We start from the raw sequence: 288,358 nt of genomic DNA, 5'->3' as shown, positions 1-288,358 counted from the left end.
AACATGGGTAGTCTTATACAGCTCATCCCTTCCTCTGTCTCTTGCATGCCCTTCTCCTTATTCAGCACTAATGTCACCCCCAAATGGCACATTCATCATCCCAAATTAGCCATTATTAAAGCCATCCATTTGCAGGGCTGCAGCTAAAATGAATTGTGTTATTATTCCAGTTACGGCAATGAATGGCTGAACATCAAAAGCCATTTTGAGGGGCGCCTGGGTGGCTCAGTCGGTTAAGCGTCCGACTTCAGCTCAGGTCACGATCTCGCCATCCGCGAGTTCGAGCCCCGCGTCGGGCTCTGGGCTGATGGCTCAGAGCCTGGAGCCTGCTTCCGATTCTGTGTCTCCCTCTCTCTCTGCCCCTCCCCCGTTCATGCTCTGTCTCTCTCTGTCTCAAAAATAAATAAACGTTAAAAAAAAAAAAAAAAAAAGCCATTTTGATTTTGCAGCAAGAAGGCAATCAATTATTGTATCCTGCTGGCTGGTCCAAAGCAGCACCCAGCTTGCTGTTGGTGAGCAAAAGCCTCCCTCCCCGTCTAGTCATCCACACACTTCATGGCACTCACAAACCCAGGAAAGGGAAGGCCATACTCCCTCTACCAGTCTGGATCAACTCTCCCTCTCAATACCTGGGGTCATCTGGGCTTTGAAGCTGAGATCTGAGGTTCCTCCTGGCTTATACTGCTTCCCTCTCTCCCTTGCTCCTGATCCCTCCAGACCTGCACAGGGAGCCAGCCTGGGGTGAGGTTTTGGGTCTTGGTTTAGTTCCCTCCTGCGCCCTGCTTACCTACATTACAAGCTGGCCTTGTCAGAGTCCCAGCAACCTCATTTCTGAACCCCTCCTTCTTGAGTCACACAGTTCTCTGGATTCCCAGCCCAGCTGCCGGGTGCCCTCGCAGTGCCAAGTTATTGACGGATGAGAAAGGTTTGAGGCGGATCATCTCCCAGACAGTACCTGCATCTTAAGAGGGTCTTCACTGCTTCGCCTCAAAGGAGTGGCTTAAGGTTCCAAGGTAGGACAGTGAGGATTGGGGGTGGGGCGACGGTGGAATCCCTGCCTGGATAGGGGATTGATTGGCAGGCCCTTTCTGTGGTGGGGATAATGGTGATGGTGTTTAGAATAATAGCAGTTACTGGTTTTTGACTGTTTATACTGTGCTAGACATAAACCAAGCAGTCCAGACTCCTCCAAATCAGGCTGTGTCAATCTTGGGCTGTTCAGAAGATCAACTGAACTGAGGTATTGCTTCCTGTCAGCGAGTATTTTATGAGGGCTGTACTGGGTGAGGTGCTGTAAGGTCTGCTTCCTCTCCTCACATCACACCCCACCTCTGCTGACTGGAGTCAGAGCTCCACATTGAGAGCCCTGTTCCCCTCCCACTGTCACCCCACTTTGCTTTAGGAGTTAGGCCTAGGAGTAAGATTTAGCAGGATTATGCAAGGTGGAGCAAATTGCCCAGGCCCTCTCCCCATCAGCAGGTAGTGGGGGACTGGGGCCACGTTAATTAGCTGAAATTAAATTCTCTAAGTTGGGTAGTGCCCCTCAAGTGCTCCCAGTATAGAATTCATTTGCCTGGGCCCAATGGCAGAAATTACACCAGTCCTGGCATTTTCCTCAAGCCCCAGAAACAGACCTGTGTTCAGACTGTCCACCTGTGGCTCTCTGCTCACCACCACCCCTCCCCCACTCCTGTTTCTCATAATATATGTGTGTACACACTCACACACACACAGTCACAACCCACACACACCTCCCCTCCCACCCACCCACCCATACTCCCCACGTCACACCCCCCAGACATATCCACACCTCCACCCTCCCCAATTCCCACCCCTTCCTGCACCCCCCCCTCGACACCCTAGAGAAATTTTCTGGTGAGATCCTCCTAATAACTGGGCTGTAAGGACAAAAACGGTCCTCAAGCATCAACCCTCAAATAGTCACTGGCTCATAAATGGATTATTGACCAATATTTGTATTGCTTATGGGAACACAAACAAGACTGTACAGTATTTGATCAATATTTTTTAAAATATTTTAAAATATTTATTTATTTTTGAGAGAGAGAGACGAAGTGCCAGTGGGGGAGGGGCAGAGAGAGAGGGACACACAGAATCCAAAGCAGGCTCCAGGCTCTGAGCTGTCAGGACAGAGCCTAACACAGGGCTCAAACTCACAAACCATGAGATCATGACCTGAGCCCAAGTAAGACGCTCAAGTAAGACCAACTGAGCCACCCAGGCCACCCCTATTTGATCAATGTTTTAAACTGCATTTCTGCCATTGCCAGGAAGAAGAAGGGTAGAAGTTATTCTCCTCATGTATAGGTTAGAAAACAAGTATGAGAGCTAAGTGACTTGTCAAAATTCTGTCACAAATTAGAAATTGGACTGGAATGACAAATGTAACCTCAGAGTTTCTGATTTGTTTCTTCACTTTTAAGTCCTCCTTGAGTTGAGAGTATTTGTTTATTTGTTCTCTTGGGCCAGGAAGATCCAAAGATGACTGTGGTCCTCCAAGTATCTGTCCAACTCTGATTCAAACTTGTCCAGCTCTATTCCAACTTGTTATCTCTCAATAGGGGAGCAGCCGCCTTCAAAATACAAGAATCAGTCTACAGGGTGCCTGTGTGGCTCAGTTGGTTAAGTGCCTGACTTTGGCTCAGGTCATGATCTCACAGTTTGTAAGTTCCAGCCCCATGTCAGGCTCTGTGCTGACAGTTCAGAACCAGGAGCCTGCTTCGGATTCTGTGTGTGTGTGTCTCTCTCTATCTGCCCCTCCCTTGCTCACACTCTGTCTCTCCCCAAAATAAAACAAAAATGAAGATAAGCAAACACACAACCCACGGTTCTACCACCCAGAGACAGCTTCTGTTAGCATTTTCATGCCTTTCCTTTTTGTCTTTTTTCTGTGTGCATATGTGTGCTTGTATATAGAATGTGTACATATTTCATGCCCTATTTCCTGCATTCTAAAATACATATTCTTCATTTATGAAATCAGGATGCATCTCATAATGGATGTCAAAAGTCACTTGCAAATGGCCACGCAGAGGAATTCACTGTGATATTGTTGTCATTGCTTATGTGTGTGCAGACTTAGCTGGGCATACAAGGTATCTGTTCATCTGATTGTCACTTCGGTTGAAGTATTTGTATTGGTAGTACGGCTCATGGTTAAATTTTTAATTTAAATTTGGCTTTCTCCCTAATTGTCACTTAAAATGCCTCCTCAAAATTACACTATGATGCATCATAGAAATGAAAAATTATTGTGCCTGCAGAAGATTGCCTGTCATATGCCAGACAATGCAATTAAAGGCAGTAGAAATTGCCAAATCTCTTGGAATAGATCATAAAATTTTCAAAGCTAGGAAAGGTTGGTGTGACCGTTGCATGAATTGTGAGGGACTATTATTCAGGCACTGAACGTCTATCTGTCAAGAGCTTCTGAGTGACTTTCAAGAAAAGCTGATTGATTTCTAGCTAATGTAATTGAATTGGGAAAAAAATCTAAAGAAAAGGAAAAAAAGCAACTATGAGTTTAACCAAACAGGAAATGCAGATGAACTCCCAGGATTCTTCTACATGCTTCAATATGATTTTGTCATATCATTACAAGCCAGGGTTATGAAAAACAGCCACATGTCACCACAATATACTGCTTCACTGCCAATGGCCCAAAGTAACTCAGAAGAATCTTTAAACTCTGGAATGTGAAGAAAGCTTAGACGCTCCTTTTGGCGGTGTTCTTGAAAAAGAAAGTGGTATACAATCGTATGGATATACATACATTACTCAGCAGATTAAAATGTAGGTATATTAAAGGTCATGTTTAGGGGCATCTGGGTGGCTCAGCTGGTTAAGCATCTGACTTCGGCTCAGGTGATGATCTTGCAGTTCGTGAGTTCAAGTCCCATCTTAGGCTCTATGCTGACAACTCTGAGCCTGGAGCTTGTTTTGGATTCTGTGTCTCCCTCTCTCAATCTCTCTGCCCTTCTGACACTCACACTCTGTCTCTCTCTCAAAAATAAATAAATGTTAAAAAAATTTTAAATAAAATATAGTGTTTATTTTCCCCAAAGTTATTAATGAACCAGTGTCTTATAATCTATATCATCACCGAATCGAAAAATAATAGTTGGGCTCTCACTGTATGGTTTGGGATTATACTTTTTAATTTAGTATATCACAAGCATTTTCAATGTCACTAAATGTTTAAAAACATGATTTTGTGGCTTGCTATTTTTTTATCATAGGACTATAACATAATGATTTCAACCATTCCCCTATTATTAGACATTTAGTGTGATAGATAACACAGAGGTCAACGTCCTTATCTTTTATCAGGAATTACTCAGCTGAAAGACAAAAATTGTGAAGCCTCTTTTTTAAAATTTTTTTAATGTTTATTTATTTTTATTTTTATTTTTATTTATTTTTTTTTTAATTTTTTTTCAACGTTTATTTATTTTTTTGGGGACAGAGAGAGACAGAGCATGAACGGGGGAGGGGCAGAGAGAGAGGGAGACACAGAATCGGAAACAGGCTCCAGGCTCCGAGCCGTCAGCCCAGAGCCTGATGCGGGGCTCGAACTCACGGACCGCGAGATCGTGACCTGGCTGAAGTCGGACGCTTAACCGACTGCGCCACCCAGGCGCCCCAATGTTTATTTATTTTTAAAACAGAGTGAGAGAGACAGAGACAGTGCGAGCAGGGGAGGGGTAGAGAGAGCAGGAGACACAGAATCTGAAGTAGGCTCCAAACTTTGAGGTGTCAGCACAGAACTAGATGTGGGGCTTGAACTCACAAACCACGAGATCATGACCTGAGCCAAAGTCAGACACTTAACTGACTGAGCCACCCAGGTGCCCCAGGCCCTTAATACATATTGAAAAACTGCTTCTCAGAAAAGTGTTGGTTAATTTACAATCCCACCTACCGTGTATCCCCATTAATACATGTTTTTCTTTTTTATTAAAAAAAAAAGGCCTTGCTAATCTGACAAGCAAAAAAGATAGCATCTCATTTTTGTTTACCATTCAGTGATTACTACCAAGGTCAAATGCTTAAAAATATAATTGTTATCCATTGACTTTTTTGTGTGTACAACTTGCCAGTTCATATCCTTTGCTCCTGTGCCCACTGGGGTCTCCAGATCTGTTGTATTTGTCCCTAATGATGCATCAGATGCTGTTGCTGCCATCCCATAGTCCCTTGGCCCACCTGATTTCACCCGCAGCTACAGTTTCCAGCATCCTGACAGTCTTCCACCTCAAGTGGATTGTCTCTCTTCTCTGCCTGAGGCTTTCTCTGGTAAGATGGAAGCTTACTCTAACTCAGGTGCCACCTGTTTGTACAGGACAGTTTACACCACTGGGGCTAACCTTCAACCAGTGGGGATAGAAGTCCATGCATAAATATCACAGACTCCCTGTCCTCCAGTGGGGAGATTCTGAGACATGTTCTATATGGTTTCTCAGAGAGTCCCCCAGCAGAATTGAGTCCCAACTGCCCAAGGGGTAACTTGCTCATTAACATACTCATTCCTAGCTTTTCTCCCTTCTTTCTCTCACCTTCCCCATTCCCTTTTTGTGCTTCCTGAAACTACCTACCTCCCAAATCAACCACCGGTACCAGGATCCTTTTCTCAAAGTCTGATTTTGAGAACTGAAAGAAAGAAAAAAACAACACAAGAATAGTTTCTGTTCTCACACCTTTGTACAGCAATGTTCATTCCCTCACATTGAACTCCTCAATACAGATGGCATATTTGAGAACAAACACAGAAAAATGAACACTATTCTCTTAGTAAACTTTGGAGTGCAGGACACAGCAATGCAGTGGGCCTGTTACCCAGGGAACGCCAGTGGCTCCCTTCAAAAACCTTGCAGGAGGTGGCTGGATTCTCAGTGTAGAGGCAAAAGTAACTTTCTGAGTTACAAGGCTAAAGACCAGAGTCTGGATTGAGTGAATCCCAGAAGGTAAAGTCAACTGAATCAAGCTCACTTGCCTTTTTTATATAGAGAGACTTTTAAAAATCATTTGTATTTATATCCATATCTGTCTGTCCTCCATATATATATTGGCACATATATATGTATATATACTTATATATTTATATATATAATTTGTATATATATTTACATATATATTTATATATAATATATGTATATATTTACATATATACTATATATATAATTTATATATAATATATGTGTATATATACTTATATATTATATATATGTTATGTATATATACTTATATATACTTATATATACTATATATAATACTTATATATATTATATATTATATATGGATATTATATATAATATTATATAATATCCATATAATTTATATAATATATAATACTTATATATATTATATATGTTATATATATTATATAATATGTATAATATATAATTAGGATGCCAATTTATTAATTTACAATGAGAAATACAATTGTTAACAGGCCAAAATGCTTGAGTAGGCAGATCAGTGTATTCTTTCCCTGTGTTCAAGTTGTGTGGCAAGCCAAATAAATTATCAAAAGATTGCTTGGTGAGCATAAAATCACAAGAAGGGGAGTTAGCTGATCAAAAGAATGGGACTCTCATATTAGGCAACTGGAAGCACTTTCATCAACTATAGGGCCAGCCTTGCCAATGAACCCATAATGCTGGGTTCACTTGGCCAAGAGCATTCTTTTGGATGGAACTGGCTTGTTACGGTCATTTCTTTGCTTCTAGCTGGCCAACCACTTTCTATTCACTCCAAGCAGTGTATAATACAATTAATTTGGTTTCTACTTACAAAATTACAATTGCATTCCAGTTCTGCTTCCTTAAGATTTGTCTCAGATCACTTTGAGCAGAGTTTTGAGAGTTTCCAACATTTCCAGTCACACATTTACAGATAATTTCCTGATTGATTTCCAGATGTCTAATTATACCCCTTTGCATGTGAATTTTACTAGTTTAACTCTCAGGTGTCATCATTATTTACTTTTTGTGGGAAGGAGTAGAGTGTATATGGGCAGCATCCTATAGCTGCTCCCCACTCCTGTTGAGATGATTACTAATTTCAGCTCAACAGATTTCTCACTTCTTTTCCAGCCTCATCTTATACAATCACCCTGTGTTCCAGTAACAGTCTTCAACTTGCCATCTCCAGAATTGTCAACGCACATTCTCTTTCCCATATTAAACACATGCTAGAATGTACTTCTTGTCCTCATTTCCCAATGAACGCCTTCATTCTCCAAGATCCAGCTCATATATCACATCCTCTAAGGCTACTTTCTTGAACCACCTCCATTCCTACTCCAGCAGCAAAGATATGAACTCTTTCTTAGTGTTGACACAACACCTAATTCAAACTTCTATTGTAGCATATACCCCCTGTCCTGCAATTATTTATGTGTCCATTCCCTTCACTAGATTACAAGATCCCTGAGGGCAGAGGCTATAGTCTTATTTATTTTTATATTCCCAGAGCTTAGCATAATGTCCCACCATCAGTAATACTGGAATAAATGAATTACCCAGAGTCTAATAGCCAAGCATCCAGGAACTATTACATTTTGAAAACTTTAGTCTTGAAAGACGTATGACAGAAAATCATCATGGGTCATTTAGCAAAAGTGACAGAGAGCTATGAACTTATATGCCATGTATTCATTCATTAACAAATATTTTGTACCCAGCACTGGAGATACAGCAATGAGCAAAACACACAAGGCCTCTATTTTGTGGAACTTGCATTCTACTGTGGGAGACAGATGATAAGCACATAGATAACTAAAATAATTTCCAGATTGCAGCAACTGTTGTGAAGAAAATACAACAGGGTGACATGGAAGTAAATGATCTAGAGAAAACGTTTGTTTGTTTGTTTGTTTGTTGGACTGGCTGGGCAGGGAAAGCCTTTTTGAGAGAGTGATATTTCATGTGATATCTGAATAATGAGAAGGAACCAGCTATTGGAGGATCTGGGTAAGTGTGTATCAGGCAGAAGAAATGGCAAGTGTAAAGTCCCTGAGATAGAAATGGCTTTGTGGTTATAAAAGCAGAAAGAAGTTCTGTGGGGCTGAAGGATTTGTGAGTGCTGGGGGCATAGTACAAGATGAGGTCAGAAAGGTGGGCAAAGCCCAGGTCATGTAGAATTCTGTAAGCCAGAAAGATGTAAGGATTTTATTTAAAGTACAAGGGAGGGGTGCCTGGGTGGCTCAGTGGGTTAAGAGTCCAACTTTGGCTTAGGTCATGATTTCACGGTTAGTGAGTTTGAGCCCTGCAGCACAGAGCCCCAGAGCCTGCTTCCGATTCTGTGCCTCCCTCTCTCTCACTGCCCCTCTCCCACTCGTTCTCTCTCTCTCTCTCTCAAAAATAAAGAAACATTAAAAAAATAACAATAATAAAGTACAATGGAAAGCCACTGGAGGGTTTTCAGTAAGAGAGTGGTTTGTTTCGATTTACATTTTTAAAAGATCACTAGCCTGCTGCAAGATAATTATACATAGAAACCATGAATCCCATCAGCAATGCAAAACTGAAAGCTATCACTGAATTCTGCCATTTAGGCAGCACTCAATCTAATGATACACTGTATGATACATGAGGGACTTGGAAACCAACTTAAGGCTCCAGTATATCCTCCAGAAATTTTACAGATAGTTGGGCAGGTCATGGAAACCTTTAAAGAAAGAACTTAAAACAAAAGAATTCAGAATCCACTCCAGCTGGATACTTAAAAGATGATGAGGGAAGAAGAGTAGTCTGCAGAATGGCCTAGAATAGGCTGGGGAGAAGATTCTTTGGTCCACTGGCCTATTTCAACATTAAGGCATTAAGTAGCTTTCAGCTCACTTCTAGTGGTCAATAATCTGTACTGAAAACCCCACCAAAATCCCTAACTAAGGGTTAGGGGTCGGAAGAGAAAAGAGCTAAGCAAGAAGGTATCTCCAAAACATCTACTTTACCCTTCTGATAAATTACTGCAGAGAAACCACACAGCAGCTTGACCTCCTCCTCAGCTCCTCTCTGCCAGCTATAGGGTTTGGAGGTATAATTACGATTCCACCATAACATAACCTGTGTGTCCTGTGTTCTGTATGTGCAATTTCCCTTAAATAAATCTTAGGGGAGATAAAGAAGTGGAGGCCTACGGAAGGACTCTCTTAGAAGTTACGGTTTTTGCTTAGAGTGAATCAAGAAGACTGTTTTCTGCTGAAGCTTGAGCAGGACAGAAAAACATCACCAACTAGGGAAGAGTTTTGAGAGGGTGGAGCTGTGGAGCTATGTTAATCCCCACTCCTTACCCATGAAGAGGCAGGAGCATTGGAAAAGAAAGGCAGAACCAGGACTCATATCTTAGAAAGTGTACATATGGACAGTTGAGCCCAGAGAGAGAAGGGAGATTTAGAAGACAATGAGCAGGAGGTCCAGATGGATGTTGTAAACTCCCGGGAATCTAAGGTAATAGACTGCCAGATGTCCTAGTGATGCTGATAGACAAAGATTTTGCATGAGAAAGAAAACAAAAAATAGGAGGCATTGGGACTGCCTCGAGAGAAGAAGGGGACTATTAATATTATTTGTTCCCCAAAGGATGTTTAGAATCCAGCTGTTACAAGCAAGAAGATCAGAGGCCAGCAGGGGAAGTGAGGACAGGGTTCAAAAATCTCTCCTCTAGGTGCACCTGGGTGGCTCAGTCCGTTAAGCATGGGACTCTTGGTTTTGGCTCAGGTCATGATCTAGAAGTTTCGTGGAATCGAGCACTGCACTGAGCTCTGTGCTGGCAGCGTGGAGCCTGCTTGGGATTCTCTGTCTCTCCCTGTCTTTCTTCCCCTCCCCAACTCACACTATCCCCGTCTCTCTAAAAATAAATAAATACACTTAAGAAAAAAGTCTTTAAAAATCTTTCCTCTAATGGGTACGCAAAAATTTAGGTAGCGTCTAGGCCACAGATGCAATCAAAATGTCAGGTAGGAGAATTGAAGTTGTTTCTAAAAAATCAAGGGAGTATGGTCATGTAGGTGAAATTCAAAAGACAAGGATACTAACCAGTATTCTGGCGTCTAGATGGGAGCTCCAAAGAAGGAAAGGGCCTGAAATTAAAAAAACAAAAACAAAAACAACAAAAAAAACCCTCTTCCTGGGGAGAGGTTATACTGGCCCCTTAGTGAAAAGGAGCCCCAAGAAGAAGGCAGAAAGAGAATTGAATGAAGGAGCTACATGCTGTGAGTAAAATGGCCTACCCAGTGAGAGGAATGTAATGGAAGTGTGTGGGAAGGGCTGATTAATTAACTGACTTTCATGGAGGGATATAATTATAAATCCCCCACAATTCTATTACAGTGACTCCAGTAAGGGCAGCGATTTACTTCATAGCCCTTGAGCACCTGAATCAACAGTGTGTGCCCTGCTCGTTCCCCCTCCATGTGAGATCATCCAAAATTGGAGATTACAGATCCTAAATGAGCAGTGTGCAGAATTGCACTAAGCCAGGCACATGTGGGATGGAGGGTACAGGGAGGAAACAGTGACCTAGAAGTGAGGAGGCCCATCTTTGAAGCTGCTGGTTGGCCACTTGGGGGCCAAGGATATACTGAGAAATATCCCTATCAGTTGCAACCCGCCCTTTCTTGTCCACATATTGCAGTGCTCCTTCAGGCTCAGGAAATCTGATACCTGGTAAATTGGTGGCAAGACTGGATGGCAACTGCATGATATGCTGTCTAGAATAGAGCTGAAGCTGCAGGTTAGATGCAGGACATCAGGGGAAGGAGTGAATGTCATGGCTCCCATAAAGGGACATATCACACAGGAGTCAATTTTTATCATATTGTTTGACCTGATGTGTTTGAAATATAGCAAACTGTCCAACTCTATGACACTTGAAGGATTTTGGCTTGACAGTTCCTGATCCATTCAATATGGGTGGCATTTCATTTAGAAGAATATATGACCATTGCCAGAGGAGATATAAAGCTGAGAGAGATCCCAGAAATAGTTACCCAAAGCTCTCTTGGCCTTTTTCTCAACCTTGGGATGATCCGTCAAGTCTAAATTGTATTGTATTTTCACAGAGCCTTTAGTTGTTTTTCCAAAGTGTTCAGGGGAGGGGCACTGGGTTGGTTGAGCGTCCGACTTTGGCTCAGGTCATGATCTCATGGTTGGTTAGTGGGTTCGAGCCCCGTGTGGGGCTCTATGCTGACAGCTTGGAGCCTGGAGCCTGCTTCGGAGGCTGTGTCTTCCTCTCTCTCTCTCTCTCTGCCCCTCCTCCTTCCCCATTTGCACTCTGATTCTCTCTCTCTCTCAAAATAAACACTTAAAAAATTAAACAAACGAATAAATAAACAAGCATGTAACAGACCCCCCCCCAAAAAAACCCCAAGAAACAAAATACCAAAGTGTGTTCAGGGAGGCAGTGGGCTGTAGGGATAGAACACGAAATTACATTCAGACCATCTGAGTTCTATCAAGTGACATAGCCGGGATATGAGTAGCTTAACCTCTCCAAGCCTCAGTATGCCCCTCTAAAAAGAAAAGGAACAGTTCATCTACCTCACAAAGTTGTTTTGAAAGTCATCAGAGAGAAAATTCATATGCCTTATAAACTTGAAAGGCACTTTATGAATGTGAGGCATTGTTTATTATCACCATAGATCAGGGTCAATAATCTTTTTCTGGTAAAGAGCTGTATAGTAACTATTTTAAATTTTATGGCCCACAAAAGTTTCTGTCACGTATTCTTCTTTGTTATTCTTGCTTTTAAATGGGCCTTTAGAATTTAAAAACCATTCTTAGCTCATGGTTATGAAACAGGCCACTGGCCAGCTTTGGCCTGTGTACTGTAGAATGCCAGCATCTGTTCCAGATTATCTACATACCTTGGGACTGATGATCCATCCTCTCTGTATTTTGTAAGATCCTCCAGAAAGTCCACTACTTGACTGTAAGACTGTAAGGATTATCTGAATCTTTCCATTTTTTTATTGAGGTAAAATTCACACAACATAAAATTCTCCATTTTAACCTTATTAAAGTGTGCAATTCAGTGGCCTTGAATACACCAAAAATGATGCACAACCTTTGCCACTATCTAATTCCAGAACATTCTGATCACTCCCAAAAAGAAACCCATAGCATTAAGCTTCCCTTTTCTCCCTTCCCCCAAACCCTGGCAACCACCAACATGCTTTCAGTCTCTGTGGATTTGCTTATTCTGGACATTTCATATAAGTGAAATCATACAATATGTGACCTTTTATGTTTGGCTTCTTTCATTTAGCATAATAGTTTCAAGTTCATCGATGTAGCATATGTCACTACTTCATTTCTTTTTGTGCCTACATAATATTCCATTGTATGGACATTTTGTCTATCCCCTCATCAGTTAATGGAAATTTCATTTTGGCTGATAAAATAATACTTCTATGAGCCTTCATGGACAAGTTTTTGCGTGGACGTATGTTTTCATTTCCCTTGGGTATGGCAATGGGATTTCTGGGTCATATAAATTCTATGTTTAACTTTTTGAGGAGCTCCAGCTGTTTTCTACAGTGGCTGCCCCATTTTACATTCCCACCAGCAATGTATGAGGGTTCCAATCTCTCCACTTCTTCACCAGCACTTGTTATTTCCTGTTGTTGTTGTTTTTTTTAACTTATAGCCATACTAATGGGTATAAAATGGTCTCTCATTATGGTTTTAATTTGCATTTCCCTGATGACTAATGATGTCATGTACTTACTGGCCATTAATATATCTTCTTTGGAGAAATGTCTACTCAAATCCTTTGCCCACTTTTTTTTCAATATATGAACTTTATTGTCAAATTGGTTTCCATACAACACCCAGTGCTCATCCCAAAAGGTGCCCTCCTCAATACCCATCACCCACCCTCCCCTCCCTCCCACCCCCATCAACCCTCAGTTTGTTCTCAGTTTTTAAGAGTCTCTTATGCTTTGGCTCTCTTCCACTCTAACCTCTTTTTTTTTTTCCTTCCCCTCCCCCATGGGTTTCTGTTAAGTTTCTCAGGATCCACATAAGAGTGAAACCATATGGTATCTGTCTTTCTCTGTATGGCTTATTTCACTTAGCATCACACTCTCCAGTTCCATCCATGTTGCTACAAAGGGCCATATTTCATTCTTTCTCATTGCCACGTAGTACTCCATTGTGTATATAAACCACAATTTTTTTATCCATTCATCAGTTGATGGACATTTAGGCTCTTTCCATAATTTGGCTATTGTTGAGAGTGCTGCTATAAACATTGGGGTACAAGTGCCCCTGTGCATCAGTACTCCTGTATCCCTTGGGTAAATTCCTAGCAGTGCTATTGCTGGGTCATAGGGTAGGTCTATTTTTAATTTTTTGAGGAACCTCCACACTGTTTTCCAGAGTGGCTGCACCAATTTGTATTCCCACCAACAGTGCAAGAGGGTTCCCATTTCTCCACATCGTCTCCAGCATCTATAGTCTCCTGATTTGTTCATTTTGGCTACTCTGACTGGTTTGCCCACTTTTTAATTGGATTGTTTGTCTTTTTGGAGTTGGGTTATAAGTGTTCTTTTATATATTCTGGACGCTAGACCCTTTTCAGATATATAATTTGCGAATATTTTTTTTTGCATCCTCTGCTTTGTTTTTTAACTTTCTTGATAATGTCTTTTTTAAAAGAAATAAATGTTTATTTGGTTTTGAGAGAGAGAGAGAGCATGAGCAGGGAAGGGGGCAGAGAGAGAAAGAGGGGTTCAGAGGAGCTGAAGCGGGCTCTACACAGCAAACCTGATATGGGGCTCAAACTCATGAACCACGAGATCATGCCCTGAGCGGGAGTTGGGCACTCAACTGACTGATCCACCCAGGCGCCCCTCTTGATAATGTCTTTTAATGCTCAAAGTTTTTACTTTTGATGAAGTCCCATTTACTGTTTTTTTCTTTTATTGCTTTTGGTGTCATATTGCCATTGCCAAATCCAAGATCACAAAGATTTACATCTACTTTTTTTTCCTAATAATTCTATAGTTTTGGCTCTTACATTTAGGTCTTTTATCCATTTTGAGGTCTTTTTTTTATGTGGTGTGACAGCTAGTTTTATGTGTCAGCTTGACTGGGCCACAGGGAGCCTGGATATTTGGTCAAACATTATTCTGGGTGTTTCTGTGAGGGTGTTTTTATATGAGTTTAATATTTAAATTGATAAGCTGAGTAGAGCAGATTGCCTTCCCTCATGTGGATGGATCTGAATAGAACAAAAAAGCTAACTCTTCCCTGAGTAAGCAAGAATTCTTCCTGCCTTCAAACTGTGACATTGGCTTTTTCCTACTTTTGGAGACAAACGGAAACATTAACTCTTCCTGGGTCTCAAGCCTGCTGGCCTTTGGACTAGAACAATACCATTGGTTCTCCTGGTTTTCAGGCCTTCAGATTTGTAATGGAACTACATTCTCCTGAGTTCCCAGCATACCTGTCTTCTCACCTCTCTCCTTTGATAGATAGATAGATAGATAGATAGATATGGATCTGTATCTGTATTTCTCCAGAGAAACAGAACAAATAGGTAGATAGATAGATAGATAGATAGATAGATGATAGATAGATACATATCTACCTATTCTGTTTCTCTGGAGAACCCTAATACATATGGTATGAATTAAGGGTCCAACTTCATTCTTTTTCATATAGATACCCAATTGTCCCAATGACATTTGTTGAAAGGATTCTTTCACCATTTTATGATCTTGCTACCCTTGTAGTGTCAAAAATCAATTGACCATAGATGTATGGGTTTATTTCTGAACTCTCAGTTAAAGTCCATTCATTGTATGCCCATCCTTTTATGCCAGTACTACACTGTTTTGATTACTGTAGCTTTGTAGTAAGTTTTGAAATCAGTAAAAGTCTGCCAACTTTGGACTTCTTTTTTGAGATTGTTTTGGCTATTCAGAGTCCCTTGCAATTCAACATGAACTTTAGGATCAGTACATCCCTTTCTGCAAAAAGGAAGTTGGAATTTTTATAAGGATTGCATTGACTCTGTAGATCAGTTTGGGTGGTATTGCCATCTTACTATTAAATCTTCCAATCCATGACCATGATATGTCTTTCCATTTATCTAAATCTTCAAATGTTTTTCAACAATATTTTATTAGTTTTAAGTTTACAAATCATGCACCTCTTTGGTGAGATTTATTCCTAAGTATCTTATTCTTTTAAATGGTTTTATAAGTGAAATTGTTTTCTTAATTTGCTTTTCAGATTGTTTATTTCTAGTGCATAGACATACAACTGATTTTGTATGCTGTTCTTGTATTCTGCAACTTTGTTGAATCAATTTACTAGCTCTAATAGTTTCTTTGTATATGGAGTCTTTAGGGGTTTCTATATGTAAGATCATGTCATCTTCAAATAGAGATAGTTTTATCTATGCTTTCTAATTTTATTTCTTCTTCTTGCCTAATTGCCCTGGTTGTAACCTTCAGTATAATGTTGAATAGCAGTGGTGAGAGAACACATTTTTGTGTTGTTCTCGATCTTAGGGTGAAAGCTTTCATTCTTTCACAATTATAATGTTACCTTTGGGTTTTTAATAGATGCTCTTTATCAGGCTGAAGATGTTTCCTCTTATATATTTGTTGGATTTTTTAAATCATTTTATGATACTGGATTTTATCAAATACTTGTTCCATATTAACTGAGATGATAATGTGCTTTTCCACCTTATTATCTTATTTTTATTTTTATTTCTTTTTCAAAGTAGGCTAGTAACCCCTCTTTTGTTCCTATAAAATTTAAAAGACAGCTATATAAAGCAATAATTACAAATCTATGTTAATGAGCATAAAATGTATAAAGATGTAATGTGATCAAAACAGCATAAACACTTTTTGAAATATCTGTAGTGTGACCACAATCTCTATCTTAAAAACTAGATGGAATTCTTCCAGGATCTCTATGTCAGGGCAAATAATTTGAGTGATAATTAATTTTCTGAGTTCAGCTACAAGCTCTGACATGGTTCAAAGAAGGCAAGGGTCTTATACAAAGCTCCAAATGAAGCAAATTTCTTGACCCAAATCAAAGAGACTCTCTTTCAAGGGGAACCCTTCTATCTCCAAGTCCTACTACTCTCTATTAATCCAGAGTTACCTCCTGCTGTATCAAAGGCCCTAGAAACTCTTTGATCCCAAACAACCCAAGGTTCAAAGCAAATTTCCCAGCACATTGTGTTGATTTTCCATCTCAGACCTTTCCAGAAGTAACAGATATTTTGCACTTGCCCATTCTCCCCAGCCTATCAACTGTTGGAATGCATCAGGCCATCCTTCTAGTATCCAGGCTGTCAGAAAGGGATCATAAATGATAGGGGCTCCTCCCCAGGCTGTTGGTTTCCTTACCCCTTTTGATTATATAGGGCAACCTGGCTCATTCTCCAGAGCTTCTTCCTGCCATCATATTATTGGCCTTTAGTTATGAAAGCTTTTGCCTGGAAAACTGAGTCAGAGGTTAATGTGACTACTTTTTTTCTCCTCAGATTCACTTTACTGGAAACAAACTCCCCAGAATGCTGCTTAGATACTTATTTATCTTTATAACTTGAAAAGGCCATGTTCATGCTAGGGGCTCTGGGTGGATCTTACCATTGTTGTTTTGCCTACGTCACCTCCCACCAGTCTCATCAGCTAAAAAGATCCAAAACAGACCGTGAAAGAGAGTAGGTCAATAGGATGCAAAACTTGGCCTTCTAAAGGGCATGGCTTTTTACCCAAAATGGTTTGTCACTGGACACTGGAAGACAAGGACATGGATGGCTCTCTAGGGCTTTTCCATTTTGAATTTGAATGAGCCTGGCCCAGGGTAAATCAATAATGATCTTTGCTTTATGCTTTTCATCCACCCTAATATGCTGCTTAGAGCAACATCACTGTTAAAACACAGGGTGGAGGGCAGTTTCTTTGTATTGGAATGACAGCTACATTTTCTTTCCAGTTCAATCTTCAACTCAGGATTTTAGCTTAGTACTTTTTCTAAGACTTGAAGTTTAGGGGGAGTGTGGGTGGTCCACTCTACTATTTCAGAACTCAAGATTGTAGCTTCTCTGGAGATACCTCTTCATCTGGAAGGACAAGAATACAAAAATCTGAGCTAGGTCCTGGACATGGGAGAGCCACAAGGTTAAATGGGGAGCAAGGACTGGGCCAGCTCCAAAGCACGATTCAAAGGCTACCTCCTCTGGGAAGATTTAACAGTTCTCTCTTTTTTTAATGTTTATTTATTTTTGAGAGAAAGAGAGACAGAGTGTGAGCGGGGGGAGGGGCAAAGAGCAAGGGAGACACAGAATCCCAAACAGGCTCAAGACTTTGAGCTGTCAGCACTGAGCCCGATGAGAGGCTCAAACTCAGGAACCATGAGATCATGACCTGAGATAAAGTGAGATGCTCAACCAACTGAGCCACCCAGGCACCCCTGGTTCTCTCTTTTGTATTTCCAGAGTGCCTGAAAAAACTCAAAATATTATTTATTTATTTTTAATTACTCAGTTAATATATGAATACATTCTTATTTTAAAGGATTCAAATGATGGAAAAAAGATAAAGACCCACTTACCAACTCCTTGCCCTGCAATCCTAATCCCCTCTTTAGATGTAAACCCTATTATTACAGTTTGGTATGTCTCCTTCCAGACTTCTATGCACATATATATGTTTGTGTGTGTGCATGTGTGTATGCATACGTACACATACGTATGTATATGGACATATATATGTATATGTGTGTATACATATATATGTATGTATACATATGTATACACACACATTAAGAAGTGTAGTGTTTTTAAAAATATAAATAGTATCACACTGTATATTTCATTTTGCAATTTTTTTCCTTCTAAACCAGTGATTCTCAAATGTTAGCATGCATCAGAAATACCTGGAGGGCTTGTTAAAACACAGATTTCTGGTTCCCACCTCCAGTGTTTCTGATTCAGTTGGTCTGAATCAGAGGCCCAAGAATTTGCATTTCTAAGAAGTTCTCAGGTGAGCTGAAACTGTGGGTCCAGGGACCACACTTTGAGAACCACTGCCTGAAACACTATGCCTGGATATCTTTTCATGAATATGCTTCATTCTTACAACTGCTGCATAGCATTCCACAATACCATGTTGTATATACCATTTCTGTAGTGTTTCTCATGTGGCATTATAGTTAACAGTCTTTTTTTTCCTTTTGTTTTAATGAAGGTATTTCGTTTTTTTTAATGTTTATTTTTGAGAGAGAAAGAGAAACAACATGAGTGAGAGAGGGAGACACAGAATCCAAAGCAGGCTCCAGGCTCTGAGCCATCAGCACAGAGCTTGATGCAGGGCTCGAAATCACAAGCTGTGAGATCATGACCTGAGCCGAAGTCGGATGATTAACCCACTGAACCACCCAGTCTCCCCAACAATCTTTCCTGTGATCGTTGCCACCCCCACTGCCCACCATACTCACAGTAGATTGAACTCTATGAGAGAAGAGATTGTGTATTTGGTCTTTACAACTCCCACAGTGCCTGGCATATAATATATAACAAATAAGTTAGTGAAAAAAAATGTACGACTAAGTGATCTGAGGGGCTATGTGAAGCTGAGCATTTATGTTTTGGGGGAGGTCCAGTAGGATTTAGGAGACCTAGACATCTTGGACTCCTTTTGGACTCTGATAAGACACTGATATATCAGTGTAAAGGATGTGTGTGTGTGTGTGTGTGTGTGTGTGTGTTAGAGGATATGGACTGTGTACTTGGAGAAAAAGCTTGTAAGCTGATTTCTATATCTCTCCCACCTCCTTTTCACCCTTTCACCACCCCCCTGCCCCCCACTTTCCACTGACTTTTTGAAAAAGTAATGGTTATACAAGGGCAAAAGAAATGGCCTCTGTCTGTGCTCAGATGCTAATAATTTGCTAGTTATATGTTACCAGAGGTAGAAATCACTCATCTTGCACTTTAATACTCTCATCTATAAGATGAAATGGCACTGGGAAAGGATACTCAGTTTACACTTTGAATTTAGCACTTTTCATTTGAGAATCATAAGCATTCTTATCGCTTTGGTCCTTATCATCTCTGCCTAGGGCCTGATTGCTATCAGAGAAACATTACTACATCGTATGCAGATACCTGACAGATCTCCAGCAGGCTTGCGGGATGTTTCTCATTCGCATTTCTTTACTAAGGTGTGAATTACAACCCTCTGCTCATTGAATGATGTAAATGAAATCACTTGTTTATACTATTACCTACTTACTACTAATGTAACACTGTGCTAAAACTTGAGGGCCATAGAAGAGTTTTAAGGTGAGGTTTCTGTTCTCAAGGAGCTTATATGTCAGGTGGAAAGAATAGACATTTACACATGAAACATTCAAGTAGCGATACACGATGATGTATGATTTGGTGCCAATATGTATAATATAAATCCGTGTTGTCCAATATCATAGTCACTAGCCATATGTGGTTACTGAGGAACTGAAATGTCAGTAGTCAGAATTGAGATGTGCTATAAATGTGAAAATACACATCAGATTTCAACGACTTAAAAAAAAGAAAAGAATGTAAACTACCTCATGAAGCATGTTTATATTGATTATATGTTAAAATGATAATATTTTTCATATATTGGGTTAAATAAAAAATGTTATTAAATTTATTTCTCCCGCTTCTCTTCACCTTTAAGATGTAGCTAACTAGAAAAATTAAAATTATATCTATGTTGCTCCCATTATCTTTCTATTGAACATGGCACTGGTATAGTTTGTTAAATATCATAAAAATTGGGGGCGCCTGGGTAGCTCAGTCCGTCAAGCATCCGACTTCAGCTCAGGTCATGATCTCACTATTCATGGGTTCAAGCCCCACTTGGGGCTCTGTGCTGACAGCTCAGAGCCTGGGGCCTGCTTCAGATTCTGTGTCTTCCTCTCTCTCTGCCCCTCCCCTACTTGTTCTCTGTCCCTCTCGCTGTCAAAAATAAACATAGAATGAAAAGACTAATTATCTGGAGCAGTCACAGAGGAGATGGGACCCTTGGTTAGAAATAATGAAAACTCAACTTAATTCCACACACAAGCACTCACACACGAAAGATAGGGGTTATTTTACTGGCTCACTTAACTGGGAAATCTACAGGTTATGTTCAGGCCTGTAGGAGGCCATCTCACTTACCATGTGGAAAGAACATTCAAGTCTCAGACTCATAATGTCCTAGGTAAGCAACCCCAAGCAGGAAAAAGAGTCTCTTTTATTTTGGTTTCAATAGACAAGTCCTGAGGAGGACCTTAAATGGCCCAGTCACACCTGTGGTTGGGGGAGGCCAGAGCTCTGTGATGGCCAGCTTTACTAGTGCCACATGGGAAGAGGGAAAGGTTCTCCAGGGGGAACTGGAGGGGAAGTAGAAAGAATACTCAGAAGACAAAAGCCATAGTTACTGTGTCCACTACAGCTGGACTCTACATATGTAAATACAATTTAGAGAAGGATATAAATACACCTTATGTATAATTATTTTAATGTTTATTTTTGAGAGAGAGACAGAGTGAGAATAGGGGAGGGGCAGAGACAGAGGGAGACACAGAATCAAAAGCAGGCTCCAGGCTCTGAGCTGTCAGCACAGAGCCCAAGGTGGGGCTTGAACTCAGGAACCACAAGATCATGACCTGAGCCAAAGTGGATGCTTAACTGAGTGAGCCATCCAGGTACCCCAATATACCTCATGTGTAAATGTCTATTCTTTCCACCTGACATATAAGCTCCTTGAGAACAGAAACCTCACCTTAAAACTCTTCTATGGCCCTCAAGTTTTAGCACAGTGTTACATTAGTAGTAAGTAGGTAATAGTATAAACAAGTGATTTCATTTACATCATTCAATGAGCAGAGGGTTGTAATTCACACCTTAGTAAAGAAATGCGAATGAGAAACATCCCGCAAGCCTGCTGGAGATCTGTCAGGTATCTGCATACGATGTAGTAATGTTTCTCTGATAGCAAACTATCAGGCCCTAGGCAGAGATGATAAGGACCAAAGCGATAAGAATGCCTTTAGATGAGCCAAAGTGCTACACAATGCCAAAAACAGGCTTGTTTTTTCATTTAATTAACTTTCTTTCCTTTTCATTAAAGTCAAGGAAATTATTTATTTATTTATTTTTATTTAATTAAAAAAATGTTTAATGTTTATTCATGTTTTAGAGAGAGACAGAGACAGAGCATGAGTGGGGGAGGGGCAGAGAGAGAGGGAGACACAGAATCAGAAGCAGGTTCCAGGCTGTCAGCCCAGAGCCCGATGCGGGGCTCAACCCCACGGACCACGAGGTCATGACCTGAGCTGAAGTTGTACACTTCACCAACTGAGGCACTCAAGAGCCCCGAGGAAATCATTTTCTTAAAGTTTTGCCTCATCACTTATCTCTGGCATGTAGTATCTCTTCACCTCTAATGAGCCAGGGTGGTATAGTGGAAAGACCTTGTTTTCATTGAGCTTAGACCCCAAACCGAATTAGGGCTCTGCCAGTTACCTGACATGCAACATCGATAAAATACTTCATGTCTTGAATCTCAGTTTCCTCATCTCCAACATGAACAAAATAATAGCTACCTCATAAAGTCATGAGAATTATATGAGCTAACAGACATAGCAGATGTAGGGGGTCCATTGATATTTCCTCATTTACTGCCTCTTAATGGTAGAGAAAATGTTTTGGAAAGAAATGTACAGCATTGTGCTAACAAATGGTTATCAACCAATCCCTGAATAAAAAGTGCTCTGATTTATAGTGTTGGCCATTTTCTGTGGTATAAGTACTCCAACCATGGCATATTTCAAGCCATCAAGCTGCTAAGCCACCAACCAAGCTAAGGTCACTGAACACAGAGTTGGGAATAGATATGCAGAATCAGCTCTCCTCATACCACCTTTACAACTCAGTTCTCTTCTCAGACACTTAAACCAGACTACTGCTTCTGTCAAAGGGGAATATACAACAAAATGGAGAAATTATTATTTGCAAATACTGTCCAGGAAATTCTCTCCCTATATCCCTTCTTTGCTCAACTCTTCTGATTACTTCAGACAAATCTCCTATAGCTCTCTCAGCTTTTACTTGGGCCTAGGAGAAGATAAGCAATTAGTTTGTGATTTAGGGCAACCGGCTCCCAGATAAATGGAGATCTTTTATTGCAAAAGTTCAAAATGTCTTTCCAGGCAAAACCAGTCAGGATGGTTAAACTGAAACAATAAGAGATCTTATCTCAAAGGAATTTTGAGTTTCTCCTCTCTAGTTTGCCTCTTTTAAAAATAAAAGAGTGATATTCCTACCTACCCATCAAAATGACTAACATGAAAAACAGTGACATCACCAAATGCTGGTGAGGTCGCAAAGAAACTCGATCATTCATATATTGCTGGTGGGCATATAACATGGTACAGCCAGTTTGGAAAACATTTTGGCAGTTTCTTAAAAAAACTAAACACGCGGGGCGCCTGGGTGGCTCAGTCGGTTGAGCGTCCGACTTCGGCTCAGGTCACGATCTCGCCGTCCGTGAGTTCGAGCCCCGCGTGGGGCTCTGGGCTGATGGCTCAGAGCCTGGAGCCTGCTTCTGATTCTGTGTCTTCCTCTCTCTCTGCCCCTCCCCCGTTCATGCTCTGTCTCTCTCTGTCCCAAAAATAAATAAACGTTAAAAAAAAAAAAACTAAACAAGCCACTAACAAACTGCCCGGCAATTGCACTTCTAGGCATTTATCCCAGAGAAATGACAATTTATATTGACACACAAACCTGTGCACAAATGTTCATAGCAGCTTTTTTTCATACTAGCCAAAAATTGGAAACTCAGAGGTCCTTCAACAGATGAACAGTTAAACCATGGCACATTCATACCATAGAATACTACCAGTCAATAAAAAGGAACAAGCTATTGATACACAGAGTGACTTGAATAAATCTCTGGGGAAAAAAGCCAATCACAAAAAGTTGTACATTGTATGATTTCACTTATATGACACTCTTGACAATTTACAGAGATAGCAGGCTAGTGGTTGCAGGGCTCAGGGATGGGGGATATGGCGGAAGGCGGAAGTAAACTTGGGCAGAAACAGCCACATGAGGGGTCTTTGTGGTGTTGGAGCTGTTCAGTGTCTTGATCGTGTTGGTAGATACATGAACCTACAGGTAATAAAATTGCATAGAACTTCACACACACACACACACACACACACACACACTCAGACACAATGATTACGAGCAATATTGGGGAGATCTGAATAAGATTGGTGTATTATATCAATGTCCTCATTCTGGTTGTGATATTATACCACAGTTTTGCAATACGTTGCCATTTGGAGAAACTGGGCAAAGTATACAAGGACTCCGCCTGTATTATTCCTTACAACTGCATATGAATATACAATTATGAATAAATATTCCAATTAAAAAGAAACCAGAAAAAAAGCTAAAAAAAAAAAGGAAAGAATAAAAGAAGATCCTTGGCCCTAGAGTCCCTGAGTGTGATAAATGCCTTTAATCTATTTGCTTCTGCCAGATGTCTCATCCTTTTTCTCCATGCGTGTCTTCACTTAAATGCCTTTCCTTTTGTAAATTTTTTAAAGTTTATTTGTTTTTTTAAAAAAAAGTTTATTTGTTTTTGAGAGAGAGAGAATCCCAAGCAAGCTCTGTGGTGCCAGCACAGAACCCAACACCAGACTTGAACCCATGAACCGTGAGATCATGACCTGAGCTGAAACCAAGAGCAGGACGTTTAACTCACTGAGCCACCCAGGCACCCCTAAATGCCTATACTTTTTGAATTGGCCCCAATTTGCTACTGTGTGTTGTGTGCCTCATGCACAGCATTTCTTTTATTTTTATTTTTATTTATTTATTTTTTTTAGAGAGAGAGAGTGTGTGTGTGCACATGTGCACAAAGTGGGGAAGGGACACATGGAGAAGGAAAGAGAGAATCTCAAGCAGGTTCCACACCCAGTGTGGAACTGACTCGGGCCTCTATCTCACAACCATGAGATCATGACCTGAGCCACAATCAAGAGTCAGATGCTCAACTGACTGAGCCACCGAGGTGCCCCAAGTACATTTCTTGGTCATCCTCTCCTGTGTCATCTCACACACTTCTTCTCAAATATAGTATTCTCATTGGTGAACTATTTGTCCTTTTGTAAATCTGGTGACTTAAAAACAACAACAGTATAGAAGACACTGGCCCTCGGGGCGCCTGGGTGGCGCAGTCGGTTAAGCGTCCGACTTCAGCCAGGTCACGATCTCGCGGTCCGTGAGTTCGAGCCCCGCGTCGGGCTCTGGGCTGATGGCTCAGAGCCTGGAGCCTGTTTCCGATTCTGTGTCTCCCTCTCTCTCTGCCCCTCCCCCGTTCATGCTCTGTCTCTCTCTGTCCCAAAAATAAATGTTGAAAAAAAAAAAAAAAAAGAAGAAGACACTGGCCCAGAGCATTTGCACTGTCAGTGTATCTCAGTCTGATCTGGCAGCCTCACTTGGTCCTCCAGGCCAGGACTTCCTTAAGCCATGCCACTCTCCTGCATCTTATTTATAGTCATGCAGTCTAGAAAACTCTTACATTTTAGTCATTTTAGAGTGTAGTGGTTAAGAACAAAGTCTTTGGAATTAGACAGGCTTAGATTTGAATCAAGGGCTTACCACTTACTAGCTGTGACCTTAGTCTACTGAGTCTATTTCCTCATTTGTAAAATGAGGATAATAATAATAATCTCTACCTCATGTTGTGAGGATGCAATAAGATAATGTAATGTCAAATGCCTGGCATACAGTAAATGCTTGCTCTTTCTGCCCTTCTACCTCACAGCATGCCAACTTTGCATCCACGGGCTTTTTCATGTATCCAAGGCCAGCATCCATTTTTCCAGTCTTTTGCTTCCCAGTGTCTTGTATGCCTTTGCTACCTAGCACCTTTATAAAGCTAAAACAGATGCCTGTGGGCCGCATAGTGGAAAAATGTGGCTACTGACCAGGGATATAAGAAGGCTCAGTCCCACCCTTGTTAAAACCCTAACCCTAGACTGTCCTACAGTCTCTCCTTGCCTTCTCAGCCCTTAGCTGGGTTTAGCAATGTCCCATCTAGGCCATCATAGCTGTGGGGTAAACATCAAGTAGCTGGTAGCCTTATCCTTTTTTCTGGTCCCACCGCATTCCTCAAACCCTGGAGCTCAACTGGTCTCCTTTGCATTAGTCAGAAACATGGTTGTTTAACTCAGATAATTCTAGAAAGGGTGGTGGGATAATTCTTCCCCTACAACCTAAGCAATTGGAGGGAAAAAAACAATACCAACATTATCACAAGCCTTTCTCTCCACACGAAAGGTAATATACAGTAAGGCAGTGGTTCTCAAAGGTGGTCTTGGGACTGGCAGTATCAGCATCACCTGGGAGTTTGTTAGAGATGCCCATGCTTGGGTCCCATTCCACAACTTCTGAATCAGAAACTCTGGAGGTGGGACCCACCCAACAATCTGTGGTATTAACAAGGCCTCCACAAGATTCTGATAAGCACTACAGTTTGAGAGCCACTGGTGTAGTGGTTAGGAGCACAGACTCTGAAGTCAGATTGCTTGGGTTTGACTCTCTGCGGTTCCATTATTAACTGTGCAACCTTGGACAAGCTACTTATAATCCCTTGACTCAGTTTCCTTATCTGTAAAATGGAAATAATAGTATTCTCTCTCCCCTTGAAATTCCTACTCTTTTTTCCTCTCAGCTTCCTCAACACTATAGTTTCCTGGTTTATCTTATACCTGACCAGCCCCTCAGCCTCTTTTGCTGGTTCCTTGTCCTCTGCTTGCCCTGTAAATGTTGGAGGTTCCAGGGCTAAGTCCAGGAACCTCTTCTTCTTTTTGATTCCGTAGATAATGTTATCCAGTCCCAGGGCTTTAAATGTTATCTATGTGCTCTTAACTCCAAAATTAACTTATATCCCTGACTCTGACAGGGCCCATGTATATCTATTTGGCACTTCAGTTTGGAATTTTATTAGACATCTCAACCTTTATGTGTATAAAACCGAACTCTTGATACATGACCAGCCTTTTCTTGAGTCTTCCCCATTTTAGTAAATGATCCCACCATTCACCCAAATCAAGAAACCCGGAATTCCCCTGAGTTTTCTCTTTCCTTTTATACCCTACATTCAGACCATCACTGAAACCTGTTGGCCCTAACTCCAAAATACATACAAAATTGTCCTTGTTTCTGCTTTCCATCATCTTACTCCAAGCCACCACCATCTCTCATGTTGTCTACTAGCCATAGTCTCCTAACTGGTTTCTCTGCTTCTGCTTTCACTCTATTATGGTCTATTCTCCAAAAGTATCAGAAAGATCTTTAAAAGTGTAAATCTGATTGCCTCCCTCCTCTGCTTAAGACCTTCCAATAAGATAAAAACAGGGAGCAAAATCATAAGAGACTCTTAAAGAGAACAACTGAGGGTTGCTGAAGGGAAAATGGTGGGGATGGGCTAAATGGGTGACAGGCATTAAGGAGGGCACTCGTTGGGATGAGCACAGGGTATTATATGTCAGTGATGAATCACTGGATTCTACTCCTGAGGCCAATACTGCAATGTATGTTAACTAACTTGAATTTAAAGAAATAAATTTTGGGGGCACCTGGATGGCTCAGTCAGTTAAGCATCCAACTTCAGCTCAGGTCATGATCTCACTGGTCCGGGGTCTGAGCCCTATGTTGGGCTCTGTGCTGACAGCTCAGAGCCTGGAGCCTGCTTCAGATTCTGTCTCCCTCTCTCTCTCTCTCTCTCTCTCTGCCCCTCCCCAACTCATGCTCTTTCTCTTTCTCTCAAAAATAAATACACATTTAAAAAAAGAAATATTTTTTTTAAAAGACCTTCCAATATCTTCTCTGAACAAGTACTCAGAACAAGAATGAAATCCAGGTCCCTGACCCAGGCCCACAAGGTGGCAGGACTCTATCTAAACCTTGCCTGCCTCTCCAACTTTCTCTCACATGACTCTCCGTGTTATTCATGATACTCCTGTCACACCAGCAGCTTTCTCTGTATTTCTCTAACAGGTCAAGCTCCTTCCTGCCTCCAGGCTCCTACAGTAGCTATTTCCTCTGCGTAGAACATTTCTCCTCCAGGTCTGCAAATGACTGGCTTTTTATCATTTAGGTCTTGGCTCCAACATCACCTGCTCAGGGAGTCATTACCTTGCCAACCAATCAAAAGTAGACATTCCATCTCAATCACATCATATAGCACTTATCAAAACACCTGTCATTATATATTTGTGTGTTTATCTGTCTCTTTGCCCTAGAATGTAAGCTCCATGAGAACAGGGACCTATAGATCTTGCTCACTGTTGTATCCCAGTGTCTAGCACTGTGCTGACATAAAAGGCCATCAATAAATATTTGCTGAATTAATGAATATTCCCAAATAGTTACAGCTCTTGGAAAATAGGTATTTCTTCATCTACGTGCTGATGCATGCCAGACATATATTCCTACATGCATGCTTATATTCACACCTTAGTTTCTTTTTTTCTCTAAGCAACTTAGAGCTCAATATATATATTAAAAATGTGCTCAGTAAATGTTCATGGAATGAATAAGTGAAGAAATGAACTTCTACAACCTCCTCCCTATTTCACCTAGCACACAGATACAAACAACAGTGATGATCGTGATACTTGCTTAGCCATTACATTGCCCTAAAAGCACTGCCCTCCAACTGCAGTAATGGGGCTACCTACATGAAATTAATGGAGGTAGGTAACAGTTAAAGTGGTTAGCAAAGGCAGTTACAGAGTGAAGCAGCTGCAGCCTGGAGGTGGTCCTCAGGGGGAAGTGAAGAGGTGACTTTGGCTACTTCAGTGGATCTCAAACTTCAGTAGTTCTAAGAAAGCAATGATTCTGATTCAGTAGGTCTGGGATGAGGGCAACCACCCATCCTAGTTTGTTGGAGACTTTCCAGTTTTTTACAGTTGTTTAATGTTTATTTGAGAAAGAGAGAGAGAGATAGAATGGGGTCAGGGAAGAGAGAAAGGGCGAGACAAAGAATCTGAAGCAGGCTCCAGGCTCTGAGCTGTCAGCACAGAGCCCGATGCGGGGCTCGAATTCATGGACCACGAAATCATGACCTGAGCCAAAGTCAGATGCTTAACTGACTGAGCCACCCAGGCACCCCAAGACTTTCCCAGTTTTAGTACTGAAAATCCTGTGTCTGAGGAAACCCCTCAGTCTGGGGAAAACCTAGATGATTTGTCACCCTAGTTCTGAGTAAGTTATTTTAAAAAACCCCCAGGTGTTTCTAAGGCCAGCGGTCCCCAGGCTACACTTTAAGACATTGCAACATAGGTAAAAGTCTTGGTGGCAGCCCAAGTTACCTTGCTGACTCTGATCTTCACCTGATACCAAAAAATAAGGTTGGCTCAGCTCTGCTGTTCTCTTTCCAACCTTAGCTAAAAGGAACACTTTGTGAGGCTTCAATTGATCCAAGAAGATTGAAAATGCAGGGCTAAGTGATTAAAACTTTTACAGATGGAAGAACATTTAAATCCTGAAATTGCTTGAGTACTTCCAAAATAGGGGCAAATGGCCAAACTGTATAACCTGAAAAGTTCTAAAATAATCAACTAAAAGGAACCACTCAGAATGTGAGTGGCATTGTGTCATTTCTTCCCAGTCTGCTGACCTCTTCACTTCAATGGCTATGGGCAGAGTTGTTAAGTGATCTACGAAATGTTAACCTTTCATGGCTACAGATGCTGTCACCGGAATAAATTTGAATTCAGTCGATGAAAAGGTGTCAAAGAACACCAATCTCTCTTTACTCAATCATCTCCAATTCTTTCAAAGATTTTCTGCTCAGTTGTCACTGTGACTTGAAATCTATTTCAGTTTCTTCTCCTTAGATTTCATAGTTAAAGTGTATACAATTAAGGATACAACCTTTAGTTTCAAATATGCCAGGGTGAAGAAAGCCAACTAACTATGTAAAAGCATATTTTCAATATAGATGCTATTTATGGTTTGTGGTATGCGTTGGCAGGGATGTGGAGAAATTGGAACCCTCACGTCATTAGTGAGAATGTAAAATGGTGCAGCTGTTGTAGAAAACAGTCTGGCAGTTCCTCCAACAGTTCAACGTAGAATTACCATATGACCCAGCAATCTTACTCATAGTTATATGCCCCAAAGGATTGAAAGCAGAGACTCAAATACTTGTATGCAAAAATCTGGAAACAATCCAAATGTTCATCAATGGATAGATAAACAAACTGTGGTATATACATGCAATGGAATATTACTCAGCCAATAAAAGGAATGAAATCCTTTCATGTAGAGTGGAGATCAGATGCATCCTATAACATGGATGAAACTTGAAGACATCGTGCTGAGTGAAAGAAGCCAGACTCAGAAGGACAAGTATGGTTTAATTCCATCTGGATATATGAAATATCTAGAATAGGCAAAGTCCCAGAGACAGAAAGTAGATTATAGTTTACCAGGGACTAAGGAGGAGGGAGAGAAGAGGGGTTATTGTTTAATGGGTACAGAGTTTCTGTTTGGAGTGATGAAAATATTTTCAAAGTAGATTGTAGTGGGGTACCTAGCTGCTCAGTCAGTAGAGCATGAAACTCTTGATCTTGGGATCAAGTCCCATATTGGGTTATTGGGTATAGGGATTAATTAAAAATAAAATCTTTAAAAAAAAGATTTTTAAAAAGTAGATTGTAGTAATCATTGTACAAAAATGTGAATATAATTGATGTCACTGGGTTGTACACTTAAAAAGATTATATAAATAATTATATATGTGTATATATATATACACATATATTTCATATATATATACATAAATGCATATATACACATGAATGTATATATATAATATATATACAGAAATGTATATAATATATGTGTGTGTGTGTGTGTGTGTGTGTATTTGACCACAATAAAAAATAGACCTGATGGTGAGTAGGAACTAGGAAGTTCAGGATGGCAGTAGGTTGCAGAAGAGAATGAGGAGAGAGATTCTCTGAACATAGTTGCTTACTAAGCATGCAGCTTTGAAGATAAGAATTATGGAGGATTTGGAACAAAGATACAGAAGGTGGTATATAAGATATCACTCAGGTGAGTCATGCAGGTAGTCCTTGGAGCACACTTCCATACACTAGCTACATGGAGAGGTAGCACAAGTCTTGTCAAGTGGAAATTTGAGTGAGTGAACAAGTGTCTAGGAGCCCAGAACATAGTAGGTGCTCTAAAAATTGTATTGCCATTATTGGTTGGTGGGAAAAGATGAAGGGCTCGATAAATATATTTTTTAAAAAGATTTGGCTTTTTTTTTTTAAGTTTATTCATTTTGAAAGAGAGAGGAAGGGGCACCTGGGTGGCGCAGTCGGTTAAGCGTCCGACTTCAGCCAGGTCACGATCTCGCGGTCCGTGAGTTCGAGCCCCGCGTCGGGCTCTGGGCTGATGGCTCAGAGCCTGGAGCCTGTTTCCGATTCTGTGTCTCCTTCTCTCTCTGCCCCTCCCACATTCATGCTCTGTCTCTCTCTGTCCCAAAAATAAATAAACGTTGAAAAAAAAATTTTTTTTAATAAAAAAAAAAAAAGAAAGAAAGAGAGAGGAAGAGTGAGGTAGGGGCAGAGAGAGAAGGAGAGAGAGAATCCCCAGCAGGCTCCGCACTGTCAGTGCCCAATGTGGGTGGGGCTTGAAGTCATGAACTGCGAGATCTTGACCTGAACTGAAATCACAAGTTGGATGCTTAACTGACTGAGCCACCCAGGTGCCCCTCAATAAATATTTTTGAATAAATAAATTCATATTTTAGCCTCTTTTTGAGATGGCTTTGCCTTCCATTCTTGGGGAAATTCTGCCCCCATCCCTCAACACTTTACATAAACACAACCTCCTCTGTAAAACTTACCTTATTTCACGTCCTTTACCCTAATAGAATTGTCCTGTCCTGTGACTATGAGGATTTATGGAGAGGCATTGGCACTAGTGTTCAAGGAAATATTGGCACTAGAAAGGGACAGCTAGGCTGGAAATGTCAGGAAGGATCACAGGCTTGCATTTGGTGTTTGTACACAGGAGTTGAGGTTGCTACAAGGGCAGAAAGCTGAGGGTCAATCAATGACAAAGTAAGCGAAGGCAAGCCCCTTGACAGGTCAGAAGAATGAATACAAACTATAAATTGGAGAGAAACCCGTAAACCAATGACAAAGTAACCCAATCCTAATCCCTTGGTTGGTCCCAGTGACAAACCACATAGCAACCTCCCTCTTTACATTTACATTAATAGCCTTGCTTCCTTCTGGAACATTCTTTCTTTTCCCATTTCTGCATATGGAAATTCTGTCCTGTTCTTCAAGGTCCAGTTCAGACTAAAACCCCTTTTGTGAAACTTTCTCTGTTTTCATGTCTCCCATCTCCAACAGTAAGATGAGACCACTCGTATTGCAGTGAAAAGGAGATATGGGGGCACCAGACCTGGGGTGCAGGGCATTGTTGGAGATGCTAGGAAAAGAGAGATGGGACAGGGCTGGAAGGAAGGGCTTAGGTTTTATATTAATATTTTGCATCTGGGTTTGTTCACTTACATTGCTGTTACTATAAAACACAAAGTAACCAACTCAGGTTTCTCATGGTAAGAGCTAAGCCAGTGAGACAGAAACACATGGGTGGGGGCGCCTGGGTGGTTCAGTCGGTTAAGCATCCAGCTTCAGCTCAGGTCATGATCTCAGGGTTCGTGAGTTTGAGCCCTGTGTCAGGTTCTGTGCTGACAGCTTAGAGCCTGGAGCCTGCTTCAGATTCTGTGTCTCCCTCTCTCTCTGCCCCTTCCCAGCTTGCACTCTCTCTCTCTGTCTCTCTCTTTCTCAAAAATAAATAAATGTTAAAAAAAAACACATGGGTGAAGAGAGGAAGCTGGCAGTGACACCTAAGAACAGAGGTAAAACTAATTGGCAGAACCAGGATTTGAACCCAGTTCTTCTGACTCCAAAACTATGATGCCATCCTCTATATCAGTTGCTCTTAGACTTCAGTATACATTCAAATTAACTAGAGAGCCAGTTAAAGTGCAGATTCCTGGGTCTAACACCTGAAAACTTGATTCACTAAATGGAGCCCAGAAATTGTCATTTTAGTAAACTCCTCAACTGATTCTACACTCTGTTGTCCAAAGACCACATTCTGAGCAACTTTTTTCTATTTCTTGGTGCAAGTTACCTCAATCCTTAATCCACCTTAGCCATCTAATTTTAGGTAAGACTATTTCACCCCCATTTATTGAGCTTGTCACCTTTGTAGAGAATCAATTGACCATGGATGTATTGCTGGATTTGCAATTCTATCTCAATTTATAATGCGTCTCAATTATCTATATACCTAGCTTTATGCCAATACCACATATCCTTGTCACACTGAGGTAAAGTGCACATCACATATCATACACCATTGTAACCATTTCAAGTGTACAATTCAATGGCTTCTTAGTACATTCATAGTATTATGCAACCGTCCTCAATATCTAATCCCAGACTATTTTTATCTCACCAAAGTGAAGCCCTGCACTCATTAAGCAATTTCGGTTCATCTAGTTCCTGGTAACTATGATCTGCTTTCTGTGTCTGTGGATTTGCCTGTTCTGAACATTGCATATAAATGGAATCATACAGTATGCAGCCTTTTGTGTTTTCAAGATTTATCCGTGTTCTAGCATATGTCAATATTTCATTTTTCTATTCCTTCTTACAACTGAATAATATTCCATTGAACAGATATATCCCATTTTGTCTATCCATTCATCGGTTGATGGGAAATTAGATTATTTACTTGGGGTTTTTTTGCTATTTTGAATAATGCTGCTATGAACATTCATGTACAAGTTTTTGTGTGGACATATGTTTTTATTTCTCTAGGAGTGGAATTGCTGGGTCATATGGTAATTCTATGTTTGACTTTTTGAGGAACTGCCAAGACGTTTCCACAATGGCTGTTTCATTTCACATTCTCATCTGCAGTGTATGAGGGTTCCAGTTTCTCCACATCCTTGCTAACACCTGTTATTTTCCATTGTTGTTGTTGTTTTAAATTATAGTCATCCTAACGGGTGTGAGGTTGTATTTTGTTATGGTTTTGATTAGCATTTCCCTAGTGACTAATGAGGTTAAGCATCTTTTCATGCACTTGTAGGCCATTTGTATATTTTGTTTGGATAAATGTCTATTCAGTTCCTTTGCCCATTCTAAAATTGAGTTGTTTGTCTTGTTTGTTAAGTTGCATGGGTTCTTTTTTTTTAACATTTTTAAAGAATTTTTAATTAGAAGGATTTTCTCATTAACTGTTAGCATTCAAATATGGCCCATTGAAATCTAAGGTTCGGTTGGGGACACTGCAGGATTGAGGGGCAAGGAAGTCACAGCCGTAGTCTCCATCTCTCCTTTAGTTAGACAGTTCTACTTCTCTCTATTTTACACAATACAGTTTAATGCAAAAAAAAAATTACATTCTATTCTTTGTTTTTTTTGTTTTTTTTGTTTTTTTTGTTTTTTTTTTTCTGAAATTTATTGACAAATTGGTTTCCATACAACACCCAGTGCTCATCCCAAAAGGTGCCCTCCTCAATACCCATCACCCACCCTCTCCTCCCTCCCACCCCCCATCAACCCTCAGTTTGTTCTCAGTTTTTAACAGTCTCTTATGCTTTGGCTCTCTCCCATTCTAACCTCTTTTTTTTTTTTTTTTCCTTCCCCTCCCCCATGGGTTCCTGTTAAGTTTCTCAGGATCCACATAAGAGTGAAACCATATGGTATCTGTCTTTCTCTGTATGGCTTATTTCACTTAGCATCACACTCTCCAGTTCCATCCACGTTGCTACAAAAGGCCATATTTCATTTTTTCTCATTGCCACGTAATATTCCATTGTGTATATAAACCACAATTTCTTTATCCATTCATCAGTTGATGGACATTTAGGCTCTTTCCATAATTTGGCTATTGTTGAGAGTGCTGCTATGAACATTGGGGTACAAGTGGCCCTATGCATCAGTGCTCCTGTATCCCTTGGATAAATTCCTAGCAGTGCTATTGCTGGGTCATAGGGTAGGTCTATTTTTCATTTTCTGAGGAACCTCCACACTGCTTTCCAGAGCGGCTGCACCAATTTGCATTCCCACCAACAGTGCAAGAGGGTTCCCGTTTCTCCACATCCTCGCCAGCATCTATAGTCTCCTGATTTGTTCATTTTGGCCACTCTGACTGGCGTGAGGTGATACCTGAGTGTGGTTTTGATTTGTATTTCCCTGATAAGGAGCGACGCTGAACATCTTTTCATGTGCCTGTTGGCCATCCGGATGTCTTCTTTAGAGAAGTGTCTATTCATGTTTTCTGCCCATTTCTTCACTGGGTTATTTGTTTTTCGGGTGTGGAGTTTGGTGAGCTCTTTATAGATTTTGGATACTAGCCCTTTGTCTGATATGTCATTTGCGAATATCTTTTCCCATTCCGTTGGTTGCCTTTTAGTTTTGTTGGTTGTTTCCTTTGCTGTGCAGAAGCTTTTTATCTTCATAAGGTCCCAGTAATTCACTTTTGCTTTTAATTCCCTTGCCTTTGGGGATGTGTCAAGTAAGAGATTGCTACGGCTGAGGTCAGAGAGGTCTTTTCCTGCTTTCTCCTCTAAGGTTTTGATGGTTTCCTGTCTCACATTTAGGTCCTTTATCCATTTTGAGTTTATTTTTGTGAATGGTGTGAGAAAGTGGTCTAGTTTCAACCTTCTGCATGTTGCTGTCCAGTTCTCCCAGCACCATTTGTTAAAGAGGCTGTCTTTTTTCCATTGGATGTTCTTTCCTGCTTTGTCAAAGATGAGTTGGCCATACGTTTGTGGGTCTAGTGCTGGGGTTTCTATTCTATTCCATTGGTCTATGTGTCTGTTTTGGTGCCAATACCATGCTGTCTTGATGATGACAGCTTTGTAGTAGAGGATAAAGTCTGGGATTGTGATGCCTCCTGCTTTGGTCTTCTTCTTCAAAATTCCTTTGGCTATTCGGGGCCTTTTGTGGTTCCATATGAATTTTAGGATTGCTTGTTCTAGTTTCGAGAAGAATGCTGGTGCAATTTTGATTGGGATTGCATTGAATGTGTAGATAGCTTTGGGTAGTATTGACATTTTGACAATATTTATTCTTCCAATCCATGAGCAGGGAATGTCTTTCCATTTCTTTAAATCTTCTTCAATTTCCTTCAGAAGCTTTCTATAGTTTTCAGCATACAGATCCTTTACATCTTTGGTTAGATTTATTCCTAGGTATTTTATGCTTCTTGGTGCAATTGTGAATGGGATCAGCTTCTTTATTTGTCTTTCTGTTGCTTCATTGTTAGTGTATAAGAATACAACTGATTTCTGTACATTGATTTTGTATCCTGCAACTTTGCTGAATTCCTGTATCAGTTCTAGCAGACTTTTGGTGGAGTCTATCGGATTTTCCATGTATAATATCATGTCATCTGCAAAAAGCGAAAGCTTGACTTCATCTTTGCCAATTTTGATGCCTTTGATTTCCTTTTGTTGTCTGATTGCTGATGCTAGAACTTCCAGCACTATGTTAAACAGCAGCGGTGAGAGTGGGCATCCTTGTCGTGTTCCTGATCTCAGGGAAAAAGCTTTCAGTTTTTCCCCGTTGAGGATGATGTTAGCTGTGGGCTTTTCATAAATGGCTTTTATGATCTTTAAGTATGTTCCTTCTATCCCGACTTTCTCAAGGGTTTTTATTAAGAAAGGGTGCTAGATTTTGTCGAAGGCCTTTTCTGCATCGATTGACAGGATCATATGGTTCTTCTCTCTTTTTTTGTTAATGTGATGTATCACGTTGATTGATTTGCGAATGTTGAACCAGCCCTGCATCCCAGGAATGAATCCCACTTGATCATGGTGAATAATTCTTTTTATATGCCGTTGAATTCGATTTGCTAGTATCTTATTGAGAATTTTTGCATCCATATTCATCAGGGATATTGGCCTGTAGTTCTCTTTTTTTTACTGGGTCTCTGTCTGGTTTAGGAATCAAAGTAATACTGGCTTCATAGAATGAGTCTGGAAGTTTTCCTTCCCTTTCTATTTCTTGGAATAGCTTGAGAAGGATAGGTATTATCTCTGCTTTAAACGTCTGGTAGAACTCCCCTGGGAAGCCATCTGGTCCTGGACTCTTATTTGTTGGGAGATTTTTGATAACCGATTCAATTTCTTCGCTGGTTATGGGTCTGTTCAAGCTTTCTATTTCCTCCTGATTGAGTTTTGGAAGAGTGTGGGTGTTCAGGAATTCGTCCATTTCTTCCAGGTTGTCCAATTTGTTGGCATATAAGTTTTCATAGTATTCCCTGATAATTGTTTGTATCTCTGAGGGATTGGTTGTAATAATTCCATTTTCATTCATGATTTTATCTATTTGGGTCATCTCCCTTTTCTTTTTGAGAAGCCTGGCTAGAGGTTTGTCAATTTTGTTTATTTTTTCAAAAAACCAACTCTTGGTTTCGTTGATCTGCTCTACAGTTTTTTTAGTTTCTATATTGTTTATTTCTGCTCTGATCTTTATTATTTCTCTTCTTCTGCTGGGCTTAGGCTGCCTTTGCTGTTCTGCTTCTAGTTCCTTTAGGTGTGCTGTTAGATTTTGTATTTGGGATTTTTCTTGTTTCTTGAGATAGGCCTGGATTGCAATGTATTTTCCTCTCAGGACTGCCTTTGCTGCATCCCAAAGCGTTTGGATTGTTGTATTTTCATTTTCGTTTGTTTCCATATATTTTTTAATTTCTTCTCTAATTGCCTGGTTGACCCACTCATTCGTTAGTAGGGTGTTCTTTAACCTCCATGCTTTTGGAGGTTTTCCAGACTTTTTTCTGTGGTTGATTTCAAGCTTCATAGCATTGTGGTCTGAAAGTAAGCATGGTATAATTTCAATTCTTGTAAACTGATGAAGGGCTGTTTTGTGACCCAGTATATGATCTATCTTGGAGAATGTTCCATGTGCACTCGAGAAGAAAGTATATTCTGTTGCTTTGGGATGCAGAGTTCTAAATATATCTGTCAAGTCCATCTGATCCAATGTCTCATTCAGGGCCCTTGTTTCTTTATTGACCGTGTGTCTAGATGATCTATCCATTTCTGTAAGTGGTGTATTAAAGTCCCCTGCAATTACCACATTCTTATCAATAAGGTTGCTTATGTTTATGAGTAATTGTTTTATATATTTGGGGGCTCCGGTATTCGGCGCATAGACATTTATAATTGTTAGCTCTTCCTGATGGATAGACCCTGTAACTATTATATAATGTCCTTCTTCATCTCTTGTTACAGCCTTTAATTTAAAGTCTAGTTTGTCTGATATAAGTATGGCTACTCCAGCTTTCTTTTGGCTTCCAGTCGCATGATAAATAGTTCTCCATCCCCTCACTCTCAATCTAAAGGTGTCCTCAGGTCTAAAATGAGTCTCTTGTAGACAGCAAATAGATGGGTCTTGTTTTTTTATCCATTCTGATACCCTATGTCTTTTGGTTGGTGCATTTAATCCATTTACATTCAGTGTTATTATAGAAAGATACGGGTTTAGAGTCATTGTGATGTCTGTATGTTTTATGCTTGTAGTGATGTCTCTGGGACTTTGTCTCACAGGGTCCCCCTTAGGATCTCTTGTAGGGCTGGTTTAGTGGTGACAAATTCCTTCAGTTTTTGTTTGTTTGGGAAGACCTTTATCTCTCCTTCTATTCTAAATGACAGACTTGCTGGATAAAGGATTCTTGGCTGCATATTTTTTCTGTCTAGCACCCTGAAAATCTCTTGCCAATTCTTTCTGGCCTGCCAAGTTTCAAAAGAGAGATCAGTCACGAGTCTTATAGGTCTCCCTTTATATGTGAGGGCACGTTTACCCCTTGCTGCTTTCAGAATTTTCTCTTTATCCTTGTATTTTGCCAGTTTCACTATGATATGTCGTGCAGAAGATCGATTCAAGTTACGTCTGAAGGGAGTTCTCTGTGCCTCTTGGATTTCAATGCCTTTTTCCTTCCCCAGTTCAGGGAAGTTCTCAGCTATGATTTCTTCAAGTACCCCTTCAGCACCTTTCCCTCTCTCTTCCTCCTCTGGGATACCAATTATGCGTATATTATTTCTTTTTAGTGTATCACTTAATTCTCTAATTTTCCCCTCATACTCCTGGATTTTTTTATCTCTCTTTTTCTCAGCTTCCTCTTTTTCCATAACTTTATCTTCTAGTTCACCTATTCTCTCCTCTGCCTCTTCAAGCCGAGCTGTGGTGGTTTCCATTTTGTTATGCATTTCGTTTAAAGCGTTTTTCAGCTCCTCGTGACTGTTCCTTAGTCCCTTGATCTCTGTAGCAAGAGATTCTCTGCTGTCCTGTATACTGTTTTCAAGCCCAGCGATTAATTTTATGACTATTATTCTAAATTCACTTTCTGTTATATTATTTAAATCCTTTTTGATCAGCTCATTAGCTGTTGTTATTTCCTGGAGATTCTTCTGAGGGGAATTCTTCCGCTTGGTCATTTTGGATAGTCCCTGGCGTGGTGAGGACCTGCAGGGCACTTCCCCTGTGCTGTGGTGTATACCTGGAGTTGGTGGGCGGGGCCGCAGTCAGACCTGATGTCTGCCCCCAGCCCACCGCTGGGGCCACAGTCAGACTGGTGTGTGCCTTCTCTTCCCCTCTCCTAGGGGCGGGATTCACTGTGGGGTGGGGTGGCTCCTCTGGGCTACTTGCACCCTGCCAGGCTTGTGATGCTGGGGATCTGGCGTATTAGCTGGGGTGGGTAGGCAAGGTGCTCGGGGGCAGGAGGGGCAGGCTTAGATCGCTTCTCCTTAGGTGATCCACTTCAGGAGGGGCCCTGTGGCAGTGGGAGGGAGTCAGATCCGCTGCCGGAGGTTTGGCTCCGCAGAAGCGCAGAGTTGGGTGTTTGCGCGGAGCGAGCAAGTTCCCTGGCAGGAACCGGTTCCCTTTGGGATTTCGGCTGGGGGATGGGCGGGGGAAATGGCGCTGGCGAGCGCCTTTGTTCCCCACCAAACTGAGCTCTGTTGTCAGGGGGCTCAGCAGCTCTCCCTCCCTTTGTCCTCCAGCCTTCCCGCTTTCAGAGCAGAGCTGTTAATTTCTGACCTCCCAGACGCTAAGTCGCGCTTGCTGTCGGAACACAGTCCGCCGGGCCCCTCCGCTTTTGCAAGCCAGACTCGGGGGCTCTGCTTGGCCGGCGAGCCGCCCCTCCGCCCCGGCTCCCTCCCGCCAGTCCGTGGAGCGCGCACCGCCTCGCCGCCCTTCCTACCCTCTTCCGTGGGCCTCTCGTCTGCGTTTGGCTCCGGCGACTCTGTTCTGCTAATCCTCTGGCGGTTTTCTGGGTTATTTAGGCAGGTGTAGATGGAATCTAAGTGATCAGCAGGACGTGCGGTGAGCCCAGCGTCCTCCTAAGCCGCCATCTTGCCGCAACTCCCTCTACATTCTATTCTTTGAAAAAAAATTATTGTGAAGGTATAAAAGTCACTAATTTAGTCAAAATCCCGAATTTTGAGTAATAGACAAAAAGGGCTCAGAGAGAGTGTACTTTGCCTGAGGTCATGAAACCAACTAGATGCAGGAGGCATCACAATCCCAGACTTTAGCCTCTACTACAAAGCTGTAATCATCAAGACAGCATGGTATTGGCACAAAAAACAGACACAGAGACCAATGGAATAGAATAGAAACCCCAGAACTAGACCCACAAACGTATGGCCAACTCATCTTTGACAAGCAGGAAAGAACATCCAATGGAAAAAAGACAGTCTCTTTAACAAATGGTGCTGGGAGAACTGGAGAGCAACATACAGAAGGTTGAAACTAGACCACTTTCTCACACCATTCACAAAAATAAACTCAAAATGGATAAAGGACCTGAATGTGAGACAGGAAACCATCAAAACCCTAGAGGAGAAAGCAGGAAAAGACCTCTCGGACCTCAGCCGTAGCAATCTCTTACTCGACACACCCCCAAAGGCAAGGGAATTAAAAGCAAAAATGAATTACTGGGACCTTATGAAGATAAAAAGCTTCTGCACAGCAAAGGAAACAACCAACAAAACTAAAAGGCAACCAACGGAATGGGAAAACATATTTGCAAATGACATATCGGACAAAGGGCTAGTATCCAAAATCTATAAAGAGCTCACCAAACTCCACACCCGAAAAACAAATAACCCAGTGAAGAAATGGGCAGAAAACATGAATAGACACTTCTCTAAAGAAGACATCCGGATGGCCAACAGGCACATGAAAAGATGTTCAGCGTCGCTCCTCATCAGGGAAATACAAATCAAAACCACACTCAGATACCACCTCACGCCAGTCAGAGTGGCCAAAATGAACAAATCAGGAGACTATAGATGCTGGAGAGGATGTGGAGAAACGGGAACCCTCTTGCACTGTTGGTGGGAATGCAAATTGGTGCAGTCACTCTGGAAAACAGTGTGGAGGTTCCTTAGAAAATTAAAAATAGACCTACCCTATGACCCAGCATGGGTTCTTTATATAATATTTATAATAAAATATTATCAGATATATAATTTGCAAATATTTTCTCTCATTCTACGGGCTGTCTTTTCACTTCCTTGATGCCCAAAAGTTTCAATTTTGTTAACATTGAATTTATGTACTTTTTCTTTTTTGTTTGTGTTTTTGTCACATCTAGTAAGAATTTGTTGCCAAATTCAAAGTCATGCAGATGTTACCTCTGTATTTTCTTCTAAGAGGCTTATAATTTTAGTTCTCGCATTTAGGTCCTTGATTCATTTTGAGTTAATTTTTGCATATGGCATGAAGTAAGTGTCCACATTCCTTCTTTTGCATGCGATATCCACTTGTCCCAGCTTCATTTTTTTTTTTTAATTTTTTTTTCAACGTTTTTTTAAATTTATTTTTGGGACAGAGAGAGACAGAGCATGAACGGGGGAGGGGCAGAGAGAGAGAGGGAGACACAGAATTGGAAACAGGCTCCGGGCTCCGAGCCATCAGCCCAGAGCCCCACGCGGGGCTCAAACTCACGGACCGCGAGATCGTGACCTGGCTGAAGTTGGACGCTTAACCGACTGCGCCACCCAGGCGCCCCCCAGCTTCATTTGTTTAAGAGACTGTTCTTTCCACATTGCATGATCTTGGCACCTCTTCGAAAATCAGTTGAGGGGTGCCTGGGTGGCTCAGTTGGTTAAGCGTCCAACTTCAGCTCAGGTCATAATCTCGTGGTTCGTGAGTTCAGGCCCCGCATTGGGATCTGTGCTGACAGAATCTGAAGGAGGCTTTCAAATTCAGTGTCCCCATCTCTCTCTGCCCCTCCCCTGCTCTCTCTCTCTCTCTCAAAACTAAACATTAAAAAGGTTTTAAAAAGAGAGAATCAATTGAATTTAGAGTGTATGAGTTTCTATATAACTCTCTATTTCATTGATTATAGGTCTATCCTTCTGCCAATACCATACTATTTTGATTACTGTAGTTTGTAGTAAATTTTGAAATTGAGAAGTCTAAGTCCTCCAACTTTGTTCTTTTTCAAGCTTATTTTGGTTATTCAGGGTCCCTTGAAGTTTCATATAAATTTTAAAATAATCTTGTTCATTTCTGAAAAAAGGTAGTTGTATTTTGATAGGGATTGCATTAAATCTGTAGATAGCTTTAAGTGTTATCATCATGTTAACAATATTTTGTATTCTAATCCATAAGCCCATGATGTTTTCCCATTTATTTAGGTCATTTTGGTGTCTTTCAACAATTTTTTGGTAGATTTTAGTGTACAAGTGGTATACCTACTTGGTTAGATTTGTTCCTAGGTGTTTTATTCTTCTTGATACTGTATAATTGTGCTTTTTTATTTCCTTTTCAGATCATTCATTTCTAGTGTATATAAATACAAATGATTTTTGTATCTTGGTCTTATATCTTGCAACATTGCTGAATTCATTTATTAGCTCTAGAAGTTGTTTTTGTTATTTAGGATTTTCTATGTATAAGATCATGCTATCTGTGAATAGAGATAGTTTTATTTTTTCCTTTTTAAAATTTGGATGACTTTTATTTCTTTTTCTTGACTAATTGCTCTGGTAAATGCTTTTGGCACAGTGTTCAATAAAAGTAGTGAGAGTGAACATCCTTGTGCTGTTCCTGATTCCCAGGGAACACCTGCCAATCTTTCACCATTGATTATGATGTAAGCTGTAAATCTTTCATACATGACCTTTATCAGGTTGAAGGGGTTCCCTTCTATTTCAAGTTTGTTGAATGTTTAAAACAATCTTACATTCATGGGATAAATCCCATTTGGTCATAGTGTATAATTCTTTTTATATGTTGCTAGATTCATATTGCTAGCATTTTGCTGTGTGTTTTGCTTTTATATTTATAAAGGGATATTGATCTTTAGTTTTGGTTTGTTGTTGTTGTTGTTGCTGTTTTATGTCTTTGGGTTTATAAGTATCAGGGTAATACCTATCTCATAACATGTGTTAGGAAGTTTTCCTTCCTTTCTATTTTTTGGAGGAGTTTGAGAAAGATAGGTGTTAAATTTTTTTAAACATTTGGTAGAATTCACCATTGATGCCATCTGGTCTGAAGTTTTCCTTTGTGAGAAAATTTTTTATTACTACTTCAATCTTTTTACTTGTTACGAGTCTACACAGATTTTCTATTTCTTCTTAAATCAGCTTCAGTAGTTTGTGTGTTTCTAGGGATTTGTCCATTTCATCTAAGTTATCTAATTTTCCAGGATATAATTGTTCATAGTATTTCTTTCTAATACATCTTGTTTCTATTTAGGTTGCTAGCAATGGCCCTTCTTTCTTTCCAATTTCAGGAATTTCAGACTTCTCTTTTTTTTAAGTGGTCAGTCTAGCTAAAGGTTTGACAACTTTGTTTATCTATTCAAAAACCAACTTTTGGTTTCATTGATTTTCACCTTTTGTTTTTCTATTATCTATGTTACTTATTTCCCCTTCAATATTTATATTGCCTTCCTTCTAGTTGCCTTGGGTTTAATTTGCATTTTTGTTGTTGTTGTTTCTTAAGATAGAAGGTAAGATTTTTAAAATTTGAGATCTTTTTTAAAAAAAAGTATTAGTTTGTATTTATTTTTGAGAGAGAAAGAGAGCAGGGAAGAAGAGAGAGAGAGAGAGAGAGAGAGAGAGAGAGAGAGAGAGAGAGAATCCCAAGCAGGCTCTGTACTGCCAGTGCAAAGCCTGATGTGGAGGCTCACTCACAAACTGCAAGATCATGACCTGAGCTGAAACCAAGAGTTGACGGTTAACTGACTGAGCCACCCAGGCACCCCACTTGTATTTTTTTGTTTTAAAGTATGTATTTACAGCTATAATTTTCCCTCCGAGCACTGAGTTAGTTCCATCTTGTAAGTTTTTGCATATTGTGTTTTAGTTTTCATTCATCTCAAAATATGTTCTTATTTGCTTTGTGATTCTGTTTTGATCCAGTGGTTGTTCAAGAATATGTTGCTTAATTTCCACATTTTTGTGAATTTTCCAGATCTCCTTTTGTTATTGATTGATTTCTAAATTCATTCCCTTGTGATCTGAAAACATATTTTGTATGATGTGAAAACTCTTAAATTTATCAAGACTTGTTTTATGGCCTAACATAGCTTCTATCCTGAAGTATGTTTGATGTGCAGCTGAGAATTTGTATTCTCCTTTTACTGGTGGAATATTGTTTAGATATTTGTCATGTCTAGTTGATGAATAGTGTTATACAAGTCTTCTGTTTGCTGTTCTAATTGTTCTATCCCTTATTGATGGTGGTGTGTTAAAATATCTAGCTACTATTGTTGAATTGTTTATTTTCCTCTTCAATTCTGCCTGTATTGGCTTCAAGTATTTTGGGTCTGTGTTGTTAGGTACATATGTGTTTGTAAATTTTTTTAAGTTTATTTATTTTGAGAGAGAGATAGAAGACAAGCAGGGGAGAGACAGAAAAAATCCCAAGCAGGCTCCACACTGTCAGCACAGAGCCTGATGTGGGGCTCGAACTCACAAACTGTGAGATCATGACCTGAGCCAAAACCCAGAATCAGGAAACTGAACGGACTGCCACCCAGGCACCCTGGGTGTTTGTAATTGTTATATCTTCTTTTTGGATTGATAATTTTAATCTTTTTATCATTTTATTTTAATTTTTTATCATGATCAGTGTACTCTTTAATCTCCATCCCCTAATTCCCCATCCCTGATGATCATTTTAGTCTTGTAAAATATCCCACTTTGTCTCTCTAAACAATTTTCTTCTTCCTGTCTATTTGTATACTATTAGCTAGCCACTCTACCAATCTTTTGGTTTCTGTTTGCATGATATATTTTTTCCACGGTTTTAACATATTTATATCTTCAAATTCTTAAATGAGTTTCTTGAAGAGAGCATATAGTTGGATTTTGATTTTTATCCATTCTGTCAATCTCTACCTATTGATTGGAGCGTTTAATCCATTTAAATTAAAATTTTTTTAATGTTTATTTATTTTTTGAGAGAGAGACAGAGAGTGAGGGGGGGGGGCGCAGAGAGAGAGAGAGACAGACTCTGAAGCAAGCTCCAGGCTCCGAGCTGTCAGCATAGAGCCTGATGCAGGACCCAAACTCACAGACTGTGAGATCATGACCTGAGCCAAAGTTGGACACTTAACTGACTGAGCCACCCAGGCACCCCTAAACCATTTACATTTATTGTAATAATTGATAAGATAGGGTTTACGTCTGCCATTTAGCTATTTTTTCCACATGTCTTGTGCCTTTTTTTGTTTGTTTGTTTGTTTGTTTTACTAATCCTCAATTACTGCACTGTTTCATGTTAAATAGATATTTTCTAGTGTGCCAGTTTAATTCCTTGTCTTTTGTTTTTACTAGATATTTTTGAGTATTTTTCCTTTGTGATTGTTCTAGGGAGTGTAATTAACCTCTTAATTTATAACAATCTAGTTTAGATTAAAAGCAATGCAGGGTGCCTGGGTGGATCAGTCAGTTAAGCATCCAACTTTGGCTCAGGTCATGATCTCACGGTTTGTGAGTTCAAGCTCCGTGTGGGGCTCTGCTGACAGCCTGGAGCCTGCTTCAGATTCTGTGACTCCCTCTCTCTGCCCTTCCCCCACTCACACTCTGTCTCTCTCTCTGTCTCTCAAAAAATAAATAAATGTTAAATTTGTTTTTAAGCAATGGAATGTCAATAGTATAAAAAATTTTGCTCCTATATCACTTTATTTACCCCTTCTTTATCCATAAAATTTTCACAAATTACATCTTTATATATCATATCCATCAACATAGAACTATGGTTATTAGTTTATGAAGTTGTCTTTTAAGTCAGATATTTAAAAATGGAGTTGCATACAAAAATAAATTTGCATCATCTATTATATTTTCCTATGTAGTTACCATTGCTAGTGTTATTTCTTCATGTCAATTCAAGTTGATATCTTGTGTCCTTTTATTTCCGCCTTAAAAACTCCCTTTAGTATTCTTGGAGAATACTTCTGCTAGAGATTAACTCCATCAGTTCTTGTTTATCTGTGAGTGTCTTAGTTTCCCCACAATACTGAAGGCAGTTTTGCCAGATATAGAATACTTGGTTGACATTTAAAAGTTTTTTTCTTCCAGCACTTTAAATATGTTGCCCTACTGCCTCCTGGCTCCATGGTTCTGATGAGAAATCAGCTGCTAATCTTACTAAGGATGCTTTCTGTATGCTTTGTCACTTCTCTCTTGCTGCTTTCAAATTTTTTTCTCTTCTGACTGTTTGATTATGATGTGTCTCAGTGTGGATCTCTTAGTTTGTCCTTTGATTTCATTGAGCCTCTTTTATGTGTGATGTTTTTCATCAAATGTCATCAAATTTTCAGTCATATTTCTTCAAGTGTTCTTTGTGCTTCCTTTTATTTCTCCTTTCCTTCTGGGGGTCTTATTGGTGTGTATATATATATTATATATATATGTATGTATAATTCATGATATCCCACAGGTCACTGAAGGTCTGTTCATTTTTCTTTATTCTTTTTTTCTTGCTGTTCCTTAGACTTGATAATTTCAACAGATCTATCATTACGTTCACAACTCTTCGGTTCAAATATGTTGTAGAGCCCCCCTAGGGAAACTGTCATTTCATTTATTGACTTTTCAACTTCAGTATTTCCATCTGGTTCATTTGTCCTCATAATTTCCCTTAGTTTTTTAGATGCAGTTTCCCTTAGGTCTTTGAATATACATACAATAAATGGTTAAAACTCTATGTCCAGTAATTTTGATGTCTGAGCTTCCTTATGGGCAGGTTCTATTGCTTGGTGTTTTTCCTGTGTTGTGGCCATAATGTTTTCCCTTTTTCCCAATTTCTCATAGGTTTTCATCAAACACTGTATATTTTAAATAATATAACTTGACAATCCTGGAAATTATGTCATTCCTTCTCCCTAGAGTTTGTTGTTATTGCTGGTTGTTGTTGTTCTTTGCTTGTTCAGTAAATTTTCTGAACTAATTCAGTAAATTCTGCCTTCTTTGTCATATGTGGCCAGTGAAGTCTCTGCTCAGTTCATTCAGAGGGAAGCTAATGACTAGCGATTTCCTTAAATGCCTAGAACCAAATATCCCCCAGCCTTTGCCAAGGGGCCTGGTAAGCATGTTGGGCATTCCTTAAATTCTCAGCCAGTTTACAACTCTGCTATAGCCTGCACTCCCTGCTTACACAGAGCCTCAGAGTCAGCCAGAGGTGAAAGCTTATGGCTTTCTTAGGTTTTCCCAAGTGTGTGCGCAGTCCTATATATGTGTCTGCTCTTCTAGATTACATAGAATATACAGCTTTTCAAAGTCGCTATGGACAACTCATATTCAGCTTTTCCTTTTAAGCTTTTTAGGTAATGTATTGTTTGCTCCAACTGTTATGCATTGCAGCAGGCATCTGTGCCATTAAAACACAAGCTGAAGTCTTCATAAAATGAATTTCTCAATACTTTGAAGCAACATACCATTTTGTTTACATTATTTCCTATAAAATCAATGAGAGACAAATTTTAGCGCAGTTCTAGTCAAGCTGTTTCAAAACAATACAATTTTCTAAGCACTTCAAATGTAACGGAGGATCAGGTTAGCAAGCCTTTCCAGAGTCTTATAGCTCAATCATTCTAGGCTTAAAAAAAGAAAGGATATTTAGAACAAGCAGTAAGTGGGAGAATGCTAGCACAGTTAATGAGAGAAAGTGACAATGATGCGTTGCCATAACAAGATTCAGAGGTATTAACTAACTTTAAAGCTGTGAAATAGTAAAGGTACGGTGGTTGGGATGGAGATAGAGTCACATTGCAGTCTTAGGTCTGTCTGACTGTAGAACTTATGCTCTTTAATTGCTAGTTACATATTGCATCTCCTCTCTGTATCATGTCAATTGCCTGATAAAAAAAAATCTGGATTTACTGGATCAAGACTAAACTCCTCTGCTGACTTTCAAGCTCCTCTGTAATTTTTATTCCACCTACCTAGCCAGATTTATTCTCTGCAAATCCCTAAAGCTATCATCCAATTTAGTCAGATCAGTTTCCCTACTGAGCTTCAGATCTATCATATTCATTTCTTATTCTGGGCCTTCATTTACCTGGAGCTCCCAAATCTCAGCCATCCTACAAAAGCCAGATCAAGACCCATCTCTTATATGGAACTTTCCCCAATCTCCTTTTCCTTTAAAAATCTCCAGAATTTATCATCTGTAGCACATAATTTTTTCATGATTTTTGAACTGACTTATAATTTACATACCATAAAATCCACCCTTTTAAAGTGCACAATTCAGTGGTTTTTAGTGTATTCACAAAGAGGTGCAGCCATGTTTGGATTGCCTGCTCTTCACCCCATAGGTGAGACATGGAATCCCACTTTAAGGTTATAGGGATGGCCAAACACATGACACTTAATGCTGAACAAATGAGATTGCTGACAGTTTATTAATCACATACCAAATCCTGGGGGGAGGACATAGCATACCAAACAGGGTCACATGGGAATTATACTTGGGAACAGAGTGAATAAGCAGAGGCTGTGGGAGGCGGGCTTTGTAGTGTCAGGAGGGTGGAGTGATCGTTGGTTCCCACAAGAGGATGTGATTGGTTTGTTTGAATACTTTCACAGGCTAGCAGGGAACTAAAACCTTTTACCTAAGGATAAGCAGGTATTTTCTTGGTCCCCGTGATAAAGAGAGTTGTTTGGCTAGGGGACCTTATTCAGAGGAGTAGATTCAGGAGGATGGCTCATAGTTAGGCCACTAGAGCCACACCCTCCCCCTCATTTCAAATGTCAAAGCACTACATAATATTGAACCATAATAATATTGAGCCACAAACCATCACTACTTTCTATTTCTAAAAGAGTGTTATCACCCCTAAAAGAATCCTCATACCCACTAGCCCATTCCTCCATATTCCTCTGTTCCCCAGATGTAGGCAAATACAAATCTCTGTGGATTTGCCTATTCTAAACATTCTTGATTATGATACCTTTATAGTAAGTTTTGAAACTGGGAATTGTGAGTTCTCCAACTCTGTTCTACTTTAAGATTCTTTGGGCTATTCTGGGTCGCTTGCATTTCCACATAAGTTTTAGAATCAGTTTGCGAATTTCTGCAAATGAGCCACTTGTGATTTCAATAGCACTCACGTTGAGTCTATGGGTTAATTTGGGGGAATATTATCATCTTAACAATATTAAGTCTTTTAATCCATGACCATGGTATGTCTTTCTACTTATTTAGGTCTTCTTTAATTCCCTTCAACAATATTTTGTAGTTTCCTTGTACAAGACTTGTAGGGTTTTTTTTGTATTATTCCTCTGCATTTTATTATTTTTGGTGCTATGGTAAATGGAATTGTTTTTATAATTCATTTTCAGATTGTTCACTGTTAGGGTATAGAAATATAACTGATTTTTGTATGTTTATTTTGTTTCTTACAGCTTTGGTAAATGCAATTATTAACTCTTAGAGGTTTTTTTTAGGGTCCTTTGGGTTTTTCTATATGCAGAAATCTGTAGGTTCGTTTTAATACACAAGATCATATTATTTGAGAATAGAGTTAGTTTTATTTATTTCTAATATAGATGGTTTTTGTTTCTTTTTTCTCACCTAATTGCCCTGGCTAGAACCTCCAGTAAAATGTTGAATACAAGTGGTAAGAGTGGACCTCTTTGTCTTGTTCCTGATCTTAGGGGAAAGCTTTCTGCCTTTTACCATTAAGTATGCTAGTTTTAGGTTTTTCATAGATGCCCTTTATTAGGGTGAAGAAATTCCCTTCTATTCCTAATTTGTTGAGTGCTTTTGACATGAAAGATACTTAATTTTGTTAAATACTTTTTCCATATCTATTGAAATAATCATATGGTTTTGTCTTTTATTCTATTAATATGCTGTATTACATTGATTGATTTTCATATGTTGAAACTACTTTCCATTCTTGGGATAAATACTACTTAATCATGCTGTATGATTCTTTTTATATGTTGCTGGATTTAGTTTGTTACTATTTTGTTGACGATTTTTGCATTTATATTCATAAAGAATATTGGTTTGTAGTCTTCTTTTCTTGTGATGTCTGTCTTATTTAGGTATTAGAGTAATACTGGGCATGGAAATTTGAAGGAACTCTATATTAGAGTTCTCTAGTGAAACAGAACTAATAAGAGATCTTTCTCTCTAATTACATTTATAATTTATATAGATTTATAATTTGTATATATTTATTTTATTTATTATAAAGAATTGACTCACACAATTATGGAGCTGATAAGTCCCATCCATGATCTGCCATCTGCAAACTAGAGACTGGGAAAGCCAGTGGTATAATATAGTATGAGTCTGATGTTTGAGAACCAGGAGAGCCGATGACGTAGATTCCAGTCTGGGTCGGAAAGCCTTATAACCAAGAGAACCGGGCAGGAGGAGATCAAGATTCCACCTCAAGCAACCAGGCAGGAAGGGCCAAATTCTTCCTTTACCTTTTTGTTCTCTTTATGCTTTCAAGGGATTGGATAATGCCCACCACAATGGGGAGGGCAAACTGCTTGACTGAGTCCAGAGATTCAAATGCTAATTTCACCCAGAAACACTTTCACAGATGTACCCAGAAATAATGTTTAGCCAAATATCTGGACACTTTGTGACTGAGTCAAATCGGAACATAAAATTGACCATCTACAAGCTCCAGTCTCATTTTGCTCCCTCCATTGGTTTCTAGGTTGCTTGTTTTCATCATGATTGCAGCCCACTAGTTTTCAAAGTTACCGTGGAGCTGGGGAGAGGCTGGAGGTGGGAATAAGGTAAATTAAAATGCCACAAATCTTGCTGTTTTTACTCAGATTCAGCCATTTGTCTTGAATAAGTACTCCCTGAATTCTTGCAAGCTTTTCCTAATTTTCAGAGTTCTTAGAAAATAAATTATTAAGAGTTTTTGCTACTTTTCTCATTGCTTTTATGAAGAAGAGTATCCAGTGGTTCTCACTCCACCATTTTTGTTAATGTCTTGTGGTACACAATTTAACACTTATATAACATCTTATTTGTTTGCTTTTATATTGTGTGTTACTCATATTTCCCAAACTAAACTGTAGATTTTTTTGACTGTGTATTTCTGTATACCACCTCCACAGTGTCTAGCAAAGTTCATTAATTAGCCTTATTAGAACTGAGATAAAGCTCATTATTTCTTTATGTCTTTATGTTGAACAGATTGTATTTGGGAAATAAAGCCAGCTGTCATCCACAAACAGATTCTCTGCTTGGTGGAGTATATGTAGCAAAATATGAAACATACCACAGGTGACCATGGCAAAAACTAAAGACAGTTCCAAGCTGCAAAGAAAGACAGAGTAGTAATGCTATGATCATAATCCTGTAGCTTTCTCTTCTACTAGCTTTTTTAAGCAAACTTTTTATTTTGAAATATTTTAGACTCACCAAAAGTGACAAAAGTTGTATAACATTCTCATAGTTCACCCAGCTTCCCTTAGTGTTAATATCTTGCATAACCATAATACAGTGATCAAAACTGAGAAATCTGATAACCAAACTAGAGACTTTATTTGGCTTCCTCAATTGACCTTTCAATTTTGTAGTCCAGTAAGGATTGTAGAGGGGGAAAAAATGGAGGATGCAGAGATGGACTGCCTGAAGTTGTGTAGGGCCAAAGGCATCTGAGCAAGAGGGAGCAAGTTGAGGCCAAAATTCAGCATAGGCACTGTTTAGTGCCTCCTCCTAGTTGGCCTCTGAGGGTTGTGCCTTTTGGTGTTCAGTTTATTTGTGGAAGGTGCCTTTGGGGGGCATTTTTGTCAATGTATGGTGGGGGAAACTTTTCCTTACTTGCAGAAAGATTCCATGTTAACCTTGGGCTTGCCTTTCTCTGTACCCCAAGTTATCCACGAGGTAAAGTTTGGAAACAAGAAAATACCTTTGCCTTAGTTACCCATCTGTTTAATAACCCCCTCCTGAATGTGGGAATATTCAGACAGGTATATTTAGATAAAAACACTCTTAGGCTGAAAGGTGATACTGTCCTTTCTGCATGGAGTAAGAAACAAGCAAAAATAAAACAGATCAGTGGGATGAGGAAAACAGGTTGCTTTCCAGCTCATCTCTAGTTGGATGTTCACAGGAGAGTTCTTAAATCTGCACTGGTATAAATTCAGTGTAAAACCTATTCGTATATATATGAAATGTATTTTAAAGTCAAATAGAAACATTTCAAAATTATCTTGTTGTAAGAGTTGACTAAAAGTGCATGGCACTCAAATTCTGTTACTTTATAATATATTACAAATCATCAACTGCTCTTCTAACAGCATAATTTATGGATGATTTCATGGTTAAAATTAAATGGAAGAAGTCAGAGTGTGACAGTGAATGTTTTAAATGTACTTTATAACGCTCAAATCTAGTATTAGTAGGCTAAAAATTAATTGTTCTAAAATAATTTCCAGATGGATGCAGTTAAAAGTATAAGATGAAGCCTTAAAACTACCAAAATAAAAATAAGAGGGTAATCCGTCTACAAATATACCACATAAAAATAAAAACTACTTATTAAAAATACTAAAAATGAAATGAAAAGATAAAGAACATCCTAGAGAAACTATTTATAAAATATATTACAGATAACCAAATTTTATATTCTTAATATATAAAAGCTTTTACAAATCAGTAAGAAAAAATTAAATATTCTGATACAAAAATTATGAAAAAACAGTGCTCAAAACAATAACATAAATGGCTAATAAATATATAAAAAATTGTTCAACCTCAGTAGTATGTCTGTAGTGTAGGTACCTGACAATTCACTTTTTTTATTGTGACTGGCAAACTTTTGATTGCTAAAGCATCCATTTCGAAGACATCCACCTCAAATAAACACTACCAGCTACTCAAGTAGATAAAGAGCCAGACCACTCCCACCTATGAAGTTCCTCTTTTAGAAAGCCCTGGGTGAAACTAGATAACTGACTGCTTTTCTCTCCCTATGCTTTAATTCACACTTCTATGTTTTAAATTCACCAATGAAAAGTGGACACAGGAAAGCCTAGGCACCTCACCCTCTGTCCAATAAAAACAGAACACACATTCTCTCTTTACCTGTGAACTCCCTGTGTGGCCCTGGCATGCTGTGTACCTTCCTGAATCTGTAAGTAAAAATCCTTGTTTTCCCAAAGTTCCTTGCTAGTTGTTGTGGAGGAATATCTTACAATCACAATAAGAACTACAAGAACCAGTCCAGATGCACATTGACTCTGGTTGGGGATGTGTCTGTGTGGTTAGCCAAAGGTAGTAGGGGCACAGGTGAGTGCCCCAGGCATTCCTAGCTGTTAGTATCAGTATGGATAGGCTGACACCAACACAAAACAATGTCAAAGAAGAGAGTTTGTGAAAATAATATGATGCTATTTTTCCTTATTAAAATGGCAATGAAAAAGGATGATGATACTTGGGATTTCTTATAGTGCAGAGAAATAAGTACTCATATACCATTGGGGGAAGTATAAGCTTTTTGATAGGCAACATGGTTAAATCTATCAAAATATTTAAAAATGCATTTATCTATGGGCGCCTGGGTGGCTCAGTCAGTTGAGCATCGAACTTTGGCTGAGGTCATGATCTCACGGTTCATGGGATCAAGTCTTGCGTCTGGCTCTGTGCTGACAGTTCAGAGCCTGGAGCCTGCTTCGGATTCTGTGTGTGTGTCTCTCTCTCTGCCTTTCCCCCACTTGTGCTCTGTCTCTCTCTCAAAAATAAACATTAAAAAAATTTAATGCATTCATCTAGCAATTTCATTTCTAGCAAGAGCACTCTCTTATACACTCTTACCTTACTTGGAGACTGATTTTCTGGAAATTCAATTATTTACAATTGAATTGTACATTCAATTCAATTATGTTACAGAATATTTATCCTACAATTATGTTAAAGAATATTTACTAACATGGGAAGATATTAAAAATATTTTGCTAAGTTAAGAAAGCAGACTGACATTTCCAACAATATGGACAACTAAATTAGCTGAAAACCCTTTTGACACAAACTTATACAAGTACAAGATGAAATATACAGACATTCTTCTAATTGCATGAATGAAAAAAAATTGCATAACTAAGCTCACAAGAAATAAAGGAAAACCCCTGGATTCCAGAAATGAAGATGAAACTGAAAATTAGAGTTGTAACCTTATGAGTGGAAGTTGTGGTTGTCCTGAAAAGAGGGTTTCAACTTTTAAGAACCACAGGGGGTAGAGGGGAAGATGGTGTCAGAATAGGAGGACCCTAGGCTCCCTCATCCCATGAATACAAGTAGATAACTATCAAATCATCCTAAATACCCCCAGAAAACGACCTGAAGACTGGCACAACTAAAAGTAGAGAAGACATATCAAAGAAGGTAGGGAGTACAGAGACATGATTTGGGAGAGAAATGGATCGTGGCTACTGTGGTGGGGAGGGAGTCATGGTAGCAGAGAAAGGTGAGAGACAGACTAGCACACAGGGGAGTGCACAGGGAAAACAAATACACAGGGGAGTGCACAGGGAAAACAAATCTCCATAGCAATTGGCTTGAAAAGTGATAGGGGCTGAATTTTGTGAGTTCTTGCAACTAGTGGGGTTAAAAACCTAGAGCTTTAAAGTTCAGTGGGCTTGGCTGGGACACAGCCCAAAGGGTATTGGGGCTACTCTTGGAGAGAAGACAGGGAAAACCACCTGTGGGACATACAATGTGGCAACAGCAATCTGAAGAGGGCCTGGGGCACACAGTGGGGAGGTTAGTTGCTCATCTCAGAGTCTGTCCCTGAGTGGTAGCAGTCATGGAGAGAACCATTTGGGAATAAGGAACTGGTAGTCACCATTGCCCTCCCTTGCCCATCAGCATAAGCACAGGGCCACCTGCAGGAACCAGCCCAGTGTTGACAGTTGATACCTAACTTGCTTATACCAAGTCCTGCCCCCTTACATTCCAGTGGAGCCACACTTCCCAGTCACATTTGCCTCATGTGGCAGGGTCCCCTCCCCCAGAAGACTGGCCCAAACCTCTGCCAATACTGTCTCCCAACCTGGGAGATTTGCAGAGCCTCAGTTCTGATGGCAGAGGTGATAGGTCTCATTTCACACGAAGACCAGAGCACATTTAGTTAAAATGAGCCACATTCAGTCCAAGGACCAAACACTGCCTACAACAGACAAAGAGAGCCTCTGCATACAACTGGCCTGAAGGATAAAGCAGTCAGGACAAAACAGTGGAAAACATGCAGCACACATTAGAGACATTCCTGGAAGTGCCAGACCCTGGGGAACAGAGGACACTACATGGCAGTGAACAACAGGACATCCTCTTCATAAGACCATTACCCTCAAGAACAGGAGACATAGCTGATTTTCCCAACACAGAGAAATAGGCACAGAGACTTAGACAAAATGAGAAGACAGAAATTTGTCCCAAATGAAAGACAAGGCGATGGCCACAGATCTAAGTGAGATAGATATAAGTAACATGCCTTATAGAGAACTTAAAGTAATGATCATAAAGATACTGAACTTCAGAAAAGAGTGGAGGACATCCATGAGACCCTTAACACAGAGATAAAAAAGATCAGAGATGAAGAGTTCGATAAATGAGATTAGAACACCCTTGATGCAATAAGCAGCAGATTGGAAGAAGCAGAAGAACAAATGAACAACCTAGAAGACAGAGAAATGGAAAGTAATCAAGCTGAACAAAAGAGAGAAAAAAGAATTATGCAAAACTACAATAGACTTAGGGAACTCAGTGACTCCATCAAATGTAATAGCATTCATATTATAGGAGTACTGGAAGAAGAAGAGAGAAAAAAGGCAGAAAAGTTATTTGAAAAAAATAATACCTGAATACTTCCCTAACCTGGGGAAGGAAGTAGATATCCAGATCCAGGAGGCACAGAGAACCCCCAACAAAGCCAACAAAAGCAGATCCATACCAAGACATATTGTAATTAAATTGGCAAAATGTAGTGATGAAGAAAAAAATTTAAAGCGGTAAGATAAAAGAAGACAGTAACATACAAAGGAAACCCCATAAGGCTATCAGGGATTTTTTAGCAGAAAATGTCCAAGCCAGAAGGGAGTGGCTTGATATATTCAAAGTGCTGAATGGGAAAAATCTGTAGCCAAAAATATCCTATGAAGCAAGGCTATCATTCAGAATAGAAGGGGAGATAAAGAGTTTCAGATTTAAAACATAAAAAAAAAATTAAAAAAAAAACACTGACACTGATTTTTTAAAATTACAAAAAAATGGGGCACCTGGGTGGCTCAATCAGTTAAGTGTCTGACTATGGCTCAGATCATGATCTCACTGTTGGTGACTTTGAGCCTCATGTTGGGCTCTGTGCTGACAGCTTGGAACATGGAGCCTGCTTCAGATTCTCTCTGTCTCTCTGCACTTCCCCTGTTCTCTCTCTCTCTTTCTCTCTCTCTCTCAAATATAAAATAAAACATAAAAAAATTAAAAACAAACATTGACATTGATTTAAAAATAAAAAAAGAGTTTCACAGGCAAACAAAAGCTAAAGTAGTTCATGACCACTAAACCAGCTCTGCAAGGAATAGTAAAGGATACCTTTTGAGTGGAAAAGAGAGACCAAAAATGACAGTATGAAGGTAGGAAACACAAAAGCAGTAAAATAAATATTTACGTAAAAATCAGTCAGGAAACTCACAAAATAAAAGGATGTAAAATATGACAACATATACCTAAAACATGGGGAGGGGAGGAGTAAACAACAGTTTCAAACTTAGATGACCATCAACTTAATGTAGACTGCTATATGCAGAAGAGGTTATACACAAGCTAATGGTAACCACAAACCAGAACACTAATAAGTATCCAAAGAATATAGAGAAAGAAATCCAAATATATCATCAAAGAAAATCAGCAAACCATGAAAGAGACAAGGACAAGATAGGATCAGATAAAATCTTCAGACACAACCACAAAACAAGTAAAAATGCCAATAAATGTGTAACTGTAAATAATCGTTTGAATGTAAATGGACTAAATGCTCCAATAAAAAGACATAGGGTGACAGAATGGATTAAAAAATCAAGACCCATCTATATGCTGCCTACAAGAGATTCATTCTAGACCTAAAGACATCTGCAGATTGAAAGTGAGGGGATGGAGAAAAATCTACCCTGCAAATGGATGTCAAAAGAAAACTGGGGTAACAATACTCATATCAGAAAAAAGTAGATGTTAAAACAAAGACAGTAACAAGGGACAGAGAAGGACATTATATATTAATAAAGGAGCCAATCCAATAAGAAGATATAACAATTGTAAATATTTATGTACCCAATATGAAAGCACCCAAATACATAAAACAGTTAATAGCAAACATAAAGGAACTAATTGATAATAATTCAATAATAGCAAAGGACTTTCACACCCCACTTACATCAATGGACAGATTGTGTAAACAGAAAATCAACAAGGAAACATGGCTTTTAATGGCACACTGGAACAGATGGATTTAACAGATATATTCAGAACGTTCCATCCTAAAACAGCAGCATACACATTTTTTCCAGTGTACATGGAACACTCTCCAGAATAGATCACATATTAGCTCATAAAACATGTCTCAACAAATTCAAGAAGATCGAAGTCATACCATGCATCTTTTCTGACCACAATGCTATGAAACTAGAAGTCAACCACAAGAAAAATCTGGAAGGACCATAAACACATGGAGGTTAAATAACATGCTACTAAACGATGAATGGGTTAACCAGGAAATCAAGGAAGAAATATAAAATTACATGGAAACAAATGAAAATGAAAACACAACAGTCCAAAACCTTTGGGATACAGCAAAAGCAGTTCTAAGAGTGAAGTATATAGCAATACAGGACTACCTCAAAAAGCAAGGAAAATCTCAAATAAACAACCTAAGCTTACACCTAAAAGAGCTAGAAAAAGAACAACAAACAAAACCTAAAACCAGTAGAAGGAAGGAAATAATAAAGATTAGAGCAGAAATAAATGACATAGAAACTAGAAAAACAATAGAACAGGTCAATGAAACCAGGAGATGGTTCTTTTAAAAAAAATAATAAAATTGATAAACTTCTAGCGAGACTTATCAAGAGCAAAAAAGACAAAGGACTCAAATAAATAAAATCACAAAGGGGAGAGAAGAAATAACCAACACTATGGAAATGAAAATAATTATAAAAGAATATTAGGGGGGCGCCTGGGTGGCGCAGTCGGTTAAGCGTCCGACTTCAGCCAGGTCACGATCTCGTGGTCTGTGAGTTCGAGCCCCGCGTCAGGCTCTGGGCTGATGGCTCAGAGCCTGGAGCCTGTTTCTGATTCTGTGTCTCCCTCTCTTTCTGCCCCTCCCCCGTTCATGCTCTGTCTCTCTCTGTCCCAAAAATAAATAAACGTTGAAAAAAAATTAAAAAAAAAAGAATATTAGGAAAAACTATATGCCAAAAAATTGAACAACCTAGAAGAAATGGATAAATTCCTACAAACATATAACCTATCAAAACTGAAATGGGAATAGAAAATTTGAACATACTGATAACTAGCAAAGAAATTGAATCAGTAATCAAAACTCCCAACAAACGAAAGTCTGGGATCAGATGGCTTCACATGTGGATCCTACTCTCCCAAACACTTAAAGAAGAGTTAATACCTATTCTTCTCAAACGTTTCCAAAAAAATAGAAAAGGAAGGAAAACTTCCAAATTCATTCTATGAGGCCAGCATTACCCTGACCAAAACAAGATAAAGACACCACAAAAAAAGAGAACTACAGCCAATACCTCTGATTAACATAGGTGCAAAGATCCTCAACAAAATACCAGCAAATTGAGTCCAACAATACATTTTAAAAATCATTCACCACAATCAAGTGGGATTTATTCCTGAATTTCAAGGATTGTCCAATATTTGCAAATCAATCAACATGATGCCTCACATAAATAAAAGAAAGGATAAGAACCATGCGATCATTTCAGTAGATGCAGAAAAAGCATTTGACAAAGTACATCCATTCATGATAAAAACCCTCCACAAAGTAGGTTTAGAGAGAATATACCTCAACATAATAAAGCCCATATGTGAAAAACCCATAGCTAGCATCATCCTTAACAGGAAAAAACAGAGAGCTTTTTCTCTAAGGTCAAGAACATGACAAGGATATCCACTCTCATCCCTTTTCTTCCACATAATAGTGAAAGTCCTAGACACAGCAATCAAACAACAAAAAGGAATAAAGGCATCCAGATTGGTAAGGAAGAAGTAAAACTTTCAGTATTTGCAGGTGACATGATACTCTATATAGAAAACGCAAAAGACTACACCAAAGAACTGTTAGTGAAGAAATCTTGCATTTCTCTATACCAATCATGAAGCGGCTGAAAGAGAAATTAGGAATACAATCACATTTATGATTGCACCAAAAATAATAGGATACCTAGGGAATAAGCTTAAACAAAGAGGTGAAAGACCTATACTCTGAAAACTACAAACCACTGATGAAAGAAATTATAGAGAGCACAAATAAATACAAAGGTTTTCCATGCTCATGGATTGTAAAAACAAATATTGTTAAAATATCTATACTACCCAAAGCAATCTACACACTTAATGCAATCCCTACCAAAATATCAACAGCATTTTTCACAGAACTAGAACAAATAATTCTAAAATTTATATGGAATCACAGAAGACCCTGAATAACCAAAGACATCTTGAAAAAGCAAAGTAAAGCTGGAGGCATCACAATTCCGGACTTCAAGTTATATTACAAAGCCATAGTAATCAAAACAGTATGGTACTGGCAGAAAAATAGAAATCTAGATCAACAGAACAGAAAAGAAAACCCAGAAATAAATCTACAACTATATGTCAATTATATTTTGACAAAGAAGGAAAGAATATCCAGTGAGAAAAAAACAGTCTCTTCAACAAATGATGTTGGGAAAACTGGACAGCTACATGCAAAAGAATGAAACTGGACCACTTTCTTATATGATACGCAAAAATAAATTCAAAATGGATAAAAGATCTAAATGTGAGACCTGAAACCATAAAAATCCTAGAAGAGAACACAGGCAGTAACTTCTCTGACAATGGCCATAGCAACTTTTTTTTAAAAATGTGTCTCCTGAGGCAAGGGAAACAATAGCAACAATAAACTTGGGACTACATCAAAATAAAAAGCTTCTGCACAGCAAAGGAAACAATCTATAAAAGTATAAGGCAATCTATGGAATGGGAAAAGATATTTGCAAATGACAGATCTGATAAAGGGTTAGTATCCAAAATATATAAAGAACTTATACAAATGAAACCAAAAAAAAAAAAACAAAAACAAAAACAAAAAACCCAGCCAATCCAATTTCAAAAATGGGTAGAAGACATGAACAGACATTTCTCCAAAGACATACAGATGGCCAATACACACTTGAAAAGATGTTCAACATCACTGATCATCAGGGAAATGCAAATCAATAATATAATAAAATATCACCTCGCACCTGTCAGAATGGCTGAAATCAGCAACACAAGAATCAACAGGTGTTGATTCAGATGTGTAGAGAAAGGAACCCTCTTGCACTGTTGATGAGAATTAAAACTGGTACAGCCACTGTGGAAAACATTATGGAGCTTCCTCAAATAGTTAAAAATAGAACTACCGTATGATTCAGCCATTGCATTACTGGGTATTTACGCAAAGAATACAAGAACACTAATTCCAAAGGATAATGCACCCCTATGTTTATAGCAGCATTATCTACAATATCCAAATTAAGGATGAATGGATAAATAAAATGTGGTGTCTACACACACACACACACACACACACATATGCACACTGGAATATTACTCAGCCATAAAAAATGAAACCTTACCATTTGCAGCAACATAGATAGAGCTAGAGAATATTATGCTAAGTTAAATAAGTCAGTCAGAGAAAGACAAATACCATATGATTTCATTCATATGTGGAACTTAAGAAACAAAACAAACAAGCAAAGGGAAAAACAGAGAGAGAGAGACAGAGTCAGAGACGGAGACAGAGAGAGACAAAGAAACAGACTTAACTATAGAGGACAAACTGATGGTTACCAGAGGTGAGGTGGAAGATGGGTGGGTAAAATAGGTGATGGGGATTAAGAAGTGGACTTGTCATGAGCACAGGGTGATGGAATTGTTGAATCACTATATCGTATACCTGAAACTCATGTAATACTGTATGTTAACTAACTGAAATTAAAATAAAAACTTTAAAAAAAACCCACAGGGACAGGAGATGAGGTCTTTGGCCCAATGGTACCATCATAAAGTTCCCCTGGAAGGGCTGTACTCTCTGTAAATGTTTGACTGGAAAAAAATCTTCATCTTTAACAGAGGGAAACAACAAGGAAATTTATCTGTCTCTATCTGAGTCCGAGATGGAAGAAAAAAAAATTCTGAGAACTAAAGCACAGGCTTGGAACTCACATGGTTTTAGGTTGTAATATATACCATCTGCTTTACCAGGAACATTTACCCTGATGCTCTTGGTGGAAGTAAAGGTAGAACTGATTTGAATGGATGGTCCCACAACACAGACCACAGAAGTTTCACAGAATTTTTTAAAAAACCCATTAAGGAAGACACTGCAATAAGAAACTACAAGAATAAATGATCTAACACAAGTGAGGTTCAGTGGACATGAACATCAGCAAGTTTGGAATCCTAAGAGCCACGGAGCAGGCTGGGAGGGGGGATGGAATTTGAGAAAATTGCCCAGTATGAAGAACAAATAGAGATGGAAAATATGATGGAGAGGCAAAATGACATGGAGGATAGAATGAAGGGTGAAACATTAATCTAAGAGGCTCTCCAGAAGAAAAATAGAATTGGAGAAAGGCAACATTCAAGGGGATAATGGCTGAGGATTTTCCCAGGATTGATAAAAGATTTAAGAAGCACAAGTACCAAATAAAATAAATAAAGTTAAATTTCTATCCAGACATGTTATAGTCAAATTGCAGAACACCAAAAACAAAGAGAAAAACTTTGAAAACTACACGAGAAAAAAGATTACATCCAAACGAGATAGACAGCCAACTTCGAAATTACAAAATATAAGCCAGAATACAGGTAAATGACATCTTCGAAGTTCTGAGGGAGAATATCTGTCAACTTAGATTTCTAAACCCAGCTAAATTATTTTTTAAAAGATTTTATTTTTAAGTAACCTCTACACCCAACATGGGCCTCGAACTCACAACCCCATGATGAAGAGTCATATGTTCTACCAACTGAGCCAGCCAGGCACCCCCTTCCCCAGCTAAATTATTATTCAAGAGTGACAGCAGTAAAAACATTTCCAAAAATGAACTGAGAGGATCAAGAATTCACAAACCCTTGTTGAAAGAAATACTGAAATATTTACTTCAAAAAGGAAACACTGATGTGGAAAAGAGAATGGTGAGCCAGATATTGGTAAACATGTGGATAGCTCTAAATAAGCATTGGTTGTAAAAAAAAATGAGGATGATGAATAATTTGGGCTATAAAAACAAAGTTGGAGGGGTGCCCAGGTGGCTGCACTGAGAGTGCAGAGCCTGTTTGGGATTCTCTCTTTCCCCTTTCTCTCTGCTCCCCACCCCCTCTCAAAATAAATAAATAAATGATTAAAAAATAAAAATTAAAAAAAGCAAAGTTGGAGAGGTATGGTTTTGTTAAAATTGTATAAGTCCTTGAAATGTTTTAAGGGAGGGCAGAGCTTTGAGACGGTTTAGACATTTTAAGTAAAAGGAAAAGAAAGAACCAAAATGTATAACTTCCAAACCTGTAGGAGATAAAAAAGAATAAAAAAATTTTTGACTAATGGGAAAAAAGTCATGAAAGAAGGAAAAAAAAGTGTAGAAAAAAAGCAGAATAAGAAAAATCCCATGAAAAGGGGATATAAATAAATCCACATATATCGTTAGTAAATATAAACGTGGTTGGAGTAAAACTTGTGAGTGTAAAGACAGAATATTGTTTGCATTTAAATATCCAAAATGTAGCTACATTCTTTTCATAAAAGTCACCTAAAACATAAGGGCATAAAAAATGATGGAAAAAGACAAACCAAGCAAATACTAACCAAAATTGATGTAGGTATGTTAAAGTTAAATATAGAAACATACAAAACATATAATGCATGCAAAACATACAAAGTGACAAATATTATTAAGGATAAACTGTCATAGTATATTGATAATAGAAAGAATTCACCAGGAAGATGTAACAGTTCTATATCTCTCTGCACCTAAATATATTGCCTCAAAATACATAAGGCAAAACTTGACTGAATTACGAGCAGATACCAACAAATCTATCATAGGACGAAAATTTTAATATACCTCTCCATGTTGATAGAGAAATCAGACCAAAAATTAATAAGAATGTAGATTTGACCAGCCGATTAAAAAAAAACTTTGGGGTGCCTGAGTGGCTTAATCTGTTAAGCACCGGACTTAAGCTCAGGTCACGATCTTGTGGTTTGTGAGTTCAAGCTCTGTGTCGGGCTCTGTGCTGACAGCTCAGAGCCTGGAGCCTGCTTTGGATTCTGCGTCTCCCTCTCTCTCTGCCCCTCTCCCTAATCACGCTCTGTGTCTCTCTCTCACTCAAAAATAAACATTAACAAAAACTTCAATTGATGCATATAAAATTCTATACCCAATATTTACCAAATACTCATTCTTTAAAAATATACATAGATTGGGGCACCTGGGTGGCTTAGTTGGTTAAGTGTCCAGCTCTTTATTTCAGCTTAGGTCATGATCTCATGGTTCATGGGTTTGAGCCCCACATCTGGCTTTGCGCTGACAGCACAGAGCCTGCTTGGGATTCTCTGTCTCCCTCTATCTCTCTCTCTGCTTCTCCCTTGCTTGCGCACTCTCTCTCTCTCTCAAAAATAAACATTTAAAAATTTTTTTAAAAAGCACACATAGATCTCTTATCACACTGCAATAAAATTAGAATTCCAAGAAACAAAAATTAAAAAAAGAATTTACTTGGAAATTAAAAGAAAGTAAGTTATAAAACCAGTTTGTGCAATATTATCCCATTTAGGGAAAAATAATATCTATGTTACACATTGAAAAAAAATGTCAAAAAGAGACACTAAAAATGGTAAAGGTGGTTATTCATGGTTTGTTAGCTTACAGGTGATTTTTAGCTTTGCTTTTTAAAATTTTTATTTATTTATTTTTAATTTTTTTATGCGCTTATTTATTTATTTAGAGACAGTGAGCACAAGTGGGGTAGGGACAGAGAGACAGGGAGAGAGAATTCCAAGCAGGCTCTGCTCTGTCAGAACAGTGCCGGACACAGGGCTTGAATTCTTGAACCATGAGATCATGACCTGAGCTGAGATCAAGAGTTGGTCACTTAACCAACTGAGCCACCCAGGCCCCCCAGCTTTGCTTTATTTTTAAATAGCTTTTCTGTGTTGTTAAATTTTCCTGTTTGGAACATGTAAGCATATACATAGTTTTTCTAATTAGAAAAAAAAATCAACAATGAATTGTACTTAGGGTAATGTGTAGAATAATAACTTGGCTGGCTATTGCAATAGCATCATAGCCGATCTCATTTTCATTGTGGCCTAATACAGTCTCTTTCCCAAAGCACTGAGAATAAAATCCAGTTTCCTAACCTCGGCCTGCAAGGTTCTACATGACATTGCTCCAGCCTACATTTCCAACCTTACCTCCAGTCACTCCCCAGATTCACCCTACTCCAACCACACCAGCTTTCATTTCCTTGAACTTTCCAAGTTCTTTCCATTTGGGTCTTCACATTTGCTACCCTTTGTACCTGGAAGCCATGCTGCTCTCTGTACCCCAATATTGTCTTTGCCTGGCTAAGTCCTAAGTATTCTTCATGTTTTGGCTAGAACCTTAAGGAAGCCTTTTCTTCTCTCACTCCCCAGACTTAAGTTTGGTTTCTCTGATAGGTATTTTCAAAGCACCCATTCCAGGGGCACCTGGGTGGCTCAGTTAGTTGAGTGTCTGACTTCGGCTCAGGTCATGATCTCAAGGTTCATGAGTTTGAGCCCTGCATTGGGCTCTGTACTGACAGCTTGGAGCCTGGAGCCTGCTTCGGATTCTGTGCCTCCCTTTCTCTCTGCCCCTCCTCTGCTCATGCTTGCTCTCTCTCTTTCTCTCTCTCAAAAATAAACATTAAAAATTTTTTTTTAAAAAGCACCCATTCTTTTCTTTCATACCAATAAAAAGAAACTTGAAAATACATGTTTATGTGTTTACTTGGTTATTGTTCATCTGCCTTGATAAACTCTGTAAGGACAGGGACCCCATCTGGTTTGTTCATTGTTGTATCTCCAGCACCTGATATAGTGCCAGGAACTTGGTAAGCGCTTAGTGAATATTTGTTGAAAGAATGCATAAATGAGTGAATGAATGAATGATTGAATCCTCACAAGTGGTGCTACTGGAGATTATGGAACCAAAAAATGAAGCAAAGAAGTTCATAAAGGAGAAGACTAATGATATGCCACAACTGTGGTTTTAAATTCCAGTTCTCCTGGTTATGGCTAAGATTCATTGAAAAATGCTGACAAAGCGGTGCCTGGGTGGCTCATTCAGTTGAGTGTCTGCCTTTGGCTCAGGTCATGATCTTGCAGTTCATGGGTTTGAGCCCCACATCAGGCTCACTGCCATCAGCGCAGAAACTGTAGGCGCTGAGCCCACTTAGGATTCTCTGTCTCCTTCTCTGCCTACCCCTCCCCCACTGTGTTCTTTCTTTCCCTCTCCCTCTCTCTCAGAAATAAGGAAACATTAAAAAAAAGAAAAAATGCTGACAAGATGAATTTCCTTTTTGTCTTCTTATTCTACATTTGCTTTACTGGACTATTCCCCTTTAAAGGAAGAAAGTCCTGGGAATTAGCTTAAAAACAAAACAACAATGACAACAAAGTTGTTACTTCTGAGGCCAAGGACACTGAAGTAGGATGATGCGCAGATGGGTATAAATTACTGGATCGCATTTCATTGTCTTGAAGCTCTGTTTCATTACATAATTGATACAGTACCACAAAACCAAAGCCCAATTCAAGTTGGCCTGGGTATGCTCTATCTTCTCTTCCAGGGACAACTTGTGCACATTCAGTCAGCTTGAATAATAATGGTCTTTGTAATTAGAGCCAGTACATAGGAAAAAGAGATACATTTTCCACTGACTCACTGTTGCTCTCTAGAGAAGAAAAATATTGGTTACTGCTTAGGCTTGCCCCAGAGTTTACACCGTAGGGTGTAATCTTAAATTTTTAAAATACAGCCTTGAAAAAAGATGCTGAGGAAGCAAAGTAGGACACTTTTTTTGTTCTTGTAACATCATGGACTTAAATTCACAGACACTAGTTCCTTTTAGTTAATCCCACCCTCAATTCTTGCCCCCCACAGAAGAATGTCATGGTGGTGATTTCAATGGTGAATTCTCTACAAGAGCTCAATGTTTTTTTTTTGTTTTTTTTTGTTTTTTTTTTTTAAATTTTTTTTTTCAACGTTTATTTATTTTTTGGGGACAGAGAGAGACAGAGCATGAACGGGGGAGGGGCAGAGAGAGAGGGAGACACAGAATCGAAAACAGGCTCCAGGCTCTGAGCCATCAGCCCAGAGCCAGACGCGGGGCTCGAACTCACAGACCGCGAGATCGTGACCTGGCTGAAGTCGGACGCTTAACCGACTGCGCCACCCAGGCGCCCCAAGAGCTCAATGTTTTAACACAACTATTTTTGCCAAAATCTCAGTCTTTTCCTTCTATTAGATCTAGTTACAAACTAGAGGCTTGGTAGTTATCTACATACGTAAGTCTGGAAAATATCTGCTTATTTAGTTCCTTAATAGTTCACTTAGATAAGATAAACATCTTTCAATTTTTCATCTCTTCTCAAAATTTCACTCCCAGTTAACTCCACAGTTCTACAGTGATGTGTGAGGCCTAGTTACATGAGCTTTAAAATAAGATTTATTCATAAATAATTCTGAAATAAACTTCAGCAATACAGTCCAGAAGGGGCAGGGGGCATTGACATAACTCATAAAAATAGGTATGCCCAATTATGAATAAAGATAAGAAATGAAAGAGAACAGGTTTTGTAAATGCACCACACTTTTCTTTATATTCCTTTTAAATGTCAAGGATTTCAATACTAAATATACACACAGTAGTCCAAAAGGTACTGTTAGTAATTATTAGTGCACAAAAGGAAGAAGATTTTTAACCTAACCAGATCCAGACACTGAAAGCAGGACTGAGGAAGCTAAATAACACTGTGTGTTCTGAAGTATTTCTTATTCAAGTAAAACATGTTGTTTAGGATGGCGTACCAAACTATTTATAATCCTTTGTTATTTGTACATCCCACGATTGTGAGAACCTAACCAGAGAATACTGTAAATCATTTGATCAAATCAATGAGAAGGCAGCCAAATAAACTTTTCTGGCATAATAATGACCAATTGCAATGGAACTGATTGTATCATAGTATAATTAATTGGCTTAAGTTCTTCAGACTACTGAAATAAGTGGACCAACCATTTCATGGTCATATTTCAGTTTGAATTGACCATGCAGTAATCTAATTGGTTAACCTGCAAATTCTATCCAGCTATCACCAAAAAAATGGAATAGCTTATGAATATAAGAAAACAGTGTTTCCCACCAGAGTAATAGGAATGACGGTAAATGACCAGGAACTCACTAGAATTGAATTTAGACCCTTTATGAATTATGTCAGAATAATAAAAAAGATAGGAGACATTTGCCAATTTTTCAAAGGTTTTTTAAAAAATTTTTTAGCAGTGCTGTTTTACCATGTTTCCTTCTTGTTCATGAAGCTTCAGAAGAAGTTAATGAAATCCAAGTCTCTTTTCATTGTTAGGGCGACTTCAAGAGTCTCAGTCTCCAGGATATAGAAAGCTTTGGCACTGTTGCATTCCACAGGGTGGGGAAGGGTTATCAACAGCTTCCTAAAAATCAAAACAAAATAAGACAAGATAAAAAACCTAGAATCAACTTCCTAAAGTAATATCAAGAAGATATCACTTTTATTTTATTTTATTTTATTTTTAATATGAAATTTATTGTCAAATTGGTTTCCATACAACACCCAATGCTCATCCCAACCAGTGCCCTCCTCAATGCCCATCTCTCCTCCCCCCCCCCCCCCCGCCGCCCCATCAACCCTCAGTTTATTCTCAGTTTTTAAGAGTCTCTTATGGTTTGCCTCCTTCCTTCTTGGTAACTTTTTTCCCCCCGTCCCCTCCCCCATGGTCTTCTGTTAAGTTTCTCAGGATCCACATAAGAGTGAAACCATATGGTATCTGTCTTTGTATGACTTATTTCACTTAGCATAATACTCTCCAGTTCCATCCACATTGCTACAAAAGGCCATATTTCATTCTTTCTCATTGCCAAGTAGTATTCCATCTAGTATATAAACCACAACTTCTTTATCCATTCGTCAGTTGATGGACATTTAGGCTCTTTCCATAATTTGGCTATTGTTGAAAGTGCTGCTATAAACATTGGGGTACAAGTGCCCCTATGCATCAGCACTCTTGTATCCCTTGGGTAAATTCCTAGCAGTCCTATTTCTGGGTCCTAGGGTAGATCTATTTTTAATTTTTTGAGGAACCTCCACACTGTTTTCCACAGTGGATATACTCGTTTGCATTCCCACCAACAGTGCAAGAGGGTTCCCGTTTCTCCACATCCTCGCCAGCATCTATAGTCTCCTGATTTGTTCATTTTAGCCACTCTGACTGGTGTGAGGTGATATTTCAGTGTGGTTTTGATCGCACTTTTAATAAGATAACGGGAAGCAATATATACCATCAAAAGGTTAGGAACCAAAAAAAACAATATTTAGACACTGTAAGTACGAGTTCAAAAATATGCCAAATTAACACCATAATATATCAGCCTTTTTGGCCTTAAAAATACAAGCAGGGGTTTTGATACCCCCACTCTTTTTTCAAGATTGACCTCATTTTGCATTATATAAACATACTCTCGGACTTGATTTATAGGCAGAGGAGCAGAGCCATTGCAACTCTAAGTTGGTTGGATAGATATGTTGCCAGCCATGCTTATGTGTACATGGAATGTGACTAACTGATACAAATCTGAAAATTGGAATAGTTCTATAATAATTCTGCTGATGCAACCTCAGGCTGAGTCTCTACTACATGTATAGTTATTGAAATTCAGGCCTGGAATGATTTTAATACTAGATCAATGAAAGTGCTTCTCTGTGCTTGCTTCTGGTTCTTTCTACTATACATTGACAAAAATCCCTGTGAGAGATTGCTGGGTTTATTTTGCAGTTGTGGGGCTCCGTTGCTAGATAGCTGTATGCTTTAGCTGCATTGCTGGGCTGAGCCATCCATAATTCTGTCATAGTGGTATGAATCTGAATTATGCATGGGGTCGGCACATGCTGGTATCTGAAGAAAATTAAATTCATGAAGCACTTGTTACCTCACATTCTCCATAAAGAAGCCTTCAGTATCTCTATAAAAAGTGGACAGAAAAGCTCTTTTAAAAGGTATAGGATCCAAGTTTGTAAAGGAATCTGGTATTTTTTAGGGGTACTTATTGAATCCTTGTATAAAGAACTAGTATTTGAAAACAAACTCTTGAAAACCGATTGCCTCCTCACTCATTTGCAAGACCTAAGTTTAGGAAACTGGGCTCATTAAAAGTATTTATCACACATGTTTGTGTGATCGCATTTCTCTAGAAGAGAAATTTCCTGTTACTCTTGTTCTATTCCAGATACTTGTAGTAGGAAAAACATCTCTCTCCACCAGAAGTAATGATATCATGATGTATTTATTTCAAATTTAAAAAAATTTTAATGTGTGTTTATTTTTCAGAGAGAGAGACAGAGTGTGAGAGGGAGAGGGGCAGAGAAAGAGAGAGACACAGAATCCGAAGCAGGCTCCAGGCTCTAAGCTGTCAGCACAGAGCCCAACGTGGGGCTTGAACTTACCAACTTTGAGATCCCGACCTGAGTCCAAGTTGGGCACTTAACCAACTAAGCTACCCAGGTGCCCCTCATGATGTATTTTAATATATCATGTAATATTTGGCATCTCAAAAAAGTGGGTGCAAAAAGTGTTTAGAGTCCATCTTTTTAAAGTTGTTTACAATATAGTTTGAGCTGGAGTTAGATTTGCTTTATACCTTATTCTACAAATGATAATATATTCACTTTAAAAATAAAGCAAAGCTCAGTGGTGGTAGCTTCATTGCACTAAAAGACAACTATAAATCAGCTGAAGAAGGCGTTCCAGTGATAATGTGCACTTCTCTGTCCAGAGAGCAATAAAATCAGCAGAGACAGTGGCCATTGGAATGATCCATCTATGCCTGCATTCCTGGCTAGTCCTTAGTAGTATGGCTTCAAATACTAAAATTTTGAACAGAAACTGTGCAACTTATTTAGGCTCTTAGGAGAAGGGAAGTATTTTTGTCTAGTCTGTTTTACTGCCTAATATCTGGATTGAGATTTATATATAAACAAAATAAAATTCTACAAATACTTATCCATGTACAATTCATTGAAGGACAGGACTATATCTTATCTTCATGTCCCCCCAGTTGTAGCAGGAGACTTGATGAATGTTTGTTGAGTGAATACATAAATGAATGAAAAGCAAAATAACATTTGAGTACCCAGAACACATTAGTACTATCAAATATGAATAAACATTTAAACTCAATCCCTCTGCCTTTACATTGATAGTATACTTGCTTTTTTTTTTTAATTTTTTTTTTATTTATTTTTGGGACAGAGAGAGACAGAGCATGAACAGGGGAGGGGCAGAGAGAGAGGGAGACACAGAATCAGAAACAGGCTCCAGGCTCCGAGCCATCAGCCCAGAGCCCGACGCGGGGCTCGAACACGTGGACCGCGAGATCGTGACCTGGCTGAAGTCGGACGCTTAACCAACTGCGCCACCCAGGCGCCCCAATAGTATACTTGCTTTTAAGAAGCTACAGTTTAGGCACTGATCAAATGTTTATCCAGTGTTACTTTTCATTAGAAATTGTTTAAAAGTGAATGATAATATATGAAAGTAAAGACAAAAGAATTATCTATACAGTGAACTCTAGAGACTTACATCCTTACATTTATATTAGCAAAGTCAAGTTGATGTTCCTTGCAAGAGATTTAAATACAGGACAACCTTGTTCTGTGCATATTCACATAATGTAGTTTTTATTTTATGTAGTTAATAAATGATTTTATCTCTGGGTTAGTTAACAAAAGACTTTTAATGATAGAGAAAAAACTAAGGGTTGATGGAAGGAGGTGGGTGGGAGATTAGCTAGATGGGTGATGGGGACTAAGGGGGGCCCTTGTTGTGATGAGCACTGGGTGTTGTATGTAAGTGATGAAATCACTGAATTCTACTCCTGAGATCAATATTGCACTGTATATTAACTAACAAAATTTAAATTAAAAAATAAATATTTGGGTTTAAAAAACATGACTTTTTAAACGTTTTCTATTGGAGACATAACTATTTTCAAAGAAAGTGAAGAAATAGCTACTGAGCTGGCATTCAGTATTTCAATTTGAAAACATCTTTTGAGTTTGAGTATCAGTCAATTCTCAATCAGTCTGAATTAAAGGAGCACAGCAAAGATGAGAATAAAACAGCATTCAACCAAAAATTAATTCATACTTGTCTTTACAATATGTTTTTACTATCACATTCAAGGAATTCATTTATGATATTCTTAGAATACACTTCAAAAAATAGTGAAACCTCATATGAAGATAAAAGTCCTTGGGAAATTATCCAATTTCCCCTATCTTTCCTCCTTTCTGTCTACTCCATGTTGGGAATCAACGTGCAAAAACAATGATTTTTTAAAAAATAAAGAAGTTAAGACATTGCTTTATTTCTTTTGGTTGTATAATTCTAAAAATCTGGGTTTTATTGATAGTTCTAATGCAATTGACTGTCATTTGACTGATCTTACCAGTCAATTCAGTTAAAATAGATTCACGTGTTCTGCCTTATAGATTCATGAACAGGAGGTTTTCTCTTCTCTCTCTAGGGGTGAGTAAACATAGTGTGATATGCTGTCAAAGTTAGAAACTAAAGAAAGTATATGTGAATACCAATAACCTCAAAAACAAGTCACATTTCCAATAACACAATTTCAGATAATAGCGTGGCTCCAAAGAATGTGCAAGTGTTAAGGAAAAATGACAAAAACGATAACAGCCTATCTTCAGTCTTCTATCATAATTAATGATTTTTTTCTTAAGAGACAGCACCTCTCTGCACTATTTAATATATAAGAACATTATGATCCCAAAACTCTAGTGTAGTCTACATTCTACATGGACAAGTATCTCTGTGTGAGTCTTTCATTTGGTGGGCTCTGATAGATATCTGGAGTGGCAGCATAGCAGCTGCCTGAAGATTGATGGAGAACTGCTAGGAGAATGGAAATTAACTCCACGGTGTGTAGATATGTATGTGTTTTTAACAAGCGCACCAATATCATGGAAGATTAACTGTTAATTTAAGCAACTTTCCTTGCAGAGGTTGTGTGGAAGAATAAAAGCATATATAATAAGAATGAAAAAATTACACTGCTCCTCGAAGTAAATCGTAGGAATAGTGGATGAAATTTTTATAACAGGAGGCAATTTTCATGAGAATATAGTTTTGAAATTACATAAGAAATGAGAAAGTACTTGATATATATCCATGGGTAGATCATTTTGGGTTAAATGCATCTACTATAGAAATCAAGGTTAAGCTATGTATGTACATTGGGTCGTTTATACATAGAAGTCTTTTGTATGAGGGATCTACTTTTTATTTTTTTGAAACCCTAAGATCAACAGGGGAAGATTATTGATACTGATAATGGAAGAAAGAAAATGTGCCAGCAGCTGACTGCTTACCACACCCAGTTTGAAACGCTCGTGAATAACAGAGAAAGAGCCACTGCAGTCAACCAAAGTGTGCTTACTAGCATACATTCAGATTAAAAGTGAAACAAGCAAGGAGATATTTAGATATTTTATCTATCACACACCGGGTTCCATTGATTTCCTCTTTATGGACTTGTTTTTGAGAGACGGGACTGATTTGTCCAGGTTTCAGATAAACATTTGTATCAGAATCTTACTGTATGTGTTGCATTTTGGAAACATAATTTGAACCTGTGTAATAAGAAGACTATTTTGAAAATATCAAAATGTTTAATTATATTATGCCATTATTACCTGTATTCTTTTTAAATGTATCTATACTACTTGAGAAGCTAGTGATAAATTTGTTAGAATTTAAAAAATTTTTTTAATGTTTATTTATTTTTGAGAGAGACAGAGACAGAGTATAAGCTGGAGAGGGGCAGAGAGACAGGGAGACAAAATCCATAGCAGGCTCCAGGCTCTGAGCTGTCAGCACAGAGCCCGATGTGGGGCTCGAACTCACCAGCTGTGAGATCATGACCTGAGCCAGACATCCAGCCAACTGGGCCACCCAGGCACCCCAATTTGTTAGAATTTTTGCTTTAAGGAATTGATGACAAGACTTTTCTGTTAATTTTTAGATGGATACAGTCAAATTGAACCTTAGAGTCCCATGGTAACCAGAAAGTTTAAAGATATTGCTTCTCTTATGGCATCTCTGTACAAAAAGCCACAAGCGAGACTTACAACTTAAGAGATTTTCATCTCTAGTTATTTTTCCTCACAGATAAGTAAACCATATCTGAATGTCAAAGGCTGTATTTTAGTGGTAGCAATCTACTCCAAATGTACGGGTGCAAAGCAGAAAAAAACTAGGTGTTTTAGGTGTCTCAAAAAATATATATACATATATATTTATATTATGTAGATCAAACATCTGAATGAATAACTCACTTTTTCACTTTTTGTCAAACTTTAGGAGTGATGAAAAATAACAATGTACACTTTAAGAATATTGATTATAGATTCATTAATATTTTAATACATTATTCTAATTCTAAGTTTTACTCACTTATTAGGAGTGCGAAGGTCAAGGATCATTTCCTGGATATCAATTTGAATTTCAGAAGGGTTTGTATTCGGCAGTTTAATTTTAACCTGAAAGAGAAAATGAGAAGAAAAATACTTTTGTCTTGAAGAACAGTTAATTTGAAGAGGGTAGGGAAGTATGGGGAAATGAGAGCTAATATTTATTAAGTTCCAGCTATGTGTGCATGGCTAGGCCCTTTCCTCATTACAATCTTGAGATGCAGGATTATCCCCATTTTATAGATGGAGATAGTGAGATGCAGAGAAGTTTAATGAGCAGCCCAAGGGTAACCATCTGTAATTGAACTAAGGTTCCTTGCCTGTAACTTTCATTGTCTGAAGGTGCATACTAGTGCACCTGCTAAGGTTGGGGACTTTCAACGGACTTTATATCAGTGGGCACTTTGAATAAAAAGTGGTTAATTTTCATGTTGGGTGTGGGTTGGTGATGCCATTTGTAGTATCCTGGTATAAACTCCTATTCCACATTTCCTAGAGAAGTGTAGGAGTCCATAAAAGTCGTTAATACAACAAGAGAAATAACAACATGATCCCTACGTACCCCACACCCACCCCTGCCTCCACACACACGCACACACAAAATGGGACTATTTATTGGTTTGGTAAGATTTTACTTAAAAATGTCGCATCTCAATTCCCACAGGACCCAGTAATTCCACTCCTGGGTACATACACAAGAGCATTTAAAACCCAGGTGTTCTCTTCCCTTATCCATCCCTCAAATATTGACATTTTCCAAGGGTCAGTCTGTCAATCTGCTTGCATGGATTCAGAAGTTTCTCCCACTTCTGGTTCAAGGATTCCAGACATGTGATTCAGACATTTTGATGAAACCGCCTCAAAATGGCATCATCAGAATGTAAAATTACTGATTTTTTAACTAAGTAATATGTATAAGACATCTTTCACTCTTACTTCATACCTGACCTTAAGCCCATCTCAAATTCTTCCCCATCTCTCTCTCTTCTCACCCCATGTGCATTCTGCATCTAACTCTCTCATTATGTATTATGTATTAAATGTATTTAAAAATTTAAATACATCTAACTTTCACAATAAGAAATACATTAAATATATACAATTAGATCAACTTTTAAGGAGGTATCCACCCCCCTACCATCATTATGAAAGAATGCTAGGATATTAACTATAAATATATGTATATTACTATTAGAATTTAATTGAAGGTTTACTGTGCTGCCTAGAGCTGATAATAAGGAATTGTATTACAGCTCAAATATCTGTCTCCCTGAAACACAGTCTAATTTGCAACCAATCCAATAAGGTTAGCATAATCAGAAAGCCTGCAAAAAAATGTGTCCATCCTCTAGAATTTATATGGAAAAGAGAATCCATTCAATTATCATGTAGCCAAATCTATGTATTCATTAGAAGTAAATAAGTATGACTATTTTAACCTTAAGAGCAAAATCAGGATTTGAGAAGCAGACCATTCAGGAAACAAGTGGATTCTCAGAAGATAGGCAGACACATTGCTCAGAATGATTGGTAGCGCTTTCCGAGATGAATACGTGTGATAAACATATGACTCCTGGTTGTGTCTGCCAGATAATGACTGACTCCTATCCCATCTCTGACTCTCACCTCATTCTCAGTGAGACTTGGAGATGGAGTAAGGCTCATATCCCTGTGAAGGAGGTGATAATGAAAAAGAAACAGACTAAATGGCTTGTTTTATAGGTCACATCAGAATGTCCCCTTATCAATATGGATGCATTAAAGCAGAAGAGCCAAAATATTATATATCCATTGCTCAAAAAGAGTATCAAGCTATGTGCAGGCTGCTTTTCCCATCCTCTAGAACAAACAATGGGTCATTTGGCAGAATATCAATAACTCTAGCCCCATTTACTTTTGGCTTTTAGAAATAATCTGCTGTTCAACACACATGGGTGAAAATGGGAATACACTGACCTACTTCCCCACTGCACACATACTCCTTCTTACCATGAGTAGTCCTCTGGGGGAAGACAGGTTATCTTCCTACATACCTTTGACACCTGAAGTTCCTTTTTCCATGGCCCCCAACTGACATCCAAGAGGTCAGGTACTTCAGTCAGCCTTATTTCTCAAGGGTAGGCTGTTCCCTATTCTTTGCCACATTGTTTCTATTACACATGTTTGGCTTCTCTCGTCAACATTGTTTTTATCTCTAAAGCCATGACCCAGAGTCAACGTCACTTCATTGATCTGATTCCTCTTGGTTTTTGATACCTGGCTTGGAACTGGAGTGAGAATTTCCAGTGCCTCTGTTTGAACTCTGTCTCTGAATGTTGACCCCATCCCAAGGGCTATGTATTCTGTCCTCAGTCCTATTTCTGCAAGTTTCCTAGTGTCCCTCTCAATGCCTCCCCCTCTCCAAGCATACATGTGCTACTTAAGATCAGTTATCCTTTATTCCAAGCCCAATGCAAAGCCAGTACTCTGTGGTAGTATATTCTAACCCCTCAGAGAACCCCAATTCTGAAAATCAACATCTCCAGTCCCCGTCTTTGAGTTTCACATGGATTTATATTTCTAACAGCCTTGGACACTTCCAGCAAGATTTCTTATAGGCAGTTCAAACTCAATATAACCCAAACTTAATATATTTCTCTTAGAACTTTGTCTTCTTTCTTTTGCATTGCATTCCTGATCCCCATACCAAAAACAAAGCTGTTTACTCTTATTCCAGAAGTAATAAATGGTAATTGTAAATAAAGTGTAAAATTCAGATGAACAAAAAGAAATAAAAACCATCTCTAAGACTACCATCCGGAAACAAACCACTTTACATTCCCCTGTCTTGATTCATGTCATCACCATTTACCCAGTTATCCAAACTAGAACTCTTGACTCCTATTTCTCCCGTACATATCCCATTTGACAACTTTCCATATGTGGAATTCTAGAAACTTAACAGAAGACCATGGGGGAAGGGAAGGGGAAATATAGTTTCAAACAGAGAGGGAAGCAAACCATAAAGGACTCTTAAATGCAGAGAACAAACTGAGGTTTGATGGGGTAGCAGGGGAGAGGGGAAAATGGGTGATGGATATTGAGGAGGGCACTTGTTGGTATGAGCACTGGGTGTTGTATGTAGGCAATGAATTATGGGAATCTACTTTTGAAGCCAAGAGCACACTGTAGACACTGTATGTTAGCTAACTTGACAATAAATTACGTTAAAAAAATAAATCTTATCAATACTACTTCTTAAATATTTACCTTGCTCTCAATCCCTACTGCCACCCTCCAGGGGCCTACCTCTCTCACCTGAATTAGTGATATTGTCTATCAATTGGTTTTCCTAACACCAATCTGCCTAACTCGCACTCATCTCCTACCATCATCTCTGCCAAATTCTCCACGATAATCTGCCACTAGAGTTGTTATGAAATACCACATCTAATTGTTTAACTCACCTGCTTTAAGATGTTTAGTAACTCTAATGCCCACAAAAGTTCACATTTCACGGTGTCTTAGTCTGTTGGGGCTGCCATAATACAATACTACAGACAGGAATTCTGAGCATGCCAGACGTGCGAGTATGGTTGGTTTCTGGTGAGAGCTCTCTTCTCTACTTGCAGAAAGCTGCCTTCTCACAGGGTGCTCACATGGCCCAGAAAGAAACCAAGCAGAGCAAGCTCTCTGGTATCTTTGTATAAACGCACTAATATAATCACGCCGGCCCCACCCTTGTGACCTTATCTAAACCTAATTACCTCTCAAAGGTTCCATCTCCAAATACCATTACAGTGGGGGTTAGAGCTTCAAAATGTGAACTTCAGGGGGACGCAATCAGTCCAAAGCACACGGTATGACCTTCAAGGGGTTTTCCAACTAGCTCCAAGCTGCTTATTCTCTTTTATCTTGTATTACGCCATGCCAGTGCATTCTGGGGTTCCAAGAACATCACAAATGCTCTCAAAACACATCATATGCTTTCATAGCACTATGCCTTTGCTCATGCTGCTGCTTACTCTTCTTGGAGAGCTTTTCCACCCTGACAAACTATTATGGACTTCAAATGTCCAGGCATCCAGCAGAAGCAGAGAAATAATAAAGATCAGAGCAGAAATAAACAATATAAAATCTAAAAAAACTGTAGAGCAGATCAATTAAACCAAGAGTTGGTTTTTTGAAAAAATACACAAAATCGATAAACCTCTAGCCAGGCTTCTCAAAAAGAAAAGGGAGATGACCCAAATAGATAAAATCATGAATTAAAATGGAATTATTACAACCAATTCTTCAGAAACATAAGCAATTATCAGGGAATACTATGAAAAATTATATGCCAACAAACTGGACAACCTGGAAGAAATGGACAAATTCCTAAACACCCACACACTTCCAAAACTCAAACTGGAGGAAATAGAAAACTTGAACAGACCCATAACCAGCGAAGAAATTGAATCGTTATCAAAAATCTCCCAACAAATAAGAGTCCAGGACCAGATGGCTTCCCAGGGGAATTCTACCAGACATTTAAAGCAGAGATAACATCTATCCTTCTCAATCTATTCCAAAAAATAGAAAGGGAAGGAAAACTTCCAGACTCATTCTATGAAGCCAGTATTACTTTGATTCCTAAACCAGACAGAGACCCAGTAAAAAAAGAGAACTACAGGCCAATACCCCTAATGAATATGGATGCAAAAATTCTCAATAAGATACTAGCAAATCGAATTCAACAGCTTATAAAAAGAATTATTCACCATGATCAAGTGGGATTCATTCCTGGGCTGCAGGGCTGGTTCAACATTCGCAAATCAATCAACGTGATACATCACATTAATAAAAGAAAAGAGAAGAACCATATGATCCTGTTGATTGATGCAGAAAAAGCATTTGACAAAATTCAGCATCCTTTCTTAATAAAAACCCTCGAGAAAGTTGGGGTAGAAGGAACATACTTAAAGATCATAAAAGCCATTTATGAAAAGCCCACAGCTAACATCATCCTCAATGGGGAAAAACTGAGAGCTTTTTCCCTGAGATCAGGAACACGACAGGGATGTCCACTCTCACCGCTGTTGTTTAACATAGTGTTGGAAGTGCTAGCATCAGCAATCAGACAACAAAAGGAAATCAAGACATCAAAATTGGCAAAGATGAAGTCAAGCTTTCACTTTTTGCAGATGACATGATATTATACATGGAAAATCCGATAGACTCCACCAAAAGTCTGCTAGAACTGATACATGAATTCAGCAAAGTTGCAGGATACAAAATCAATGTACAGAAATCAGTTCCATTCTTATCCACTAATAATGAAGCAACAGAAAGACAAATCAAGAAGCTGATCCCATTCACAATTGCACCAAGAAACATAAAATACCTAGGAATAAACCTAACCGAAGATGTAAAAGATCCATATGCTGAAAACTATAGAAAGCTTATGAAGGAAATTGAAGAAGATACAAAGAAATGGAAAAACATTCTGTGCTCATGGATTGGAAGAATAAATATTGTCAAAATGTCAATACTACCCAAAGCTATCTACATTCAATGCAGTCCCAATCAAAATTGCACCAGCATTCTTCTCGAAGCTAGAACAAGCAATCCTACAATTCATATGGAACCACAAAAGGCCCCGAATAGCCAAAGTAATTTTGAAGAAAAAGACCAAAGCAGGAGGCATCACAATCCCAGACTTTAGCCTCTACTACAAAGCTGTAATCATCAAGACAGCATGGTATTGGCACAAAAACAGACACAGAGACCAATGGAATAGAATAGAAACCCCAGAACTAGACCCACAAAAGTATGGCTAACTAATCTTTGACAAAGCAGGAAAGAATATCCAATGGAAAAAAGACAGTGTCTTTAACAAATGGTGCTGGAAGAACTGGACAGCAACATGCAGAAGAATGAAACTAGACCACTTTCTTACACCATTCACAAAAATAAACTCAAAACGGATAAAGGACCTGAATGTGAGACAGGAAACCATCAAAACCCTAGAGGAGAAAGCAGGAAAAGACCTCTCTGACCTCAGCTACAGCAATTTCTTACTTGACACATCCCCAAGGGCAAGGGAATTAAAAGCAAAAATGAACCACTGGGACCTCATGAAGATAAAAAGCTTCTGCACAGCAAAGGAAACAACCAACAAAACTAAAAGGCAACCAACAGAATGGGAAAAGATATTTGCAAATGACATATTGGACAAAGGGCTAGTATCCAAAATCTATAAAGAGTTCACCAAACTCCACACCCGAAAAACAAATAACCCAGTGAAGAAATGGGCAGAAAACATGAATAGACACTTCTCTAAACAAGACATCTGATGGCCAACAGGCACATGAAAAGATGCTCAACATCGCTCCTCATCAGGGAAATACAAATCAAAACCACACTCAGATATGACCTCACGCCAGTCAGAGTGGCCAAAATGAACAAATCAGGAGACTATAGATGCTGCAGAGGATGTGGAGAAACGGGAACCCTCTTGCACTGTTGGTGGGAATGCAAACTGGTACAGCCACTCTGGAAAACGGTGTGGAGGTTCCTCAAAAAATTAAAAATAGACCTACCCTATGACCCAGCAGTAGCACTGCTAGGAATTTACCCAAGGGATACAGGAGTACTGATGCATAGGGCCACTTGTACCCCAATGTTTATAGCAGCACTCTCAACAATAGCCAAATTATGGAAGGAGCCTAAATGTCCATCAACTGATGAATGGATAAAGAAATTGTGGTTTATATACACAATGGAGTACTACGTGGCAATGAGAAAGAACGAAATATGGCCCTTTGTAGCAACGTGGGTGGAACTGGAGAGTGTGATGCTAAGTGAAATAAGCCATACAGAGAAAGACAGATACCATATGTTTTCACTCTTATGTGGATCCTGAGAAACTTAACAGAAACCCATGGGGGAGGGGAAGAAAAAAAAAGAGGTTAGAGTGGGAGAGAGCCAAAGCATAAGAGACTCTTAAAAACTGAGAACAAACTGAGGGTTGATGGGGGGTGGGAGGGAGGGAAGGGTGGGTGATGGGTATTGAGGAGGGCACCTTTTGGGATGAGCACTGGGTGTTGTATGGAAACCAATTTGATAATAAATTTCATATATTAAAAATAAATAAATAAATAAATAAATAAATAAATAAATAAATAAATTCTTATCGCTAAAACAAAACAAAAAAAAAAACAAAAAAAAAACAAAAAAACAAATGTCCAGGCAAAATGCCACCTGTATTGTGAAGTCTGCTTGGACTACTTCTTTGCACCCATATCACTTTATACACACTTCTATCAAATTCAAATTGTTTGGGTTCAAATCATAGTTCTACCAGATTCTAAGTGTGTGACCTTAAGCAAGCCACTTAACTTCTTTGTGCTTCAGCAACCTCATCTGTAAAATGAAAATAAGAGCACCTATCTCATAGGGTCAATGCGGGGATTAATGATTTGCTATATGCAAAGTTTACAGAGAAATGCCTAACACATAGTAAGCATTATACAAATTGCTTTGCTATTATTATTATTATTATTATTATTATTATTTCATGTTAAGTGAAAACAGTCTGGATAAAAACGTTTATTTGTAGACTGTGAATGTAGGGAGATGGCTCTGCCATGGCACCCCAGTGACCTTGCACTATCCCCATAGGCCACATATGCAAGATTCAACTACAACCTGCCCCAAGTCTTGGCAGGACATCCTGTGATCCTCTTGGAATGTGGGAAGGTAGACAGTCTTGTGAGGAGTTGCCTCAAGTCTGTTTCCTATCTGTCTTTCTACCTTGTGGGAGGCTCCTTATCTTGTGGGAGGCCGTTTCTCACCCTACTCCCTGGTTCCCATAAGGCAGAAGGGCTTTCTGTCTCCCTTCTCTTGGCTATAGATGAGGGCTATAAAATAGTTCAGCTACAGTCTAGAGTTTGCCCTTCAGCAACAGAGTGTCCTACTGCCCGTGTCCCCTGTCATCTGGCCACTTTAGTTTGATGTTGTCCTGTGGGGCAAAGGGAGATGACACTATACTGATCTTGCTTATGCTGCCTGTGTAAATAATCAACTATATGCATTGGGGCTCACTGTTTCCTTATTGGATGGATCTATGGAAGTCTGCTGCTGCTTATGGACTACTTGATGTCTTGACAGTAAGCTCGTTAAAAGGAGAAACTTATCTATTTTGTCAACACTATATACTGAGTATCTGGCCTATGGCAAGTGTTCAATAAGTATTTGTTAAATTAAAAAATATAGCGGGGCGCCTGGGTGGCTCAGTTAAGCATCGGACTCTTGATCTCAGCTCAGGTCATGATCTCATGGTTCGTGGGTCCGAGCCCTGCATCAGGCTCTGCAGTGACAGCGCGGAAGCTGCTTGGGATTCTGTCTCCTTCTCTCTCTCTGCCTCCCCCCGGCTCGCTCTCTATCTTTCTCTCAAAACAAGTAAGTAAACATTAAAAAAAAAAAACACATAGCAAACAATGGTAAAATACGTATTCATGGATATATATCAAACCCCTGATAGTGGGATGCTTATGGGAACGGATGGAAAGTATAGAGAACAAAAGAGAAAATTAAAAATAAAAAAGTAAAATAGAACAAGACAGAGGCATTATACTCATGAGGCTTAAAGAAAAACATAGTGTTACCAAGGAGGAAAAAGCCTTCTGGCTCTCTTATTATTCTTCCATTAATTTATATGAGTATTTGATACCTTGCAAGCTTGACCTTATTTTCTCAACTGTACTACAAGGAGAAAAGCCTAGATAAGCATCTTTTAAACCATGTTCCAAAGAGGCCCAGTTTTTCTCCTAGAAGCTGTCTCATGGGCGATAGTACCCTTTTAACCAAGGCAGGGGTACTTTTATGTGTTTTATATGTTGGGTTTTCTCATAGAATTTTGTTTGAAGTAAATGGTTGGCAGCTAAAAACAAAAAAACCCCTGCAAACCTAGATGTAGCTGTAAAATTAATGTACAGCATGATGACTATAATTACTAATACCGTATTTAATACTGGGTATCTGCTAAGAGAGTAGATTTCAGGTACTCTCAACCACACACACGCACACACACACAAACACACACACATATACACACACATAATGCACACACACACACAATGCTAAGTGGGTGAGGACAGGATATGTTAATTAGCTTGACTACAGTAATTTCACTATGTATACGTGTATCATATCATCTTGTTGTACACTTCGCCTTAAATACATACAATTTTTACTTAAAACATTAAATGCCTAAATATAGATTAAGGCAAGGAAGCTTGGTAGCTATGAACTCGGGGAGTGGAGCAGCAGGCATGATTTGGATAATGGAGCTCCTTGGCTTGGGTTTAGAAGGAAAGAATGAAAGGTTTGCTGAAGACATGCATATTCCTAACTGAGAATTTTGTTTAGGACAATTGCTTTAAAACTCATAAATCTTATTTTCTTATTTGGAGGCCGAAGAGGGTAAAGGAAGGGGTGGTCCTCGTGAATTTTTTTTTATTAAACTTTATTTTTTATTTTTTAAAATTTACATCCAAATTAGTTAGTATATAGTGAAGCAATGATTTCAGTAGATTCCTTAGTACCCCTTACCCATTTAGCCCATCCCCCCTCCCACAACCCCTCTAGCAACCCTCAGTTTGTTCTCCACATTTATGAGTCTCTTTTGTTTTGTCCCCACTCCCTGTTTTTATATTATTTTTGTTTCCCTTCCCTTATGTTCATCTGTTTTGTCTCTTAAAGTCCTCATATGCGTGAAGTCATATGATTTTTGTCTTTCTCTGACTAATTTCACTTAGCATAATACCCTCCAGTTCCATCCACGTAGTTGCAAATGGCAAGATTTCATTCTTTTTGATTGCCGAGTAATACTCCAGTGTGTGTGTGTGTGTGTGTGTGTGTGTGTGTGTGTGTGTGTGTATACCACATCTTCTTTATCCATTCATCCATCGATGGACATTTGAGCTCTTTCCATACTTTGGCTATTGTTGATAGTGCTGCTATAAACATGGGGATGCATGTGTCCCTTCGAAACAGCACACCTGTATCCCTTGGATAAATGCCTAGTAGTGCAATTGCTGGGTTGTAGGGTAGTTCTATTTTTAGTTTTTTGAGCAACCTCCATACTGTTTTCCAGAGTGGCTGCACCAGCTTGCATTCCCACCAATAATGCAAAAGAGATCCTCTTTCTCCACATCCTCGCCAACATCTGTTGTTGCCTGAGCTGTTAATGTTAGCCATTCTGACAGGCGTAAGGTGTATCTCATTGCGGTTTTGATTTGTATTTCCCTGATGATCAGTGATGTTGAGCATTTTTTCATGTGTCGGTTGGCCATCTGGATGTCTTCTTTGGATAAGTGTCTATTCATGTCTTTTGCCCATTTCTTCACTGGATTATTTGTTTTTTGGGTGTTGAGTTTGATAAGTTCTTTGAAGATTTTGGATACTAACCCTTTATCTGATATGTCATTTACAAATATCTTCTCCCATTCTGTTGGTTGCCTTTTAGGTTGCTGATTGTTTCCGTCGGTGTGCAGAAGCTTTTTATTTTGATGAGGTCCCAGTAGTTCATTTTTGCTTTTGTTTCCCTTGCCTCTGGAGACGTGTTCAGTAAGAAATTGCTGCGGGCAAGATCAAAGACGTTTTTGCCTGCTTTCTCCTCGAGGATTTTGATGGCTTCCTGTCTTACATTGAGGTCTTTCATCCATTTTGAGTTTATTTTTGTGTATGGTGTAAGAAAGTGGTCCAGGTTCATTCTTCTGCATGTCGCTGTCCAGTTTTCCCAGCACCACTTGCTGAAGAGACTGTCTTTATTCCAGTGGATATTCTTTCCTGCTTTGTCAAGATTAGTTGGCCATATGTTTGTGGGTCCATTTCTGGGTTCTCTATTCTATTCCATTGATCTGAGTATCTGTTCTTGTGCCAGTACCATACTGGCTTGATGATTACAGCTTTGTAGTATAGCTTGAAGTCTGGGATTGTGATGCCTCCTGCTTTGGTTTTCTTTTTCAAGATTGCTTTGGCTATTTGGGGTCTTTTCTGGTTCCATAAAAATTTTAGGATTATTTGGTCTAACTCTGTGAAGAATGCTGGTGTTACTTTGATAGGGATCGCATTGAATATGTAGATTGCTTTAGGTAGTATCGACATTTTAACTATATTTGTTCTTCCTATCCAGGAGCATGGAATCTTTTTCTATTTCTTTGTGTCTTCTTCAATTTCTTTCATCAGCTTTCTATAGTTTTCAGTGTATAGATTTTTCACCTCTTTGGTTAGATTTATTCCTAGGTATTTTATGGTTTTTGGTGCAATGGTAAATGGGATCGATTCCTTGATTTCTCTTTCTGTTGCTTCATTGTTGGTGTACAGAAATGCAACCGATTTCTGTGCATTGATTTTATATCCTGCAACTTTGCTGAATTCATGCATCAGTTCCAGCAGTTTTTTGGTTGAATCTTTTGGGTTTTCCATATAGAGTATTATGTCCTCTGCGAAGAGTAAATTTTGACCTCCTCCTGGCCAGTTTGGATGCCTTTTATTTCTTTGTGTTGTCCGATTGCAGAGGCTAAGACTTCCAATACTGTGTTGAATAACAGTGGAGAGTGGACATCCCTGTCTTGTTCCTGACCTTAGGGGGAAAGCTCTCAGTTTTTCCCCACTGAGGATGATATTAGTGTTGGGTTGCTCGTATATGGTTTTTATCATCTCGAGGTATGATCTTTCTATCCCTACTTTCTTGAGGGTTTTTATCAAGAAAGAATGCTGTATTTTGTCAAATGCTTTCTCTGCATCTATTGAGAGGATCATATGGTTCTTGTCCTTTCTTTTATTGACGTGATGAATCATGTTAATTGTTTTGCGGATATTGAACTAGCCCTGCATCCCAGGTATAAATCCCAGGTCCTCCTGAATTTTTAGATCCCAAATCCCTTCTTGTACTTAAACAGATTGTTTGTGTTACTATCCTCTTCAGCTTAAACAGAAGTCTTCTTTTTGAAGTCTCTGGTTTGGATTGTTATATAGAGACCAGGTCCAACCCCCAAATAAGAAATTTGGCCAATTCTAAGGTGTAATTCCCCCCACATTTTAGTGTTTCTGATACTGGGATGCATCACACAACCAATGTGTACATTTAACGTGGTAGTATACTTATTGCTCCTTTTTTTATTAAGTAAGTGGCATGATTACAATTTGATGATGTCTTAGATCTGAGAAAATGCTATATTATCAACAGGAATAATAAGCTTATACATTTGAGGAAGAAATACTTGAGATGCAGTCGACAACCTCTTCAGTCCAAGTCTTATCAGTGGGGTTAAGCAACGATAGTGGATATCACCATTAACGTGCTTATAGGATAAAATTTAAGCTACAAATCAGGGATTTTTTCCTCTTTTTTGAGAGTCAGCTTACCAGTACACCACTGTCCACAATTACTCTTTATTATTCTTATATGCACAGCTTACTCAAATAGGCCAGGCTATTTCATGCCTAGATACCTTCCCATGTGCCTTACCTCTGCTTGGAATGCCCTTCTTGGAATGTTGTCCACTGGAAAAATCCTGTCCACCGGGTGTTGATCTCTTTCCACTTTATGTTACCATGTACCTGGTATATGCCTCTAAATATGTACTTACCATATTGGATTGCAATGATTTGTTAGTCTTCCACCTCCTTTACTATAAATTCCTTGAGGATAATTGACTGTATCTTATTTATCTTTGTATCCCTAGTACTTAGAACAGTGCCTGGTATGCAATGGTACTAAGTGTTTAAAGACTGGATGTATGAAAAGAAAGACAGAGAAAAAGAACAGTATACATATGGTGAGGTGCCATAGCACCAACAAATATTTTTATGCGGCTTCCATTCAGTGCCATCTGTGCCTCAGCCAAACCTTCTAAACTCCTGGTAGACTTAAAACTGTCAACACTGAGTTTCATTGTTAATAATAAGATGATTTCATTTATGTTAGTGCTGTCTCCCCAGTCAATTAGAAGTTCATTAAAGGAAGAGATCAGGTCTTCTTCTGCTTATACTTGCTGAGTTTTACATAAATTGTATAGTACTCTGAGGTACAATTTGGGTTCCAAGAGTCTTCATTCAGGATACCTTTATTATTAATACTAGTAGCGTTTTACAGGAGAGAAATGGAAAGGCTCACAACAGTTATTTACTTAGGGCCTGGAATTCCTCCAGAGTTTATAGCAATCCTCAATACTAGACATCAAAAATGTTATTTTACAGTTATTTAAAAGAGAGGAATTGGGATATTACTGGTAAAACCCTGGGAGCTAATTACTTCAAGATCACTTGAAACCTTAACTCATTAGAATGTGAAAAATCTCCTGAGGTACTTAAACTCGCTATTCCCATTATGTTACTTGATTCAATTGAATGTCTTAGATTTTGCTAATAAGAGAAAACCTGAAGTTCATGCAACAGAGAGATACCATTTATCATTTGCTTAAGGAAAAAAATTAAGCATCTCCAATGGGCACCTCAGTACTCTATAATGTAGAGTATTATGAGAGAGGGGGAAAGATATATGTATAGTCCCTGATCTCAGGGAAAAAAAAACTCTCCAGACCAGAATTACTAGTATATGCTACCAAAAAGAGTTGCATTCCACACTCTTAGGTAGGTCCAGACTTTTCAACAAGATCATTACGAGGCTCAAATAAGCAAAAGTAAGGTGATCTCATTGATGTCATTGGTATTGTTATTATTATTACATAGAAATAGAATCATTTGGATAAGGGAGTCAAGTAACATTTTATACATCTTTTTAGAGTTTTAAATCAGAAGTTCAGATCCAAAATTTAAGAAAAAGTCCCTTTTTAAATCTCACCATTATAAGCTGAGTCATTAGAAGAAGTAAGAGAGATTCAGGGAAGGGAAGATTTCATTCTGGTTGCCATCAACTCATCATAAGTTAATAACCAATCAGATGGCATTCATTGAACAGAACTAGGATGAAAGAAAATTCAGTCCAATCGGAATGAGTAGGTTTTTGTTTTGTTTTGTTTTGTTTTGTTTTGTTTTGTTTAGAGAGAGAGCATGAGAGGGGGGAGGGGCAGAGAGAGAATCTTAAGTAGGCTCCATGCTCAGCACGGAGCCTGATGTGGGGCTTGATCCCATGACCCTGGGATTATGACCTAAGCCTTAAACAAGAGTCATATGCTCAATTAACTAAGCTACCCAGGCGTCCCAAATGGAAGTTTTAATAGGGCTAGAAATAGTGTATTATGTCATATGATTCTACTATGTTTATTTGTAAATCTTACCCATATGTGTAAATGGAGTTTATTTTGTACATGTTTACCAATTTTAAGCTATCAATCCCATTATTCCATTAGTGCCTAAAATATAGCAACCATTATTTTTAAAGAGTTTACTGCCTTGCCTATGGTATTATGTGTAAAACAGTCAGTCAGTCAATTTAGCCATAATGGTCATATGGAAAATGGAGAGAAGCTCACCACTAGATCTTCACAACATGCTGTTGAAGAGTCTTTTCTCGAAAATCCTAGGAACATATCCTCAGTTCCCACCTGCTGTTTGAATATAATCTCATACCTGGAAAAAAAAAGGGGTCAATGATACAGAGACTCAAAAGAAAGAGCAATTTTCTCACAGGGCAAAAAAACTAGAAACTACGGGGACATGCTATTACAAAAAATAAAGTTCTGACAGTTTTTCGGGCATATAGCAGAACATAAAGAAATAGAAGTCTAGAAATACAGTCAAAAATACCTAATGCTGTAAATCAGGATTTATATTGTATCTACCTATTTTCGAAAAATTAACCTTAACTGTTTTAGAGCTATACAAATAAAAAGGGTTAAGGGAACTTCTAAGATGATTAAAAGTAGAAGGGAAAAAAAAGTTCTTTTTTTTCTTCCTGGAAAACGATGGCTCAGAAAAATAGTAGGCCCATAACCCAGGGTTTGATGGATAGATAAAAATCCTCCTCTGCTAAATTGAAGCCACAGAGTAGAGTTAGAAAATCCAGGTTTAGTACTTTTTCTGTCATTAACTGTGTGACCTTGGTCAAGTCACAAAGTCGTGGGGAGAAGGGTAGGTTTGAACTCAATGACCTCTATAATCTTTTTTGCCTCTAAAATTCTACAATGGAAACACTGGTAATGCAGTCAGCACAACTACATTGCAGTGTTTACAATCTAGGCTTACAAAGTTCTTTTTTTAAAATTCTTAATGCTTATTTATTTTTGAGAGAGAGAGAGAAAGCATGAGCAGGGGAGGGGCAGAGAGAGAGGGAGACACAGAATCCGAAGCAGGCTCCAGACTCTGAGCTGTCAGCACTGAGCCTGTCATGGGGCTTGAACTCACAAACTGCGAGATCATGTCCTGAGCTGAAGTTGGACACTTAACCAACTGAGCCACCCAGGTGCCCCTAGGCCTATGGAGTTCTTAGCCCGGTGAAAGATTTTCCTGACATTTCACCTCACCCATGACAATTCACAAATCTTTCTTTGTCCCCAAATTAGGGGCCCTAGGGACAGGATGGTTTCTAGAATCACCCAGACACAATGGACCCTATCTTTTTAGGTGGAATGTAGTAAGCAAATGTTTACAGATGATCTTTTCCATTTAATTCTACCCTTATGAAGAAATGGTAAATCTCTGGATAGGAAGACTAAAGGATTATGTTGAACTTCTGACCACTTGCAAATAGGAATCCCCAAGAATGAAAAAGGGATTTCTTTGAGTTTGAACAGGGCTAGCAATAAGTAGCTATTTGATATGGGGCACTTTTTTCTTAATAGACTATAACTATAACTATAACATTTACCTTATATTTACAAAGGTGAAGCCAGGTTAAAACAAAACAGAAGGGTATCGATCCACACTCCATGACTACCAAATGGATTTGCTCTAGCTGCTGCTTTCTCCTCATCTCCAGATGCAATTTTCCAACTGTCTACGTTTGCCTGGATGTCCCAAAGGCAGCTTACAGTCCACACATCCAAAACCAAACTCAGTGTTTCCCCTCTCCCTTCGTTCCCAATCACAGTCAATAGCCTCACTATTCACCTGGTCACCCTAGTTGGTAACCTCAGCATCATTTCTGAGGCTTTCCTCTCATTCATTATATCTAATTGAATACCATATATTCCTTTAAGAATCTCTCAAATAAAGATCCTCACATTTCTACCCAAGGCCAGTGATTCAGCTCAGGCCCATCTTACTTTGCATGTGGCCACTCATGATTCTTTTTTGTGAGCTGCTTGCTCACTTTCTTTACCCATTTTCTTCTTTACCCATTGGGACATTTTGAAATGTACTTGCATAAAATGGAAAATAAGATTAAAAAATTTTATAAAGCAATTTTCTTCATACCCTGACTGGAGTTCTTATTCATTTAAAGCTTTCATGGATGTTATTTCTACAGAACATCAAACATCAAGATGAGAAGTGAAAATTTACTCAAATTTGGAACTTGCCACATATGGATGTTTGACATTTATTAGACAGTATGACAAATGAGTGGCTTACTTCTTACCTTTTATACGGATGTGTGGGCACTGTATAAACATAACCTGAGATTTACTCTCTTCGTTTTTAAGATGCACACAGAAATGTTTTAAAATCCCCTTTGATCTTTTTTTTATGAAGTTTATAGGGTTTTTTTTTACATTGTTTATGCGATAGTTGGATACTTTTTTCCAGTTAATTATCTGCAGTCTCCCACTGTTTCTATTTTCAGAATGGAAGTAGAAGATAGATGCATAAGGTTTTTTTTTCTAACATTGGACACAATTTTATAGTCAGAATTAGAAAAGTTGTCAGATCACTTACCATAGAAGTCTTCAAGAATTTATAAAGTACATTATAATTTTGTAAGTACTGCCTTTGTTTTTCAAGCTATTCTAAATACTCAATCAAGATTTTATTTTAAAGCCCCGGATGTCGTATGTAAGTGATGAATCACTGAATTCTACTTCTGAAACCAATATTGCTCTGTATGTTAACTAACTAAAATATAAAAAAATACATATATTTAAAGCTTAGTGTATTTAACCATTAGTTTCAATTATGAATGTGAACACACTTTCAGTTCCTTGAAATTGTGGGTGATTTATTTTATCAAAGTGAAGGAACTTTTTATGTTAATAATCCTAAATTCCATATTTACAATTCATATTCACAGTTCCTAATGAAAAAGCTACAAGGTGAGGCTTCAATCCTGCTTGCAAAATATATTAAACAGAATCTTAAAATAACTAGTAAACAGGTCCAGGTAATAATAGATAATCGGAGGGAGAACATAGCCTTTTACCGAAATTGAATATTGAGTAATTAAACGCAGGTCTTTGACACATAAACATGGTATAATAATTTAGTTTGTATGAATGCTTGTAATTTAATGGGCTTTTCTTTCCCAGTGTTAGTTCCACATTATACTACTGACACTGAATACAATTTTGTAATGGAAATGACTATTTTTCATTTTTTGTTAGATAATAACTAAAGGGAGGTGTTATGTTTTACTTTGTTTCTGCTCCACAAGGAAAAACAATTATCAATTACACATGGCTTCTGTGTGTCACTGCAGTCTTCTCTTTCATGTGGTAGAAGTTACTTTATGAATCCTGTCAAAAATAGAATGGTATCGGATGACACATCGAACTTCAGCCCCAAACACATTCCCGCCTTCATTTGACTTACTCTGGTATTTCTCTAACATCCCACGTGTCATGGTGCTCTGCTCCCTCTGGAACTTCCTCTGGATTCCAGATATCCTCGACATTTTCATCACTGTTTTGAGGGATGACTGTGAAAAAAAGGGAAGATAAAGCTGAAGCTGTTGTCTGTTTTCCCCCTCAAAATTTCTCCCGTTCTTCACACGCAGTTTGGGATCGTCAAAGTCAAACATTTTCTATTTGTTACCACTAGCTTGTTTTTTTGGTCAAACAAGCTTAATTTGTAAAAACTTGACGTTTTTGAATCCATACACAACCAATATGTCGTAAAATTATAATAATAATTGAGAAAATTTAGAAACAACATATAAGCAAAAGGAAGAAAATAAATAATCTGTAATCCAACCACCCAAGATAATCAATGAGAGCATTCTGATGTATATCTTTCCAGCCTCTGTGTGTGTGCACATATGTATATGCATATAGCATATATACTCAATATATGAAGTAACATCTTATATGAAACATATAGAACATAGATATACATAGAAATACTAGGCTCATGTAAAATATTTATGTAAAAGAACAAATCAAACATACAATCAATCTGATTTGTGTAGAAATGTCTTATCTTGCATTGTGTATTATTATATAGAAGTTCTTTGATACCTTTTCCATGCAAGCATGACATAATTCTTTAAAAATACTGTTGGTTAAAGAAATTGAAAACAGTGGATACAATGGTCATTTTTTAATCCAGTATTTTCCTCAGGCAGATGGGAGCCTCAAAGAAAATCTCTATCACTTGTCCTTTATGTAGGACTGAGCATGTACCTGGGTTTCTACATGTCATCTTTAAATGTTTAAAAGTAAACGAGGCATGCAAAAACTCAGTTTACATTTGTTCCAACTACTGGGGCAGCAAATGCAGACCAACATTAGGTGCAGAACATTATTTCGAGTTCTCCTTTTAAGCATCCCCAGAAATGCACTTGATTACTAGGTTTTCAATACTGCCACTCTTTTCAAATTATCTGCCTCGGGGCGCCTGGGTGGCGCAGTCGGTTAAGCGTCCGACTTCAGCCAGGTCACGATCTCGCGGTCCGTGAGTTCGAGCCCCGCGTCGGGCTCTGGGCTGATGGCTCAGAGCCTGGAGCCTGTTTCCGATTCTGTGTCTCCCTCTCTCTCTGCCCTTCCCCCGTTCATGCTCTGTCTCTCTCTGTCCCCAAAATAAATAAACGTTGAAAAAAAAATTAAAAAAAAAATTATCTGCCTCTATCTAGCATGGGCTTTGTGAAGCCTAATTACAGATTTATATAAAATATGTTACAAATGACTCATTGTTCTCAGAATTTAGAGGTTATTAGACATTATGTCAGAAATACCGGCAGCATAGAAATACATTAAAATTTGAACTAGTCTTCCAACATCTCTTAAAAAAATTTTTTTTGGTAACATTTATTTATTTTTGAGAGAGATAAATAGAGTGTAAGCAAGGGATGGGCCGAGAGAGACGGAGACACAGAATCTGAAGCAGGCTCCAGGCTCTGAGCTGTCAGCACAGAGACCGACGTGGGGCTCCAACTCACAAATCACGAGATCATGACCTGAGCCCAAGTCAGACGCTCCACCGACTGAGCCACCCAGGCACCACCCAGGTGCCCCCCAACATCTCTTGAACTAGGTAAATAGATTTTCAGTATGTAGAGTCTAATAACTGAAATTTTAAAATCATTCTCTCAGACTTCATTTGAGCCATTATTTTAAACATTTTTCCCGATGAAATCTTTTACAATCAGCTAAATTGATGAAGGAACTTCTTTTCCTTTCCCTATCCAACTCTGGCAACTGTCATCATGACAGAATTAGAGCCTTCTATATTTTCGAAGATGTGTAAAATGTTAAACTATATGAAAATGTATAGGCCAAAATGCTGGGAAAACATCCCCGGAAATATTTATTCTGGTTTATTGGACCTGTGACTATATAAGTCACCCAGTTAATATGTAATTAAATATATATTATAATTAAATATATTTAATTATGTATTATGTATTATATTTATATACGTATAACTATAGGTATTATATTTATATATGTATAATTATTTAATTATAAATATATATTTTAATTAAATATATTTAATTATGTATTGTATATTATGTATTATAATTAAATATATTATATAAGTATGAATATATATTATAAATATATTTCATTATATACTTAATATATTTAATTATATATTAAATAACTATATCAGTTGCCCTATTTAATGTATAATTAAAGCCCATCATATATAAATGGACTTTAATTTATAAGTATTTTGGTGTAAGATCAAATTGTGTCGTTATTTGTTTTATTGTGTTCTCCAAAAGACTATAAGCTCAATTGGGGCAGAGACCTTTCTGTTTTGATCTTCATCATAGTCCCAGAGATGATCATAATGCTTGGCATATAACAGGCTTTCAATAAATATTTGTTGAATGAATTAATGAATCCTGTGAAATTGCCAGAATATAGCAGATATAGCAGGGTAGAAAGTGAAGAAGCTAAGCAACTTGGTAACTAGACCCTAAATAATAAAAAAGTTATTTAACCACACATGACTTTCTTGGTTTAACATCTCGGGAAATATGCCAAAAAATGAATGTGAATAATTTAAGGCGAATTAATTTCCATTAGTAGAAAAATGACTTACCTACAATAGTAGAGTAAAAACATCATCTTATATGTAAATGGCTGTTCATCACTTCCACAATTATTTGAGTTCATCTCTGACAAATCCTAGTGTTAATATTACTCTCCCTACAATTTTGCTCCCAAAGAAAAGATTATACCAATTATAGTGATCTATATGCTTTGTTAAATAACTTACCTTTGAGCTCTTCTATTCTTGGTGGTCCAATATTCCCAGGACCCATGGCTCCAAAAGCAGATGAACAATTTGGCTGGGAAAGAAGAAAAAAAAGCCCAACATTCTGTAATTACTACTTGTTCAACTTACGTGACTGATAATACTTGAAAGTTGGTAAGTTTTCCATCTCAAATTTCATAGTGCTTCTCATTTAATTAAGCATCGTTGTTATACAACAGAGAGACAGATGTCAAGTATTATTTAGAATGTGTTTTCCTTGTCCTTTCAAAAAGTATTTAGTTTAATAGACCCTAAGGCAGTCTTTGATCAGACTAAATCCCCAGTTCCAGCCCAGTGAATCATGTATCCCTGCGGATAGGGGGATGAGCCACATTCATCTCTTTGAAGGTCAGAACAAAGTATTAGTGTAAAAGCATCGACAATTTTGGGTTTGGGCAGTATCTGGTCATAGGTAGAAGATGGAAACAGATGGGAAAGTTTTATAGAAACAAAAACAAACCACTAACTAGGGTCTTAAGTATATACATATCAAAGAACTCATTCAAAACTCCTGTTAACAGATTTTACTTCTTTTCCACTGTGGGTATGAAACCCTTCCTCGTCATACCACCTCATGACACTGAACTAATGGATTTAAACAGCAACCCCCAATTAATATCGTCAAATACATGCTAAACCACTTCAGTCATCTTACGAGTTGATTTTGCCATCCTTTGTGCAAGGAAACATACCCCCACAGGGCTGCTACTCTACTCCCCAGTACAAGAACAATTTTCCTTTTTTCACTGAAGTATAACACATATTACACCTTCAGCATAGCAGCAACTGCCTCATTGGTCTTTCTCAGGGGTCTTTAGATATCTCAAGAAAACCCCAGTATTTTACTGATTGTTCTTGCTGATGCCAGATTCCGCAGCTCCAATTTACTCCATTTCTGGCAGTCAAAAAGTCTTATCTCCTTGCATCCTGGCAAACTACCATCTCTAGCTCTCTTCTCTCAGGCCCCTGCCCCTATCTCCCAAGACTTCAGACATGTAGAAGAGTTATGATGTCCTATTTGGGCAAAAGGAATAGTGTCTGTCCTTGAAAGCCAGTGGCAAAGCTCACCTGTGTCTTTATTATACTAAACTATTCCAACAGCTATAAATCAGAAACTAATCTGTAACATCTCAATGGTTTCTGAGACAGTAACCATTCTTTTCCAAAAGGTGCTTCAAAAGTGCTATGTCTGCGGTTAAAGTGTTACAGGCATTTTTATGTGAAAATCCCAAGACCGTATTTTGTTTGTTTTTTTTTCTTTTTAATCACTAAGGTCATATAAATTTGTGGTGCTTTTCTTAAGTTATTAATCACTAGAATACTAATAGTCAATCAGAGTAAAGCATTTCTTGGAACATGAGGACCTCTTGTTTTGTTGAGTGACTCCTTCCACCGAAAATTAAAATCCATACAAATAAAAACTCGAACATTCCTGAAAAAAATTAGTATGCTCTCCATGCACAGTGATGATTCAATCAGTACATCACAACAGAGGGGGAATTGCAGTTTATTAACTTAATGAAAATAAATGATTAAAAACAAAAATTTCAAGTGAAAAGATGAACCAGGATAATAAAAACATTAAAAACCCTCTTGCAAATATTCTCTATAAAAATAATCATTTCAGCTTTTACCATGGATCCACATCCAATTATCTGAGTAATTTGTCATTGCAATTCATGCCACTTTGCAATATGTAAGAGAGTTAGAACAACTTTTTTACAATGTCTGTGGAGTGGTGAGCATTATTTCCCACAGGCCTTAAGATCCCCTTTTGAGTTTCAAAAGCAGTCTCTTCCCAATCTCCTAGATTCTTAATGCATCATGGGGACTGTAAATAAACCAACGTGTATGCAACAGTTCTAATGCTGTTTTCAGAGAGAGTATTTTCAAAACCACATCACTCTTGTAATCATTCCACAGTTATCAAGATTCATACATGTTAAAAAATGAAAAACCATTTTTCTCCTGGAAAATTTAATAGTTCATTAGAAACATTAATTATTCTCCCACTGTTCTGATACTCCAATTCTATATCCTCTAATGATAGCTGTACAGGGGTGTCTGAATGACCAATTACCTCAAAATTGTTTATAACCCAGATATACAGAATCATACATTATTACAGTAATTTTCTTCTATGAATTGTACAATTTGGTAAAATTATCCTAGTGTCTCTATTCTCCTAATCACTCATCGTTCTCCTAGAATCACCTCTAGATGCAAATAAACATCCCCATACGTAAACGCCAAAGAGAACAGGCTTTGTAACCAGGGTGAATCTTTATCTCTGAATCTGTTCCAGTTACAAGTTTCACTTGCCTTTATTCGAGATTGCTGTTTCTCAAATATTTAACATATTTTCTGTATATGACATAACCCTACCCTTACCCTTCGCAGGCTGTATCATTATTCTATTTCAGCTTCAGGCAGCAAAAATGAACCTGCCCTCCTAACTTCACTGATACATTGCTCCTAAATTTTTCTCCAATGTTTTATTTGTTGTATGTATTCAATGCTATTATTATTGTCCTGATTTTTGTTTGGCCCCTAGTAACTCCTGCCTGACCAAAGCTTCTTGGTTTCTAACCCTGGCTCCAAGTTGATTCAGTTACCATCTACACATTTTATTTTCATTGCATGTCTTAGTCTTTATTTGATTCTGCACATTCCCTCTAATTCTTCCCGGATGGTGCAAGATCAATCCAGCGTTGATCTGAGCCACCAAATTTGCTGCATATTCAGATTATACTTGTTTTTCCACACAATAGAAGAAAAGAATTTGGGGACGAGCAAATTGATATGCCTGCTCGCTGAAGATGGTTTATTTGTGGCAAACTGGTCATAATAACAACTTCACTAAAATAATTTAAAGCGGATTGACATATTCTGCTATAGTGTGAGGTTTCTGCCCCCAATTTTATTTGCCTTCACATAAGCAGTCTGACAGCCAAGATTTGCTGATACCTAAGGAGTAGGAGAATGGAGAGCAAGGGGTTACATAAAAGTATTTTGATTATTCTGGGAATACCGCCAATGACTGTGGAGTGGCCGGTCAGTTTCTGGAACTCTGCTTCCCCAAAATGAAGCCCATATTGCTGCTGTAAGCCTCCCTGAGGTTACCTGTCCTGATCCCAAATATTGTACAACAAATTAGATTCCACAGCTCTATCTGAACATGTATCACACAAGTCAGTTTTAGTAGGCTAAAGCTAGTTTGCCCCATTATTTGGCCCAAATTATTTTCTGTTCTGTTTTCATGTGTAGACAAATTTTAAAAAATCAAGGAAACTGGATTATGGGGGCCTAATTAATAGTGTCTAGATGAAATTATTTGTTTATACATATACTGTCTAGAGGCTTAAAAGTACTAGCTACCACTCATTTCAATGGTTGTCAAGCATTCTTTGGCCATAAATATAAATGACAAACATTTTAAAATGTGGCTACTGTTACCATAGTTACAGAACTATCTTCCTATTCACTGTTCAGGTAGTTTAGAAAAAAATATAATTATGTTTGCTAGAAATGTACTAGAGGTTATACTCTCATGAATAATCAGTCCTACAGCCTCCTGTGAATGTATCAGATGACACAGCCTTGCTCCCATAGCAAAGGTTGGAACGAGTTGTTCAAATACAGTTTAACAACTTAGCATGAACAGAATTGATTCATCTGTAAGTATACGACCACCTGTCCAGCCTCAAAATCATCCTCTTCAGGATAAAGTAGCTTAGAGAGAGCTTGCAGGGCTGAAACTGAAGAAATGGTTTCAATTTCCATGTTTTCAGATTCCATGTTTTCAGTTTCCATATTTTCGGTTTCTGTATTTTCAGACTCCATATTTTCAGGTTCCATATTCTGAGGAAGAATATAATCAGAGAGAGATATTTTGGTTTTCTATTTCATTGAAGACATGAAGATTAAATTTTTAATCAACCCTTGATGATGCCTAGCATTATATTGCCATTTGAGAATTCTAGAGGGTTGATTCATTGACTTCAGTGAAAAGTTCACACAAAATAAATGGCAGAAAGGCAGAAAGGTTGAAAAGCATGGTTAGAGGGAGTTCTATATAGGTGAAGCAGAACACTGGTCCATAGGTCGAGGTATAGGAGGCAGGATCTGGTTCTTGAGAATAATTGGAGAGTTGGCAGTTAGGGATAAAGGTTCAGAATATGGCAGGGTTCAACATCACAGCTGGAAAAGACAACCAGACATTGAATCCAAGGCTTTCTTGCGTCACTCTATGCAGCTACCTGCTGCAACGCTGTCATTCAGTGGGTATGGTGGATACAGGATTTAGGGAAAGCAGATTTATTTTAAATCCCTACCAGTTGGGAAGAAGTTCTGGCCTTGTTCTCATCTGGTGAGAGGCAGGGCAGTGTGGGCGGTGGGAAGCCATACCTGTAAGCCGAGAGTCTTGAAAACTGGAGCTGGCATACAGTCAGTAGTTTATGAATACTGAATGAAGCATGATTAAATTCATACGAATGTTGTATTTCAGAGTAGTCACCTTGGAAGGTTATACGCTGATGTAAATTATGCTATCAGTGCTCAAAATATTTTGGGATTGCCTTCATATGTATTACTAAGAAAATAGGCATCCTTATGATTAAAAATCAGATTTGTCTCCAAGTGATTTCTAGATGTATCTAGGTATCACATCTACTTTCAAAATATGAAGATTTGGTACTTTGAGGAGGTTCAAAAGAATGAGTAAGCTACAGACCTCAAGGCGATCATGAAAGAGCATTTTCAAAAGTAATTTGAGCAATACCAACAGCAAGTGGATAGACTCCCAACGTGATTGCTTTAAAGGGGATGCCACTTCTTGGGATGCATGTTCGAGTATACAACAAATCATTCACAATAATTGATAGTAACACTCTATGTATCCAAAGCATATTAGGAGTTAGACTTCTTAAATCCAAATTATGCTAGCATAAAATGGCATAGATTCACAAGTAGCTAAATTGGAGTAGAGATAGCATAATGAAATTGGCCCTTAAGCAAAAATAATTTTTACCATAGCAACTGTAATAATAACCTGCAAACACGAAATAATAAATCAAGACAAGCTTGTTATTATATTTTGAGATGTAAAGGAATCACTAGTACTTTGTGAATAACTAAATAGTTCAAAGTATCAAAAGAGAAAAACAATGATATGAATTTTTGGAAAAAATATTCTAAATTCAAGGGAAATGAAGATTCTACTAGATTTTTTTAGAAGTTTAACAAATTAAGAATAATTAAACTATTAAAAACTTTAAAGTTTGACAAAAACAGATCACATTGGAAAAACTAAAGCAAGATGCCTTTTTACAAACTGTGCAGTGTTATTTATTTGTAGGGCTATCTTTTACCTGTAAATTTGACATATGTTAGGTTCATCATAAGCCTGGCAACCAAGATCCTTTAGAATATTACACCCATCTAATTTTCTGCCCCTCCCTATTAATTCTCTTACATGCAATGTGTTCTGTTAAAAACTGAACTGCTTATTAAACATAGCTTATAATCTCCTGCCTTTGTACCTGAGAATGTATTTTTCCTTTTGCTTAGAGTACTCTTGTAGTGTAGTGATTAAAAAAAAAAAATTCCAGAGCCACAGTGCCTGAATCTGGCATTGTCACTTAAATAGGCCAATAATACATTTAAATTAAATGTAAGCAGTAGTTTCATCAAAAACAAAATATATTGCCAAATCAACTTGAGATTTGGTTATTAGAAAATAAAATTTCTAGGCCCTCTGTTTTTATTTCTCTCACTCTCCATTGCTAGGCTGACTCCAATGGCAGCATCTTCTGGACATCAACTTGAGCCCGTAGGGCCTTCCTACATAAAGGTGTGATTGGGGGACTCTCTCTTGGTACCAGCCACAAGAGCTAAAGAGACAGACGCTTCAGAAACAACTCGTTACCAAAACATTGAAACCAGTTAGGGACTAGAAAAACTCAACCAGGATTGCTCCAGACCCATGGCACTGAAGCAAGATCAGTAACCTGAGATTAAGTCAGACTCTCTTTGTGAGGGCTGGTTGATACCAAGTAGTATCCTTTGGGAACTTGTTTAACAGGTAAACACATATCCTTATGTAAAGCACTGTTGCTAGCCGAATGATTTCAAAGTATTCAAAAGCCATTTACTCTCTTAAAAAACACAAAACGAAACAAAACAAAAATCCATTTACTGTCTTAAATAATTTGGCATTTCTTCTGCAACTCTATTTACATAATACTTAGTTAGCAATTCTTATGTTAAATTCTTCTGAAAACACAAAAGTAAACATCATCTTTGCCTATGTCTGAATTAAATTACAATATACTGGCCAATTTTTACATTTTTTTTACAGTATACACATCAATAATTCCCTGCTTATTAAAAATAATTCATTTTTGGCTTTGCCTTTACAATACCAAGAATTATTTCCTTTTTTAGGTCTCAAATTTTCACTGCTATAAAATGTACCAAGTCATAAGTAACTATGAGGACTTAACAGAGTTTTTTTTACAAATTTAAAATACATTTAGTAGAAGATGACTTTTGAAAGTACCTGGAATATTTCATAAAATAAATGAGACTCTTTTGATTCAATACTTCCTCTATTATTATTTTAGACAAACTTAATACACTTGTCAGTAATTTTTTTCTCTCATTCTCATACTCCACCTTTATCTAAAAAGGAGACAGCAAATTTTCCTTCACTATTTAGACAGTTTCTCCCTAAGTTAACAGGCCTTTTTCTTAATTTCTTTGGGAATTAGTCTCTGTTCTGAATCTTTGTCACAACAGGAAGGTCTTAGGAGAAATGACCCCTACCCCTCTGGTCAAATTCTGTTCTCTCCCTTAATCAGATTTTATTTTTGGACACGGTTTCTTACTTTTTGACAGGTATAGTCCAACGATATATAATACTCTCCCAATCAGTCCTTGGTGAGTAGCAGGCTTGCCAAGTACAGGTAGTCTTTACACACCACGCTCTAGCCCACTTAAGTGTGGCCCGCTGTTCAGTCCTCAACGGATCTGACCAAGACCGTTGGAACCCTCAGGCCATTGTCTACGTAGCAAGCTCACGGGCCACTTCTTTTTCCCCGTTTGAACAGCGTTATACCCCCTAAAAATATATATCCTAACCAATGCACTCTGGATAAACCATGTCTGTACATGTAAAACAGAAGGAACAGTGGCTGCTCCAACTTGGAGCACCCAGATCTACCTATAAGGACACAGTTTTCACTCTCAAATTAGTGTTACAACCATAAGTGTGGTGAGTTGACAGAGGCACTGGGAAGCCTTCACTTGCTCATTTTGGCTTTCAGACAGTTGAACAGCATCCATTCCCTGTATGGTAAACTGGCCCCATCTCTCACTCACATCCTGATAGACCGAGTTGTTTAAAGCCGCCTCCTGCTTCTAGTGTCTAGGGCAGGGGAATTTAGGGAAAAGGTCTGTTCTATTTGCAATTTGTGGCTTTTCTGGGTATCTCTCAGGGTGGTAAGTACTCCAGAGTTCTCCCCAGTTTCTCTGATAGCCAGGGCATTTGAGGACCCTTTCTTTTCCCTTCTTAAGGTTCGGGTTTCCTCACCTGGGTCAGTTTTCGGGTAGCTGGCGGGGCTCCGAAAATAGACTGCGGAAAGCTCTGCGTCTCTGTGTTGCCTAGGTAACAATTTTGTTGCCCCCTCCATCCACCACCTCTGGGTTCCCGCTTGACTTTCCTGGCCAATCAGAGAAGAGTTTCCTTTGAAACAACACCAGAATCGACCAATCCGGGCTCGTGCCAGTCGGGGTCAATGGCCGCCCTTTCCAGTTAACTAGGTGGACCCCAGTTAAGCGTCTGTCTCGGTTAGCGTCACTCCAGCTGCAACCAGCCCGCGGTAGACGCTGGTTTTTCCCCTGGTCCGAGTAGGCCCAGTTCCGCCTCTCCGGCCGCTAGACAGTCTCGGAGGCCCTTCCCATTTACTTTGGGAGCCCCGACGGCGAGCGGCGGCGGCAGCCACCAAGGTAAGTTTGCAAGGTTTTCGTTTGTCCCAGGCATCGGCAGGCTCGCTCATCATTACACTTTTCCCGCACGTGAATTCCAAACCGGACGACTCCTCCCGCGGCTCCTGGGCAACGTGAATGGATGCATAGGCTCGGTGGCCCCGGGGGGTTGAGAAGGTTTTGCCGCAGCTCTCCACGCGCTCCCCACGCCTCCTCCCCGCCGCGCGATAGAGACACAGGTTGTGGTTCGTTCAGGCTCAGCATGTGTGTGTGTGTGTGTGTGTGTGTGTACTCGAGCGAGCGCAGGTAAGGTGGTACCGCGCTTCTTTTCCTTAGCTCGGCTTGTGTGGTGTGTGGGGAGGGGGCGTGTAGGGTGGGAGCGCGCTTTTCATCGACTGCGTGTGTGTTGTGGGGTGGGGGTGGGATCACGGTTCTTTTCCTTGGCTCAGAACGTGTGTGTGCGCTGGGGGTGGTGTGTTTTGTGTGTAAGGTGGGATCGCGTTTCTTTTCCTTTGCTGTGGGCATGACTTCTGGGCCTGAACCCCTGGGGTGAGCATCCCTGCTACACCTTGCTCCCGCTCCCAGTGACACAGTGGACCTGGTCCCCTGCTTTTTCCCGCCTTGGAGTGGAGAAACGCAGGCACGCCGCCCGCTTGCCACTGCTTGGCAATCTGCGTGTCTTCACTTCACGTAGACGTGCAGTTGTGACCCTAGTTTCCCGTGGATTCCGTGGTTTGGTTTTAAGCAAAAGGGGGGTGGCTTAATATACATTTGGAATGTTCGCAACTGGTTAGTTGTGTTTGGTAGTGGGGCCCCTAATACATTATTTGAGTGTTGTAAGCAAGGAAAGATAGGATGGCTTTCATGGATGGTTGTTACTTTTGGTTATCCAGGGATTGGAATTTGATTAATGAATTAACTAAATTTCTTTCCTTCTTTGGCTATCATATTTTTCTAGCTTCCTCCCTATCTGGTGAAGTGAAACTTGAATAATTTGTCCATTCTCCTTGTTATATTACCACAGTAAACAAACAAACAAAATGGAAGTATATTTAAGTTATTGGCTAAAAGTAAAGTTACTGGCTTTTTGGCCAAATTAATTATACCACAATATCCCTTATGACTACAAATGTCTTAAATTTTGTTATTTCTCTAGATAGATAACTTGTGGAGTGTAGCTATATGCTATGCTGTCTCTTGATTGCTTTTTTTCTATTTTCTTCATTGTGCATTATTCTAAGTCGGTAATGCCTAGCTAGTACTTTTCAGACCTTTTTGCTGTGACTCACAGAAATAAAATTTATATTGTGGCCCAGTATATACATATCCAATATATAATTGACAACCATTTCACAAAAACAATACTTACTACATGCAGTTTACTCTTATAGTCTCCATTATGTACTTTTTTTTAATGTGGAGTACAAGCCAGTAATGAATCCTCACTCAGGTTGAAAAACTTCGATCTTTGGTTTTCAAACTTGTGTGTGTTTAGGAATCACACAGGATGTTTGTCACTGTTGGGGCAGAAGAAAAATTTTCTCTGTCCCTCAGAATTCTGGCTGGACTAAGAATTAAATTGACATGAGACCGATTAACAGGAGAAAATCAAATTTAATTTCATACATAAGGGGAATCTACAGACATGAAATTCCAGACAGGCAAAATGAAGTCTATATGTCATCCTGAACTAAGGAGAAAAGGGGGATAAGGGTCTGGGACTTCAAAGGGAAGGAACACAACTCACAGGAAGATGAAAAAGAGTAAATGTTTGGTAAACAGATGTTTGCTGGGCCATTCAGCAACTGTAGGACTTAGGACTTTAATCAAACAGGCTTTGCTTGGTTCCTTCCTGTCTACTGTACCTAGTTCATGTTATAATGTAGTTATCTGTCGTGATAGCTCTCTTCGTGGAGCAGGTCCTTCATCTAAAATCTTTCAGGCAGCTGTTGCTGAGGGCAGGGAGGAGGGGTGGGGAGTCAGCTTCTTCCTGAGTCTTTGGGCTTTTGTTTTCAGATCAGCATAATCTACATACCAAAGTGGCCCATCTTAGGGCCCCCTGTCCTTGGCCCCTAAATCGCAAATGCTGATTTCCCTGGCTCCAGCATCTGGTTATGTGTGTCTCTGGTAGGGGAAGGTGGTTCGAGTAACATTTTTGAAGTGCCTGGTTTAGTGCCAGATGCACAAGGATTCAGTAAACCATAGTTTACTTCTTGAGGAGCAAAGGCTATTTATCTTTGGGAATTTAATTGCCTCTTCAAGGTTTGGCCTGCCCCTGGCAAGGTGGAATCCAATGTTAAGCACTGTTTTCCCCAGGGTTGAGGAGGTAGGAAAGTAGGGGATGAGCCCTAGATCTGAGATGAATCCGTGAGTACTTGGCTTCCCTGGAGAATTTTGTAAATACAGAAATTTAGGGATAGAAGAACACAAACATTAGAGCATTTCAGTGATTATCCCAGGATCACATTGTAAGTAAGTGGATCTCAGAGATAAAGTCACTTGATGAAGTCTAATATTCTTGATAGCAGGTCAGATCTAGAGGCAGAAGTTGAAACAGGAAGAGAGCTTCTCTGACTTGCAGAGGCAACAGAATTTCTGGCTTTTGACTGCTGGCTTGGTTTTAATGAAAGGAAACTTGAGAGATCTAAAAAAATAAAAAATACACCTAAAAGATTTTGTGGGTTATCGCTATGAAAAAGGGATTTAGTTTAGCATATTTCTCTTGTAATATATAGAACAACTGTTTTAAAACACTAACTAGTTAAGTAATTTATTCAGCCAGCATTAAAAGAAATTAAAGGTGAAAAATCTCCCTCAAATCTACTACCAAAAATATAACTGCTATTTCTGTTCCCCTCCTATTTTATTCATATGTACCCATATTTTTAAATAATTTTAATCCTTGCTTGTATAAGTTTTGTTCCTTTTATTTAATATTATTCTGGGAATCTGTTCTATGTGGTTGATAGTTTTCAAATTTTTATTAGTAATAGCATTCTAATGGTCCATAGAGTGAGATGGCTATAATTTATTCAGCCTAACCCAACAACAGAAAATTATTTCCAGTAATTTCATGCTATCAGTAACACTGTAAAATTTGGGTTATTTGAAATCATTTATATAACTTGTACCTTACATGAAACTCAAGGGGAATCTTAACAGGAAGACCAGGGATCTGGACCTGAGATGCTAGTGTTTGCCACTCCCCACTTTAGATGTATGAATTTACCCATGTAGGTTTTTGTCGCTAGAGAAGCAGTGATCAACCATAATATCTATTGTACATATGAATTAGATGGGATGTATTTTTTAAGTAATGAGTATAGACATTTTCAAAATGATTTACTTTAAAAGATACATGAATCCTAGCAGATTCAAGTGCCATAATAACACTCATGCTGATTAGCTTTCTTTATGAATATCTTTTCCAAAGATTATATGAGTGCGTATTCATTTGTAATTAAAAACTTTTTTATAAAAGGTCCAATTGAGTTGACGGGGAGAATAAAAGCTATAATTGGCCTTTATTAGCACATCTCCCTTTTCAAAGCACACATATTGTCTTATTTTCTGTCATTCTAAAACATTAACTAGTCTCTCTTTTTAAAATGATAAAATATTTCGAACAAAAAGCACAGAGACTATTCTACACCATCATCCACGTACCTACGAAAGATTTGACAGTTGTTAACATTTTGCCATATTTTCTTTAGGTATTGTTTTTTAAAGAACTAAAACATTATAGCTAATTCTTTGTACCCCTTCCCAGTCTCCTTTCCTTCCCATCCCAGAGATAATTGTTCTTCTGAAGTTGTTGTATATTTTCCCAATCTATATTTTTAATTTATTTTTAATTTTTATTTTTGAACATTTATTCATTTTTGAGAGACAGAGCATGAGTGGGGGAGGGGCAGAGAGAGAGGGAGACACAGAATCTGAAGCAGGCTTCACGCTCTGAGCTGTTAGCACAGAGCCGACACAGGGCTCGAACTCATGGACCACGACATCATGACCCGAGCTGAAGTTGGACGCTTAACTGACTGAGGCACCCAGGCGCCCCTCCCAATCTATATTTTTAAATGCATTCACATGTGGATGGCCGTAAATGATTTGTAATATGATTTTGTATGTCCTTTAACATTTACAGAAGTGGTGTGCTGTACTTAACTCTTCCGCAACATTTTTGGGTCACCATTGTTTTGGAGATTTTTCCAAATTGCTAAATATAGATAAAGTTAGCTATCTTTCATTGCTGTATTCTGTCCTATAACTGTGCCACTTTAAAAAATCTCCATTTCCCTATTGTTGCTGACATTTAGGTTGTTTCAAGTATACAAATATTCATATTAATTATGTAAATACTGTATGGTTCAAGTAATATGAAGTTCCCAGAATTGGCAAATTCATAGAGACAGAAAGTAAAATAGAGGTTACCAGGGGCCGGGGGAGTGGGGAACAGGGCGTTATTGTTCAGTACCAGTACAGAGTTTGGCACTGAAAGAGTTTTGTAAATGGATAGTGGTGACTGTTGAACAACACTGTGAACATACTTAATGCCACCAAATTGTATACTTAAAATGGTTAAAATGGTAAATTTTACATTATGCATATTTTACCACAGTCAAAAATGACAAACATAAGAATTGTGCTTATTTTTCAAAGGCATGTACTTGATTGCCTTTTTTGTGGAGTGAAGCACTGAGAAAAGTGAGATTTATTTTTTAAAGTAAACTTAAACTATATTAGCCAAATCTATTTTTCTTTGCAAAACGATGGTTTTTGAGATTTTTGAATGACTACTGTTACTTGCATGCTTGTGTAAGATGTTTTTTTAATTTTCAAAAATTTTTTTCATGTTTATTTTTGAGAGAGAGAGAGTGCATGCTAGCGGGGGAGGAGTAGAGAGAGAGAGGGAGAGAGAATCCTGAGCAGGCTCTGCACCTGCAGTGCAGAGCCACGATGCTGGGCACCATCTCTGGAACCATGAGATCATGACCTGAGTGGAAATCAAGAGTTGGATGTTTAAGGTTTCTATGCACACTGTGCTTCAGAAGTTTCTGGGGGGTTATTTGTTTGTTTGTGTTTTGCTATACTTCTACAATGTTTTGGGGAGGGTTCTTCTAAAAGTGGGTATGCCTTTGAGGCTTTTTTGTTTGTATTTGAATGCCATTCCTCCTTTCTTTCTTTGACTACTTCTCTCAAGTACTCTCTTCTCTTTCTCTTCCCCCCTCCCCATAACTCTGATCTTCCCCCATTTCCCAATCCCCCAACCCCACTCTGGCCTTCTTGGTCCCTCTGCCCAGTTTCCGATTAGCCATGTCTTCCCTTTGGGTCTCTGCCCTCCCCGTCTGCCCTCTCATGAGGCCCCCTACTGCACACACACACACCCTGCTCACTCTTGGGTCCTTCTAAGGGCTTCCATGTTTCTCCCTCTCTGAGTCCTTTGGCCCACCCTCCCCTTTGGTCCCACCCTTGGTTTTCCCTTTTCCAATTTTGTAACTACTCTAGGCATTTACTGACAATGAAACCTGTTTGCTGGCAAATTGCATGCCTCCACAATGTCACACTTTTAATATTTGAAAAATTGGTCTTAATTTGGGGATTAAAAAAACTTTCTAAAACCTCTCAAAATACGATTCTGACATCATAGCTTTGATATGTTATTGGATGAAGGAGGAGAAAAGAAGTTAATGTGAAAGATAATCGGTAAGTTATACTGCTTAAGATGTTTAATATGAACTCCCAGCTAATGTACCATTTCCAGTAGCTCTGTATTTATTGTGGCATAAAATAAAATGATCATCATTACAAGTTTGATCCCTTCCTATTTCCCTTAAAAATGGCTGGACTAATTTCACCTCTCCCTATCCATTTCTCTTCTGGGACTCAAACACTTCAAATAAAGCATTAATAATCCAGTTTCTACCTCTAGAGTTGGCATCCATAATTATCAGTGGCAAATAAGGAACCTACTTTTGAAGCTTACATTTTTCTGTTTTCTGGAAGTCTCTCTTGGTGGAACAAGGGGTTTCTTCAGTGAATTTGTACTTTTCCTTTGCTTTTCTGCCTCTCTCCTTAGTTTGATAATTGATATATATATATATATAACATTATGATATTAATAATATATATATATAAAATGGTTATTTTAGAGAGAGAGAGAGGGAGAGAGCATGAGTGGGGGAGGGGCAGAGAGAGACACAGAATCCCAAGCAGGCTCCAGGCTCTGAGCTGTCAGCACAGAGGCTGAGGCCGAGCTCAAACTCACAGACCATGGGGTCATGACCTGAACCGAAGTTGGATGCTTAACCAACTGATCCACCCAGGCATCCCGATAATTAATGATATATTAAAGAATCATATATATTATCAAAAGTTGCTATTTATGAAGATGGTTTTATAACATGACTAATCATACCATATCATTTAGTCATGATGTTCTTAATTTTTTTTTCTTAACGTTTATTTATTTTTGAGACAGAGAGAGACAGAGCATGAACAGGGGAGGGGCAGAGAGAGAGGGAGACACAGAATCGGAAGCAGGCTCCAGGCCCTGAGCCATCAGCCCAGAGCCCGATGCGGGGCTCGAACTTACGGACCACGAGATTGTGACCTGAGCTGAAGTCGGACGCTTAACCGACTGAGCCACCCAGGCGCCCCATTGTTTAGTAGTCATGATGTTCTTGAGACAGTGAAGTAAATTAGTGGAGCTTGATGGTTGTCAGGTAACTAAGCAGTTTAGGGGGAGTGTTGCCTGCAAGAGAGAATGGTCTATTTGCTTCAAAGAAGAAAGGAAACATTTTTAACAAATTACATGGCTGAGCTTCTGTGCTCGTCACCACTTGACAATCATTTCTCAAAGTAATATCAGGGAGTAATAGCATGAGTGATCCCCCCAAATCATTTATACTTTATAAGATGCCTCTAAACATTTATGCTGAAATGGTTTATTGTAGGTACTCGAACTTATTTTGTTTCTGCCATTTGAGATACAGACTTCTCTTTCTAATATTGTGTTCCTTACGCTAATATTAAAATGTAGTATTGTGTCCATTTCTTTCACTTACTAGTTGCTTGGCCTTGGGAAAGTGATTTAGTATTTTCAGAGCCTCGGTTTCCTCAACTATACAACGGAGATCAAGTTTCTTTATGATTTGTTGTAGTTAATGAGAAGATAAGGAGTTTCAGATTCTTTTATGCTATCTTTTATCTTTGCCTCTTTATATTACATAAGAGACTCAAGAACTTAAGTGGTAAAGATGTGTCCTGAATGACCAACCATGATTTGTTGATCTCCATTCGGTTTTCCTATTACCCAGAACACTCCTAGGATCAATAAATGATGATAGGTAGTACACAGAGAAGATAATTTTCATGCTGATAAATTAGATAGATGTGTAGTAATTATTTTTGAATTCTAATTTGAAATGCAATTTATGTTTAGTCTCAGGGCCAACTCCAAGAGTGCTGATATCTCTGATTTGCTGATCCCTCACTGACAGTGAGGAGAACCCCAGCATTATATATTGGAAAGCTTTTATATAGCACTTTACATTAAATTAACTCAGACAAGGTAATATATTTGGAGGGCCGTTTGTAAACTTATTGGTTAAAAAATATTTTGGTGGGGCACCTGGGGGGCTCAGTCGGTTAAGCGTCTGACTCTTGATTTATGCTGGGATCATGAGGTTTGTGGGTTACAGCCCTGCATCAGGCTTCGTGCTGACAGTGCGGAGCCTGCTTGAGATTCTCTCTCTGTGCCTGTGTCTCTCTCTCTCTGCCCCACCCCTGCTCTCTCTCTCTCTCTCATAAAAACAAATAAATAAAACATTTTTTAAAATAAAAAAAATGGTTACTCATTTAGTGGAACTGTCTGAATTGTAGAGGTAAGGAAACTGAGGTTCCAGTGCATTTAAGTAACTAGCATAGTCTGATGTGCAGCAACACTCACTGCATACTTTTCTTTCTATCCAGTTGTTGCGGAAATCAGTAAGCCCCATTTAGATCGGACTGCCAGGCAGGGAGTGTCTTCCCATTTCTAAGAACCTTTTCAGTGAGCTCTGATGATTTCTTTGGGCCTAATGGGTTTTTTTTGCAGAAATATTTTACCATCCAGTATTTCTTTCTTTGAACATTGTGCTTGCATTAAGACATCCAGGATTTAAAAAAAAAAAAAAAAAAAGCTGGGCTCAACATAAACTGTAGTTTTGTCAACTTTCAGCTCCTATAAACAGGCAGTGTGGATGAAGAGAAATAGAGTTTGGCTTGAGGAACTCATCAATGACATAGACAGATATCCCCACTTAAAGCCACGTATAGGGAGTACGGACTTGTTTTCCATTTTTTAATAAAGCAATGATATATACATAGGGAAGCTGAAGTGTGCTAGCTAAGATCCTGTTTGTTAAAAAGGATTGGGAACACTGATTACTTTCAGACTGTTTTAGAAGAAACATGAATTTAAGTCTGTGTGTTAAAAGAAAGAATTCAAGAAAAGAAATCCATACAGGGGCACCTGGGTGGTTCAGTCAGTTAAGCGTCTGAATTTGGCTCAGGTCATGATGTTCACAGGTTCGAGCCTCACGTCGGGCTCTGTGCTGACAGCTCCGAGCCTGGAGCCTTCTTCAGATTCTGTCTCCCTCTCTCTCTGCTCCCCGCCCCCCCCCCCCAGCTCACACTCTGTCTCTCTGTCTCAAAAATAAATAAAAACATTTAAAAAAAGAAGCCCATACAAATTAATAGAATATGCAACTTCCAAGCATGGGAAAAATAAAAAGAATAAAGAAAATTCCATCAATCTAAATATGTGGACAGAGCTAAAAGATACGTATACCGTAGCAAATAAAAAAAAACAAAATAAGATGGAAGAAATAAGTCTCGGTGAGTAGTTAACAATAAATGCAAATAAATTAAGCTCACTCAGTAAGAAACTTAGATTGGATTTAAAAATTTTCAGCTTTGCTATGTATAAAACCCATACTTAAAAGGTCTCAGAAAGGTTGAAAACAAAGATATGGAACAAGATACACACCAGGCAAATGCCAACAAAAGAAAAATTGTGAGGCAACATTAATGGCAGACAAAATATTTTTTAAGGCAATTTAGTAATAGACATTTCACACTGATGAAAAGAAAAAAAGGCTCCAAGAGACTATCAACCATGAACCTATGCCCATAACAATGTAGTCTTGAAATATGTAAAACAAAAAGCAATGGGATTATGAAGAGAAATTGACAATCCCTAACAATAGGGGAGACTTTTTAAACACCTTTGTCAGAAAATGGTTAAGGAAAATAGATTGAAAAATGAAAAAGTGTAAGAATATGAAAGATTTAATATCTAAATGAGATGGAGGGGAGAGAATCTTTAATGCCAAATTCTTAGTGACAAAAAATGCATTTTTAGTCTAAATGTGATTTTTGCTTTGTTTTGTTTCTCAAATTTCTGAGTTAGGAAAAATTCAAAGGTACATGCTACATTTAACAGGGAAATTCTTAAATTACTTCCAAAAGAGTAGAAAGCTCACAAATACAAGAGGATAGGAAAAAACGTTCCACCTTTTGATAACTACCACAAAAGACTCCTTTGGCCTGCAGTGTGACATTGATGACAATACCTAAATCTGAAAGTGTTCATTTCTATTACAGTCTCAAAACCATGGTTTGAAAACAATGAAATTTTCTGTCAACATTTATAATATTATCATATAATTACATATCATACATATTTATTATCACATAATTACATATCATAAATATATAATACATATAACTATATATCGTGTAACAGTAATATATTTTTATAATATAGTTTATAATAACATAGCACTTAAAACCCCAGGAGAGTGGTACCCTTGGGAATGTAAGAGTACAGCAAAAACTCTAGTAAGCCTTTCTTTCTGTGCCTTCTTGGACTGAATTACACTTGAAATTACCATTTGGGGCTTACATTTAAAAAGTTTTAAGATATGTATATGACTTAAGAATAAGCATGTCAGGGGGCGCCTGGGTAGCCAGTCGGTTAAGCGTCCGACTTCAGCTCAGGTCACGATCTCGCGGTCCATGAGTTCGAGCCCCACGTCGGGCTCTGGGCTGATGGCTCAGAGCCTGGAGACTGCTTCCAATTCTGTGTCTCCTTCTCTCTCTGCCCCTCCCCCCTTCATGCTCTGTCTCTCTCTGTCTCAAAAATAAATAAAAACGTTAAAAAAAAAAAAAAGAATAAGCATGTCAGGGGCACCTGGGTGGCTCAGTTGGTTGAGTGTCTATTTCAGTTCAGGTCATGATCTCATGGTTTGTGAGATTGAGCCCCGTGTCTGGCTCTGTGCTGAGCATGGAGCCTGCTTGGGATTCTGTCTTTCTCTCTGCCCTTCCCCTGCTCTCACATGCATGCTCTCTTTTTCAAAACAAATAAATAAATAAACATTACAAAAAATAAGCATGTCATAACCAACACATTCAGACAAATACTGTCCTCCAGAATTACCTGTGGGTAGATGTTCACTTATATCTACGACACTAATACTACTCAAGATAACCATATTTCGTCAATTTTAAGAAGTTCAATTTTTCATAGTTTAACATCTCTGAAATTGAAATGAGTCTTACTTAACAGATGATGGTGTTTTATAATCCCCTTTGGCCATGTGGCAGTTGTGATATCATAGTTGTTCCTGTATGCACTGTAATTTCAGAATATCTAGGATCAAAACTTGCATAACGGGTGGCTTGGGTGCAAACCTTGAGACAATGGGGCATCTCTTTTAACTCCTAGAAACCAGTGGTTGTGGGGAGAGAATGGTGGAGATGGTTAACCGACTCTAGTTATTAATTATGCTGAAATGAGAGACAAAAGGACACTAGTCTACACATTTGCAAAGCTGACTTGAAAGCATATAGCTAAATGGCTTTTAGTTCTCTTAATGAGTTCTTTTGCTGTATTTACTCTTACATTCCCAAGGGTACCACTCTGCTGAGGTTTTAAGTATTAATGTTACTATAAACTATATTATACTTGCATATTATTGTATATTATATCAATTGCATATATTGTATATTATATCAATAATATAATATATATTATATATTTATCATGTGAAGGTATATGATAATATCATAAATATTGGCCAAAAAACTCATTGCTATCACCATGGTTTTGATACTGCATCAACAGTGTTCCTGGTGGCACAGAAGACATCAAAAAATTTGAGTTGAAAATTGGATTCTGAATAGTTTTTTCTTAAGATATGCGTGTTTGATTAAAATCTGTCTACGTTGAAAAGAGCTCTTTCAAAAAGTATAAAAAACTTTAAGTGATAAGAAGGAATTGTGACAGGTTGGCCTTTTTTTTTCTTACTGGTGCATAAAGTAATGGGGTTCTTAACTTTGATGAAATATTTCTTGAAACTGATTTCATAGAATTGCATTTCAGAGCTATTGTTTAAAAACTGATCTTTAGACACATCCCATTTTATAAATCTTGACTTGGGTAGAATTATAAGTACACAATGATTTTTCCCTTAACACTTTAAAGATATTCTATCATCTTCTAGCGTTTATTGTTGCTAATGAAGAGCTTTCTGTCACCTTGGTTGTTACTCCTTACAAGATAAATCTGTTTTTTTCTCTCTGGCAATGTTCAGATTTTTTCCCTCTGTATTTAATATTCTAGTGTTTGAATATATTGTATATAGTGTGTGTGTGTGTGTGTGTGTGTGTGTGTGTGTGTGTGGTGGGGAGGGGTTGCCTGCTTGCAATTTTTAATCTGAGGACTCATTGTTCTTCATTTCTAGCAAACTCCTTTATTAAATTTGAGTATTGTCTCTGCCGTTTTATTTTCTTCTTCTGATATTCCTTCTGGATATATATTGAAGCTTTTCTTTTGTTTTCTTATCTCCTAATTTCTCTCTTCTTCCCCATCACTTTATCCTCCCTGTATTCTGGCAGATATCTTCTGTTCTCTCTTCCAGTTCATTGATTTTTTTTTTCTTGTCAGTTGGGTCTAGTCTTATCTCTGGAGCCTTTTAATTTCTTTTTAAATTTCTTTTATTATTATTTTTTAATTTTTATTTAATTTATTTTTTTAATTTACATCCAAGTTAGTTAACATATAGTGCAATAATGATTTCAGGAGTAGATTCCTTAATGCCCCTTACCATTTAGCCCATCCCCCCTCCCAAACCCCTCCAGTAACCCTCTGTTCTCCATATTTAAGAGTCTCATATGTTTTTGTCCCCCTCCCTGTTTTTATATTATTTTTGCTTCCCTTCCCTATGTTCATCTGTTTTGTATCTTAAAGCCCTCATATGAACGAAGTCATAGGATATTTGTCTTTCTCTGACTAATTTTGCTTAGCATAATACCCTCTAGTTCCATCCATGTAGTTGCGAATGGCAAGATTTCATTCTTTTTGATTGCCGAGTAATATATATGTATATACTACATCTTCTTTATCTATTCATCCATTGATGGACATTTGGGCTCTTTCCATACTTTGAGGAGCCTTTTAATTTCTAATAGTGATAACCATTTCTTAGATTCTCCTTGGTTCTTTTTCACATTTACTTGTTTATTTTATGGATATTATTTGTTTCTTGAGCTCTTTATAAACATATTTTAATGTGGCATTCATATTTCTTTATTATCTCTAATTCCTTGAATGACAATTCTGTCATTTTTTCAGGTCTGTAGACTGCTTTCTTGGATGTTTTATAATTCTTGTCTAGGAGTTAATTTTCTGGGGGCTTTTTCTGAACCTATGTGACCTAGGAAGTGGAGACACCTCTTTCCTGAGGACATGAGCAACCTACTTGGATCCTGAAGGTTTCATGAACTCCTAATCAGTTTTTATGTTAGCATTTTAGCTTAAAGTTTCTACTCCATAAAGGCAAATTGAATTTAAGCCATCTATGGATATCTTCTTTACCTGCTTGGGGTTTCTGCATGTTCCCATCACCTTTTCCATTTCCTTAAATCTCTTTCCCAGATTGAAGCTTCATTAGGCCTCTTGATTGGGGAGCCTTACCCTGGTGGCCCCAGATCATACTCATAATCCATCATATTTACAACTGTTAAGGCACATATATCATTCAGGTCTCCCACTTGGGCTAATGAAGCAGCTTCAGCTTCTGCTTATAGAAAAGAATTCCTTCTCTATCTGGCACCTGAAAAATTACCTTCTTTCTTCAAAAAGTCTGCTTTGTACTTTTGAAAGTGTTTTTATGAAGTACCTTTTAACTGATATTTCTAGGAGTTTGGAGTATGTGAGAGTGATTCCTGTGTGGCTTCTATCCACCATCTTGACTTGAAGGTCTCATTGAGATCTCTGAAGTTGGTTTTCTTCCATTCCTCTCTTACCCCCATATAGGGTTTGGAGTCAGAAGTGGGTTTATTTAATTCTGGAGGAACCGGTACCTGTATAGGTATGTTCACCTTGGGCTCTGCAGATAATAGCCACTACTTCAGCTACAGGGTTTACTTTCTCTACACCTGGTCCAAGAGGGTTTAAGTTTGGGACTCCATCCCAACCAGTTATAAATAAGGACATCTTCTACTGGCCTGTTCTCATTCAGCAACGCAGCTCCAGCTCCACAGACTAAAGGATTCAGCTTTGGTATACCATTTATATCAACTTCTGCTCCAGAAGGAACTGAGTTTTCTGTAGGGTAAGAGCAGTACTGTTTGATTCTTTTAGTGGCTACACAGGCAATTAGACAAACTTACCATTTAGAGTATGGAAAGGCTAAACAAATGGTATGGCATTTCTAAGTCAACTATTTGGAATTCTGCCACTCATTCCCAAGATAGTCTTATAAATTGAAGCCGTCTGAGATTTTAAGGTACAAGGCACATTGAATTCTGATCTGTGATTTCCCTTCATTTTATGTGAGCCATAGGAGGGGTAGCCACTGAGTTTTGGACATATATCATCTTGTAATTAGGCTACTTGCTTATTAACTCTCTCTCTCTCTCTCTCTCTCTCTCTCTCTCTCTCTCTCGATCTTTATCTATTGATCATTGTAATGACCTTGAGTATACATTCTTTCCTCCTGCATTTCAAAATTTTAAAGAGAGCATTCTTTTAGTGCCTTTTCTGTCAATCCAGATGGATCCAGCCATTTCTTTCAGTAGCATGTGGTGGTCCAATGAAAGCTGGGGTATTCTCTCTAGAAATCTCCTCAATTCTGTTAGTTATGTAATAACTTGTAATATTTGGTTATCTTTCCTTCTGTAGTGAGATGAAAACGTATAGAACAAAATCTCGTAAACTGTTCATACTTAAAACCTAATTTGACAGGAGCTATGTTATCTAGCTACCATTTAATGTGCCAGAGAATTATTATGTGATTTTTTTCCTTTTTCTGTTTGGAGTAAATGCACCAAAATTAAACCTGGGCAACACCTGCTTTCAACAACCTGCAAGTGATTATAGGGGCTTTGGGGCTGGGTACCAGCACTCTTACTAATTCTTTAACAAGCAGTGTTCCTTCACACTGGGTGACAGCATCCAGCCTTTTGCTTTTGGCTCTGCTACCACCTCTGCTGCTCAGTCTGCAACTGCCACAGGGTTCTTGTTCCTCAGTGGAAAGAAAGTACACTTCAGACTGGGAGGGCCAGTTTCAATACTGTCTCAACAATGGAGAATGCAGCTCAACCAATAGCATTTGCAGGATTACCCCTCACTCCTACTGCTCAGCACCTAGCAGAACAGTTGCTACACAACCAACTGTTCCTTTCAGCCTTGGTGGAGAGCCTGCAGGAAAGGTTTGAACTCTGCTCTCCAACAGAGAAGCACGGTATTCAAGATTGATTTCCAGGGGCACCTGGGTGGCTCAGTTGGTTAAGTGTCTGACTCTTGATTTCAGCTCAGGTCATGGATCATGAGATTGAGCCCCACATGGGGCTCTGTGCTGACAGCGCAGAGCCTGCTTGGGATTCTCTCTCTCTCTCTCTCTCTCTCTCTCTCTCTCTCTCTTTCTCTGCCCCTTCCCAGCTTATTCTGTCTCAAAAATAAATAAATTTTTTTAAAAAAAGATTGATTTTGAGATTCTTTTTTTTAATGTTTATTTATTTTTGAGAGAGAGAGAGAGAGAGAGAGAGAGACCAAGCACGAGTGGGGGAGGGGCAGAGAGAGAGGGAGACACAGAATTTGAGGCAGGCTCCAGGCTCTGAGATGTCAGCACAGACCCCGATTTGGGGCTCGGACCCACGAACCATGACATCATGACCTGAGCCAAAGTTGGAGGCTTAACCGACTGAGCCACCCAGGTGCCCGAGATTCTTTTTTGATTGGTTCAAATCCAAATATTACTCACTTCTCTTGCTGGAGTTTAGTGTTATTGATAAATGTGATAGCAATTAAATCCAAACTGCTCCTTCTGGTGTTGCAGTTTTAGATTTAGAACCAAGGAATGTTTGTTTTGGAAAATGTTACAACCTTCTGGGAACCAGTAGTCTAGACAAATCTGCATTTAGTAGTGAGAATTATACTGAAAAGTTGTGATCAATTGTTTAATGTTTGTGTTTAGCAAGTATATTCTTATTTGCAGTCTGTTGATATGTTGTTTTCCATTTTGAAAATAAAACTTTTGAAATGAAACTTATCAAGAGGTACAATAGAATAGGAAAGAAAATGCTTTTGGAGTGACGTAAAAGTTTAGAGAATATTGAAATAATAATGCAACGTCAGTTCTGTGGCATGGTTAGGGAATGGTAAAATATTTTGTGTGGATTACCAGTTTCCAAATAATTAAGATTCCGTAAAATACATTTAACCTTTATTGAACATTAATGAGAAGGAATTTAGGGTCTTGCTAAGCCAAAATACAGTTAATAAGGAGTTCTGGTTTATAAACCATATAAACTTGGTTTTATTGTAAATGTAAATATTTGAGAACTTGGGAAATACACTGAGATATTAATATATTTTACATTATAGCACATTTTATTAAATTAGATATTTATTTATTTATTTAAAAAAAATTTTTTTTTTCAATGTTTATTTATTTTTGGGACAGAGAGAGACAGAGCATGAACGGGGGAGGGGCAGAGAGAGAGGGAGACACAGAATGGGAAACAGGCTCCAGGCTCTGAGCCATCAGCCCAGAGCCCGACATGGGGCTCGAACTCACGGACCGCGAGATCCTGACCTGGCTGAAGTCGGACGCTTAACCGACTGCGCCACCCAGGCGCCCCTAAATTAGATATTTATAGTAATAATTTCAGAGCTTTTTGGGAACAACCAAAAAGGAAAAATATTTTTTAAATTATAGATACATAGAAATATATAACTTATCTATAATTTGTAGTAGTGATAATACCAATTTTGATTGTTTGGTATGGCATGGTAGTACATAAAGAGATGAAGGGGAACATTAAAATAATTATGGTGCTAGAATATTTGGTCACTACCTTGGGGGACATCATTAATTTTATACAAATGAATTTTTGGTATTAGAAATAATACATATCTGTTATTTTCAAAATGTATGAAATAAATTTTTTGAGTTTTGGCTCTGTTCATTACTAGTTCTTTGACCTTGGCAAGTTATTTTAACTTCTCACTGGTTGGTTTGCTCATCTATAAGTGCTCAGCACTTACCTCATAGGGTTGTGGGGATTCAAGAAGTCCATATAGGTGAAATGCCTAGAATGCCTAGAAGTCCATATAGGTGAATGCCTAGATATTTTAGGGATGGCTCTTATATGGCTCTGAATTTATGAATTTATTCACTCTCTCTCTCTCACACACACACATAAATGCAATTACTCAATAAATAATTCAAAAAGAAGTCATCCTTGTTAGTAATTAAAGAAATGTAAATCGAGATAATGGTAATATTATTTCCACTGTTAAGCTACCAAATTAAAAAAACAAACACACAAAAAGGATAATAGCCAACATACGTAACACTGCAGAGAAATGCAGATTTTCATAAAAACAACAGTGAAACTAGTTTGTGTGTTTGTTTTTTTAATTTGGTAGCTTAACAGTGGAAATAATATTACCATTATCTTGATTTACATTTCTTTAATTACTAACAAGGATGACTTCTTTTTGAATTATTTATTGAGTAATTGCATTTATGTGTGTGTGTGTGAGAGAGAGAGGGAATAAATTCATTGTACCTTTTCCTCAGTTTTCTAATATGGTATTTATCTTTCTTGTTGATAATGTAGTTGTGGTATCTTAACCCTTTGATATTTGTGTAAGAAGTATTTCTCCCAATTTGTTTACATTTTTTTCTTAGTGTTTTATAAATATTAAAAGATTTTATTTCTTTAAATTAAGTGTTTTATTTTGCCATAATTGTAGATTCTCATGCAGTTGTAAGGAGTCATAGAGATTCCACATACCCTTTGTCCATTTTCTCCTAGTGGTAACATCTTGCATAGCTATCATACATTATCACAACCAGGATGTTGATACTGACAGTCAAGGTATGGACTAGTCCTGTCACCACAAGGATCCTTCATTTTGCCATTTCAAAGCAACCGTTGCTATAATTTTGTCATTTCAAAAATTCTGTATAAATGGGGAATCATACAATGAGATATTTTAGGGATGGCTCTTTTCACCCAGCTTAATTTTCTATAGATGCATCCAGATTGGTGTGTGTATCAGTTATTTTTATTGCTGTATACTATTCCATGATATGGACGTACAGCAGTTTGTGTAACTATTTGCCCAGGGGTGGATATCTGTTATTTCTGCTTTTTGGCTGTAATGAGTAAAGCTGCTCTGAACATTTATGTATAGGGTTTTTGTGTGTGTGAACATAAGTCTTCATTTCTCTTGGCTAAATGCCCAGGAGTACAATCGCTAGATCGTATGGTAGTTGTATATTCAGTCTTATAAGAAAGTGTCAAACTGTTTTCTAGAATGGCCATACCATTTTACATGCCCCTCAGCAAGTATGTGTGATCCAGTTTCTCTGCTCTTCACTATCATTTGGTATTATCACTATTTTTCATTTTAGCTCTTTTCGCAAATAGTGATATTACATTATGGTTTTAATTTCTATTTCCCTAAGGGCTAATGATGTTGAACATCTTTTCCTGTGCTTATTTGTCATATGTATATCCAATCTGTTCATGTCTTTTATAGTCTGATAAAAAAAAAGCATTCAAAAATAGTAATGTATTATATGGGTCCTTTTTACATAGGGCTTTGGGAAATGTCAGTGGATAATAGGGTTTTACAAAAGACAGAAGTGCTATCCAACGGGCATTTTTTTCTCATTGCTAGATTTATACCTGAGTATTTCTCTTTTTTAAAGTGATTGTAAATGGTACTGTATTTTTAATTTCACATTGACTTGTTTATTGCTGGTATGTAGAAATACAATTGATTTCGTATGTTTATCTTATATCCTCTGACCTTGCTGAGCTCACTTATTCTAGGAAGTTTTTTTGTAGATTTCTTAGGATTTTCTACACAGACAAGACAGTCATGTTATCTGAAAATAGGGACAGTTTCATTTCTTCCTTTCCTATCTAGGTTTTTTCCTCTTGCTTTAGTGTAGTAGCTAGAAGTTCTAATATTACATTGGATAAGAGTGATGAGAGCAAGCATCCTTTCTTTTTCCCAATCTTAGGGAGAAACATCTAGTTTCTCATTAAGTATGGTGTTAGCTGTAGTTTTTGGTAGATGCCCTTCCTCAAGTTGAAGATGTTCCCATCTATTCCTATTTTTTTGAGACTTTTACCATAACTGGGTATTGAATTTTGTAAATGCTTTTTCTTCATTAGTTGATACAGTCATGTGGATCACATTGATTTTTCAAATATTATACCAACTTTGCATCCTTGGGATAAATCCCACTTGGTCCTGGTCTATAATCCTTTCATATATTGCTGAATTCTATTTGCTTATATTTTGTTTGATTTTTTCGATTCGTTCATATTCATAAGAGAAAGTGGTGTGCAGTTTTCTTGTTTTGTATCGTCTGTCTGGTTTTGGTTAGGGTATGATACTGGCTTCATAAATTAGGTCAGGAAGTGTTTCTCCTGTTTTGTTTTCTGAAAGAAATTCTTCTTTAAATATTTGGTAGAATTCTCCAGTGAAACCATTTGGACCTGGAGATTTGTTTTTTAGGAGTTTTAAAATTATGAATTCCAAATTATGTATTTCTTATTAGTGATTTGTGGTAGTTTGTGTGTTTTTAGTTGGTCCATTTCTTTGAAATTATCAAATTTGTGGGTATAGTATTATTCTTTTGATGTCCACATGGTGTGTCATGATAAGCTGTTTCACTACTGCTATTGGTAATTTGTATCTTCTCTCTGTTTTCATTTTCAATCTCTTTTTTTTTTTCAACGTTTTTATTTATTTTTGGGACAGAGAGAGACAGAGCATGAACGGGGGAGGGGCAGAGAGAGAGGGAGACACAGAATCGGAAACAGGCTCCAGGCTCCGAGCCATCAGCCCAGAGCCTGATGCGGGGCTCGAACTCATGGACCGTGAGATCGTGACCTGGCTGAAGTCAGACGCTTAACTGACTGCGCCACCCAGGCGCCCCCATTTTCAATCTCTTTTTAAAAAAAGATTATTTATTTATTTTGAGAGAGAGAGCACAAGCAGGGGGAGGAACAGAGAGAGAGAATCCCAGGCAGGCCCCAAGCTGTCAATGCGGAGCCTGATGCAGGATTCAAACTCAAAAACTGTGAGATCATGACCTGAGCTGAAATCAAGAGTCAGATGCTTAATCGACTGAAGTACCCAGGTGCCCCTTTTTTTTTAATCTTAGTAGAGGTTTGTTAATTTTATTGATGTTTCAGGAATCAACTCTGTGTCATTGATTTTTTTTCTATTTTTGTTTTCTATTTCATTGATTTTTGCTCTTTATTATTTTCTTCTGCTTGCTTTGGGTTTATTTTGCTCTTTTAGTAGGTTTTCAGGTGGGAACATGGATGATTGATTAGAAACTTTTCTTCTGATTTTAATTTTTAAAATTGAAATATAATTGACATATTAGTTTCAGGTATACAATATAATGATTCACTCTTTGTATATATCGTGAAATGATCACCACAGTAAGTCTAATTAAATTAACATCCATCACCATACACAGTTATAATTTTTTTTCTTGTGATGAGAACTTTAAAGATTTACTCTCTTAGCAACTTTCAAATATACAATACAGTATTAACTACAGTCACCATGCCGTACATCTTCTTTTCTAATGTGTACATTTACTGCTATAAATTTCCCTGCTAGCACTACTTTAACTACATCCTATGAATTTTGCTAGGGTGTATTTTCATTTTCATTTACTTCGGTGTAATTCTTATTTTTGTTGGGACTTCCTCTTTGGCCCATGAGTTATTTCAGTATGTGTTTAGTTTACAAATGTTTGGAGATTTTCCTGTTGTTTTTCTGTTTTTGATTTCTGGTCCCTTTCCATTGTAGTTGGAGAATATACTATATCATTTTTATTATTTTGAATTAGTTGAAGTTTGTTTTATGGCCCCGTACAAAATCTATCTTGGTAGATGTTCCAGGGGCACTTGAAAAGAATGTGTATTCTGTTTTGTTGGGCGAAGTGTGCTATAAAGGACAATTGGATTTTGATGGTTAATGGTTTTGATGAGTTCTATATCCTTGCTGATTTTATGTCTAGTTGTTCTATCAATTGGTAAGAGAGGCGTGTGTCTTTAACTGGAATAGTGGATTTGTTTATTTCTTCTTTCACTTTTATCAGTTTTTGATTCACATATTTTGAAGCTCTGTTGTTAGTCCATATATATACAATTGCTAAGACTTATTGGGGGATTGGCTCTTTATGTAACATCATTATGTAATTATGCTCTTCTGGTAATTTTTTTCCTTTGAAGTCTACTTTATCTGATAATAATATATACATTTCTACTTATTGTTGTATAGTATCTTTTTTCCATCTTTTTATTCTCAACCTGCCACTATCATTATTTTTGAAGTGAGTTTCTTATAGACAACATACAGGTCGGTCATGGTTTTTTAATACCCTCTGTCAGTCTCACTTTTAATCAGCTTATTTAGACCGTTTACATTTTCCATAATTATTGCTATGTTAGGTCTTAAGTCTGCCATTTTATTTTTTGTTTTGTTTGTATTTTTCATTCTCCTGTTTTCTGTTTCCTGCCTTCCTATTGATTACTTGAACATGTTGTAGAATTCCATTTCAGTTTAAGTATTTTTTTAATGTTTTATTTTATTTTTGAGAGAGAGAGAGAGAACATGAGCAGGGGAGTGGTGGAGAGAGAGGGAGACACAAAATCCAAGGCAGTCTCCAGGCTCTGAGCTGTCAGCACAGAGGCTGACATGGGGCTCGAACTCATGGACCGTGAGATCATGACCTGAGCTGAATTGGGGCACTGAACTAACTGAGCCACCCAGGCGCCCCAACTATAGTATTTTTGAGAGTTCCTCTTTGTATAGATTTTTTAGTGGTTGCTCTAGGTAGTACATATATATGTATAATAGTCTAATTGTTATTTTACCTGTTCAAGGTATAGAAACCTTTCTCCCTGTATGTCCCTTAACCCACCCCTATTTGTAATGTAATTGTCTTAAATTATTCTATCTACATACTTTTAGAACCACATCAGGCCGGGTTATAATTTTTAACCATCAAACATAATTTTTAAAACTTACAACAAACAGGAAAACCAATTGTATTTGCCCATATTTTTGCTCTATTTGTTGTTTCTTCCTTCCTGAAGTTCCAAGATTCCTTCTGTTGTCATTTCCTTTCTGTTTAGAAGACTTCTGTAGCTGTTCATTTAAGGTGGTCTGTTGGCAACAAATTCTCTTGAGTTTTCCTCTCAATATCTTCATTTCCTATTCATTCCTGGAGGATATTTTCACTAGCTGTAGGATTGGATTCTGGGTTGGCAGTTATTTTCTTTCAGCACTTGAAAAATACAGTTATACTTCCCTCTTGCCTCCATGGTTTCTGATGAGAAATCTATCATTTAAATAGGTTTCCCCCTATAAATTAGATGCTGTTTTTCTCTTGCTGCTTTAAAGACTTTTTTTGTCTTTAGTTTTCCGAAGTGTAGTGATTTTATATGTCTTGGTGTAGACTTCTATCATCCTAGCCTCCATTTCACTGGTTCCTGTCTCTGTCTGCTCTCAAATCCTTCCGCTTAAGTTTGTGTTTGTGTTTTGGTTATTGTCTTTTTCAGTTCTCAATTTTCTGTTCAGTTCTTTATATCTTCTATTTATTTGTTGAGGTTTTATTTTCATTTCTTTTTCTTTCTTTCTCTTGGGTAAGGCTATTTTTTCTCATGTTTCAAGTGTGTTTATAATTTCTTGTTGATGCATTTTTATCACGGATGCTTTCAAATCTTTGATCATTAATTCTAATGTTTCTGTCATCTTGCTAATGTCATTTTTCATTCAGTTTGAGACCTTCCTCATTCTTGGTAGGATGGGTGTTTAATTGAAACCTGGACATTTTCATATTATGTTATGAGACACTGAATCTGATTTAAGGCTTTTTTTTTCTTTGCTTTAGCTGGTTTTATTTGACATTGCTCTAACAGGGGAATAGAGGGGTGCTGCTTCGTTACCATAAGGTAGGAGTAAAACTTCATTTTCCCTGTTGGTCTCCATTGCTGCCCAAGGCAGGGGTCTCCTAATTACTGGTGGGCAATGGTGGAACATCCTGCCACGTCACTGTGAGGAGAGGGTTCACAAACTGCTGGCAGAGATGAAGAACCTGGCTCCCTACTTGACCTTCTCTAATACCATTCTGGCACAGCTATTGGGACACCTCATTACAGTCTCACATGGGTAGAAGTTTAGGCTCCTCACTTAGTGTTTGCTAGGATAGGTAGGAAGTAGGGCCACAGTTTTTTATGTGGCGTTTGGTTATACTAGAGTGGTTATTGTCTAAAAGATTTCTGTCTTATTAGTCTGCCCCTTTCCTTGTCTTTCGTCTACAGAGTAGGCTTTTATTGGGGCTTTTATGTGGGGAGTGGGGAGTGGTCTATATCCATTGGTATTTCTGGGCTGCTAGCCTATTCAACTCCAAGCCTGGGAAATACAAGGCAAAAAGAAAACTTGTGGAACTCACCATCATATCATTCCTTGGGTCTCAGGATCCTTTTCTGGTTTGCCTTCTTCTCACCACTTTTTAGGGTCTTCTTATGTTTGTTTTATATATAATATTTAGTTGAATAAGTGGTTTTTACTTGAGTAAGGAAAAGGACCTGCATCCCATTTTCCTGGAAAGGAAGTCCCAAAGAATTTAATTTTTATATTGTCACATCTCTTATTCTTCTGAGTTTCTCTCTCTGGACAAATAGGCCTTTTCCGCCTCAAGATCCTTAAATTTTGTAGTTTTATTACAGTTTATATTTTTAGGAATCTTATTTTTTTCTAAGTGATTAGTGAGTTCAACCATTATACTTCATTAAATAGCCATTCTTTTCCTATTGATTTGAGATGCTGACTTCCACATACAGCAAATTATTATATACGATTAGTTCTGTTTCTGGACTTCCTATTCTGTTCTATTGATTTGCCCTTTATTGTTCTAATATCACCATTTTAGTTATTGTAGCAGGCCCCACTATCTTGTAGCGTAAGTCTACCTTTCCCAATTCTGTTGAAAACATTCTTGGCTATTTTCTATGGCCAACAACTTGTTAAAATAGTTGGCATTTTCTTATGTTTCTTAAATATCAAGGAATTAAGGCTGGTTTGGGTATCCTTATAGCACTGGATGGAGAAAATTATATTGAACCCTTCCTCTAGTCCAGTGGTTCTCAGCTGGAGATGACTTGTCCCCTCTCCTAGGGGATATTTAGCAATGCCTGAAGACATTTTTGGCTGTTGAGACTGGGGAGGTACTACTGGCATCTAGTGGGTAGAGCCCGGGGATGCTGCTTTTGACCTTGATTGACCTTGAAAATAAAAGCCAGTTTTTTTGCTAGCAAAATGGGTTTGTTTGAATAGAGGAGGAATTGCAATTTGGGACAAGCAAGCTACAGCAAAACCATAGGCAAGTCTGGAGAACAAAGGAGAAAAAAGCTGTTTTAGAGAAAAGGGGGGAGTTGGGAGGGACTGTTGTAAACAAGAAGTCCACTGGAGTAAATTGGGTGTTTGAAGTGTAGTGGCTTTTCTTTGGCTGTGTTGTGACAGTCTCTCATTGGCTGGGCTGTTGCCAAGCAAGGAGAAGATCTTCCTTCTGCTGGCTTAGTAAAACAGTCTTTTTCCTATTGGGCCTGCAAAGGGCTGCAAGTGGTATGGTGTGAGAGCTCCCTCTTCTGGCCTCCTAACCCCATTTTAAATGAAGTTTCCTGGGGCGCCTGGGTGGCGCAGTCGGTTAAGTGTCCGACTTCAGCCAGGTCACGATCTTGCGGTCCGTGAGTTCGAGCCCCGCGTCAGGCTCTGGGCTGATGGCTCAGAGCCTGGAACCTGTTTCCGATTCTGTGTCTCCCTCTCTCTCTGCCCCTCCCCCGTTCATGCTCTGTCTCTCTCTGTCCCAAAAATAAAATAAACGTTGAAAAAAAAAATTAAAAAAAAAAATTAAATGAAGTTTCCTTTATTCAGAGTCACACTGCAAAATATCCTGCAGTGCACATAAAAGAAAATCTCGTGTCCCCTACACTCAACACTTCTGACACCAAATATGGGGGGGGTGGGGTTCTTCCCACACCAACGAATTCTCCAACTCTCTGGACACCAGCTGGGTTCCCTACATTCAGTTATGATCCTCATTACCTGGAGTTACCACAGACCAAATATTTCAAGGGCTTAGTCCCACGGAACTGACCACTACTTCAGATACCAATTGTGAGTCCTAGGTTGTCACGTGTACTTCTGACCTACTGCCCAGAAGTTGGGGATTCCCATGACTCCCTCCTTGGGTTGATAATTTGCTAGAACAGCTCACAGAACACTGGAAAACACTTTACTTACAGCTACTGGTTTATTATAAATGATACAACATAGGAAATAGGGAAAGGTATGGGGGGGGAGGCCCAGATCTTCCTTGTCTTCTCCAGGTGTTGTCACCCTTTTAGCAACCTCCATGTGTTCACTAACTTGGAATATCTCCATACCCCTTCATTTAGGGTTTCAATGGAGGTTCTATTATGTAGGCGTGATTGATTCAATCATCAGCCAATGATGATTGAACTCCATCTTCAGCCCCTCCCATTTCCAGAGATGAGAAGGTGGCGTAAAAGTAAAAGTTCTAACGCTGCAGTCGGTTGGTTTCTCTGGCAACCAGCTGCTCATCATTAAGGGCTCTTTAAAGTTCACCTCATTAAGGGGCACCTGGGTGGTTCAGTTGATTTAGCATCTGACTTCAACTCAGGTCATGATCTCAGAGTTCGTGGGTCTGAGCCCAGCGTCGGGCTCTGTGCTGACAACTCAGAGCCTGGATCCTCCTTCCGATTCTGTGCCTCCCTCTCTTTCTGCTCCTCCTCCACTCACACTTCGTCTCTCTCAAAAATAAATAAACATTAAAAGATAAAAATAAAGTTCACCTCATTAATGTAGATCAAGTGTAGTTGTATAGGCCTGGTAATAAATAACCAGGGGGTCCTTTCACCTATATTACTTCTGGAGCTATTTCATGAACTGGGGACAAAAACCAAATATTATAACGAAAGATGTTTCTATGACTTTTATCACTTAGGAAATTACAAGGGTTTTAGGATCTGTCCAGGAAAGGGGACACAGACCAAATGTACATTTCTTTTTTTAAAAAAATGTTTATTTAATTTATTTTGAGAGAGCACGTGAGCGGGGATAGGGGTGGGGGATGCAGCGCAGAGAGAGGAGAATCCCAAGCAGGCTCAGCGCTGTCAGCACAGAGCCTGATGCAGGGCTCCAACCAACAGATCATGACCTGACCTGAAATCGAGAGTTGGATGCTCAACCAACAGAGCCACCCAGGCACCTCTGTACATTTCTTATTATATCTCAGCATGGGCTAGTCTTCCACAGTGAAGAATTACCTGGCCCCAAATGTCAGTGATGCCACATTGAAAAACCCTGATCTAGTTCTATGATTAGGAAAATAAGACTGTCTTAAATCCTTTTTTATTTAAGAGTAGGACTCCTATAACTTAAAAGCAAATCATATTAGACAGTATTTTCTTCCTTAGTTACCTCTGGGTATGTGATTTAAGGTCAGGCCCTGAAATTATGCCAGTGCCTGAGACAAAAGATTAGGATTTTTAAATATTGGCATATATCAAGTGCAATTTAAATTAGTACTAGTGAAGAAGTTTCAGTAATATGGCCAGGTGTAAATACAAAACTCAATAGTGTTCCCATGTTTAAGCAATAGTAGTTGGGAAATACATTTAATGGGAAAAGGTCCCATTAACAATTTCAACCAAAAATTCAAAATGTCCAGCAATAAACATTTGAAATGTGCATGACCTATTTGAAGATAACTCCAAAATTCTACTGAGGAATATAATAGAAGACATGAGTAAGTGAAGAGACCCACTGAATGCACGGACTCGATATATAAAAATGTCATGTATCTCCAAATTAACCTACACATTTAATGTAATTCTTATAAAACCACAATGGGAATTGTTAAAAAACAAAACTCAACCGAGTAAAATTTGAAGAGGTAATTGGCATTTTAAGCGATTCATGAATTGGGCAACATCCCATCTAGCAAGTAGAGAGATTTTTCAAGAAATTATACAAAATGGAAGGTTTTTATGGGAAGGAGGGTGGGGCAAGAAGTTATTAGCAAAAGAAAAGAAAGGATTGTTTCTGGCTGCGTGTCTTTTGGCTGCAAGGGAACAGCAGGGTTTTTTTGTTTGCTTGTTTGTTTTATCATGCAGATTACCTCCCTAGTACTGATCAGGAAATTTCAGATTGATTTTTAAAAGGTCACCTTTCTGGAATAGGTTGAAACTATAATGATGTGGTTTCCTGTGGTGGGGGACAAATGACTCCCAAATTGGGCTTTTTTAAAATAGAAATTTGGAGAGAGGGAAAGGAAAGAGGGACTTGACTAGAGTCTAAAGTTTAAATGGGGGAATAAATGCATGAGACTAGTCAAGTCTTTTGTTTTTTAAGGAAAAGTAATGATGGAGTACGTGTAGGAAAATACATGAAAATGTATGTTAAGTTTATTCTCTTCCTGTAAATTTAAAACATTGTGTAATATAAAAGCACATGACTTCTAGTGCTATAATTGAAATTTTCTTGTGGAACAGTGATAGAAAAATTAGTGAAAAATTTTAAAGTATAGAAATAAATCTGGGTCTATGAAGATGACATTTTCAAATCTGTGGGGAGAGAGGATGGGGTAGTGAGTAAATGAATTGCAGTACCTGACTAGCCAGGTGATTTGGGGGATTTTTTGCCTAAAAAGATTGTTGAAAAGAAAACCACAGGTCCAGAATGGTGTCACTTAGGTTAAGACCCCAAATCAATAAGCCAGGGCTTAATACCTAATCTAACTGCTGTGTCAACCTCCCCCGGAAATATTAAGTCTTAACTGGTCAGTCAGGAATTTTCTGATAAGCACTGATGAGGTTATCTGTCACTTGGGCCCTCTACATCCCCCAAAAGAAGATGAGCTCATCTGCATAATAAGATCCCCTGCTCTTCCCCCTAAAAGAAGGTGATCTTGTATAATTCCCACGAGCTAGATGAGTTACTGCCCGATTCATGAATCATTTAATAAAGTCAGTTAGATCTTCAGATTTACTCTGTTGAATTTTGTTGTTGGTTTTTTTTTAACAAGATCAACCAAAAGAAATACTAGGTGAATTAAAGGTAGAAAATGAAATCATAAACATTTAAAAAATGCAGATAAATATGACAATATGTAAACAGTATTTCTTGGGTTGGGGAAAGGACTTTTATTTATGTATAATTTAAAAATATGTAGTATATTCAGGCAAATGGTTCAAAAAGAAAACTATAAATAGTTGCCCATCTACCCTGTATTACCCCCACCTCCTCTACTCCCTGGATTCAGCTGACCACTGTAATTGTATATATCCTTTCAGAATTTATTCATGGATTTGCTAGCAAATAAAAAAATATATTCTTAGCCCTCTACCTTTATTTTTCCTACATAAATGATAGTATACACAGTGTTCTATGCCTTCCTTTTTAAACTTATAAACTTTATAAACTTACTTTAAACATTTTGGGGATCTTTTCACATCAATCAGTATATGGATAGCTCCCTCAGTATTTTTTTTAAGTTTTATTTATTTATTTTGAGAGAGAGAGAGAGAGAGAGTGCACATGCACGCGTTGGGGAGGGGCAGAGAGAGAGAGAGAGAGAGAGAGAGGGAATCACAAGCAGATTCTGTGCTGTCAGTACAGAGCCTGACGTGGGGCTCAAACTCACAAACCATGAGATCAGGACCTGAGCCTAAACCAAGAAGCAGATGCTTAACTGACTGAGGGTGCTCCTCTCTCAGTATTTTTTGTAGCATCATAGAATTCCATGGTCTAGATGTGCTATAATTTATTTAGTCCCTTGCTGATGGGCATTTAGGTTGTTTCTTCATTTGCTAATACAGTGGATGAAATGGCTATCATTTTACATGTCATTTTACAGGTGTGCAAGTACATCTTTGCAGATAAATTTTGAGAAGAAGTATTATTGGTTCAAAAGATAGATTCATTTGGAATTTTTAAAACATTGGCCACTTGTTGGGGCACCTGGGTGGCTCAGTTGGTTAGGCATCCAACTTCGGCTTGGGTCATGATCTCATGGTTTGTGAGTTTGAGCCCCACGGGGGGCTCTGTGTTGACAGCTCACAGCCTTGAGCCTGCTTCGGGTTCTATGTTTCTCTCTCTCTCTGCTCCTCCCCTGCTTGCACTCTGTCTCTCTGTGTCTCTCAAAAATAAATAAACATTTAAAAAAATTAAAAAAACAAAAACACAAAAAAATTGGCCAGTTGTTTTCCATAGGGGTTATACCAATTTACACTCCCATTAGGAACCTCAGAGGCTGTTTGTCCACAGTGTCCTTAACAGAGTGTATTACTAGGTTTTTTTTTTTTTTTAATTTCTTCCCATCTGTCTGGTGAAATTGTTCTCAATAGTTATAATTTGTGATTTTCTCCTAAAAATGAAGTTGATGGGGCGCCTGGGTGGCTCAGTCGGTTGAGCATCCAGCTTCGGCTCGGGTCATGATCTCACGGTTTGTGAGTTCCTTCAAGCCCAGCGTCGGGCTCTGTGATAACAGCTCAGAGCCTGGAGCCTGTTTCAGATTCTGTGTCTCCCTCTCTCTCTGCTCCTTCCCTGCTCATGCTCTGTCTCTCTCTCTCTCTCTCTCTTTCTCTCAAAAATAAATAAACATTGAAAAAATAAAAAATAAAATAAAAAATAAAAGTGAGGTTGAACACCTTTTATATGTTTAAGAGGGAAAGCCTTTTGAAACATAATATGGAGATATAAACCATAAAGGAAAAAACATGATGGAAATATTTGACTACATAAAAAACAAAAACAAAATCAAGAAACAAATGACAAACTGGGGCTGGGAAATTTTTGCAACACTTGACTAAATAGCCTTGATACACACTTCAATTATAAGACAGTACTCTTAATGAGAAAATGAGTAGATGACATGAATGGGCAATTTCAAATGAGGAAATTAAAGTAGCCATTAAGCTCATAATAAAAATTTAGCCTCACCTGTCGGTAATGAATTATAAATATTAAAACACCTTTGCTGTAAAATTGATCATCTCTTTAAAAGTATACTATATGCGTGCTTCTTCTAAATGAAACATGGGGATTTTCCACAGTACACATTTTAAATAGTCAAAGGTATGTGGTAATGTTCCCAATTCCTCCCCAGCATCTGCCTGTCCTCTTCACCCTCAAAGGCCCTAGATCTTTTGGATAGCAAGATCTTACGCTATATATTGCCACAAGTTGCTCAGCAGTTGGATGTAGGCAACAACAGACTCAAGTACAATTACTTATTGAGTACTTTCTCCTTTTGAAGAGGAAATAGAATGTGTGTAATTGTATATTGGAATCTGGAAAAAGTGAGTTCAGTTCAGCAGAAGCTTTAATTGAGCACTTACTACCATGTGCCATGTACAATGATCTAGAATGAGGATGAAAAAGATAAACTTTGTTTTTGGTTAACCAGTGAATTTCATTTGTGTCTTTATGTACTTAATTTCTTTAGCTTTATTTTTTCTTAATTTTTTTAATGTTTATTATATTTGAGAGAGAGAGAGAGCAAGCAGGGGAGGGGCAGAGAGAGAGAAGCAGTCTCCAGGCTCTGAGCTGCCTGCCAGCACAGAGCCCGATCGATGCAGGGCTCGAACTCACAGACCGCAAGATCATGACCTGAGCTGAAGTCGGCCACTTAACCGACTGAGCCACCAGGCGCCCTAGCTTTATTTTTTTATATACTTTTTTATTTGAAATTTTATTTTATTTATTTTTTATTTGAAATTTTAAAGCAAGAGGCAGGTAATCTGTTTTCTGAAACTATCCCAGACTTCTTTTTTATTATTTTTTCACAGTTTTATTATTATTTAATTCACATGCTGTGTAATTTACCCATTTAAAATGTACAATTGATTACTTTTTCGTATATTTACTGCATTGTGCAGTCATTACCGCAGTTTTAGAATATTTTCATCACCCTTTAAAGAAACTCTATACCCATGAGCAGACACGATCCATTCCTCCCTTCTGCCAGTCCCTGACAACCACTAATCTGCTTTCTGGCTCTAGATTCCCCTATTCTGGACATTTCATACAAAAGGAATCATAAAATATGTGATCTTTTGTGATTAGCTTCTTTTATTCAGCATAAATTTTTAAGGGCTCATCCATGTTTTAGCATATTATCAGTGCTCCTTTTCCTTTTTATGGCCAAATAAAATTCCATTGTATGGATGTACCATATTTTATTCATCCATTCGTCAGTTGATGTTCATTTGTGTTGTTTCCACATTTTGCCAATTATGAAAAATGCTGCTATGAACATTCACATACATGTTTTTGTGTGGATATATGTTTTCATTTCTTTTGTGTAGGTACCTAGGAATGGAATTATTGGGTCATATGGTAAGTCTATGCTTAACACATTGAAGAAGTGTGAGGCAGCTTTCCAGAGTGGCTGTACCATTTTACATTCCCACCAGCATTGTATGAGGTTTCCAATTTCTCCTCATCCTCACTGACACTTGATTTTATCTGACTTTTTGATTTATAGCCATTTTAGTCCATTTGAAGTGGAATCTCATTGTGGTTTTGATTTTCAATTCCCCAATGACTAATGACCGTGAATTTGTTTTCATGTGTTAGATGGCCATTTGGATCAGCAACTTTGTATCTTTCTGACCATTCTTTTGTAGTCACATCTCCCACTGCCCACAGCCTGGAAATAATCTCTATTTTTAAGGATTTATGTCATTAGATTTTGCTTACCTGGATAATCCAGGATAATCTCCCTATCTCAAGGTACTAAACCTTAATCACATCTATAAAGACCTTTTTGTCACGTAAGGTAATATGTCTGTAGGCCCTGGGTATTAGGATGTGGCTATGGTTGGGGACCATTTTTCTGTCTACTACATCATCTTAACAATACTAAATCTTCTGATCCACAAACCTGAGATCTTTCCATTTATTTAGGATGTCTTTAATTTCTTACAATGATGTTTTATCTTTTCCTGGGTATAGATCTTGTACTTCTTTTGTTAGATTTGTTCCTAAGTATTTTTTGAGTGATTATAAGTGGAATTGCATTCTTAATTTCATTTGTGGATTGTTCATTGCTAGTATATAGAATTGGAATTCATTTTTCTTTTTAAAAATTTTTTTAATGTTTATTTATTTTTGAGAGAGAGAGACAGAGTGTTAGTGGGGGAGGGCAGAGAGAGAAGGGAGACACTGAATCTGAAACAGGCTGCAGGCTCTGAGCTGTCTGCAGCATAGAGCCTGACATGGGGCTTGAACTCATGAACCATGAGATCATGACCTGAGCCAAAGTCAGATGCTTAACCGACTGAGCCACCCAGGTGCCCCTGTAATTCATTTTTCTATGTTGATCTTGATTCCTGCAGATTTGCTGAACTTGTTTATTGTTCTAATAGATTTTGTTTGTGGCTCCTTTAGAATTTTCTGTAATCATGATCATGTCACCTGTAAATAGATATAGGTCTATTTCTTTTTTTTTTTTTTTGATCTGGATGCCATTTATTTTGTTTTCTTGCCTAATTGTCCTGACTAGAACTTCCAATGTATTGTTGGTAAGAGCAGACATCCTTAGTTTGTTCTTCATGATAGTGGGAAAGTATGCAGTCTTTCACCATTAAATATGATATTAGCTGTGGGTTTTTCATGAATGCTCTTTATCATGTTAAAGAAATTCCCTTCTCTTCCTAGTTTGTTGAACCTTTTCATCATGAAGCTGTGTTCGATTTTCTCAAATGCTTTTTCTGCTTCTATTGAGAGGATCCTTTTTTTATAGCATAATTGAAGTATAATTCACATATCTTAAAATTCACCCTTTTAAAGTATTCAATTCAACGTTTCTAAAATATATTCATTGAGTGTGCAACCATTACCACTATGTAATTCCAGAATATTTTCATCACCCCAAAACAAACCGGGTACCCATTAGCAGTCAGACCTTATTACCCCCTCCTCCCAGCTCTTGGCATCCACTAGTCTACTTTCTCTCTATGGATTTGCCTATTCTGGACATTTCATATAAATGGAATCATACATTATGTGGCCTTTTGTGTCTGGCTCCTTTCACTTAGGTTACTATTTTCAAGATTCATCCAAGGTGTAGCATGTATGAGTATTAATTCTTCTGATCTCAGGAGGAGGCCTCTTCAACCTTCTCTTTCCCTAGTTACCTCTGGTAAACTAACTAGTCTACAGCCTAAATCTTGGTCTCATGAAAGTACTTGCTTCCTCTTAATTAATTTTTTTTTTTTGAGAGAGAATCTTTTGGCTTGAATTTCCTCACATTCTTTTTCAAATAAAGTCAATTCTTTTGGGGATAGCTTGGGAACTCTCTTTTTATGGGCCGCCTTTACCCTTGGGCAAAATCTTTGAAACATTGCTTTGGGCGCTGTGCAGTGACAGTTTTCTCTGATCTTGCTTATCTCTTCAGGTGTGGAAGCTCAGCCCTACAAGTGAGCTGGGGCAAAGCAGTCAGGGTAAGGGTGATGGGGCTCCAGTATTCTCAACTTGACGTGCCTGGTGTAGAGCCTCTGCCCTATGAATGAGGGCTAACCTAAGGAAGGGAGTCCCTCTACTCTTGGCTGTACTTGCCAAGAATTTCAGCCCATTAAATCTGCTTCAACCCATTAAATCGGCGTTGGAGGTGATATGCTGGCTGCTTGCCCTCCCCAATGAAATGCTTTGTCCCTTGTTTGGGAGTCTGGGCCAGTCTTATTGGCAGCTCCTGCCTGGAGTGTGGCTTCCTTCAGGGTGAGGATGGGGTGGAGAGAAGTGGATTGTGGGTCATATGCCAGACTTTCACTGGTATTACTGAGTCTTAGCAGGTTTTCTTGAGTAAATGTTCTTTATTTGCTGTATACCTGTAGGACAATTTGCCAAGATTTCAACATTTTATTATTATTATTTTTTTCTTTTTTACCAGTTATGGTTGTTTCACTGGGGAATATAGGTCCCTAGGACTTCTTATGTTGCAGCTCTGGAGGAGGATCCCCCTCTTCCATAAAGTGGAATTTCTTTGTTATGATGGTGGTAGAAGACTGGCTGTACTCAGTATTACTAATAAATTACTTTTTTTAATCAGGGTGTTATTGTGTTTTATTTATTAGATTTCAGAGGATCTGATTTTCCTTGCTCTGTTTCAGTTTCTCCATATAAATGAACCTTGTTATAATGGTGTTTTGCTTTTTAAAAATTGCTCAGTGACATATATTTCTGCTCATGACTTTGATTTTTAGGTTCGGCTTCAGCATCGACTGCTGACGCCACTACTCGTTCAAGCACCATGCTGTTTACTTCAGTGTCAGATGCTTCTACCTCCACTGTTGCTTCTGGGTTCTCATGTAAGTTACTGGTTGCAGAGAAAAGCCTGGTATTTCGCATCAGGCAACTTCGCTTAATTTGCCAATATAAGCTATGGATCTCTTGCATCTCGTAAATTATCATTATGCTTGAACCCATCTGTAACTGCTGATATCAATAGTAGCTTTGCTTAAGAACCCAGTTGTCATGGCTTTAGCTGTGAATTTTATGTTAACATGATTATTCCAGCTTAAAGTGATAATTTTAAGCATATAATTCATTAACATTGTAATGTTTTGAAACAACTTCTTGAAGCTAATGGGAATAGTAAGATGGGAGTTTTGCCAAGTATGTCTGAAAGAGAAGAAGTCTTATTATCCATGTGAATAAGATAAAATGGGAAATGAATGTTGGAGTTTTGCTATAATGTATTCTTGCAGATAGACCAGTTTTGTGGTCCTTACACTTTACCTATCAGAAGTGATGGATGACAAAAGGACCAGTTTGGGGTTTTAATTGACACCGTGTGATGTCTTGTGGCTTCTCTCCTTGAAGAGGAACATCTGGATGTGTAGAGCTGAGAAGTGGGATATTAATTATCTTGTAACCCCAATTTCTTTGCTATGTATCTTCCATTAGTACAGTAACAACAAATGTTCAGTAATTCTTTTTTTACAGGTCCATATAAACTGACTCTGCTTTCAAGATATATTCACAGTGCCATGACATTTATCATTAGACTTTGTTATTGTAACCCTAGCTGTAATAAGCCCTCCATCCCCCACCTCCCTCCCCCGCAGCCCTGTTATAGGAAGATTGTCGCCATTCCTAGGAATAAAACTTGCCAGGAAATGCTCATGCCTACTTCACGGTGAAAAATAGTAGTCTGCCATCCCTACCCTCTTGTGAAGTTGGCATAGGTAAACATTAGTTAAAATTGCTGGTTACCACCTGAGTTGTATTTTCTACCAAGTAGACTTCCACTTTTGAGACATGACTGGGATTCTGGAAGCGTTTTGATATGTGTAAGCAATATCCTTCTCCACTACGATAGATTTTGTGAATAAGACCATGTCTGAGGTTAGAACTTATAGTTGTTGCATGAATTTGATTTTCAATCAGAGACTTGCCCTCTGACCTTTGACAGGCTTGTTTTCATTCCTGTCTTTGATGTCCTTGCCTACAAAATGAAAAGAAAGCTCTACCATAGTGTTTGTAAAATGAACTTTAATGAGGTAAAACTTACATATAAAATTAACTTATTTTAAGCATGCAAATCAGTGATTTTAATAAGATTACTGAATTGTGTAACTACCACTAAAACTGTAATCCAGTTTTAGAACATTTCTATCATCCAAATAAGGTCTCTCAGCCCCAGATAACTAATCTATTTTATGTCTCCATAGATTTGCCTTTTCTGAACATTTCTTGTAAATGGATTAGCCACAGGTTTTTGGAGTTTAGCCAAAAGTTTGTAAAGGACACTTCAGATGAAAAAGACCCTAAATTACTCACTGTTTTTAAATTAAGGTGTAATAGGTAATCTTTATGTTCTTTTCTGCAGTTGTTTCCCCAACAACTTCAAATGGAGCATTTGGTGGTTTAACTTTGGGATTTGGATTCAAATTTCCTGGAATGGGTGGAGGAGCTCATACTGTATCTAGTAAGATTTTAGAATTATTGGGATGTGTGATGTGTTGGGATGCTCATTGGAAGTATGCTGTATAACAAGCAGTAAGTACATTGATTTCTGTAGTTTTTAGTATCGTCTGAGTAAGTTTTGATCATTTCATCATAGTATGCAAAAGGTACACCAGTACTGACGATTGCCAAAGTGTAGTGAGACATCTGATACCGATGATACTAGTCCTTTGATATGACCATACTTAAAGCTGCTATCAAATTCTTGTCAACTTTTCAATTTAAGAATTTTTATTATTGATCATAGTGTTTACATTGACCCAGTAGATTGAGATTGATAGTTATTTTTCCCTAGAACTTAATCTAAGTTTTGACCTGCATTAAAGTTGACCCTATCCTAAAGCTGATTACAAGAGTTTCCATCCTAAATTTATTTCTGCCAGTTAGGAGCCAGTTAGGTTGTAGGTTGAAGAGAACTTGGCCAGTCGTTGCCTTATAGTGAGCGGGGTGGCTAGGAGTCAGTTGCTACTTAAACCTACCATTTAAGTCAGACTCCATTTTAGGAAACTTTTACTTGTCTTATTTTAAAAGTTTATTTGAAGTGCACCTGGGTGGCTCAGTTGGTTGAGCATCTAACTGCGGTGCAGGTCATGATCTCATAGTTCACGAATTTGAGCCCCACATCCAGCTCGCTGCTTTCAGCATGGAGCCCGCTTCAGATCCTCTGTCCCCACTCTCTTTCTGCACGTCCCCCACTTGTGCTCATTCAAAAAAAAATTTTTTTAAAGTTTACTTGAGGCTGAACGATTCTTTCTTCAAACCTGGCATAAATTAAAAGTCAATCTCTTTTAAATTTAAAGAAATTATTCCTAACCAGAGAGGTTCACCATCTATTTATTCTTTTGCATGACTGATACCTACCTGAGTTTCTACTGTGTACTAGGCAACTAGCCAACCTATAAGAGTTGTGAAGGGTGTGTCTTGAGAACTTTAAAAGTTACCATATTTGCAAATAACATAACCCATAATTTCCCCCTTTAAAATGCTGAACAAAGAACTGATTCTTTCAGCCATGGGTAGAGTCACTGAAATATGAATTTGCATGTGCTTTGAGGACCCAGCCATAACTCACCCCCTCCCTAGCTAGGTCTCAGATTCCTTCCTGCAAACTGGTACCTTTGCTCCTAACCCACCCCTTATTGCCATTGCATCTACCATTACCTTATATGCCCATCTCCCCATCAGATGTCTCAACTTGACACCCTTAACCCAGAGTTAGTTTTTCCCCCTACTTACCATTCCTTCTCCCCAAGCATATTTACTTGCTCAGACTTTTCACCTCAGAGATCAGCCTTGTAGGGCAGCTTTCAAGTGTCTGTGTCTGCAAATTTATAGCCATTTGGCATTATTCTCTGCCCTAGGTATAATCAGCAAGTTTTAAGAGAAGCTTGCTTTTTTTTAAATAATAACTCTTTTAAGTTTTTTTTTTTTTAATTTTGAGAGAGAGAGAGAGAGAAAACCAGCACACAGCATGAGCAGGGGAGGGACAGAGAGAGAGAGAGAGAGAGAGAGAGTGAGAGAGAATCCCAAGCAGGCTCCATGCTGTCAGCACAGAGAGCCCAGCATGGGGCTCGAACCCATGAACCGTGAGACCATGACCTGAGCGGAAACCAAGAGTCGGATGCTCAACTGACTGAACCACCCAGGTGCCCCAAGAAAGCTTGCTTTTTATCAGTCTTATCTTTTGTATGGAAAATGTTTGTTTGGATAGAAAAATCAGATAGTAGGATGTTTTAAAGGATCTTTTCACTATTTTATATAACCATCTTTAAGAACATCAGAATGAGATTTATTTAAATACAAATGTGATAGGCAGTTATGTCTTAGTATTTATAGAACTGTGCTTCCCTTTTACTACACAGATAATGTAAAGATGGCTGCATTTAGTTTAGACCAAAGTCATAACCTACAAAATCAGACTGTGATGGAACTTTCATTCTCAAATCCATTGCTTTTTTGTGTATGAATTGAAATACTGTTGGCATTTGAGTATTATCTTCTATGCCAGAGCTAATTTATACCTTTTAAAAATACCATAAAAGCTAAGGAACAAAGATAAATACTGTCTTAAAAGGTTAAAATAATCATACCATTTTTTTTGTGACTCAGGATGCTTTTATGTTTAGGCTGACAGGTATTAATTTCCTGAAGGTATCACTCAACATCTTTGTGGAGATATTTTGGTAGTGATGATGCTTGCTTTTCTTTTTATAAAAATCATACACACACACGTATGTGTGTGTGTGTGTGTGTGTGTGTGTGTGTGTGTACATATATCACTGTCTCTAGAAAGGATGGTTTGGTAGTTATCTTTCCAGCCTTTTTTTCCAAACACATACAAACACACATTGAATTTATTTGTTTTGCAAAAATGGGATAATTACGCACACACACACATAATCCTACAATTATTTTTCTTATATATCATCTTTGCACATCTGTCCATGTCAGGAAATACAGATTACTTTCTTTAATGCTTATTTATTTTTTCTGAGAGAGAGAGACAGCATGAGCAGGGAAGGGGCAGAGAAAAAGGGAGACAAAGAATCCGAAGTAGGCTGTCAGCACAGAGCCCGACGTGGGGCTTGAACCCACAAACCGTGAGATCATGACCTGAGCTGAGGTCAGACACTTCACCGACTGAGCCACCCAGGTGCCCCAAAATAGATTACTATTTTTTTTTTGAAAAAAATCTTTGGGTGAAGAAAAGCTTTATAAAAAGGACTCTTTTTCTTAATTGCTTTTCTGTTTTTCTGTTTGAACTAATCAATACAGGAGGAGTCTTGATAGTGTCATTAAGTTTCAGTATTTCTGGGGAAGGATTTCTTTTCAGATAAGATTTTTATTCTCAGGTGAAAATTATGATGACATATGATTGTAAAGAATGCCACATGGGATCCAGTCTGTAATCTTCTCAAGTGTTTGGAGTGATAAGTGACCCCAGGGATCCTTTGTGACTGGATATGGTCTTTCCTTGTGGTGTTCATTCCACCCTCAGAAAGGCTAACACAAAAAATGGGGAAATTATTTTAAGATTTCTTGTGGCCAAAAGGGAAATGGAATCTTTTAGAAATCTAACACAGGTATTGTCCTGGCACTGAACTTGAAAGAAATCAGAATTTAAGAGTTGTTCTAGAGGCAACTTTTAGGGACCCCCTGAATCTGTTGCATAAACATAATTCAGCTCTTCTCCCTTAGTCTACCCTTACTTTTTTAAACTTTCCATTGGTTTCCTTACCTCTTTTTCTACCTTACAATTTTAGCTTATCCTTTTAATATTTTTTAATGTTTATTTTTGAGAGAGAGAGAGAGACAGAGCACGAGCATGGGAGGGCAGAGAGAGAGAGGGAGACACAGAATCCAAAGCAGGTTCTAGGCTCTGAGCTGCCAGCATGGAGCCTGACACGGGGCTCGAACTCATGAACCACGAGATCGTGACCTGAGCCGAAGTTGGACGCTTAACTGACTGAGCCACTCAGGCACCCCAATTTTAGCTTATTCTTAATTTTGGCTTGCTCAGACTCCTTAATTCTACTTCATGTGTGACCTCTGTAGGTCCTTTCAATCCGCCTCTGCCTATTGTCTCATTTTTTTCTACACTTTTGGAAATACTTCCAAATTTCTGCTTAAAGTCTGATTCTTTCCATATTTTTGGAAATATTTCCATATTTCTACCTATAGTCTGATTCTTTCTATAGTTATAAATTTTTGAAAATGAGATGCTGACCTATTTTATCCTTGCTTGGCTAGAGTTTTCTATGCCAGACCCTTGTATAAGCTGCCAGTAGTATATGGGATGGATACCGTACTTCGGATGCCCACCCTTGTCCCAATTGACTGTGAATCAGGAGCAAAAGGCAGAATTCTTGGAATAAAGAAGGAATATCTGAGCTTGGCCCCTCAGCAGGAACAGAGTAGGCCAGTTCCCCTCAGTATAGGCTGTGAATATTTTGGCAGGCACCATGATTTATGTATTTATCTAATACGGCCACTAACCTGAAAATACAGCTAATTGGGAAAGCAGGGCTAATGTAAAACAAACAATTGTGTACATGTCTTATAATATATTTTTATAACAAATTTCTTGTTACAGAACCATCATCTATTAATTACTGAGAACATTTGAAAATACAGAGAACCAAAAAGAAGAAAAGAAAACATTTGCAGGTCCCACCAGGCACAGTTTTCTGTGAATTGTTCTTTAAGTGCTCAGTGTGTAGGAAAAACCAAAAGTGCTATAGAAGTTTCAGAAAACTAAGGGATAATGGTGGAGTGGAAGAGAAGTGGGTGACAAATACCAGGAAGGAAGAATTTGAGTTAGGCCATGAAGTATATTGAGGATTTCATCTAGAGAGGGCTGGGAATTCTAGTAGGGGTGCAATAGGAAAAGACACATAGAAGTGAGGTCTGGGCTGTAGATGAAACTTTGAGAGACTTTTATTTATTAGACTGGCAAAGATATATGCCTAGTATGGGCTATAATGTAGAGAAACAGGTGCTCTCCCCTATTGATAGAAATGTAAATTGGCAAAATCTTTTTGGTTGGGCAGTTTGGCAAGATATATTAAAACTTACGGCATGCTGACCCTTTGATCCAGCAATTTCATTTCTAGGAATTAATTACACAGATCTATTCATGTAAGTATACAAAAGTATAGATGTACAGAGTTTGTATAAGATTGCAATTATTCTTTCCTTGCAAGTTTAGTAGAATTTGCCAGCGAAGTCATCTGGGTCTGGAAGGTTTTTTTATGGGAAGAGCTTTGAGGATTGATTCAGTTTCTTTAATGGTTACAGGTCTGGTTAAGTTGTAAATTTTATTTTTCTACAAATATATCCAGGATTTTTAATTTTTGGCAGAAGAGTTAACCCAGATATCTGGCCTGCTGTATATCACTTCATATTATAACAATGTTAAGTGCAAATCCATACAACTTTGAGTTCAAATTCACATTTAAAAAAAATGCTTCTGTAGGGGCACCTGTGTGGCTCAGTTGACTAAGGGTCCAACTTAGGCCTAGGTCATGATCTCGTGGTTCCCAAGTTCGAGCCCTGCGTCAGGCTCTGTGCTGACAGCTTGGAGCCTGGAGCCTGGTTCCAATTCTGTGTCTCCCTCTCTCTCTGCCCCTCCCCTGCTCACACTCTGTGCCTCTCTCTCAAAAATAAATTAAAAAATTTTTTTTAAATAAAAAAATGGGGTCCCTGGGTGGCTCAGTCGGTTGAGTGTTTGACTTCGGCTCAGGTCATGATCTTGAGGTTCGTGACTTTGGGCCCCGCGTCAGGCTCTTTGCAGACTAGCTCAGAGCCTGGAGCCTGCTTTGGATTCTGTGTCTCCCCCTCTCTCTGCCTTCCCTTGCTCGTGCTCTGTCTCTCTTGCTCTTGAAAATAAAATAAAAAATTTAAAAAATTAATAAATAAAAATAAATGCTTCTATAGTTTTTATCCTGAATGATCAAGGACTAAGTAAGTCTCTCATTTCTTGATAACACACATTTTATTTTCCAGCTACAGCATCAACAACGACCACCACCACTGTCACTACTACCACTACGACTACCACAACCACCAGTGGCTTTGCTTTGAATCTAAGATCACTGGCATCAGCTGGGATTAATAGCATTGTTCCAGTCGGTATTAATTCCATACCTTTTACTTCGACTGTTAAGTAAGCCTGTTTATTTGAAAATTTGTGTGAATTTCATTTTATTTATCATGTACAAAGTATAGTTTGCTTATATAGCTGTAGAATAGTGTTTGAATTTTAGGTAAATGACTCCGTCAAAGGAGCAGATAAAGGATTTCTGTAGCTTCATAAATTGAACAATTAACAGCTTGCCTTTGTCTTATTACCATTATAATACTATTATTACTATTACTAATAATAGCTAACATTTGTTGTGCAATTACTAAATATTTAGCAATGTGACAATGCTTTGCAAACATCATATCATTTAATCTTCCCAATAACCCTATGAGGTAGGCACTATTTTGTTCCCATTTTATAGATGAGAAAACTGGAGCACATACAAATTTTATAATCTGCCCCTGGTTGTACACTTGATAATGGTTGAGCCAGGATTAAAATTCAGCCAGTTGAGTTCCAGAGCCTATAATCTTAGAATCTATACCATGTCCCTCTCTAACTGTTTGGAGTTTTTTAATTTTTTTTAACGTTTATTTATTTTTGAGACAGAGAGACAGAGCATGAACGGGGGAAGGTCAGAGAGGGAGGGAGGGAGACACAGAATCTGAAACAGGCTCCAGGCTCTGAGCTGTCAGCACAGAGCCCGATGCGGGGCTCGAACTCACGGACCGCAAGATCATGACCTGAGCTGAAGTCAAATGCTCAACTGACTGAGCCACCCAGGCGCCCCTATTTTTTATTACTTTTTTAAAGTTTATTTATTTTTGAGAGAGAGAGAGAGACAGAGTGAGTGGGGGAGGGGCAGAGAGAGAGAAAGGGAGAGAGAGAGAAAGAGAGAATCGCAAGCAGGCTCCGCACTGTCAGCACGGAGCCCAATGTGGGGCTCGAACTCACAAATCATGAGATCATGATCAGAGCCAAAACCAAGAGTGGGATGCTTAACCAACTGAGCCACCCAGGCACCCCTTGTTTGGGTTTTTAAATTAAATTTTTATTTGGAGACCACTGTAGATTCACATGTACTTCTAGGCAAGAATACAAAAAATTCTTTGTGTCCTTTACCTAGTATGCCCCGATAATAACATCTTGCTATGCTAGAGGTACAGTATCACATCCAGGATATTGGCATTGATATAGTCAAGGTATAGAACAGTTCCATCAGCACAAGGATCCTTCCTGTTGCCCTTTTATAGCCACACTCACTACCTTCCCCTCCTTTTCGTGACCCTGTGCAATGAGGAATCTGTTCTCCATTTCTATAACCTTGACATTTAAAGAAATGTTATACAAATGAATTGTATATTATGTGATCTTTAAGGATTGTTTTGTTTTTCTAGTCATAATTCCTTAAGATAAGGTTGTCATGTGTATCAGTACTTTCTTCCTTTTTATTTCTGAGAAATAGTCCATGGTATTGTGGATGAACTATAATTGAACTATTCACTTGTTGATGGACACCTAGGTTGTTTCCGGTTTCTGGCAGTTATAAATAAAGCTGTGAGGAACATTTGTGTACAGGTTTTTTCATGTGAGTGTAAGTCTCATTTCTCTGGGATCAATGCCCAGAGTGCAATTACTGAGTGGTGTGGTTGTTGTGTGTGTGTGTGTGTGTGTGTTTTAATATATTGCCAAGTTCTTTTCCGGAGTGGCTGTGCCATCTTACACACCGAACAGCAATGTGTAAGGGACCCAGCTTGTCTGCATTATCACCAGGATCTGATGTTGTCACTATTTTTTTATTTTAGCCCTTCTAATAGATGTGAAATAATATCTCATTGCAGTTTTAATTTGCATTTCCCTGACGACTGGTGATGTTGAACATCTTTTCATGTGTTTCTCTGCCATCAGCATGTCTGTCTTTGATGATGTTTCTGTTCATGTCATGTCTTGTCCATTTTCTACTTGAATTTCTTTTTTTATTTTCAAGTATTGAGAGTTTTTTTACATTCTAGATTCAATTTTTTTTTCAGATTTGTAGTTTATAAATATTTTCTCTAACTCTGTAACTTGCCTTTTCATCTTTTTAACCGGGAGTTTTGCTGAACAAAAACTTTTATTGATGAGGTCTAGTTTTTTCTTTAATGGACCGTGTTTTAATATCAAGTTTAAGAACTCTTTGCCTAACCTTAGATCCCAAAGATTCTCAGTTTTTTCTAAAAGTTTTACAGTTTTACATTTAAATCAGGATCCATTTTGTGTTAATTTTTCTGTAAAGTGTGAGGTTTAGAGTAAGGTTCATTTTCTTTTTTTGTCTGTGGATGTCCGATTTTTCCAACAGCATTTGTTGAAAGGGAGTCTTCAGCTTCCTCCACTGAATTGCTTTCACATCTTTGTCAAAAATCAGTTGGACATATTTGTGTCAAATGTTTTCTCTGCCTCAATTGGTACAATATTTTAGGATTTTTCTTCTTTAGCATAATGATATGGTGAATGACATTGATTGATTTTCAATTTTTTTTAATGTTTATTTATTTTGAGAGAGAGAGACAGAGCAGAGAGCTAGGGAGACAGAATCAGAAGCAGGCTCCAGGCTCTTAGCTGTCAGCACAGTACCCGACGCGGGGCTCAAACTCACATTACTTGAGCCGAAGTCAGATGCTCAACCCACTGAGCCACCTAGGCGCCCCACATTGATTGATTTTCAAATGTTGAACCAGCCTCACAAATATAGGATAAATCCCACTTGGTCATGGTGTATAATTTTTTTATACTTTTCTAGATTAGTTTGCTAGTATTTTGCCTGACGACTTTTCTATTAAGTTCTTGAGAGATACTGGTCTGTAGTTTTGTTTTCTTTCATTTTTATTTTGTCTTTGGTTTTGATATGTGGATTATGCTAGCCACATAAAATGATCTGAGAAGTATCTTCTTCTGTTTTATAGAAGGAATTGTGTAAAATTGTGTAACAAATTGTGTTTATTGAATGTTTGGCAGAATTCTTTAGTGAAACCTTGGCCTGTATATTTCTTTTGCAGGAGCTTTTAAATTACAAATTAATTTCTTTACTGAGTTTAGGACTACTCAGGTTATCTGTTCATCTTTCATGAGTTTTAGTAGTGTGTGGTTTTCATTTGGTCTGTTTTTCTAAGTTGTCAAATTTATGAGTACAAAGTTTGTAGTATTTCCTTCTTGTGCTTTTAATAGCTTTTTCAATTCTTATGTTGGTATGTTGATACCTTTCTTTTATCAATTTTATTCATCTTTTTCCAAAGAAGTAGCTTTGGGGGCACATGGGTGGCTCAGTCAGTTAAGCATCCGACTTTGGCTCAGGTTATGATCTCATGGTTCACGAGTTCAAGCCCCGTGTCAGGCTCTGTGCTGACAGCTCAGAGCCTGGAGCCTGCTTCAGATTCTGTGTCTCCCTGTCTCTCTGCCCCTCTCCCACTCGAGCTCACTCCCTCTCTCAGAAATAAATAAAAATATTAAACAAATTTTTTAAATTAAAAAAATAGCTTTTGTTTTATTGATTGATTATTCTCTATTGTTTTCATTGTCAATTTCATTGATATCTGCCATTTATTATTTCTTTCCCTCTGTGGTGAGTTCATATTGCCCTTTTTCTGGTTTCTTGAGTAATGAACATAGATTATTGGTTTGAGACCTTTCTTTTTTCCTAATGTAAGCATTAAATGCTCTAAATATCCTCACCATTGCATTAGCTGTGTACCACATACTCTATTATGTTTTACTTTTATTTTCATTCAATTCTGTCTACTTTTCAGATTACTGTTGTGAATTACTCTTTGGCCCATAGATTATTTAGAAGTATGTTGTTTAATTTCCAAGTGCTTGGAGATTTTATTTTCTTTCTATATCAATTTCTAGTTTTGATTCCATTATAGTTGGAGAGCATGCTCTATATGACTTCAGTCCTTTTATATTTGTTCAGGTTTGTTTTATGATGAAGATACAGTCTTTCTTTTTTTAATGTTTATTTTGAGAAAGACAGGAAGAGAGAGAGAGCCAGAGCATATGCATGCATGCACGCAAGTGGGGAGAGGGGCAGAGAGAGAGATGGGGAGAGAGAATCCCAAGCAGGCTCCACATTGTCAACAAGGATCCTGAGGTGAGGCTTGAACTCATGAACCATGAGATCATGACCTGAGCTGAAACCAAGAGTTGGATGCTTAACCAACTGAGCCACCCACGCACCCCGAAGATCTAGTCTTTTTTGGTGAAATGTTCCATGGGCACCTGGAAATTGTTTTCTCTGCTATTGGGAGGAGTGTTTTATGTATGATGATTAGATCCTGCTTTGTTGTATTTTCAGATCTGTATCCTTGCAGCTTTCCTCTCTAAAGCTCCTTTCAGTCTGGAGAGTGGCTTTTTAAAGTCCTCAACAGGAATTGTGGGGTTGTCTGTTTCTCCCTTTAGCTCTATCAATTTTGCTTTTGTGTATTTTGAGGTTCTGCTGTTGGTTGCCTTACACATTTAGGATTGTTGGCCTTCCCTGGTGCTTTGGTTCCTTTATCATTATGCGACGTCCCTCTTTGGTCATTTTCTTTGCTCTAAATTGACTTCATCTGTTATTAATATAGCCATTAAAATTAATCTTGCATGTACATCTTTTTCCATCGTTTTACTTTCAGCCTATTTGTGTCTTTATATTTGAAGCGAGTTTCTTGTGGATAGCACATTGATGGGTCATAATTTTCATCCACTCTGCCAATTTCTGCCTTTTTGTTGGTATATTTAGCACATTTACATTTAAGCTAATTATCGGTATGTTTGGGCTTAAGTTTGCCATTTTATTATTTGTCTTTTGTTTGCTACTTCTGTTTTTGTTTTTCTTTGTTTTGTAATTTCCCTGTGGGATATTAAGACCTTTTTTAGGGTTCTATTTTGCTCTTTTTTTTTTTAATGTTTATTCATTTTTGAGAGAGAGAGAGAGAGAGAGACAGAGCATGAGCATGGGAGGGGTAGAGAGAGGAGACACAGAATCCAAAGCAAGCTCCAGGCTCTGAGCTGTCAGCACAGAGCCTGAAGTAGGGCTTGAACTCACGAACCATGAAATCATGACCTGAGCCGAAGTCAGACGCTTAACAGACTGAGCCACCCAGGCGCCCCTTGTTCTATTTTTATAGTGTTTCTGAGTATATTGCTTTGTCTAATTTTCTTAGTAGTTGCTCTATGTTACAGTATACATATGTAACTTAGAATCGTCTAGTCATGTTGACATTTTACCACTTTGGTAATTCCATGTAGCTCCCTTTACTCTTATCTTTTAAGTTTGTCTCAAGTTTTTCCCCCATGTACTGAACACCACATTATGTGGTGTTATACTTTTTACTTCAGCCATCAAATATGATTTTTAAAATTCATGAGAAGTAGGATAGTCTTATATTTACCCTTTTTGTTCATTATGACATTTTTTCCTTTATGAAGTTCCAAAGCCTTCTGTTTTCATTTCTTTGTTTGTTTGTTTAGCCAGTTTTCTTTTTTCTTTGTTTTTCTTTTATTTATTTATTTATTTATTTATTTATTTATTTTGAGAGAGAAAGCACGAGTGGGGGAGGAGCAGAGAGAGAGAGAGGAGAGGGAGAGAATCCCAAGCAGGCTCTGCATTGTCGGCATAGAGCTGATGTGCGGCTCGAACTCACAAACCGTGAGATCATGACCTGAGCTGAAGTTGGATGCTCAACTGACTGAACCACCCAGGTGCCCCCAGTTTAGCCAATTTTCAAGAGTAGGTTTGCCAGCGGCAAAAAATCTTGCAAGGGAATATCTTTATTTTCCTTTCATTTCTGAAGGACATTTTCACCAGATAGAGAAGTTGTGGTCAACAGTTTTGTTGTTTTTTTTTTTTTCTTTCTGTACTTGAAAAATGTTGTGACACTTCCTTTTAGCCTCCATGGTTTAAGATGAGAAATCTGCTGTCATTCGAATTGGTATTACCTTTTAAGTAATGTGCTGTTTTGGCTACCTTCAAGATTTTTTTCTTTCTTTATCTTTAGTTTTCAGAAATTTAAGTATTAGGTGTCTTAGTGCACATTTCTTTGTATTATTCACTTTGGGGTTTGCTCAGCATCTTGAATCTGTAGATATATATCATTTGCCAAATTTGGGAAGTTTTCATCTTTATTTTACAGAATACTTTTTCAGTCCCATACTGTCTTTTCCTCTCTAATCTATCATACTCCAATGATACAAATGTTACCACTTTAATTATTGTCCTTTGGGTTCTTTAGTTTTTTTTTTAATTTTTGTGTCTCTTTTCTCTTTGCTGTTCTGAAAATTCTATTGACCTACTCTCAAGTTTGCTGATTCTATCCTTGGTCGTCTTCACTCTACTATTAAACCCTTCACGTGAGCTTTTTATTTCCTTTATTTTAGTTTACAATTCTATAATTTCCATTCAATTGCTTTTTTATAACTTCAGTTTCCTTGCTGAGATTTTCTCTTTTTCTTTTGTTTCTAGAGAATTCATAATTGCTTGTTTGGAGCATTTTTCGATGGTTGCTTTACAATTCTTTCAGAGAATGCCAACATCTGACACCTCTCTCTGTTGGTGCCTGTGGACTGTCTTTTTTCTCTTGAGTTGTGATTTTTCCTGGTTCTTGGTAGGACAGACCATTTTCAGTTGCATCCTGGACATTATGTCTATCATGTTAGGAGAGTCCAGGTCCTATTTTAATTTTTTTCAATCAGGTAATCCTTTTGTTGGGGTGTAATGCAGGGGTTGGGTGTGTTTGTATCTTCAGCTTCCTACTAGACCCTGCCCACACCACCCCAGTGAAAGTGGGGTGCTGACTCATACTGCCTCAATGCACATGAGTGGTGTGGAAGTTCAGCTACCCCCTCATCCCTGCTGACTCATTCCCCAAGAAGGTGGGACACTGGGTCCCACCACTTCATTGCCTCAATGGGTCGCTGGGTCCCCAAAATAAGAGGAAGTGGGGGACTAACCACTTAGGTGCTGCAGGGTGGAGACAGAATTTCACCTTCCTTTTGGGTGTCACTGACACAAAAGGAGTGAGGAAGCAGGATATCAACTATTCTGTGTCTTCCAATTTCATTCAGCCTCTTGATGCTGGCTTGGTATGGAAGCTTAGTTTCCTACTGGGCCTCACTGACACAAGCTCTGGGGAGCAGGGGGGCCGAGTGCAGACTAGCATTACTTTGTTCATTCTCAGTGATGATGCCAGGTGGGCATAGAGTTTAGCCCCCCATTGAGTCTCACTGACACTAGTGACAAGTGAGGGAACCTAATGGTAACTAACCCTGTCTTTATTATGTCTTGATTGCTGCTGGGTGGGTATTTAGATTCAGCTTGTCACTGGCCTTCGCTGACAGGACCCTGGTAGAGGAAGGGAATAGAACACTACCTGCTTCTGACGAGCAGAGAATTGATGATTACCTCTCTGCTTAGCCCTGCTGACACTGCCCCAGCAGAAGAATTAAGGCATTGCCTGGTTCCACCAGTCATGGGATGGATACTTAACCACCTGCTTAGCCTATTTGATACCACCCGGCAGGGGAATCATGGTTCTGTTCGGTTCTGCCCAATGGAGGATGGAAGATCAGCTCCCTACTCTGTTTTGTGGATACTACTTAGACCGGAAATGGATCATTTTGATTAAGAGCTGTGGGAAGAGGGAGTCCTGTCTCTTTGGCCACATGCACCCAGAAGGGAGCTTGTATCATGCTGAGCTGAGGGGGAAGGAAGGAAGCAGGTGTGGCACAGACTTCAGCTGTTCTTACTGAGATTTAGTAGATTTCTCAGTAGAGCTTTTATAATTTGCCATATTCCTCTAGGATAATTTCCAAAGATGTTGAATGGTTGTTTTTAAAATAATCTTTACCAGCTATGATGATTTTGTTGGGGAGCAGGTCTGAAAAACTCCTCATGTGCTCTTTTCTTCTCTAAGTCCTCCTATGTTATTCATTCAAAAAATACAGTTAAAAGATGATCATACTGCATCCCTCTTTTTTTTTTTAGATTTTCCTGAGGACTTTAATTTGTTCTTCTGCTAAGAAATCTCCTTTTCCTCTCAGCCTGTCTCCACAATGGGCTCCCCTTTTTTTTCTCTTTTTTTCTCTTTTAATTTACATCCAAGTTAATTAGCATATAGGGCAATAGTGATTTCAGGAGTAGGATCCAGTGATTCCTCCCCTATATATAACACCCAGTGCTTATCTCAGCAAGTGTCTTCCTTAATGCCCCTTACCCATTTAGCCCATCCCCCCCAACCCACAACCCCTCCACCAACCCTCAGTTTGTTCTCTATATTTAAGAATCTCTTATGTTTTGGGGCACCTGGGTGGCTCAGTCGGTTAAGCGTCCGACTTCAGCTCAGGTCATGATCTCACAGTCTGTGAGTTCAAGACCCACGTCAGGCTCTGTGCTGACAGCTTGGAGCCTGGAGCCTGCTTTGGATTCTCTGTCTCCCTCTCTCTGTCCCTGCCCCATTCACGCCTCTCTCTCTCTCTCTCTCTCTCTCTCTCTCTCTCTCTCTCAAAAGTAAATAAACATTTTAAAAAAGTCTCTTATGTTTTGTCCCTCTCTCTGCTTTTATATTATTTTTGCTTCTTTTCCCTTACAATCATCTATTTTGTATCTTAAATTCCACATATGAGTGAAGTCATATGATATTTGTCTTTCTGTAATTTCGTTTAGCATAATACCTTCTAGTTCCACCCACACAGTTGCAGATGGCAAGGTTTCATTCTTTTTGAGTGCCGAGTAATATTCCATTGTGTGCATATATGTATGTGTGTGTATGTATATATATATATGTGTGTGTGTGTGTATATATATATATATATATATATATACATATCCATTCATCTGTCAATGGACATTTGGGCTCTTTCCATACTTTGGCTGTTGTCGATAGCAATGCTATAAACATTGGGGTTCATGTGCCCTTTTAAAAAAGCACACCTGTATCCCTCTGCATCCCTCTTTTTTAGTGCAATCGTAACTCCTGTGATGACATATGGTCAGCTGGAGGGTCTGATAAACAAATGGAGCCTTGATTTAGAGGATCAAGAGAGGTACTTTCTTCACCAGGCCACTCAGGTCAATGCTTGGGACCGTACACTGATTGAGAATGGTGAGAAGGTAAGAAGATAGTCTCACTATTCTACGTGTATTGTACAAACATTTTCAGATGAACACAAGAGTATAGACCTGTGTTTTGTGGTAATTTTCTATTCCACTATTTGATGATCAACTTACAAATCTTTTCCTATGTAATGAGTGCCCTGATTTAGTAAATTGCCTATGTTTGAAGTGTGCATAAGAAAATTAATATTGCTTTAAAATTAAATATAAATTCAAATATTTGCACTATCATATCCTTATTTTCATTTATAGATTACAACTTTGCATGGAGAAGTGGAAAAAGTGAAACTGGATCAGAAAAGGTAGAACCTTAGACTCTCTAGGTTGAAAGATTAAAGATCAATTTCTTTGTCCATTTTTTCCCCCTTGCTCTAGTTTTTCAACTTTATTTTGCCACTCCCAATTCTTTTCATAAGCCCTTCTGTTGACTTGTTTTTTCAGGCTGGAACAAGAATTGGATTTTATCCTGTCACAGCAGAAGGAACTAGAAGATCTCTTGACCCCTTTAGAGGAGTTTGTGAAGGACCAGAATGGGGCTGCTTATCTGCAGCATGAAGATGCGGAGCCTGGGAAGACGTAAGTAACTGAATAAAGATCAAGCAATGGGGCAAAAACTTAGCTACTGAAAAAAAAAAGGGAAAAAAATAAAATTGAAAGACAAGGAATAAAAATTGGTAGGAAAGGACAAGTTCTTGTAGTTGCCATTTTTCAACTTATTTGACTATTTTCTGTTTATCTTTTCATGATGCTTGAAAATGAAGTAATCATTCTGGCAGTTTTGTTTTATAGCATTGTGTACACTTATTAATCTCAAGCTTATACATGACCACAGTAAAGTTTTTCTATTTGTCAAATTTTTTCTTAAACTAGAAATACCAGTTTTATGTGTGTGGTGTCATAGTATTGTGAGATATTTATGGTTTCCTATTTATATTGACTCTTGTAAACCTAATGTTCATGCAATTGCTTCAGTGATAAATGATTGGCTATTTTAAAGGCAATTTGTTAATCTGGGGGCAGGCTGCATAGCTTTCAAAAATTGAATGATTTTTGTCAGTGTCTTGGGCTAAATATATTTGTGTGTGATTCAGTTTTGTTGTTGATAACATTACCAGTGTTCCCACTGTAACTTCATCTCTCTGCAACTGAAATTTGGTAATCAGGCCAAATAATAAGTGTGGTTAGGAAAACTTGTCTGAATGTGCTACATAAACCAGACTGAGACCAAATCAGACTACCTTTATTAATGGCTTATTCATGAGTTAAGACTGAGCTTATTTTCTAAAGGATTGCAAATTAACTTTTTGTTGTAGGTGCATTAAATATGGTAAGTATAGCTAATCTGTATGGACCTTAGTTCTGTTTCTGGCTTTGTCTTTCCACCTTTGTGAATCTTTTTTTTTTTTTTTTTTTTGCATTGCTTTCTATGCATTCTGCCATTTTTTGAAGCATATAGAGTTACATTTTTGGCCATGGGTTCCTAATTGTAATTTGAGGGAATAATTGAAACATTAGTTCCTTTCCAGTTGTTTTTGTGTAGTCAGATTTATAGTGTGATGGAATCTTTAGTAAGATCTTCAACAATCAAGGCAACCAATTACCTTTATTTAACTACTTTGGGATGGAAAGGCAATAGTTAGCTATGAATAAATCTAATTGAATCCTTTAATCTTTATACACATTAAGATTGAAAAACTCTCTTACCACTTTAATTCATAAGCATATTATTGACTAGGTAAGTGTGTATGTATGTGTGTAAATAATTTGGGTAGAACTCTTGAGAATTTAGCCAACTAATATTTGCTGTGAATGTGTAACAGGTTTATCTGCCTTTAATTATTGTTAATCTCATTTCTCAAAACATCTTTTATTGAATGGTGGATATATATAAGGTTTTACTTTGAGAATTTAGTATTTAAAATCATTAAAGACCTCTCAGCACTTATTGAATACTGGTAAACACCAAATAACTTCCCATGTATCTAAGGGTCTTAGGAGTTTATTATAAGAGCTAAAAAGAGTTTCTTTGCTTCAGAGCTCCCTGGAACATTGTCCAGAGAGTAAATAGGTGACTATAAAAATGGCAAGATGGATACAAGGCCTCACCTATGGAGTCTTTTTAGACTATGGTAATAATAAGGTTGTGAATGCTGCCTACATAAAAATGTGTCATTTGTCATAACTGAGACCTACTTAGAAGGGGGGGGATTGGTGCAAATCCAGCTGGCAGCATCATCTTTGTATGTCAGTAACAAGACGTAGCAGAAAAAGCATTTCTTGTTAATCTCTTTATTTTACCTGCCTTTTCAGTTACAAATTAGCAGAAAATATAGATGCTCAGCTGAAGCGAATGGCCCAAGATCTCAAGGACATTATTGAAAACCTGAATACATTCAGAAGTCCTGCAGACGTCACTGACCGGGTGCGTTAACTGCTTTATCTATTTAGACAAGCAAGATTTAGTATGAAAGTAGCATTCTGTGGGTTCCTCTAGCTAGTCACCTTGTCCTGTCCTCTTGTGTTCCTTACCTGCCTTTGTTGATCTGAACTTTGGGGTGTAGTTAGTGGGGCAGGAAATATTTATGAGCAGAAAAAGTTATGACTTTTTTGTGTGATTATTCCTAGGAGGGTAAAAAAAAAATGACTTTCCTCCCTAAATTTTCAGGGTTTTCTCCCTGCTCTTCACACAGCTAAATATGTCCCTGTACTTACTTTTTCTGTCAACTTACTCATTGGCTAGCTCATTCTTCCTTTTTCTATGTGTTCATATAATTGTGAGTTTATATGTTTGAGTTTATTAGGTATATCCAGGCCATCCTTAATTTGTAACTGGGATCTATCTCAAAAGTTTGATAAGTCAGCCATTTGAGTCTTAAAATATATTTTTCCATAGAACTTTTGTTTGATGTGGTCATTACGTTTCTGTCTGCCTCATAGAATCCTACTTCACTTATAATGTAAGTGTATTTTAGCATGGGAAAATAAAGCTGAGCCTCCAATTAGAGAATTGAGATGTTTTGAATTAATTTGGCCATGAGAAAGGATTGTTTCCTTTATCTGTGCTCCAATTAAAGAGCTTATTTCCTCTACCTTTCCCTATTGTCATAGCAGCTAAATGAAGTTCTTTTTCCCCCTCCCACTCCATGGCAGTAATGGTAAGAGGAATCTTCCATTGTGGGAACTCCTATTGTACTTTCTATCTGTTGATTATAATTCGGAGTGGGACCAGGATCTGGGCAGGTGAGGACAAAGGATATACAGTATATTGTGATTATTCTTTAGTAAGCTCTTTGTCCAATCATACAGATAGTTCTTTATCTATGTACACATTACTAACTTTTTTAATTATAAAGAGACAGCATGGCATAGTTTAGGAAAGCATTAGAATTTTATTTAAGTCACTTAATCTCTGGATCTTAGCTCCTTCTTTTGCAAAATGTCAAGGGTGGACCAAATGATCTTGAAGTACCCTCTAACTATAAAAATTATGCCATTCTCTACTTTGGGTGAGTCTAAAATTGAACAAAGACAAATACAAATTAGACTGGGATTATCCATGCTACCGTCTCCTTGTGTTCACATAAATGATCGCAAGTTGACAGAAAATAAGTTTTCTTTTTATGACCTATTAGGTCACCATTATGATTATAAAATCCAAAATTATTTTATAAAAGAATTTTTATGCATAGACAAATACATGCAGATTTACTCATGAGGCCGACCTGCTGTCTAGTCTCTCTGTGTTAAATTAAAATACTAGAAGTTTCTGAACAGAGCAAGTAAAAGGGGCCTGTAATCTTATCCTTATCCTTTTTGTTTACTTAGCCTTGTTTTACTTTATTTTGGTGGCAGGGAGTAAATGGTGTGAGTCTTTTGTTTTTGTTTTTCCTGGCAAGGGTGATTGAGATATTTAAGATGAGTGAATTAAAGATAATTGCTGCTTGATAGTAGGACAAAAGAAGCAAGAGATAAGCAACAATTCATCTCTTTTCTCAGATAGCATAGATCATTGGACAAGAAGCAGAGAAAACATTTGCTGAACAATAACATTCTTGCAGATAATTTATTATAACTAGATCAACAGAGCTCCTTTACCGTGGGCCATACACCAGGGTAGAAAGATAGCAACGATATTTAACAATATTCACAATGATGGGATTTACCTTTGTTTTTACTTTTTGGGGGGTTGGGGATGGGAGGGAAAACCTAATACCTGAAATTTTTATTAAGTAAATCCGTATTTCGGCAAATGGTATTCAGTCACATTGTCTTACAAAAACTCATTTTTCCCGGGTGACTCAGTAGGTTGAGTAGCCGACTTCGGCTCAGGTCATGATCTTGCCACTTGTGAGTTCAAGCCCCACCTTAGGATCCCTGCTGTTGGCACAGAGCCCACTTCAGATCCTTCATACCCCTCTCACTCACCCTCCCCCACATGCACTCTCTCAAAAATAAACAAACATTTAAAAAAATCTCATTGTGGTGCCTGGGTGGTTTAGTTGGTCGGCTCAGGTCATGATCTCTTGGTTTGTGAGTTCAAGCTCCGCGTCAGGTTTGTGCTGACAGCTCAGAGCCTGGAGCCTGCTTCTGATTCTGTGTCTCCTCCTCTCTCTGCCCCTGCCATGCTCATGCTCTTCCTCTCTCTGTCTCTCAATAATAAATAAATGTTAAAAAATTTAAAAAATTCATTGTTCCTAGTACAAGTTGTATTTCTATTTGTTATGTTAAAACACACTAAATTTGCTACTTTCACTACATACTGTTCTTTTAGGTGTAACATTTTCATTTCTTCCTATTATATCCTGGACTTTACTACAATAGTCATAAAAATATTTTTAAAAATTTAAATGTCTAGTGTGTCTCATTACAAACTTAATACATATACTTATTCAATGTGTTGTTAGGGTTGGAAAATGTGGAAATCTATAAAGAAAATTAAATCACCTATATTACCAGTACCCTGTGAATACATTGGTATGTTTTTTCCAAGTCTTTTTGCTGTGCTGGTAAAAATTCTCCTTTTGTTTTGAACAGCATTGGAAGCAAACATATATAGAGTTTTGTATTTAATATTCTTTCATGGTGTTTTCTCAAAATTTTAAGCATTCTTTGAAAACTTTGGAAATCTTTGAAAATATTAATGATTATAATATTTCATTAGAGGTGACTTTACCATAATATATTGGATTGCTTTTTTAAATTGGTGGAGATATTGTTTCCAAATTTTTGTCATTATAAAATTGTTCTATAATGACCAGTTATGTGTAGATTTGATTATTTCCTCTGGATAGGTTCCTAGAAGTAGAATAAGATATGAATATTTTAAGATTGTTGATATATATTGTAAAAATTTACATTTTGAAAGGTTGGGTCAGTTTTTATTACTATAGGCTATATAGGAATGTACCTGTTTTCTCCATACACTTGACAACTGAGTATTACCATTTATTAAAAATTGCTGACTTGGAGATCTTGCTATTTAAACAATATGATGGATCTCAAGGGCATTATGCTAAGTGACATAAGTGAGACCAAGAAAGACAAATACCGAATGATCTCACTTAAGTGTAGAATTGAAAAACACCGGCACCAAAAAAAATGAGCTCATAGATACAGAGAACAGATTGGTGGTTGCCAGAGGCAAGGAGTAGGCAGTGGGTGAAATGGGTGAAGGTGGTCAAAAGGTACAAATTTCCAGGTATAAAATAAGTTATGGGGATGTAATGTATACAGCATGGTAACTATAGTTAATAATGCTGTGTTGCATATTTGAAAATTGCTAAGCCATTATATCTTGAATGTTAATATCACAAGAAAAAATGTGTTTAACCACATATGGTGATGGATGTTAGCAAGAGTTATTGTGGTGATCATTTCACAATATATATAAATATCAAATCATTATATTATGCACCTGAAAGTAATAAAATGTTATTTGTCAATTGTACCTCAATAAAAAGCTGCTTATTTGTTTGAAAAAAGTAACATTTTAAGTTTTATATGAATTTCTTGTCTTGTGAAATGTCTGTTAATGTTTTTTACTTATTTTTATGTCGTAGTCTTATTGAATTATAGGCATCTTTCTTGACAGTTACAAAATTGTTAGATTGAAGTAATATGAAGATGTAATGAACATTACAAATATGAAAGAGCAAAAAGTCATTAATATTTTATATATCTTCAGTCCATTTCTTACCAAAAGAAATGAAAAGTTACTTCCTAATTTCAATTTTTTATGTTTGTTTTACTTACCGTATCTGAATAATCATAATCTAAAGCTTCTGTGTGTGTTTTTAGCTCCAGCAGATCTGCAAAATTCTGAATGCTCATATGGACTCTCTACAGTGGATTAATGAGAATTCAGGTGGGAGTTTATTTGTACATGAAGGTATCCATTATTACAAGTAGAAAACGTGATGCAAGTCAGCTTTTGTGCACCATGACCACACTCAAATGAGAGTTTGGTTATAGGGGTATTGCTTAACTGACAGAATGTATACATTAACTCTCAAGAAGTCTAATTGCTTGTTTTTATAAAATGGAACACTAAAGAATAAGTGTGTGAAGAATAAACTAGAAACTCATGAAATTAGGGGGTGTATAGGAATGAGGTGGAGGAGCTAGGGAAGAAGCAGGACTTCTCCAAGTATACCTTTTGACATAGTTTTGGTTTTTGGCCTATCTAAAAGTTTAAATACTCAAAAATAAGAAGCCAAAAAGAATGGGAAGAAAGACAAGTGCTAAAATTGAATACATACAAATTGAAACCAAACAAACCCGTGTAACTAATTTATAACATAATCCAGCTCAGATTTTTGAACGTGTGTTCTTGACAGTACATTCTTACTAGGCTGTAATCTTAAGGATAAAAAGATCTGCAGAGAAATCTTAAACTTTCTTAAGAGGCTATTGTTAGTTTCACAATTATAATGCGCTGTATTGTGTTTATATATATTCTAATATAATAATATTGTCATCCTGTATATTGTAGGATAAAGAAAAGGCATGAGGATAGTAATGATAATGGAAACCAAGATTTTCATTGAAAGATAAAAGAGATAGAAGATATTTTTCTCTTCCTTTTATATTTGTATTGTAATTTTTTAAAGTTTATTTTGAGAGAGACACATGTGTGCATGTGGGTGGGGGAGAGGCAGAGAGAGAGGGAGAGAATCCCAAGCAGGCTCTGTGCTAAGAGCACAGAGCTCAGCATGAGGCTCAATCCCACAAACCATGAGATCATGACCTGAGCCAAAATCAAAAGTCTGGATGCTTAACCGACTGAGCCACCCAGGCACCCCTGTATTGTAAATTTGAATTGCAAATATTAGTATGAATTCCTGTTCCCTTTTTCTGTATATAGAAAAGGCAGGGATGCCTGGGTGGCTCAGTTGGTTAAGCGTCTGACTCTTGATTTCGGCTCAGGTCATGATCTCATAGTTTGTGAGATTGAGCCCCACATTGGGTCTGTGCTGACAGTGCGAAGCCTGCCTCTCTCTCTCTCTCTCTCTCTCTCTCTCTCTTTCTCTGCTCCTCCCCCTTTAAAAAAAAAGAGGTCGAAGAAGCAATGACAAACCCCAATAGCAATGAACAGCACCTCAAGCACCTAAATCTTGGTTTTTAAACACCATTTCCATTAGGGGAACCTGGGTGACTCAGTCAAACATCAAACTCTTGATCTCAGCTCAGGTCTTGATCTCAGGGTCATGAGCTCAAGCCCCATGTTGGGCTCTATGGTGTATGTCAAGCCTACTTAAAAAAAAGTACCATTGGGAGTTGCGGCAAGATGGCGGCTTAGGAGGACGCTGGGCTCACCGCACGTCCTGCTGATCACTTAGATTCCATCTACACCTGCCTAAATAACCCAGAAAACCACCAGAGGATTAGCAGAACAGAGTCGCCGGAGCCAAACGCAGACGAGAGGCCCACGGAAGAGGGTAGGAAGGGCGGCGAGGCGGTGCGCGCCCCACGGACTGGCGGGAGGGAGCCGGGGCGGAGGGGCGGCTCGCCGGCCAAGCAGAGCCCCCGAGTCGGGCTTGCAAAAGCGGAGGGGCCGGGCGGACTGTGTTCCGACAGCAAGCGCGACTTAGCGTCTGGGAGGTCAGAAATTAACAGCTCTGCTCTGAAAGCAGGAAGGCTGGAGGACAAAGGGAGGGAGAGCTGCTGAGCCCCCTGACAACAGAGCTCAGTTTGGTGGGGAACAAAGGCGCTCGCCAGCGCCATTTCCCCCGCCCATCCCCCAGCCGAAATCCCAAAGGGAACCGGTTCCTGCCAGGGAACTTGCTCGCTCCGCGCAAACACCCAACTCTGCGCTTCTGCGGAGCCAAACCTCCAGCAGCGGATCTGACTCCCTCCCGCTGCCACAGGGCCCCTCCTGAAGTGGATCACCTAAGGAGAAGCGATCTAAGCCTGCCCCTCCTGCCCCCGAGCACCTTGCCTACCCACCCCAGCTAATGCGCCAGATCCCCAGCATCACAAGCCTGGCAGGGTGCAAGTAACCCAGACGAGCCACACCACCCCACAGTGAATCCCGCCCCTAGGAGAGGGGAAGAGAAGGCACACACCAGTCTGACTGTGGCCCCAGCGGTGGGCTGGGGGCAGACATCAGGTCTGACTGCGGCCCCGCCCACCAACTCCAGGTATACACCACAGCACAGGGGAAGTGCCCTGCAGGTCCTCACCACGCCAGGGACTATCCAAAATGACCAAGCGGAAGAACTCCCCTCAGAAGAATCTCCAGGAAATAACAACAGCTAATGACCTGATCAAAAAGGATTTAAATAATATAACAGAAAGTGAATTTAGAATAATAGTCATAAAATTAATCGCTGGGCTTGAAAACAGTATACAGGACAGCAGAGAATCTCTTGCTACAGAGATCAAGGGACTAAGGAACAGTCACGAGGAGCTGAAAAACGCTTTAAACGAAATGCATAACAAAATGGAAACCACCACAGCTCGGCTTGAAGAGGCAGAGGAGAGAATAGGTGAACTAGAAGATAAAGTTATGGAAAAAGAGGAAGCTGAGAAAAAGAGAGAAAAAAAAATCCAGGAGTATGAGGGGAAAATTAGAGAACTAAGGGATACACTAAAAAGAAATAATATACGCATAATTGGTATCCCAGAGGAGGAAGAGAGAGGGAAAGGTGCTGAAGGGGTACTTGAAGAAATCATAGCTGAGAACTTCCCTGAACTGGGGAAGGAAAAAGGCATTGAAATCCAAGAGGCACAGAGAACTCCCTTCAGACGTAACTTGAATCGATCTTCTGCACGACATATCATAGTGAAACTGGCAAAATACAAGGATAAAGAGAAAATTCTGAAAGCAGCAAGGGGTAAACGTGCCCTCACATATAAAGGGAGACCTATAAGACTCGTGACTGATCTCTCTTTTGAAACTTGGCAGGCCAGAAAGAATTGGCACGAGATTTTCAGGGTGCTAGACAGAAAAAATATGCAGCCAAGAATCCTTTATCCAGCAAGTCTGTCATTTAGAATAGAAGGAGAGATAAAGGTCTTCCCAAACAAACAAAAACTGAAGGAAATTGTCACCACTAAACCAGCCCTACAAGAGATCCTAAGGGGGACCCTGTGAGACAAAGTCCCAGAGACATCACTATAAGCATAAAACATACAGACATCACAATGACTCTAAACCCGTATCTTTCTATAATAACACTGAATGTAAATGGATTAAATGCGCCAACCAAAAGACATAGGGTATCAGAATGGATAAAAAAACAAGACCCATCTATTTGCTGTCTGCAAGAGACTCATTTTAGACCTGAGGACACCTTTAGATTGAGAGTGAGGGGATGGAGAACTATTTATCATGCGACTGGAAGCCAAAAGAAAGCTGGAGTAGCCATACTTATATCAGACAAACTAGACTTTAAATTAAAGGCTGTAACAAGAGATGAAGAAGGACATTATATAATAGTTACAGGGTCTATCCATCAGGAAGAGCTAACAATTATCAATGTCTATGCGCCGAATACTGGAGCCCCCAAATATATAAAACAATTACTCATAAACATAAGCAACCTTATTGATAAGAATGTGGTAATTGCAGGGGACTTTAATACACCACTTACAGAAATGGATAGATCATCTAGACACACGGTCAATAAAGAAACAAGGGCCCTGAATGAGACATTGGATGAGATGGACTTGACAGATATATTTAGAACTCTGCATCCCAAAGCAACAGAATATACTTTCTTCTCGAGTGCACATGGAACATTCTCCAAGATAGATCATATACTGGGTCACAAAACAGCCCTTCATAAGTTTACAAGAATTGAAATTATACCATGCTTACTTTCAGACCACAATGCCATGAAGCTTGAAATCAACCACAGGAAAAAGTCTGGAAAACCTCCAAAAGCATGGAGGTTAAAGAACACCCTACTAACGAATGAGTGGGTCAACCAGGCAATTAGAGAAGAAATTAAAAAATATATGGAAACAAACGAAAATGAAAATACAACAATCCAAACGCTTTGGGACGCAGCAAAGGCAGTCCTGAGAGGAAAATACATTGCAATCCAGGCCTATCTCAAGAAACAAGAAAAATCCCAAATACAAAATCTAACAGCACACCTAAAGGAACTAGAAGCAGAACAGCAAAGGCAGCCTAAGCCCAGCAGAAGAAGAGAAATAATAAAGATCAGAGCAGAAATAAACAATATAGAAACTAAAAAAACTGTAGAGCAGATCAACGAAACCAAGAGTTGGTTTTTTGAAAAAATAAACAAAATTGACAAACCTCTAGCCAGGCTTCTCAAAAAGAAAAGGGAGATGACCCAAATAGATAAAATCATGAATGAAAATGGAATTATTACAACCAATCCCTCAGAGATACAAACAATTATCAGGGAATACTATGAAAAATTATATGCCAACAAATTGGACAACCTGGAAGAAATGGACGAATTCCTGAACACCCACACGCTTCCAAAACTCAATCAGGAGGAAATAGAAAGCTTGAACAGACCCATAACCAGCGAAGAAATTGAATCGGTTATCAAAAATCTCCCAACAAATAAGAGTCCAGGACCAGATGGCTTCCCAGGGGAGTTCTACCAGACGTTTAAAGCAGAGATAATACCTATCCTTCTCAAGCTATTCCAAGAAATAGAAAGGGAAGGAAAACTTCCAGACTCATTCTATGAAGCCAGTATTACTTTGATTCCTAAACCAGACAGAGACCCAGTAAAAAAAGAGAACTACAGGCCAATATCCCTGATGAATATGGATGCAAAAATTCTCAATAAGATACTAGCAAATCGAATTCAACGGCATATAAAAAGAATTATTCACCATGATCAAGTGGGATTCATTCCTGGGATGCAGGGCTGGTTCAACATTCGCAAATCAATCAACGTGATACATCACATTAACAAAAAAAAAGAGAAGAACCATATGATCCTGTCAATCGATGCAGAAAAGGCCTTCAACAAAATCCAGCACCCTTTCTTAATAAAAACCCTTGAGAAAGTCGGGATAGAAGGAACATACTTAAAGATCATAAAAGCCATTTATGAAAAGCCCACAGATAACATCATCCTCAACGGGGAAAAACTGAAAGCTTTTTCCCTGAGATCAGGAACACGACAAGGATGCCCACTCTCACCGCTGCTGTTTAACATAGTGCTAGAAGTTCTAGCATCAGCAATCAGACAACAAAAGGAAATCAAAGGCATCAAAATTGGCAAAGATGAAGTCAACCTTTCGCTTTTTGCAGATGACATGATATTATACATGGAAAATCCGATAGACTCCACCAAAAGTCTGCTAGAACTGATACAGGAATTCAGCAAAGTTGCAGGATACAAAATCAATGTACAGAAATCAGTTGCATTCTTATACACCAACAATGAAGCAACAGAAAGACAAATAAAGAAACTGATCCCATTCACAATTGCACCAAGAAGCATAAAATACCTAGGAATAAATCTAACCAAAGATGTAAAGGATCTGTATGCTGAAAACTATAGAAAGCTTCTGAAGGAAATTGAAGAAGATTTAAAGAAATGGAAAGACATTCCCTGCTCATGGATTGGAAAAATAAATATTGTCAAAATGTCAATACTACCCAAAGCTATCTACACATTCAATGCAATCCCAATCAAAATTGCACCAGCATTCTTCTCGAAACTAGAACAAGCAATCCTAAAATTCATATGGAACCACAAAAGGCCCCGAATAGCCAAAGGAATTTTGAAGAAGAAGACCAAAGCAGGAGGCATCACAATCCCAGACTTCAGCCTCTACTACAAAGCTGTCATCATCAAGACAGCATGGTATTGGCACCAAAACAGACACATAGACCAATGGAATAGAATAGAAACCCCAGAACTAGACCCACAAACGTATGGCCAACTCATCTTTGACAAAGCAGGAAAGAACATCCAATGGAAAAAAGACAGCCTCTTTAATAAATGGTGCTGGGAGAACTGGACAGCAACATGCAGAAGGTTGAAACTAGACCACTTTCTCACACCATTCACAAAAATAAACTCAAAATGGATAAAGGACCTAAATGTGAGACAGGAAACCATCAAAACCTTAGAGGAGAAAGCAGGAAAAGACCTCTCTGACCTCAGCCGTAGCAATCTCTTACTCGACACATCCCCAAAGGCAAGGGAATTAAAAGCAAAAGTGAATTACTGGGACCTTATGAAGATAAAAAGCTTCTGCACAGCAAAGGAAACAACCAACAAAACTAAAAGGCAACCAACGGAATGGGAAAAGATATTCGCAAATGACATATCGGACAAAGGGCTAGTATCCAAAATCTATCAAGAGCTCACCAAACTCCACACCCGAAAAACAAATAACCCAGTGAAGAAATGGGCAGAAAACATGAATAGACACTTCTCTAAAGAAGACATCCGGATGGCCAACAGGCACATGAAAAGATGTTCAGCATCGCTCCTCATCAGGGAAATACAAATCAAAACCACACTCAGGTATCACCTCACGCCAGTCAGAGTGGCCAAAATGAACAAATCAGGAGACTATAGATGCTGGAGAGGATGTGGAGAAACGGGAACCCTCTTGCACTGTTGGTGGGAATGCAAATTGGTGCAGCCGCTCTGGAAAGCAGTGTGGAGGTTCCTCAGAAAATTAAAAATAGACCTACCCTATGACCCAGCAATAGCACTGCTAGGAATTTATCCAAGGGATACAGGAGCACTGATGCATAGGGCCACTTGTACCCCAATGTTCATAGCAGCACTCTCAACAATATCCAAATTATGGAAAGAGCCTAAATGTCCATCAACTGATGAATGGATAAAGAAATTGTGGTTTATATACACAATGGAATATTACATGGCAATGAGAAAAAATGAAATATGGCCTTTTGTAGCAACGTGGATGGAACTGGAGAGTGTGATGCTAAGTGAAATAAGCCATACAGAGAAAGACAGATACCATATGGTTTCACTCTTATGTGGATCCTGAGAAACTTAACAGGAACCCATGGGGGAGGGGAAGGAAAAAAAAAAAAAAGAGGTTAGAATGGGAGAGAGCCAAAGCATAAGAGACTGTTAAAAACTGAGAACAAACTGAGGGTTGATGGGGGGGTGGGAGGGAGGAGAGGGTGGGTGATGGGTATTGAGGAGGGCACCTTTTGGGATGAGCACTGGGTGTTGTATGGAAACCAATTTGTCAATAAATTTCAGAAAAAAAAAACAAAAAACAAAAAAAACAAAAAAAACAAAAAAAAAACAAAAAACAAAAAACAAACAAAAAAAAAAGTACCATTCCCATTAAAAGTTATAACCAAGGCTTCTTAGGGAAATATCTGATCTCAGGTTTCAGGCAGGGAATGTACAGGGTGAGTTTGGAACTTTTTATGCAAGAAAAGAGATTGTTCAAAACTAATGAGGTTATATCAGAACACAAGATGGTGCTTGAATGGGCTTCTATTGGCCAAATTAGGATGGTTTGAACATCAAAAAGAGTATCAATAAGTGGATTACTATGATACATTGAGGGGGGAAAATCTCTGCTACTCTAGAGAAAAATGGGAGGTACAGGGAAAAGTCTTTGTAGAAACATGTCAGGTAATAATTATAGAAGGAATTATAGAATTAGAGAACCACAATTAAGAAAATTTCAACAGAGCACTTCTATTAAGCTTACCCTGAAATTGAATACCTTGCCTCATTTATTTATTTTTAAAAATATTTTATTAAAAAATAAAATATTTTTTTAAATAAGTTTATTTATTTGTTTTGAAAGAAAGTGAGCGAGCAGGGGAGGGGCAGAGAGAGGGAGAAGGAGAGAGAATCCCAAGATGTGGGGCTCAATCTCATGAATTGTGACATCATGACCTGAACCAAAATCAAGAGTTGCACACTTAAGTGACTGAGCCACCCAGGTGCCCCATTACCTCATTTAATAAATATTTCAACTGTCAATCATTTCTTGGCAGAAAAAATATGCTAGAAGGAATGGACCAAATACAGACTGCATGTTACTGAGTTATTTTTTTTAAGAAAAAATCAGTTTTATTGAAGTATAATTTACATACCACAAACAAGTACCACTTTAATCAATTGATAAAATTTAATATCACTAGTAGCAGGATAACTTGATATGATGTGCCTCTTGATATGACATGATAAGAAATATACAGTATCACATATGTAATATTCTTATCAAAAATGGTTCATCTGAATCTAATCATAAGAAACAGACATTCTACCAGTGAGATAGTTTGAAAGATGATGTAATATTCTTACCAAAAATGTTTAACTGAATAAAATCACAAGAAAATAATCAGACACTCTATGTGTAGCACATCGTGAAACATAATTGGCTTGGGACTTTTCAAAAAGTCAGTCATGGGAAACAAAATTCAGAACCAAGCTAAGGGAATTGTCTTAGTTTAAAAGAAACATAATAAGTCTACTATGTTAACTTGGATTGGATACTGGATCAAAACCAAGAAGACTTTCCTTTCCTTTCCTTTCCTTTCCTTTCCTTTCCTTTCCTTTCCTTTCCTTTCCTTTCCTTTCCTTTCCTTTTTCCTTTCCTTTCCTTTCCTTTCCCTCCCTCCCTTCCTTCCTTTTCTTTCTCTTTTTCATTTTCCCTCTTTATTTCTTTCCTTGCCTGCCTGCCTTACTTTCTTACTGCCTGCCTTCCTTTCTTTTTATTTTTCATTGAGTTCTAATTGATCTATAACACTATGTTAGTTTCAGATGTACAGCATTATGATTCGACATTTATATACACTGCAAAATGATTACCATAATATGTCTAGTTACCAACTGTCACCATACAAAATTATAAAAAAATTCTTTTCTTGTGATGAGAACTTCTAGTTATTTACTATCTTGGCAACTTGCAAGTATGCACTACAGTATTACTGACTATAGTCACCATGCTGTACATGACCTCCCCATGACTTATTTATTTTATAACTGAAGTTTGTACCTCTTGACCCTCTTCACCCATTTCATCTTTTCCCCTCTAGCAACCACCATGCTGTGTTCTGTATTTATGAGTTTTGTTTTGTTTTGTTTGTTCATTTGTTTTGTCTTTTAGATTCCACATATAAGTGAAATCATACGGTGTTTGTCTTTGTCTGACTTATTTCACGTAGCATAATAACCCTCTAGTTCCATCCATGTTGTCACAAATGGCAAGATTTCATGTTTTTATGGGTGAGTAGTATCCCATTGTGTCTGTGTATGTGTGTGTGTGTGTATACCAAATCTTCTTTTTCTTTTTTTTTAAATTTTTCTAACGTTTATTTATTTTTGAGAGAGTACAAACAGGGGAGGGGCAGAGAGAGAGGGAGAGAGAGAATCTGAAGCAGGCTCCAGGCTCTGAGCTGTCAGCAGAGAGCACAACGTGGGGCTCGAACTCACAAGTGGTGAGATCATCACTGAGCTGAAGTCAGACGCTTAACCCACTAAGCCACCCAGACACCCCCCAAATCTTCTTCTTTTTTTAAATTTTAACTCCAGTATAATTAGCAGTGTTTTATTAGTTTCAGGTATGCAATATACTGATTCAACAGTTTCTATACATTACTCAGTGCTCATCACAATAAGTGTACTCTTAATCCCCTTCACCTATTTCACCCATCCCCCCACCCACCTCTGTATACCAAATCTTTGTCCATTCATCCAGCAATGGACAGTTAGATTGTAGCCAAATCTAGGCTATTATAAATAATTCTGGGGGCGCCTGGGTGGCGCAGTCGGTTAAGCGTCCGACTTCAGCCAGGTCACGATCTCGCGGTGTGAGTTCAAGCCCCGCGTCGGGCTCTGGGCTGATGGCTCAGAGCCTGGAGCCTGTTTCCAATTCTGTGTCTCCCTCTCTCTCTGCCCCTCCCCTGTTCATGCTCTGTCTCTCTCTGTCCCAAAAATAAATAAACGTTGAAAAAAAAAATTTAAAAAAAAAAATAATTCTGCAATTAACATAAGGGTGTATAAATCTTTTCAAATTAATATTCTCATTTTCTTCAGATAAATACGTAGTACTGTAATTGCTGGATCATTGGTAGTTCTATTTTTAATTTTTGAAGAAACTCCGTATTGGTTTTCATAGTGACTACACCAGTTTACTTCCCCACCGATAGTTCATAAGGGTCCTAGTTTTTCCCACATCCTCACCAACGCTTGTTATTTCTTATCTTTTTGATAATAGGCATTCTGACAGGTATGAGGTGATACTTCATTGTGGCTTTGATTTGCATTTCCCTGATGATGAGTTATGCTGAGCATCTTTGCATGTGTCTGTTGGCCATCTTTGTGGCTTCTTTGGAAAAATGTCTATTCATGTCTTCTGCCCTTTTTAAATTGGATTATTTGTGTTTCTGGTATTGAGTTGTATAAGTTCTTTATGTACTTTGGATATTAACTCCTTATTGGATATATCATTTGCAAATATCTTCTTCCATTTGGTAGGTTGTGTTTTCATTCTGTTAATGGTTTCCTTTGCTGTGCAGAAGTTTTTTAGTTTTTTTAGTTTAGTTTTAGTTTTTTTAGTTTTAGTTTAGTTTTTTTAGTTTAGTTTAGTTTTTAGTCCCATTTGTTTAATTTTGATTTTGTTACCTTTGCTTTTGGAGTCAGACCCAAAAAGTCATTGCCAAGACTGGTGCCAAGGAGCTTTTCACCTATGTTTTCTCAAGAAGATGTTATTTAGAATAATTGGGGAAACTGAATATGAACTATATATTAATTGATATTAATGAAATTTTATTTTTTTTCATGTGTTGTTGTGGTTGTGTAGGAAAATATTTTATTCTTAGAAGCTGTATGCTACATTATTTAAAGAATTCCTATCTGTAGCTTTCAAGTTGTTCAAAATCTTGTGAAGAGAAGGAGATTGAACAATTTTAGGCAAAATGGTAACAGTGGGTTAATCTACATAAAGGATATACAAGTTTGTGATTTTTACTATTCTCTTGACTTTCTATAGATTTAAAATAAAAACATGGGAAGGAAATAATTTTTATAGACTTTTGCCTAAATATGGACTATAATGAGGCTTTAGTAATTGAGATAAATAGGGGCTAGTTAGGCAATCAGAGTTGTTACTCTTTTTAAAGATGTAGTATGAAAATAATACAAGTTTTCTCATTTGTATTATTTTATTTCTACATTCCTCATTCTCTTCATTAATAGAATTCATCAACCATGAACTTCTTCATCTTTCCCCCCTTTCAGACCTGCCTATATCATCATTCACCTTTACTTCCTTCTCTCAGAAGAAGAAATGTTCTATCCTTTTCCAAACTCTTTTGAATCATCATAGGGATGTTAAATTCTATATTGCTTTAGTATTAATTACCTGATGGGTAGATGTTTCTGAGTCTGATAGATATGGGTTCAAGTTAAGGCATTACCACTTAATAGTTTTGTGACCTTAACTGTTGCTTAATTTCTGAGTCTGTATCCTCATTTTACTAATTTTTATTTTTACTTTTTTCAAGGTTTGTTTATTTTTGAGAGAGAGAGAGAGAGTGTGTGCAAGGGAGGGGAAGAGAGAGAGAGGGAGACAGAGAATCCCAAGCAGGCTCTGCACTGTCAGCACAGAGCCCGATGCGGGGCTCGAACTCACGAACTGTGAAATCATGACCTGAGCCGAAATCAAGAGTCAGTCACTTAACCGACTGAGCCATCCAGGCACCCCTGTATCTTCATTTTAAACGTGACAGATAATATTTACCTTTCAGAGTTTTTGTAAGGATTAAAAGAAGCAATGTTGAACTTTCCTTGAGCAGTGCCTGGCCCAGGTTGGTGGTCAGTAAAAGACACTGGCAGAACTGGTTATCAGAGATAACTGTGTATAGGGGAGAGAGAGAAGGAGAAAGACGAGAAGTAGTTGTTAAATTGGGTCTAGGAAAGGCAGTTCCAGGTAGATTATCATTGAAAACCACTCACCTTAGAGAAGTTGTAAGAATGGCTGATATGTGGGAGAATGTTGGTGACTGGAAAACACTGAGGAATGAGATTATGCAGTCTGACTCAGTTGTCCTCCTGTCTGTATTCCTACAATGAACAGTTCTTCTTGAGTGGAATTGGGGCGGGGGTTGTCAGAATGTAAATGGGGCTGTAAAGAAAGATTATAGTCAATTTTTTTTCTCCTGGCTCAGATCTTTGTCAGAAGTAAAATATCAAGGCCAATGTTTTCCTACTAATAAACTTAAGTTTGTTAGCACTGCAGGGGACTTTATATAAATGAAGAAACTGTGGCCCAGAGAGTTTAAAAGACTTCCCTGAGAACACACAGCTAATTACTGGCAAAGCTAGGACCAGAATCCAAATTTCCTGATTATCAGAACAATGTTCTTTCTACTGGTATGCTCTCAAAACAATTTTAATATAGGCATCACTGGATGTAAAAACAAACATGTTACCTAACAGTAGAGGACAAGGGTTTTCAAAATATGATAATGGTAGTACTTTGTGTGGGACATTTTGTTCTAATTTCTGGGTAAATTTCTCAGTCAACACAGGATAAAAAGAGTAAGAATAAGATAGTTATGGATAGTAACTGGGAGTTACTTATTTGCTTAAAATGCAATTGAAATGGAGACAAAATGAGATTCTCAACTGAGACAATGGAGGCCATGATGAAGATGGGGGAAAAGCCTGGTAATTCTTGATACTGTGAGCTCCTTTTTGCTGTTCCCACCCAAGGAACCTTTCCTTTTCATATCAGGAAATGACATGATCAAGTAATGGACAGTGGCAGGGTTCAATTATGTTAAGAGGTGATTTTTGTTGGTGATGGTCTATTTTGCTTTTTAATAGTTAATGAGATCACATCTGCTGATCAGGACTGTGGACTGAGAAGTTTAAGGTTAAACTTTTCAATGAGTCCATGTATTCACATCCGAATAATAGTTATAGAAAAATTAATACGTTATTTTCACAATAAAAATAATATATTTTTTACTAAAGAAAAATCTCTAAGTGTATAGTTTTTTAAAATGGCTTTAATGTCAAAATCTGTGTTTTAAAAGGTTTCTGGGAAATGTTTTTATGATTTAATATCCTTAACATTGGTATAAAATTTTTCTTATTTAAAAATTTTTTTTTAATTTTAACGTTTATTTATTTTTGAGACAGAGAGAAAGCATGAACGAGGGAGGGTCGGAGAGAGAGGGAGACACAGAATCCGAAACAGGCTCCAGGCTCTGAGCAGTCAGCACAGAGCCTGATGCGGGGCTTGAACTCACAGACCGCGAGATCATGACCTGAGCTGAAGTCAGACGCTTAACCGACTGAGCCACCCAGGCGCCCCTAAAGCATAGCAACTGTAATGCTAATAGGATCATGTGCTTAACTTAAGAATCAGTTTATCCTTAAAAGTGACTTGGAAATCATACATCACACTTTTGAGGTACCTGGGTAGCTCAGTTGGTTGAGCATCCAACTTTGGCTCAGGTCATGATCTCACAGCTTATGAATTCAAATGCCACATCGAGCTTGCTGCTGTCAGCACAGACCCCACTTTTGATCCTCTGGCCTCCTCTCTCTTTCCCTCCCCTGCTTGCACTCTGTCTCTCTCAAAAATAAATAAACATTTAAAAAAAGAAATCATACATCAAAATTCAAATATATTAAAGTATTATACTGTCCAGTCAACTTTTCATTATTGATGAGTGAGTTATAGAGAAGCAGGCCCCTTTCTTTCTCTAGCATACATGGAACCAATTTATGGGATTGAGCTAGAAAGTGGTCAGAGATAAGTACAAAAGTATTGAATTAGGGGATGTCTGAACATGTGCTGATATTGACCAGTTCTCCGATTTGATATTCATCCATTGTTTAACATTATCTCTGCCTCTTCCTCCTGATTAGTATAGATAATTGAGAGTTAATAGTAATGATAGTCCAATACCACTTTCCATTCTTATCTCTTTCTGTAAAAATTTACAGCATTATTTCAAGGTTTGCTGGATGGTGGTGCTGCAGTCACACATCTGTCTTCTGAGTCACCGAAACTGCAGCAACTCCAGCTCTTTGGGGACCACTTATGACAGAGTTGACAATCAATCTGAGCTAATTTGTTATTCATTTTAAATATATTGAGCTATTCTCTGAGAGAGGGGGGAGATAGGGGTGAAGGACAAGCATTTTTTTGTTTCTTCGTATACCAAACCATTGTTGTGTCTATAATATTAATATCATGTGCCACAATAAAGGAATGTGCAGTGTAAATCATCTACTTACCATTATTTAAAAGTTCCTTCAGGGGCGCCTGGGTGGCTCAATCGGTTGAGCGACTGACTTCAGCTCAGGTCTTGATCTCACGGTTTGTGAGTTTGAGCCCCGCATTGTGGGCTCTGTGCTGACAGCTCAGAGCCTGGAGCCTGATTCAGATTCTGTGTCTCCCCCTCTCTCTTCCCCTCCCCCACTCATGCTCTGTCTCTCTCTGTCTCAGAAATAAATAAACATTAAAAAAAGTAAAAGTTCCTTGAATATTTTCATGGTATTTTGCTTTTTTATTGAGGTGTCCTAAAGCATCACGATTAAAATATATTTCATCCATAATCTTTGCAGTCTCTTATGGGTTACAACCCCATGATTATTTAATAGCAGCTCACAACATTTTGGCTGCTATTTAGGGCAGAGAGAGAAGAATCCTTGAAGTAACTAAAAATGCTACAGGAATTTTGTGATGTTTCCAAAATATAGTCCCATTAGTATTGGTCTGTGATCACCTCATTTTTTCTTTTTTGATGTAAAGCATTCTAAGTTGTTTAGTGTGGCATGACTAACTCTTGTATAAAATGCCTTCAGGATCATTTCAGAGAAGCAGCTTTTTGTGATATGTCACAATCATAATTCATTTTTACCCAATGTTAATATTTATTGGTTGAGGGGATTATTCTAAATTAGATTTTTCAGGGTTGGGTATTATTTATTTATTTACATTTTTTAAAATTTATTTTGAGAGAGAGAGAGAGAACCAGCTGGGGAGGGGCAGAGAGAGAGGGGGACAGAGGATCTGAAGCATGTTCTGTGTTGACAGCAGAGAGCCCGATGCAGGGCTTGAGCCCATGAACTGCGAGAACCTGAGCCGAAGTCAGACACTCAACCGATTGAGCCACTCAGGTGCCCCAGGGGTGGGTATTTTTTAATCGCTTTTTTAAAAATTGAGGCATATTTGACATATAGCATTATGGTATTTTCAGGTGTACAATGCAATGATTCAAGATTTGTGTACATTGTGTTAAATGATCACCACAATAAGTCTGGTTAACATCTGTCACCTCACATAGTTACAAAAAGGTTTTTTTTTTTCTCATCACAGGAATCTTGTGTTGACAACTTTTAATATCTTTCTTAGCAACTTTCAAATATGTACTACAGTATTATTAACTATGGCCACCGTGCTGTATTTTTTTTAAGAAGCTTGGTCCAAAGGGTGCCTGGGTGGTTCAGTCAGTTGAGCATCCAACTCGTTTTTTTTTTTTTAATTTTTTTAACATTTATTTATTTTTGAGACAGAGAGGGACAGAGCATGAATGGGGGAGGGTCAGAGAGACAGGGAGACACAGAATCCGAAACAGGCTCCAGGCTCCGAGCTGTCAGCACAGAGCCCAACGCGGGGCTCAAACTCAAGGACCATGAGATCATGACCTGAGCCGAAGTCGTGTGCCCAACCAACTGAGCCACCCAGGCGCTCCTAGCGTCCAACCCTTGATTAGAGCTCAGGTCATGATCCCAGGGTCATGAGATCGAGCCCTGTGTCAGGCTCTGCACTGAACTCATGGAGCCTGCTTAAGATTCTCCCTCCCTCTCCTGCTGCCCCTTTCCCCCGCTTGCTTGCTCTCTCTCTAAAAGAAAAAAATAAAAATAAAAAAAGAAGCTCGGTCCATATAAATGCTCTAAAAATATTTATATTAATTAATTTTCATCCCTCTTAAATCTGAAGAGCATCAAATGCTGAGATGCCAAAAGATGTCTTTGAATTCCAAATGAAGTGTCTTCTTCCTCTTTCATATTCTCAAATAGAATCTGATTTACTGATTAAGGTGGTTTCTTTTACCTCCTCTTTTTATTAAATTCTTTGGGAAATCTTGGTGACATTGGTTGATCAATGAAGTCATCTATTGTGTTCTGGAGTATAATGTTCCACTTCAGATACTTGAGAAGCAAACATTCTTGATCTGCCAGAGATGTGGCAACAATGCAGACTCACTTTAAGGGTCTCTTAAGCTCAGCAGAGACAGGTACTCACATGCTTCTTCCCACTGCAGCTAACTGAAAGGTATTTTAATGTCTTTCCATTGTTTAATGAGCTGCCTCCTCATCTCTGCTCCCCTTTACAGACAAAATAGGTTTATTGTCACATCATTGTTCCTTGATTCTAAAGAATCTCTTATAGGTTAGATTAGGGTATGAAGGTTAAAAATGATGAAGTCTTCAGCTCCTGTTAGGAAGTAGTGCGTGATGGTTAACATTCTCAGAGCTCCACTTCTAAAATTCCTTTTCTATATGTAAATCCAGATTTGAAACACACTCAGTGCATCTGCAGAATTAGATTTCTCCCTAATCCTCCTTATGTACATTTTGTGCCCAAGTGAATTTCTTCAAGCTGGAGAGCCTCCTCAGATGAATTATATGTAGCATGATTTAAATCACTCCCAAATAGGATTTATATTGTTTGTGAGATATACAGATTTTTCTCCAAAGCAATTTTCTTCCTGGTAGTGACTAAAAACTGTAAATATGCTGGAGTCTTGCTGTAATGGTGTTTTTGTGCCCATGCTCTATGGCCACCTCATAGATAAAATGGCCTGATAGTATTTCACCAATGATACCTACCCAGATGGGGTTCAGATAGACCTGCCTTGGGGCGCCTGGGTGGCGCAGTCGGTTAAGCGTCCGACTTCAGCCAGGTCACGATCTCGCGGTCTGGGAGTTCGAGCCCCGCGTCAGGCTCTGGGCTGATGGCTCAGAGCCTGGAGCCTGTTTCCGATTCTGTGTCTCCCTCTCTCTCTGCCCCTCCCCCGTTCATGCTCTGTCCCTCTCTGTCCCAAAAAAATAAATAAAAACGTTGAAAAAAAAATAAAAAAAAAAAAAGCAGATAGACCTGCCTTATTTTGAGCCCTTCAGTATTTGAAGGGACAACAAATAGCATTATGCTGTTGTGCCAGTTATTAGCTCAGCATTGTACTTTTTCTTTGAGGTCTTCACAGCATTTGATAAACAGGCACACTGTAATAGAAAAAGCACTTGTAGATGGGAGTCTGAAGATAAGAATCCTGGTATCGTTTTTCATTAGCTTTGGCCTTTGGGAAGCTACTGAACCTTACCTTCTTGAGTTTTTCATTCTCTCCATCTTAGGATATTGTGGGACTCAAATAAGGTGATATGTATAGGCATTTTGAAAACTGAAGTACTGTATAATTGGAATGTGTTCTTTTATTTTTTTTAATTTTTTTTAATGTTTTTTATTTATTTTTGAGACAGAGAGAGACAGAGCATGAACGGGGGAGGGGCAGAGAGAGAGGGAGACACAGAATCGGAAGCAGCCTCCAGGCTCTGAGCCATCAGCCCAGAGCCCGACAAGGGGCTCGAACTCACAGACCGCGAGATCGTGACCTGAGCCGAAGTCGGACACTAACCGACCGAGCCACCCAGGCGCCCCGGAATGTGTTCTTTTATATGCAAGTCAAAACTACATATTTGTGACTCTACATACAAAACACCTACTGTGGGCCATGGCACTGTCAATCGGTGTAGGATGTATAAACATCAGTGCTACACTGCCTTGAACAGGTTCACAGTGTGGAGTGGGGGCAGCAAAGAAAGAGAAACATCTTTAGTTGATTTCCTGGAAGAGGTAGAATTGAAATGAGACTTGAAGAGTGAGTGATATTTCAATAGGATGACTGTCTGAGGACCACTTAGGATGTAATGTAATAATTCTACTACCTTGTTTCCGCCATGTCACCTCGAAGATTTCAGGATACCTTCACCATTTTTTCTTTTTATACCTTTCCTTGAAATGTATATTTTATTAATTTTGTATGAAGCGTAGTGCTATACACAAGCAGAGAGTACCACTTGAATGTATCAGTAGCAAGACCAGGATGAACATTCCCATGGCAGAGATGAGAGCTTTGCGCATCATCTAGAAATACTCTTCTTCCCATCAGACCATAGTTAGTACTAAGAATTCAGGTATATTTATTCTGAGTGTTCCTTCAGTTTTAATAAACTGGGAATCTTCTTAAAATTAGCTAAGACAGGGAACCTGGGTGGCTCACTCAGTTAAGCGTCTGACTCTTGATTTCAGCTCAAGTCATGATCTCATGGTCGTGAGATCGAGCCCCATGGGATTCTGCTTGGGATTCATTCTCTCTCTCTCTCTCTCTCTCTCTCTCTCTCTCTCTCAAAAAAGTAGCTAAGACAAATAGGACAGTGTTCTCTCTCTCTCTCTTCTTTCCTTGCCCCCTTCCTATCTCTCTCTTCCCTTATCTGAATGAGAAATAAACCTTAATTATATTACCCTCCCGAAATTTCAAGATTGCTTTTAAACAGCAGACTAACCTAATACAGAGGTATGTTCTACAGTAACCAGAACCTATCGCTTCTTGGACTTTTGGCTAAGATCAAGTGCAGTAACGAGAACCTAAAATATGGCTTTAGCTTAACAGGCATGCAACAATGAGGGAAACCATATTGAAGGCTAAAAAGATGGCCAACCATATTAAGTAGTCAGAACAGATTTGTTAAAACTGTTGCCTCATATAAATAGTTGTATTATGTGCCTATTGAGCAGGCACTTCCAGTAAAAGAGGTTGAGAATCTAATCCTTATTTGTGTTAGTCTTCCTCACTGAAATTTTTATTTAGTTAATTGTACATTCACATGCACTAGTAAGAAATAATAGAGAGGTCCTATTCTTTTTTTTAAGTTTATTTATTTATTTTGAGAGAGACAGACCGAGCAAGCTAGTACGGGAGGGGCAGAGGGAGAGAGAGAATCCCAAGCAGGCTTACAATGCAAGACTCAATCCCACGAAACATGAGATCATATCCTGAGCCAAAATCAAGAGTCAGATGCTTCACCGACTGAGCCACCCAGGCACCCCATGGTCCAGTTTATTCTTTATCTAGTTTTCCCCACTGGTAACATCTTATAAAACTGTAGAACAGTATCACAAGCAGGATATTGACATTGGTATAATCTGTCTTGTTCAGATTTTCCTGGTTTTACTTGTATTGTGTTTGTGTGTGTTCAGCTGTATACAGTTTTCTCACATGTGTAGGTTTGTATATCCATTACCATAGTCAAAATTCAGAACAGTTACATTACCATAAGAATTACTCATATTCCCCTTTTATTGCCAGAACCACCTCCATCCCACTCCTCTAACCCAGATCCTAATTCCTGGAAACCACTAATTTATTCTCCATTTCTAAAATTTTATCATTTCAAGATATTGTATAAATGGAATCATACAGCATATAACCATGTGGCTTTCTTTTTTTGCTCAACGTAATTCCTCTGACATTGATCTAAATTACGTATATCAGTGGTTTTATCCTTTTTGTTGCTGACTAATATGCCAGTTTTCCTAGTATGTATGCATCACAGTTTATGTATACATTTACTGGTTGTAGGACATCTGGGATGTTTCCAGTTTTTGGCTACTCATGAATAAAGCTTCTGTGAATATTTATGTGCAGATTTCTTGTATGAACAGCAGTTTTCATTTCTCTAGGATACATGTCCAAGAGTGCAATTGCTGGTCATATGGTAGTTGCATGTTTAGTTTTATGAGAAGCTGCTACACTTTTTTTTTCCAGAGTAGATGTACCATTTTCCATGTCCACCAGTGATGTATGATAGATCTAATTTGTCTGTGTCCTCAATGGCATTTGGCATTTTCACTGTTTTTTCCCTTTTGACCATTCTGATAGATGTGTAGCAATATCATTGCAGTTTTAATTTCATTTCTCTGGTGGCTAATGATGTTGAACATCTTTTTATATGCTTATTATATTGCTGTCAGTATATCATCTTTGGTGGAATGTCTCTTCTTTTGTCCATTTACTAATTGGTTTATTTGTTTTAATGTTCTGAGAGTTTATTATATATTCTAGGGTATATACTAGTCCTTTGTTGGCTTATGTGGTTTGAAGATGTTTTATCCTAGTCTTCATTTGTCTATTCCTTTTAATAGAGCTGTTCACAGGACAAAAATTTTTAATTTTGAGGAAGTGTAGTTTCTCCATTTTTTTATGGATTATGCTTTTGGTGCCAAATCTAAGAACTTTTTGCTGAGTACTGTATCCCCAAAATACCCCCCCCTCTTTTTTTCCTACAAGTTTTATTGTTTTACATTTTCCCTTTAAGGCCATGATCCACTTTGAGTTAATATTTCTATAAGATGTGAGGTTTAGATCAAGGGTTTTTTTTTTCCTTTTTATGCCTACAGATATCCTGGTTGCTCTGGCACCATTTGTTGAAAAGACTATCCTTCCTCAATTGAAATGCTTTTACACTTTGGCAAATATCACTTTGGCATATTTGTGTGGTTCTTTTTCTGGGCTCTCTACCCCATGGACCTATATGTGTTTTCCTCCACTAATATCACACTGTCTTTATTACTGTTGCTGTATAGTAAGCCTTAATATCTGGTAGAGTGAGTCCTCCCATGTTATTTTTTTTCCTGTCAAGATTGTTTTGGCTACTTTATTTCCTTTTCCCTCTCACAAAAATTTTCTGAGATTTGATAGGAATTACATGAAACCTATAGATCGGTTTAGGGAAGAATTGACATCTCTACTTTGTTGAATCTTCCCATCCATGAAAACATGGCATGACCCAACATTTATTTAGATTTCCTTTTATTTCTTTCATATGATTTTGTAATTTTCAGCACCCACATTATGTACATTTTGGTTTTGTTAGATTTATACTTAACTGTTTCATTTTATTTATAGTGATTACAAATGGTATTATGTTTTAAATTTTGGTTTCCACATGTTCATTGCTAGTACATAAAAATGCAATTCATTTTTATGTGTTGATCTTGTATGTAGGCTTGCTGAACTCACTTCTTGGATCTAGGAATTTTTGTTTGTTTTGTTTTTGATTCCTTGGGATTTTCTACAGAGGTAGTTCTATCATCTGCAAATAGGGATAGTTTTACTTCTTCCTTTCCAATCCGTATGCCATTTATTTCTTTTCCTCACATTGCACTGGCTAGAACTTCCTGCACTATGTTAAATAAAAGTGATGAGAGCAGACATCTTTGTCTTGTTCCTGAGTTTGCACAGAAAGCTTTCAGTCTTTTGCTTTAAGTATGATGTTAGCTGTAGGGTTTTTTTGTAGATGCTCTTTATCAAGTTTAGGTAATTCTGCTCTGTTCCTGACTTGCTGAGAATTTTTACCATGAATACGTAGTGGATTTTGTCAAATGTCTTTTCTGCATCAATTGATATAATCATATGTTTTTTCTTCTTTAATTAGTTATTATGGTGGATTACATTGATACCTTTTTTAATGTTGAGTCAGCCTTAAATTTGTGGAATAACTTCTACTTGGTCATGGTTTATAGTTTCTTTTATACAGTGTTGAATTCAGTTTGTAGAATTTTCTAGAAGTTTTTAAGTGAGAGATTTTTAAATGTTCATGACAGATATTGGTCTATAGTTTCTCTTTTTTATACTATCATTTCTTGGTTTGTTATTAGGTTAATAGTGGCCTCTTTTTTAGAAGAATTTGTGAAGAATTGGCATTGATTCTCTTTAAGTATTTGGTAGAATTCTCCAGTGAAACTGTATATGGGCCTGGGTATTTCGTTTTGGGGAGCTTTTTAATTACAGACTCAATTTCTATAATGCTTATAGGAATATGCTTCAGAGTATCTTGGTTGCATTTTCATAATTTGTGGTTTTCTAGGAATTGGTACAATTCTGCTAAGTTTTGAGTTTTAAGAATAGTTATTCTTAGCATTTCCTCTTGATACTTTTAATGGCTGCAGGACCTGTAGTGATCTGCCCTGTTCATTCCTTATATTGGTGATTTGTGTTTTCTCTCTATTTTTACTTTTTTCTGTCTTAGTAGAGGTTAATCAATTTTATTGATTTTTTTTACCCTCAGAGAATCAGCTTTTTGTTTCATTGATTCTTCTATATAGTGTTCCTGTTTTAAATTTCATTGATAACCAGTCTTTATTATGTCCTTCCTTCTGCTTGCTTGGGTTCATTTTGCTCTTCCTCTATTTTCTTAAGGTAGGAACTTAGGTTATGGATTTGAGACCTCTCCTTGTTTCTAATAGTATTCTCTTTCAAGGCTTTCTGATAATCAGCAGTTTTTAAACATCAGTTGTCATCTCTAACCATCAGTTTTACTAATGGTTCTTTTACTTTCCATTATAAAGCTCCATGTTAACAAACACCTGCACATACATACCCAAAGGCACCTCAAATTAAACTTACGTAAAACTAAACTCATTATCTTCCCTCTCTCCTGGGCCTCTCAGATCAGTAACTCCTCCTACTTTTCTTTTTCTCAGCTAATGATTGCTATTATTTACTCAGGGAACTTAAGGTAGACTATTTCTATTTCTCCAGTAAGTAATGATGATTATACTTCTTAATAGCTCTTGAATCTTTTCAGTAGATTCCTATCACTGCCTTATTTCAGGTCTTCTTCATCTCCCACCTTGATAGTAGAGTATAAGGTTTTTTAATAAGGTTTATGAAAAATACCAGCTCCCCTGTCCACACCCCATTTGCCACTCGCTAGAAGCAATCACTTTCAATTATTTTAGCTGCTTCTTAAAAAATTTTTTTCTTTTTTCTTTTATTTATTTGTTTAATTTATTCTGAAAGAGAGAGCACGAGTTGGGGAGGGGCAGAGAGAGAGAATTCCAAGCAGGCTCTGCACAGACAGTGCAGAGCCCGACATGAGGCTTGAACCCACCAACTGTGAGATCATGGCCTAAACCAAAATCAAGAGTCAGACGCTTAACTGACTGTACCACCCAGGCGCCCCTAAAACATATTTCTAGATCTCTAAATACCATGTATACTGTTTCTTTTTAGTTTTCCATTTTAGGCCTTCTGTACTGACTTCCCAAAATGGGAGGCAAGGATTTAACTATTTTATACCACCCTCTTTTGTGTGTGTATATGTGTGTATATGCATGTAGTACCTAAGTATGTGTATATAATATACCACCATACTGCCCCCCCCCAGTATATGTACATATTACATATAGAGAAGTATATAAATGTATGCATGTAAGTACACTTTTCTGTCATCTTACCAATATAGGTATATCATAAATTATACATAGAACAGTATTTATTATTTGAATTCTGATTGCATAAATGTCACTCACCGCCCGGCCATGTAACATGCTATATTATGTCATTTCTCTTTTTTTCTTAAATGTTTATTTATTTATTTTGAGAGAGAGTGTGCATGAGCAGGGGAGGGGCAGAGAGAGGAAGAGAGAGAATCCCAAGTAGGCTCTGTGCTGTCAGCAGCAGAGCCTGACGTGGGGCTCAATCTCACAAACTGTGAGATCATGACCTGAGCCAAAATTAAGAGTCAGATGCTTAACTGACTGAGCCACCCAGCTGCCCGCTTTTTTTCTTTTTAAAGTTTTATTTATTTATTTTAGAGAGAGAGAGGCAGAGAGCGAGAGGGAGAAAGAATCCCATCCCAAGCAGGCTCCGTGCTGTCAGCATGGAGCCTGTATATGTTATTGCTTGTACAAGTTTTTGTTTTCCTTTGAATTTTATTTCATCATTTGCTTAATTTTCTATATATTTACCAGTAGTCCGTTCTCTAACTCCCTTCTTTTTCTTTAAATCTATCAATTTCTCCTTGGATTTCTTTCTCCCAGAGCCCTCTTATCTCTAATCTACTATCTGGCATTGTTGCTCTCTTGGTTTGCTGCTCAACTAGATTCTTCCTTCTCTCGCATCTTGTATTCCTTCTATTTTTTTCTTTGTTGACTTTCCTGTTTCGTGGCTCTTATACTTCTTGTTTTCTGGTTTATTCCCTTGTGTTAATATAACGTGTGTTACATCAGCTTCCTGAGAGTGTAAGGGAGGTACATTTTTTGAGATATTACACGTCTGAAAAGTTTTTTTTTATTCAAGTATAATTAATATACAGTGCTGTATTAGTTCCAGGTGAATAATATAATGATTCCACACATTTCAGAGTGCTTATCAAGATAAGTGTACTCTTAATCCCCTTTATCTATTTCACCCATCCTCCCCACCCACCTCCCTTCTGTCAACCACCTGTTTGTTCTCTGTAGTTGAGTCTGGTTTTTTTTGTCGTTGTTGTTTATCTGTTTGTTTTGTTTCTTAAATTCCACACATGAGTGAAATCATATGGTATTTATCTTCTCTGAAATCATATAGTGTTTATCTTCTCTGACTGACTTCTTTCACTTAGCATTATACCCTCTAAGACCACACATGTTGTATATGGCAAGATTTCATTCTTTTTCTTATGGCTGAGTAATATTCCATAGTATATATACATCACATTTTCTTTATCCATTCGTCAATCGATGGACACTTAAAGACTGCTTCCACATCTTGGTTATTGGAAATAATGCTGCAATAAACATAGGGGTGCATATATCTTTTCAAATTACTGTTTCCATTTTCTTTGGGAAAAGGTCTTTATTTTACCCTCACACTTAATTGATAGTATTGGCTATCAAAATCTAGCTTCCAAATAATTTTCTCTTAAACTTTTGAAAATGTTGTTCACTGTCTTCTAGCTTTGAGGGTCCATTCTGACTCCCGAAACTTTATGTGACTCCTTCATTTTTATGTTTTTTTTCCCTATGGAAGTTTTCAAGATCTTACCCACAATAGTGAAATTTCAGATAATGTACCTCCATGTAGGTTTAATTCATCCACTGACATGGTATTCAGTGAGCTCTTCTATCAGAAGAAACTATCAGTTTGGGAGAATTTTCTTGAATTAGGTTTCTGCTGCATTTTTGCTAAATTTCTCAGATAAGTACTCAGCTTTTTATTCTAGTCTTTCTATTGATCTTACTTCCTGTCATAATTTTTATTTTGCAAGAGCTTGTGTTGTTTTATGACTTGTGTGTGTGTGTGTGTGTGTGTGTGTGTGTGTGTGTTAAATAACATCCAGTTCTTATTTCATGGATTCAGTATCATCTCTCTGAGGATATTATCGATTTTTAAAAATGTTTTATTCTTCCTGGGTTGTTTCTTTCAGTTTTTTTTTCTTTCTTATATTAGAGGCATTCCTCAAATATCTGATGATTCTTGGTTGTCCATTTGTATTCAAGAATGAGACACTAAATTGTAGATGGGCCTTGCTGATTTACTATAGGATAATTTGGCAAGAGCTTTTCGTTGGAGAATCTCCAACCATTACCTTTAGGATTTTTCTCTTCAGTTGATCATATTCTCCAAAGAAGAATCTTCCAACACTTGGCTAGAGATTAATAAACCTAATGGTAAGCCAGTGTTCTTGGAATGGTTAGAGAAGGGACCAGGGCTCAGTGTTCACCTCGCAGTGAACTTCCATTTAATCCCAATTTTTGGTACAGATTCCTTGTCCTTAGCTCTACCTGGTGTCCCTGAGCCACAGCCCATCTGGTTTTCCCTCTCTAAAAAGTCCTTTGCTGGGCTTGGGTAGGGAAAATCACCCAGATGTAGGATGTGGAGGAAAAGAGGGGTCAGCTTGTTAATCATTCATATTTCTGCTTACAGTCCCCCTTTCAGCACCACTTTGAATTACCTAGTTCTGCTAATTCCAAATAATTTCTAGCATTCTACCACCATCACCATCATTCTTTGCTAACATTTATAGGTGAAAATAATATTTCCCTTGTTTAATCTGCATTCCTCTGGTTACTAATAAGGTTGAGTATTTGAAAAATGTTTATAAACAATTTGTATTTCACTTTCTAAGTTGCTTATTGGTGTCTTTTGACCATTTTTTCAGGATATTTTTTTCTCCAACTGCCCCATTTGTTTTTCTAAGAGGAAAATAAGAGGCGTACCATAGCAGTATTTGTGAAAGTACATTGTTTCCTTTCACAGTGAATTTAATATTATCTATTAATATTTACATGTAATACTTAAAATAAAAATAACTATAGAAAAAGCTGTGTTAGGGCTTAATGACCAACTCACTTATTTTCATAATTCTCCGTGAACGTCTTTTATTTATTTATTTATTTATTTATTTATTTATTTATTTGAGAAAGAGAGATCACAAGTAGGGGAGGGGGAAAGAGGGAGAGAGAGAGAATCTTTTTGTTTCTTTTTTCAAAAAGAGAGAGAGAGAATCTTAAGGAGGCTCTACACTCAACACAGAGCATGACATAGGGCTTAATCCCATGATCCTGAGATCATGACCTGCAATTAAGAGTCAGACACTCAACCGACTGAGCCACCCAGGTGCCCCTACTATGAAAGTCTTTTAATCTTTAGCTAAAATATTTGTAAGTAGGCTAAAGTGAAGAAAACATCTGTCCCCTCAACAGAATGGGACTGGCTGGGAGCAGTTTTACCAGAATCTTCTGGGGGGGGGGGAGTGGTTTTTAAGAAATACCTTAAACACACAAATTTACCATCTTAACCAATAGCTGTTTAATGCTTAAGAGTTGTGCACACATCAAATAGTCCATTTGAAAATATTTTCATTGCCCTAAAAAATTCCCTCTGGCCTGTTGGTAGTTGATCCCTATTCCTACTCTGGACTCAAGGCAACCACTAATCTACTTTTTGTCTTTAGAGGTTTGTATTTTCTGGAGAGTTTATATAAATTGAATCATATTATATGTGGCCTTTGTTGTCTGGCTTAATGTTTTCAAGGTTCATCTATGTGTAACATGTATCAGTAATTCATTCCATTTTATTGCTGTGTATCATTCCAGTGTGCAGACATCCACATTTTGCTTATGTATTCATCAGTTGATTGACATTTGTGTTTTATTTTCCAAATATAGTTTTGCTCTTATATTTAGGTCCATAATTCACCTTGAGTTGAATATCCAATTGTCTGCACCCTTTGTTGCAAAAGCCTGTGTTTCCCCCACTGAATTGCCTTGTCACCTTCATCAAAAATGAATTGACCATAAATATAAGTTTTATTTCTGGACTTTCTTACTGTTCCATTGATTTCTATGGCTATCCCATGCCAGTATTACACTGTCTTGATTACTGTAGCTTTGTAGTAAGATTTAAAATTATAAGTGTAATTCTTGCAGTTCATTATTCTTTTTCAAGATTGCTTTGCTGTTCTGGGTCCTTTCCATGTAAACTGTAAAGCTTTTCTATTTCTACAAAAACAGCTGGCTGGAATTCTCATAGGGATTCCACTGAATCTGTAGATCAGTCTTTGGGGGGTTGGCATCTTACCACTATTGAGTCTTCCAATCCATGAACATGGGATATCTCTTCATTTTCTTAGATCTTCTTTAGTTAGATCTTAGATCTACTGCCCTTGGCAGTATTTTCTAGTTTTCAGTGTACAGGTCTTATACTTCATTTGGTAGGCTTATTTCTACTGTGTTTTAATTCTTTTTGATGATGTTGTGAATGGAATCATTTTCTTAATTTCATTTTCACATTGTTCAGTACCACTAATTTTAATCTCAAAAAGTGTATAATGTATTTCCCCCAAATTTTGGCTATTACTAGCATTGATCTATATAGTATATAATTTCAGAGGTCTGCAGGAACCAATCACTGATGCATATCATGGAAACTGAACTCTGGGCAGTTGAGTGCCTAGATGCAGTTTTTGCCTTCAAATAATGAAACTTCTAAAAAATTTAAAGTATGTTACTATAGGAATAGTCCTGAGAATTCAATTTGAAAACATGACAAAATGTTTATAGTAAAGCTCTCTTAATAATGCTGGCTTGTGTTCTTGACATTTCATTGATTTTTTAAATTTTTATAAATGTACTCCTTTGTACTTAATATGTATCAATCAGCAAATTAAGTAGATTTTCTTTATGTTGACAGTTCTGGCCTCAAGTTAATGGTTTGTTAGAGTGCTCATTTGTGTTTCTATCACATTGAAAAATGTTATTTAGGGGTAAAAATTTGCAAGCTGCAGTTATTTCAACAAAAAGGAGATATATTTTGCCAGGCTCAACATACACTGTTTTGGTAGCCTTTCATTAGGCAACCATCATTTAAATTACTTGTTCTTAAAGTGTGATCTTGCAAAATGCCTGTATGTCATAAGATGATGTATTGTTATACTTTAAAACTGAATAACATTGGGGCTTTTCTAATTGGGTGAAGAAAATTAAAGTATATTGTTTCAAATTTTTAGTTTTTCTCCTAAAGTTTTTCTTAAGTCTTGGGCACCAGCCATTGCTTATTGGCTAATAAGCATTAATGAACACTAAAACAAATGGCCAACTGCACATTAATAGAAAAACCTAAGATCATCATGCTTACATTGACAACTTATTTTTACTACAGAATGTTAGTGTTTTATATGCTAAAGTTAATGGTATTTTCTGTTGCTCTGCCCCTGAGCAAATTGAAGACCACCAAGTTAAATAAATCCTTAGAAAGGAACAGAAATGTGAATATACTCCATGTACTAATTCACTTATAGACAGCAAAGACCTACCAAAATCTATACCTCAATTTAATGACCACCCTGTAAAGCACTTTTAGGCTGTAATGAGTAACACGCAGTTCTCAATTCTCTTCAACAGAACAAAAATGTCATGTAGACTGTTATTTACCTGAAAACTACAGAGAGCAAATCAAGAACAGTCTTGTCCACTGTTTCCATAGTTTCTAAATAGACGATTTCCCCCCTTTATTTTCTAATACTTAAAGCTATTAAAATCAGTGTTTTATAAATCATATGTTGAAGGGAGAATGTAAGTTATTATGTTCCTGGGACATTTGACCTTGGATTAACGATTCATGACTTTTCCTCCTGTAGGCATGTTGCAACGGAAGGTAGAAGAGGTAACACAGGTTTTTGAGGATCATCATCACATGGAGCTGGAACGCAGTGTCAAGATTGCTTTTGATTGAATGACCATATCTTCAGCATGTTCTTTTGGGATTATATATCACCTACAAATTGTGATGATGTGAAATAGAGTAGTATTTACAATTATTACTTAATCTTTGGTTGCAATAAAGTGTGCACGTTGTTGGTTTTTTTTTTTTATTTCAATATTAGGCTGTTGAGAATTATTCTGTAGTTTGGCTTTTCATATTAGCAAACCAGAACTATATTTGCCTTCTTTACCAGGCTGCAACCTATTAGATGTCGACGCTGTGTGTGTAATTTTATCTTATATTCTCCTAGATTCCATATTCTACCAGCAGCACAACATTGTCCTTCTTACTCTAACCGGATCATAGAGAAATGTTTGACGAGAAATAGATGCCCAACCAGTCTTTACTGCGTGCCTCTTAACTTTCAACATATAGTGCTAGATACTGTAGTCTTTTTCCTCAACGGAACATAATGTCTAGTTTGAGATAAAATTAATGCCTATCTGTATAAAAACAATATAGACAATACAAGGAAGTGTGTGAATTACAGAAAGTGTGCTATAGAGATTCAGAGAAGAAGAGAAGTTAGGGTGGATTTGGGCCTTGAATTAGGTCATTTTTAAAAGGGTAAGGTTTAGGCAACTCATTTATTTTTGATGTATAGATAACCTTATTTTATTTGGCTTTAGCATATGATTTATACTTGTTGGTTTTTGTATATTTGTTTGTTTTTCAAGAAAAAGCCTTGTTCTTAGCTTGGCAATAGTCTGATCTTTCGTGTTGCATGTTTTACGTAAGGCATAAATAAAGATGATATTCTAAAAAATAAAAGTGTAACATGAAAGTAAACTTACTTAAAAGTTTTTGAGTGACTAGAGCTTAGTTGTCTATAATTACTGAGATAAACTCCTGTTATACTGACCATACATGACCATCCTGAGGGGTACACATTATAGGAAGAAAATATTTTTGAAATGAGTATTAGTGGTTCTTACCACCTTATAAGTAAACTAAGTATCAGAGCTTAAATGGCCTTTTTTTCCTACCCAAACTTCTTACATTAGCAGCTTATCAAGTAAGTTTTGTTACCACTCAAAATGTTAGACTATGAAAATAATCCAGAGACCAAATATTTTGTGGATGATTTCTGTAGGTAGAGAACATTTGGGTATAATTTTGAGTACTCTCTAATTTTCAAGTCCAGTATTATTTCTGTTATACCCTAGATAAAGACATTTTCCTTATTGCTTTTGGAGCTTCAACTCCTATAAAGTAATCTGTGTGTAAGTTAAGTTCTACATTCAGTAAAAGGTACAGAGCATAGTAGAGGAAACACCGGACTTAGTCTTGTCCCTACTTAATTAACTGGAAAAATAATTTCATTTTGGGCATTATCTTTTATATATACCATGAAAGAGTTTAACCATATTAATAAGGCCTTCCCAAGTGAAGGAAACTAATTTTCACTTCTCTGTAATTTTGTGATGCTTTTATATCTTTTCACTAACAGTAAATGCTTACTGTAAAAGTTCCTCAGTGAAATAAAAGGGGAGACTAAAGTACTACTGAATTTGCACTGGGAGTTCTAGGGTTTTTCCCAGGACATAGAAGAGGCCAGTGGATGGAATGTGGATTCCAGATCAATACAGTAGCACCGTAGGATTTACTGGTAGATCTCAGTGTACTGTCTGGAATCTGGAGCCTTGGACTAACTCATCTCTAAGGTTCCTTTGGACTCTGGTTCTAACATATGTCGAAAAGACATTGTTGACCAAATATTAATTTAAAAAATCACAAATAACCCATTTTAAGGCAAGATTTTTGTGAGGTACTGGAGTCTTGAGCCTCTCCTGGCAGTTAAAGACCAGCCAAGATATTAGCTGAAGGAGAGTTCTTAAATTTGACACTTCTCCAGTGATTATCTAATTTTTTTTTGTCCTTTGAAAAAGATGCTATATTTATTTTCTCTATAACAGCATTTATGCTATCTCACTTGGGGAATTTGAAAGACATGCACAGTTGATTACTCTTAATATTGGATGAGTGATGCTATCCCTCTTCTAGAGAAGACTTGGTTTTTGCATCTTCTTCCATATCTGGAAATTATAATTGCTTCCTAATGTATTCATCAGAAGTGTGCTGCGAACAAAGCATCTCAAAAGGACAAACACTGAAAATATGTCTATGTTAAGGAAGAACTTCTGGCTTAATTAAACGAATCTTATTAAATTGTCAGAAAGACAAATGAGGCATATTTTTCAGTTTGTCATAAAATCTGGGGTGAAATTGTGAAATTACCTAATGCTAAGACCTCTGTGCCCATGAATACCATCTAGAAATCTCAAAGCTTTTTATAAACTGCCTCAAAGCTTTTTATACACTGTCTCCCTTTTAAAGTGGGGAAAGGCATGCTGCGGGAAATGGAATAGCTATTATTCCACAGTTAATAAGTTTGGCAGAGCTAGAAATAGCCTGATTTTCCTTCTAGTGCAATTTTCTGAATGTTTGTCCCTTGGTACCTACCACTGGGACCGGCTACAGTTATACACAGGTACAAAGAGTACTTCCTAGTGACCTTGCTTTCAAGTTGCAATTCCATCCTACTTGTCTTTTTAGCCATATATTCTCCACTTATCCCACCTAGTGGATTCATAATGTAGTGTGTATCGCTTCTGTGCCAATAGGATATATATCTTCTTAGAATTGTCTCCAAGCCTGGTGTAATGGTCAGTATATAGTGTTTGTTCTGCTCTTTGCCACTTTCCCGAGGGGACAAACACACCAGCAACTCTGGTGAATTTTTCCATCAACTTATTGATCAATGTGTCCATTGGACAGTTTGGTTAAGCAGCAGAATTCGGCCCTACTGTCATATATAGGATTTACCTAGCACAGGCTATGTGTGGTGTGACCCACACTTTCCCCATGCTTACATTGTGTCTATGCTCTGTGCCAAAGCCACAAAGTAGTGCATGTTATATCTGCATTCATTCACCTGTGTACTTCAAGGGCACAGTCATTTCCACATAACAGGTTTTGGATAGCTCGAATACTTGCCATGACATTTTCAATCTGTAAGAAGTTCTTAGGATAGGAAGTACAATGTCTTCCAGTAGCTGCTCTTTGGTCTTATCCTCTAACTTGAGCATGGCAGTATAGACAGTTTGAATAAGTCCTGCTGGATAATAGAATATTTGCTCATAGATGACCACCTATCAAGTGACTTTAAAACCATACTTTTATATAGCACTTTACATCACCCTGTTCAGAGGTAATATCCCAATTTTACAGATGAGAAAACTGGCCTAGACCAGTTAAAGAAACTTACTGAAACTCACATAGTCTTGTAACTTGCCAAAGCAAAAATTCAAGTTCAGACTGCCTACTATGTTATATTGTTGATAACTGTGGGAACTGAGAAATCCAAACAGTATGACCCCCAAACCCATGATCTTTTTCTTTTTTGGTTCTGTGGTATAAGAAGGGTTCCCTTTAATAATAAAAATATTACTGACTAGGCAATATAATCATGTGTTTCAAAATTCAAAGGGTACAAAAAGTGAAGGGTTTTTTTTCCCCCACTCTTGTCCCTAACCATCCAGCTCCCCTACCTGGAAACATTCACTTATCACTTGTATATATGTTTTCCCAGAGGTATTTGTTTCATTCACAAGCAAATGCATACCTATAATCCCCTCTTTTTTTTTTTTTACTCAAATGGAAGCATACTATAGATATTGTTCTGCACCTTGCTATTGCACTAGATATATTTTAGATTGCTCACTAGCAGTCCTTAGAGAATGCTGTCATGCTTGGGACTGCTGCATAGTTTTCCATTAAGTGGATTTATTACATTTGTGGGTAATTAAGTTGTTTGCAACATTTTGTTATTAGATATGATGTTGCAGCAAATAATTATATATATACATATGTATTTTATATATACATGTATGAAATTTATACACATACATATATATTTATACATATATAAACATATAACACACATACTTGAGGATGCATAGTATTGAGAATACTATTCCTAGAGGTTGAATTTCTGCTCTAAAGGGAGTGGGCATTTATGGTTTCAATTGTATCCTCATGCTGCCTTCCATACATGTACCAATTTATGTTCTTACCAGCAGTGTAATGAGAGTGATTATTTTCCCATGATCTCAACAAAAGTAATGTGATCTGAAACTTTAAAAAAAGAAACTTTTTTAGAACAGTTTTAGATTTACAGAAAAGTTGCATAGTACAGAGTTCTGTATACCGCCACTCAGTTAACCCTTGGTGTTAACACCTTATATAACTGGCATATTTGTCACATGTAACAAATCTTATTAACTAAAGTGCAAAGTTTATTCATATTTTTTTAGTTTTTACCTAGAGCCCTTTTTCTGTTCCAGAGCCCCATCCAGGATACCACATTACATTTAGTCTTCATGTTTCCTTTGGTTTCTTTAGTTGGCAGATTCTCAGACTTAACCATGTTTTTGATGACCTTGTCAGTTTCAAAGAGTCCAGATCATGTATTTTATAATCAGTGTACTTTGAAATTTACATCTCACTTATAAGTGAGATTAGACATCTTTATTTTCCAATACTTAGGGACATTTGTATTTCCATTTCTGGGAACTCAGAGCGCATGTTCTTGACCACTATGTTATACCTCTCTCTTGATTCAACACAATTACCAATAAAACATTCACAGGCCTGAATTCACATAGACTTCAAATTCTCAAGATAGGCAGTACAATGTCTCATAAGCCTCTGTAACAGATAGAGGAGTACCGTTAGTGCAAATTATGTGTCAAACTTGTGTCTGATAACTGGCTACCCTGCAGAGGATGGACTAAGGGCCCCACTGGACACAGAAGGTAGGCCAGATAAGTCCTTGAAAGCAGAAGCAGGGTTGATAGGGACACATTGAAGGAAAAGTAGAGGAGCCAGGATTTGGTGATATTGATTGAGTCAGTCAAGAAGTCAAAGCTTTATGAGCTGGATATTTTGGGTGTTGTCCTTAACCCGTAGGAGAAATATTTGAACTTACAATACACCGGTTATTCAGTAGGTACTCTTGTGTTTCGGTTTCTTTAGCTCTGCGTGACTACAATTCCCAGAGCCCCGCACTCCACCACAATCCCCTTAGAGTCGGCCGCACGGAGTTCTGGGACTTGAAGTCCGCGGCCTGTTCAGCCAAGTTAGAGATAGGGGCCTGTGGAAACATGAAGAGGTAAGGGCTTGTCTGAGAGCAGGCGGCAAAGGGAGCTCTCTTCTACCTTTTAACATTGAAAATAGATTTTATGACTTTGTGTTTGGGGTATGTCACGTTCTCGGGATGCGGTTACGTGTGAGCTGGAAGACAAAGGAGGAGGGAGGAGGGGAAACGGGCTAGATAGGCCTGCAGGGAGAAGTTCAGGAAGGGCCGCCGCCGCCGCCGCTTCCCGTAGGAATGCCTTGCCTGCACGGGCATCTAGGCCACGGCGCCGGCCCCAGGAGCTGCACGGATGCCGTGGCTTCTTACAGCTTCAGAAGGACCCACCCAGGTAAAAAATAAAAATAAAAAAAGAGTGTTGGCCGACTGATGCCCAGCGCCGGAGAAACCCAGGCCAGCTCCTCCCTGTCCCGCCCTACCTCCACCTTATCCTCCGAAAGGGGCTCGGGGTGGGCGCCTTTTTTCTTTTCTTTCTTTCTTTCTTTCTTTCTTTCTTTCTTTCTTTCTTTCTTTCTTTTTTTTTTTTTTCAGTGTTTGTGTACTAAAGAAGACTTCTTTGGGCCTCGAAGGGCATGTAGCGCTTTCAGATCTTAACGTAAGCTACTAATACACTTTGTGTCTAAAAATTTAGACGGAAAGTACAAAACCGGCTCCACGAATCATAGGAAAAGCACCGCTGTAAGCAGCTCCCCCTACTGGTTCTGTAGGGAATGGCACCTTTAACTTGGCTCGTCATTGTTGAAAGCCTGAGCTTCATAATTGTTTGACAGCACACAATGCTTTTTGAAAAAGATCCTCCTTAAATTGGTTTTGGATTCACTGCAAAGTAGAAAGATCACTCGGGAATAGGACGGTTCATTTAAAGTTCTTCTGATATTATGCTCTCCTGTACTGTCAGTTTCTGCATCTTTTAAAAAACCGTTTCTGATTTTCCCTGCCTCAAAATAATTTTTAAAAAATGCTTATGATGATATATTTCGTATATGAAAAATTATATATATATACATACATATATATTCAGTTTAAAGAATAGTAATAGACTGGCACCCACCACAGGCTTTAGAAATAGAACATTAATTAGCAGTATCTTAGAAGTCCCTTCCCTGATTGCTTCTCCTCCCTCTCCTCTCCCTGAGGGGACCACTATCCCGAATTCGGCGTTAATCCTTCCCTTGCTTTTTTAAAAAACTAGGTTTGCCACATATGAATTTATGTGCTACTTTCATCCATTTTTCAACTGTATGTGAATGGACACATATTGTGTGAATATTTCTGTGACTTGCTTTTTTTTTTTTTTCACTCCGCGTGATTCATGGGCACTGATGTAGTTAGCTATGGTTTATTCCTTTCAAAGCCACTTTAAACTTAGCAAGAACTTTCAGAATTTTAAATAACAAATACAAATTTAGATACTTAAAAGGAAGTTTTTAAAAAACCTGGGCCTGAGGATATTCTAAAATTTTCTAAAATAGGTCTCAGTCTTTCTAGAGCATGGGAATCTTGCTTATAATTAGGAGAGCTGCATCATAACCCGAATAGTAAAGGATTATTACATAAAGAAGGTATTTAATGTTTGCTTTTCTCCTGGAATTAACTCATTTTTGTTTTTTGTCACCTGTTGTTGTATACTCCACTGGTCCAGCTATTTCTTCACACTCTTTTTTTAAATTTTTTTTAACATTTATTTATTTTTGAGAGAGAGAGACAGAGTGCAAGCGGGAGAGGGGCAGAGAGAGAGAGAGAGAGAGACACAGACTCCGAAGCAGGCTCCAGGCTCCAAGCTGTCAGCACAGAGCCCTACATGGGGCTCAAACTCACAAACCGCGAGATCATGACCTGAGCTGAAGTCGGACACCTTACCGACTGAGCCACCAAGACGCCCATTTTACTTTTATAATAAGAGTTTTCAGCTATTTAGGGTTGACTAGCTTATATTAGCATTGCCTAGATTTCTACACAGTAGTGCGTAAGCTATAAAATGTTATGACCCTCTTTGCATTTGTTTCTATACTCTCCTTTGGAGAGTGCCTCCTCTTTCACAGCTCCAGATCCTGCCCACACAGATGACTTGAGATTTCCATCTTCAGCCTCAGACTCTCGTCTATATAATTTTTCCAGCTCTCACTTTCCTGTTAGCCAACCTCACTTATACTGGCACCTCTGAGTCAATATGTCTTTGAAGTATTCCTGATACTTCATGCTGGTGTTTCAGTTGTAATGGGTAGTTTGACTCCACATGGCTAAGGCAACATGGACTTTCTCATTTCCAAACTACTTATTGCTTCTTGGATCTTCCTCTTTCCTTTATTGGTACCATGTTCTCTTAAGTTATACAGCTTGAAATTTCAGGGTTATCTTTGACTTCTCCCTTACCCCTACCTTCAAAAGGCTTCACTCCTCTAACTCCCCACTTTTCTGTTCCACTGTTACCACTCCAGTGTATACTTTCATCGCCTTATGCTTGATAAATTTAAAGAGTTTCCTAACTAGTCCTTCTGGTTTCTTTCCTGTGAATCCACAAGGCATATTGTAACCACATTCATTTTCCTAAACCATCATTTGTATCATGTTACTTAACTGCCTAATTGCTTTCTAATACCTATATAGGAAGGTCCAGGCTCCTTAGTTGGTGTATGTAAGGCCAGTTACAATCTGAGTCTAATTACCCCCTCAAAGATCATCTCCCAGTGCTCATATGTGTGAATGCCAGCTAAATTGAACTTCGTATTATTCCCCCAGAGCATATTTCTGTCTCTTCTTACTCATTCTCCCTGATCTTTCCTTCATCATACCCATTCCTTCAAATGCCAATTTAAGAATTACCTTTCCAGAGTCTTCATTTTATCACCCTAGCTCCCAAGTATCTCCTTCTATATGAACTCCTACTAATTTGGCATATCCTTCTTTGTATTGCTCTTCTCTTCTCTCTCTACCTCCCTCTCTCTCTCCTCCCCACCCCACAACAGGCACATGCATGTAACATGTACACACATGATGTTTCTCCCTAAATAAATTGCAAGCTTCTTGAGGATGGGGACTATGTCTTGAATATCGTCGACTCCATCAGTACCTAACACAGTGCATTGTGTGTAAGTGGATATTTAGTCACTGTTTGTGGGATGAATGATAAAGGGCATCAAATAGTTAGAAAAGTGTCTTCAAACAAATGGGTTCACTACCAGTAGATAATATAAAGAATATACTTTGAGACTCACTGTTGCTTCTACTTTCTACATATATTCTTATATCTACTCCAGGATAAATAGCTGTGTGAAGAGTGGTGAGCATGTCCTGGAGGAGTTGGAAACAGAAGGCGAGAGGCAGCTGAAAAGCCTCCTTCAGCATCAACTTGATACCTCTGTCTCCATTGAGGAGTAGGTATTGATTTTGCAAACAGGTAGAGTATCATAGACCCTTACCTCCAGGAAGCAGATCCCTCTTAAAGCCTGGATGGAACACTCCTCTCCCTCCCCACTTTCCTTGGCCAACTTCTACTTATTAGGCAACATTTTGCTTCTGTGTCTCTTCCTCTGGGAGGCCTCCCATATCCCACTAAGTCTGGGTTAAGTACCTTTCCTCTGTCTTCCCTTAACATACCTAGCATTTATAACCCAATATGATCATTGCCTGTTTACTTGCTTCTCTTCCACTTTTCTTCTACAAAGGCAGAAACCACTTGTGGTTTTTTTACTGTTAAATCCTCAGTACCTAGCCCAGCGATGTATAGTAGGTACTCAATAAATAAAGATTTGATCTAGTCGTTTATTGGTCCTGGGTGTGGGGGAATATTGATGGACTTCTATATCATTGCATGGTTGCTTCAACCTAGAAATAGGACATGAGAGAGAAATTGCTGATGAGTTTCATTGGGCCTCTTCTAATGGTGAGCCCCATTTCTGAAAGTTGTGGTAACTTGAAGATATTCTTACTTTCGTCCTGCTTGTTCTGCAGATGTGTGTCTAAGAAAGAGAGCTTTGCTCCCGGTACTATGTACAAGCCCTTTGGGAAGGAAGCAGCTGGGACCATGACTTTGTCCCAGTTCCAGACACTGCATGAGAAGGACCAGGAAACTGCTTCTCTTCGGGAGCTAGGGCTCAATGAAACAGAAATCTTGATCTGGAAGAGCCACGTTTCAGGTGAAAAGGTGAGTGGGACCTTTTTTTTCCCTGGAGAATAAAGAGCAAGATCTCTTCCTTTGGCCCTGAAAACCTTTTCATGTTTAGTTCTTACAAAAGTGAGCTTTCTGTTGGATTCTTCTTTGGTTTCTGTGCGAGGAACCTTGCTAAAGGGCAGCCCTTCCTTGACTTTTTAGCTCACACGTCTATGAATGATCATTCCGTGTCCTACATTGTCTTCTTTCTTATCTCAGACATTAGACCATCACTTTTAGGGTGTATCCTCTATGATATATGTCATCGCAATTCTCTGGTTCCAGAAGACAAGACTGAGGGCAACACCTGAAGCAATACAGAACCGTCTTCAAGATATTGAAGAAAGGATCTCTGAGCGTCAGCGCATCCTTTGCCTGCCACAGAGATTTGCCAAGAGCAAACAACTGACCCGGCGTGAAATGGAAATAGAAAACTCTTTATTCCAGGGAGCTGATCGGCACTCCTTCCTCAAGGCTCTTTATTACCAAGGTATGTGATCGCCACTGACTTTGACATGCTGTTTCGCTGAGAGGAAGATTTAACAGCAGGGCATTAAATGTGAAAAGTTAGTGAAAGGAGTAGGGGAGAGAAACTATCACTGTCCTTGAGGAATGCAGAAAGCCCCATGACAGAGACAAATATGTACACAGTCAGTTGTGATACAACATGGAAATTACTGTTACAGAGATGTGAATAAAATGCTACGGGAGTGCAGAACACAGAACATCTCAGTCTAGTTGAGGGGGGAGTCAGGAGTTGACATTTGTACTAAGTCTTGACAGCTCAACAGTCAACTGTCAGGTAAATAAGGGGCAGGGGGCATAACAGACAGTAGGTGAATAGGAGCAGGTTTGTGGAAGGGCCTGGTGCATCTAGGGAACAGTGAAAAGTTCATTGTGGCAGGAGGCATAGGGCACAGCAGGGGATGAGAGAGAGTGATACTGGAAAGGTAGGTGAGGCTAGATTGTGAAGGGTCTTTGGTCTGAACTATAAATTAGCACAAAGTCTATAGATAAATGGTGTGTGTCTTAACCAGAGAGTATTCGTTTAACAGATAAGTTTTGCTAGGCACTGTGGCAGGTGCACGGAAGCTTAAGAAATCATTACTGACTTCTAGTGAGTAAAGTTCTGGTTGGAGCGAGAACCATGTAACGTTTAGTAACAATGCTAGATGCAGTTGTTAAGTGCAGTTGGAGTTCATTGGAGAGAAAGGCCTCTGTGCATTGGCATGACTGAAGAAGGCCTCTCAGAGGAGGTAAGATTTAAACATTCCTTTAGTACTACCTATTCCTTAGTAAGGAGAAGGAAAGGCATTTTATTTGCAGTTGGTGGTGTGGGCACACCAGCGTGTCTAAGGTTGTTGTGAGAGACAAGGTTAGAAAAGTAGCTAAATGTTTTGAACTTTATTTGGTTAGTTAGTTATTCAGTTACTTAGTTTGGATATGGTTCCAGGAGTAATGTGATAAAAGCAGTATTTGAAAATGATTAATCTGGTTGCCCATAAACAGGATGAGAGAGAGAAAGAACTGGGAGCAGGGAGAATGATTTAGGAGGTCTTATAGTCATGTAGGCATGAAGATCTAGACTAGAATGATTGCAGTGGTACTGGAAAGAGAGGCAGGTATGGTTATAAGAGACATCACCAAGGAAGAACTGGTTAAACTTATTGCCTGAGAGTGAAGGAAGAGGGTCAAAAGAGAGGTCAAAGGTAACCCAGCTGTTTTAGTCTGTGTGCCTTTAACAGCTGGCAAAATTAAGAAAGTCTTTATGAGGAAATTCTGACGGAAGGCTAGGAGTTTGATTTTAAACATGTTGAATTGGTAAGAATGGCAGCATCATGAAATACCCATACTGAGGAAGCTGTTGGAAAAGCAGGAGTAAAGCTCAGGGGAGAGGTCAGAGCTGGATACACAGAATTGGGAATCATGTACGCTTAGGTGGTACGTAAAGCCCTGAGAACGAATGAATGCGTTGTTACAGGCAGAGAGAACATAGACATGGAAGAGCAGCAGTGAAGGAAGGAATGAAAGAACACGTGAACAGGCTTTTGTGGAGAGACCTAGCCTACTGATTAAGAACATGGGCTCTGGTGGCAGACTGCTGGAACAATCCTGGCTCCCCCACTTACTAGCTTGTTGTAAGATGTTGGGCAAGTTACCGCTCTATGCTTCAGTTTCTTCATCTTGTCAAATGAGAATAGAAGTAGTGTCTATATTATAGGGTTGTTAGGAGGCTTAAGTGAGGTAATAACATGTAAATCACTTAGAGTAGTACCTGGTATTTGGGGTGGGTGGGTGGTGTATGAATCTGTTCTTTTTCTTATCTTTGAAACTCCTTGCTTTAAACCTTCACAGCATACCACAAAAAGACAAGTGCAGACAAGTACATGACCTCAATGAAGAGGAAGATAAAATTAGGCACAAAAGGCAAGTCGAGAGTTTTCTTACAGTGTTAGCTTTAGGAATGTAACATAGGGTCCCAGACTTCTAAGTTGAGTGCTTATTTAATTCCATATTCAGTATATGACAATGTTTATAGGAAATGATCCAGAGGGAGCATATTATCCTGATGTAGAATATTAAAGTGAGGAGTTAGTAGAAGTTGTAAAATTTTACATTTAGTGTTGTTGATTTTTTTCTCTATACCTGTAAGTTATTGTATCAGACGTAAAGTGAACTTAATGATTTTTAGATCCTGTTTCACAACTAATTCTGAATATTTTTATTAATCACTAAAGTATAACTATTGATAATATGATAGTAATATTTTCTTTTTAAAATGAACTTACAATAAAATTGCCTGGTTTTTTCTTTTTTTTCTTGGTGTACAATTCTATGAATTGTAAATCATGTAAATCATGTAGATTCATGTCACCACCACCACAATCAGGACAGAAAACAGCTCCATCCCCCTAAAAGTCCCTCATACCATCCATTGATAGTCACCCCCAACTCCACCCATAATCTCTGGCAATCCCAGATCTGTTCTCCATTACTGTAGTTTTGTCTTTTAAAGAATGTCACATAAACAGAATCGTACAATATGTCGTCTTTTGAGAGTGGCTTCTTTCATTTAGTGTAATGCCTCTGAGAGTCATCCAAGTCCTGTGTATTGATAGCTCATTCATGTTGCCGGATAGCATTCCATTCTATGGGTATTCCAAAGTTTGTTTATTCATCCACCCATTGAAGTACATTTGGGCTGTTTCCAGTTTATAGTGATGATGAATAATACTGATATGAACATTTTTGTACAGGTTTTTGTGTGAACATAAATTTTTATTTCTCTAAGGTAAATATCTAGGAGTGGGATTACTGGGTCCTATGGTAAGTGTCTGTTTAACTTTATAAGAAACTGCCAAACCATTTTCCAGAGTGGCTGAACCATTTTGCATTCCTACCAGCAATGTATGAGAGTTCCAGTTGCTCCGCATCTTTGTCAACCTTTGGTAGCATCGGTATTTATTTTAGTTCTTCCGATAGCTATGAAGTAGTATCTCATTGTAGTTTTAATTTGCATTTCCTTAATGGCTAATGATGTTGAACATCTTTTCATATGCTTATTTGCTACCGTTATATCCTGTTTGCTGAAGTGTCTGTTCAAATCTTTTGCTGTTTTTTAATTGGGTTGTTTCTTTTCTTTCTGGCTTTTGAGAGCTCTTTATGTATTCCAAATGCAATTCTCCGTTGCATATATGATTTACAAAAATTTTATCCCAGTCTGTAGCTTATCTTTTCATTCTCTCAACAGTGTCTTTCGCAGAACAGACTTTTTTTTTTCATCATGGTAAAATACACCTAACATAAAATTGACCGTTTCAACCATTTTTTCAGTGTACAATTCTGTGGCATTAAGTATATTCACACTGCTCTGAAACCATCATCACTGTCCATCTCCCTGACTTTTTCATCTTCTCAAACTGAAATTCCGTACCCATTAAACACCATTCCCTTTTATACTCCCCCTTTTTGCCCCTGGCAAACACCATTCCTTCTGTCTCTGTGAATTCGACTACTTTAGGTACCTCAGATATGTGGAATCCTACAATATTTGTCCTGTGTCTGGCTTATTTCACTTAGTATAATGTCTTCTAGGTCATCTGTGTGCCAGAATTTCCTCCCTTCTTAAGGCTAAATAGTATTCCATTGTATGTATCTACCACAGTTTGTTTATCCCTTCATCTGTCAGTAGTAACTTGTGTTGCTTCTACCGTTTGGCTGTTTTGAATAATGCTGCTATGAAACTGGATGTACAAGTGTCTGTTCAAGTCCCTGCTTTCAGATGTTTTGAGCATATACCCAGAAGTGGAATTGCTGGATCATATGGTAATTCTGTATTTCATCTTTTGAGGAACCACCATACTGTTTTCCATAGAGGCTGTATCATTTGACATTCCCACCAGCAGTAAACAAAGATTCCAATTTTCCCACACCCTTGCCAACACTTCATTTCTTTTTTTCTTTTTTGTAAGAGCTATCCTAATGGGTGTGAAGTGGTATTTCACTGTGGTTTTGATTTGCATTTCCCTAAAGACTGGTGATGTGCATCTTTTCGTGTGCTTTTTGGCTATTTATGTATCTTTTTTTGAGAAATGTTTATTTAAGTCCTTTGCCCATTATCTAAACTGGTTGTTTATTTATTTATTGTTGAGTTGTGGGATTTTTTTGTATATCCTATATATTGATTCTCTTATCAGATAAATAATTTGCAAGTATTTCCCTTCATGGGTTGCCTTCTCACTCTATTGATTGTGTCCTTTGATGTGCAAAAGTTTATATTTTTGATAGTCTTATTTGTCAGTTTTTTCTTTTGTTACCTATGCTTTTTGGTGTCAAAGCCAATAAATCATTGCCAAATATAATGTCATAAAGGTTTTTTCCTATGTTATCTTCTGAGCATTTTATAGTTTTAGCTCTTACATTTGAGTCTTTGGTCTATTTTGAGTTAATTTTTTTGTATGAGTTATAAGGTAAGGATCCAACTTCATTTTTTGCATGTCAATATCCAGTTTTCCCAATACTACTTGTTGAAAAGATCGTCCTTTACCCATTGAATGTTCTTAGCTCCCTCTCCAGAATTCATTTGACCATAAATACAAAAGTCTGTTCCTAGGCTGTCCATTCTATTCCATTAGTATACATGTCTGTCTTTATGCCAGTGTTACACTGTTTTAATTATTGTAGATTTGTAGTAAGTTTTGAAGTCAGGAAGTGAGACCTCCAACTTTGTTCTTCTTTTCCAAGATTTTCACCGCTTAGGAACCCTTGAGATACCATATGACTATTAGGATGGATATTTCTATTTCTAGAAAAAATGTCATTGGGATTTTGATAGAGATTACACTGAATCTATAGATCACTTTGAGTAGTATTGACAGCTTAATGGTATATTAAGTCTTCAGTCCATGAACATGGGGTATCTTTGCATTATTTGTATCTTTAATTCTTTCAGCAGCATTTGTAGTTTTTAATACACAATTTTTTTGCCTGAGAACAAATGTTTTAAATTTTGATAAAATCCAATTATCCAGTTTTTCTTTCATGGATCATTTTTTTTTTACATGTCTAAGAACTCTTTGTCTAACAACAGATTATGAGTAAGATTTCTTCTTTGTTTTCCTTAAAGAGTTTTAGAGTTATATATTTTACATTTATATCTATGATCTTTTTGACTTGATGCTTATATTATAAGTGTGGGGTTTAGGTTAAGGTTCACTTTTTACTTATGAATTTCCAATTGTTTCAGCACCATACATTGAAGAGAATATTCTTTCTCCATTTACTTTCTTTTGCATTTTTGTCAGAAATAAATTGGCCATATGTTTGTGTTAATAATTAACTTCATGACAAATGGTAAAAGATTGAAATCTTTCCCCAAGTATCAGGAAGAAGGCAAAGATGTGCACTCTTGCCACTTCTATTCACAGTTAAATGAAATTAGAAATCAATAATACAAGGACATTTAGAAAATGTACAAATATGCAGAAATTAAGCAACACTTTACTAAATAACAAATGGGTCAAAAAGAAGTCACAGGGGACATTAGAAAATACTTTGAGACAAATGAAAATAAAACTTAACATACCAAAACTTATATAATACAGTAAAAGCAGTGTTTGGGAGCATATTTATAGTTATAAATGCCCATATTAATAAAGATGAAAGGTCTTAAATTAATAACCAAAAACTTTCACCTTGAAAACTACAAAAATTAAAAAAAAGAACTACAAAAATGTGTTCAAATCCTTAGAATGTGTAATACCAAGAGTGAACTGTAATGTAAACTATAGACTTTGGGTAATCATGGTGGGTCAATGTAGATTCATTAGTTGTAACATATGTATCACTCTGATGGGGGATATTGATAATGAGATAGGTTGTGCATGTGTGGGGATGGGAGGTATGTGGGAAATCTGTGTACCTTCCCCTCAGTTAATTCTACTGTGAACCTATAATTGCTCCAAAAACAATTTTAAACAAGTCTTTTAAAAAAAAAGAACCTACAAAAAGAGTGAACAAACTCGCATCAAGCTGAAGGAGTAAAACAATAAAGGCTAGAGCAAAAAAATAGAGAAAATCGACAAAACCAAAAGTTGGTCCTTTGGAAAGATCAACAAAATTCATAATCCTGTAGCTAGACTTACTAAGGAAAAAAGAAGAAAGAAAAACTTCTTATACTCTGCTCTACTTTTATTCTTTTTTGTCATGCAAAAAAATATCTTTTCCATCCTTTCACTTTCAATTATTTTTTTAAACCTAAAGTGTATCTCTTGTAGACAGCAAATAGTTAGGTCATGTTCCTTTTTTAATTCCTTCTTCCAATTGAGTATTTAGTTCATTTATATTCGATATATTTAATTGGAGTCCTGTGATAAGATTTGCATTTTCCATTTTGCTATTTGTTTTCTGAATGTCATATCTTTTTTGTTCCTCTGTTATTCCATTTATTCCTTTATTTTTTTTTAATTTTAGAGGGAGAGAGAGTACAAGCAAAGGAGAGCGGCAGAGGGATAGAGAGAGAGAATCTTAAGCAGGCTCCACACTCAGTGCAGAGCCCGATCTGGACCTCAATCCCACAACCCGGGGCTCATAAATCAAGAATCAGGTGCTCATCTGACTGAGCCACCCAGATGCCCCATTTCTTCATATTAAATAGGTTTTTGCGGTATATAATTTTAATTAACTTGTTGCTTCTTTTACTGTTTTTTTTTAGTTGCTTTCTTAATAGTTGCCCAGGGAATTATAATTAACAGCTTAAACAAATTATTTTGTATTAATACAGAGTAATTTCAAAAATATTCAAAAACTTTGTCCTGTTTATCTCTGTTCTTCCTATTTTGTACTATCTTGTCACACAAATTACATCTTTATAGATTTTAATCTCAACACAGTTTTATAATTATTGCATTATGTAGATATCTTTTAGGTCAGAAAGGACAAGAAAAAGAGTTACAAATACATTTATACTGTCTTTTTTATATTTACCTATATAGTCAACTTTACTAGTGTTCTTTCTTTGAGTTATCTTTGAGTATCCCATTTATTTCAGCCTGAAGTACTTTATAGTTTTCCTTGTAGGGTAGGTCTTGCAGTGATGAATTCTTTCAGTCTATGTTTATCTTGGCATGTCTTAATTTCTCCTTCAGTTTTCATGTATAGTTTTTTGCCAGACAGTGAAGTTTTTGGTTGGTGATCTTTTTCTTTTAGCACATCAGATACGTCATCTTACTGCCTTCTGGCCCCTGTAGTTTCGGTTGAGAATTCAACTGTTGATGTTATTTGGGACTCCTTGTCCATGGTAAGTCTCTTCTCTCTTGCTGCAGTCAAGATTCATTCTTCATCTTTTGCTTTTGACAATTTGGCTACAGGTCTAAATGTCTCTTAGACTACAAGTAGGCCCCTTTGAGTTTGTCCTGCTTGGAGTCTGTCAAGGTTCTATAATGTATAGATTAATGTTCTTCATCAATTTGAAAACGTTTTTAGGCATTCATTCTTCAAATGTTCTTTGTGCCCCTCCTTCTTCTGAGATTTCCATTATGTGTATGTTGGTATGCTTGATGTTTGCCCACAGGTCTCTGAGGGTCTGTTATTTTTTCTTTATTTTTTCTTCTTTTTGCTCCTTAGATTGAGTAGTCTTCCTTAGATGAGTAGTCAACATATCTTCAAGTTTGCTGATTCTTCTGTCAGCCCAGATCTTTTGCTGAGCCCCTCTAGTATATTTTTCATTTCAGTTATTATACTTTTCAACTCCAGAATTTCTTTTTGGTTCTTTATTATAATTTCTATCTCTTTATTTTTATTCCCTATTTGGTAAGCCATTCTGAAACATTCTTTTAGTTCTTTATATATGGTTTCCTTTAATTGTTTGAAAGACTTGTAACTGATTAAAGGTTTGTCTGAGAAACGCAATATGCTTTCTCAGGAAAGTTTCTATTGACTGTTTCTTATTTCCTGTGTATGGGCCATACTCTCCTTTTCTTTCTTTTTTTTAAATTTAAATTCAAGTTAGTTATACAGTGTAGTCTTGGTTTCAGGAATAGAACCCAGTGATTCATCTCTTACATATGACACCCAGTGCTCATCTCTGAAAGTGCCCTCCTTAATGCCCATCACCCATTTAGCTCATCCCCCCACCCACCTGTCCTCCAGCAACCCTCAGTTTGTTCTCTGTATTTAAGAGTCTCTTATGGTTTGCCTCCTTTTCTGTTTTTATCTTATTTTTCCTTCCCTTCCCCTATGTTCATCTGTTGTGTCTCTTAAATTCTACATACTAGTGAAATCTTTCTCTGACTGACTTATTTCACTTAGCATAATACACTGTAGTTCTGTCCACATTATTGCAAATGGCAAGACCTCACTTGATCACTGAGTAGTATTCCATTGTAATGTCTCCACCTTAGCTTAGGCTGCTGTAACAAAGTACCATCGACTGGGTAGCTTATTAACAATAGAGATTTATTTCTCACAGTTCTAGAGGCTAGAAGTCTGAGATCAGGGTTCCAGTATGATCAGGTTCTGGTGATAGTCTGCTTTTGGGTTACGGGCTGCTAACTTCTTGTTGTAACCTCACATGTCAGAGAACAGGGAAAGGAAGCAAGCTCTCTCATGACTTCTATAAGGGCACTGATCCCATTCATGAGGGCTCCACCCTCATGGCCTCATCTAATCCCAGTTGCCTCCCAAAGGTCCTCACTTCCTCTGACCATCACATCACTGGTAGGGTTTCAACATATGAATTGGGGGAGGGGGGGGCGCCTGGGTGGCGCAGTCGGTTAAGCGTCCGACTTCAGCCAGGTCACGATCTCGCGGTCCGGGAGTTCGAGCCCCGCGTCGGGCTCTGGGCTGATGGCTCGGAGCCTGGAGCCTGTTTCCGATTCTGTGTCTCCCTCTCTCTCTGCCCCTCCCCCGTTCATGCTCTGTCTCTCTCTGTCCCCAAAATAAATAAACGTTGAAAAAAAAAATTAAAAAAAAAAAAATGAATTGGGGGAGGGGACACAAATATTCAGTCCATAGCAGTCTTACAATTTTTTTTGGTTACAAATTAGACATTTAAAATAACATAATGTGTCAACTCTGAAAATCAGTATTCCCCACATGCCTAGGGTTTGTTGTTGTTGCTATTTGTTTAGTGACTTGCCTAGACTAATTCTGTAAATTTGAATTCTCTGTCATGTGCAGCCATTGAAGTCTGTTCAGTTAGCATAGTGGTCTACTAATGATTGGAGAGAATTTTCCTTAAATACCTTTAGCCAAAAAGTTCTACCAGCTTTTGTTGAGGGTGTGTGTGTGTGTGTGTGTGTGTTTGTGTGTGTGTGTGTTGGGTTACTCCTTCAGTGCTCAGGGAGGCAGTTTGCAACTCTGCCTTAGACTTTAGTTCCTGATGATACAGAGCCTTAAGGTCAGCCAGAGGTGAGAGATTAGTGACTTCTTAGGCTCTAACTTTCCTGGGCATAGACATAGCCCAGCACATGTTTGTTACCTTCTAGAGTCCCAGGGGTATGTCTTAACTTTTCAAAGCAACTTATGGACATCTCATTCCCTGTTTTTCTTTATTATTTATGATAAGAACACTTAACATTAAATCTACCCACTTAAACGAATTTTTGAGTGTACAATGCAGTGTTGTTAACTATAGGCACAGTGTTGTGCAAAAGGTCTCTGGAACTTAGTCATTTTGCATGGCTACAACTTTATAACCTTTAAATAATAGCTCCTCATTTTCCCCCTCTCCTAGCCCCTGGGAACCACCATTATACTCTCTGCTTCTATGTGTTTGATTATCTTATATACCTTATGTAAGTTGTTTCATGCAATATTTGTCCTTTGTGACTGGCTTATTTCACTTAACATAATGTCTTTGAGGTTCATCTATGTTGTCACATGGCAGGATTTTCTTCTTTTTTAAGGCTGAATAATATTCCATTGTATATATATGCCACATTTTCTTTATTCATAAATTGATGGACATTTAGGTTGTTTCCACATCTTGGCTATCATGAATGGTGCTGCAATGAATATGTAAGTGCAGATATCTCTTGCAGATTCTGATTTCAGTTCTTTTGAATAAATACTCAGAAGTAGGCTTGCTTTATAATACGGCATTTCTGTTTTGATCTTTTGTAGAAACTCCATTCTGTTCTCTGTAGCACTTACATCATTTTACATTCCCACCAAAAGTGTACAAAGGTTCCAGTTTTTCCAGATCCTCACCAACACTTGTTATATTTTGGTTTTTTTGATACTAGACATCCTAACAGTTGTGAGGTGATATCTCATTGTGGATTTGATTTACGTTTCCCTGATGATTAGTGCTATTGAACACCTTTACATATACCTGTTGGTTATCTATATATCTTCTTTGGAGAAATGCCTATTCAAATACTTTGCACATTTTTTATCAGTTTTTTTTTTAATTTTTAAATTATTTTTAAAAGTGTTTTTTTTTTTTCAACGTTTATTTATTTTTGGGACAGAGAGAGACAGAGCATGAACGGGGGAGGGGCAGAGAGAGAGGGAGACACAGAATCGGAAACAGGCTCCAGGCTCTGAGCCATCAGCACAGAGCCCGACGAGGGGCTCGAACTCCTGGACCGCGAGATCGTGACCTGGCTGAAGTTGGACGCTTAACCGACTGCGCCACCCAGGCGCCCCTAAAAGTGTTTTTTAAGTTTTATTTATTTTTGAGAGAGACAGAGCAGGGGAGGGGCAGAGAGAGAGGGAGAGAGAGAATCCCAAGCAGGCTCTGCACTGACAGGACAGAGACCAAAATGGGGCTTGAACTCATGAACCATGAGATCATGACCTGAGGTGAGCCAAAGCCAAGAGTCAGATGTTTAACAGACTGAACCACCCAGGCGACCCTTAAATTATTTTCTAAAATTTGAATTCCAGTATATACAGTGTTATATTAGTTTCATAGGTTTTGTTTTTATGCCATTGAGTTGTAGGAGTTCCCTATATGTTTTGGATATTAACCCCTTATTAGATATATGGTTTAGAAATATTTTCTACCATTCTGTAGGTTGCCTTTTCACTCTCTTGTGTCTTTTGCTATGTAGAAGCTTTTTAGTTTTATAGCTCCACTTACCTGTTTTTGCTTTTGTTGCCTACACTTTTGGAATTATATTTAAGAACTCATTGCTAATACCAGTGTTAAGAGGATTTTTCTCTGTTTTCTTCTAGGAGTTTTAGAGTTTCAGGTCTTACTTTTAAGTCTTTAATCCATTTTTAACGATTTTTGTGAATGATATAAAATAAGGGTTCTATTTCATTCTTTTTCCATTTCATTCTGGAGATTCAGTTTTCTAGCATCATTTGTTAAGGAGACAATCCTTTCCCCATCGTGTATTTCTGCCACTCTAGCCAAAGATCAGTTGACCATATACGTGAGGGTTTATTTCTGGGCTTTCTATTCTGTTCCACTGGTCTATATGTCTGTCGTTTTTAAGTTTATTTATTTATTTATTTATTTATTTAATTTTTTTTTTCAACGTTTATTTATTTTTGGGACAGAGAGAGACAGAGCATGAATGGGGGAGGAGCAGAGAGAGAGGGAGACACAGAATCGGAAACAGGCTCCAGGCTCTGAGCCATCAGCCCAGAGCCCGACGCGGGGCTCGAACTCCCGGACCGCGAGATCGTGACCTGGCTGAAGTCGGACGCTTAACCGACTGCGCCACCCAGGCACCCCTATTTATTTATTTTGAGAGAGAGAGAGAGTGCGCACACACGAGAGAGAGCATGAGCATGTGCGCAAGTGGGGGAGGGGCAGAGAGAGATTCCCAAGCAGGCTCCACACTGTCAGCGTAGAGCCTGATGCAGGGCTTGAAACCCACGAACCATGAGATCATGACCTGAGCTGAAGTCAAGAGTCAGACACTTAACTGACTGAGCCACCCACGTGACCCTATATGTCTGTCTTGTATTTAATTTCCAGACTTACTAAAAGTTTAATTTTTTGACAAATTTTGCTTTTATGGAAGAGCAGATTTTTCAAGGTCCTTACTCCAACATTCTAGAATTACTTTCTCTCCATTTTACTTTTATCCTATCTATATTACTATATTTGAAAGTGTGTTTCATAGTTTTTTTTAATTTTTTAATATTTATTTATTTTTGAAAGAGAGAGACAAAGTGTGAGCAGAATGGGGGAAGAGAGAGAGGGACACAGAATCCGAAGCAGACTCCAGGCTCCGAGCTGTCAGCACAGAGCCCCAATGCGGGGCTCAAACTCACGAACTGTGAGATCATGTCCTGAGCCAAAGTCAGATACTTAACCAACTGAACCACCCAGGCGCCCCATCATAATTTTTAAACAGTTTCCTATAGGATGTAGTTGGGTTGTTGTTTTTTTCCACTTTTTTATTGTGTTATCATTTACATAGCATTAAGCTCACTCATTTTAAATGTACAATTCAGTGATTTGTAGTGAGTTTACAGAGTTGGTCAACCATCATCACAATGTAGTTTTAGAACATTTCCATCACCCCACAAATTGTTCTCAATACCTTTTTCCTCTCCCAGCCCAGATAGCAACTAATCTATTGTCTCTCTATGGATTTGCCTATTCTCTCATTTCATATAAATGGAACCATATAATATGTAACCTTCTTTAACTTAACACAGTTTTTTTTTGTTTTTTTTTTTGTTTTTTTTTTCAACGTTTATTTATTTTTGGGACAGAGAGAGACAGAGCATGAATGGGGAAGGGGCAGCGAGAGAGGGAGACACAGAATCAGAAGCAGGCTCCAGGCTCCGAGCCATCAGCCCAGAGCCCGACGCGGGGCTCGAACTCACGGACCGCGAAATCGTGACCTGGCTGAAGTCGGACGCTTAACCGACTGCGCCACCCAGGCGCCCCAACACAGTGTTTTTAATTATGCCTAGAATGAGTACTTTTCCTAGTACTGAGGGATTTCCTAGTACTGAGGGATTTGTATACAAGCTGAGCACATCTTCCACAGTCAGCCAAGCAGTTTACAGTTCCATCTTAGCCCTCACTTCCTATTTGTGCAGAGTTGAGATTAGTCAGAGGTAAGAGCTTAGGGTTGTTTTTTTTCAGTCTTTCCTGAGCATGCACACAGCTCTGGCTATGTGGACAGGCCTGTGCACACGTGTGGCCTTTTAGATTCCTAGAAGAATGTTGGAGCTTTTCAGTGCCCTCTAAGGACATTTCATCTCCCAAGATTTGCTTCTGAGCTGTTTGTCAACCTATTATTTATCCCAGCTCCACCACCTCAGGCAGGGGAAAAATTCACCAACTGCCTTGGACTATTATTTTTTTTAAGTTTATTTATTTCTTTTGAGAGAGAGTGTGTGAGGGAGGGAAGGAGCAGAGAGAGAGGGAGAGAGGGAATCCCAAGCAGGCTCTAAAAGCTGACAACACAGAGCCTAATGCAGGGCTCAGTCTCATGAACCATGAGGTCATGACCTAAGCTGAAATCAAGAGTCAGATGCTTAACTGAGCCACCCAGGCGCCCCTGCCTCTGATTATTTTTGACAAAAGTTCTGGGAGAAAAGGCTCTTAGTACTGGGTGGTGAACTTTGAGTCACATCAAGGAGAGCTTTGCTTGGGGAATCTTCCAGGGAGCCACTAGAAAGGCCATGTAATAACAGTTCTCTGACAATGGTGCTTTGAAGGAGCCCCAGCCCCATTCTTCCCTCTCCAGTAGCTGTCAGGCTGCTGGTTTTCACTGTGATTTCAGGTTGTTGGTTTTCAAGGTTACCACAGGCCTGGGAGAAACGGATGAGAAAAGGGCAAGTTAAAATGTTACAAAATTTATTATTCTTACTGAGATTTAGCTATTTTTATTGAATAAATATTCCCCAGATTGCTGCAGGCCTTTGGTTAATTTCCAGAGTCCTGGAGAAGTTGATTCTGACAGTTTTTGCCAGTGTTCTCATTGTTTTTATGGAAGAGAATTTCAAGAGTTCCTGACTCTACCATTTCCACTGATGACCCCTCTCTTAATAGTATCTTCTGAAGCTTGAAAGTTTGTGATTTTGGCAAAGTCCAACTTATTTTTTTTTCATGACTTGCACTTTTGGCCTATAACTAAGATTTCTTTCTAATCCAAAGTTGCAAAGATTTTCTCATGTGTATTCTTCTGGAGGACTTATAGTTTTAGCTCATACATTTAGGTCTATGAACCATTTTGAATCAATTCCTGAATTACACATATGATGTAAGGTTAGGGTTACATTAATTTATTTGTGTATGGATATCCAATTATCCTGTACCTTTAGTTGAAAAGACTATGCTTTCCCAATTAAATTATCTTTGTAGTTTTGTAGAAAATCAATGGACTATAAATACACGGGTTTTAAAACTCTCTTTCTTTATTATTCTACTCTTTTTTTACTCTTTCTGTTTACTTTTCAGCAATCTGATTATGCTGTGTCTGGGCATGGGTTCTTTATTATTTCAAATTCTCACCTGTTCCACCTCCATGCATTCTCTCGAGTTTTTATAACTGTGTTTAGTGGGAGAGGCAGGGTGAAATGTGCTTACTTCTTCTTACATGGAAACAGGATTCCTAATAGCTGATAATTTTTGAGGGCTTATTTGTGCCAGTTTTTGTGCTAAGCATTTTGTATGTTAACTCATTTAACCTTTACAGTAGCCCTACAAGATAGTGACAGTATTATACCCATTTTACAGATAATGAAATTGAGCTTCTGAAGAGATAAGTGACTTTCTCAAGGTCAATCATTATGTGGCCATGCTAGGACTTAAATCTAGGTCTGTTCTTACATGACTGTCTGTGCTCTTGATCATAGCTTCTGTATATGTGATTTGAAAAGATTTTTTGGTTTATTGAGTGTGATTTTGCTATATTATGAGATAACCATTTTGGGGGGAGTAATGCATATCCTATTTTCTAACCTTAAATCAGTGGGAGAACAACATTTATTATCTCTAGAAATAACCTTCCTCTGAAATCTTAAATCCTACTCTATCACTCTTCCTCTGAAATCTTAAATCCTACTATATCACTCTGACCACAACCTTTTTCTCATATTTTGGCCCTTGCAACTCTCTTAACACCCATTATACCATTTCTTCAACCCTGTTGAAATCTCTAGTTCCTTGACCTTTTAATTTTCTCACAGTGGGTCATCCCCTTCCTGTATCCTCTTCCTTGCACATCTTACTTAGACTCCATCATCCATTATTTACTCATGTTCTTGCCAATGAAACATTCTTTTTGTTTCCTGGTCTGTGTGTTATACCCACCCAGCCAAACATCACCCCTGAATCAATCCAACTAATAGCCTTCTTTATTTCTGCATGATAGTTTTTGAGCATTACTAGAGAACAGACATACAGTTTTGCTGATTAATGCCTCTACGGTTTCCTCATGTCTGGTCTTGTCTAGAGCCTTCTTCCTTGTTCAGCAATGTGTCTCCTAGTCCCTGGTCAGCTCTCCATTTCATTCCTTATATATACTATTTTAGATATTCATTACTCTTTTCCGTCCCCGTGTTTCATTATTTTTAGCAGATAGTCTTTCCATTTCAAAGGAAACATTGTCATCGACAAGAGCCTTCATCTACTTTCTGCCTGACTCTGTTAACATCTGCATCCTGACCCTTATTTTCTTCCATCTCAACTCAGTGGTAGGTACGTTTTTCCTGCCTGAAGTTAATCTTTACACCTTTGTGCTTGATCCTAGCCCTCTTATCTCCCCAAGGACCTCAGTCAGTTTCCCCAGTATTGCTTCTTTCCTTTCAGGGTTTGAACGTGCTTTGTACTGTTTGCCAGTTTCCACAGTGTACCTTCTCCTACCATGAACTACCTTTAAAAACATGATAAAAACAAAAAATACCTTTCATTTGTTTAGTTATTTGAGCAAATAGTATGTTTAGATTCTCTCCCTTTGCTATAAACATAATAAGTAGCAATTGGTTTGGGGGCACCTGGGCGGTTCAGTTGGTTAAGTGTGGGACTCTTGATTTCGGCTCCGGTCATGATCTCACACTTGTGATATCGAGCCCCGTGTTGAGCCCCATTTCAGACTCTGCACTGGGCATAGAGTGTGCTTAAGATTCTCTTTCTTGGGGGAGCCTGGGTGGCTCAGACGATTAAGTGTCCTACTTCGGCTCAGGTCATGATTTCATGGCTTGAGAGGTGGAGCCCTGCATTGGGCTCTGTGCTGAGAGCTTAGAGCCTGGAGACTACTTCAGATTCTGTGTCTCCCTCTCTCTCTGCCCCTCCCCTACTCATGCTCTGTTTCTCTCTCTCTCTCAAAAATAAACATTAAAAAAAGATTCTCTCTCCCACTGCCCCTTCCTGTTCATGCGCACATGCGCTTACACTGTCTCTCAAAAAAAAGTAGTAATTGGTTTAAAAAGTGAAATAGCAAAATTGAATAAAAATTATAGACTTAAGTACATATGTTAATATTTTTTGATATCCATAGAGGAAATGAAATGATGTTTTCCAGTCTTTAATGAAAATTTTCAAACACACAGAAATGTTGAAAGAATTTTATCACAAACACCCATTATATCACCAACTAGACTCTGCCATTAGTATTTTATCACATACCTCTCCCTCTATTCATCTATCAATCTATCTTACTTTGTTGATGTATTTAAAATAAGTTGCCAGGGCGCCCGGGTGGCTCAGTCAGTTGAGTGTCCAGCTTTGGCTCAGGTCATGATCTCACGGTTTGTGAGTTCGAGCCCTGTGTCGAGCTCAGAACCTGGAGCCTGTTTCAGATTTTGTGTCTCCCTCTCTCTGCTCCTCCCCTGCTTGTGCTCTGTCTCTCTCTCTCTCAAAAATAAATAAACATTAAAAAAATTAAATAAAATAAATTGCCAGTATAAATATATATCCCCATAAATACTTCAGTATGCATACTGTTAGCTAGAATTAAATATTTAAATGTTTTATTTTGATGTAAAATTTGCATGCAGTGAAATGTACAAATTTTTTTTTAAATTTTTTTTTCAACGTTTATTTATTTTTGGGACAGAGAGAGACAGACCATGAACGGGGGAGGGGCAGAGAGAGAGGGAGACACAGAATCGGAAACAGGCTCCAGGCTCTGAGCCATCAGCCCAGAGCCCGACGCGGGGCTGGAACTCACGGACCGCGAGATCGTGACCTGGCTGAAGTCTGACGCTTAACCGACTGCGCCACCCAGGCGCCCCGAAATGTACAAATTTTAAGTGTTCATTTGCTAACTTTTCACCAGTGTCTACATTTCTTTGTAGTGATGTGTTGGTAAATGTTTAACAGCCAACTCTCCAGAAAATTAAAGGATGCTGATTTGTATCATTTGCCAGTTTCCATGGTTTATATACTCGCACCATGGCAAATTTCACGTTACCAAAGTGTTCTTGCTGAACATGGAGTCTGGAAAACAGGCGTATAATCATTGGACCATCTCTAGCATACCACTGCATGTGTGTAGCCTAATACATAGAAGATCACCACCACTCCAGAAAGTTCTGTTGTACTTCTCAGTAATTCCCCAGAGGCAACTAGTGTCTTGGTTTGTTTCCACTATTGATTAGTTTTTCCTGTTGTAGAACTGCAGATATCTGAAACCATATACTATGTATTTTTTGTGTAAGGCTTCCTCAACTCAGCATATGTTTTTGAGATTCATTCATATTGTGTATGCCAATAGTTTTTCTTCCTCTCTACAACATGATTTCTTGGAAGAATTTTCTACAATCACTGTATTATTTTTCTAGAACTGCTGTAACACATTACCACAATGCTAGTGGTTTAGAACAACAGAAATTTATCTTTTCATAGCAGCGAGAAGTCTGAAATCAAGGTGTTGGCAGGCCATGCTCTTTCTGAAGGCCCTAGAAGAGGATCCTTCCTTGTATCCTCTAGGTGCTAGCAGTTGCCAGCATTCCTTGGTGTTATAGATGCATCATTTCAATCTGTGCCTCCATCATCACATGACAGTCTTGTGTGTGTCTCTGTCTCTGTGCTTTCACATGGCCTTATAAGCACATTGGTCATTTGATTTAGGGCTCACCCTAATTCAGTGTAATGTCATCTTAACTACTGACATCTGCAAGGACCCTATTTCCAAATAAAGTCATGTCTGAGGCCAGATCTGGATGGACATGAATTTTGAGAGTATGCTATTCAATCTAGTACATTCGGCCATCTGACCTCCAAAAATTCATATCTGTCTCAGGGTGCTTGGGTGGCTCAGTCAGTTAAGCATCCGACTCTTGGTTTCGGCTCAGGTCATGATCTCACAGTTCATGGGTTCGAGCCCCACATCAGACTCCACACTACCAGGGCAGAGCTTGTTTGGGATTCTCTCTCACCTCTTCTCTCTGCCCCTCCCCCGTGCTCGCTGTCTCTCTCAAGGAATAAATAAACTTAAAAAATCATATGTGTCTCACATGCAAAATACATGCACCCCATTATAACATCCACAAAAGTCTTCACCCGTTCAACCAGCAAGTCTAAGTCCCAAATATCATCTAAATATCAACTCAAAAAGTCTCAAGTGTCACTATCTAAATAATGAAAATCAGGTGTCATTAAGGCTCTGAGTATGTTCCACCCTAAGGCAAAATTCTCTGTGAAGCTGGACAGATTATCTGCTTCCAAAATACTATTGGGAGACAGGCATCGGATAGGCATCCCCATTCTGAAAGGTCAGAAAGGAAGAAATAAAGGGGTTACTGGTCTAAAGTAAGTTAACAGCCCAGAAGGGCAAATTCTGTTACGTCTCAGAACCAAGAGTAATGCTCTGGGCTTAACGCTCTGTCCTCTGGCCCCGGGGAGGGTCTTATTCTCTGGGTCCTCTGGGATAGCCCCACCTTCTCAGCCTACCAGGGTAGCTGCAGGCCCACCCTCACTGGCTTTTGCCTCTTTGGCTTTGCCTTTGTAGTCATTCTTCATTTTGTCCTGTCTTTGTCACATTCACACGAGGCTGTTACTGTTTCTGCTGGTATAAAATTCTCCAAAACCATGTTGGTCTCATGTATGTCAAGAGATCCACACCATCAGTTATAAGGGTTTTCCACAGATCCTTTCTGGATAGCCCTTCCTCCACCCCTGGCTTCTGCTGACACCTAATCTCTTCAGTGAAAGTTTGTCCAGTCACACCATTGGCCCTGTTTCCAGAGCACACTGTTTAGATAGACTGAGAATTCTCTAAATCATGAAGTGCTGGTTTCTTTTTTAATAGATCCTTCCTTAATCTGTCTCTTTTTTCTCATTGTAAACATCAAAGAGAAATCAGGCTGCATCTTCCACACTTTGCTTGGAAATCTCCTCAGCTAAATATCCAAGTTCATCACTTATAAGTTATATTTCCCACCCAACAGAAGAACTCAATTCAGCCAAGTTTCTGCCACTTTATCACAAAGATCACCTTCCTTCCAGCATCCGATAACATGTTCATCATTTCCTTCTAATGCCTCACCAGAAGCACATTTCCTGATGTTCATATCTTTCTAGCAACATTCTATTCATGATGATATATGTGTTCTCTAAGATGATAGAAGCTTTCTCTACTGCCATCTTTACTTCTGAGCACTCACCCGAACTGCTCTTTATACCCATACTTCTACCACCAGTCTCTTCAAGGTAACCAACCTTTTACTGTCAAGCAACTCAAAAATTCTTCCAGTCTCTACCCATTACCCAATTGCAAAGCTAATTCCACATTTTTAGGTATTTGTTACAGCAGCACCCTATTTTCCAGTACAAAATCTGTATTAACTATTAAGTCACTGGTTGACTTAAAACAACAGAAATTCCTCTCTCACAGTTCTGGAGGCTAGTTCAAATCAAGATGTTGACAAGGTTGTTTCCTCCGGAGACTCTGAGGAAGAATCTTTTCCATGCCTGTCTCCTTGCTTCTAGTGGGTGCTGGCAATCCTTGGCTTGTAGAGACATCACTCCAATCCCTGTTTCTATCATTACATGACATGTGTGTCTGTGTCTCTGTGTCTCTTCATGACCTTCTTAAAAAGACACCAGTCATTGGATTTAGGGTCCACTCTAATCCAGTATGACCTCATCTTAACTAATTGTGTCTGCAAATACTCTATTTCCAAATAAGGTTACATTTTGAGGTTCTGAGTGGACATGAATTTGACGGAGGGTGGGGAGGAGGGATACTGTTCAGTCCAGTACACTCGGTTATTTTTGCTTCTTTACCTCTCACTCACGTTTCTTTTTAAAAAAAAATTTTTTTTTAACGTTTATTCCTTTTTGAGAGACAGAGAGACAGAGCATGAGTGGGGAAGGGGCAGAGAGAGGGAGACACAGAATCCAAGGCAGGCTCCAGGCTCTGAGCCGTCAGCACAGAGCCCGACGCGGGGTTCGAACTCACAGACTACAAGGTCATGACCTGAGCCAAAGTCGTCACTCAACTGACTGAGCCATCCAGGCGCCCCTCACTCACGTTTCTTAAAAATATATTTTTAATAATGAAATAGGTCATGCCAAAGAGTACTTAACACGTACATTCAGTCAAGTCAAGAAATAAAAGGTTGCCAGTACTCCAGAAGTCTTTGTATGCTCTTCAGAAATCACATCCCCCTGCCTACCAGATATAATTACTGTCCTGACTTGTGATAATTATTTCTTTGCTTTATATATTTTACCACCCATACATATATCACTAGACAGTGGTTAGCTTTGCTTGTTTTTAGGCATTATATCAATGAATTGTATGTATTCTGTTGGGTCTTCCTTTTCTACCTAATGCTATATTTGTGAGATTCATCCATATTACAATGCATAACCATAGTTCATTCACTTTCATTGCAGTATAGTATTCCTTTATGTGGACATACCAAACTTTGTTTATCCATTTTACTATAGTGGGTCATGTGGGTTGTGTCCATCTGGGAGCTATAAGTATCAGTTCTGCTATTGTGACCCTTTTGGTACAGGTGTCCTAGGACATATGTGCAGGGGTTTCTCAGGATATATACCTAGGAGTGGAATTGAGGGGTGAAGAATTCATACATGTTCAACTTTATAGATGATAACTCTTTGTGAAGGGATTGTCCCAAGACAAAAGGCCACCAAACACGTGTGAAGAAGGTTCAGGTTGTTTCATATCTTTGTCCACACTGTGTATTGTCAGACTCCAGTCTGATGGGCATTTACTTGTATTTCATTATATTATTTTTGCCCTTTCTTAATAATTTACATTCATTTATATTACTTCTTTTTTATAGTGTTTAGTACGGTCTTATTTTTCTCAACCTTTTATTTTGAAAAATTTCAAACATGGAGAAAAATCAAAAGAATAGTACACCCATACCCTTCATGTACATTTACCAACTATGGCATTTTTCCACATTTGCTATACCTCTGTCTTCTTCTACATGAGAATATGTGTGTGTGGTTTGTATATTGCTAAACAATTTGAAAGTAAATCTCAAACATTAAGCGGTTTTACTCTTTTTTTTAATGTTTATTTATTTTTGAGAGAGAGGGCATGAGCAGGGGCAGGCAGAGAGCAAGGGAGACACAGAATCCAAAGCAGGCTCCAGGCTCTGAACTGTCAGTATAGAGCCTGATGCTAGGCTCGAACTCATGAACCGTTAACCATGACCTGAGCCGAAGTTGGCGGCTTAACCAACTCAGCCACCCTGGCACCCCAAGAGGTTATACTCTTAAATACTTCATTATGTATCTTGTAAGAATATAGACATTCTCCTATATAATCACAGTATTATGATCACTCTTAAGATATTTAGCATTGTTACCCTGATATTATCTAATTTACAGTTTTCAATTAGAGTTCTTAATTTTAAATCCAGGATATAATCATGGATCACACATTGCATTTAATTTACTTTAGAACAGTTCGTGTGTGTGTGTGTGTGTGTGTGTGTGTGTGTGTGTGTCTGTTTTTCAGGCATTGATATTTTTCAGGAGTCCAGGTCCATATTATTTTGTTTGTTTCATTGTGGTTTTAACTTCCTTCTCTTGATGTCTAATGAGGTTGGAAACCCTCTCACACATTATTGACCATTTGGATAGCCTCCTTTGTGAAATGGCTATTCAGTTCCTTTGCCCATTTAGCAAATGTGGAATTGTCTATTTCCTACCTGAATATCATCTGTTTATATCTGTGTCTAGATGCAGTCTTGGTTCAGAGGTCATTTTAGGCATGTATCAAAGCAATAGCTCAGCCCCAAAGCCCTGAGATAGGACAAATCTCAGTGATCACTACTTACCTTCAGTACTACTACAGAGAAGAGGGAGCTTGGAAAGTGTTGTGGTTATATGTCCTGAATATTCTGTCTCCAAACTTCATCTCTAATCTTACATGCATTTCTTACAAATTTGTACAAGTTCTTTACTATTGTGGATAGTTGCTTTTTGTCATTTATATGTTGAAAATGCCTATTCCCATTTTGTGGCTTATCATTTTGCTGCCTTTATGGTGTCTTTTGATGAATAAAAGTTCTTCATTTTTATGTAATAAACTCTATTAATTTTTCTTTGTACCTGCTGATTTTTGTGCTTGGTTAATAAATCCTTCCCTACATGAGCTCAGGAAGATATTGTTCTTTATTCTAAAAGCTTTATGTTTTTGCCTTTCACATTTAAGTCTGATCTGGCTGGAATTCATTTCCGTATATGATATGAAGTAGGATTTCAGGATTTTTTTTTTTACCGTATAAATAACCCTCTATCCCAACACTATATATTGAAAATGTCCCTGCACTGTTGTTGTATTACTAGCTCTGTTATATATCAGGTGGTCATGTATGCATGGATGTTTTTATGGGTTCTCTCTTTTGTTCCTTTGGTCTTTTTAGCTATCAGTATATCAGAATCAGTATCACAGTTTTGATTTTTAATGTTTTGCTATATGGTACAATAGAACAATTCCTTCCACCTGTTCTTCTTTAAAAGTGTTTGATACTTTGCTTTTCCATGGAAATTTTAGAATCAGCTTGTCAAGTTATACACACACACACACACACACACACACACACAGATGCACATACACACATATTCTCTTATGTGATTTTGATTGAGATTCCGTTGAGTATCTTTTTTATTTTTTTATTTTTTATTTTTTTATTTTTTATTATTTATTTATTTATTTATTTTTATATTATTATTTTTTATTTTTTTAAGTTAAAAAAATTTTTTTAGTATTTACTTATTTTGAGAGGCAGAAACCGAGTACGAGCGGGGGAAGGGCAGAGAGAAGCAGACACAGAATCCGAAGCAGGCTGCAGGCTGTGAGCAAGCTGTCAGCACAGAGTCCCATGCGGGGCTCAAACCCACCAACCATGAGATCATGACCTGAGCCGAAGTCGGACACTCAACTGACTGAGCCACCCAGGTGCCCCTTAAATTTTTTCAAAGCTTATTTATGAGAGAGAGAGAGAGAGAGCAAGAGACAGCACAAGTGGGGGAGGGGCAGCGAGAGAGGGAGACCCAGAATCCGAAGGAGGCTCCAGGCTCTGAGCTGTCAGCACAGAGCCTGACGTGGGGCTCAAACTCAAACCATGAGAGCATGCCCTGAGCCGAAGTCGGATGCTTAACCGACTGAGCCACCCAGGCACCCTGAGATGCTATCAAGTATTTAAATGAATTGAGGAGAGTTAACATATTTGCACTATGAATCTTCAGAACTTCAAGTGTGAATATGGTATATTTTTCCATTCATTTAATTATTCTTTAATGTCTTTTAATATATTTTACCTATTTTTTAACATTTTGTGAGACTAGTGTTTTTTCTTAATTTTTAAACAACTTTATGGAGGTATGTAATTTACATGTGATAAAATTCACCTGTTGTAAGTGTCCAGTCAGGTGATTTTTAGCAAATTTATTGAATTATGCAATTATCAGTACAATCCAATTTTAAGACATTACTGTCACTGCAAAATTCCCTTGAGTGTATTTGCAGTAAATCACCCCCATGCCTACCCCAAGCCTTCTGTCTCTATAAATTTGTTGTATCTATGTGTTTCATTTAAATGGAATCTTAACAATATGTGATTTTGGAATTTGGCTTCTTTCGGATAACGTGTTTTCGAAGTTTGTTCATGTTGTAGCCTGTATCAGCAATTCATTCCTTTTTATTACTAAATAGTCTTCCATTGTGTGGTTATACCACATTTTTTTTATCCTTTCACCAATTGATAGCATTTGGGTGGCTCCACTTTTTGGCTACTATGATTAATACTATGAACATTCATGTCCAGGTTTTTGTGTGGATATGTTTTCACTTCTCTTGAGTGAATGGAATTTCTAGGTCATATGATAACTCTGTGTATAACTGTTTGAGGAACTGCCAAACTGTTTTCCAATATGGTTGCATCATTTTACTTTCTCATCAGTGATGCTCTTACTTCTTTACATCCTTTCTAACACTTGTTTTTCCTTTTATTTTTTCACAGCCATACTAGCGAGTATGTACTAATACTAATATCTCCATGTGGTTTACTTTGATTTTCTGTAATAAATAATCATGAATATGTTTCATGTGTTTATTAGCCATTCTTAAGTCTTTGGTGAAGTGTCTGTTCAAGTCTTTTACCCATTTTTTGATGGGGTGCCTTTGTTTTTTTTGTACTATTGAGTGGTAAGTGTTCGTTATGTATTCTGAATACAAGTAACTTTATAAGTTATATGATTTGCAAATATTTTCTTCCAGTCGGTAGCTTGTCTTTTTATTTTCTTAATGGTGTCTTTTGAAGCACCAAAGTTTTTAATTTTAATGAGGTTTAATTTTAATGAGGTGTATCAATTTGTTCCTTTATGATTTGGACTTTTTGGTATCATATCTAAGAAATCTTCGCTTAACCCAAGGTCAGAGAGATATTATTCTATGTTTCCTTCTAGAATATATATTGTTTTAGCTCTTAAAATTAGAACCATTATCCAGTTTGAGTTAATTTTTATATGTGAGATAAATGTTCTATGTTCCTATTTTTATATATGCATATCCAATTGTCCCAGCACTATTTATTGTAAAGACTATTATTTCTCCCATTGAATTGTCTTAGCACCTTTGTGGAAAATCAATTGGCTATAAATGTAAGAGTTTATTTAGGGCACTTGTTTTGGTTCCATTGATGTATATGCCTATCCTTATACTCTGAATATCTTTACCTTTATAGTAAGTTTTGAAATCAGTTAGTGTAACTCCTCCAACTTTGTTCCTGTTTTTCAAAATTGCTTTGGTTATTTTAGGTCCTTTGTATTTCCATGTAAATTTTAGAAACAGCTTGTCAAGTTTTCTATTAAAAAAGCTGCTGATATATGATAAGGATTGTGTCAAGTCTGTAATTCAGTTTTGGGAAAAGTGGCCATTTTAATAATATTAATCTAATCCATCAGCATGTAATGTCTCTTCGTTTAGCTCTTCTATAATTTATTTCAGCAATGTTTTACAGTTTTAAGTTTACAAATATTTGTATTAGTTCTTTTTTTTAATTTTTTTAATATGAAATTTATTGTCAAATTGGTTTCCATACAACACCCAGTGCTCATCCCAAAAGGTGCCCTCCTCAATACCCATCACCCACCCTCCCCTCCCTCCCACCCCCCATCCACCCTCAGTTTGTTCTCAGTTTTTAAGAGTCTCTTATGCCTTGACTCTCTCCCTCTCTAACTTCTTTTTCTTTCTTCCCCTCCCCCATAGACTTCTGTTAATTTTCTCAGGATCCACATAAGAGTGAAAACATATGGTATCTGTCTTTCTCTCTATGACTTATTTCACTTAACATAACACTCTCCAGTTCCATTCACGTTGCTACAAAAGGACATATTTCATTCTTTCTCATTGCCACGTAGTACTCCATTGTGTATATAAACCACAATTTCTTTATCCATTCATCAGTTGATGGACATTTAGGCTCTTTCCATAATTTGGCTATTGTTGAGAGTGCTGCTATAAACATTGGGGTACAAGTGCCCCTATGCATCAGCACTCCTGTATCCCTTGGGTAAATTCCTAGCAATGCTATTGCTGGGTCATAGGGTAGGTCTATTTTTAATTTTTTGAGGAACCTCCACACTGTTTTCCAGAGCGGCTGCACCAGTTTGCATTCCCACCAACAGTGCAAGAGGGTTCCTGTTTCTCCACATGCTCTCCAGCATCAATAGTCTCCTGATTTGTTCATTTTAGCCACTCTGACTGGCGTGAGGTGATATCTGAGTGTGGTTTTGATTTGTGTTTCCCTGATGAGGAGCGACATTGAGCATCTTTTCATGTGTCTGTTGGCCATCTGGATGTCTTCTTTAGAGAAGTGTCTATTCATGTTTCTGCCCATTTCTTCACTGGATTATTTGTTTTTTGGGTGTGGAGTTTGGTAAGCTCTTTATAGATTAAGGATACTAGCCCTTTGTCCGATATGTCATTTGCAAATATCTTTTCCCATTCCGTTGGTTGCCTTTTAGTTTTGTTGATTGTTTCCTGTGCTGTGCAGAAGCTTTTTATCTTCATGAGGTCCCAATGGTTCATTTTTGCTTTTAATTCCCTTGCCCTTGGGAATGTGTCAAGTAAGAAATTGCTGCAGCTGAGGTCAGAGAGGTCTTTTCCTGCTTTCTCCTCTAGGGTTTTGATGGTTTCCTGTCTCACATTCAGGTCCTTAATCCATTTTGAGTTTGTTTTTGTGAATGGTGTAAGAAAGTGGTCTAGTTTCAACCTTCTGCATGTTGCTGTCCAGTTCTCCCAGCACTATTTGTTAAAGAGACTTTTTTCCATTGGATATTCTTTCCTGCTTTGTCAAAGATTAGTTGGCCATACGTTTGTGGGTCTAATTCTGGGGTTTCTATTCTATTCCATTGGTCTTTGTGTCTGTTTCTGTGCCAATACCATGCTGTCTTGATGATTACAGCTTTGTAGTAGAGGCTAAAGTCTGGGATTGTGATGCTTCCTGCTTTGGTCTTCTTCAAAATTCCTTTGGCTATTCGGGGCCTTTTGTGGTTCCATATGAATTTTAGAATTGCTTGTTCTAGTTTTGAGAAGAATGCTGGTGCAATTTTGATTGGGATTGCATTGAATGTGTAGATAGCTTTGGGTAGTATTGACATTTTGACAATATTTATTCTTCCAACCCATGAGCACAGAATGTTTTTCCATTTCTTTATATCTTCTTCAATTTCCTTCGTGAGCTTTCTATCGTTTTCAGCATATGGATCTTTTACATCTTCGGTTAGATTTATTCCTAGGTATTTTATGCTTCTTGGTGCAATTGTGAATGGGATCAGTTTCTTTATTTGTCTTTCTGTTGCTTCATTATTAGTGTATAAGAATGCAACTGATTTCTGTACATTGATTTTGTATCCTGCGACTTTGCTAAATTCATGTATCAGTTCTAGCAGACTTTTGGTGGAGTCTATCGGATTTTCCATGTATAATATCATGTCATCTGCAAAAAGTGAAAGCTTAACTTCATCTTTGCCCATTTTGATGCCTTGGATTTCCTTTTTTTGTCTGATTGCTGATGCTAGCACTTCCAACACTATGTTAAACAACAGAGGTGAGAGTGGACATCCCTGTCGTGTTCCTGATCTCAGGGGGAAAGCTCTCAGTTTTTCCCCATTGAGGATGATGTTAGCTGTGGGCTTTTCATAAATGGCTTTTATGATCTTTAAGTATGTTCCTTCTACCCCGACTTTCTCGAAGGTTTTTATTAAAGAAGATGCTGAATTTTGTCAAATGCTTTTTCTGCATCGATTGACAGGATCATATGGTTCTTTTCTTTTATTAATGTGATGTATCACATTGATTGATTTGCGAATGTTGAACCAGCCCTGCATCCCAGGAATGAATCCCACTTGATCATGGTGAATAATTGTTTTTATAAGCTGTTGAATTCAAATGTGGTTTTTTTTTTTTTCTCAACGTTTTTATTTATTTCTGGGACAGAGAGAGACAGAGCATGAACGGGGGAGGGGCAGAGAGAGAGGGAGACACAGAATCGGAAACAGGCTCCAGACTCCGAGCCATCAGCCCAGAGCCTGACACGGGGCTCGAACTCACGGACCGCGAGATCGTGACCTGGCTGAAGTCGGACGCTCAACCGACTGCGCCACCCAGGCGCCCCTAAGCTGTTGAATTCAATTTGCTAGTGTCTTATTGAGAATTTTTGCATTCATATTCATCAGGGATATTGGCCTGTAGTTCTCTTTTTTTACTGGGTCTCTGTCTGGTTTAGGAATCAAAGTAATGCTGGCTTCATAGAATGAGTCTGGAAGTTTTCCTTCCCTTTCTATTTTTTGGAATAGCTTGAGAAGGATAGGTATTATTGCTGCTTTAAATGTCTGGTAGAGGGGCGCCTGGGTGGCGCAGTCGGTTAAGCGTCCGACTTCAGCCAGGTCACGATCTCGCGGTCCCTGAGTTCGAGCCCCGCGTCAGGCTCTGGGCTGATGGCTCAGAGCCTGGAGCCTGTTTCCGATTCTGTGTCTCCCTCTCTCTCTGCCCCTCCCCCGTTCATGCTCTGTCTCTCTCTGTCCCAAAAATAAATAAACGTTAAAAAAAAATTTTTTTTTAAATAAAAAATAAAAAATAAATGTCTGGTAGAATTCCCCAGGGAAGCCACCTAGTCCTGGACTCTTATTTGTTGGGAGATTTTTGATAACTGATTCAATTTGTTCACCCGTTATGGGTCTGTTCATGCTTTCTATTTCTTCCTGTTTGAGTTTTGGGAGTATGTGGATGTTTAGGAATTTGTCCATTTCTTCCAGGTTGTCCAGTTTGTTGGCATATAATTTTTCATAGTATTCCCTGATAATTGCTTGTATTTCTGAGAGATTGGTTGTAATAATTCCATTTTCATTCATGATTTTATCTATTTGGCTCATCTCCCTTTTCTTTTTGAGAAGCCTGACTAGAGGTTTATCAATTTTGTGTATTTTTTCAAAAAACCAGCTCTTGGTTTCATTGATCTGCTCTCCAGTTTTTTTTTAGATTCTATATTGTTTATTTCTGCTCTGATCTTTATTATTTCTCTTCTTCTTCTGGGTTTGGGGTGTCTTTGCTGTTCTGCTTCTAGTTCCTTTAAGTGTGCTGTTAGATTTTGTATTTGGGATTTTTCTTGTTTCAGGGGATAGGCCTGGATTGCAATGTATTTTCCTCTCAGGACTGCCTTTGCTGCATCCCAAAGTGTTTGGAATCTTCTTTTCATTTTCATTTGTTTCCATATATTTTTAATTTCTTCTGTAATTGCCTGGTTGACCCACTCATTCTTTAGTAAGGTGTTCTTTTGGAGGTTTTCCAGACTTTTTCCTGTGGTTGATTTCAAGCTTCATAGCATTGTGTTCCTAAAGTATGCATGGTATGATCTCAATTCTTGTATACTTATGAAGGGCTGTTTTGTGACCCAGTATGTGATCTATCTTGGAGAATGTTCCATGTGCACTCAAGAAGAAAGTATATTATGTTGCTTTGGGATGCAGAGTTCTAAATATATCTGTCAAGTCTGTTAGTTCATAAATATTTTTTTCATTTTTACGTTCTTGTGAACAGAAAACAATTCTGAAAATTATTTCATTTTCTGATTGTTACATACATGTATCTAATAGAAAAACAGTTGATTATTGAGTATCTATCTTGCATTCTTGATCTTGTGATATTCTTTTATTAATTCTAGTAGTTTTATTGTGGATACCTTGGAATTTTCTGCATGGACAATTATGTTACCTATGCATAAGGCAGTTCTACTTCTTTCTTTCCAATCTAGATGTCTTTTTGTTTTTGTTTTTGCCTCCTTACACTGTCTAGAACCTTCAGTACAGTGTTGAATGGAAGTGGTGAGAGCAAGCATTCTTGCCTTGTTCCCAGTGTTGGGGGGGAAACATTTAGTTTTTAACCATTAAATATAATTTTATCTTTAGGTTCTTTGTACATGATCTTTGTACATGATCTGTAGCATTGTAATACATTACTTTCTTGTGGGTGCTATAACTATATAAACTTAGTGGCTTAAAGCAACTACTTTCTTCTTATATACAGTTCTAGAGGTCAGAAGTTGTAAAATCAAGTTGTCCATAGGGCTGCCTTCCTTCTGGAGTTCTCTAGGGGAGCCTTTTCCAGCTTTTAGACCTACGTGTAATTCCTTGGCTCATGGCTCTTTTCTCACATTACTTCAAATTCTACTTCCATTACTACATCTACTCCTCTGTCTCTGACCCTCCTGCCTCATTCTTTATAAGGACCCTTGTGATTATATTGGGCCCACCTGCGTAATCCAGGCTACTCTCCTAACTCAAGATCTGTAACTTATTCACATCTGTAGAATCTCCTTTGCCATGTAACGTTTTCATAGATTCCAGGAATTAGGATGTGGACTTTTTTGAGGTGTCATTCAGCCTATCATATGCAGGCTGAGGATGTACCCTTGTTATTCATACATAATTGAGGGTTTTTTTTTAAATCACGAATGGATGTTGGATTTTGTTTAATGCTTTTTCTGCACCTACTATAGTGATCATGTGATTTAATGTTTATATCTATTTTTTTTAACGTTTATTTATTTTTGAGACAGAGAGAGACAGACCATGAACGGGGGAGGGTCAGAGAGAGGGAGACACAGAATCCGAAACAGGCTCCAGGCTCTGAGCTGTCAGCACAGAGCCCGACACGGGGCTCAGACTCACGGACCGCGAAATCATGACCTGAGCCAAAGTCAGCCGCTTAACCGACTGAGCCACCCAGGCGCCCCAATGTTTATATCTATTAATAGGATGTATTCATTGCTTTTTTTTTAGATGCTAAACCTATCTTTCATTTCTGGGACAAATTCTACTTATGCGTATATAATCATTTCTATATGTTGCTGGATTAGGCTTGCTAATATTTTGTTAAGGATTTTTGTGTCCGTGAGGGATATTTATCTGTGGTTTTCTTTGCTTGTGAAGTTTTTGTTTAGCTTTGGTTTCAGTATAGTACTGACATCATAGAATAAGTTGGAAAAGATTCCCTGCTCTGTTTTCTGAGAGTGTTTGTGTGTGATTGGTATTATTTCTTTAAATATTTGGTAGACATTAAATGAAGACATCTTGACGTGGACTTTTCTTTGTGAGCAGATTGTTGATTACTAATTCAACCAATTTACTTATTATGAGTTTATTCAGCTATTCTCTTTATTTTTGTGTCTGCTTGTTAATTTGCATCTTTCTATGAGTTTGTCCATTCATTTAAGCTTTCTAATTTGTTGGCCTAAAGTTATTTATAATATTCCCTTATACTCGTTTCCATTTCTATAGGGTCAGTAATTATGCCTCATCTTTAATTCTTGATGTTAGTAATTTCTGTCTTTTATTTTCTTGGTTGCCCTAGCTAAGGGTTTGCCATTTTGTTAAAGTTTTCAAAGAATCAGCTTTTGGTTTCATTGATTTTCTCTTCTTTTTTTTTTTTTTTTTGTTGTTTTCTATTAACACTAATTTATACCCTGATCTTTATTATTTTCTTCTTTTTCCTTGCTTTGTGTTTAGTTTGCTCTTTTTCTAGTTTCCTAAGTTTGGAAGCTCAGATTATAGGTTTGAAAACATTCTTCTTTTCTGATATAGGTGTTTAAAGCTACAGATTTCTCTCTCAGCATTGTTTTAGCTGCATCGATAAATTTAGATTATGGTGTTTTCATTTAGTTCAAAATATTTTTAAAATTTCCTTTGTAAGTTTTTGACCTATGAGGTATTTAGAATTGTGCTGTTTAATTTCTAAATATTTGTGTTTTCTCAGATTTCTTCCAGCAGTGGATGTCTAATCTGATTCCATTGTGGTCAGATAAATAGTTTGTATGATTTCAGACTTTATCATTTTTTTGAGACATGTTCCTCACTTTGGAGCCCTTATTCTAATATCAGCATGATAGTTTCCCATACTTTCTTTAAGTCATATCTCTCAAATGTCACTTTTTCAATGAGACTTATCAAGACTAACATTAAAATTGCAACTACCACTACTACCACCCCCTAGCACTTCCAGTCACCCATTATGCTGCTGTATTTTTTTCACAGCACTCATAACCTTCTAACATTCTATATAATTCACTGAGCTCCATAAAGATAGGGATCTTTATTTTATATAGATATACCCCAAGAACCTACCTGAATCATAATAGTCACTAAATATATATTTCTGAATGTATACATTAGAATATTTATCCACTTGGTCATATGTAGCTGAAATTTCTCCACTTTCGTTAGGATGTATTATTTCATAATATAAACTGACTACAATTTTATAATTGATTCTTAGATGGACATTTACATTTTTGCCAGTTTAAAGCTATTATAAATAGCACTGATCTAAACATTATTACTATTGTATCCTGGTACACATATATCTAAATTTTTCTAGGGTATATATGTAAGCATGGAAATTGTCATATTATGAGCATATATTTAACATTGGTAGATAATGTTATAGTGATTTGCCCTATGGGTGCACATTCCTACCAGCAATGTAGGAGGTTTCTATTTGCTCTACAATTTCACTGACCTGTGATATTGGTATTCTTTTTAATTTTTTGCCAACATGGCAGTTTTCTATTAGTATCCCATTACCTTCTTAATTAGCATTTCTCTGAATTCTAATATCATTGAGCATTTTTGCATATATTTGTCAGTCATGTATGTCTCCTCTTTTGTGAGGCTTTTTTTTTCAATCACCTGCCCCTTTCCTTAATGGTTATTTACCAGTTATTTGTGCAGCAAACATCTCGTCCCATTCTATGACTTTTCTCTCTTTATGATTTTTTTAATGAACAAAAGTTTTAAATTGTAATATAGTTGAGTTTGCTAATATTTTCTTTAATGGTTAGTGCTTTTGGCATCTTAAGAAATCCTTTTCTAAATATTCTTATACCCTGCTGGTGGAAAGGCAGAATAGTACAACTCCTACAGAGTGGAATTTAGCAATATATGGAAAAAGTACATACACATTTACCCTTTGTCTCAGCAATGCCACCTCTTATAATCTATTTCAAAGATATACTGGAAAAATACAAAATCCTGTATGCACAAGGCTGTTTGTCAGGACATTATTCATATAAGCAAAAAAGACTGGATACAACACTAATGTGCATCAGTAGAGGAGTAGTTGAATAAACTAGTACATCCACACAGTAGAGTACTGTGCAGTTATCAAGAGGAAGGAGAAGAGCTCTACACATTAATATAGTTATTTCCAGGATATATGGCTAAGTGCAAAAAAGAAAGTTGTAGAACAACGTTTATAGTAAGTTACCTTGTATGTAGAAGAGGGGTGTAACTAATGAATTATACACATATATATGTGTTGTGTGTGTGCACCTATTTGCTTATATTTTCAAAAACAAAAACAAAAAAGAAACCTAGCTCCTAGAGACTCAGTTGGTTGAGCATCTGAGTGTCCGACTCTTGATTTTGGCTTGGGTCATGATCTCATGGTTCAGGAGATCAAGCCCCACATAGGGCTCTGTGCTGACACTACAGAGCCCGCTTGGGATTCTCTCTCTCCCTCTCTCTCTGCCCCTCCCCAAGTCGCATGCGTGTTCTCTCACTCTCTCTCTCAAAAATATAAATAAATAAACATTTAAAAAAGAAACAATGGAATCATAATGTCAAAACCTAATAAAAATTATTATTTATGGAAAACAAAAGGAATGGGATGAAGGGAACAGAGATAGAGTTGAGGCTTCTGTGAAGGTACTGTATGTATTACACAGTTTTCACCTTAGACTCATATAGTGTTCTGCATAATTTAAAAAACTAATAAAAAATAGAAAAAATCAATTCCGAAAGTTCATAAATAACTTGAAGCAAATGAACCTAACTATAAATAAAGTTGGTAGCATAACCATACAGAGAAAGCAGTTATGTAAAGTGACTTTAACACAACATTTGTACATGTATTCATTCCTAAAACTGTATTCAGTGGTTTTATTATTGATAGTTGTATTAGTATTGTTATTGACATTTTAAAATTCTATAAAAACCAAGAAGTTTGAGTAAAAACCTTGAATATTACATTTAAAGTGGACGTACCAGTATGAGCTCATGATTTATTTTTCTTTTAAAAGAATTTCCTAGCGTTGTCCAGTGAAAAGGCCTAGAAGCAACAACTCAACATCTGTGAACACACCTGACAACACATTGTGGTTTCTAAATACTATTCCCCATTAAAAGGACCCAGGGTCCTTGGAGAGATAATCTAGGTTTGAGTCAGGGAATATTCAAAATGAATTTGTAACACCTTGCTGTGCCAAAAAAATGGAAAGCAACACAGGAGCCAATTTGAAGGGACTTACTGGTCCCAAGTGAGATAATTTGACCACCAAAAAGAATAAAGACTACATTTAATTGAAACACAATCAAACATATGAAAATGGTCTCATGATTATACTAAAAATAATCAGGTTACCATTGGACATTTCTAAGGTACCAAGTCATTACTCTCATAGTTGGTAAATACTGGGAAAAAAATCAAGCATTTGTCCTGCCTTTCCTGTATAAACTGTATATGGGAAAACCAAATAATTGACGGTAAGTTCATTATAGGATTCCAGATAATAAATACAACAGAAATAATAGAATTAATAAACACAAAATAAATAATATAATTAGGGGAGTTCCATTTTGCAACTCTTAATAAATTAATAGATCTAGGCAATGGTCATCCATAGATGCAAATCCCATTAGGTGAATGGGAAGACTTCACAGTGGAGGGATCAGACTAACACTGTCTGAATCTGCTGATCAACTTTAGCAACATTAAAGTGGGACCACCAAACATGTGCCCTATGACATGACATAATAGGAAGTATACATCTATCTGTGGAGGATCGTTGCCTAAAATATTGAGCGTAAATCTAATCACATCTCTAGGTCAGCACTATCTTAATGCAGTGTTCCACAATGATGTAAATGGTTTCTATCTATTCTGCCATTCATGGTATCCACTAGCTACATATGTCTCTCAAGCATTTGAAATGTGACTAGTTAACTGGGGAGCTGACATTTAAAACATTAAATAGATTTGTGTGGCCAATGACTATTGTCTTAGCGTAGCTCTAGATTTAACTGCCAGTTTGTAAGAAATAGAGGGGATTAAGGAACAAGTGAAACAATAACATGAGGAGCAATAAGTCAAATTTCATTTGTTCTCTGGACAAATGATGTGGTTCCTCCAATAATTCAATGGGATGTGGAAAAAATGAGCTGGAGGGGTGTAAATGAAGGGGCACTGTTTTAAAATAGAACAGACTTAAGAGTTATAACAGCCAAAGCCTGGTTTAGATTCTGCATTGAACGGCCAAGTGTAAAAAGATAACTTTGAGAGAATCAGAGCCACTTGAATATGAACTCCATTGTAGATAATACTAAGGAATTATTCTGTGGAGTGGGATAATGCCACACTGGTTACATTTTTAATGTCCTTATCAGTTAGGTGCATGTACTTGCATGACTCAGAGTGAGCACCTCCTTAGATTTTGCACCCGAGGGACCTCACTTGCCTCACCATAGTTCCACCCTTGTTTGAGATACACTGCATTAAACCAACTATATACTACTGTCATTTGTCAAAGGTTGTAATCACTTACCCCAACAGAGTTTCTATATCTGAAACCCAAGATTTAATTTTTATTTATTTGTCAAAAGTTTTATTGGTAGGCTTTGTAGAACTTCCCTATCTCTTTGTCTTGATCTAGATGAACCCCAAAAGAAGAACAAAGGTGATCCCATGAACAACCTGGAAAGTTTTTACCAAGAGATGATAATGAAAAAACGTCTTGAAGAGTTCCAACTTATGAGAGGTGAACCCTTTGCTTCCCACTCACTGGTCTCAGCTACATCAGTGGGAGATAGTGGCACAGCTGAGAACCCGTCATTACTCCAGGACAAGGGAAAACAGGCAGCACAGGGTAAAGGTCCCAGTCTCCATGTGGCAAAAGTTTTTGATAATTCACCTGAGCAGTGTTGGACTGGGCCTAAGAAGCTGACGCAGCCAATAGAATTTGTCCCAGAAGATGAGATCCAGAGAAATCGTTTGTCAGAGGAAGAGATCCGAAAAATTCCTATGTTTTCTTCATATAATCCAGGGGAGCCAAACAAGGTATAGGCCAAACCAAGAAAAAAAACATGGGTTGTTTTAATTTTTCTTTACCTCTACCTAAATTAATACTTTTAAATTAGCTTTGATTATACCAAGGAATCGTGACATAGGCATAGTGATTGTGTTTTTCCTTGACTTTGACTATTAATTCTCTTCATACTATATAAATAGCATATTTCCTCTGATGTTCATTGTGGTTTCCTGAGGTCCTAAGCTATCCTTAGAATTTTAAAGAAATCTTGATGAGACTCTAGTCCATACCCACTAGAGGCCCTGAATTGAAGGGAAAGTAACCTCCAGTTTCCTAGGCTAGTAATAAATCAAGTAGTATTCCTAAGACCACCATATCAGGTAACCATGGTGCCTCTGAAATTAGTCAATAAATAATTGGCCACCTGGTTGTGAGTAGGGTTTAGTGTTATTGCATGAGTTTTTTTTCTTTAGAATGCTCCATCTGGCTTTCATATGACATATGACTTGAAACTGCTAATAGCTAAGCAGCAAAGTGAAAGTACAAGGCCTCTAAGGCTTGAGAAATTGACAAATATATAAGAATTGTAAACCTTGTTTTATTGATCACATCATTATTTCACATTATTGGTATATGTTAACATCCAGAATGGAAAACTTTGTTATGTCGCCCAAAGAGGCAACACAAGCCCCTGGAGCATATACTTGGCTGTGTTTAATTTAAAAAACAAAACCAAAAAAAATAATGTTAGCTTCTGGCTGTCCCTGAATTTTTAAAAAAGACATTGTAGATGAGGGATATTAAAGCAGTTTTTTCTGAATGACTGCATTTCTAATATATTCTTGCTGTTCAAGGACAGCTTGATTTGTGTTTTTTATTATAAAATATTACTAATATACAAAAATTTAAAGAATAATATAACAAAAACCCTCATACCTAGCCAGCCATCTTAACCAGTTCTTCATAGTTTCCCTATTTGCTTGTTAGAAAAATAGAGCCTTACAGACACACCTGAAGACTTCCAGGTATCCCTCACCAATCCCATTTCCCTGTCTCCACTCCAGAGGTAACTACTATCCTGAATTTGCTGTTTATCATCCTGATGCATGTTTTTATATTTTTGCTACATATTTATATATTCATAAACAAAATATAACTTTACATATTTTAAAACTATATAGATGATGTCATACTCGACATATTCTTCTACAACTTGCTTTTTTGATTCAATATACATAATGTTTTTGAAACTTATTTTAATAATATAAGGAACTATGGAGTATTGCATTGTAGAAATACACTATAATTCATTTATCCATTCTCCTGAAGATATTTTCTTTTTCTTTTTGCTATTACAGACCATTCTGCAACAAACATTGTACGTATCTCGTGTTGCATATATACAAGAGTTTCTCTAGGACAGTTTTTCAAACTTGTGGTTACAATTGTAGGTCACAACAAGCAATTTTTCTAATGAAACAAAATAGAATAGAATAGAAAATATCAAAGTACATTCTGTAGAGTAAGGGTGTTGACTGTTTCTGGAAGCTTTTGGTTTGGGTGTGTGTGTGTGTGTGTGTGTGTGTGTGGTATATATGTGTGCCAGAATGTAAAATGCATTTCTTCTTATGGATCTAGTCAAAAAAGTTGGAAAAATATTGCTCTATTGCAGTGATTCTTAAATGTTAGTATGGACCAGAATCACCTGGAAGGGCCTGAGAGTTTGCATTTCCAACAAGCTCCCATGAGGTGCTGATGCTACTGGTCTGAGAGTGACATTTTAAGAATCACTGTTCTGTATTACATTCCTAGGAGTGGAATTACTGTGATATAGGGTATGTATATATTCAACTCCATGAGCAGGGTTTCAAAATCTCTTTCATATCCTTGCCAAGACTCTTTAGTGTTGGACTTTTCATTTTTGCCAGTCTAAAATGTTTGAAGGTATCTCATTGACTTCATTTGCAGGTTTCTGATTTCCGATGAAGTTATGCTTGTAATCATACGTTTATTAGCCTTTCAGCAACCTTCTGTGCATTGCCTGTTCTATTTCTTTCCCCACTATTTGATTGCCTAGTTTTTCATATTATTTACAGAAATTATTTTTAAATTCTGGATATAAACACATGTTGCTTATTTAGCAAATATATTCTTCCAGTGGGGGGGCTTATCTTTTAAACGTTATTTCTGATATCTTTTGTTAACCAGAAATCTTTCATTTTAATGTAATCAGATCATCAGTATTTTATTTGATGGTTTGTACTTTTTGAGTCATTTCAAGGAAATCCTTCCCTACAAAACCAACAAAAAGTACACAAACAACCCAATGAAAATGGCCAAAAGATATGAACAAGAAACTCACAGAAGAGAAAACATGAATAACCAATTAATTACAAAATCTTAATAATAAGTAATCAAAGAGGGGCGTCTGGGTGGCGCAGTCGGTTAAGCGTCCGACTTCAGCCGGGTCACGATCTCGCGGTCTGTGAGTTCGAGCCCCGCGTCAGGCTCTGGGCTGATGGCTCAGAGCCTGGAGCCTGTTTCTGATTCTGTGTCTCCCTCTCTCTCTGCCCCTCCCCCGTTCATGCTCTGTCTCTCTCTGTCCCAAAAATAAATAAACGTTGAAAAAAAAATTTTTTTTAAATAAAAAAAAAAATAAGTAATCAAAGAAATGTAAAATAAAACTACAGTGAGAAACCATTTAACACCCAGGAAGTTGGTATACATTTAAAGGCCTGACAGTGCCAATGAATGAATATAAATGAGGGCAATCGCTTTTATGAACTCTGTAGCAATATCTAGTAAAATAGAAGATGCTCATACACTATAAGTCAGCAATTCCACTCCTAGGTATCTATCTTAGAGGAACTCTTACATGTGAACATTAGATGTTATAAAGATATTCATCATAGCACAGTTTATAAACAGCACACTTGTTCATCAGCAGGAGAATGGATAAAGCATGCTATATTCATAAAATAGAATATTGTACAGTATAGAAAATGAATAAAATAGAATTACAGGTATCAATATACATGAAACTCACAAACATAATGTTGAATGAAAAAAGCTACTTGCAGACTTCTGGTTTTAGCGCCAATGTGTAAAGTGCTTGGAAGTTATCATTCATGTCTTACAACAAGAAAAACAGCTGAACAAATAAAACAGCAATGACTTTTCTTGGACCCATCAGAGAATTGAAGTCACAGAGCAAATTGCAACCCCCAAGTCTGGAAAGACAGGCAATTACAGAGAATCACAGCCCAGATCTGCTTTTCAGGAGCAGAAAGCACTGTAGCCATAAACTGGTACGGACACTTACGCAGTAACTTTGACAAACTGCTGGAAGCAGGGTGTAGATTGTTTGAGTGACAAACTCTAGGGGCCTCAGTCTATGAAGGCCCTCATATTTTCATGATTTTTACCTCCAGGAACTCCATTAAGTTCTCAAGGGGAAGGGCCAAGAAACAATCTCCTGTTCCTGGCATGAGGAAGGGAAAAGTAATCATTTTGAAATCTACCCAGAGCTTCTACCTAACAAAGGGATACCCAGCAAGTGAAACATCTTTACCAAAGCCTTCTCCAGCCTGGGAGAAGGGAAATTATCCAACTCCTGAGGCCTCTAACCTTCCTGTCTCATCTAAGTTGGGGGGGGGGGGGGGGGACTAGAAGACACTTGTGAAGGTTACAGGCTGGGGACACAGACATGCTAAAAGACTTGAGACTTAATTATGTGATTACAGAATGTTTCTCCCTGCCCCACAGATCAATGGGGCTTCAATATAATAACTATGGACTACAGCTGAAAGACTTGCAAGATTCAGACTCCATTTAAGGAGGTATTAGGGAATCTGAAAGAAAATAGGGGAGAAAAAGCAAGAACATTAGGGGAAATTGAAACCTCTGACACCTACAGCTAGAGTAAACACTAAACACCATCAACTCCTTGCCAGATTAACATAAAACCTGTACTAATGGTCTGTTTACCTTAACTCCTCTTAACTTAGAAATCATGTCCAGTTTTCAACAAAAAAAATGGCAAGGCATGCTAAAAGAAAAGCCAGTCTGAAGAGACCAAGCAAACATCAGAACCAAACTCAGATATGCAAGTTTTAGAATTATATGATAATATTTAAATTTAACTTAAATTTAAAATAACTATGATTAATATGCTAAAGAATCTATTAGAGAAAATAAACAATATGCAAGAACAGATGGGTAGTGTAAGCAGATAGAAACTCAGAATCAGAAGGAGATGCAAGAAATCAGAAACACTAAAAAGAAATGCTTTTGATAGATTCATCAGTGGACTGGAAGTGGCCAAGGAAAGAATCCATATGCTTGAAGACATGTCAATAAAAACCTTCCAAACTGAAATGCAAAGAGAAAAAGAACTGTAAAAAAATTGAAAATAATATCCAAGAGCTATGGACAATTTCAAAAGGTATAACATACATGTGATTGGAATACCAGAAGGAGAATAAAGAAAAGGAGCAGAAGAGATAGCTGAAGTAGGAATGGCTGAGAAGTTTCCAAAATTAATGGTAGACACGGGACCACAGATTCAGGATCTGGGAAGACAATATCAATCAGGATAAATAACCCCAGACTAAGTGTATCATGTTCAAACACAGAATACTGATCCAAAGAGAAAATCTTGAAAACACCCAGAGGAAACACTTTACCTATAGAGGAACAATAAGAATTACATTGGATCTCTCATCAGAAATCAGACACGCAAGAAGAGAAAAGTGAAATATTTAAAGTATTGAAGGAAAAAAACACCCATCTAGAAATCTGTATACAGCAAAACAATCCTTCTAAAGTTAACCAAAAAATACTTTCTCAGACAAACAAAAACTGAGGGAATTTGTCAGCAGTAAATCTGTCTTGTGAGAAAAAAAAAATTTTTTTAAGTTTTTCCAGAGAGAAGGAAAATGATATAGGCCAGAAAATCAGATCTCTATAAAGAAAAGAAGAGCATAGGAGAAGGAATACGTGAAGGTAAAATGAAATCTTTTATTTTCTTATTTTTAAGTGATCTAAAAGATAACTATTCAAAGTAATGTGTTAGGTAATTATAGCATATTGATAAATGAATGTTATAAGGCAGGAATGTTATAAGGAATAGGAGGGAAGAATTAGTATTTGGTGTATATAACTATTATAAGTTACCTGCACTACCTGTGAAGTGGTATGATGTTATTTGAGAGTGGGCTTAGATTAGTCATAAATGAGTATTGTAAACTCTTAGGCAACCACTAAAAAATTATAAAATGAAATATAATTGATATGCCAAAAGGGGTGAAAATGGAATCATATAAAATGATACCCATTCTCTATAATCTTTTCCACAAAATAGAAACTTTCTAACTCATTTTATGAAACCAGCCTTAGCTTAATACCCAAACCAGATAAAATCATTAAATAAAGCAAAACTACAGATCAGTGTCTGTCAGAGCACAGAGAAAAATCTTAAATTTTAGGAAAATAAAAATAGTTTGATTGAAAAATTAAAATATTTGGAAATGAAATCCAACAGGTATAAAAATAATTATATTTCATGATCAAGCAAGATTTATTCGAGGTGTCTATGGCTGATTCAACATTTGAAAATCAATTAATATAATCTACCACATCAACAAACTAAAGAAAAATTATATAATTATTTCAATTGATGTAGAAAAGGCATTTGACAAAATGAAAACTCATTCATGACAAAAACTCTCAGCAAACTAGGAATAGAAAGAAACACCCTCAACCTCCTTAAGAATATCTACAAAACCCTACAGCTAACATACTTAATGGTGGGGAACTGGGTGCTTTCCCCTTTGATCAGGAATAAGACAAAGATGTACCCTCTCCCTGCTTCTTTTCAGTATTGTACTAGAAATGCTAACTAGTGCAATAAGAAAAGAAACAGCACACAGATTGAGAAGAAAAAAAAATTGTCTTTTTTCACAGATGACATGTATGTCTATGTAGAAAATTCCGAAGAATCAATAACAACAATGTGAAAGAACTATGGGAACTAATAAATGCAATATAGCAAGGTTGGAGGATACAAGGTTTATATGCAAAAGCCAATTGCTTTTCTGTACACCGAGAAATGAACAATTGAAATTTAAATTTAAAACTCAATGCTATTTACAAAAGCACCACAAAAAGTAAAATACTTATGTATAAATCTAACAGAATATGTACAGGATCTATGTACAGAAAACTATAAAACTCTGATGAAAAATTAAAGAAGATGATAAATGCAGCGATATTTATGTTCATGGATTGCAAGACTTAACACTGTTAAGAAGTCAGTTGTACCCAAATTGATATGTAGATTCCACACAATCCCAACAAAATCCTGGCAAGCTATTTTGTAGATATAGATCAACTGATTATAAGTTTATGTGGAAAGACAAAAGACCCAGAATATCCAACATAATGCTGAAGAAGAGCAAAGTTGGAGGACTAATACTCCATGTTTGAGATTTACTATAATCAAAAAGGGTGGTGTTGGTGAAAAAAAGACATAGATCAATTGAGCAGAATAGAGACTCCAGAAATAGACTCACACAAATATAATGAACTAATCTTTGACAAGGGAGCAAAGGCAGTTCAATGAAGAAAGGGTAGTCTTTTCAACAAATTATGCTAAAACAACAAACTGGTTATCTACATGCAAAATAGGAATCTAAACACAGATCTCAAAATGAGATCTCAAAAATGAGGTCTCAAAAAATGACCTCAAAATAGGTCATAGACCTAATGTAAAGCACAGTACTATAACACTTATAGAAGAAAATAGAAAATCTAAATGACCTTGTGTTTGGTGATGCATCTATAGACACAACACCAAAAGCATAATTTGTGAAAGAAAAAAATTGATAAATCAGACTTTATTAAATTTATAAACTTCTGTTTTGTGAAAGACACTTTTAAGAAAATCAAAAGCCAAGCCACAGACTAGAAGAAAATATTTGTAAAACATTTCTAATAAAGGACTTTCATCCAAAATACAAAGACATGTCTTTGAGACACTTTGTCTTTTTCACAAAGACATGGAAGTCAACAGTAGTGAAACAAACAACCCAATTAAAACATGGGCAAAATGTAAGAACAGTCGCCTCACCAAAGAAGTTATATACATGTCAAATTAGCATATGAAAAGCAGCTCATCATCGCTGTCATCAGGGAATTGCAAAATAAAACAGTGAGATGCCATTACACACCTATTAGAATGGCTAAAATTCACAATACTAAATGCTATTGAGGATGATGAGCAACAGGAACTCCTACTCATTGCTGGTGAGAATAGAAAATGTTACGACTTCTTTGAAGTCAGTTCAGCAGTCTCACAAAGCTAAACATTGTTTTACCGTATAATCCAGTAATTACGCTGTTATTTACCCAATTGATTTGAAAACCTATATTTATACAAAAACCAGCATGTGAATGTTTATCAGTTTTACTCATAATTGCCAAAAACTGGAAGCAATTAGAATGTCCTTCAGTAGATGAATGGATACATTCACCTGTGCTGCATCTATACAGTGGGATATAATTCGTCAATAAAGAGAGCTGACAAGCCACAGAAAGGCACAGAGGAACTATAAATATATTAATAAGTGAAAGCCAGTATTAAAAGACTATGTACTGTATGATTCCAATTATGTGACATTACAGAAAACACAAAAATGTAGAGATAGTAAATGACCAATGGTTGCCAGGAGTTCAGGGGGTTGGAGAAGAGAGAAATAGGGGAAGCACAGCATTTTTAAGGCAGTAAAGTTATTCTATAAGATAATGTAATGGTGGATGCAAGATATGCATTTGTCAAAGCCCATAAAACTGTACAGCATGAAGAGTGACCCTTAATGTATACAAATCTTAAAAAATCATTTGAGAGATTGGGGAACCCTGTGAAAGAATGAAGACTATGACAAGACAATCTTACAGATATATGAAGCAACCTCAATGAAGGTATGTGGGTGAAGGATGCTGACTTAAGTATCTTTGGAAATATGTGGAGTCTAGAAGACTAAAAACAGAAGTCACTGTACCCTAGTTAATAAGGTTGCACATAATCACTGTACCCTAGTTAATAAGGTTGTGTCTCATGAGGGTACTGGTTAACAATCCTGATACTGATACACATGTATAATGAAATGGAGCAATTAAGTAAATGGATGGCAGGTGGTGGGAGCCAGGTTTCTCACTGGTAGAATTCACAGACAAGCAAAGAAAAGAAGCTAGAATGATCCATATAATGGTTTAGAGTTGGAGACAGCAGCATGAAATCATGTTTAGCTTAGTATAGATATAGATGATTATATATAAAATATTTATAGATATGTATATATACACAGGTTAGTATAAGCATAATTTTTTCTCTGTCAGCTGAGAGGGTCTAAATGAAGTGATACTCCATTGGCAACAAGCATGTTCAGTGCCCAAATCTTAGTTTGTAATACCATTCTCTTGTAAAAGGAACCAGGACTCCTTAGAGATATGACTGATTCTAGTAGTGGGGCAGGAAATGTACAAGATGAGCCTTGAACATTTTGTAGTGACAGAAAGTAAGAAAGTGCTGAAAACAACAACATAAAAACATTGTTGGGAATATGCCAAAGGAGCACAAGAGCCAACTGAAAGAGTTCCAGTGACCAAAGCTGGAACAACTTGTGCAACAAACTAGGTGAATTAATATTGGATTATAACCTGAAGTATAGGATAAATAGCTATGACTGCATACTGATAATAAAATGATTGAGTAAATCAAATAACTGGGGGAGATAAGATAAATATCCCACACAGAAGAATTTTAAATAATTTACATAGATGCTCCATCTCAAACTGGGGGAGCATAACTTTCCACTTCTTAGTTTTGAGGTATTGAGTGACTTATTTCCAAAGAGTACAGTATGGAAAGGCAAGAAAAAAAGACTAATATTGCAGCGTAGAAACCTAACAAACACTGCCTCAGCCAGTTGTTCAAGGCCAACATCAACAGTCATTAATCACGATGATAGTATGCATACTTGATGTGATATGTTCAAAATTGAACTTTCCTCTCTGGTCTTCCTTCTCATAATCCATAACCCCAATCTAACATGAGAAAAACACCAAAAAAATATATATATAGTAGTGGGCCATCCTACAAAATACCTGACCAGGATTCCTCAAAACTGTCAAGATCATTAAAAACAAGAAGTCTGAGAAACTGCCACAACCAAGAGGAGCCTAAAGACACATGAAAACTAAATGTACTGTGGTAACCTGGATGGAATCCTGAAACAAGAAAAGGATATTAGGGAAAAACTAAGGAAATCTAAATAAACTATGGCCTTTGGTTAATAATAAGGTATCAATATTCATTCATTCATTTTAACAAATGCACCATAGCAATGTAAGATGTTAATTATAGGGGAGACTGGGTGTGGGGTATGTGGGAACTCTTTGTACTACCTTCTCAGTTTTTCTGTAAATCTAAAATTGTTCTAAAAAATAATCTACTTTTTAAAAATTTAAAACAGATACCTGCATAAAAATACATACAGTTTTATACTATTTATGTAAAGTTCGAAACATGCAAAACAGAACTGTATATTGCAGAGGGATGCCAGGAAGTTTCATCCTGTACTATCACTTGGAGTATCTGTTTTTCTGTTTCACAGAAATGGTAATCTTGTTTTTGAGCCTAGCTGTATCTTTCTGTGTGTGTGTGTGTGTGTGTGTGTGTGTGTGTGTGCGCGCGCACGTTTGTGTGTGTGTGTGAATATATATGTATGTTGGTGATACGTACATACATACATACCTGTGTGTGTGAATATATATGTATGTTGGTGATATGTTCATACATATCTGTGTGTGTGTGTGTGTGTGTGTGTGTGTGTGTGTGTGTGTGTTTGGAGCAGAGAAGATGCATCCAAGCAAGAAGTGACCAAGCCACGTCTACCAGAAGTCATCTTGATTTTTAAAAAATGTTCATATCAAAGGGAGCCATCTTAGTATGGATCTTTTCTACTTGGTGAGAAACTTGCAGTATGTTTCACATACTCCTTTCTATGGTTATTTAATTTGATGATGCTTTTATGATAAGTATTTCAGAGCCAAAACTCTAGATCACCTGAAATTACTTAAGTGAATCACAAGTCAGTCAATCTGTGTCTTTGCCTTTATGATACAAGTGTAGTTAAATCTAAATATGCAATATCCAGCTTCTAAAGTCTTTGAGACACAAAGAGACTCTTATTATATAACGTTTAATATATTTATTTGTGTTTTAGTGGTTAACTCATTTAAGTGGGCTCTATTTTCTAGCTCTTTGCTTATGCCGCTTTTCTCTGAATTCTTCTCAAGTTCCATTAAACTGTAAAGGTTATAGTTTATCCTAGCTAACATATAGAGATTTTTTTCTTCCATCTTTTCTTATTGTAGTAAAACACATGTAACTTGAGATCTACCCTGTTAACAATAATGTAACTTGAGATCTACCCTCTTAACAATATTTTAAGTATACGTTACAGTGTTGTTAACTATAGGCACAATGTTGTCCAGCACATCTCTAGAACTTTTCATCCTGCATGACTGAACTTCATAAGTATTGAATAGCAACTCCCCATTTCCCTCTCCCTTCAGCCCCTGACAACCACCATTCTACTTTTGCTTCAATGAGTTTGACTACTATAGATAACCACATATAAGTGAAATCATGTAGTGTTTGTCCTTCTGTGACTGGCTTATTGCATTTAGCATAATGCACTCAAGATTCATCCATGTTGTAGCATATGACCAGATTTTCTTCCTTTTTCTGGATGAATGGTATTCCATTGTATGTGTATACCACATCTTCTTTATCCACTCATCCATGATGGATATTGCCACCTCTTGGCTATTGTGAACAGCGTTTTCATATGTGTTCAGATATCTCTTTGATATTCTGATTTTAATTCTTTTGGATAAGTATCTGGAAGTGGGATTGCTGGACCATATGGTAGTTCTATTTTTAATTTTTTGTAGCACCTCCATACTGTTCATAGTGGCTGCACCATTTTATATTCTGCCAATAGTGTACAGGAATTCCAATTTGTGTACATCCTTGCCAAATTATTTCCTGTATGTGTTCTTTGAAGAAATGTCTATTTAGGTCTTTTGCCCATTTTTAAAATTTTTTATTCTTTAATGTTTATTTATTTTTGAGAGCGATAGAATGAGCAGCAGAGGGGCAGAGGGAGAGGGAGAAAGAGAATCCCAAGCAGGCTTCATGCTGTCAGCCCAGATTGCAATGTGGAGCTCAATCTCATGAACCCGTGAGATCATGACCTGACCTGAAAGCAGGAGGCGGTTGCTCAACTGACTGAGCCACCCAGGTGCCCCTTGCGTGTTTTTTTTTTTTAATTGGGTTATCTGTCTTTTTGCTGTTGAGTTGTAAGAGTTCCTTATATATTTTAGATATTAACTTCTAATAAGATATTTGGTTTATAAATATATTCTTCCATTCTGTTGGTTGCCTTTTCACTTTGCTGATTGTTTCCTTTGCTGTACAGAAGTATTTCAGTCGATGTAGTCCCACTTTATTTTTGTTTTTGCTGCCTGTGCTTCTCATGTAATATTCAGTTGACTGGATTTTGACTGAATTCAGTTGAGTTGACTTTTGTGTGTGGTATAATATAAGAGTCCAGTTTTGTTATTTTGCATGTGGATACCAACTTTTCCCAGCACCATTTGTTGAAGGAACTATCTTTTCCAAATTATGTATTCTTGCCCCTCTGTTGATCAGTTGACTGTATATGTGTGAGTTTATTTCTGGGTTCTATTCTCTTCCATTGGTCTATATAACTGTCTTTATGCTAGTTTGCTCTTTTGATTACTGTAGATTTGTAATATGTTTCAAAATTAAGTGAGAGGCCTCCAGTTTGTTTCTTATTTTTCATGATTGCTTTGGCTATTTGGGGTGTCTTGTGGTTCCATATGAATTTTAGGATTGTTTTTTTCTATTCCTATAAAAACTATTGGGATTTTGATAGGAATTGCATTAAATCTGTAGATCACTTTAGGTAGTGTGTAAATTTTAACAATATTGTTTTCCAGTCCATGAACATGGGGCATTTTTGCATTTGTGTCTTCTTTAATTTTTTTTAGCAATGTTTTGTGGTCTTCAGCGTACTAGTCCTTCATTTCCTTGGCTGTCTTTTTTTAATTGAAGAATGATTGACATTTGAAAAAGCTGTACATATTTATTTTGCATTTTTTTGTCAATTTTTTATTTACTTTCTAGTTAAAATATAGTGTAATACTGTTTTCAGGAGTAAAATTTAGTGATTCATCACTTACAACATCCAGTAAAGCTGTACATATTTAATGTATGAATCTTGATGAGTTTGAAAATAAATGTACACCATGAAACTATCACCATATACAATGCCCTAAACTTAACCATCACCTCTAGAAATTTCCTTCCTCCTCCTTTGTTTTATCATAACATTTAACATAAGATCTACCCTCTTAATAAATTTTAAGTATCTGATACAGTATTGATAACTATATGCACCATGCTGTACAGTAGATCTATAGGATTTATTCATCTTGCATGAACATCTTTGATGAACATCTCCCCAGTTAGCCCTCCTCCCAGCCTCACAGTAAACATGATTCTACTCTGCTTTTATGAGTTTGGCTGTGTTGGATGCCTGATATAAATGGGATCATGTAGTATTTCTTCTGTGTTTTGTTTATTTCCCTTGGAATAGTGTCTTCCAAGTTTATGTTGTAGCAAATGAAAAGATTTTCTTTTTTTAAAAGGCCAAATAATATTCCATTGTATTTATACACATTTTCTTTATCCATTCATCTGTCAGTGGACATTTAGGTTGTTTCCATGTCTTTGCTATTGTAAATAATGCTGCACTACACAAGGGAATGCAGATAGGTCTTCCAGATCCCAATTCCAGTTCTTTTGGGTATATACCCAGGGGTGGGATTGCAGGATTGTATGTTAGTTCTACTTTTAATTTTTTGAGGAACCTCCATACTGTTTTCCATAGTGGTTATACTGATTTACATTCCCACCAATAGCATATAAGGCTTAGAATTTCTCCATATCCTCACCAACACTTACTTTTTGTTGTTGTTGTTATTAATAGCCATCCTAACAGATGTGAAGTGGTATTTCATTGAGGTTTTGATTTGCATTTTCCTGATAGTAATATTGAGCATCTTTTTACATACCTGTTGGCCATTTGTATGTCATTTTTGAAGAAATTACTATTCAGGTCTTTTGCCTGTTTTTAAAATTGGGTTATTTGGGGTTTTTGTTTTGTTTTGTTTTGTTTTGTTTTGTTTTGTTTTGCTATTGCATTTCAGGAGTCCCTTATATGTTTTAGATATTAATCCTTTATCAGATATCAGATATATGATCTGCAAATATTTTCTCCTATTCTGTGCCTTGCTTTTTCATTTTGCTGATTTTTTTTGGCTGTACAGGTTTTTAGTTCTAATCATACTTGTTCATTTTTGCTTTTGTTGTTGCTTGTGCTTTGATGTCATATCCAGGAAGTCATTGCCAACATCATTGTCTAGAAGATTTTTTCTCTAATTTTTCTTCTAGGAGTTTTTGGAGTTTCAGGTCTTATTTTAAAATATTGAGGGGCGCCTGGGTGGCGCAGTCGGTTAAGCGTCCGACTTCAGCCAGGTCACGATCTCGCGGTCCGTGGGTTCGAGCCCCGCGTCGGGCTCTGGGCTGATGGCTCGGAGCCTGGAGCCTGTTTCCAATTCTGTGTCTCCCTCTCTCTCTGCCCCTCCCCCGTTCATGCTCTGTTTCTCTCTGTCCCAAAAATAAATAAACGTTGAAAAAAAAAAAATTTAAAAAAAAAAAATAAATAAAATAAAATATTGAATCCATTTTGGGTTGATTTTTATGTGTGGTGTGAGTTAAGCATCTACTTTAATTCTTTTGCTGTGGGTATCTAGTTTTCTCAACACCATTTATTATGAGACTATCTTTTTACCATTGTGTATTCTTGGCCCCCTTGTCAAAGATCAGTGTACCATAAATATGTGGTTTATTTCTGGGCTCCCTATTCTGTTTTATTGGTCAATATGTTTGTTTCTTATGCCAGTACCATGCTGTTTTGATTACTGTAGCTTGAAATTAGGAAATATGATGCCTCCTGCTTTGTTCTTCTTCCTCAAGATTATTTTGTCTACTTGGGATCTCTTATGATTCCATATGCATTTGAGGATTTTTTTATTTCCATAAAAATTGACATTGGGATTTTGATAAGGATTATATTGAATCAGTAAATCACTTTGGGTAGTATGAACATTTTGATAGTACTTGCAGTCAATGAATATGGGATAGCTTTCCATTTATTTGTGTCTTTTTCAATTTCTTTCATCAATGTTATGTAGTTTTCTGTGTACAAGTCTTTAAGCTCCATGGTTAAGTTTATTTCTGAGCATTTTATTCTTTTTGATACTATTGTAAATGGGATTGGCTTTTTTCTTATTTCGTTTTCATGCAGTTCATTGTTAGGGTGTAAACATTTAGAAGGATTGATACTTTCATTGTTAGTGTAAACATTTAGAAGGATTGATATTAATTCTTCTTTAAGTGTTTGGTAGAATTCACCCATGAAGCCATCTGGTCCTGGGCTTTTCTGTGCTGTGAGGTTTTTGAAGACTGATTCAATCTCATTACTAGTTATAAATCTCATTAGATTTTCTATTTATTCATGATTTAGTCTTGGTAGATTGTACATTTCTAAGAATTTATCCTTTTCTACGTTATCCAATTTGTTGTCATACAGTTGTTCATAGTAGTCTCTTGTAATCCTTTCTTTTTCTGTGGCATCAGTTATAACATCTCTTTTTTTTTTCTGATTTTATTTGAGTCTTCCCTCCTTTTTCCTCTACCTAGCCAAAGGCAGTAAATTTTGTTGCTCTTTTTAAAAAGCCAGCTATTAGTTTAGTTGATTTTTTTCTAGTTTTTCTAATCTCCTTTGTTTATTTCTGCTTTAGTTTTTATTTCCTTCTACTAACTTTGGACTTAGTTTGCTTCTTTTCCTAGTTGCTTAATTGTAGAGTTAAGTTGTTTATTTGAAATCTTATTTTATTTTATTAATATATATATTTTAAAAGTTTATTTGTTTATTTTGAGAGAGAGCACACGAGCAAGGGGAGGGGCAGAAAGAGAGGGAGAAAGAGAATCCCCAAGCAGGCTCCACACTGTCAGCACAGAGCATGATGTGGGGCTCAAACTCACCAACCGTGAGATCATGACCTGAGGTGAAATCAAGAGCCAGATACTTAACCGACTGAGCCACCCAGGTACCCCTTTATTTTATTTTTTAAGTGGGCTCAACTGCCCAAGGTGGGGCTTGAACTCAAGACCCTGAGATCAAGAGTCACACATTCCACCAACTAAGCCAGGCATCTCTAAGACTTTTTGTTTTTGTTTTTGAGAGAAAGAGAGAGAGAGAGAACAGGAGAGCATGAGCAAGGGAGGGACAGAGGGAGAAGGACCCGAGCTAGGGCTAGGACAGAACCCGAGCTAGGGCTAAATCTCACGACCATGAGATCATGACCTGAGCCAGAATCAAGAGTCTGACGCTTAACTGACTGAGCCACCCAGGTGCCCCATGAGATCTTCTTTTTTAATGTAGGCATTTATCACTATGAAATTCCCTCTTAGTTCTGCTCTTGCTGTATCCCATAAATATTGTTATCTTCTGATTTCATTTGTCTCAAGATATTTTATAATTTCCCTTCTGATTTCTTCCTTGACCCATTGGTTGCTTAAAAGTATGACATTTAGTTTCCTTCCACATATTTGTGAAATTTCTAGTTTTCCTTCTGCTGTTGGAAGTAAGGTATTGAAATCTCCTAGTATTGTATTGCTGTGTATTTCTCCTTTCACTTCTCACTGTTTGCTTCATATATTTAGGTGCTCTGATGTTGGGTGCATATTTATTTATAGTTGTATCTTCTAGGTAAATTAACCCTTTTGTCATTATATAATGCCCATTTTTGTCTCTTGTGACAATTTTGACTTAAAGTCTATTTCATCTGATATACACATGGCCAACCCTGCTTTCTTTGGTTATCATTTTTATAGAATATCTTTCTCTATCCTTTCATTTTTAGTTTATATGTGCCCTTAAGTATAAAGTAAGTTTCTTGTAGACAGATTATACTTGGATCTTGTTTTTTTAATCATTCAACCACTCTTGTGTCTTTGGTTAGGGAGTTTAAAATACTTACATGTAAAGTAATTATTGGTAAGGACTTACTATCATCATTGGTAAGGACTTACTATCATCATTTATTATTTGTTTTCTGTCTTGTAGCTCTTTTGTCCCTCTTTTCCTCTCTTGATGTCTTCCTTTTTGTTTCATTGATTTTTTGTACTAATGTATTTTTCCTTTTTTTCCTTTTGTTTATCTTTTATAGGTCTTTTCTTTAGGGTTACAATGGGGTTTCCTTAAAACATAACAATCTATTTTAAGCCGATAAGAGCTTAAATTTATTTGCTTTCGAGGGCTCTTTTTTGTTTTCTTGAATGTGTGTGTGTGTGTGTGTGTGTGTGTGTGTGTTTTTATAGCATCCCATTCCTAATAGACTATTGTCTCCTTTCTCTGAAGGTACTAGTGATGTTTTTTTGAAGTTTTCTTCCTTGCATGGTCTGTTTTCTTTTTCATTTGCTTTCATTTCTGTTTGTTTGTTCTGTTCTCTCTTTCACATTAGAGGCTTCCCACAGATACAGTAGATACCAGATCCGGGTAATCTGTGCCTATATATATGAGTAGGTGCCAAAAAGCAGATTGGAAGCTCTAAGCACCTGAGTGGCCCTTGCTGACTTTTAGCTTCACTTTAAAGTCATCTGGCTGGTCCATTTGTTGGAGAAATTCCCCATCCCAAATCAGTATTTTTTTAAATCTTTTCTCTTGGGGCTAATCATATTTAGTGTGCATTATTTCTCTTAATCTTCTTGTGTTCAGATATAGTATTTACACCCTCATCTGTGCCTGACATTCCCCATATTTAGAAAATGAGCTACCAGTATTCACCATGATTGGGGGTGGCCTTTCTCCAGTAGCTAGGGGAGGATCTTTCAAGATCTAGTTGTTTTTTAAGCAACTTTCAACCTTCCCACCTTATCTTAATCTCATCCCTTTACCTTCATTTTCAGAGGTACCTGAAGCTTTCAGTTCCTAAACTGTTTGTGGATTCTTAGGTGTAGTTTGGGTTAGTTCCTGGATTTCCCCACTTCTGGTTTAAGATTCAGCTTTCTTGAGTACACTTATCTAATTATTTTCCAGCTTCCAGAGTACTGCTGCTATTGCCTCCTTTCCTCGTTCTTTCTGACCTCGTGGGTTTGTGTTTAAAAAAAAAAAAAGGCCCTATAGTTTTAGAGAGTTTTCTGGAGGGAGTAAAATTAGATGCATGTATTCAATCTGCCATCTTTATCTGAAACTAATTCTTACTACAGTGAAATAGTTGCCTTACCTCCCTCATGTGCTATTTCTGTTGATCCTCGGTTTACATTAGGTGTTATACCTGAAGAACCTTAGCCCTCGGGTGACCGAAAGAGACCTTGTCTCATTGTTCGCTCGGTTCCAGGAGAAAAAAGGACCACCAATTCAATTCCGAATGATGACTGGACGAATGAGAGGGCAAGCTTTTATCACCTTTCCCAGTAAGTAGCTTTATCTGGATAATTAATTGTAGCATCAGTTCATTAGAGACTATTTATACCCTCTCTAATTTAGATATAGCCCTTTGATTTCTTCATATCACATGAGAAGCATATGCTTGAACAAGCACATGGGAAGAAGGAAAGAGAAGTAAGGAAAATATGTTTTCAGTGTTCTTCCACCCTCCCTCCTATGCTTCCTCTCCTCCACTGACAGTGCATGACCACCTTATCCCATTGTCCTCAGGTTTCTCCAGTCATAGCACTTCCCTTCTCACTCTATCAAAATGGACCTTCCCTTTGCTGATGATGGTATTTCTAGTTCAGATTATATTACTTATTAATATATTGGTATTCTGGTAGAATACCCTAGTATGCCCTATTCCTTTAGGACTAAGATTATATGTTAACATGCTAATTCACTAGTAATTCATAATTTACTAGGGGGTGATGATAAATTCCTTTAACTATTGTTTCCATCTTACTACTTGATCTCAGTATCATAATTAAAAGAGAACAATAATACAGGAATTTCATTTTCTTTTTTTAAATTTTTTTTTTCAATGTTTTTTATTTTTTATTTTTGGGACAGAGAGAGACAGAGCATGAACGGGGGAGGGGCAGAGAGAGAGGGAGACACAGAATCGGAAACAGGCTCCAGGCTCCGAGCCATCAGCCCAGAGCCCGACGTGGGGCTCGAACTCCCGGACCACGAGATCGTGACCTGGCTGAAGTCGGACATTTAACCGACTGCGCCACCCAGGCGCCCCAGGAATTTCATTTTCTATAGCAGACCAGACTGTCTTTTCTGGTGGGAGCTGGGTAGGAGCTCTACCTTTCATTATCCCTAACTACCATTACTTATAAACAGCCTAGTAATCTATGTATAGGCAAGTGCTTTTACACATAAGCCATACCAAACTCCCCTATGCTTCTTTAGAATTAACTTCTTTAGATTAAACTATTTTTCCTATCTTGTTAAGGTTTGTGGATCCTCTACACTAGCGGTTTTCAGTCCTTTTGTGGGAGGACCCCTTTTAAACTTAAAATATTTTTCATTGACCCCAAGCTAATATGATCCATTAATTGAAAAATATATAATAAAAATATTTTATAAAGTCAGTACTTTAAGGTGTATAGCTGTTTTATAACAGCAGTATAACATATGAAAATTTGTAGTATATACATATGTGAGACATAAATTGGTTTAGTCTAAAGACATTGCTTGTCTACTTATGATTTCATAGACTCTGGGCAATAATTCCACTTCTAAATTTTCTACATACAGGCTCTGAGACTGTTAAAAACAGTTGAAAGTTGAAAACTCCTGCTATCCTTGCTATACACTGTATACTCACACCTCAAGTATCCATATGCCTATAAGATTTCTTAAACTTATTTATTCATTCCAATGAGGGCTCCCACTCTCCCATCAAAAGAAAAAAGCAAAATGTCCTCAGTACTGTGATAACATCTTTTATTTGTGTCGTCCATTTTGAAAATGGTTTCATTATCATAATACCTATAATCTGTTATCTAAGAGGTTTATAGATTATTGGTTATAGCTTTGTCACACTGTCTATATTCTTGTTTCTTTACCTTTATCTTTGTGTTAGGAGACATTCAAACATTTTAAGTTTTTAGTGTCATTCTTAGCCATTAGTTTAATCTTGGTGAGTTATACAAATTTGAGATTATGGAAAAGATAATAAAATTAAGAACTATATAGGCTTGTAGCCTATATTTAACTCCAAGGCAAAACAACATAAACTAGACTTGGAATAGAATTGAATTACTAAGCCCTATGTAAATTGATGCTTTTTTCTTTCTCTTTTAGATAAGGAGCTAGCACAGCAAGCATTGCATCTAGTAAATGGATATAAACTACGTGGGAAAATATTGGTGATAGAATTTGGAAAGAACAAAAAACAACGGTCAGATCTCCAGGCTGCTTCTCTCATATCATCTGCTACAGATAACACTACAGAAATCAGTGGTAGCTAAAAGATATATAGATGGTGAGTCCCAGGAGGTCTTTCTTGCATCAGAATCTTGGATCTGGGATTTGTGTATAGATAGCAATTTGCTTGGATTTGAAGAAGAGAAACTAACTGAGGGAGAGAAAAATCTAAGATAATCCCCCTCTGTTTCAGAACAAATTGGTAGGAAACATTTTTTATAATCAAAGACTATATAGGACAGACATATGGCAAGTATGAAGTGTAGGGTACAAAGAGTATCATTTTCTCAGGATAAATTACAAAAGATTATTTCCAAGGATTTAAAAAATCTTTATAATTCATCTGGGGTCTTAAATATTTGTCCCTAAATATAACATTCTTTCCAAGGTTGCCTCCTATATGCAGAACTAAAAAACTAATTACATGTTGAAATATTTATTTACTAGAACTCATTTATCCTTCTTTATATCCACCAGTAAATAAATGACCAAGACCCCAGGCATAAACATCAACAAATGCTGTTGAGTTAGAACTGTCAGCAGTGACAATAGGTTGTTTCATAAGTTAGTCCATACATTTAACGAATGCTTCCCCATGAAGTTATCAGTGTCTTCAAAAAGCTATATATTTTTCTAATGAAAGCATTTAGATCAAAATATTAATGTTCTCGTAGTCATTAAGCTAGCTACCATTGAACAATCATTGAATTCAAAGCAATAAACATTGAATCAATATCTAATGTATGTTATGTATTAGGTGTATGAATTTTAGAAGAGGAACATACTAGCAAACAGTACTAAAGGAGGGTGGGAAGAAAGTGTTCTCCAGAAGAGAGTCAGTCATTCCTAAATCCCTCAGTTATTTGTAGTTGCTGGAGAATAGAAAGAATATATGATATAGAGGAAGTAGTACAAACTTTGGAATTGGACTTGTGTTTGAACTTCACAGCCACACTTACCATTTCGTGACCTTGGCAAGTCACTTAATCTGAGCCTCAGTTTTCTCATCTATAAAATGAGGATAATAATACTACTTACCTCACTGGGTTGTAAGGATTAAATGAGATGATATTATTTTAGCTGAAGAACAGGAAGAAAAAAACTGAAGAAAATTTAACAGAGAGTAAGACCATTAAGCACCCCAACATACTTTTAATGAGACGACAAGAAAAAGAGAAGAGGAAGAAAGAAGCAGAAAACATATTCCAATAAATAATGGCTGTAAATGTCTCAAATTTGATGAAGCATCACCTATACATCCAAGAATTTCAACAAACCCCAAGTAGGATAAAGAAGAAATCCACAGACCCATCATAACAAAAGTGCTAAAACTCAAAGACAAAGAGAAACTCTTGAAAGTAACATGAGAAAAATGAAGCATCACTTACAAGAGAACCCCAATCAGATTAACTGCTAACTTCTCATCAAAAACAATGGAGATGGCAATGGGATAACATATTCAAAGTGCTCAAAGAAAACACCTGCCAATATAGAATCCTATATCCAATAAAGCTGTTTTTGAAAATGAAGATAAAATATAAGCCTTCCCACATCATCAAAAACTGTTGTTGCTGGCAGACCTGACTTATAGGAAATAGTAAAGGAAGTTCTTCAGGCAGAAAGCAGTGACTTTGGATAATAATTTAAATCTGTACATATAGAAAAATAGCATGGGTAAAGGTAATTACATAATTAGGAAGGACAGTCTAAATGCATTTTTCCTTCTCTTAATTGATTTTTAAAACAGTTGTATAAAGCAATATGTATATAGTTGCATTATTGGGTTTATAACATATAAAAATGCAATATATTTGCCAATAACAACATAGGGTGGAAGCAAAGCTGTATTGGACTATAGAAATGACTCCAGATGGTAACGCCAATCTACAGGAACAAGTGAAGAAAAGAAATAGGAAATAAGAAAGTTAATATAAAAAAATGACAAATATATATTTTCTCTTCTTCCTTCTCTGAGCTTCTTTAAAAGACATAAAATTTCATCAAATAATAATTATAACAGTGTATTGTTGGATTTATAACATATAGAAATAATATGTATAACAATAATACCACAAAAAAGTGGGGAAAGGAATAGATTCATGTAAGAATAAGGTGTTTATATCTCATTGGAATTTAGTTTGTATATATCTGAAGCCAACTGAGTTAAGATTTGTATGGTAAGCCCTAGAGCAACCACTATGTAAATAACTGAAAATACGATTAAAGAAACTTAAATTAGAAAATATTCAATGCCAAAGGATGAATAGAGAAACAAAGACAAACCTCAGAGACGTATAAAAAGCAAACAGTAAAATGGCAATCTTAAGTCCACCTATATTAATAATAGCAATAAATATGAATGGATTAAACAATCAATTAAAGGCAGAGATTGTCAGACTGGGAAAAACACACAAGATTCACCTCTATGCTATTTGTTGGGGTTACACTTTGGAGATACAAATAGATTGAAGGTTAAACAGAATTATCAGGCAAATGCAGCTATAAGAAAGCTGGAGTGGCTATACTAATACCAGATAAAATAGACTTTAAAACAAAAAATGTCATTAGACACAAAGAGTGACATCTTGTAGTGATAAAAGAGTAGACCCATCAGGAAGAGCAAAATTATATATGCACCTAATAATGGAGCACCAAAATACATGAATCAAAAACTGAACTAAATGAAGGGAGAAATACACAAGTGTACAGTAAGAATTGGGGTATTTAGTACCCCATTTTGAAAAATAGAACAATTAGATAATAAGCAAGGAAATAGAAGACTCGAACAATGCCATAATGAACTAGACCTTAAAGTGATCTATAAAACACTACCCAGCAAGAACAGAATGCACATTCTTCTCAAGGGCATATGAAATACCTTCAGGATAGATCATATCGTAGACCATAAAACAAACCTCAGTAAATTTAAGCAGACTGAAATCATGCAAAGTATGTCTTCTGACTACATGGAATTGAGTTAGAAACCAATAACAGAAAGTTGGGGGACTTGGAAATATGAAGTAGACACACTTTTAAATGACCAATGGGTCAAGTAAAAAAATCACAAGAGAAATTAAGAAATCTTTGAGATGAATGAAAATGAAGACACAACATACCAAAATGTGGGATGCACCAAAAGCAATGCTTGGAGAGAAATTTATAAACACAAATGCCTATATTTAACAAGAAAAAATATCACATATCAATAACATATCATTTTATACCTTGAGACACTGCGAAAAGAGGAGCAAACTAAGAGCAAGCAAAAGGAACGAATAAAAAAGATTAGATAAATAAGTGACAGAGAATAGAAAAACATTAGAGAAAGTCAATGAAACTAATGGTTAGTTCCAGAAAAAGATCAGCAAAAGTGACAAAATTTTTGCTAGATTGACCAGGGAAAAAAGAAGACTCAAATTACTAGAATCAGAAGTGAAGGAGAGAACATTACTATCAATCTTCTAGAAATAAAAAGTATTATGAAGGAACACTATGAACAATCATATACCAATAAATTAGATAACTTAGATGGAATGGAAAAATTCCTAGAAACACAAACTACTGAAACCAATCAGAAACAAAATCTGAAAATGTCTGTAACAAGTAAAGAGGTTAATTAATAACTTAAAAAAATACAAGGAAAACCCCAGGCTCAAATGGCTTCTCAGATAAATTCTAGCAAACACTGAAGAATTAATACAAATTCCTACATACTCTTTCAAAAGGTATAAGAGGAACATTTCTAATACATGCTATAAACATGGAATATCCCTGAAAACATGCTAAATGAAAGAAGCCAGTCACAAAAGACTGTATAATTATATGATTCCATTTATATGAAGTGTCCGGAATTTGTAAATATATAGAGACAGAAAGTGTATTAATGGTTGCTCAGGGCTAAGGGTGATAGCTGAATTGTATGAGGTTTCTTTAGAAGTTGGTTAAATGTCCTAAAATTGATTGTCATAATAATTGTACAACTCTATGAATATACTATAAGTAATGAATTGTATGTATGTGAATTATATCTCAAAGTCACCAAAAAAAGAAATTGGATAAAACCCAACAGTCCATCAATAGGAAAATGAATAAATAAATAATGATACATTCATTTAGTGGAATACTGTACATCCATTAAAGTAATGGGGTATATGTATGAATACATTCAGATCTGTTTGGTGTCCAGAATTTTGTACTAATTTAAAAAGCAAGAAATGGTATAATGTGAATGCATTTTTATAAACAAAAGCATTTGTATATGTATGATATATGTATATACAGGTATTTCTGAATAAATTTAGGAAAAAGCTGGGAAATATACATACCAAACTGTAAACCTTTTGGAAGTGGGATTAGATAGGCTGAAAGGGGACTTTTACTTTACAAAATTTTTAAAGTGGTGTGATTTGGGGTGATTTTTACTTTTTTTCAGTTATTTTTTTTAATTAAAAAAGTTTTTAGTACTCTACAAATGTCTTGGCTTCCAGAATATTTGTCAGGCCTGCTCTGAGAATATCATCGAACTGTACTCAGGACAAACTCCTATTCCTTTTATATACTGCTCACTTAGGATTAACTCTTCAATTTTAAATATAGTTTAAGGGGAAGAAATAAGTTATCCTGGTATAACCTCTTGCACATATTACCCAGGGACATAATTCTAAGCTGGACTTTTCAGAAGAAACTTATTCCTGTTAAGTGGAAAATCTCACCTCTGCCCTTTACTAGACCTACAGATCATTAACAATAGAGGAAAATAAAAATAGAGGATGTCCCTCAACTGGTGCATATACAAACTGTGGTATATCCATACAATGGAACCCTACTCAGCAATAAAAACTATGATGAACTGTCATACATGCAACAACTTGGATGAATCTCAAATGCATTTTGCTAAGTAAAAGAAGCCAAACTCAAAAGGCTACTTACTGTTTGATTCCATTTATATAATATTCTGGAAAAGGCAAAACTATAAGGAAAGAAAACAAATCAGTGGATGTCAGGGGTTAAAACTGGCAGACTGATTACAAAATGGTAACACAAAGAATTTGCTTTAGTAATGGAAGGTTTCTGTATCTTGATTATAAGTTACTTAAGTGTATGCATTTGTCAAAACTCGAATTATATACCGGAAAGGATAAATTTTACCATATGTAAATTTTTAAATAAATGTAATTTTTAATGGAGAGAAGAAACAGTTTCTTAAAGTCATTTTTATAAAGTATTGTTCCTATTCTGTGGTCTTTTGATTACATAGAAGACTTAAAGCCACTTAGCTGCTATTTATTTTCTGCACACAGGTCAGCAGAAATCACCAATTAAAAACATCTATACATACACACACAAGCCTACCATAAAAAAAAATCAAAAGACAAACTAGAAAATAATTTGTCATGCACAAAGAGCTAATTTCCTTAATATATATAATTTTCTTAATGTACAAAAGTCAATAATTCAATAAAAATGTGAGTGAACCAGAAAATTTATAGAAACTGAAATATAAATGAGTAATAAACTAAGAAAAGTGTTCAGAGTAGTAATAAAAATTTGGACAATGAGCTTTTTTTTAAATAAAACATTTTAGATTTACAGAAAAGTCACAAAAATAGCATGAGTTACCATTTATCCTTCACCCAGCCTCCCCTAGTGTTAACACTTTATTATAATCATAGTACAATTCTCAAAAACCAAGAAAATAATATTGACACAGTACTATTAACTAATTTCAGACCTTATGTGATTTTTTCCATTTGTCCCACTAATGTATTTTTATGATCCAGGTTCAAATCCAGTATCCTACATTGCATTTATTATTTATTGCAGTTATTTTGTAAAATGTCCCTAATTGGGGTTTGTCGGATAATTTCCTGTGATTAGACTCAGGTTATGTGTTTTTGGTAAGAATACGACAGAAGTGGACTTTCGGCAAGATGGCGGCTTAGGAGGACGCTGGGCTCACCGCACGTCCTGCTGATCACTTAGATTCCATCTACACCTGCCTAAATAACCAGAAAACTGCCAGAGGATTAGCAGAACGGAGTCGCCGGAGCCAAACGCAGACGAGAGGCCCACGGAAGAGGGTAGGAAGGGCGGCGAGGCGGTGCGCGCTCCACGGACTGGCGGGAGGGAGCCGGGGTGGAGGGGCGGCTTGCCCGCCAAGCAGAGCCCCCGAGTCTGGCTTGCAAAAGCGGAGGGGCCTGACGGACTGTGTTCCCACAACAAGCGCGACTTAGCGTCTGGGAGGTCAGAAATTAACAGCTCTGCTCGGAAAGCGGGAAGGCTGGAGGACAAAGGGAGGGAGAGCTGCTGAGCCCCCTGACAACAGAGCTCAGTTTGGTGGGGAACAAAGGTGCTCGCCAGCGCCATCTCCCCCGCCCATCCCCCAGCCAAAATCCCAAAGAGAACCAGTTCCTGCCAGGGAACTTGCTCGCTCCGCGCAAACACCCAACTCTGCGCTTCTGCGGAGCCAAACCTCCGGCAGCAGATCTGACTCCCTCCCGCTGCCACAGGGCCCCTCCTGAAGTGAATCACCTAAGGAGAAGCGATCTAAGCCTGCCCCTCCTGCCCCTGTGCACCTTGCCTACCCACCCCAGCTAATACGCCAGATCCCCAGCATCACAAGCCTGGCAGGGTGCAAGTAGCCCAGACGAGCCACACCACCCCACAGTGAAACCCGCCCCTAGGAGAGGGGAAGACAAGGCACACACCAGTCTGACTGTGGCCCCAGCGATGGGCTGGGGGCAGACATCAGGTCTGACTGCGGCCCCGCCCACCAACTCCAGTTATACACCACAGCACAGGGGAAGTGCCCTGCAGGTCCTCACCACGCCAGGGACTATCCAAAATGACCAAGCGGAAGAATTCCCCTCAGAAGAATCTCCAGGAAATAACAACAGCTAATGAGCTGATCAAAAAGGATTTAAATAATATAACAGAAAGTGAATTTAGAATAATAGTCATAAAATTAATCGCTGGGCTTGAAAACAGTATACAGGACAGCAGAGAATCTCTTGCTACAGAGATCAAGGGACTAAGGAACAGTCACGAGGAGCTGAAAAACGCTTTAAACGAAATGCATAACAAAATGGAAACCACCACAGCTCGGCTTGAAGAGGCAGAGGAGAGAATAGGTGAACTAGAAGATAAAGTTATGGAAAAAGAGGAAGCTGAGAAAAAGAGAGATAAAAAAATCCAGGAGTATGAGGGGAAAATTAGAGAACTAAGGGATACACTAAAAAGAAATAATATACGCATAATTGGTATCCCAGAGGAGGAAGAGAGAGGGAAAGGTGCTGAAGGGGTACTTGAAGAAATCATAGCTGAGAACTTCCCTGAACTGGGGAAGGAAAAAGGCATTGAAATCCAAGAGGCACAGAGAACTCCCTTCAGACGTAACTTGAATCGATCTTCTGCACGACATATCATAGTGAAACTGGCAAAATACAAGGATAAAGAGAAAATTCTGAAAGCAGCAAGGGGTAAACGTGCCCTCACATATAAAGGGAGACCTATAAGACTCGTGACTGATCTCTCTTTTGAAACTTGGCAGGCCAGAAAGAATTGGCACGAGATTTTCAGGGTGCTAGACAGAAAAAATATGCAGCCAAGAATCCTTTATCCAGCAAGTCTGTCATTTAGAATAGAAGGAGAGATAAAGGTCTTCCCAAACAAACAAAAACTGAAGGAATTTGTCACCACTAAACCAGCCCTACAAGAGATCCTAAGGGGGACCCTGTGAGACAAAGTCCCAGAGACATCACTACAAGCATAAAACATACAGACATCACAATGACTCTAAACCCGTATCTTTCTATAATAACACTGAATGTAAATGGATTAAATGCGCCAACCAAAAGACATAGGGTATCAGAATGGATAAAAAAACAAGACCCATCTATTTGCTGTCTACAAGAGACTCATTTTAGACCTGAGGACACCTTTAGATTGAGAGTGAGGGGATGGAGAACTATTTACCATGCTACTGGAAGCCAAAAGAAAGCTGGAGTAGCCATACTTATATCAGACAAACTAGACTTTAAATTAAAGGCTGTAACAAGAGATGAAGAAGGACATTATATAATAGTTACAGGGTCTATCCATCAGGAAGAGCTAACAATTATAAATGTCTATGCACCGAATACAGGAGCCCCCAAATATATAAAACAATTACTCATAAACATAAGCAACCTTATTGATAAGAATGTGGTAATTGCAGGGGACTTTAACACCCCACTTACAGAAATGGATAGATCATCTAGACACACGGTCAATAAAGACACAAGGGCCCTGAATGAGACATTGGATCAGATGGACTTGACAGATATATTTAGAACTCTGCATCCCAAAGCAACAGAATATACTTTCTTCTCGAGTGCACATGGAACATTCTCCAAGATAGATCATATACTGGGTCACAAAACAGCCCTTCATAAGTTTACAAGAATTGAAATTATACCATGCTTACTTTCAGACCACAATGCTATGAAGCTTGAAATCAACCACAGAAAAAAGTCTGGAAAACCTCCAAAAGCATGGAGGTTAAAGAACACCCTACTAACGAATGAGTGGGTCAACCAGGCAATTAGAGAAGAAATTAAAAAATATATGGAAACAAACGAAAATGAAAATACAACAATCCAAACGCTTTGGGACGCAGCAAAGGCAGTCCTGAGAGGAAAATACATTGCAATCCAGGCCTATCTCAAGAAACAAGAAAAATCCCAAATACAAAATCTAACAGCACACCTAAAGGAACTAGAAGCAGAACAGCAAAGGCAGCCTAAACCCAGCAGAAGAAGAGAAATAATAAAGATCAGAGCAGAAATAAACAATATAGAATCTAAAAAAACTGTAGAGCAGATCAACGAAACCAAGAGTTGGTTTTTTGAAAAAATAAACAAAATTGACAAACCTCTAGCCAGGCTTCTCAAAAAGAAAAGGGAGATGACCCAAATAGATAAAATCATGAATGAAAATGGAATTATTACAACCAATCCCTCAGAGATACAAACAATTATCAGGGAATACTATGAAAAATTATATGCCAACAAATTGGACAACCTGGAAGAAATGGACAAATTCCTGAACACCCACACTCTTCCAAAACTCAATCAGGAGGAAATAGAAAGCTTGAACAGACCCATAACCAGCGAAGAAATTGAATCGGTTATCAAAAATCTCCCAACAAATAAAAGTCCAGGACCAGATGGCTTCCCAGGAGAGTTCTACCAGACGTTTAAAGCAGAGATAATACCTATCCTTCTCAAGCTATTCCAAGAAATAGAAAGGGAAGGAAAACTTCCAGACTCATTCTATGAAGCCAGTATTACTTTGATTCCTAAACCAGACAGAGACCCAGTAAAAAAAGAGAACTACAGGCCAATATCCCTGATGAATATGGATGCAAAAATTCTCAATAAGATACTAGCAAATCGAATTCAATGGCATATAAAAAGAATTATTCACCATGATCAAGTGGGATTCATTCCTGGGATGCAGGGCTGGTTCAACATTCGCAAATCAATCAACGTGATACATCACATTAACAAAAAAAGAAGAACCATATGATCCTGTCAATCGATGCAGAAAAGGCCTTCAACAAAATCCAGCACCCTTTCTTAATAAAAACCCTTGAGAAAGTCGGGATAGAAGGAACATACTTAAAGATCATAAAAGCCATTTATGAAAAGCCCACAGCTAACATCATCCTCAACGGGGAAAAACTGAGAGCTTTTTCCCTGAGATCAGGAACACGACAAGGATGACCACTCTCACCGCTGCTGTTTAACATAGTGCTGGAAGTTCTAGCATCAGCAATCAGACAACAAAAGGAAATCAAAGGCATCAAAATTGGCAAAGATGAAGTCAAGCTTTCGCTTTTTGCAGATGACATGATATTATACATGGAAAATCCGATAGACTCCACCAAAAGTCTGCTAGAACTGATACATGAATTCAGCAAAGTTGCAGGATACAAAATCAATGTACAGAAATCAGTTGCATTCTTATACACTAACAATGAAGCAACAGAAAGACAAATAAAGAAACTGATTCCATTCACAATTGCACCAAGAAGCATAAAATACCTAGGAATAAATCTAACCAAAGATGTAAAGGATCTGTATGCTGAAAACTATAGAAAGCTTATGAAGGAAATTGAAGAAGATTTAAAGAAATGGAAAGACATTCCCTGCTCATGGATTGGAAAAATAAATATTGTCAAAATGTCAATACTACCCAAAGCTATCTGAACATTCAATGCAATCCCAATCAAAATTGCATCAGCATTCTTCTCGAAACTAGAACAAGCAATCCTAAAATTCATATGGAACCACAAAAGGCCCCGAATAGCCAAAGGAATTTTGAAGAAGACCAAAGCAGGAGGCATCACAATCCCAGACTTTAGCCTCTACTACAAAGCTGTCATCATCAAGACAGCATGGTATTGGCACAAAAACAGACACATAGACCAATGGAATAGAATAGAAACCCCAGAACTAGACCCACAAACATATGGCCAACTCATCTTTGACAAAGCAGGAAAGAACATCCAATGGAAAAAAGACAGCCTCTTTAACAAATGGTGCTGGGAGAACTGGACAGCAGAACTGGACATGCAGAAGGTTGAAACTAGACCACTTTCTCACACCATTCACAAAAATAAACTCAAAATGGATAAAGGACCTGAATGTGAGACAGGAAACCATCAAAACCTTAGAGGATAAAGCAGGAAAAGACCTCTCTGACCTCAGCCATAGCAATCTCTTACTTGACACATCCCCAAAGGCAAGGGAATTAAAAGCAAAAGTGAATTACTGGGACCTTATGAAGATAAAAAGCTTCTGCACAGCAAAGGAAACAACCAACAAAACTAAAAGGCAACCAACGGAATGGGAAAAGATATTCGCAAATGACACATCGGACAAAGGGCTAGTATCCAAAATCTATAAAGAGCTCACCAACTTCCACACCCCAAACACAAATAACCCAGTGAAGAAATGGGCAGAAAACATGAATAGACACTTCTCTAAAGAAGACATCCGGATGGCCAACAGGCACATGAAAAGATGTTCAGCGTCGCTCCTCATCAGGGAAATACAAATCAAAACCACACTCAGGTATCACCTCACGCCAGTCAGAGTGGCCAAAATGAACAAATCAGGAGCGTATAGATGCTGGAGAGGATGTGGAGAAACGGAAACCCTCTTGCACTGTTGGTGGGAATGCAAATTGGTGCAGCCGCTCTGGAAAGCAGTGTGGAGGTTCCTCAGAAAATTAAAAATAGACCTACCCTATGAACCAGCAATAGCACTGCTAGGAATTTATCCAAGGGATACAGGAGTACTGATGCATAGGGCCACTTGTACCCCAATGTTCATAGCAGCACTCTCAACAATAGCCAAAGTATGGAAAGAGCCTAAATGTCCATCAACTGATGAATGGATAAAGAAATTGTGGTTTATATACACAATAGAATATTGCGTGGCAATGAGAAAAAATGAAATATGGCCCTTTGTAGCAACGTGGATGGAACTGGAGAGTGTGATGCTAAGTGAAATAAGCCATACAGAGAAAGACAGATACCATATGGTTTCACTCTTATGTGGATCCTGAGAAACTTAACAGGAACCCATGGGGGAGGGGAAGGGAAAAAAAAAAAGAGGTTAGAATGGGAGAGAGCCAAAGCATAAGAGACTGTTAAAAACTGAGAACAAACTGAGGGTTGATGGGGGGTGGGAGGGAGGAGAGGGTGGGTGATGAGTATTGAGGAGAGCACCTTTTGGGATGAGCACTGGGTGTTGTATGGAAACCAATTTGTCAATAAATTTCATTAAAAAAAAAAAGAATACGACAGAAGTGATGTACCCTTTTTAGTGCATGATATCAGAAGATAGCTAATGCTGTTATGTCTTAATACTGGTGTTATTAACCTCAATCACTTTGTTTAAGGTGTTTGCTATGCTTCACTGTACAGTTACTATTTTCTTCTTTATAATTAATAAATATCTTGTAGGAAGATACATTGAGACCATTCAAATATCCTGTTTCTCATCATACTTGCGTCCACTAATTTTAGTATTTATCAGTTCTTCTTGATGGTGACAGTTACTACTATGGGGTTTACTAATAGTGATTTTTATTTCTTTCATTGTTTCTATATGTATTAATTGAAATTCTATAAGGAAAAATAACCATCTCCCCTATTTATTTACTGATTTGTTTATATCACCATGGAATAATGGATGTTTATTTTATTCTGACTTAATAACTTAATACCATCATAATTTTCTTCAAATTGTTTCAACTTTTTTTTTAATGTATGAAATTTATTGTCAAATTGGTTTCCACACACCTAGTGCTCATCCCAAAAGATGCCCTCTTCAATGCCCATCACCTACCCTTCACTCCCTCCCACCCCCCATCAACCCTCAGTTTGTTCTCAGTTTTTAAGAGTCTCTTATGCTTTGGCTCTCTCCCACTCTAACCACTTTTTTTTTTCCTTCCCCTCCTCCATGGGTTTCTGTTGAGTTTCTCAGGATCCACATAAGAGTGAAAACATATGGTATCTGTCTTTCTCTGTATGGCTTATTTCACTTAGCATCACACTCTCCAGTTCCATCCACGTTGCTACAAAGGGCCATATTTCATTCTTTCTCATTGCCATGTAGTACTCCATTGTGTATATAAACCACAATTTCTTTATCCGTTCATCAGTTGATGGACATTTAGGCTCTTTCCACAATTTGGCTATTGTTGAGAGTGCTGCTATAAACATTGGGGTACAAGTGGCCCTATGCATCAGTACTCCTGTATCCCTTGGGTAAATTCCTAGCAGTGCTACTGCTGGGTCATACGGTAGGTCTATTTTTAATTTTTTGAGGAACCTCCACACTGTTTTCCAGAGCGGCTGTACCAGTTTGCATTCCCACCAACAGTGCAAGAGGGTTCCCGTTTCTCCACATCCTCTCCAGCATCAATAGTCTCCTGATTTGTTCATTTTGGCCACTCTGACTGGCGTGAGGTCATATCTGAGTGTGGTTGTGATTTGTATTTCCCTGATGAGGAGCGACGTTGATCATCTTTTCATGGGCCTGTTGGCTATCCGGATGTCTTCTTTAGAGAAGTGTCTATTCATATTTCCTGCCCATTCCTTCACTGGATTATTTGTTTTTTGGGTGTGGAGTTTGGTGAGCTCTTTATAGATGTTGGATACTAGCCCTTTGTCCGATGTGTCATTTGCAAATATCTTTTCCCATTCCGTTGGTTGCCTTTTAGTTTTGTTGATTGTTTCCTTTGCTGTGCAGAGGCTTTTTATCTTCATGAAGTCCCAATAGTTCATTTTTGCTTTTATTTCCCTTGCCCTTGGGGATGTGTCAAGTAAGAAATTGCTGTAGCTGAGGTCAGAGAGGTCTTTTCCTGCTTTCTCCTCTAGTGTTTTGATGGATTCCTGTCTCACATTCAGGTCCTTTATCCATTTTGAGTTTATTCTTGGAATGGTGTAAGAACGTGGTCTAGTTTCATTCTTCTGCATGTTGCTGTCCAGTTCTCCCAGCACTATTTGTTAAAGACACTGTCTTTTTTCCATCGGATATTCTTTCCTGCTTTGTCAAAGATTAGTTGGCCATACTTTTGTGGGTCTAGTTCTGGGGTTTCTATTCTATTCCATTGGTCTCTGTGTCTGTTTTTGTGCCAATACCATGCTGTCTTGATAATTACAGCTTTGTAGTAGAGGCTAAAGTCTGGGATTGTGATGCCTCCTGCTTTGGTCTTCTTCTTCAGAATTACTTTGGCTATTCGGGGCCTTTTGTGGTTCCATATGAATTTTAGAATTGCTTGTTCTAGCTTTGAGAAGAACGCTGGTGCAATTTTGATTGGGAATGCATTGAATGTGTAGATAGCTTTGGGTAGTATTGACATTTTAACTATTTATTCTTCCAACCCATGAGCACAGAAGGTTTTTCCATTTCTTTATATCTTCTTCAATTTCCTTCATAAGCTTTCTATAGTTTTCAGCATACAGATCTTGTACGTCTTTGGTTAGATTTATTCCTAGGTATTTTATGCTTCTTGGTGCAATTGTGAATGGGATCAGCTTCTTGATTTGTCTTTCTGTTGCTTCATTATTAGTGGATAAGAATGGAAGTGATTTCTGTACATTGATTTTGTATCCTGCGAGTTTACTGAATTCATGTATCAGTTCTAGCAGACTTTTGGTGGAATCTGTCGGATTTTCCATGTATAATATCATGTCATCTGCAAAAAGTGAAAGCTTGACTTCATCTTTGCCAGTTTTGATGCCTTGGATTTCCTTTTGTTGTCTGATTGCTGATGCTAGTACTTCCAACACTATATTGGACAACAGAGGTGAGAGTGCACATCCCTGTCGTGTTCCTGGTCTCAGGGGGAAAGCTCTCAAGTTTTTCCCCATTGAGGATGATATTAGCTGTGGGCTTTTCATAAATGGCTTCTATGATGTTTAAGTATGTTCCTTCTATCCCGACTTTCTCAAGGGTTATTATTAAGGAATGATGCTGAATTTTTTCAAATGCATTTTCTGCATCGATTGACAGGATCATACGGTTCTTTTCTTTTATTAATGTGATGTATCACGTTGATTGATTTGCGAATGTTGAACCAGCCCTGCATCCCAGGAATGAATCCCACTTGATCATGGTGAATAATTCTTTTTATAAGCTGTTGAATTCGATTTTCTAGTATCTTATTGAGAAATTTTGCATTCATATTCATCAGGGATATTGGCCTGTAGTTCTCTTTTTTTGCTGGGTCTCTGTCTGGTTTAGGAACCAAAGTAATACTGGCTTCATAGAATGAGTCTGGAAGTTTTCCTTCCCTTTCTATTTTTTGGAATAGCTCGAGAAGGATACGTATTATCTCTGCTTTAAATGTCTGGTAGAATTCCCCAGGGAAGCCATCTGGTCCTGGACTCTTATTTGTTGGGAGATTTTTGATAACTGATTCAATTTCTTCACTAGTTATGGGTCTGTTCAAGCTTTCTATTTCCTCCAGTTTGAGTTTTGGAAGTGTATGGGTGTTTAGGAATTTGTCCATTTCTTCCAGGTTGTGCAGTTTGTTGGCATATAATTTTTCATAGTATTCCCTGATAATTGCTTGTATTTCTGAGGGATTGGTTGTAATAATTCCATTTTCATTCATGATTTTATCTATTTGGGTCATCTCCCTTTTCTTTTTGAGAAGCCTGGCTAGAGGTTTGTCAATTTTGTGTATTTTTTCAAAAAACCAGCTCTTGGTTTCATTGATCTGCTCTCCAGTTTTTTTAGATTCTATATTGTTTATTTCTGCTCTGATCTTTATTATTTCTCGTCTTCTGCTGGGTTTAGGCTGCCTTTGCTGTTCTGCTTCTAGTTCCTTTAGGTGTGCTGTTAGATTTTGTATTTGGGATTTTTCTTGTTTCCTGAGATAGGCCCGGATTGCAATGTATTTTCCTCTCAGGACAGCCTTCGCTGCGTCCCAAAGCGTTTGGATTGTTGTATTTTAATTTTCGTTTGTTTCCATATATTTTTTAATTTCTTCTCTAATTGCCTGGTTGACCCACTCATTCTTTAGTAAGGTGTTCTTTAACCTCCATGCTTTTGGAGGTTTTCCAGACTTTTTTCTGTGGTTGATTTCAAGCTTCATAGCATTGTGGTCTGAAAGTAAGCATGGTATAATTTCAATTCTTGTGAACTTATGAAGGGCTGTTTTGTTACCCAGTATATGATCTATCTTGGAGAATGTTCCATGTGCACTCGAGAAGAAAGTATATTCTGTTGCTTTGGGATGCAGAGTTCTAAATATATCTGTCAAGTCCATCTGATCCAATGTATCATTCAGGGCCCTTGTTTCTTTATTGACCATGTGTCTAGATGATCTATCCATTGTTGTAAGTGGGGTATTAAAGTCCCCTGCAATTACCACATTCTTGTCATTAAGGTTGCTTATTTTCGTAATTGTTTTATATATTTGGGGGCTCCCGTATTTGGCGCATAGACATTTATAATTGTTAGTTCTTCTTGATGGATAGACCTTGTAATTATTGTATAATGCCCTTCTCTATCTCTTGTTACAGCCTTTAATTTAAAGTCTAGTTTGTCTGATATAAGTATGCCTCTCCAGCTCTCTTTTGACTTCCAGTAGCATGATCTCTTGTAGGGCTGGTTTAGTGGTGATGAATTCCTTCTGTTTTTGTTTGTTTGGGAAGAACTTTATCTCTCCTTCTATTCTAAATGACACATTTGCTGGATAGAGGATTCTCGGCTGCATATTTTTTCTGTTCATCACATTGAAGATTTCCTGCTATTCCTTTCTGGACTGCCAAGTTTCAGTAGAGAGATCCGTCACGAGTCTTATCGGTCTCCCTTTATATGTTAGAGCATGTTTATCCCTAGCTGCTTTCAGAATTTTCTCTTTATCCTTGTATTTTGCCAGTTTCACTATGATATGTCATGCAGAAGATCAATTCAAATTACGTCTGAAGGGAGTTCTCTGTGCCTCTTGGATTTCAATGCCTTTTTCCTTCCCCAGATCAGGGAAGTTCTCAGCTGTATTTCAAGTGCACCTTCAGCACCTTTCCCTCTCTCTTCCTCCTCTGGAATACCAATTGTGCGTAGATTATTTCTCTTTCGTGCATCCCTTAGTTCTCTAATTTTCCCCTCATACTCCTGGATTTTTTTATCTCTCTTTTTCTCAGCTTCTTCTTTTCTATAATTTTATCTTCTAGTTCACCTATTCTCTCCTCTGCCTCTTCCATGTGAGCTGTGGTCGTCTCCATTTTGTTTTGCAGCTCATTAATAGCATTTTTTAGCTCCTCCTGGCTGTTCCTTAGTCCCTTGATCTCTGTAGCAATAGATTCTCTGCTGTCCTGTATACTGTTTTCAAGCCCAGCGATTATTTTTATGACTATTATTCTAAATTCACTTTCTGTTATATTGTTAAATTGTTTTTGACCAGTTCGTTAGCTGTTGTTATTTCCTGGAGGTTTTTTTGAGGGGAATTCTTCCGTTTCGTCATTTTGGATAGTTCCTGGAGTGGTGGGGAACTGCAGGGCACTTCCTTGTGCTGTCTTGAATAATTTGCATTGGTGGGCGGGGCCGCAGTCAGACCTGATGTCTGCCCCCAGCCCACCACTGTGGCCACAGTCAGATTGGTGTGTACCTTCTCTTCCCCTCTCCTAGGGGCGGGATTCACTGTGGGGTGGCATGGCCCATTTGGGCTACTTGCACACTGCCAGGCTTGTGGTGCTGGGGATCTGGCATATTAGCTGGGGTGGATCGGCAAGGTGCACGCGGGTGGGAGGGGCAGGCTCAGCTCGCTTATCCTTCATTGATCTGCTTCGGGAGGGTCCCTGTGGCACCAGGAATGAGTCAGACCCGCTGGAGGGATGGATCCCCAGAAGCACAGCGTTGGGTGTTTGCGTGGTGCAAGCAAGTTCAGTGATGGGAACTGGTTCCCTTTGGGATTTTGGCTAGGGATGGGCGAGTGAGATGGCGCTGGCGAGCACCCTTGGTCCCCGCCAAGTTGCGCTCTGTTGTCCAGGGCTCAGCAACTCTCCCTCCCGTTGTTCTCCAGCCCTCCCGTTCTCCGAGCAGATCTGTTAACTTATAACCTTCCAGATGTTAAGTCCCGCTTGCTGTCAGAACACACTCTATCCGGCCCTTCTGCTTTTGCCTGCCAGACCTGGGGGCTCTGCTTTGCTGGCGGGCTGCCCCTCCGCCCCGGCTCCCTCCCACCAGTCTGTGTATGCACACCGCCTCTCTGCCCTTCCTACCCTTTTCCGTGGACCTCTTGTCTATGCTTGGCTCCAGAGAACCGTTATACTAGTCTTCTGGTGATTTTCTGGGTTATCTAGGCAGGTGTGGGTGGAATCTAAGTGATCCGCAGGATGTGGTCAGCCCAGCGTCCTCCTACGCCGCCATCTTCCTGGAAGCCTCTCAAATTGTTTCAACTTTGGCCATTCAGAGCTTCTTTGTCATTTTGACATGTCTCTATTTTTTGACTACTGCCTTCTTTCTGGCACTACAAGTTGTTCCAGACTCATCTTGGTTTTTTTCCCCTATCTGAGTGCTGGAATCAACCATTTCTACACGAAGCCCTAGTTCACTTGACTGGAAAAATAGTATTTGAAACCAAGACCTATGTCAAATATTATAAAGATTGATAACAGCAAATGTTTCCAAGGGTATAGAAAATAGACACTTTCATACACTTTGGGTGAGAGTATAAATAAGTGTAACCTTTTGGGAGGACAATTTGGCCATGTCTATTGAAAATAGTTGTGAGGGCCTCCTAGGTGGCTCACTCTGTTAAGTGCTGATTCTTTGTTTTGGCCCAGGTCTTGATTTCACGGTTGGTGAGTTCAATCCACGCGTCAGGCTCTGCACTGATAATGCTGACAGCATGGAGCCTATTTGGGATTCTCTGTCTCCTCTCTGCCCCTTCCCTGCTTGTGTGTGTGTTGTGTGCGCATGCAATCGCTGTCTCAAAAATAAATATTGTGAAGATCTAGAAAATCTTCTAGAAATCCGTTATACAGAAATATTTTTATATATGCTCAGGGACTAATGCACAGGAATATTCATTGCAGCATTGTAATAGCAAAAACCTGGAAACAAAAGTTCATCAAGAGGGAACTGATTAGTTAAATAACCATATTGTGGTACAACTATATGATGAAGTATGTTGGCATTAAAAGGAATGATACATATCTATAGATATTGATATGGACCTCGCTTCATAGTTCATTGAGAAAATAAAAGCAATTAGATGAGAACTTCCTCATCTTCTTATAACCAAATCTACCATCTACTTAATTTGTGTCTACACTCCTGATTTGTGTCTACAGTACACTCTAGCTTTCTCTGTGTACTAAATAGAATAGTGATTAAGGGTGTGGGATCTAATGTCATACTCCCAGTGTTCAGATCCCAACTCTACCACTTACTATCTGTGTGAACTTAAGTAAATTATTTAAACTTTGCCATCATTTTTTTTATTTTTAAAATAAATGAGGGCAAAAAAAGTACCTCACAGTGTTTTATTAAATGAATATGTGTAAGGTGTTTTGAATAGTACCTGGTACATAGTAAGAGCTCAATAAATATTAGATTATCATTACAATGGATGAAGTATCCTAGCCTCTATAAAAGGCCATCCCCTTCATTTCTGCTTTGGATTCCAGTCCCCTGATTTCTCAAGCACCTAACACATATAATCATACTCTTTCTGCATCACCAATCTATCATTTCTATCAGGATATTCCAGTACATCCCACTTATTTTAAAAAAAAAAAACAACCTTCCATGACTTCACATTCTCATCAAGCTATTGTTCCATTTCTCTATTCCTTACAGCAGAATTTCTTGGCGTTTCCTATAGTCATTGTATCCACTGTTTCCATTTTCTCCTAAATCTCCTTCAATAAGGCACTTCTCTTGACAAGGTCTTTGGTAACATCCCCCACCCCATCTTGCCAAATCAATGGTAATTTCTCTGTCCTCTTATATCTCAACTTCTCAGTTGCCTTCAATGAAGTTTACGACTTTCTCTTCCTTGAAACATTATTCTCTTGGCTTCTATAACACCACGATGCTGGTTTTCTTCCTGCTTCACTGATAAATTCTCAGTCTCCTTATGGTTCCTTCTCTGCTTGTCTAAATGTTATAGTGTCCCAGGGCTCCTTCCCTAGCTTGCTCCTTTTTTACTTTACTCTCTCCTTAACAGTTATCGTCTAGTTTCACGACTTTATATTACTACCTACAGGCTTATGACTACCAAATCTGTTCCCAGCTCAGATCCTTGTATTAAGCTCCAGATTCTCGTACCCAGATGACTCCCTGACAAGGCCAGTTGAATATCTGAGGCCATCTCAAATGTAACATGTCCAAAACAGAAGACTTGAATATTTACCTTCCCAACACATCATTCTTCTAGACTTTCTCTCATTGGTAAATGACACTACTACCCAAGTTCTAAGTATGTGCTTCATTCCTTTTTTTCCTCTCACTTTCCACATATATCCATAATCAATCCTGGATATTACCTAGAGGTGGTGTCCAAAAATATACGAAGAATTGCCCATTTTTTAAAAAACTTTACTACTAATCCAATCCATCCTAGACCAACCCATAATTGGATGGACTACTACCTAAGCCTTCTAACTGGTGTCCTTTCTTCCACACTTGCCTCTTTACAGTCATTCTCCAAAGAGCATAGAAAGGAATCTTTTAAAAATATACATTGTAATTCTGTAACTAATTGACTTAAAACCCTTTAATAAGTTTCCATATTAGTAAGAGAGAAAAGCAAACTCTTGAAAGTGAAAATGGAAGAGCAGGAAAAGCCAGGGATCAATCCTTCCACTAATGCAATGCTTAAGCTAGAAAAAAACTTTAGAAGCAACTTTTTTTGAAACTCTGAAATCTGATATAAAGCTTACAACAACCAGAGTAGTGCTTATGAAGAAGCTCCTGAGTTTCAGTAAGAGAATGTTATGACATTTTTACTTACCTGCCTACCACCCCCCCCCCCAATTAACAGCTCAGTGACAGCCAAGGCATGGCCAGCTTATAGTTTGCCAAAGGAGGCAATGCAGACCTTCTCAAAGAGTTGTAGTTTTGCATTTTGACCTTCCTGGTGGCCCCCTAAGGGACCAGCTCAAGAATTCGTTTTGTTTTTCCCACCTCACCCAAATGATCTCAGGACTGGAGTGGCCTCCTGGCCAGCATTTTTTCCCCAGTTTTTTTTTATTGTGGTAAAATACACATAAAATTTGCCATCTTAACCATTTTTAAGCATACAGTTCAGTGGTATTAAATACATTCATATTGTTGTGGGGCCATCACTACCCACCCATATCCAGAAGTCTTCTTATCTTACAAAATTGAAAGTCTATAAACAATAATTCCCCATTCCTCCCTCTACCCAACCCCTGACAACCACTGTTCTACTTTCTATCTCTGAATTTGACAATTCTAAGTACATCATATAAGTGGAATCATACAATATTGCCTTTTTGTTATTGACTCATTTTACTTAGTGTAATGTCCTAAAACTTCATCCATGTTCTGGCATACATCACAATCCCCTTCCATTTTAAAAGGCTGAATAATATTCCATTATATGTATATACTACATTATGCTTATCCAGTCATTTGTCAATGGACACTTGCATTGCCTCCACTTTTTAGATATTGCAAATAATGCTGTTGTGAACATGCATGTACAAATATCTCTAAAGGTAACACTTTAAATTTGGGGGGGGGTATATAACAAGAAGGGTAATTGCTGGATCATATGATAATTTATTTTTAATTTTTTGAGGAACCAGAAAAACTGTTTTCCACAGTGGCTATACCATTTTACATTCCTACCAACAATATACTTAGGGTTTCAGTTACTCCACTTTCTTGCCAATTTTTTTCTTTTTTACTTCTGTTTTTAAAAATGGTAGCCAAATTAATAGATGGGAGGTGGTATCTCATTGTTTTTATGTTGGATGGCATTTTTTTAAGTAGTAAAAAGCTGCTTTGTTTGAGGCAAGAGTGAATGGACATTAAAATTAGCAGACAGACTGAAAAGACTAGGAAGAGGCTTGGGAATGAGGTACAAGCAGGGAATAAGAACGTTGAAAAGTTCCTACATATACTGAGGGATCTAGAAGATGATGTGAATCCTCAGACATAAACTCATGCTCAGAAACACTTCAGAGACTCTAAGTTTTCACCTATGACTAATCTTTAGCCTCTGTGCAAATGGGAAATAAGGCTAAGGCAGAGTTGTAAACTGGCTGGCTAAACATTGAAGGAATACTCCAATTTAGAGCCAATCTACAAAGAACCAAAACAGTATTTTTGTTACTTGTGGGTTTTTTTAATTTTAGTTTCTTATTTAAATTCTAGTATGTTGGGGCGCCTGGGTGGCGCAGTCAGTTAAGCATCCGAATTCAGCCAGGTCACGATCTCGCGGTCCGTGAGTTCGAGCCCCGCGTCGGGCTCTGGGCTGATGGCTCAGAGCCTGGAGCCTGTTTCCGATTCTGTGTCTCCCTCTCTCTCTGCCCCTCCCCCGTTCATGCTCTGTCTCTCTCTGTCCCAAAAATAAATAAATGTTGAAAAAAAAAATTTAAATTCTAGTATGTTAATATATGTGGTAAAATTAAGTGTTAACCTAGTGATCATCACATGTGCCCTCCTTAATACCCATCACCCATTAAGCCCATCCCCCACCCAACTCCCTCATCAACCCTCAGTTTGTTCTCTATAGTTAAGAGTCTCCTATGGTTTGCTTTCTTCTCTCTCCTTTTTTTTCCCCTTTCCCTATGTTCATCTGTTTTATTTCTTAAATTCCACATATGAGTGAAATCATATGGTATTTGTCCTTCTCTGACAGACTTATTTCACTTAACATAGTATGCTCTAGCTCCACGCATGTTGCTACAAATGGCAAGATTTCATTCTTTTCGATGGCTGGGTAATATTCCATTTTATATATGTCACACATATATTTGTGTGTGTGTGTGTGTGTCTGACACATCAGATAAAGGGTTAGTATCTAAAATCTATAAAGAACATATCAAACTCAACACTCAAAAAAGATGTTATACACATTTTTTTTGATATGAAATTTATTGGCAAATTGGTTTCCATACAACACCGAGTGCTCATCCCAACAGGTCCCTTCCTCAATGCCCATCACCCACTTTTCCCTCCCTCCCACCCCCCATCATCCCTCAGTTTATTCTCAGTTTTTAAGACTCTTATGGTTTGCCTCCTTCCCTCTCTGTAACTTTCTCCCCCCTCCCCCACGGTCTTCTGTTAAGTTCCTCAGGATCCACATAAGAGTGAAAACATATAGTATCTTTCTATGACTTATTTCACTTAGCATAACATTCTCCAGTTCCATCCACGTTGCTACAAAAGGACATATTTCATTCTTTCTCATTTCCAAGTAGTATTCCATTGTATATATAAACTATAACTTCTTTATCCATTCATCAGCTGATGGACAGTTAGGCTCTTTCCATGATTTGGCTATTGCTGAAAGTGCTGCTATAAACATTGGGGTACAAGTGCCCCTATGTATCAGCACTCCTGTATCCCTTGTGTAAATTCCTAGTAGTGCTATTGCTGAGTCATAGGGTAGATCTATTTTTAATTTTTTGAGGAACCTCCACACTGTTTTCCAGAGTGCCTGCACCATTTGCATTCCCACCAACAGTTCAAGAGGGTTCCCATTTCTGCACATCCTCGCCAGCATCTAGTCTCCTGATTTGTTCATTTTAGCCACTCTGACTGGCGTGAGGTGATATCTGAGTGTGGTTTTGATTTGTATTTCCCTGATGAGGAGTGACATTGAGCATCTTTTCATGTGCCTGTTGGCCATCTGGATGTCTTCTTTAGAGAAGTGTCTGTTCATGTTTTCTGCCCATTTCTTCACTGGATTATTTGTTTTTCGGGTGTGGAGTTTGGTGAGTTCTTTATAGATTTTGGATACTAGCCCTTTGTCCGATATGTCATTTGCAAATATCTTTTCCCATTCCGTTGGTTGCCTTTTAGTTTTGTTGATTGTTTCCTTGGCAGTACAGAACCTTTTTATCTTCATGAGGTCCCAATAGTTCAGTTTTGCTTTTAATTCCCTTGCCTTTGGAGATGTGCCAAGTGAGACATTGCTGTGGCTGAGGTCAGAGAGGTTTTCTCCTGCTTTCTCCTCTAGCGTTTTGATGGTTTCCTGTCTCACATTCAGGTCCTTTATCCATTTTGAGTTTATTCTTGTGAATGGTGTAAGAAAATGGTCTAGTTTCATTCTTCTGCATGTTGCTGTCCAGTTCTCCCAGCACTATTTGTTAAAGAGACTTTTTTCCATTGGGTGTTCTTTCCTGCTTTGTCAAAGATTAGTTGGCCATACTTTGTGGGTCCAATTCTGGAGTCTCTTTTCTATTCCATTGATCTATGTGTCTGTTTTTGTGCCAATACCATGCTGTCTTGATGATGACAGCTTTGTAGTAGAGGCTAAAGTCTGGGATTGTGATGCCTCCTGCTTTGGTCTTCTTCAATATTACTTGGGCTATTCAGGATCTTTTGTGGTTCCATGCGAATTTTAGGATTGCTTGTTATAGCTTCGAGAAGAATGCTGGTGCAATTTTGACTGGGAATGCATTGAGTGTGTAGATAGCTTTCGGTAGTATTGACATTTTAACAATATTTATTCTTCCAATCCATCAACACGGAATGTTTTTCCATTTCTTTTTATCTTCTTCAATTTCCTTCATAAGCTTTCTCTAGTTTTCAGCATACAGATCTTGTACATCTTTGGTTAGATTTATTCCTAGGTATTTTGTGCTTCTTGGTGTAATTGTGAACAGGATCAGTTTCTTTATTTGTCTTTCCGTTGCTTCATTATTAGTGTATAAGAATGCAACTTATTTCTGTGCATTAATTTCATATTCTGTGACTTTGCTGAATGCATGTATCAGTTCTAGCAGACTTTTGGTGGAGTCTCTCGGGTTTTCCATGTATAGTATGTCTTCTGCAAAAAGTGAAAGCTTGACTTCATCTTTGCCAATTTTGATGCCTTGGAGTTCCTTTTTTTCTCTGATTGCTGATGCTAGCACTTCCAACACTGTGTTAAACAACAGCGGTGAGAATGGACATCCCTGTCGTGTTCCTGATCTCAGGGGGAAAGCTCTCAGTTTTTCCCCATTGAGGATGATATTAGCTGTGGGCTTTTCATAAATGGCTTTTATGATCTTTAAGTATGTTCCTTCTATCCCAACTTTCCCGAGGATTTTTATTAAGGAAGGATGCTGAATTTTGTCAAATGCATTTTCTGCATCGATTGACAGGATCATATGGTTCTTTTCTTTTATTAATGTGATGTATCACGTTGATTGATTTGTGAATGTTGAACCAGCCCTGCATCCCAGGAATGAATCCCACTTGATTATGGTGTATAATTCTTTTTATATGCTGTTGAATTCGATTTTCTAGTATCTTGTTGAGAAGTTTCACATCCATATTCATCAGGGATATTGGCCTGTAGTTCTCTTTTTTTGCTGGGTCTCTGTCTGGTTTGGGAATCAAAGTAATGCTGGCTTCATAGAATGAATCTTGAAGTTTCCATCTGTTTCTATTTTTTGGAATAGCTTGAGAAGGATAGGTATTATCTCTACTTTAAATGTCTGGTAGAATTCCCCAGGGAAGCCATCTGGTCCTGGACTCTTATTTGTTGGGAGATTTTTGATAACTGATTCAATTTCTTCACTGGTTATGGGTCTGTTCAAGCTTTCTATTTCCTCCTGATTGAGTTTTGGAAGTGTGTGCGTGTTTAGGAATTTGTCCATTTCTTCCAGGTTGTCCAATTTGTTGGCATATAATTTTTCATAGTATTCCCTGATAATTGCTTGTATTTCTGAGGGATTGGTTGTAATAATTCCATTTTCATTCATGATTTTATCTACTTGAGTCCTGTCCCTTTTCTTTTTGAGAAGCGTGGCTAGAGGGTTAACAGTTTTGTGTATTTTTTCAAAAACCAACTCTTGATTTCATTGATCTGCATAAACTGTCTTTTTAGATTCTATATTGTTTATTTCTGCTCTGATCTTTATTATTTCTCTTCTTCTCCTGGGTTTGGGGTGTCTTTGCTGTTCTGCCTCTAGTTCCTTTAGGTGTGCTCTTAGTTTTTGTATTTGGGATTTTTCTTGTTTCTTGAGATAGGCCTCGATTACAATGTATTTTCCTCTCAGGACTGCCTTCACTGCATCCCAAAGCATTAGGATTTTATCTCTTCATTTTCATTTGTTTCCATATATTTCTTAATTTCTTCTCGAATTGCTTGGTTGACCTATTCATTCTTTAGTAGGGTGTTCTTTAACCTCCATGCTTTTGGAGGTTTTCCAGACTTTTTCCTGTGGTTGATTTCAAGTTTCATAGCATTGTGGTCTGAAAGTGTGCATGGTATTATCTCAATTCTTGTATATTTATGAAGGGCTTTTTTGTGACCCGTATATGATCTATCTTGGAGAACGTTCCATGTGCACTTGAGAAGAAAGTGTATTCTGTTGCTTTGGGATGCAGAGTTCTAAATATATCTGTCAAGTCCATCTGATCCAATGTATCATTCAGGGCCCTTGTTGATTTATTCTGTGTCTAGGTGATCTATCCATGTTGTAAGTGGAGTATTAAAGTCCCCTGCAATTACTACATTCTTATCAATAAGGTTGCTTATGTTTGTGATTAATTTTTTTTATATATTTGGGGGCTCCCATATTCAGCACATAGACATTTATAATTGTTAGCTCTTCCTGATAGGATAGACCCTGTAACTATTATATAATGCCCTTCTTTATCTCTTGTTACAGCCTTTAATTTAAAGTCTAGTTTGTCTGATATAAGTATGGCTACTCCAGCTTTCTTTTGGCTTCCAGTAGCATGATAGATAGTTCTCCATCCCTTCACTTTCAATCTGAAGGTGTCCTCAGGTCTAAAACGAGTCTCCTGTAGACAGCAAATAGATGGGTCTTGTTTTTTTATCCATTATGATACCCTATGTCTTTTGGGGACCACTGATGGCAAAGCTTGGTAAGCCTGCCCCTCCCACCCCTGTGCACCTTGCAGATCCACCCCGTCTAATATGCCCTTGGCCAGATCCCATCGAAGCAGCACCACAAGCCTGGTAGTGTGCAAGCAGCCCAGACAGGGGCCATACCACTCCTCCTTCCCCTGGGAGAGGGGAACATAAGGTACACAGCAGTCTGACTGTGGCCCCAGTGGTGGGCTGGGAGCAGACATTGGGTTTGACTGTGGCCCCGCCCACCAACACAAGTTACTCAGGACAGCACAGGGGAAGTGCCTGTAGTTTGGAGCCACCTCAGGGACTACCCAAAATGACAAAACGGAAGAATTCTCCTCAAAAGAAACTCCAGGAATTAGCGACAGCTAACGAATTGATCAAAACCGATTTAAGCAATATAATGGAAGAAGAATTTAGAATAATAGTTATAAAATTAATCCCTTGGCTTGAAAAAGCCATAGAAGACAGCAGAGAATGTATTGCTACAGAGATCAAGGGACTAAAAAGTAGTCATGAGGAATTAATAAATGCTATAAATGAGGTGCAAAATAAAATGGAGGTGGCCAAAGCATGGATTGAAGAGGCAGAGGAGAGAATAGGTGAATAGATACAATTTTGGAAAAAGAGGAAGCTGAGAAAAGGAGAAATAAAAAACCCAGGAGTATGAGAGGAGAATTAGAGAACTAACTGATGTAATCAAACGGAACAATATCTGTATCATAGGAATTCCAGAAGAAGAGAGAGAGAAAGGGGCTGAAGGTATACTTTAACAAATCATAGCTGAGAACTCCCTGATCTGGGGAAGGAAATAGGCATCGAAATCCAAGAGTTACAGAGAACTCCCTTCAGACGTAACTTGAATCGATCTTCTGCATGACATATCATAGTGAAACTAGCAAAATACAAGGATAAAGAGAAAATTCTGAAAGCAGCTAGGGTTAAACGGGCCCGAACATACAAAGGTAGACACATAAGGGTAGTAGCAGACCTATCTACTGAAACTTGGCAGGCCAGAAAGGAAAGGCAGGAAATCTTCAATGTGATGAACAGAAAAAATATGCAGCTGAGAATCCTTTATCCAGCAAGTCTGTCATTCAGAATAGAAGGAGAGATAAAGGTCTTCCCAAACAAACAACAACTGAAGGAATTCATCACCACTAAACCAGCCCTACAAGAGATCCTAAGGAGGACTCTGTGAGTGAAATGCTGCAAGGATCACAAAGTACCAGAGACATCACTACAAGCATGAAACCTACAGATATCACAATGACTCTAAACCCGTATCTTTCATTAATAACACTGAATGTAAATGGACTATACACACATTTTCTTTATCCATTCAGCAGCCAATGGACATTTGAGCTGCTTCCATAATTTGAGCTATTATAGATAATGCTGCTCTAAACATAGGGGTGCATGTATCCCTTTGAATTAGTGTTTTTGTGGTTTTTGGGTAAATATCCAGTAGTGCAATTCATGAATCATAGGGTACTTCTGTTTTAAACGTTTTAGGAACTTCCATACTATTTTCCAGAGTGACAGCACCAGTTTGCATTCCCACCAACAGTGGAAGAGGGTTCCACTTTCTTCACATCCTCATCAACACCTGTTGTTTCTCATGTTGAATTTAGCCATTCTGACTGGGATGAGGTGATATCTCATTGTAGTTTTGATTTGCATTTCCCTATGGTGATGATGAGCTTCTTTTCATGTGTCTGTTGGCCATCTGTATGTCTTCTTTGGAGAAATGCCTAGTCATATCTTCTGCACTTTTCTTAACTGGATTATTTGTTTTTTCGGTGTTGAGTTTGATAAGTTCTTTATAGATTTTGGATACTAACACTTTATCCTATATGTCATTTGCAAATATCATTTCCCATTCCATCAGTTGCCTTTTGGTGTTGTTGATTGTTTCTTTCATTGTGCAGAAATTCATTACCTTGATGAAGTCCCAGTAGTTCATTTTTTCTTTCATTTCCCTTGCCTCTGGAGTCTTGTCCAGTAGAAAGTTGCTGTGTCTGAGGTCAAAGAGGTTGCTGCCTGTGTTTTCCTCTAGGATTTTCGTGGTTTCCTGTCTCACATTTAGGTCTACCATCCATTTTGAATTTATTTTTGTGGACAGTGTAAGAAAGTGGTCAAGTTCCATTCTTCTGCATGTTGCTGTCTGGTTTTCCCAACACCATTTCCTGAAAAGACTGTCTGCTTTTCACTGATAATTCTTCCTGCTTCATCAAAGATGAGTTCACCATATAGTTATGGGTCCATTTCTGGGTTCTCTGTTCTGTTCCACTGTTCTATGTGTCTGTTTTTGTGCCAGTACCATACTGTCTTGATGACTGCAGCTGTGTAATGTAGCTTGAAGTCCAGAGTCATGATGCCTCCAGTTTTTCTTTTCTTTTTGAACATTGCTTTGGCTATTCAGGGTCTTTTCTGGTTCCTTACAAATTTTGGAATTATTTGTTTGAGCTCTGTGAAAAATGCTCGTGTTATTTTGATACTGATTGCACTGAATGTGTAGGTTGTTATGGGTAGTATAGACATTTTAACAATATTTGTTCTTCCAGTCCATGAGCATGGAATGTTTATTCCATTTATTTGTGTCTTCTTCAATTTCTCTCTTAAGTGTTTTATAGTTTTCCGAGTATAGACTTTTTACCTCTTTGGTTAGGTTTATTCCTAGGTATCTTATGTTTTTTGGTGCAGTTGTAAGTGGGATTGATTCCTTGATTTCCCTTTCTGCTGCTTCATTATTCATGTACAGAAATGCAACAGATTTCTGTACATTGATTTTTTATCCTGTGACTGCTGAATTCATGTATCAGTTCTAGAAATTTTTTGGTGAAGTCTTTTGGGTTTTCCAACTAGAGTATCATGTTGTGTGCAAAAAGTGAACGTTTTATTTCTTCCTTGCTGATTTGGGTAAATTTTATTTCTTTTTCTTGTCTGATTGCTGAGACTCTGACTTCCAGTAATATGCTGAGCAACAGTGATGAGAGTAGACATCTCTGTCATGTTCCTATTGTTACGGGAAAATCTCTCAGTTTTGTCCCCATTGAGGATGATATTAGCTGTGGGTCTTTCATATATGGCCTTTATGATGTTGAGGTATGTTCCTTCTATCCCTACTTTCTTGAGGGTTTTTTTCAAGAAAGGATGCTGTATTCTGTCAAATACTTTTTCTGCATCTATTGAGAGAATCATATGATTCTTATACCCTCTTTTATTAATGTGGTGTATCCAATTGATTGATTTGTGGATATCGAACTACCTCTGCAGCCCAGGAATAAATCGCACTTGATTGTGATGAATAATTCTTTTAATGTACGGTTGGATTCAAATTGCTAGTATCTTGTTGAGAATTTTTGCATCCATGTTCATCAGGGATATTGGTGTGTAGTTCTTCTTTTTAGTGGGGTCTTTGTCTGGTTTTGAAATCAAGGTAATGCTGGCCTCATAGAATGAGTTTGGAAGTTTTCCTTCATTTCTATTTTTTTTGGAACAGTTTCAGAAGAATAGGTATTAATTCTTTAAATATTTGGTAGAGGGATGGCTTGTTTCAGCGTTCAACTCTTGATTTTGGTGCAGGTCATGATCCAAGGATCGTGGAATGGAGTCCCACATTGGGCACCCTCTGCCCCATTCTCACTTCCCCCCTGCCCTTCTCCATGCTCATGCCCCACCTCAAATAAATAAAATAAAAATTAAAAAATAAATGTTTGATTGAATTCCCCTGGGAAGTCATCTGGCCCTGGACTCCTGTTTGTTGGGACATTTTTTTAGGAATAATTTTTTTTATTTTGCATCCAAGTTAGTTAGCATATAGTGCAATAATGATTTCAGGAGTAGATTCCAGTGATTCTTCCCCTATGTATAACACCCAGTGCTCATCCCAACAAGTGTCTTTCTTAATGCCCTTTGCCCATTTAGGCCATTCCCCCCACCCACAACCCCTCCAGCAACCCTCAGTTTGTTCTCTATATTTAAGAGTCTCTTATGTTTTGGGGTGCCTGGGTGGCTCAGTCAGTTAAGTGTCCGACTTTAGCTCAGGTCATGATCTCTGAGTTAGAGCCCCATGTTGGGCTCTGTGCTGACAGCTTGGAGCCTGGAGCCTGCTTCAGATTCTGTGTCTCCCTCTCTCTGCCCCTCACCCACTCACAACTCGGTCTCCCTTTCCTTCTCTCAAAAATAAATAAACATTAAAAAAAAGTCTCTTATGTTTTGTCTCTCTCTCTGCTTTTATATTATTTTTGCTTCCCTTGCCTTATGTTTATCGTTTTTTATCTTACATTCCTCATATGAGTGAAGTCATATGATATTTGTCTTTCTTTCACTAATTTTGCTTAGCATAATACCCTCTAGTTCCATCGATGTTGTTGCAATTGGCAAGATTTCTTTTTTTTTTTGATTGCTGAATAATATTCCATTGTATATATATACCACATCTTGTTTATCCATTCATCTGTTGATGGACATTTGGGCTCTTTCCATACTTTGGCTATTGTTGATAGCACTGCTATAAACATTGGGGTGCATGTGCCCCTTCAAAAAGGCACATCTGTATCCCTTGGATAAATACCTAGTAGTGCAATTGCTGGGTTGTAGGGTACTTCTATTTTTAACTTTTTGAGGAGCCTCCCTACTGTTTTCTACAGTACCTGCACCAGTTTGCATTCCCACCAGCAGTGCAAAAGAGATCCTCTTTCTCCACATCCTCGCCAACATCTGTTGTTGTTGCCTGAGTTGTTAATTTTAGCCATTCTGACAGAGGTGAGGTGGTATCTCATTGAGGTTTTGATTTGTATTTCCCTGATGAGGAATGATGTTGAGCATCTTTTCATGTGTCTGTTAGCCATCTGGATGTCTTCTTTGAAGAAGTGTCTATTCATGTCTTTTGCCCATTTCTTCACTGGATTATTTGTTTTTTGGGTGTTGAATTTGAGAAGCTCGTCATGGATTTTGGATATTAACTCTTTATCTGATATGTCATTTGCAAATATCTTCTCCCATTCCATTGGTTGTCTTTTAGTTTTGCTGATTGTTTCCTTTGCTGCGCAGAAGCTTTTTATCTTCATGAGGTACAAATAGTTCATTTTTGCTTTTATTTTCCTTGCCTCTGGAGATGTGTTGAGTAAGAAGTTGTTGTGGCCGAGGTCAAAGGAGTTTTTGCCTGCTTTCTCCTCTAGGATTTTGATGACTTCCTTTATTATGTTTAGGTCTTTCATCCATTTTAAGTTTATTTTTATGTATGGTGTAAGAAAGTGGTCCAGGTTGATTTTTTCACATGTCGCTGTCCAGTTTTCCCAACAACATCTGCTGAAGAGACTGTCTTTATTCCATTGGATATTCTTTCCTGCTTTGTCAAAGATTAGTTGGCCATACGTTTGTGGGTTCATTTCTCAGTTCTCTATTCTGTACCATTGATCTGAGTGTCTGTTTTTGTGCCAGTAACATACTGTCTTGATGATTACAGCTTTGTAATACATCTTGAAGCCCGGATTGTGATGCCTCCTGCTTTGGTTTTCTTTTTCAGGATTGCTTTGGCTATTCAGGGTCTTTTCTGCTTCCATACAAATTTTAGGATTGTTTGTTCTAGCTCTGTGAAGAATATTGGTGTTATTTTGATAGGGATTGCAATGAATATGTAGATTGCTTTGGGTAGTAGCAACATTTTAACAATATTTGTTCTTCCAATCCATGAGCATGGAATATTTTTCCATTTTTTTGTGTCTCTTCAATTTCCTTCATAAGCTTTCTATAGTTTTCAATGTATAGATTTTTCACCTCTTTGGTTAAGTTTATTCCTAGGTATTTTATGTTTTTGGTGCAATTATAAATGGCCTTGATTTCTCTTTGTGTTGTTTCATTATTGGTGTATAAAAATGTAACTGATCTGTGCATTGATTTTATATCCTGCAACTTTGCTGAATTCATGGATCAGTTCTAGCAGTATTTTGATGAAATCTTTTGGGTTTTTCACATAGAGTATCATGTTGTCTGCGAAGAGTGAAAGTTTGACTTCCTCCTGGCTGATTTGGATGGCTTTTATTCCTTTGTGTTGTCTTATTGATGAGGCTAGGATTTCCAATACTATGTTGAATAACAGTTGTGAGAGTAGAAATCCCTGTCATGTTCCTGACCTCAGAGGGGTAAGCTCTCAGTTTTTCCCCATTGAGGATGATATTAGCAGTGGGTCTTTCATATATGGGTTTATGATATTGAGATATGTTCCTTCTGCCCCTACTTTCTTGAGGGTTTTTATCAAGAAAGGATGCTGTATTTTGTCAAATGCTTTCTCTGCATCTATTGAGAGGATCATGTGGTTCTTGTCCTTTCTTTTATTGATGTGATGTATCACATTGATTGTTTTGTGGATATTGAACCAGGCCTGCATCCCAGGTATAAATCCCACCTGGTCGTGGTGAATAATTCTTTTAATGTATTGTTGGATTCGGTTGCCTAGTATCTTGTTGAGGACTTTTGCATCCATATTCATCAGGGAAATTGGTCTGTATTCTCCTTTTTAGTGTGGTCTTTGGTTTTGGAATCAAGGTAATGCTGGCTTTGTAGAGTTTGGAAGTTTTCTTTCCATTTTTTTTTTTTTTTTTTTTGGAACAGCTTCAAAAGTATAGGTGTTAGATCTTTAAATGTTTGGTGGAATTCCCCTGGAAAACCATCCGGTCCTGGACTCTCGGTTTGGGGGAGATTTTTTATTACTAATTTGATTTCTTTACTTGTTATGGGTCTATTCAAATTTTCTATTTCTTCTTGTTTCAGTTTTGGTAGTTTATATGTTTCTAGGAATTTGTCCATTTCTTCCAGATTGCCCGATTTATTGGCATGTAGTTGCTCATAATATTCTCTTGTTATTGTTTGTATTTTTGCAGTGTTGGTTGTGATCTCTCCTCTTTCATTCTTAATTTTATTTATTTGGGTCCTTTCCTTTTTCTTTGTTATCAAACTTGCTTAGTGTTTATCAATTTTGTTAACTATTTCCAGGAACCAGCTCCTGGTTTCATTGATCTGTTCTGTTTTTTTAATTATTATTTTGATAGCATTGATTTCTGCTCTAATCTTTATATTTTCCTGTCTTCTGCTGGTTTTGGGTTTTGTTTTATTGCTATTCTTTTCCCAGCTCTTTAAGGTGTAAACTTAGGTTGTGTATCTGAGACCTTCCTTCCTTCTTTAGGAAGGCCTGGATTGCTACATACTTCACTCTCATGACCGTCTTTGCTGCAACCCAGAGGTTTTGGGCTGTGGTGTTATCATTTTCATTGGCTTCCACATACTTTTTAATTTCCTCTTTAACTTCTTCATTATCCCATTCATTCTTTAGTAGGCTGTTCTTTAGTCTCCACATATTTGTTGTCTTTCCAATTTTTTTCTTGTGGTTGATTTCAAGTTTGATAGCATTGTGGTCTGAAAATATGCACGGTATGATCTTGATCATACTTGGTGAGGGTTGATTTGTGTCCCAGTATGTGACCTATTCTGGAAAATGTTCCATGTGCACTCGAGAAGAATGTGTATTCTGTTGCTTTAGGATTAAATGTTCTGAATATATCTGTTAAGTCCATCCAATACATTGTGTCATTCAAAGCCATTGTTTCCTTGGTGATTTTCTGCTAAGATGATCTACCCATTACTGTATGTGGGGTGTTGAAGTCCCCTACTATTATGGTATTATTGTCAATAAGTTTCTTTATGTTTGTGATTAATTGATTTGTATATTTGGGTGCTTTCACTTTGGAGGCATAAATGTTTACAATTTTTAGGTCTTTTGGTGGATAGACACCTTAATTATGCTATAATGCTCTTCTTCATCTCTTGTTAAAGTATTTATTTTAAAATCTAGATTGTCTGGTGTGAGTATGGCTATTCTGGCTTTCTTTTGGTGACCATTAGCATGATAGGTGGTTCCATCCCCCTTACTTTCTATCTGAAGGTATCTATCGGTCTAAAATGGGTCTCTTGTAAACAGCATATAGATGGATCTTGTTTTTGTTTCCATTCTGTTGCCTTGTCTTTTGATGGGAGCATTTGTCCATTGACATTTAGAGTGAGTACTGAAAGATATGAATTTATTGCCATTGTGTTGCCTGTAGAGTTGAAGTTTCTGGTGGTGT

General features: G+C 37.8%; 3 protein-coding genes across 9 annotated transcripts; 2 read left to right on the top strand and 1 right to left on the bottom strand.

Annotated features, from left to right (window-relative positions):
• Positions 1–67,376: 67,376 nt before the first annotated feature.
• DNAAF6 (dynein axonemal assembly factor 6) lies at positions 67,377–101,956 on the bottom strand. Its single transcript, XM_043570081.1, has 7 exons — positions 101,870–101,956; positions 97,972–98,139; positions 94,240–94,312; positions 91,387–91,492; positions 88,176–88,272; positions 73,694–73,779; positions 67,377–67,639 (listed from the first exon to the last, which is right to left on the bottom strand). The coding sequence occupies exons 2-7, from the start codon at positions 98,134–98,136 to the stop codon at positions 67,510–67,512; spliced, it is 657 nt and encodes a 218-aa protein (XP_043426016.1). The 5' UTR covers positions 98,137–98,139; positions 101,870–101,956; the 3' UTR covers positions 67,377–67,509.
• A 232-nt stretch (positions 101,957–102,188) lies between these two features.
• NUP62CL (nucleoporin 62 C-terminal like) lies at positions 102,189–188,989 on the top strand. 2 transcript variants are annotated; one of them, XM_043569943.1, is made up of 10 exons: positions 102,189–102,285; positions 136,159–136,263; positions 137,787–137,885; positions 143,429–143,588; positions 152,481–152,631; positions 152,887–152,936; positions 153,076–153,210; positions 154,945–155,056; positions 158,932–158,998; positions 188,076–188,989. In XM_043569943.1, exons 2-10 carry the CDS (start codon positions 136,206–136,208, stop codon positions 188,168–188,170), a joined length of 927 nt encoding a protein of 308 aa, XP_043425878.1. In that variant the 5' UTR covers positions 102,189–102,285; positions 136,159–136,205; the 3' UTR covers positions 188,171–188,989. The 2 variants fall into 2 exon arrangements, with proteins under 2 accessions (XP_043425878.1, XP_043425879.1); XM_043569944.1 differs by lacking the exon at positions 137,787–137,885.
• A 4,326-nt stretch (positions 188,990–193,315) lies between these two features.
• RBM41 (RNA binding motif protein 41) lies at positions 193,316–258,850 on the top strand. 6 transcript variants are annotated; one of them, XM_043571093.1, is made up of 8 exons: positions 193,331–193,373; positions 196,613–196,729; positions 197,307–197,499; positions 197,791–197,995; positions 233,629–234,032; positions 251,551–251,698; positions 253,533–253,713; positions 254,736–258,850. In XM_043571093.1, the coding sequence occupies exons 1-7, from the start codon at positions 193,366–193,368 to the stop codon at positions 253,697–253,699; spliced, it is 1,242 nt and encodes a 413-aa protein (XP_043427028.1). In that variant the 5' UTR covers positions 193,331–193,365; the 3' UTR covers positions 253,700–253,713; positions 254,736–258,850. The 6 variants fall into 6 exon arrangements, with proteins under 6 accessions (XP_043427029.1, XP_043427030.1, XP_043427027.1 ...); XM_043571091.1 differs by having other exon boundaries at positions 193,334–193,686; positions 197,794–197,995; XM_043571090.1 differs by having other exon boundaries at positions 193,334–193,686.
• Positions 258,851–288,358: the final 29,508 nt, after the last annotated feature.

The sequence above is a fragment of the Prionailurus bengalensis genome, chromosome X (genome assembly GCF_016509475.1).
Source record: "Prionailurus bengalensis isolate Pbe53 chromosome X, Fcat_Pben_1.1_paternal_pri, whole genome shotgun sequence".
In the NCBI taxonomy this organism is placed as follows: domain Eukaryota; kingdom Metazoa; phylum Chordata; class Mammalia; order Carnivora; family Felidae; genus Prionailurus; species Prionailurus bengalensis.
The sequence above is the reverse complement of the archived record's forward strand: the minus strand, read 5'-3'. Positions and strand labels throughout refer to the sequence as shown.

Excerpts from the sequence above, each read along its gene's own strand:
- DNAAF6 (XM_043570081.1), bottom strand. The coding sequence starts at position 98,136 with ATGGAACCTGAAAATATGGAGTCTGAAAATACAGAAACCGAAAATATG. Across the intron at positions 88,273-91,386 it reads GATGTTAGAGAAATACCAGA|GTATGAGATTATATTCAAAC; the intron begins GTAAGTCAAATG and ends TTTTTTTTCCAG. Across the intron at positions 73,780-88,175 it reads CATGTTGTGAAGATCTAGTG|GTTAAAATTAAACTGCCGAA; the intron begins GTGAGCTTCTCT and ends TTTCTCTTTCAG.
- NUP62CL (XM_043569943.1), top strand. The coding sequence starts at position 136,206 with ATGCTGTTTACTTCAGTGTCAGATGCTTCTACCTCCACTGTTGCTTCT. Across the intron at positions 152,632-152,886 it reads TGATTGAGAATGGTGAGAAG|ATTACAACTTTGCATGGAGA; the intron begins GTAAGAAGATAG and ends TTTCATTTATAG. Across the intron at positions 153,211-154,944 it reads GATGCGGAGCCTGGGAAGAC|TTACAAATTAGCAGAAAATA; the intron begins GTAAGTAACTGA and ends CTGCCTTTTCAG.
- RBM41 (XM_043571090.1), top strand. The coding sequence starts at position 193,463 with ATGTCACGTTCTCGGGATGCGGTTACGTGTGAGCTGGAAGACAAAGGA. Across the intron at positions 196,730-197,306 it reads ACCTCTGTCTCCATTGAGGA|ATGTGTGTCTAAGAAAGAGA; the intron begins GTAGGTATTGAT and ends CTTGTTCTGCAG. Across the intron at positions 251,699-253,532 it reads AGCTTTTATCACCTTTCCCA|ATAAGGAGCTAGCACAGCAA; the intron begins GTAAGTAGCTTT and ends TTTCTCTTTTAG.